The sequence below is a fragment of the Chiroxiphia lanceolata genome, chromosome 8 (genome assembly GCF_009829145.1).
Source record: "Chiroxiphia lanceolata isolate bChiLan1 chromosome 8, bChiLan1.pri, whole genome shotgun sequence".
NCBI lineage: Eukaryota > Metazoa > Chordata > Aves > Passeriformes > Pipridae > Chiroxiphia > Chiroxiphia lanceolata.
In genome coordinates this window covers 28,364,206-28,652,563 of record NC_045644.1, presented here as the reverse complement: position 1 = coordinate 28,652,563, position 288,358 = coordinate 28,364,206, and the positions used below count along the sequence as shown (strand labels likewise).

General features: G+C 39.3%; 3 protein-coding genes and 1 long non-coding RNA gene across 14 annotated transcripts; 2 read left to right on the top strand and 2 right to left on the bottom strand.

Moving 5' to 3' along the window:
* Window positions 1-17,344: 17,344 nt before the first annotated feature.
* Window positions 17,345-83,003, bottom strand: WAPL (WAPL cohesin release factor). 4 transcript variants are annotated; one of them, XM_032694177.1, is made up of 19 exons: window positions 82,987-83,003; window positions 78,508-79,031; window positions 64,908-65,954; window positions 59,003-59,118; window positions 44,663-44,758; window positions 41,765-41,917; window positions 41,379-41,515; window positions 39,300-39,411; window positions 33,963-34,190; window positions 29,698-29,809; window positions 28,608-28,705; window positions 27,365-27,441; window positions 25,983-26,158; window positions 25,548-25,663; window positions 24,692-24,853; window positions 23,331-23,538; window positions 22,086-22,174; window positions 20,937-21,032; window positions 20,050-20,584 (listed from the first exon to the last, which is right to left on the bottom strand). In XM_032694177.1, exons 2-19 carry the CDS (start codon window positions 79,007-79,009, stop codon window positions 20,519-20,521), a joined length of 3,591 nt encoding a protein of 1,196 aa, XP_032550068.1. In that variant the 5' UTR covers window positions 79,010-79,031; window positions 82,987-83,003; the 3' UTR covers window positions 20,050-20,518. The 4 variants fall into 4 exon arrangements, with proteins under 4 accessions (XP_032550069.1, XP_032550068.1, XP_032550067.1 ...); XM_032694176.1 differs by lacking the exon at window positions 82,987-83,003 and adding an exon at window positions 82,201-82,279; XM_032694175.1 differs by lacking the exon at window positions 82,987-83,003 and adding an exon at window positions 81,536-81,868.
* A 38,339-nt stretch (window positions 83,004-121,342) lies between these two features.
* OPN4 (opsin 4) lies at window positions 121,343-143,739 on the top strand. Its single transcript, XM_032694179.1, has 12 exons — window positions 121,343-121,477; window positions 128,267-128,409; window positions 130,338-130,471; window positions 131,682-131,885; window positions 133,722-133,893; window positions 134,760-134,924; window positions 137,413-137,520; window positions 138,363-138,543; window positions 141,374-141,523; window positions 142,056-142,118; window positions 142,550-142,589; window positions 143,238-143,739. The coding sequence occupies exons 1-12, from the start codon at window positions 121,451-121,453 to the stop codon at window positions 143,423-143,425; spliced, it is 1,575 nt and encodes a 524-aa protein (XP_032550070.1). The 5' UTR covers window positions 121,343-121,450; the 3' UTR covers window positions 143,426-143,739.
* LOC116789898 lies at window positions 134,019-157,545 on the bottom strand. Of its 2 annotated transcripts, none has more exons than XR_004358188.1 (3): window positions 157,415-157,545; window positions 148,929-149,059; window positions 134,019-136,143 (listed from the first exon to the last, which is right to left on the bottom strand). It is a non-coding gene; the product is annotated as an uncharacterized LOC116789898 (long non-coding RNA). The 2 variants fall into 2 exon arrangements; XR_004358189.1 differs by lacking the exon at window positions 134,019-136,143 and adding an exon at window positions 138,550-138,661.
* Window positions 157,546-157,796: 251 nt separating this feature from the next.
* Window positions 157,797-279,344, top strand: LDB3 (LIM domain binding 3). 7 transcript variants are annotated; one of them, XM_032694696.1, is made up of 17 exons: window positions 163,723-163,765; window positions 163,866-163,991; window positions 195,619-195,770; window positions 208,921-208,996; window positions 221,128-221,150; window positions 224,545-224,748; window positions 231,263-231,432; window positions 232,396-232,432; window positions 246,717-246,752; window positions 252,501-252,671; window positions 258,453-258,500; window positions 261,144-261,271; window positions 267,303-267,606; window positions 268,829-269,009; window positions 271,210-271,330; window positions 272,682-272,797; window positions 274,744-279,344. In XM_032694696.1, the coding sequence occupies exons 2-17, from the start codon at window positions 163,899-163,901 to the stop codon at window positions 274,831-274,833; spliced, it is 1,950 nt and encodes a 649-aa protein (XP_032550587.1). In that variant the 5' UTR covers window positions 163,723-163,765; window positions 163,866-163,898; the 3' UTR covers window positions 274,834-279,344. The 7 variants fall into 7 exon arrangements, with proteins under 7 accessions (XP_032550585.1, XP_032550587.1, XP_032550589.1 ...); XM_032694694.1 differs by lacking the exons at window positions 163,723-163,765; window positions 221,128-221,150; window positions 224,545-224,748 and adding exons at window positions 157,797-157,906; window positions 216,150-216,556; XM_032694698.1 differs by lacking the exons at window positions 163,723-163,765; window positions 224,545-224,748 and having other exon boundaries at window positions 163,773-163,991.
* The last annotated feature ends 9,014 nt before the right edge of the window (window positions 279,345-288,358 follow it).

Genomic DNA, 288,358 nt, shown 5'->3' with positions numbered 1-288,358 from the left:
CTGCTCCTGGCTGTATCACTGGTGCCCACATGAATCAACAGCAGTGGATAATAGTCAGTGGACTGTATGAGGCTTGGTAGTCTCTCAGTGACAACCCTGACATGACCCCCCAGCAGGCAGCCCATCTCTCTAGAGAGAGGTCAGATGAGCAAATGAGTGCCTTCATGTTTATCAAAAGAATCACCTGCTACTCTCACATGTTGTCTTTTCTGAGTTGTGCTTAGCTGTCACACGAGGAGCAGATGGAGCTGCCTTACTCAGCTCCAGCACCTCTCATGATGTGAAGGGTCTTTTCAGCCTGCAGAGTGGTGAAGTGGTTCTGCAAGGGCACCTCAGGCTTTGAGGGACATCTCTTCCTCGTGCAGGCTTTTATTCTCTTGCATCACTTACCCCTCTCCCTCCCTCCTTCCCATCCTTCTGTGTGTGCTGGGGGGGAGTTTGTATTTGTTTGGCCATGGGCTGTGAGTCCACTGCAGGTTGCACTTGGAACCAGCTCTCCAACTCCTTCCCAGCCTCCCTGATGTTACTCACTCTTCTCACCACCTCCTGCAGCTCAGCCAACTGTTGCAAATATGCAAATTGTAATTAGAAGGAAGTGTTAGAGCAGCCACATTAGCACTGATGTTGCAAACACACTGCAGCTTGATTTACACAACAACATTTTGACAGCACAATTATGTCAGTTAAAAACAGAGAGAAGAGTGTGGCTACAGCATCTCAGCTGTGACGGACAGACCTGATGAAATCACTCTTGTTGAGGTCACAGTGAATCTGACTTTTTTTTTTTTTTTTCTGAAGCAGAACTAGAGCTGCACAGGGACTGCTCACTTGGCTGTCAGTGGATAACAAGCTGTGAAGGCAAGAAAGTATAGCCAGGGAGCAATGATGAACAATTGGAAGCAGTACAATTAGCACATAGAGGATCCACATAGCACATCCACAAGAGGATGACCTTTTCCTTTTTTAAATGTTCATAATTTTCACTAGAGGAGAAACTCCTACTGAAATCAGTAGGCTATTGAAAATCTGCCACTGGGCAGGGTCTATCTAAAGTTCATAAAGCAACTGGGACGAGCCCATGATTATAACAATTAAATCGCTATAATTAGGAACCTGGCTCAGCTCCAGCTGAATTTCACAAATGAAGTCCACTCACAAGCCTTCCTATACTTGTAAGGAATACAAAAACATACAAAAAGTTAATAACAAACTGTTTTATTATCAAAAAACATATAGGATAAAAAAGAACGGACTCAGCAGAAACAAAACCTCTTATTTAAATTATTGCTATAAAGATAATATTTACCTCATAGTCTTTTGAGAAGTCAGGCTCTGCATGAACATTTTACACTGTGAAATCAATGAAGACACCAAGTTCTTTTTCCAAAATGAAGAGGTAGAATCCCTGTTTTAAATGAGGAAAAAAAGCATTGACATTTCAAGAACAGTACAGTTTGTATTTCTATGACAAGATGTGAGCAGCATGAATTATGACTCTGATATTAAGTAGTTCTGGTCCATCTACTACTCTTCTCTCAAGAACAACTTCAGTTTCCATCTCCAATTGAAGCTAAAAAAAAAAGACTGAATTAAAAACATGTTTCTTCTCCAATTCAGTTCTCTTTAAAACAGAACAGGGGAGTTAAAAATGTCTTGGACAGAGGGCAAGGAACTATGTATAGCTATAGCAAAGTTAGCAGTATTGTAGCACAAAAACAAACACTTCAGCTTTAAAATAGAAACTGCATGCCTGGATTTTAGCAAGGAACCTCTTACAGCCCTTTTCATTCCTTGTGTAATGGACAGGAGCAGGGGAAAAAACCCATCTCAAGACAAGCTATGTATTCCATCTAAGTTGTTGTCTAACCATAGAAATTAGGAAGAGATTTTGGCAGTGACAATCCTTAAGAAACCAAAAACCTCCTAAGCTTCCAAAACTGAGTAAAGAATTTGGTTAAAAGAGCAATTCCTTTCTATGAATTTATATATCCCACTGGAGTCTTCAATCTGCAACACATCTGTATTTTAACAAAGTGCTGCCCTGAACCAAAGTGTCCAAGCCCCATCTTCACTGTGTATGCACTGCAGCATCACTTCTGCATTACTTAGAAGATACTGCCTCAGAAGCAAACTTGCTATCTTCTGCTTCTTAATTATTAATTGATTAAGCTCCAGCCATCACCTGTTTAGCTCCTGCTGTGATAAATTAGGTAATTTTCTATTTTATGCAAAAGTCTTAAATGGTATAATCATTCAGATCACTAGTCAAAGCAACTCCCTGGGGGTTTTTTGAGTACCGCATCATTTTATTTATACATGTGCAACGAAGAACCCTTCTAGAGGCCCAAATAGTAACATTTCAACATTCATTTTATTGTTTCCTTTTCATCGAGGTGAGGACTGTGCCTCCCTCAGCCTAGTGCATTCCTAGGGCCCAGGGTCTGTTTCATGTTTAGTTTGCAGCTTGCTGCTTACCTCCTTTCACACAGAACTCCCACCTACAGGAACAACAGCGTTTGATATTGAAGTAAATGGAACTGAACGGATCGTGCCATCAAGCATGGATCTGCTTGTTGGTAAGCTCCCTCAAAATATGGCCTGTTTCGCATCAGCACCACCTATAAATTCATAAATGAAAGCAAACTATCAGTACTGTTCACGCTTAACTTTTCACATCCAGCTTTTCCACAGTCGTACTGCTGCTGCTCTGCACTGCATACACATAACCCTCAGGCTTTGCATGGAACGAAAGCAGATCACGAGCTGGCACACAGGACAGGGACCAGGATGAAAGAACTGTGTAGTGCATGGTGGGGAGACGTGAATTGTGTAGCAGCAAACACTGCTGCCGTGGGGGGATAATGGCTCAGCAGGCACGGCTGGACAGAGATGCAGGAGCATGAGCAGCTTGTAGGAGTCACAGTCCTACTCCGGAGAGGAATAATCACAAACCTTCAGAATGTGGATGTTAACATGTAGAAACATGTTTTACTCGTTTTGTTTGGTCTCTCAGGAACAAGGAAAACGTAAATTTCCAAACAGAAGAGTAAAACAAAACAAATATATTTCTGTAAATATTAGTGAAACTGGATATTTCAGGCATATACAAATAATTTTTTTTTTCTTTTCACATCAGGAAACACAGAATTCACAATTATTTTCCTACAGTTTCATCTCCAGCTGTAGGAGATGATCGTCACTTTTTCCACAAGGGAAAGGATTTCCACAGGAAATTCACAGCTAGTTGTGGCTTGTATGCCCCAAACACAGCCCAGGACAGCAACAAAGTGGCTGGTTCATGGGTAGTTCATAAAAGAAAATGTCTTCTTTACCTGCAGAGTTTTATCATGAGTTCTGACCTTTAAAGAAATTTAATGCCTCACTTCTATACTTCAGAAGTTAAAATTTCAGCATGTCACCCTCTGGTGGCTACTGAAGGCAAATATAAGTGAAACACCTGGATGTTTTTAAGCCTTTTGGGGGTCACATGGGGTGAGCTGAGCAAGGCCCTAGTCAGGGGAACAGCCAAGCACAAGGGTGCAAAGCCCTTTCCTCCACGTGCGCTGGTGTAGGGCTGCCACCTCTCCCCAAAACCCAAGGGAAAAAACCACTGCCCAGCACCCGCAAGCACCACGAGTGCCCTGCCCGGTCGCTGCCTGAGGAACTTTCTGGAAGGTTCCTGACTGGAAATGGCAGCAGCCGGTGAGGAGCCCTCAGGGCTCAGGTGACACCTCAGGCCATGGGGCAACACCCCCCCTCCCCTCAGAGTCCCACCCAGGGGAGCAACAACCAGAAACCAACCTAAACTGAATGAATATATTCGCCACTTTTCCCTTCATCTCTCCCTAACGGGTTGTTTCGGCTCCGTCCCTCCCCAAGGATCTGCTTGTGGTGTGAAGGCAAGGGTGGGGTTGGGTGGGATTCATGCCCACCCCACGTGCCACAGAAAGCAGCTGCCAGGTTGGAGGAAACCAGGGAGCCTGGGGGTGTGAGGGCTGCCCACAGGCAGCCAGGACAGGCCGTCGTGGTTTAGGCCCAGCTGGAAACTAAGCACCACGAAGCCACTCGCTCAACCCCTCTCACTGCCCCTCACCCCGCTGCAATGGGGAGGAGAATCAAAGTAAACTACAGCAATGATGCTAAATAATAATAATAATGATGATAATAAAAAGGGAAAAGAAAAAAAAAAACAAAAAACAAAAGGTAATGCCCAATGCAATTTCTCACCACCTGCTGACCAATACCAGACCCCCTTCCCAAACCCAGATCTTCCCCCTTCCGGGTAGCTCTCCCAGTTACATACTGGGCAAGATATTCTCTAGTGTGGAATACCCCTTTGACCAGCTCGAGTCACCTGTCCCAGCTATCCTCCCAGTTTCTTTTGGGTACCTCCTCACTGGCAGAGCATGAGACTAGAAATAAGTCCTTAACCGAGGATAAACACACCTCAGCAAAAACCAAAACATCAGTGTGTTATCAACACCATTCTCATTCTGAATCCCACTGCAACAGCTACTGAGAGGAAATTAACTTTATCCCAGCTGAAACCAGGACACAGCCCACTACCACCTCGTGTAGGGACCCAGCCTCTGCCACGGGAAACACGTGTCCTCATTTTCCAGCCTGGCCTAGAAGCAGGATTGCAGAGACATTTAAGCTCACACAGCTCGAACACGGCGAGCCTTTGGGGATTGGGGTCAGGGAGAGCTGACTCAATCCCATTTGTAAATTAAACTAAAGCATGGGCTTAGCAGCCATGCTGCAGGTTTAATGCAGTTCTAGCTGGTGCAGCCTCGCCTTTCATTAACTTGGATGGACTTTCTGGAGTGCCCCAGGTTGGGGAACATCAAAGGACACTCGGTCCAAGTTGCTTGAGAGGCCTCTGGCCAAGCACAAACCACTGTCTCCCGCCTGCCAAGCTGTGCCTCGGCCCCTCCTGGCTGGAGGCACATCAGGACTACTGCTTCCCACCCCTGGATACAAAGTCCAGCTGCAGCCACGGAGAGATACCCAGCCTCTCGATGCTTCTAGTGAAAACCAGGCATAGCTCCTGAAAATAAGCAAAGTATTATTTAAAAAAAGATCTGTCTGAAACTTGAGCCGTTTTGACAACCTTTTCATAAAAACAAAGTGTGTTTTCTACATTGTATTAATTTTTAAAAGCTTGGCACTTGGCTCTTGTGAAAGCAGCATTTCCTCTGCCAATAATATTTTACTCTCATAGCACAGAGGTAACTAAATCCAAAAAAGCATGTGGAACAAAGACTGTGAGAAGATTTACCCAATTATTTGACAGGCAGAGGCATTGCCTCATTTTGCCTTCTATTTTAATAACGAGGGCTCTTCTCACTTCCCTGGGTTGAACAGGCTGATCTCACCAGCAAGCTATTTTTCCACTCAAGCATCTGCCAAGCCAACTTGGAGCAAGACTGTAATGCCAGCCTGGGTTCTTTTATTGTATGAGCAGTAATTAAGATCCCAGATGTTGCTGCTTTGCACCTTACAGCCTTGTTTTTGTCAGCAGGGCAGGCACTGCTGCCATTGCAGCTGGAATGTGACACAGCAGCATTACAGTAGCAGTCACTGCATCCTGCTGATGCAACAATTCCTGCCTGTAGCTCTGGATCAGGTACTGCCCCTGTCAGAGACAGCCCACGTGCTTTGCACTGAGTTTGCAAGGCCTCAGCACCGAGTCAGGCCGGCCCTGCTTTGGTAGAACATTTGCTGACCTGCCTGCAAGTTTTCTTTTAACTTGGCTGAGCTCTAACAGCATTTTTTATTCTGACCACGTGGCCATGGATGTTTTGTTTTTGCTTTTGCTTATCCCTGTGTGGCACCATCATAGTTGTGTACATACAGGAAGAGCAAGTTGTTGTTCTCCAAAGAACAAGATACTTACCAACATAATGATACAACCAACATAATGATGTGGAGCAGAGAAACACTGACCTGGGGTGATAGCAGAGGCCTGGAGAGGTGGAGACACAGGATACAGTGAGGAAGAACACGGGCATAAGATGACAAAAGATGGGTAACAGGTTTGCCACTGGAGGCCCCACATCTGTGAACAAAACAATAATTGTTTTCCATTAAAAAATACAGACCAGGAGTTAAACAAAACCACCTTTTCATGGATAGCAGAACAAAGAACAAGCTTCTAGCACGTGCAAGATGCATCATGTATGGTAAATTTGGATATCATGTGGGTTGCAAACCAGCGAGGAAGCAGCAAGGTGTGAAAGCCTATTGGCAAACATAAAAAAGACCCCAAGTGAATCGTAGAGCGAGAAAGATGCAGCCACCTTCACATCCCTCCCAGCCAAAAGACCCCACATGCTGGTGACCAGCCTTAGCAGACCCCCACCCCTGCACTGAAGGCAGCAACCTGAGGACCTCGAGGAGTAGTGGCAGGATGAGTGCAGCACCAGGAAAGGGGGAAGAACCTAGGAATTGTGAGTATATCAGTTTTAGCTGTGTTATTGTTGTATTATTATTATTTCAATTCTTTGTATATAAAAGCATTTTTTCTTCTTCTGTAATAATTAAGTCTAGGCTAATAATGATTCTTAGATTAAACGTGGGATTTCGACCATACTAACAATAAATTCTTGGTTTGTATATGATTTGTTTTCTCTCTCTTCATAAACAAGATTTTGAGGGTAATGTGCTTTAAGCCTAGTCCACGTTGTCACAGTCCAACTCAAAGTGCACTCAGAGTTAGTAAGAAGAGAATTCAGCAAGATTTAAAAGTTGTCATGGTAATGTACTCTTGCATGTAAATTAGTCTATGAATTTAGGCAAATAATACCAAGAGCTACCAACTGTTTAAGGAGATTTTAATCTCTTTTGTAAGAAAGATTGCAACTGTTGCAATTATTTTTTAAATTGTTTTTAAAAATATACATTTTTTTCTTGGCAGAATTGCAGATTATTTGTTGAACTTAAGACATTTATACATTTCTTTGAAAGAATCTCCATCTTCTTGTGAACCAACTGTTCCTGTCTCCTCCCTTCTAAGGATTTTTATTTATATCCTGAGCAAACTTGCCACTCGGTGATGTTAGAAAGCATGGCTAAAACTCACATACCATTGTTTAGCCTTCCCCATGGCAAGGGGGTAGGAAAGATATCAGAGTTTTTTAGGAACATTTCTAGTAGTTGCAGTAACACCTTTAAAATAAAGATTAAAATTAATTAAATACTTGACATTGCGATGAACTTTCATGGAAACGAGGTTTCAGACACGTGGAATCTATTGCAAATACTGACTAAAAATACCACTCCTTAATAATTAACACAGAGCTGGACTTACACCACAGCAGTATACATTTCTGGGAGCAGCTCTTTGAATCTGTGTCACTTCCATATGCAATTAAGTTTCGGGAGCCCTGTTTAAAACCTGGCTTTCCTGACTATGCTGAAGGCCTCACGCATCCATGGGCAGGCTCAGAACAAGCAGCATGTGATGGTGCAGGGGCTGAGCTCAGTGTTGCCACTTCACGGGGCTCTGAACTGCTGCTCTGAACACTCAGATTGCCCTGAGCCCGGCACTCGGCAGCGGCAATGGGAGCGTGCCGGCTGCTCCCGCTGCCCCCTCGCTGATCCCCGTGGCTGGACACCCATCCCACAGCTCCCTCCCTGTCACTCCGAGGAAGCCACAGGGAAAACGGCATCAAAGGAAGAGCTGAGCTGCCCTGAAAGGCGTGTGTGATACACCAGGCAGTGAGCAGCAGAAAGGTTGGATAAGGAGGTTTCTCCCCAGCCTGGTTTCATGTGACCCAAACTGCTCAAGGGGATACGTGTGACCACTGAACTGAAGCCATCTCCAGCCAGCAGAAGCTGGAACTCTACCCAGGGTCAAAGTGGGAGCAAGATCTGCTGCCACGGCATGTCTGTCTGTCTGTGGCATTTGTTCAGTATTTTTGGAAATGCAATCTGAGTGTAGCAAATTATACAGAGGGGACTTGGGCTATTTTTGAAAAGAATACAAATTATTTATACAGGGGTTGGGAGGCATGTGGAGGTTGGGAGAAAGCAGAGAGGTAAAGGGAAATCAGAGCTAGAACAGAAGCAGGAAGGAGATGAATGGGTATACAGTGAGCTCTGGAAAATATGTACCAAAATTATGGAAGAAATCAGAATAGACTCATGTTGCCACCCAAGCAGGTGCAAGGAAATACTTCTGTAGGATGTAGAGTGCTTTGGCAGTGGGGGTGGAAACCCTCTCCCTGCCCCATGAAGGAGCCTGGGCCTGGCCAGTCTGCCACTCCAGGACTGTGAGCCAGGGACATGACCCTTTAAACCCAGTTAATCCTGAAGCATAGTGGTGTCTGGGACGCTGCTGGGTAACTGAGGAATTAGGCTCCCAGTAAAGCTGCTCCTGCTGCCTGTGCACCCTGGAGAGCACACGTGCTGCCACCAACAAAGGGCACAGTGGGATGGTGAGGGAGGCTGGGGCAAGATTTGAAAGGAGACACCAGTTCTCTAGCAGAGAACTGCTACTACTCCCTCATGCATTGCTGTGCATTTGAGCTGTCTGGTATGCAAAGGCTACTGTTAAGCAGCAAAATATTCAGAGTGAGCTGTTCCCAGGATTGTGGGGGAGCAAGTTCCACAGTTTAATTCTGTGTTGTGTTAAAATGTACTTCCTTTTGCTTATTTTAAATTCTCATACCTGGTGATTGCACTGGGCTCCCTGTTATAAGAACGAAGGAGAGCTCTGAGAGAAGCAGTCATTTCCTATCTACGCTTTCCACATCATATTTGATTTTTTTTTTTTTGGTTGCCCAGTCCTATATCTCCAGTCATTACTTCTTCTTCAAGCTTAAGAATTCTTGTCTATTTAACCTCTTCTGGCTATTCCACATTGCTGGTTATTCACAGTATAAAGCAGAAGAAAGGAAAATACAGAGGCTGTATCTGCTCCTCTTGCTACTTCCCAAAATCCATGCTGAGGTCAAAACAAGGCAACATCATGGATGTATCCTGTGATACAAAAATGGCTCTTGTTTTCTTCTTCTATTCGTTTCCTAATAACACCTAATGTTACAATTATCTTTCTGCCCTCTGTTGAGTTTGAACAGCAAGACTACCTCCAGGGAACAGTTAATTTGCAGTTTAACCTACTGTAAGTAGGGAGCTATCTTTCCTCAGATGCATTACTTCCATGTTTATCAGTGACAAGCTTCACTGGGCTTTTCATCAAGCTGTCATTCATTAGAGCCTCTCCAACTCTTGGCATTCAGGTTTGTATCTGACTCTCACAAATACCCAAATACTCCCGGACTGCTGAAGGCCTGCAGCCCATCACCCCTCCCACCCACCACACTCCTCTCACCAAGTCAATCACAAACCCCTGCAACAGCACAGTACTCACCCCACAGCCCTTGGGAATTTGGCATGTCCTCCTTTCCCGTAGGGATGAGATTCCTATTTCTGCTCAGCTCTTCCAAGCCCTTAGGTTGAAGGTTGTGAGTCCAAGAGAGGACTTGTCGCTCTTTCCACAGCTTAGGGTCTGTGGGAAGCTTTAGAGAAAACTCTGATTTTTTAATTTTTTATTTTGTTTTTTTAAATTTGACAAGTACACCCTACTTTTTTTCCACTAGGAGAGGCACAGCCCTGGTGTGTATTACCCAGAGGTTGTGAAATCTCCATCATCAGACATTTTAAACTCTTGGCTAGACAAAGGCTGGGGCTTTGAAGAAGCTTGAACTAGCTTCGAGCACAAGTGGGGACTAGATGGTCTCCCAAGTTTCTTTCAGTGAACACTTGCCTGTTTTTATTTTAACTGTGTCACACCTGTCTGTGCTTACTCATAAGCTCCTCTGGAGTTTTTAAGAGTAATCCCTACTTACAGTTTCTCTTGTTCCCCCAATATTTAGCTAAGTACCTTATCAGCTGCCTATGTTTTATTACAGTGTATAACTTACAGCAATCTCTTTTGGAATGAAACTAAACTTGCTACCCTGTGCTTAGTAGGACTATTTCTGAAGCTCTTTTGAAAGCTTGTGGTTCCAGTCTTTCCTCTAGTTCCAACTGTGACATGTTATAAACCACAGCCATTTGCTGAGTTGCTTTAGGGCTCTTGGTCCATACCAGTTGGGCCTGAGAGTCACTGATAGTCAGCTCTTTTCATACCTACAAAGTTCTTCCCTGGACACGGGCACCTCCTTGACACTTCTTCCTCCCCCAAGTTTCCAAGAAGTCTATTTTTAATCAATGTGCTCTCTGTCTTCAGATCCTCTGCACATAGTGACAAACAGCAAGAGAGTAGAGCACTGTGTGTCTGGCAGACACTGGTGGTGATGTCTCCTTAGTAAATCCTGTGTTTAAGTAGCAGTGCTGCAAGGAAGCTCTACACACATACTACATTCACATACCATCTCTTTCAGAAAGTCATCTGTTAACTCCAGCAAGTGTGGTGGCTTTCCTCTTTTAACCTCTGCAGGACACAACTGAACACTTTGCCTTTCATAAAACCTCATATTCCCATCCCAAATCCCACATTATCTCCAACAATCCTATGTTCAGAAGACCTCCTCTGAACACTCCCAGAACTGACCAGAATGTGGTACCTGTTGTGCAGTAACAGGAGTTTCCAGCCAGTGTGACAAGGGCAGCATAAACCAGTACAAGAGCTTCAGAGTAGCAAGGGATTCCTCTGCTCTCCCTGTGCTGCATCCCCCAGGAAAGGCTCCAGGTGCATTTCGAGCTCCTTGCATAAATAAGGCATTCTGGAGCCAAGCACACACACATTCACCTCCTCTGCCCTTACATACATAGCAAGGCAGAGCTCAGCTCTCCCCCAGGGCAGCAGGGAAGAGTATCATAGAGACAGGACTCCAGACATAGTCTTCAAGTGCCCTGAGAGGCACAGAAACTCAGCAAGAGAATTCCCGGGGGCTGCAGAGGTAATCACAGGAGACAGAGGAACAATATGCTTCCAGCAGTTACTGTGGTTGTAAAAAGATGAAGGAGTCAGCATGAAACCTGCTGGAGGAATACTTGCTGCTCTTGAACTTAGGATCTTGAGCTTGTTTTGGCAAGATGTATTTGAAGCTGTGTTGTTAATGTTCCTGGGCCTCCTGGTTCTCTCCTTATGTAAGCAAAAAGCAAAATACCCGTAAACTTCCTTTTGCTCCTTGCAGTTTGGTGCTTATGATGGTTTTTCTGAAACACTGACAGCAAGAGATTATTTGTTTCACAACTTTCACAACATCTCTAACACCTAGAGTTATAAGCTAGCAAGTATTATTACAACTGGACATCATGGCTGATGAGTTCACTTCTGAGTAAACCACCTCTTCTACTCCTACTGCATGGTACTATGCAGACAGTCAGTGCTGGTCCTTCCTGCTGTGTGAAAATTAAGGACTCATAATTTCAATTTCTGTGGAACTGGCCCTGGAAAGGTGGGCAATAAACCAGGTGCCATGAAGCAGCCTGGACCTGAGACCGATGGAAGCAGACCTCAGCATCCTGAAACGTAGTAATGTTAACAGTCTTTCCAGTGGATCAGGATGATTCCCATGCCCTCCTCCCCTTTCTCCCCCAGGCAAGAAGAGAAATTCTAAAATGTTTCTTCCTGGTGCTAAAGAACAACTCTGCAAAGGACTTCTCTTTTTTAAAAACCTACTTCAGCACTGATACTGAAATGGAGGCAGAGGTATAAAGATTTCTTGGCCATGTACTACAACTTTCAACTGCATTCAATGGAAGAAAGCAAAGCAGCTTCCAAGGAAAGCACCTGGCAGCTTAGCGCCAGTGTTGTCCTGGAGCCTGACATCACGTTTGCAGATGTTACACTTTGCACCACCAAACTTAGAGAGCAGGACACCGACCTGGACCTTTTTTGCCAAATTCTCAGTGTTGCAACACTGCTTATGGGGCAGCAGGGTATGCGATCTCCATGGCAACTACTTGTGGGTGACACGCTTTGCAGCATGTGGGGAGACAGCAACCTAATCCTAGAGAGCATGCAGTACTCCTGGAATATCATTTGGGAAGTAAAAGGCCCTTGCAGGCTAATTGCTGGCCCATTTGGAGACCCTCAGAGCCTTCATTAGCACCTGGTTTTTTGAAGAAATACTTGACACTTCAGAGCAGGAAGTGCTGTGAAACCACACACCAGGCCCAGATGTTGATCCAGCTTCTGATGTCAACTTGCATGACGGTTCTTCTTCACCCTGTCAGACCCCTGTCTCTCTGATTTCATCTCCAGGGAGAGTTTGTTAACTGAAGGTGTTTTCCATCCCCACTGTTGGCCACAGGTGGATGATAAGTTTTTAGCATGCTAGTGCTGAAACATCCTTTTCTTTCACAAGTCTGAATCTGTAGAATTCTTATTTTATCTCCAAGTCATCAACAATTCCACACACTCCTGAAATAATCTGACATTTACTGGTGTTGAGGAAGCTTCATCAATTAAGAGAGTGACTAAGATGCACAGAACAGTCCTGTTCTTCCAGATCTGCTTGTCTTACGTATGATTAAATTCCTGTTTGAAAGAGAGAAAATCTCCACCTCGCTAAGAGTACAACTCCCGTTTGGGAATTCAAGCCACATACTCACAAAGTCTAAGTAGAATCTCACATATGAGAGCAGTTAGTGAAAAGTGGATTCACAGAATTCCTTCGAGTCTTTTGGTTGTACTTGCCTAAAAATCTTAATGCACAGATTGCTAGACCCAGGAGAGAAAGCAATGGTGCCGTGTGCTGCTCTCACTGCAATGGGGCTCACAATGGCTCAGCAACCAGGTTTGGAAGCCAGGCCCAGGAAACACAGCAGGGTTCTGGTGTCAGCAAAACCTGCTGTTCAGCACAAGCAGCTTGAGCAGGTGCCCTCCCCCACTTCCATCTTAGACCCTTCCTTTGTGAACAGCTCGAGCTGTTTGTGAACAGCCAGAGCCCAAGACGGACACTCACAGTGACCTCAGCAAAGCCCTTATGAACACTCCAACTGCTTCAGATGTACTTGGCACCGTGCCCCTGCTCAATGGACTCCAAGCCCATGGGCCTGGCCACAAGCCAAGCTCCCTGAGCTCTGACCTCATGCTCACACTGACGCAAGAGCACTTCTGGTCTTGCTGAGCACTGAGCATTTTTTGAGGGTTTCTCCCAGAAAAAGGGACACAGACTGAGCTCAGCTTTACACAACATCAGCATCATGTAGGACAGACTAAGGCTGGTAACTTCAGACTTTGAACTGAGCACTCTGAAAACTGTGTCCAGGTAAAATCTGCGTCCTGGTGAAATCCGCACAGGGTAGGAATGTGTAGACAGACACCTGTGGTTCAAGAGCCACTTTACTTGGTCCCAGCTACCAAAGTTCAAAAAGCAAAGCAGATTCTAAGTGATTTTCAAATTTGAAAAAGGCTAAATAACATACATTAGGCATGTTAATCAAACAGCACAAACCAGTTCTCCTGAGAACCTCTGAAGGCTAATCACAAGTGTTACATGAAATTATCATATATTTCATCTTTTTATAAACCTCTTAACACTGCACACTACCAACAGGACAGCTGTATATTTGTGTCTTCTTGTGAGGAGCATCAAAACTGATTTAGGTTTTTTTATTTGTAGTCCTCGACTGGATGTATACTAGACTAACAAATCATAGAGCACTGGTTTGCCCCAGCAATCTTAACTTCTGTTGTTCAAGAATATACAAAGTGGCTTGAAGTCCTGTGATACTTGAATAACCATTAAAACTTACACTAAATAAGGAAGGAGAAACTTTTATGGTTACCTAGGATAAAACAGCTACGAACTTGTTCTTGCAAAATCCTCACTAAGACTCATTGTAATTTAAGGTATCACTAATGAAAAACATTGTTCTGCAAGATGAAGGTCCATCTTAAAACTGGATGTACGACATGCATGAAATGCATGAATATGCTCAGCACACAAATTCCAATTGGATTTTTCCATTAGAAAGATTAAATTTTTTTTCTTCTTTAAAATTTATCACCAGGTTTTAAAAATAGTTAGGGCAAAGGAAACTAGAAACAATAGTTGCATCAGTTCTATTTAATTTAAAATGCTCCATTTCTGCTGCTGAAGTATAATTTCATTATAGCACTTTAACCTAGACATTTTTAATTTGGGTAAGAAAGCTTTGCCTCAAAATTCCTTGTTGAATGAAGACAAAATTTAAAATACGAGCCAACAAAATGACAACAGTTGTTTTATAGCAGTTTATGTAACACATTACTGAACTACTTTTTGAGGCTCAGCAACCTGAATATCAACCTTTTGAACCTAAATTCATGCCTCAGAGCAAAGCTCTGACACAAACTGATCTTACTGCGAGTTTTCCTTATGATTTATACTTCAATTCCAACAGAGGCTGTAACTTCAACAGCAAATCAGAAGACAACTTAGGCTGGATATTTTAAAACTTTTTGCCTCGGAAATGCTTTTGAGAGCCACATGTTTGGGGTAAGAGGCCAACAATAAATCCATGAATAAAACCCCAAGTTCCACAACTTGGGCATCATTCCCAGAGGCAGTAAGGGGGGTGCATTGCTCCTGAATGGTCTCACTTGACACAAAAGCAACTCCTTCCTTTCCTTTCTCATTCAAACTCCTGCAGTAATGCCCTTCACCTTGATTTTCATGCCTTATGTAGTGGTACCAATGAGATACAAAATAACTATATGTGTGTGTGTGTGCGTACATCCATACCCACATTTTTTCATCAAGGCTTGCTAAGCAATGAGTGAACACTGTAATGCAGAAGGACTCCAAACAGCAGCAAATGGCACTAGGACACACCACAGCCACATTCACAATCCCTTCTCCCATCAAACAGGCTACTTAAACACATTTCAGTACATGTCAGTTACTGGCTGGGAAAAAATAAAATTATTTATAGCACTTGTGTGTTTGTTTGTTGCCTTTTTTTTTTCTTCAAATTGTAGCTCTTGCAGTTTTGCTCAAGTATAGGTTTCTACTGATTAAACACTAGAGAATTTAAACAATGCAAGTTAAGAATCCATTGAAGAAGTCTGGTTTGGATCTTTAACAGAAATACTTATACAGGTAGTAAATATTGATCTCCCCACTGACACATTAACATTCTGGTGCATCTTTGAGTCAAATATTTCCTCTGGTAGAATATCCTCCTTTTTTTCATTGTCTCTATTCCTTGCTTTCAGTGGTGAGAATACATTTAATCCCCTTAAATGGGTGAAATGATAGGTCTAGAAAGTTCAGAGAAGAGAGTAACACACACACACAATTATTACTCACTCATCTGACCAACACTGACAACTGCTGTTCTAGGACACAATCACAGGATCAGATTTATAGGCAGAATAAAAACCATTTCATCCACTTCACACTCCAGATTAACACTCTTCCTCCTCACTTTTAAAAAACTAAATGCAGAGACACAACTAAATCTTCTATCATAATACAGCAAACTTAAAAGGATTCTCACACTTAACAGCAGACCTAAATAAAATTCGTTATTCTTTCCTTTACTCCAAGCAGAGTTCTCTTTTTCCCTATCATCTAATTCGACTCTGCAGAAGTTCAATGAATCTTCCTTAAATAACTCTGATCCACCTTTGAGCCTACATGGTGGTATAAAAGGAAATAGGTACTGCTGTGTGTACAACTCTTCGGTGTTCACGCAGTCTAGCTTTTCACACACAGAAAAAAATTCTTTGGCCACTACTTCTCCAAACTGATCACATGGAAGTTCAAGTTGTGGGTTGGGAGACTTAGAGATATGGTTTGAAGACAGGAGGTGATAGATATGACATGTCTGTCTCTCAAATGTCAGGTGGTCTCCAGTGTAGTTCACTTCCTTCCAACAAGGACTGCTTTTTCCAGGGCTCCCTACTCCAGCCTCTCACCACCAGAGTGCCTGTTGTCACAGACACATGGATCGTATCGAGCATGGAAACCCAGGGCCTAACCCAGAGCTGAAAATTAAGTTCAGTTTTCACAGTTGGAACAAAGATTCTGTGGCATTAGTAAACCAATCTACCCTTCTAGTCCTTCTGGGTAAGGACTTCTAGCAGTTGAATTATTTATAAGGGTTTCACTTTTATTTACAGTAAGACTATCTGAACCTACTGATGTTGCAAACATCCTAATAAGTTACAGTCCCTTTGGCAGGGGACCTCTAGGGCAAGTAAAAAAGAATATGTATGAAAGGCTTCTGTTCCATGTAGCTAAAAGAATCCAGTAGTGTCCTTTACCCAAAGACAAATTAACATATTGCACAGAGGAAGAGAAGCAGCAGGATCAAGAATTACATTGGCCTGGTTTTGAAAACACTTGGCTAGCAGAATTCAGGGCAAATTCCAACCTCATTATCTTCAAAAACCCAATTAACAGGCCATCCTATAAGGAAGGGCTTGATGCACCTACCTAAGTCCTCTTTATCTTTTCAACTTAAATACACATTTTTGTTTTCCATACCCTTTAAACAAGAAAAGTTCCACATCCATGAAAAGAAATTTTACTGTGGCTTGGCTAAAAGTAGCCCCAGCTAAACAAGCATGCTTTGACTCCTGCTTACTAAAAGCAGGAATTGGTGATGTCCAGAAAGGAAAAATGAGGGAAGACAGAATGCTCACTAGTGCATCTGACACTGAAAACATCTTTATCAATTCAGTGAGGCACCTGAGCCCAAAAACATGGTTCAAGGCAAGAACTCCTTTTAGAATATTCTTTTCCAGAAACGCTTAAACCAATGTGACACCCCAGAGCCCTGAGATTGGCTCAGTTGGTTAGAACATGCTGCTAACACCACCAAGGTTGTAAATTCGATCCCCAGATGATCCATTGAGTTGGGCTCAAAGATCCTTGTGGGTCTCCCTTATCTCAGAATATTCTGTGAAATCTGTGAACTCAAAATATAGAGGTGATATAAGAATCCTCACTGTCACCCTGCCCACCCAAAGAGGCTGTGCAGCATTCCTCAGCCCCCCAGCAGGACCACACTATTCCAGCTGTGTGTTTGGCACTGATGCTTGGCTTGAGGGGGAGAGTGAAGCTTTTATACTTTTGTGATCACCTTCTCCTGACAGCACAGAAACAGCTCCCTCAGGCCAGCTTAAGGAATCATCTCCAGCACTGCTGCCTGCTCTTGTGTTAAGCTCCTGGTAAATCAGTCACCACATCGTGCCAGATCACTTTGCTATTATGCAAATCAAGCATTTCAGACAGACTGAAAGGGAAGTAATTTATGTGAAAGGCTATGACTCCCAAATCTTCTGCAGAAGCTTCACAATTGTCCTGTTAATCTGAAAATGCTGACGTCATCTCAAAGCATCCACACACAATGCTTCCATTACATAACTACCAACAAAATAAACAAGAGGAAATACTTTTACCAGTTTTTTTTTTAAACATTTGCTTACACAAAGCTGCATTTGCCTCTTACAGTACCACATACCAATAACATACCACACTCAGTATTTCAAACTCCAGTAACGTTTCCTTTACAGCACAGAAATAGTTACATTATGCTGAAGCTTGTTGAAGTGGCAACGAGATGACACATCACATTCAACTCACTTTACAGCTCATGAATTATTGCATATTGTACCCGTATCAAGTTGTACCAATTAAGGAAAAATCCATGGGAAAAAAAATCCATCCGGAAATTAAAGCATCATTCATATTAATCGAGAAACAGAGCAACGCTCGTGGTAATTTCCTCATTTTTCACTGAATAAAGAAGCCATTAACATGCCCCTTGATGTGAAAAGTATCACCAGAGTAAGAACTGCCCCATTTCCCCTACGCTCTACCACATTTTTGTTATTCTGACTATAGCTCCTGAGAGTTGTTACTGAAAGATCAGTGGCAACTTAGGTAGAGAACTTCAAAATGCATCAAGAGACACAGTACATCACCTCCAGAAAATGTGCAGGCTTGGCTGGTTTGACTGACCACAGCCTCAGGTCCAGGCACTGAATTTTGTTGTCCAAACACACAAGAGAAAAGCAAAGCACCACCTTCAGGATGCTCCACTATTATTTTTTGTCTTTTTTTTTTTTTTTTTGTCTTTTAGCAATTTACCTGACACTGCCTTCTTGCTGCAATCACTCAGAGGAGTGTTTTATTGCATGTTAAAAGACAAGATATGTATTGAAAGTAGCAATTTTATTTGAGTTAAAATTATTTACAAAAACCCAAAGACATACTTCATGAAACTGGTACAAACTATTTTTCCTGCCGTTGGCTTTTGCTCCAAAGATCACAGCTGAGAAATACTGTATAAAATAAAAATAGGATTGGATTCAGAAAAGTACTCTACTGTTCTAATTTCCAATTGAGAGTATTTACACAAATATTTACAGTGGAAAAAAAGTTACTTTAAAACTTTAATTTGCAAGTTGGCCTCAAGTACCCTTTAATGCAGAGTTATTTGAGGGTCTAACACACAAAAATGCACTGCAGTTCACAGGGTGATTTCTCCCCCCACCCTCAAAAAAAAAGTATCTGCATTTGTCAGTGCTTGACAATTAGTTACATTTAAAAAAAACTGTTAAACACTGAGGTAAATCAATTCCCAAACAATTACCAGTGTAACGAAGAAAGGTAGTTGTCCCTGCTTTCCCCCATCATCACATTTGGATTTTCTTTTCTCTTGCCATCTCTCCACAGAAAACTATATAATCAATTTGAAATTCCATTGCAAGTGGAAATCTCTAAAATCACAAAACTAGATGGGCCAAATATTCAGTCATTTCCTCCTGCTATAGATCATTTACATCCAGCTTCTCCCTCTCTCTCAATACTGGTTTTCTGTTTTGTTTTTTAACGAAGGGGAATACAACCTCAAAAACTTTTCTAAGTTACACTGATACACTAAGTTTAGAAGGTGATGAGAGAAAATGCAAAAAAATATGACCAACATAAGATTTTTGCCGCTAATCAGTTACTTCCTTACAGAATTCCCAACAATCTGCATTATCAAAAATAGGAAGACATAGAAGGCAGCCACTGTATGTAAAAAATTTACAGCTGGCACTGATACAAAAGCACAAGTTCTTAACTTTATACATGGAGATAACACAAGATCTAAAAGCAGGTTAGATTTCCTGTTATTTCCTCCTCATTATACATAGAACTAATATTCTTATGGCTTCAAGTTTTACAAATTCATGGAGTAACACGATGTAACTACCTATACAGGCATTTAAAAATGTCAGCGAAGCAGATCTCAGAACAGTCTGCAAATATTCAAGACCACCTTAATAAAAATAATTACCAATTCTGTTGGTCTGAATAGTGAGTGCAAGAAAAAAATTGCTAAAAAAATTCACGTATTTTCTGGGATTCTTTGTTCCACTTCAGTCTTCAAACACAATGCTTTGCTGTGAACTAGACCTCAGACTGAACAAAATCTTAGCTATATCAGCAATTTAAGGCTTTGTGTTGTATGCATTTCAACTCTGTCATACTACAGAAGAATGAAATAGAAAGATTATGTCAGCTGGAAACATTAATCCCCATTGGTGTTTTAGCTTCTTAAAAATTCTTCCCCCTAAAGCATCCAAATTCTCTGTACTGAACATTATAAAACACACCTTGAGTTCTTCCTCGAAACAAACTAAAACAGCATTTCAAAGTTTTTGCTTATTAGAAGTGTAAACTACCCTGGGATTAACAATCTTTTTTTTTTTTTTAAATATTTTTTTCCTTTATTTCAGTTGCTTTTTTAAACAGGGCACACAACTTTTTTACAGTCCCTATTTCTTCAGTGGATAACATACCCTCAGAATGGCTTTGTGTGGTGATGGGGCTGCATGCTTGGAACTACAAAGTGTTATGGTCTGTCCCGTTACAGTACATGGGCCGTGGGAGCTGTAGAACTGAGAAATAGTTCAACGACCTAATTTCAGTCAAAACAGTATAAAAAATAAACTATCCAATCCTCGCCTCTTTGGATTCCAACAAATTTTAAATATAGACAGTAGTTAAAATCACAAAAGTATTTAAAAATTTATATTTTATGATTTTGGAATTATCTAGTAATAAAAAAAAGCAAGAGCAAATTAAACTCAAATAGGAGCGGTGCTGCTGTCCAGAACTTCTTTATTAGAACATTTGTTTGATACCTCAGTAGCTAAGCTGCCTTTGCACCTGGCTGGCATGAAACAGTGGCTCAACAGTAAACAGCAGTTGCACTATCAGCAGCAAGTTTTTCCCCTTGAAACTTGTCACGAACAAAGCAAGAAAAAAAGATAGGGAGGGCAGACCCTGCCAAAAATATTTAAATACTGCACTGCATCATAAACAGCAAGGTTTCTTTATTTACTTTCCTCAGAACCTTTTTCCCCTCATTTTTGATAGTTGCAGATTGATGTAGTAACTGTCTTTTAGAAAATGCTGAATGCATGGTTAAGAGACCAGGTAGCCTTAAAAATCCGAACACGAATGACACAGATGAATGCTCTTGGTATATCCTTCAAGGACTTCTTTCATGACTTCTTCTTTTGTCTAAGGGTAGCTCCAGCATTAGAGTGCCTGCAGCGGAAGTTAAGTATCTAGCAGTGTTCCAAGTATTCAATCACCCTAGAGATAGATTTCTGGCCTGTTGTTCCAACAGCACACTGGAAATGTAACAGAGAACAGAAGTAACAAACAAGCATTTGTAACACCTTGTTAAAATATTTGAGAGCAAGTCTAATTTCACAATTTTAGTGTTTACAATTATATAATCAATAAAAGCAACTAGGGTTCAGGCAGACAATCAGAAGTATTTTCCTGACCAATCACAATATAATGACAGGCAAAATTACAACAGACAAATGGGTCTTCAGTATTTAAAAAGAGAATATCATCATGTGGTCTTATCAAGACAAAAACTGAAAACTTAACGCTTCTAAAAATGGATGAAATATTAACAAAAAACACAATTACAAAAATATCTACATACATCAATTTAAAATATATATTACTTACAGTAAGGTTCATAAAACTGAGAAATTTTTTGAGCATTTCAGTCATTATCGAGAAGTCCCCTTCAGGCAAGTACTCCCTCACAGTAGTCACATTGATCTAAGAAATAAAACAATCTTTTTTCATTTGGGAAATATTTTTCCAACACAGAACTATAGTACTCTGCATGTGACATGCAATAAGACAGGTATATTCATAGGATTATTAAGATGGCTTTTGCTGTCATCTTTATGATTTAAGTCTCTTTTAAGCAATATTCATATGCTTACTATGTTTATATTTCTAGACAACAACAATTGCTAAAATAGTTTTTGTTGTTGGTTTGATGGTTTGGGTTTTTTCTCCTTAAAAAATAATAAAAGAAAAAATAGGACTGCCAGACCTCCCCAGGACCCACAAGATTATCAAGAACTAAAAACCCCACCAGATCTCTCTTCTGACATGGAAAGACTCTCCCTTTACAACTGTTAAGGGTTGAGAATTACTGAATTTATTGTCAGTCTCACTCCAAACACTAAAATTGTACAGACACTAATCAGTACAAAGGCACAGAACAGCACTTTAAAGACCATTTCTGCCACCACGGCAAATTTAGTCAAGCCTGAAGGCAGGTCTGAACCTCATTTTCATTTGAGCATATATTTGATAGGAAACTTTAGGAAGTTCTCAGCCATTAGAGTTCTGTACTTTTAACTTCAGCTTTCTATTACATATTTCCAATCTGAGGCAATCATCTTGAACTAATATGGACATACACAATTTCATGTAATTTCAGTGGAGGAAAAAAATAAAGCAGACTGACAAAGAATAAACAAGTCTGATGGTAACTTGCTTATTTACTGAGAAAGCACAGGCTTGCCAATTTGCCTTTGCCTTTCCAAAGTAAGTTCTTTTGCTGGCTACAAATAAGGGGAGAGAGGTGAAAGAGGTTAAATATTCAATTCCAACTGCTTTTGAGAAACATACTGATGTTCAGAAAATTTGTTTTGGATGAAATACGTCTGGCAACTTTTCACAAAGCTGTATACATCAATGTAGCTTCATCAGTGTACTTGCTCACATTGAAGCCTAATTTAACTAACCCCTTTCAATACAGCAAATTATTACTTCACTAAAAATTATACTGGATTTAAGAGCAACTTATTCCCTTACTGGACTCTCCTGGCAGAGACAGCCTAGAAGCAATGCTGTGTATGAGGCCACAATGCAGTCTTCCATGTGCTTCCCAGCATGCTGAAGAGCTGTAAAAAGAGACAACTGAGTGTATTGTATTCTCTAACCAGCTGCTATCTTTTACTGCTTCAAATACAATCTTTCATTATCACTTTCCAGAATACTTTTTTCTCAAACAAAACGAGCTCTTGGACTGAGATTTCAGAGGCAGGAATCAGGAAGCACCCTACTTACTGACTCAGCAGCACACTGCCGACAAGAAAAATGGTTTTCATTCACTTTTAACTCATTCTGCTGGATAGTATTTTACTGTCTGCCATTTCAATGTGCAAACTTTATGCTGAACACACCAAACTACCAGTGTAAATGTTTCATGTGATACTATAAGCCAGTAAGACTTCCATCCAAAGTAGTTTATAGCACTAAGGACAGCAGATATAGCTTTTTTTTCTTTGCTGATGACTCAGCATTTTTTGCAAATTACAAATAACTGCAGACACCAGTTGGTGGAGCTACAAAAAGGAGGAAGGATATAAAGCAAGGTTGGAGAAAGTAATATACCATGCCTATGAACAAAAGATTAAAACACTATTAGAAATAATACACTGCACCTACATTTGGAAGATTAAAGAAGGACTGATGTTTCAGACCTGATACATTTTCAAGAGACAAACTACATCACAGCTTAGAGATATTCAAATTCCTGGGACAAGCTACCAAAGATGCAGCACATGAAGGCATTACACAGATACCTGAGATACCACTGATGGAGTGAGAAGACAGAGAAGATGGGGACAGAGGAGGCACACATGCAAATAGGAAGAGGAGGGAAAAAAGCCCCAACCCTTAAAAGTAGCTTAAAACAAGAACCCTGGGAAACAGAATTAAGGTAGATAACTTACAAGGAGTGTTTCAAAAGAACAAGGTGCCTAAAAAGGTTTTGGGGTTTTTGGGTCTCTTTTGTTTTGGGGTTTTTTTTTGTTTGTTTTGGATTTTTTTAACAAATTGAGAAAAGGTACTATTAAAAAAATAAAAAGTAGCATCATTTCTTCCACTTCTCATATTTCAGCTCTGAACTGCTCCTACTTATGGTCTGTAGCAGTTTCACCTGGAAATCTCAGCCCAAGAGACTGCATGTAGGTGGGAAGCAGAGGACAAGGTGGGACTTCATGCAGTCACACAGTTCTTTGCCTTCGCTGAGCTCATCACAGCCAGACGACCTACCTTTATTAAGATCAAGTTCTTCATCATCTTCTTCCTTCTTAACCTTCTCTTCAGTACTATCTGGCTTTTCTGTGGAGACCCACTGGATCTCCCCACTTGTCTCCTGCCATTCCCCACTCTTATCATGCTGAGCAGTAGGAGCTTCTTTAATCAACTCGTCTGTCTGGCTCTCGGCCAGTTGTGCCGCTCGCTCACACTCCAGGAATAGCTAACAGGGAAAATTTCAGGACAATTTCCATTATAAATTAAATCCTAAACACACTGAGTTAATACTGGAAAGTTTATTTCCCATTCACAATTCACCCCTTAATACAGTTAGCTTTCAATACTTTTCTTAACAATAGCCTTTTCTTCTTCAAAGGAAAATATAATCTGTCCCAACAGCTCCACAGCAAGACCTCCCTCCCCAGTGCTGAACCAGCTGCCAGACTCCTCTTGGGCACTGTAAATGTTTCATTGCTTTCTTTGAGACATGGCTTCAAGACTAAAAGTTGCCATAATTTCCTGTCCATCTCTGTTGTCTACCAATTTTCATCTTCTTTGGACCCTAGCTACACGCCCTTGGCTTTCTTAGCTTTTACCTCGTTATGTAAAAAGCAAAAGTATGAAGGAGTAATTTGAAATGGAAGGAGTAATTTAAAATAATCTCATATTGTGCATTTATATCTTGTCAATTATTTTCCAAATAATAAAATGACCACTCTTAAATACTGCCAAACTGTATACATTGAGATATTTAATATCATTACTTTTATTGTTGATTTTTTTTTTGTCTGCTGCTGGACAGTTATTCCATATAGTTAACAGAACTGCTAAAAGCAACCACAAAATTAACTCCATTGAAATAAAAAGTCTGTCATTTCCTTTCCATTTTTTCATTTTAGTTTGCATGGTGGAACTCATTGACCAAAATTATTGGTGGATTTCTTTTTTTTTAAACAAGCCAGTCAATACAGCATTTAAGATGCTGTTTCACATCCATAATAATTACATCTGTATGTAAGAGAAAAGTAGCTTACAGTTTTTATAGCTGGTTTAAAACAAAAGTCAAAGTAAACCATTTAGGAACAATAAAACTAGAAATAAATTGTATAGTAACAAAAAAGCTTTATGGACATGAGAGCAGCCTTTGGATGTCTGTAATAATGATACCACTGTCTTTTACCAGGAAGGCTGTTTCTGTAGTGGACAGTATGGCAAAAGTCAGAATTTTGAGCAGCACCCCTCTCCCCCACTGTGTTGTATTACTCAAAATACTGAACAGAAAAAATTCTGACACATCTTCATTTTCAAATTCACCCTTCCCCTTTGACAGTCTGATAATGAGAAATGGCAGCTGTTAGAGGACAAGCATTTCTTACCTGCACTAAAGCCTGAACAGCATCAATCTGTCCAGTTATCTTCAGGCTCTTGTCTCCTTCACCCGTGCACAGGGAGTCAAAGGAACACGATGTCTCCATGTTGACGAGACAGTGCCTGTTCCGGGCACTGTATTCCACCAGATTGATCAACAGACCCAGTCCCTGCAAGAATTGGAGAGTCAGAAAGGATTACACACATTAAAATAAGACACTTCAGCACAAAATGTCTTCTTTAGTCCTTATCTGAGGATACATAACTTACTAACACACCCTTATGAAACAGTCTGAGAGACAGAGGGAACAGGATTTAAAGAAATACAGGGCAGAGATCCCTGTACATGAAAACTTTCATAGAGGTATCTCCCTTTTTCCAGTTTTGAACATGAAAACATTTCTGGAGCTGAGAATTCATTTACAGGTTAGGGATTCACGTACCCAACCTTCAGATTATGTTCTTAAGATGTCCTTCACGTACACAATTTCGCTGTTGCTATTTAGGCCACACTGGCCTATTTTACATAAACTGAGGTAAATTTGACAAAGCCTTTATCTTACACAACATCATCATATTTCCAAAGTTGAAAAGATGTTTGAAAATTAGTAATTTACAGTCTTATTTAGCTAAATCTCTTTGTTCACCAAGCAGTGCACTTTTTTCCCCACCAAACAGGAAAAAAACCCTCAAACCCACCAAATCCTTGCAGAAACTTTAAATACCCCACTAATTATATATATATATATATAAAGACAATGAAAACTGTAGAGGAAAGTATTCCTTAATGTGGAACCAAAGTAGTTCAATGGGTAAGAAGGGGGCAAACAATTTTCTGTTAATGTAACAAACACAATAGCTTACCAGCACCCGAATATCAAATCTCTGTTCTTGAGGTAGGAACTTTGGAACCTGAAGCACACAATTCATTGCTGTGCCTATCAGACCATCTTGTTCACCTGTTTTTGTACTACCCCATTCTGTAAACAAAGAGAGTTGAGAGGCTCAATTTTGAAAATATTCATGTTCATAATGGTTAGCAGATTGATAAAAACCTTTTGGTCCTAAGGACAAACCAGCCTCCCCCAGCCAAAGCACACACCTCAAACACCTTACACTTGCAATTACTCATCCAGCTTGTAAAGACAAATTACTGATGGCTCTAAGCAAGCATCTACCATACAAAACTGCTTCATTACACTGTACATGGAAAAACCCTAATCAGGACCAAAAAAAGGTTTACATTAATGTTTTATTCGATGCTTTATCAGAGAATATGCAAAATAATTGTTGTTTTACCATTATCATTTGTCAGGTTGAGCAAGACCCCAATGATGGCCCTCATACAGTCTTCCACTGCTTTACCCACATGGTTAGTTACATTCTGGTGAGGCAAAGGCTTGTTGTCTGGTAGACAGATACTGTCTTCAGCACGATTATATCGCTGGATTAACTCCTCACAATGCTGCAGGGCTCTGCAGGGAGAAGATGCAGAACAAAGTTATCTTCACAACATATAGAACATTCCACCTTTATCCTTGTTTCACCAGGAAAAAAAACTCAAATAGAGCTTATGCAGAATTTTTCTGATATCCAGATGCCCAGTCTGTAGGGAGACAAACTTATCACCTATAAAATCTTTCATAAGCTCAACTGAAATTATGAAAAACAAAAACCAGGAAAGCTTTGTTCCTTACAACTTTATCAGCTTGGTCTTTCGAGAACAAAAGTTAATTTTCCTTTCCAGCTTCAGCACTTGGTCTTACAACAGATATCTCCTCTTCCTACAAACTCAGTCTCTCATATCCTCTGGCCGTCAAGGCACAACATGATTCTGACAGTGTTATCTAAATTTTCTCTTGTTCTCTTCTCAGAGCTATTTCCCTTCTGTAAGAAATGACACATGACTTCCTGCTAGTAAAATCTTAATCTTGTAACACTAATGGACCATAGGCACAATTCTACTGCATAACATCAGTTTCATGTTAAACCACTACACCGATTTCAATTACAAATAAAACTAGAAATGTCCAACATATATATTGGTCTAAATAGCATATTAAACTGCAGTTTGGGTTTTTTTTAATTTAAAAAAATACTCCAATATCTAACCTACAACCATTAAATTATTTTTCCAATGAGGTCTGTAAAGTCAAACTTTCAGCTTCATTTCTTCTCTTATGAAGAGCAATACAAGGGGCAGACAGTCTCTGCCAGCCAGCTGAGACCTCACCCAGATTGATAAATGGGTTAGAGGTGTTTGTATAAGAATCTGTCAGGGAGAACAGCCAAGAACAGAATTTCACTGCTTTAATTCTTACTTACACTGTCAATTCTGTTATGTTCCACTTAAGCAAATACATAAGCATAATGAAAACACAGCAAATAAGTGTAGCTTCATAACTGCCCTCTTCTGTGTTCCTACTAAACTTGGTACAGATGGAGCCAAATCCAGAGTTTGCAGCTTCTACAGAACCAACAGTAGCAGCACTAGACATTGGTAGTACTGTTAGTTGCCCATACCTTCATCTAAATTAACTTCAGCATTACTTAATGGAAAGTAACAGTGGAAATTGTGGTATTATGTCCCCCTAGAATATTCTGGTATAACTTGTTGTTTATTTTTTCCCCCATCATGTGAAGTGTTGTGCCAAATTGTCTTTTTTTTTTTAACAACTTACTTAGCAGAGGAGACTATGAGTTGTGAGTCTTTGTATGCTATCAGATAGCTCTGATTTTCTGGATTATGCACAGTTACCTAAAAAGAGAAGGAGAAAGTAATATTAAAAATAGGAGGGGTTTTCTTTACCTGAAAGAGAAGTATTCCCTTTCGCTACTACCCCACTTTATTCAGTTCCACATTTCTTGGTTATTATCCAGTGTAAACTTTCACTTCTCATTGTCCATTATTACATCATGAACCATCCTCAAGTTCAAATTTGAATATTCTAACACTAAACAAGCCTCTTCTAGTGTTGCTTGGAAAATCCACTATCCAATTTAAAAGCAGAAAATGGATCTGAAAATTTTTCTCTCACCTTTGACAAGGCATGTCACGAGTATTTTTAGGTAGACACCCTTCAACAATTTTTTGGCTTTCTCAGTTTTTAGCTTGTGCTTATACTACCTTTGAGTCTGTCCTTTTATTTTAGTGAAGAAAGTTACCATTGTGGCTATTTGCCCTCTAACCTGGGTTCAAGGTGTTCATTGAGATTCACTGAACTCTGATCCCAAATGTTGCTTTCAGATCCGTGGAGATGTGTTGCTAGAACATAACAATGTTCTCCTGCTGGCTTATGGCATCACAATAACAGAGTAACACCAGTAACAAACACCAAACTCAGCAGAGAAGCACACACTAACCATTCCTGTCAATTAAGCTCTACAAAAGTACCATACATTTTGATTCTGTTCAAAGTTCTCAAAGAAATATTTATCATCTCCGCTTACGTGCTTAACTGATGACAGGACTACTTTGCCTTTCAGGGCAGTTTTCTCTTTCAGCACTTAGCCAGATGATGGTTCAAATTAGCAATTCTTAAAATATACATCGGTTTATTGCTTCTAAGAAAACACTGCTTCTATAATGATCAGCTATGACTAGACACACACTGAAGAGTCAAACTCATGCCATGAAAACAACATCCATAAACAGCAGCTTTTCATAGGAACTTAAGAAAAAGCATCATGTTACATTTAGTTATTCTAACCAAAAATAAACCTGGAACGCAGTACATACAGAGTAGTAAAACAGATTTTCAAACATTCCAGAAACACTGATAAACATCAGAAAGTTAGTACAAGTCTATGGAAAAAAATCAACATTCTAGTGTTGTAATGTAACTATATCCCAAAAGACTGTTAGAATGAAAAGGTCTGCTTAAGAAGGGGTTTCAGAAATGCAATGTATCTGCTCATACTCACGCTTTCTAAGACCCGTAAACACCTTTCTGCACCCCATAATGAAGCAACCAACTTCTCTTCATTTTCATCACTGCTTAGGTGATCCACACATTCTTTAACTAGACACAAAAAGAAGTTGTTTTCCACTATCAGAAAGAGATCTTCAAAAGCCAATTGTACAAACTAAGCAGTTACTCAAAGAGTTGCTATCAACCTTGTTTTACACTTTACACACCTGCAATGAATGCTTGGAAACAATTATGAAGACAAGATCAGGATTTTTCATTTCTCCAAGAAAATTTTAAAAATAAACCATAACATTTTGGCTTTGCAAGTTTCTGATTGTTGCTACAAATTACCTAATCACATATTTTATTTTCTCCTGACAAAGAAGAGATTATCTAGCACACGACTATGTTCCTTAACTGTAGTGGACTGTTTTTTAGCAGAGAGAAGAGATATAGCAAGCACACGCTCCCCACACTTCACAAATCTGAAATCATAACCTGAAACCATGTGCAAGTTGAACACTTTCATCTCTCCAATCCTTCTTTTGTTCTCCCTCTGCTTACTTAAGACCCAGCTTTATTCAGTTCAAGAATTCATTTTAAAAATGTCCCTTTTCTTACCTGTGAGATGCTCAAAAAAACCTGAGACATATCTTTGAAAAATTAATTAAAACAAAACCCCCACCATTTTTTCTTGAAGGGCTGACTTCCTCTGGGATATTTAGTAAAAAATATTAGGTCTGAATACAATTCTAGAAGACTGCAAAGGAAATCTACTCTACAAAAAGTGTGCTGCATTTGTGTGCTGAACAGAGATACATAACACAGTAACCTCTAATCTAGCTTAAGACATTTTTAATCTCACACATTACATGCAACATTATATACATTCTGTTTAACATTAAAACTGCTTTCGACCCCACATGCAACAGAATAAAGTCACAAATATTTCTCAGTAACTTGATATTGAATTGTGTACTTTATTTTTAACACAGCTAATAATTTTTCTGCTTTTAACCACAGAAAATGAACATTAATAAAAGCAAACATCTAACTACAATTCACTATTTTTTCACACTGTCAAAGGAGTATCTTCAATGTACCTTTATCTACAATATGATCCAGACCACCCAGAAGTCGCAGTTCTTCTTTAAACCAGTCCCCAGCTCGCTTTGAGGTGAGAGACAGTAACGTCTCCATTGCCAAATGCCCGGTCTGAAAGAGGGAGGGTCTGGAATTAGTGAAATCACCATAGCCAGCTGTATATATCAAATCATACAAATACACGTCACATAAAACCCATAAAAACCAGCAGTAGGGATTCTGAGTAGAAGAACCAGCAGAGGGAGCAAGAACAGACTTAAAAAATATGCATATCTTAAAAAAATGTCGGTACTGACAAAAAGCTACTTTGCATTTTCAAATTTTCTTTATTTTATTAATAGCTTAGAAAACCCAAACAGACTCCTTTCATTTGTTTCTTTTGTTATCAAAAGAAACAACCGGAGGAAGGAAACGGACAAATCAGCCAGACAGGAAAAAAAACCAAGAAAAGCCAGAGTGAACACAGCTTCCCTGGCTCACAGATACATTTGCTCTGTGCTTGTAGAACACATTTGCTTCCAACATAGGTACTTTGTGTTTTTAATTTTAAAAGTGTAGAATAAAGCAATTAAACTCAAACACTGTAGAAAAATGTTACTCTATTTACTGATTCAGTTTTCTTTTAAAAAGAGGAACACATATAGCAATTTAGCTATAGCAAAGATAAGTTCACTCCCTGCAAATAGAAGTTGAAGAGATGTTAGGTGACTACCTTAAATAATCCCCTGCATTGCCTTTAACCAAAACCAACACCATTTGTTAAGTCAAGGCTGTAACTTATTTTTCCAAAGGCCTCTAGTTAAAGACATGTTAACAATAAAACATTTGTATACATACAGATTTACACCTATGCAAAAGGAACTAGTACAGATTTCTTGTAACACCCGGAAAACACACAGAGGCAAATCTGAACTACCATAAGCTTAATCAATTCATACATGGTACATAAATACAACAATGAAAGGCTGAAGAAAAAGCCATAAGATCTCGCTAAAACCAACTGAATTTTACCACTCTCAAGTCACCTTCCTTCCCTGACAGATTGGATGTGTAGTGTTCCAAGCAGGGCTGTGCTTTCTCTGAGCTGTGCAGGATGTTCCAGGACAGCAGTTCAAACTCAGCCCCTCCTGGGAATAACACCTCACCAGGTTTGAGCTCAGGTGATTCCTCTCACTTAACAGATTGAGCTTGAAACATGGGGAACTGAAATCATGCATAATCTAAACCTGACTGAAGGAAGCTGATTAAAAACTCTCCTTGGAGATCTTTACAGCTACAAAAGATTTAGTTAACTTCCTAAATACCTTCACCACAGAAGCTCAAAGGCCACGCAAGGTTTGAAACACAGCAAAGGGCAATAAGACTTAAAAAAACTCCAGGAGAATATAATCTGATATTTGTACTACCGGGCATAAGAACATCATTTTCTTTTTCTTTTTTTTTAAATAAAAGCAACGAAACCTTGTAAGCCTTTTGCTTTTGAGAAAAGTAGTCCACTGCATTCAATTTTTATGTCAATTATTACAAAATTTTAACACCAAAGGTTCAAAACATGGTTCCCTTAAGCTTTCAGCCTTATGTTTATGTTGACAGTGAAAACCAGAATAACCTCTTTCATCATCTGGAAAGAGAAGTCACTTCTGAAGGTTTTTGTTAGGATGCTAAAGAGAGGAGCTGGCTACAAGCATGAGCTACAGAGGGCTGTGCTGACTGACAGGCAAGGGCCATTTGCTAACATGAAGGCTGAGTTCTTCAGGGTTTATTTTCTTCTAAGCCAGCACAAGAAACCTGGAACAAATTCAACCCACAGAGAACTCCTTTTTCGTTTCTGGGTTTATATTTTTAATATTAAGAGCAGAACCCTTTAAATATCTGTTTGAGCACTCAAAAATTAGTCCAACCTAGCTTCTAGACAGTCACCCAAACAACATGGTCTGTGGGAAGAGAGAGCCAGTATTGATCATCTTCACTTGATCTGTGCAAGACTTGAAAAAGTGAAGGTGTAACTGGTTAGGCAAAAACTGGAGTTACCAAAACTTCTGCTGCAATCCTCCTGTTTCTCAGTGGATACGTCTGAGTCTGAAAAAGCACAGATCTTTTCTTTACTCCCAAAAGATTTGCATTTTTGTTAGCATTTTCTGCCTGTCATCTGGCACGAAACAGAGATTACTTATTGTATCTCATGACAGAGATCCATCCAAAAGCAGCTTGATCTTCCACATATGAAGTTCGTTATTGTCTCAACTTACCGTTGCTACTATCTTAAAATGGAAGAGAACCTAATCATCTCATTTGGCTTGCAAATATTCTCTGAACACTATATAGTCTCTGCTTCTAGATGGTGCAGCTGGGAGGAAACCAGTTTCCATCTGTGAGGTACTATAGCATTCAGTGCATTTACAGCAACAGCTCAAAATAAATTTAAAAAATAGAGCTGCCTCAGAAACCCACCCCCCAAATAAAACAGCTGAAATTGATGGCCTAGGATATTATTACTCATGAACAGCTTCCTCACAAGACAGAGACACAGAGTCCCTTTTGATATATCCTCTCCCTTTAAAACCCATGCCTAAGAAAACACAAGAACAGAATTACAGTTCATAAAAAAGCATCAGGCTAGATCAGATTATGAATATGAGAAAAGCTCAAGCAGGAGACAGTGGTCTTTGTGGCTGGATGCTTTAGCAATGAGGAACCTGTACCAGCTGTTCCATGCTTAATAAAGGGAGCTGTCTTACATTTTATAGTGCAAGAGACATCCTGGCACTGACAAACTGTGTGCTATGTGAGCTGCCTTCAGTGCCAAAACAGCACTGAAATAAGACTCTGATTATACCAATTCCTAGCTGATCACCACCTAGAGAACAAATTTCATTCTGTGTCGGTATTGTCAGACTGTAAACACAAAGTGGAGAATATAATCTCAAATTCTTTCTTCCTTTGCAAATTTCCAAGGTCAGAAAACTATTATGAGCCCCCTACCCACACGTTTCATATGTTCACAGGGAAGAAAAAATTGAAACTTCTAAACAATTCTCCACTGCCACCACAAACTGATTACCAAGATTAAGAATGATGTCATCAATATTAACTTCCTCACCCAAAATTCAGCTCTTGCTATTGCTACATAATACTGACTTCTCATACCAACTCAGCTATCTGTTCCACAGCCAGAATTTAGATGGAAAACCCCCAAGGTAAACCCTTCCTAAAGTGACACAAAAGTCACAGAAGCTATAAAAGAAAATGCCGACTCAACAAGGCGTATCATCCTTCAGTCTAACTGAATATGGAATACAATCTTGACTGCAGATTACTGGCAGGAGTTGGAACACTACTTGCACAGACAAAGCTCCAAAAAACTCCCTTCATTAACAATAAATCAGAAGCTTCTCCTGTTGAGTGTAAGTATTACAAGAAAAATGGCAAAAACCTGGTAAGAATCTTGAACAGAATGTATTACAGGATTCTAAAAAATTAAGATCATACCAACATCCACTACACTGAAATATGGTGAATGCAATGACACATCAGTAAATTTTGTCATTTATGACCACTCATCTAGTCAATCTGTCAATCAATTCTTTAAATATACTCTTTGAAAAAGCCTTTGTAACTTGCCCTTTATTTTCTAAGCTAGCATGAAACCATGGCTAAATTTATTTTTAAACAAAAACAGTTCACTCTGCTACAGCTGAAGGTCTTTTCATGAAAAGCAAGTATGTTGAGAAAGGGAAGAAAAAAATTCATCCACATTTGTGGTCATCAACAGATCTGCCACCACACTTTGGGCAGGGAAAAAATCAGTTTCTGTAGGACAGACTGCTGGTTTTTTTTTTTAAATGGGAAAACCTGCACCATATTTTCAATTTAACACAAAACACTCTTATTCCCATGCACAAACCCCTATTTGTTTGTGAAAGTACATATAAAATTGAGGCAAAGAAATGGAGTCCAATAATCTAAGTATGGTCTTTAAACACACGGTTATTTAAGGTGGTACTTGTTTGCAATTGCTCCCTTAGAAGGGGCAAATGGACACTCAGACAGCTGAAGAATCTTTATCCTACTAACAGCCTTTTAAAAAGGAAATTTCAAATTGGAAGAAGAAAATACTTGCAGTGCAGCCATGTATACATCAACTGTAGACAAAGTGTCCCAGCTCCTTCACTGGGGATACAAAATTAAAGATGATGCTCACAAGTTCCATTTTATTAAGCATTCCACAACTGCCAAGGCTTTCCAACAAAAGCATGTTACCCACCGTGATGTTTTCGAGATCAAGATGTTTGTTGTGAACAGTTTCACACAGTCTCCGAATTTTTTCCTTAATTTTGTTCATGTCTTTTTCATTCAGCAGCTTGGCAGAAGAAGCATCTTGTTCCAATTCCAAAAGCCGTATCATCAGATCGAGACTGGCTCTGTCCAAATCCATGTTCAAGCGATCTCTGCTCAGGATGTACATCAGAGCTGCTGTACAAAGGGACAAATTCTTGGGGTGGGAAAGAAAGAAAGAAAGAGATCAGTTAGTTTTTAATAATCATTTTAGGTAGACCTTTTACCATTTTTAATAAATGAGCTGAAGATTTATGAAAGAAAATGCCTGGCAAGTCCCAACGTACACTAGCACTCACACAAGCACTCGCTGTTGTAGAGATTCCTTCTAGCAAGTTACTAATGCTTTCTCCTAGCAAATCAAACTGAGACAGAAAGCACTCAGTATGTTTACAAAATCCTAGTAGAAAAGCACAGGTTTCTACTTTTGAGGGGCTCAGTGCTGCAGACAGAATAAGAAACAGAACCTCCAGTAACACAGTATTACAGAAGAGACAGATGGCAGGGGGACAAAGTGAAAAAGCACAGGGTACGTGGCAAGGTGGGTGAACATTCTGGTTCGAGGGGATGAACTGGTGACAGCACCAGAAAATACAGAGATCACAGGGACAGTGTTGGGGGGGGGGGGCAGGCAACACAGGGGGAGTGCCTGGTGACATAAATTCTGATTCTGCCAAACAGGTCTGTCAGTCAGTAGTTTATCCAAACCTTTTCAGCACAAACACATTTTAGTTCCAGGGGAATTCTGCTTTTTGGAAGTAGCCAGAGCATAAACCAGCTTCCCCCTTGCCCTGTTCCCATCAGTCCTTAACATGTGAATGTTATTATCCTGACCATTCCTATCTCATACAGAATGGGTGTAGAGGGATCTCTTACTGGCTAAAGAAGATCTAAGTTTCCTTAAAGAAGGAATTAAATTTCATCTTCATGAGGATCCAGAAAAGCAAAAGCAGCAGTTGACTGTCAGGAAGGGACACAAAAGACAGTGAAGAGAGAGAGAGCAAAGCTCTCCATCCCCAGTGTTGTTAAGTACTGCACTTGCACCGAGAGCACTGAGCTCCAAGTCATGGTAAAGAGAAGAATGTTCCAGAGAACTGAGTTGTGCTGGGCACAAAACTTTCAGAAACATTTGACAATAACTGGAGGAGATGAGAGCTGGGGTGTGTGTGGGGTATGTGTGTCCTACTGAGATCAACTCTCAGGAGCCAACAGGTTGCATGCATCCATTGCAACTGTTTCTGTATAAGGTAAATTCAAAATGGAAACAAACTAATTCTGGGATGTGAGTGTTGTACAGCTCAACAGCAAAGAGCAGTATTTCTGTGTCATAGCTGATTAACATCTTTTTAGAGTTCAGCCAACCATCAAAGCAATCATTAACTGCTGTTTATTTTAGAAGCAAGTAACGATCATACTTGGTCATACTAAGCAGCATCAGCATTTCCAAGACATGATTAGGCAGATGACAGTCTATCAAAAGCTATGCTAAAACTCCTTCCTGTCTGAGTCAAGAAAATCCTCAGGTGAATGAAGACTTTAATCTGACCAACCACCAAAGATGCACTTGAAGTACTGAAGGAAGGAAGCAAGAGTTTCCAAATCCACAGCTCCTTTTGTGAATACAACCTTGAGACAGGGTTGTTTAAAAAAAACATCCAACAAAATCTTAGCTGTGAACATCACATCTGTGATGCAAAGCAGAAAGCAATCTACGCGACTTATGTACACAGAGAGGGATACACCGTTCTCCCTTAATTTTTATTAACTTTCCCCAGTAAGCCTTGCAATTCTATAATTTTAATTATAGAAATGTTTACTCTTGATTTACTCGCAGCTGGCTTATCCTGTAATAAATGTCAGGTTCCTGGAAGACTCTGGAAGACGAGGTTCTTTCAGAACAACAGTGATTAAACAGGACACAGAATTACTCCACTATCGTTCAGCCAAGGTAGACCTAATAAAGCAATATCTATGAAGAACTATTTTCTAATGACCCGCATTGTCTAGGTGGGTTTCCTGCTAAAAAAAAAATTTGCTTTAAGCCCCCAAAGGAGTTTCTATCAGCTAGAAACTATGCAGCAGTTAACAGAGGGAAACTGCTGAATTTATAATCTGGGTTGCCAATATTTAGGCATTTCAAAGTCAGAGACTGTTCTTAGATCACTACTCAGAAATGCTTTACAGATATTCCAAAGTCTGATAAGGGCAGTCACACTCATTCTGTAAAGCTGTGTACCAAGCCTGGCCCAGGTTCCCTTCTTTGCAACCCACCCAGCTTTCCATTATGCAGGGAGTAATGGTTCTCCCTCCACATCAGCTCTGCCAACACATCCCTTCAGATCTGCCTCACAGGTTTTAAAATACTGAAACGTATCAGAAGTGATCAAGACATGATGCAGAAGGTCTCAGGCTGCAGGACTGCTGGAAAAGCAAAAAAGGAGAGGACTAGCTCTGTGTAAGAAGAACCAGGCTCCTGCCACAGCACACATACAGGAGGGACTCGGGCCAACAGGCCTCCAAATGCTGATGTGCAACAGGCAAAGAGTGATGTTGTAAAAGAACGGACCTTAAATGTGGATGGTGTTTATGACAGAATAAACCTGCTTTAGCTTCATGTCAGTCATCTGGGTTTTCTAACACTGGTTTCTCTTAGTCTCTGTAAGCAAGTTGGTTTCATTTTGAAGGAAACAACTGTACATTTTCCTCTGATCTTCTGTATAACCACCCTGCCTGAAAGCTGTCTCATGCCCTACAGGTACAATACACAGAATTCTGAGCTGAGAAGGAGGGAAAAATTGTTAGTACAACTTATTTTTGATCAGTATCCTAAGAAAACAAAGCAGCCAAAGAATCCAATCAATCCCTCAAAATCCCTCCCTTACAGACTGCAGTACAGGGGCGGTTTTTTTCAGATGAGCTTCCCCCATCCCATTCTATTCCTCAAGATGCTTAAGGCACATTCTGCTTCCAAATAAATGTGGAGAGAAGAAAAAAATTAAAATAAATAGAATTTGCTCTAGACAGAAATTTTATGGCATATCTAACTACAGATTCGCACTCCATACTTCTACAAAATTCAGGAAAACATCCTAGTTGAAGATACACTCCAGAAACAGCAGACCATTTACACCCACTCTCATCCTTGTCTTCTCTTGCTTGTTCTATTTATACTCCAGCTTGTGGGAACAGATGGTTATTTTCTAGGGTTCAGCACTACATTTAATGCACTTTTATTTTTTTTTAAGTTATTCACATGCTGAAGACATTACAAAACCACGTTTCTGTGCTTAACTACTGACAGTTATTATGAAAATACAGGGTTTATTTTCAAAATTAATAATACTTCAAAACCTTCATAGAGCATCACTGTAGAGACAAAGTCAATTAAAAACTTAAGCATAAACACAAGTCTACAAGAAAAATTTGGTGGAACAAGTAATTTTCATGTGATTATTTTTGGGCATAGCTCAGTAAGATAGCTGGTTATTTTGTTTTCCTTGCTGGTTAAAGAAATGCCAACTGCCAATCTGCAACTGCTATTTTATACTCCTTATGGAAAGTTATAGAGTCCCCTCCACCCTCAGTCTCTTCCACTATATCAGAACACTGAATGCAGTATATGCTCATATCTGTTTCTATTAGCAATGTAATTGTGGCAGTTTTCCCATCTCCAAAACACTTGAAAGAAAGATATTAACCAAATAATTGTGCATTTTTTCCCTCAGTCCTTATTCATCTTAAAAGGATTTGAGCCATGCATGCAAAGCCTAGTGTAATTTATTATTCTTGAGTTACTTCAAACTGAGATTTAGTGGAGAAATTTTATTCATTTTCAATAGTGAAATAATGAATGAATGGAAGAGTAGTATAGAAAAGCAGCATGCTTATACAGAGAAGACCATGTTGGAGCATATACTGTCAGTAGTTAGGGCACATATATTAGCATTTATCAAGAGTAGTTTAATAAATCAGTAATTTCAAAATACTGCAAAACCTGTACCAAGAATGTACTGTAACTATATTAAAACATTAACTACAAATTTTTTTTTCCTTGACAAAAGGGAGCGTTTCATCAAATATACTGAAAATAGTGAATATAATCAATGCTTTTTGCTACTGCAGACTAATAATAGCAGGCAATTTCCTTTTGAACTGCATGTGCTGCTTCTTTGGAAAATGAAGGAATAATGGTAACTGTTAAAAGACAGCCAAAAATACACCCAGCAAGCTTGTACACTTTCCAAGGAACTGTAGATGTCCTCTGCCCATCTCCTGCATCTCAGTGGTGGCAACTGTCCTAAATAGCGTGCCTGTACTTTATTTATTTCTAGTATCACTTGGCACTATTTTGACAGCTCACAAAATAATGAATTCATTGGACCTGGTGCCTGTGTTTTACAGTTAGCCATCGCTAATTTTTGAGGGAGATGGAAAATAAGCTATTATTCTAAATCAGTTCCTTAAGACTCTACAGCTTTTCCCTCCACCCACAGTAAGATGTCAAACAGCATCTCTGAAATATCTGTTTCTGTGGGTGCAAAGTTTCATTCTGCATTGTATGTCATTATTCTAGAGCTATTACAGAAAATAATAAAGCTGACTGGATATACAGATCTACTACCCATTTCCAGTGACATCTTGTATGTTCAACTTCTGTAAAAATATCTCAAGGGACACCCCACAGAGGTAACGCTCATAAGAAGGAAAATCCAAACTGCTTCAGTTTAACTCTCAGGTCATGTCATCATAAGTAGATAAAATTTACCTTTCCTAGATTTCTCATAGAGCACTGCACACACTCAAGGCATCCCACAACTGCAATTACAGCAGTGCTCAAGGAGACAGGCACAAGACATGACAAATTCCCCACAATAGCTACAGAAAAGGTGATAATTCACATACAAGCAAGTCTGGAGATGAGCACTTACAGCCACCTTTAAATACAACACGGAAAGATTCCTTCCAAATGTATTGTATTTGAAAGAAATCATAAACACAACAAGAAAACAACAAAAAAAAGCTAAAGAGATGCCATAAAATAGCAATGCAAAGTGCAGTCAGTTTTTTAAAAAAGCTTAAATGATTTCTTAAAAAAAGAATTTTTTTAAGAAAAAGAAACCCAGAAGCACATAAACAGTGGAAGAGGAGTTTGTCATTGGAACACAGCTTTCTCAAATGGAGCCACTCATCCCAGATGCACACAATATTCACACACAGTAGACAGGTATCAATTAACTCTAAGGAAATATGCAATGTCTCTCCTTACCTGGTGGTGTTGGGAATCATCCAGTGTTTTGAAAACCATGGCTACCATCCCGTGTGCTCGCAGATGCATTCGGAAGCTGGGCATGGCGCACTTGGTCGCCAAGCTGATTACACTGGAGAAAATTCATTCTGTATTAGAACAACTGAAATGACCACACTCAGAAAACCAGCAGATAAACAAGTCCCTAACACAGGACTGACCAGATGCCTCAGACAAAACTCTGTTGGGATGTTTCTTCTAAAATTTATATAAGGCAAGTTTGCAATTGGTGAACAGAGCAGTGTTTTACTCAACAGTTGCTTACCAGCACCAAACTATGTCTGCTTTATTCTAAGCCTGGCTAAAAACAGGATTTGAAAGGGCACCTTGAACTTGCTTCTTAAACAAAACAAAACCAAAAAAAAAAAGGCAAAACCAATAGTTAAATTAAAACATTCATGGATTAAGCATGAAGGTCTGATTTAGAGACATGGGAGAGCTTATTATGGACCAAGGCATTATCAGAAATTGTACATGTAAACTTCCACTGCTATCTGATGGTTACCTAATTGACTGACTAGACCCACTTATGCCTGATATTACTTTTACAGGACACTTTTTTTTATATTTATTGCTGCACTTATGATTGATGGAAACACTATAGATTTCAGAAAAAAACCTGACAAATATATTAATCAGTGACCAGCATACCAGTTCATTTCAAAAATGGAGTCCTTCCCTTTATCAGTAAGCTGCCATTTCCAGCACAGTGAAACATGGCAACTATTAAAAATCTATTGCTTTCAAATGTGCAGTAATGTGGGAGTGATTCTGCAATCGAGTCTTCCAGGGCTACTGAGGAATCTGATTGTAAGAGATGCACACAGTAAGGTGTTGAAAGAACAAGGGGCCTTTCTGTCTCCACTCACAACAGCAGCAGTGAGAGCTTACCTACCAGTTTCTCATTCTTTTACGTCTATTCCTATCCTTACACATTGATTCCCTCTGGAAAAACACTTTTCTTTTAATTTGTTAACTGAAAGAAAAGATTTTTATTGTGTTTATACAAGTTACATTCCATCATATAAATTTGGAAAATAAAGAATTCAGTTCGCCATATGAGCAAATTAAGAGCACTCAATATGAAAAATACCCCAAATTGTCATTATAGTAGTAATTTATTCTTATCATAATGTATATACAAACTGGATAACAGAGTTCTTATTTCTATACTTCAGCAACAATATTCATTGCTAGTTTCTGAAGAACAAAGAATAAATTTTAAAATACCTCTCTTAAAGGCATATAAAGCTTTTACTCAACCACAGTCAAACCACAAATAAAGAATTCCCATCACCTGTCCCTATGGGTTCAAATTTTACCTTCTCTATTATTTCAGTTTTACTGAACAGAGAGGAAAATTTACAAGTATATAAAAAAATATTATAAATGGTTATTATATTTAGCAATTTGATAATTACTTTTATGTCCAGGGAATGGACACCAATATTAATTCATAAACTTTGTCAAAGCAAGACTAACATTTTTCACACCAACTTCACAACAATGTGTAACTTGAATATTAAGAGTGCAATGAGTAGTCTAAGACAACTGAAAGGAACCTCCAATTAACACTGAGGCCTCTTTACTTCCAGTGTTATTTCTCAACAGAAGATAAAGAACAGGTAGCTGGATTTAAACAATAACTCAGTATTACATTAGTTCTAGATTATCATCAGCAAATTTTCCAGTCTTAGGGATTTTATTTTAGAATTGAATTTTACATTAAAAACAGAAAAGATATCATACATTAGATTGCACTAAACAAAGTTATCAGAAAACATTTTTTTAATTTATAGCTGGGATAACAAGTGTGTCAGATGTCTCTTAAGGTACAATTTTCTATTTCATCTTCATAGTTAAACTGCTTTTGATTATTCACAAGATACCATCTTGGTTATTATTTTCAGATTTTATTCTTCATAGCAGAAGTGCCAGGTAAATGGCAATGACATTTTAAAGCATGGTCTCTTCTCGGACGAATATTTAATTCAGTATCTCTTAAATATAGGTTCAGTGTTTTATATTAAGATATCTTACCTAAGGCAACGTGTGTTTAGGGGTTGATTGCTCTTCAATCCACTTAGCAAGTACTCAATATCATCTGTGAACTCTTGATTTTCACCAAATTCCACTACATCATTGAAGTGCTTTACATGCTGAACAACAGTGTATAACTGGAAAAGACAAATATTTTGACCTAGGTAAGTTGCTCTTGGGATTGATTACAACCTTAACAAGTACAGTTTAAAAATCTATTCAGTTTTAAGTGCAAGGAAGCATTAAGAAGTTAATGAAGGCCATTCAATTATTTAGATAAAAATATTATTTTTAATAGGAAAGTCAAATTTCATTTTGAGACTGTTCCTTCAGTACTTAGGATTACCGATAATTCTTTATCTTAAAAATTTGTTAAGAATACTTACTTCTTTGTCTTCTTTCCTACATTTCAATGCAGTTACTATCTCTTGATAGGGCTGAGTAGGTATTGTCACAGTTTTTATCACTTTGGGAGGTGGTGCAGGAGCCTTAAAAACTCCATCATCTTTATGAACTGCCTCCTTTGAAGATAGCCTTACCTATTAATAAGAAAGTGCTAAAATGGGCAGATGTTTTGAGCACGTAAACATACACTAATACATCAGGAAACAGTACAGGTGTGCAATTGTCAAACTCACATTTTGGGACTATTTAGTCCTTGCCTTACACTACCAAGATGTACCTAAGCTGTGGGATAATGTACCTATGCTTAAATAAATAAAAAAATAAAAACCCACAAAACCAAAAAACATTTCTAAGTATCAAGAAAGCTCCAGTAGAATTCTGAAACTAAAAAAAATAAGAAGACAAAAAAAAGTCTTTTATACTGGTTCCTTAATCTGTAGGGTAAGTAAACCAACCAAATTCAGTGTTTAAAAACAGTTAAAAGTTTGTAGCACCATAAAAAAGGCCACACAGAGAAGTGAGAGGCATGGTGTATGCCTCAAACAGGTACTGCATGTTCTTGTAAATTCATGGTATTCTCTGTACACGAGCCTTATTCCTGTTCATGCTGTTAACTACTTTAGGAACAACACATCAGAGCACAGAATACAGCAAAACCTGTTCTGAACTTGATGTCAGGTCTAGAATAACTACTGACAGGTTTCCAGACATCTCAGGCAAGTATTACAGGTTTCTCCTCAACCTACTTTGCTGTATTACTTTGAGGTTACTATAAGCTTAAGTGTCAGCTTATCTTCAGATTACTACTTTGGCACAAATTCAGATATGAATACAAGCTACAGAAAACAAGGCATACAGAAAACAGACCTCCAAATGCCAAATTCTAAATGTAGTGCCAATGCCAGTGGTCATTTACTTACCCTCAATCTCTCAGTAACATCATGCACTTAGTTTCCTTATACAGGAAAATGAGAATATTTTTAATGTGTGGCTGAAAAAATAAAATTAATATGCAGGCATAGAGGAGGCATGAACTGTTACTCTCTCCAGAGGGCAGCTGAAGAGGAAGCTTTCTTGTGCATTGTACATTGACAGTTAAAAATAAAACATAAGCCAAAACAAGCTGCTCTATTAATGGAATATTCTTTACATTCTGCCTCTGTCAATGTGTGGCATTTCAGTATTCACTCACTTAGGCAACGTGGCAAAATGCTAATAAACCACCCTGAAAAGCTGGTTTAGAGCACATACTGGAGGACTCTGATCTTATCAGTCTGTGAACATATGAGATGCACTGAAGTATCTCATCCAAGTTTGGTCAATGGCTGCCCCTTCAAAGCCAGTTCCAAGGGAGCTTGGAGGGGCCGTAAGAGAGATTACTTGGCATAAGTAGTTGGCATGCTGTGGGTTTCTCACCATAAACCTGAGACAAAATTTATCCCAATCTTTAGGTAACAAATTTATAAAGAAATTAAAGAGGTAGGATCATCTGCACAGGAATTACCACTGAATAGCAATTTTTAACCCATGTAATTTACACACACATAAATCAAGGTTAAAAGGTGACTGAAGTAACTCCAGATGTACATCTTAACATGAGGAGCAGATACAAATTCCCCTAACAGGTTTGTTCAGCCAAACCTCTGCCATATTCCTGAATTAATATTTTAATGGCTCCAGTTACAAAGGGGAAGTCTGAGAGAAGACAGAAATGCCTGTCTGAATGAATGATCCAGACATTTTCCTAGTTTGAAGTTATATTCAAAGTCTGTCTGAGAAGACTCAGACAAAATCTGCCTTTAAGTCAGTTATCAGAGTACTACACAAAAAATCAGTATCAATACAAAGATTCAGCAAGCAACAAAAGCTTCAGTTCAAATGTACATAATTTAAATTGAGAAAGGGGTTTAGGAAAATCCCAGGGTTGAAATTTCTGCTCTGTCCTCAAACTCTAGTAGAAATTGTTATTTTCAAATGAGTCATCTGCATTTTCCAGGCAGTGCAGTTAGCATCCAAGGAAGGCTGTTCAGAGTACTGTGAGGAGGCAACTAAAACCTACCACAAACCCAAGAGGTAGTATCAGAACACCATACACAGAGGCAGAATTTAAAAAAAAGAGAAAAAAAAACATCAAAAGAAAGAAAAAACCCAAAAACCTCACCACAAACTGGTGACAAAAACAAAAGCTGAAGACTTGTTGCAGCAAAAAAATCTACTTTCTGATTTTCTGTTCTCAGGCAAGTACTGCCAGCAAGGCACCAAATGAAATGAAGTTTACTGACAACGTACGATGCTCTCTTAGCAGAATCAGTAACAACTTCTACACGCATAAGCCCAAGACCCTGAATTCTCAGGGTCTCAAAAGAGTTAAAACCCAATTACTTTGAGCCTCAAAACAATCGTTGACTTTTGAACAAACAACTTCTAGAACGGTTCTCACCTCTTGTCTATTTTTTGTAGACATGCTTATATCCAATCTGTTCGTATTAGCATAGCTGACTGTACACAGAAAATGTTGTTTCCTTCACAGTATCTAAAGCCTCAAGTCAGCAACTGACATCACTCCATTAGAAAGGAAAAAGAAATGAACTCTCTTTTTAAGTTTCTCCTTTTTGATCTGCAATTTGCTGATTTCTGTGGTCATAACTTGCAGTATTTTTTGATAACTGTATGTTGAAGTGACGTGGAAGATTACATTCTACAGTATTTTCATTGACAATGTCTTTTCTAGCAAATACCCAATGGCTCACATCACAAAGTGGACTTCATTCTGAATTACTGTGACATTACCAGACACCAAGAACTTATTTTTTTTAAGAACATATAAATCAGTGAAAGGAGATTTAGTAAACTTGAGAAAAAACCAACAGTCTACTTACTGGGACACTGGGAGTTTTCAAAGCTGGTGGTGCTGGCAGAGCCTCTGATTCTGGCTGGTTCCAGTGTCTAGCATTATACACAGCTTTTGTGGGAGACTAAAAGAGAAAAACAAAAGTTATTTTTTAAGTAAATTACCAGTAGTCACTATACATTTCATAAACTACTGTAGCAATAATGTAGCCAAACAAGGAAAATTAGCTTCATTTTTCCCCTTCTGTATTCCTAGCAACGCAAGTTCTCAACATCATATATATATATCAGAAAACGAGACAGATTGTGAAGCATCTGATGGTTTGAAAGACATACAGACCCACCCAAATGGCAAAAGACATGATATGTACATATTTAAAGAATTTTTCAGTTGTTTAATCTTCAAAATTTATTCAAAGGCAAAAGGTTTGCAACCTTCCTATAGACAAAACCAGACAGCTCTGGGGGAAAAAAAACATGCTAGCAAACATTATGTCAGTAGAAATATGACTAGTTTAGAATCAAAATGCAGAACTGATACAGACTTTGATGCTCTGAGGAATAAAAACATCCAAATGAAATGCCTTAATCCATATTAATAAATTAAGAAGCCTTTTCTTTTTGTCTTGCTGAAAAATGTGTCAAGGCAAATCGAAATGCATCAACATTTACTGTCCTTGAATTTCTGGGAAACATAATATAATTCTTAGAGAAAGCAAAGACAGACTATATTTCTAGCATTTGAGTTTACCAATCTATTTGCATAACAATATTGCAGACTAACACACCACTGCAATTTTCGCAATTTCCCAACATGCCACGCACGGAACAAACTGTATAATCACCTGTCTCCTCACAGCTCTTATACGGCACTTAAACAGGGAAAAGTAACTTCAAAAAAAAAGAAGTTAGGCAATAAAAATATTTTTCTGTCAAAATATAATGTTTCAACTCTTTAACCCAAATACAGCCCACGGAGGGGCTGTGTGAGGCAAGCCCAGCAGCAGCAGCCAGGGACTGAAGCCACTCTGTGAAGCGTAACAAGGTTCTGGCATGTCAAAAGCTACAAAGCAGATTTTTTAAGTCAAGAGTTTCTGTATTACTGTAGAGTAAAACTCTACTGTGCTGCATCCTTCCATTCTCCACAAGAGAAAGCCCTGACTAACATAATTTCAAGGAATATAAACAGAATGAAAACCTCTACGAGGTTTGTCAGTAGAATGAAAATCACTATGAGTTTCAGGGCCTGAAAGACCTGTCAAGCACTAAATCATTCGAGTTTCCAGACAAGAGAAAAACCTCTTTCCCTCCTAGAGTGTGCTCTGACACGGTCAGGAGAAACAACTTAGATGGACTGTTAAATTATGTTTTTAAAGCAGTGCTCATTTGCCATTCAGCAACGTGCATACAGTAGTTATTAAGCTTCATCAATTTTTCCAAGGAAGCTCTTTTAAACAATATATATTCGGCTCAAAAAGTTATACTGAGAAACCAGGTTCATGTTCATGCTACTACAGTTACAAGAGGACATCTGGGCCCACAAATAGGAAGACTGTGCCACATAGATGTTTATTTGAAAAAAGTTAACCAAAATAAAAATGGTTAAGAAGTTAACTATTTTCTCCTATACGTTTCAGAGCGGCAATTTTTTACCCACAATCTGACTCAGGGTCTGCAATGAACAAAGGAAGGGGTAACTTAGTAACAAAGATTTTTTTTTTTAATGAAGAAAGATGCAAGTTTCACAGATGTAATGGAAAAGAACCACTGAGTATTTCTCAGACACTTTTTCCCTTGAATTACTCACAACTGTTCCACAATTTACCTCAGTGTATATTTAACACTGGAAAGAGAGGGTGTAAGTTTTTGGGTGCTCTATCCTGGTATATGGGATAGTTCAAGGAAATAACACACTGTCAAGTAACCTGCATGGACGTTGAGCACATCATAGAATCACAGACTAGTTTAGGTTGGATTGGAAGGGACCTTAGAGATCCTCTAATTCCAACCCCCCTGCCATGGGCAGAGACATCTTCTCTCTTGCAGTTTGAAGCCATTATTCCTTGTCCTGTTTCTACATGTGCTTATAAAAATGCCCTCTCCAGTTTTCTTGTAGGCCCCTTTAGGTACTGGAAAGGTGCTCTAAGGTCTCCTCAGAGCCTTGTCTTCTCCAGGCTCAACAACCACAGCACTCTCAGTCATCTTCATATTTGAGCTATCCCAGCCCTCTCATCATCTTTGTGACCTCCTCTGGACTGATTCCTACAGATCCTTATGCTGGGGGTCCCAGAGCTGGATGCAGTGCTCCAGCTGGGGTCTCATGACAGTGGAGTAGAGGGGGAGAATCCCCTTCCTCGATCTGCTGGGCACACTTTTGCTGCAGCCCAGGACACAAGTGGCTTTCTGGGCTGCAAGTGCACATTGCCAGTTCATGTCAAGCTTCCCAAGTTGTTCTCCTCAGGGCTGCTCCCAATCCATTTTCCATCCAGCCTGTATATTTAATATCAGTTTCAGCTGATGCGTAATAATTCCTAATCTTGCAGGGAAGCTTAACTGCTTCGATTCTGACAGCAGTGTACTGCATTACAGCTGCCAGAAGTCCTGTTAGCATAGGATATTCTTTATTAGTAGCCCCAAATCTCAGTTATAGTCTCAGATAGTATTCTATCCCTGCTTAAAGGATACTAATATATTAATATTCCTGAATTTCCTGCCTGGGAGCACCATGCTGCACAGAAGCTTTTCAGGTCCCTGCAACAGCAGTGTCAGGCTCAGCACACCCAGGATGAGATGCTGAAGGGAGATGCAACCCACACAACAGGATCCTACATCTGTGGTATTCTTTTAGCTTCATGCAGCAACAATGGGGCACAGACCCTCGCAGGTTCTGCTGCAGGACTCTCATGAAGTTCTGGGGAAAAGCACGCCATGCTTGGGACACAAAGCCTCTGCCTGCACATTCCTTGGTCTTCAGACCTTGTGCTCCATGAGGAGCCAAACACAACCCCTGCAGGCAGAGGGGCAGCAGAGTCACACTGGCATCTGAGCTTGTCTTAGCAAGGCAGCAGCTGGGACAGGCCCTCACTGACCAGGCAGCAGCAGCACCTGCAATCTCAGCTTTTCCAAGCTGAGCACCTCTGCTGCGCACAGAGAGGAGGCACAGCCCCAGAAAGCGAGGCCAGTGCTCTGGTCTGGAGTAAGAACAAAGCACACAAACAGCTGTGCCAGTGCAATCAAAAGGTCCACACAGCATCAGGGTGTTTTCTTCAGCAGAGAGCAACAGCTGATGCGTAGGAAAGAGTTCAACAGGGCAAACAGATAAAACCAAATTCTTTCTAAATACTCCGGGCTCAGAGGCTTCCAAAGATGGCATGCTTTTTATTTAGCAGTCAAAAATGGGCTTTTCTTCCCTGGTTTTCCTTAATCCCTTACTGAACCAAAAGCTAGGGCATCCCAAAGTGTTTTGTGACATGGCACTTTACAGCTTGCTTAAGCATTAGCAGTGCAATATAGAAAAAAAAAAGCCACATTTTATGTAAGAAAACAAATAATGCCACCAATAAATGCCTGCTCTGAGAAACAAGGACATCTTTATTTAATAGCTCTCTTGTAACAGAATCAAAGTGTATCTGGAAATAGTAATAATTTAAAACCTCAAGTATCTACAGTTTTAGGTAGTTTAGGTTAGTTTTAGCCACCATCCCTTGTATTATCTTACACTTTTAGATCAGAATTGATCTAGAAAAGTGATTTGGCCTGTGATTCCATGCCTTCCCAGTAATATTTCCTTAGACAGCAGACAGTGCTCCCCAGCATCCCTACCTGCTGGTGTCTGGTCAGTCTTACACTGACTGCACACAGCTCTACCTGCAAACACCCCTGCAAGAATCCAACACTGCTTTCCAAAGAAATATGTTCTAATCAGTTCTAACACATTGTGCAGAGACTTTGGAGCCTCTCTTACTACTCACATGGACTTCGACATGGCAAATACATCCCTCCTTTACAGTCACTGCTTAAAGTAACCTTCCCATTGCCCCTTGCAACACAACATTCAAGATGAATTTCCCAAACAACTGCAAAGAAACTGTGCCAATACTGATCAACCAGTGAGCACTGTGTAGACTGCTCTGGATTACTGTGTGACAGAACTGAAGGCAGGAAAGGCATCAAAGATCACATGAATGCTAGGGAAGAAAAACTTTTCAGAAGTGCTTGATCACAAAAGCAAAGGGGTAGGTTGGTTTGGTTTTGGTGGCGATTTTTTAAGGCAACTCAAATGCTTGTGATAGATAACAAGCTTCCCTGAAGAAGCAACACTTATTTAAGCAGCAGTGATTTAAAAAACTGACTGACTTTCTCTTAAAGACAAGAACCTTGCAATTATTCAAATAATGCAGACTTTTCTTTAATAAGTCTTTCTCTCAAGATTAACTTAGAATAGGTGCAAGCTGAAGTACATCACTCCTTTGAATTCTGTGTTCTTAAGGCAAATAAGTTCTGCAATATTAATCAGCTGTAAGAGCTTCTGCTGAATAGCAGAAGAGTTTCCTTTCTCATATGTATAGCACTGACAGCTGCTTACACAGAGATACATGTCTGAAGGAGTGCAAATATTCCAGGGAGGGTATAAAGCATATGGTACTGTGGGACTCTGCATGTGGTTCTTTGGGGGTGAGTGGAGATGCAAAACCAGAACTAATGCCAGGGATTTCACAAAATGCACAGAGCTGTCACTTTTATAAGATCATCTCCAAATGGCATCAACTATGGGTCATGCTTAACCCCTCATCCCTGAAAGCCTCAAAGCTGAAATTTTCAAGAGCTGGCACTCTGCACATACTGATGCAGCACTGCCTGCCATTCATAGACGTAAGAATAGCAGAAAATAAGAGCCAGGGATATGAGTCACACAGAAAATACGAGCAAAATGAGAAAGACGGCATCTATTAGCAGGCAAGAATGCTTTCCAAGGTAGAAGACAATGGCAAAAGAAAACCCAAGAATATTTTTAACAGATATCCTGATAAATGCACTATTTATAACTGAAGTGCATTCAGTAACACTGTATGCCAGATGCTTGTCGAAACTACAAGTTCTAAAATAAACCCCAATAAAGGAAATATATGATTTACCACTCAGTATTCATAATCATTAAGAGTATTACCCTGTCCTGCATGTCTCACTTGGAACAGGAAAAAGGTAACAAGCATGTTTTGCAGCACAGACCTGTTCATAATGGGCTGTTTCTTTGAACAGTGAGAGGAATGAAGATCATTCAGAGCAACGAAAGAAAAATCACACTTCCAAACAGGAAGATGGAGTATCAATTCAGCACAGGCTGAGCCATGTGTATAGAACAGGTAAAAAAAAAAAGTTAATTTAGGTTCCAGTAAGATAACAGTTTCCAACAGTTTAAAACCAGAAGTAAACCAGGACCAAGCCATTTTTCCAGTGTTCAAAATGTGAACCAAATCCCCATTACTTGGATCACAGTAGCAGATTAGTGCCAATAAGTCACCTCTGGGTGCCATGGATCATTTAACTGTGAGCTGCTACACCATTTAAACACAAAACACACTATGCACACACACATAGCCAGACAGCTACAAGCTGTTAGTCAGACAAGGTGGAAGAGTATCAGCAGCAAACACAACGAGCAGAGGAAAAAAATGTCAGTGCAGCTTTTCCTGCATCAAACTCGTGAAGAACTGCACGATCTTTTTTCTTCCTTGAAGCTCAAAAGGAGGCCCACAGGGCACAAGACAATGGATCAAACACCCACGTGAAATACGGAAACTGAACTTGAAGAAACAGGATGGTTTGATAAACATGAGATTAATTCTCTAACAGAAATAACTGATGGTGTTCTGTATGCTGCTTGCACTGAGTGTACTCAAACCTGGTCAGAAGCAGAGGCCATATGGTTATGGTCATTAACTCGGTCTGAAACCTATGTCAAGTCTAACTGAAAGGGACAGGGTATCATAGTTTAGACATATCAGCACAATACTGGACACATAACACTTCAGTCAAGAGAAAAGAAAAACCTGCATCCACCTGCAAGAAACTGCACTGACAAAAACACATCTAGTACAAATCATTCAGACAAAATTCCTGCCCTCTTGCTTGCTAAAGGCACAGAGACACCGCAGACACAGACACACAGGTCCCTACACCTCCCCCCTCCGTTAATTGTAATCTACCCAAAGTGTATCAATCTACTAAGAGCAAAGCCTTACAAAATTGCAATGAAATTCCAGAGGGCACACGGCTGGGATGTGCATACACCCACATAAGGTGTATGCACATTTGGATCAGTAGAACACTGCCAAATAAATCTCTCAGATGTCCTCAGTTGCAACACTGGAGTTTGCATCAGAGGCTGAGTTCACTTACCTGATTCCTCCCCAGTGCAACCAAACTTCAGATGTTCCTCCAGAGAGCACCTACCTCATGGCAGCTGCTACTGGGCATTGCCTAAATCAGGTCAAAATAAAGCTAACTTAAAGTAAAAACTTTGAAATGTGTATAATGAGGACACTGGGCCCTCAACCATTTCACCCTCCAGGCGTGCTCATGTTGCATTGTGCAATTCTCTCATGTACATCAAGTCACAGACAGAGCTGAGTGAACCAACCATGCTCACACAGTACACAGGAGCTGGGAAGACAATTTTGCATATTCATCTGCATATAAATTAAGCTTCCTCTGGCAAATGAAACTGGTGTATTTTAATCTCTTTGAGTGTTTTTCCCATCTGAGAACTTCCTACAGGACTGAGGCCTTGTGCAATGTAACATTTATCCTACTCAGCTGTCCTGATTGCCAAATTACTAAAACACTGAGTTAATTACTGGGAACTACAAAACTGGGGGGGTGGGGGGTGTGTGTGTGCAGGGAATGTGAGGATGCAAGAGAGAATTTAGTTTCAAAAATATTTTAATGCATCTTTGCTTCTTGCCAAGAGCTAATGCCAGTAAGAGCTGAAGTATAAAACACCAAGTTTCCACTGTGACATTAAACATTTTCCATTCAACTTGATTTTTCTTCTTCCTGAAAAGCCTAAGTACACATGAGGGGAGAAGGATTTCCAGACTTATTTTTCATTTGTTCCTCTCGTCTCTATGAGGACTAAGCCTGTTACCTCTATGTTGCCCTTTGCACCCCCACCTTCTCAGACAAAGCTGGTAACAACTCTGTTGGCACTGCAGAGAAGAGATGCAGCTCCAAGAACGTTGCTACCACAGTTCTATCCAACAGTTGCACATGGAGGACACCCAAGGAAGCAGTTTTGCCAGGCTGAAGGATCTCAGCTCAGCATCTACCAGAACACATCCTGTTCCCCACTGTTTAACAAGAAGGAGTGGGAAGAAAATACTTTGATCAGAATCAAATGATTACCTTGAAGTTAGGAGACCAACTCCTGGCATTTGCTTTCATTCTGAAATGGTTTCAAGGTGTTACGTCCCAACTGAATTCAGTAAAATTACAGTGGTTACTTCACTCTTCAATTTAAGTGACTAATCTAAAAACCTGCCAGTCCTCATTAGTATCCTGCTTACTAGCTGAAACATGAAGAATTTGTTTTGGTCAATTTACATTAAGAATAATAATAAAAAAATGCCTACATGGTAAGCATTTGGAAGGCAGTACTAAATAAATATGCTTAGAGAATAATTTGGTTTTGCAAAGGTTAAGGGAAATAAAAATATCAATATGAAGTTGTATTTTTTAACAAATCAACTATTTGATAAACAGATTTATTCTTACCTTTTGTCATATTTTATCCTTTCTTAAAATTGATTTTTATTCCAGCAACATAAAAGTTGCTTACAACACACAAGCTGTTTATAATTGGCTGGCACTTAGAACAGCTCATCTCTCGTGCATCATTCCAACAAACAGTATTTGTACAAAAAACCCACAAAACCCACTTCAGTTCAGGACTGGGCAAACGATCTGCCAGAAGCACCAACCAGCAAATGAAAGGAATGTACTGCAGAGGCAGCAACATGCAGTCACAGGTTGTCAGCTCTGCTGACAGACCGAGCGCGGGCTCAGCGCTGAACTGACACCAGGCAGAGACTGCCCAGGGTATTTCCATTGTCCACACTCAACTCAGCTCCTCAGTAGTCAAAACAGCGTACACCAACTAATAATCCTTCCTATTGAAAATGTGCAATTTTGACTTTCTAAATTAGGATGTAAATAGCAGTTCAATATGCTTAATTATCAGCAGTTTAATATCGCTGATAAAAATGCTTAATTACAACTGTTCATCCTTTCAGTAGGACACTCTTTTCCTAAAGGTTATGCAAGATGAAGACAAGCAGTTCTTTTTCAAATTAGTTCTGGCCAGTCTACTCTGATCCTACCATTAAATTATAAAAAGGGCTATGACTGATAGAGCAAACCTTCAGAATCATGACTCCATTCCTGCTTTCTCAGGACTTTTTACTTAAAATAAGCTATGAAAAAATAATTAAGCAAAACCACACAGGGTTGTGCACTTAGGAGAGACTAATCTTCACGTACTTTAAATCTATAAAGACAAAAAAAAAATGAAGAAAAATCTTTAAAAATTTAATTCAGAAAAATGCTGATTCATTTGCAGGCCAGCAGAAAGAAATGCTACTTGCAGGATGCCTTTGATAAACATCTACTGCAAAGTATAACACAAGCTAAGTGGAAAACTACAGACCACAGCTCAGCCTAGTTGCTGTCCCCTCCCACACACACGTCAGTGCCACATTAGCCGTCAGACTACGCAGCCAACCCAGGGCCAGGCATGGGGTTGTACTTCTTCAGTTTCAAAACACCTCCAAAGATCAGGTATAAGCATTTCATCTTGAACTTCTAGTTAACTCGACACAGCATTTGTTTTGAACCGGTATTTATAGTTCCTTCCAGTCAGCAATGGAAAAAGGTCCCATTTCATCAGTTATACCCTTAACACATGATTACTGTATGTACACTTGCATTGCTGCAAATCCTCTGAGGAACAACAGGATCACAGGGCAGTTTTATTTTCAAGTATTGACAGTTTCTCACAGTGCCTAAGATTTATAACAGGAGCAGGGAAACTCAAGGAAAATAACTTACTCACGGAAAAAACCTGCCTACAGGACAAGAAAGATGCAATTAAGTAACAAATACGGACTAGTTGCAGATCAGACAGAAGTCACACAAAAGGGAAAAAAAATTTCTCCTGTTTCAGCATTTGGTAACTGGAAATAAGTGCTCTTTACAGAGTAGTGATTTAACATTTACTTCCAAGTGACCTGTCTAAAAACAACACTTGGAAATCTTGCACACATTTCTGTACTTTGTTGGGTACAGAAGTTATTCTTAAAACATCAATAAAACATGAAAAGCAATAAATAGTTACAGGGTTATGACTAGACCAAGTTTTTATCTTGGATACAGAGTTAGCAGCAGTCTGTTGGCTAAGCCATGTCTGAATTCAGCAATGATTTCATTCATGTATTCGACACCACTGTCATGACTAACTCTTCCAATGTCACTTGATCAAAGCACTGCAAGTAATCCTGCTAACGCCGCCTGTGTTTAGTGAGCATTTCTCAGTTGCAGTGTTGACTTAACCAGGTTAAGACAACTTAATCTCTCTTCTTGGGTTCCTCAACTGAGTAGATACAATTGTTAACAGTCTCCCAGTGAACTGGACTGAGATTTATGTTACGTGTTTCCTTTTTAAGTGAATTATTTTATAGTAATTCACAACGTTGGGAAACTCAAGGAGCACGAAAACAGGAACAAGCAGGTGGTGCAAAATGAGAGCAAAAGCAGCGTAACCAAATGCTTCTGTCAGTATTTTTATTGTTTTAAGCAAAACCAGCCCATATAGCAGATGGGGTTTTGTTAGGCTTGGGGTTGGGGTTTTTTTGGTGGTTGTTTTTTAATGAATAATCCAAGAAGATATCATCTTTTCCTGACAAATGCATTCCACACTAGTGGAATAACCTTCAAGCAATGCCACTGCTAAAAGCACTGTTATCAAAATGTTCTCAGGCACAGCAAGTACCAAAACCAAAAAGCAGTCACTAAGGAGCACAGTGCTCTGACACAGCAAGGCAAGCACAGACACCTGTCAATTAACAGCTAAACAGCAATAACAGCTATAAACTTGATCTAGCACAATCCAATCAAATCTGTTGTTATCTCCAACCCTTTGAGCCTCATGCTGGGTGCCAAAAACGACTGTGGTGGTTTAACCCCAGCCAGCAACTAAGCCCCACCCAGCCAATCGCTCACTCACCCCCTGGGTGGGATGGGGGAGAGAACTGGAAGGGTAAAAGTGAGAAAACCCATGGGTAGAGATAAAAGACAATTTAACAGGGAAAGCAAGAGTCATGCATGTGAGCAAAACAAAATATGGAGTTCATTCGCCACTTCCCATGGGCAGGCAGGCGTTCAGCCATCCCCAGAAAAGCAGGGCTCCATCCCACCTCACACTTACTTGGGAAGACAAACACCATCACTCCTTCTTCCCCAGCTTTTTATATTGCTGAACACCATGTCATATGGTATGGAATCTTCCTTTGGATTAGTTGGAGTCAGTTGTCCTGGCTGTGTCCCCTCCCAACTCCTTGTGCACTCCCAGCCCCTCACTGGTGGGGTGGGGGTGAGAAGCAAAAAAAGTCCTTGACTCTATGTAAGCCCTGCTCAGCAATAACAAAACCATCCCTGCATTATGAATACTATTTTCAGCACAATTCCAAAACAGCCCTATAAGAGCTACTCTGAAGAAAAGTAACTCTATCCCAGTCCAAACCAGCACACACAGGAAACTCCACGGTCCAGTACTCGAGTGGCCCGAAGAAAACATCACGATAATCAAGGTGGTGGCAAAGAGATTCTTCCATATTTTTTCCTGTACAACCCCATGTGTGCACAACAAGAGGAAGAAAAAAGCACATTCATGTATTCCCATTCACTGCGCACATGTGGGGATGCATAGAGTCACAAACCAGACAGGTTTTCTAGAGTTAAGACATTAACAAGTGAATTTAGAGAAATTTCTCCAGGCATAGCAACACAAGAGAGTAGAGAAAAAAATTAAGCTAGCTTACATTCATTAATAAACATTCAATTCTCATTGCAAAAGTGAGTAGTTAAGGGAAATACACACATTTTAACTGAAATTTGGGGATAGACTAGTTCTTTTTATCTCACACTTTGAAGTTGTTTTTTTCCAGGTTCCTATTTAGAGACAGATATTTTGCATAAGACAACTGGAAACCATCCCAGAGTATTCCTACAAAATCTGATTCTCCTTATTTCCTGACTCCAGCTAAAATCTGTTTTGAGAAGAGCAGGAGCAAGAACTCTCAGGAAGTAATTTTTATGGTCTGTATTTTCAAGTCTTTAGTCTGAGTAGATTTGGAGCACAGCAACTAAAAATTTCTTGTCTACTTTACAGGGCTTTGCCTGATAATAGAGAATTAGTTTCATCCACAGAAGGGGAACTAAGCTCAAAGGGGCCAGCAGGTGGGTGTAGCCAGAGCTCCCAAACTTACATGCTAGAGCAAGAGTCATCCAACCAGTTGAATTAAAATTGTAAACAGCTGCAAACAAACTTCTGCAGATGTTACTCACGTATGCTTCACACCCATCATTTGCAAGTCAAGTAATGCCAATATTTATGTACTGTAAGTACATAATTATGTTGCTATGGAACCTAACACTCCTCTTCTAACTCGGGCTCAGGATAAAGAGGTTTAATTCACTTAAAAGCACAGCTCTGGTTAAGGCTTTACATACCCATCATAATTTGTGGCTCCTCCAACGAGGCAGTGATTTCAGTCAGTCTCCTTACACTAAAAGCAGTGTCTAGAAACACTGTTATTCACTGAGTCAATAATGTTTGTAATATTTTATTACACATATGCTCAAAGTTTCAAGAACTGGACTTTGACACTAGAGGACAATGGTCAAGTTTCAAAAGCACAAACACGGGTGAGAGTCCTGCTGACCACGAACTGGAAAAAATAGTTGAGCTTTCTGGATCTACTGAAGCACCCCCTGTTTACTGGGCAGCTCAGTCTGATGCAAAGTGTCATACCTCTAACATCACCACCTAGCAGAAAATAATTAATAAATACTGCATCTGCTAGTTCCTACCAAAAAAAAAAAAATGGTGCTGAGACAGTGAAGAAGTTCCAGAGACTTTTTTTTTTTTTAGATAATTTAGTTATTATGGTCAGGTTAATACTTTTAGTTCTTTTTTTTCTTCATTCCCTGAATGAAAATTCCCTTAAGATACAACTGAGATTAAGAGTCTATAGTTTAGGAAGATAATTATAGCATCTCTAATTACCATCAGAATAAGCTTTACAAGCTTCTTTAGTAACTCCATGTAACAGCCGTATGATTAGAGAACATTAAAGTTTAAAATCTGAATCTCAATTACATCACTTTCTACTTCTAGGTCCATTATATCACTAGAGGGTCAAAAAGGCTGTTTAATTCTCACCTTTCCCACTTGAATTCAGTTTATTCCCATCTGATAGTTTTCTAGAGTTGAAATAATTTTCTCTTTTATACGTTGCTGTCATTTTCCTCCCTGTAACTTCACGATACATGCAGTCAAAATTAAGTAAAACCATTTTCGCATAAACTCCCAAGTATTTAAAGAACAAAAATTAAAAAAGAAACACATGAAATGCTATTATAGAATAATATTTGAAGCATATAAGTATTTAAATGCTAAAAAAATTTCTGTATTTACCAGAACACTCACAGCTGTTTTATGCTGCTAGTATACAGCAAAAAAAAGGTACTGTTAAATTTACACTTCCTGTACTTCTGTCTCTCTGTCTACTATAACGTGTTCTCTGACAAGATGATGATTTTTAAAAAATGATTATTTAAATCAGCAGAAGCTGAGTAACTCTTATCTTCAAGAAATACTATTTCAGTTCTGAAAAGACTCTCCTCATGTATTTGACTTCAAACTCTGGAGGCAAGAGCTTCCCATTCTACCCAGTCACAAAGCAGCAAGTGACACTTCTTGTCCAAAGAGCATCACAACTGACAGGACTTACTGGTCATGTATCCTCCCACATGAAAATATTCCCTTGCATGTTTTGAGAAATAAAACAAATCCACATTTTTAAACAAAACAAAAAATTATGTATCAGCATAGCTGGGGAGATAATAAATCTTCTGGTCTTGGAAGACCAAAAAAAAAAAAAAAAAAAAAAAGCACCTAAAAAAATTACTTGAAACTATCACATAACAAAAGTAATTAGGTACCTTCATGAGAAATTTTAGAGTGATTTAATTTAATTATTAGAATTCCTTAGGAAAAAATAACAAGAAAAATAAGTAAAAAAAACAACAACAACAACAAAAAAAACCAACTTAGAACTGTTGGACAGATGAACACATTCTGAACACATGCACAAGAGAGTTTCTATAATAACATGCCACTGCTGGGTCTTGTAAAAACTATGGAACTCACAGGGAAAGGAGATACACAAGTTCATTTCCCCCTTTCTCTTACTACAGCAGTTCTGGATTGCCAGGATGGTGACACAGGTACTGTCTCCAGGTAACAGGAATGAGTTATGCAAAAAGCACAGGAAAAGTTCTCAAGCATTGGAAATGGCTGCCCTGGACAGTCAGTCCATCTCAAAAATGGAGATTACATGGATCCTCCTATTGCAAACTTTCCCCTAACAGTAAACACAAGTTTTGCCGAATGCACATTTTTAAAAGCCTCAAAATACTGAGTAACCAGAATAATAGGTAAGATAAACCCCACCTAAGATCAGTAAAATGAATAAGCTCTTTTAACAGTACAAGAGGGCGAATCCATGCTCAATACTACATAGTTTGGGAATACTGGGGTGGGATCAGGGATTATCTTTTTTTAACTGAAAGAAGATCTCAGTGTTCTACGTGCTATAAAGGCACTTGCCCTTATAAAGACTACATCCACCAATGCCCAATTAGAAGCTTTCAGAAAAGTTCAATTCCATAATATGATAGATGTTTCTTGGAAGAGCAAAGAGAAGAGACCCAAAAAATTCCCCACAAATGCCAACAAAATAAAACACACAGCATTTACTAATGCTTTGCTTTAAAAATCATCTACATCCAATCATCACAAAAAACATCTGGGTCCAAAGTCTGGTGCTCTGCAACTGCAATGCAAATCTGAAAAGAGAAATTTCCAGTAACACATCCACAAATTTTGCTTTTCCAGAAGTAATATTAAAAGCCAAGAAATTATCTCAAGTGCAGATATAAACTGGGACAAAAGCCTGTTACATATATTAGAAGAAACATTAACACTGAAGAACTTGTTAAAATAAGAACTCAGTCTCAGTATTAGTACTCACCCGCTTTGGCCCACTAAAAATCTTCCTGGTGTTTTCCTTAGATTTATCACCTTGTTTATTTGTGGATTTCTTATTGCCTTCAAGCACACCAGATGCATCCTCTGAAAACTCCAGATCTGTTAAAGGTAAATAGAGACATGAAGCAACTATGTTGAAAGCTGTTGAACTACTAAAGCACTTCTCATATCTGACAATTCCACATGTACAGCTTCTGAAATTACATCATGAACAATCAGTCTTCAGCAGAAAAATCAGCTTTAATGCCAAACACAGTTCTGGCTGGAGCTCAGGTTTACTGACTGGACTGTCATAGCACATAGAAGCATGATAAGGTACACAGCCACAACCATCTCTTGTCCACTGGGTAACCTTCAAGCTACTCCTTCCCATTCCACACTCCTGTGAATCCCAGGTTACCTTTTACATGTGCTTACTTATGGGCTTACTGACAAAACTCTGAGCAGCAGGTGAATAAAACAGTAGACTGGGTTCTTCAAAAGTGTGAGATTAAGAGATTTAGGAGAACACTTCACACTAAAATTACAGCACTGAAGAATCGATCCTACTTCATTTCTCACGAAGGCAGCCTGTTTGTATTTGCTTATTCTGTGCTAAGCAGAAAAAACTCTGGTCATCAGCTCAGGAAGGAGTCAGCTAAAAGGGACTGCTGACATGGCCTTTCAATGCATTCAATACCTGCCTTACCAGTAATTCCAGTACTCAGTCTTGGACTGTAAATCTGTAATTCACTCATCTAATAACATTTTTCTCCTTATTTTTTTCTTTAAACTTGTGTTGTATTTGAAGCTTTATCCCTTGGAGACAAGGGAAAGGGTTTACTTGGCACAAACCAAGATGGAAATCAAGACAGGCACAGAGGCACTGCTTCATCTGATAAATTGTTTAGCAAATGGATCTATTCCAGAGAAGCTGGTGCTATTTGAAAACTGCACTGCCAAAATCCAAGCAGGTTGGATTGGTTACTCTAATCCCAAGTGCACCCACATCCACTAAGCAGGATTGGCCAAGCACCCGCGTAAGAAGAGAAGCAAAGGCAAATCAGGCAAGCAAATTTCTAATGGCACTCTTAAGGATACAAAACTTGTCTGAAGGACATAAGTATTCTTAAAGTAAGGTCCAGAAGTTTCTGAAAAAATTCCAACAAGCCTGGCAGCACCAGAGCAGGCAGAATGCTCTACTGCAAGGCACCCACTGGAATCAGCCTCTGGCATCCCAGCCCACTGGTTTTCAGTTTAGTTGTGTGATGGGAGCATAAGAGCTTAAGAACACATGTGAGGTGTCCCTCTGAAAATAACTGCCTTTAAAATAACTGACTTTAAAACCGACTCTGAAAATAACTGACTTTTATCTTTTTTTGATAAAATTAGGGAAAATATTACAGATCAGTTTTCATTAACTTACATAAAGCAAATCTGCTTCCAAATCTATATAAAAAGTCAACTTAGTCCTTGCTGGACCTTGCCAATTTAAGGAGTACAATCAAATTGCTTTGATACACATCCTTGCAAATCCTGAAATACTTCTAAAGAAGTCAGGCGCTGAATTTAATTTCCAGAGAAAGCCAAACCAACAGAACTGGACCTTCCTATTGTAGATTAAAAGTTGAAAAGTAACTTAACTTGACTGCAGCAATTACAAACATGCAAGTCACTCTAGAAATGCAAGATGTGTTTCACCAAACCAGCTCAGTAATTTGTGTCCTGTGCTAAGAGTTGGAGCTGGCATTGTCTTCAATAACGATTAATAGAGCTCTGGATCAACTAAGTCACAATTTTAAAATCATTTTAAGTTTTTTTTTTTTTGAATTCTACTCTTATGTGATTCTGAACTATCTCGTTCAAATTAGTTAACTTTAAATTTAAGGAAACTTTTTGATAAAAACGTTTCAACTATTCCTACTTGCAATAGGATAATTCTGATTTTTCTGATGCTGCTAGCACATCAAACACTTACTAGCTTTGTAAGATCATCTGGAATGCTTTTATTTCAGCAGTGCTTTTGGAGGCCTTCTAGATACCCTAAAAGCACTCTGCATATATTATCATAGCAGACTTTCAAATCTAAACTAAACAGGGTTTGGAGGAGAAGTGTTTTGTTAACATTAACTGAGTGAGGCAAACACATGAATTGTTTGGTAAGCAGTGACCCTTGTTTTCCACTAGCTCTCTCCTGTATGGGTTTTTTTTGTCCCCTCATGGAGAAGTTGGGCATATTGACCACTTTCTCCATATGGGAGCAGGTAAGGTCTTTGCTCCTCTATCCAACCATTTTCAAGGCATTTCTAATCTTCGAGATAATTTGCCTGTCCTGGCTAGAATTGGAAAGATGTTCAAAGATCAACTAGAAGGCAACAGCCACAGGAAATTTCCTGGGGAATAACAACACAGTTTTGTTTTAGTGTCTCAGAGTAATTCTGCAGAAGGTTTTGAAGTCCAAACAGGACTCTGCCTTGGAGGACTTTGAAGTAGTTTTAACTGGCTTAAAATATTTACCCAATTAAGGTGATTTGGTTTTTGAAAAGATGCAAAGGAATTAAAAAAAAGAATAGGGCAAGTTGGCTCACCAGAAATGAACCCAGTGCTAGATACTGATATACAAAGTTATATTATCCAAAAGGATTACAGGAATCCCATCTTGATCACTGAAAGTAAAAATGAATGCATGACACAAAGGTTAAGCTGTATATCAGAACTGATTTACAAAGCAAAGACTAGGCTGCAGTACAGATTTCTCCTGGATACAACTCCCCTTTGATTACTACAGTCAAGTCAGGCATTTTCTTCTGGTATTAAAAGCTCCTCTTCACTGGAGCCATCCCGTGCTCCAGCTACTGAGATGACAGGGAGTGTTTCAGATCTAGGAAAGTCTCACCAGTACTTTTAGCCCCTGGCATTCTGGCAGAATACAACTGGGAAGCTCACGAGTCAAAGGGGCTTTTGCTTCACTGGGCTGCTGCACTGACTAACGAGACAATTTTAGGTTACAAGGGCAAAATAAAAAATAAACTTAAAAGTAGAACTCAAAGCTTCAGGAAAAATCTAAGGCTAATAAAGTTATGAAGTATTTTCATTAAAAAGAAAAGCTTGTGAACAGCATCTAGAAATTTAAAATCTGAAGCTTTTTTTCTTTTTTTTTTTCTTTTTTTTTTTTGAGTTGGGAGTTTTATTTGTTTGGCTTTTTTTGAAGATTTTTAACCACTTTAGCAGGAAGCCTATCATAAAGTGAGCAACAGAAAAGACATTTCAGTGAAAGACAGTCTAACTGAAATTGAATTTATCTATTTTGTATTTTTTCCTGCACTAACAACATTGTCCCTGTAGTCTTTCTACCTTCTTAAATTTCATTTGTAGAAATATTTAAATATGTATTGTTAAACTCACTTTCCCTCAACTGTGAACTACTAGACTGGAAGGAATAGTCCACTTCCTGTTCTATTGCAAAATCTTAATAAAATATTTTAAACTAAGATTCTGAAATATGTTTGATAAAAATGCACCAAATCAGTATTATGTCAAAGTAGGACTGAACAGAGAGCAGAGAAAGCAGCAAGTTTCTTGCAGAACTGATTATGCCTTGTAACATTCCCTATGCACAGAACACCAAAATCAGTCTTAGGAATTTCCGGGAATGAAATTCAGAGAGGCAATCTGGCATCTCACCTGTCAACCTGGAACAGGAACACTGCATTTTTATCTGTGCATTTGTTCATTAGCACAAAAAAAGAACAGCACATACAGAACTCAGGTGACATTAGCAACTCTCAGTACTGTTTGTTATTTCAGGGAAGTTTTATCGTGCAAGATGTTCTGAAGGCTTTTTCTGAGGCTTGGAGTCAAAGCTGGCATTTTTCATGGACACAGAAGTCTCTTTTTTCAGTTTGTAAAGATGATACCTCAGAGCAATGTCACTTTTACTGCACCTTCAGGCTTAGATCCAGAAGTCCAGAATTCTCAGACTCAGCATCACTATATTTAAGGACCTTAATATGGTTGTTCTGAGTGATCATGATGCTCAAAATTTGCCAAGGTCTGAGAGAAGAGAGCATGAACTTTATCAAGGAGCCCTACCAATTTTAGGGCAGCATCAGACTCCCTGTTTTTAAAATCTGTACTACAGGACGTCACCCTTTCAAATTTTAGAAGAAAAACTGCAAGTCAAATCCCACCTGGCTACACCAGTGCAAAACAGAAATCAAATGAGCAAAGGAGATGCAAAATAAAGGGGAAGCATCTCTCAGCAGAGGCACTGAGAGGTAGCTCTTACCTGAGAAGTGGAGAAGTGTATTAAGAACTAACAAAACATAAATTTACATCTACCTGTGCCACGGAAATCTCTTAGGAAAATATTGCAGAGAAATAATCTATGATACCTCAGAGTATAAAGGCCTGCTCGGTAAATGTAGTGCTAAATGCAAACCGTAGATATTTTGAGACTTCTGAGGACAGCAGCTGAAAGGATTATTTGATGGGTCAGCATCTCAACTGCATTAACTGTAGAAGCAATTTTTTCCCATGAAATAAATGGCTGAAAAAGGACTCATCAGAGACAGGGACTCAGAGTATTTCTTAAGTGGGCCTGTAAGTTAAGCCCATTTTCCAAAGAGGTTGGAACGTGTCTCATCAGAAGTAAAATTTATGAAAACAAATCAAGGTCTTTTTTGTTAAAAACACAATCTTTTCATAGAACATCAGTATCCATTTGTTCCTTTTCAAATCTAACAGAAACCCTAGCAGTGACATTTACCTTTGATTAAAAGGCTTACAAAAAATTCTAGTTTTAGAAACAGCTATAATTAGAACAGAGAAATGAACATTTTTTCCTTATGCAATTTTATTTCTGGATTATATTAGCAGAAGCTATTTGTAAGGAAAAAACCCTCCAACATTTGCAAGGCTAGATTTGAGTTCCCCCCTCTCCCCATCACAATGAAACACATCTTGCCAAAGTCTTAAAAATGTAACCACTTCAGTGAATTGATGAAAACTTCTTATGCTTCATGCTCCAAAATGGAGGCCCAAAAAGTTCCATGGAACAGTGGCAGTGTTTTGAAATACTTACTACAACATGCATGATTCTTTGGCATAGGACTTCTTCAAAACAAAAAACCTAAAAGCAACCTTTCACCAAAGTTATTCATTTTGTTCTTCACCAACACACCTCAACCTTGACCTGAGTCATTACTCAGGACCCAACCGACCACCAAGCAAGTCTAATTTTTTAAAGGATCTCAAACACCAGAACTTGCTCAGCAAATGCCACGTGCACAGTTTGACTCATGTATGTGTGTGAGTACACACACACACACACAGCCTGTGCACAACAGGGAGATACCTAAAAACTGAAAACAGGAGCAGAAACACATGAATATGCAGAGGCTTTCCCAAAGCCAGTTATCTCACTGGCACTCCATGGGTCCCCACGGCCTCTCCAGAGTTGTGCATCCTCAGATAAGATGGAACTTGAGAAAGGTCCCAACTGCCTACAAACACGTGCAAAAGCACAAAGAGATATTTCACACCTCCTCAGAGTTAGTTAAATTTCTGCACTCAGCTCCATAATTCTGGGTTGATGTGGAGCTTCTGTGGGAAGATATCTGCCTTCCAGGCATAGGCACTGTACGCTCAGCACACCAATAAGGTAAGAATCTGCTGTTCAAAAAGAAAAAAAACCCTACCTCTGGCAAGAGATCAAGGGGTATAAAGCATACTTCAAGACAGATATGAAACACCAGACAGGCCCATAGCAGAAATAAGTGAATTTAACTGTTACATTTCCAATTAGTGTTATTGCTCAACCAACTCCTAGGTATACTGCAAACAGAACAAAACATTAAGGTCAATTAAAATTAAATGTTAAATATGTATTCCAGAAGAGTTCTACTTACCTGCATTAGTACTGAGCTGGCTGTCCTGGGAACAGTTTTCATTGCCCTCAGAGGTTGACTGTAGTGAAGAAGATGGTACAGTTCTACTTCGTTTTTTGTTAGCCTTCCTTTCTGCCACCTGCCACTCTTCATCTTCATCCTCGCTTTCACTTAAGTCATCAAACCCAAAGTACTTGATTTTGTAATTGGAACTCCCAGAACTTCTAGAGGCGCCTTCATCTCCCCCTCCCTCGTCTTGATCGTCAAACCCAAAAAACTCTAATTTGACATCCTTTTTGGATTTGGTATTGCTGGGTCGGAACCTGGTCGTGGTTTTTGTGGTGGCAATGTCTGCCTTTTTCCTCAAGCGTCCAGCTTCTCCCAGGTCAGTCGGGGCTGCCGTGGTGAATTCATCGATGCGCTCCATGGTATCCTGGATGGTAACGTTACAAACTGACAAGCAAGATGGATGGAGAACAGTGTAGTCTCTAGTCCGTCCCACCGTCCCTCTAAAACTGGTCCCACTACTCAAAGAAACTTTTTTGCCTGGGTTCAGACCATCATTATTTGACTCATTGTTTGCTTTGGATAAAGACTGACTAGTGCCATCCATCAGCTTGTCAAAATTCGTTGCCCCCTGCAGTTTCGCTTTGTTGGATCGACAGTATGTCCTACAGTTGCTTGGCCTAGGAATAGTTTGCACAAGTTCTTCACTAATGGCTTCCTTTGGATTTTCACTATCTTCTTTATCACCCTCCTCATCCTTGCTCTTCATCTCTGAGAGATGTTCATTGTCAAAAGCTAATATATACTCTCCAGTTCTGGTGTCTTCACTTTCATCCTCCCATTCGTACAAGTGAGTTCTTAATGGCCCCTTGGTCTGAGATGTTTCTGATGGAGAGTCTGCTGTTTTCCCCATGTGGGAGTCCCAAGAATCAGTCAAGTCCTTGGCTTCAATGTTGCATCCAGAAGTGTCTGTAGTCTCAGCATTGGTTTTGTTACTGTCTTCGGCATTCCCATAGATGAAATGACTGTTCTCATTATCTTCATTCAAATTCTGGATTTTATCTACAAGAAAAGATAAACTTATTACTAAAATGCAATTACAAAATATAGTCACTTGTGGGCAACTTTGAAAAAGTCACAATATAACAACAAATATTCAGTGATCAATGACAAAAAACATTAAAAAGGTTTTTATCCATCTGGTTTATACTTTTTAAGCCCTCCAGTTGAAAGTTTTTATTATAATAAAGTCTTCTCATAATTTCTAGCAAATAAATCCTCAAGTGTCACTTTGAGAACATGCACATCGTGAAAAAGACAGCAGTAAACCCTAAATATAACCACTTATCTTCCTAGACAAACTACACAAAAAAAGAACGTCTGCAGTGAAACTTTCAAAGAAGATTATTACCAATGTTTCACACACAAGTGATTTAGAGGGAATAATTAAAGAACAACTACAATGCATTTTTTCATTACGTAAGAAAATAATTTCCTTCCTGCACACAGGTTATAAGACTGTTTTATTTTATTCTTATGTGAACATACTCCCCCAAAATCCTTATTTACAACAAATTATTTCAGCTATACTTGTGTTTCAAATGAAAGTTTCACAATACATAGATTTTAGTGTCTGATTTGCTTCAGATGAACTTTAAGTGCTTTTAACTTTCACCCAGAACTTGAAAAAACAGGTACTGTCATTAGAAACACAAAACATCCATGAATCAATGACTTAGCTACGTTTGCATATTCATACAAACTCTGAAATGCAGGTTCTTAAAATGAATTTCTGCCTCTCTGAAGAAAAGTTGCTGCCAAAAATCAGTCTTCTCCAACCTTACACTGTCCAAGAGAGCAAATTCCTCTGTAAGAAGTCAGTTTGCGTACACTTTGTTTCCAGCCAACCAGCATCCACACAACAGTAATGCCGGTACTAAGTCTTCCACCTGTTGTCCCCCTAAACTGGTAGGGAAACCATTCCCTTTGTTTTCCCAGAATACCAACGAAAGCTCAGTGGATTTGGGGACAGTTTCACGATGACTGCACCTGCCCTGCTCTGTTGTTGACCTCACACACACACTGAACAATACAAGTGTGTTATTTTCCAGAAACAAGGATTTCTTGGAAATTTCTGAGACAGTATCACCAGACACCAGCACCAAGGTGTCTGCCCTTTCCAACCTTCCTGATGAGGGAAGTGAGCATCAGCACCAGCACAGGGACTTATGCTCATTTGTTCTCAAACTAAAACAGCATCATCTCCAAGCCATCTTTGCAAATACGGTTCATGGAAGAACTTTAGGGTACAAGCTGAAAATTCTAGGAAAAGAAATGACTACCAAATCCAGTTTTGCAGGATATTGGTTCAATCCCAGACAAAATTCCTCAGGGAGCCAGGACAAGTAGTATTTCACAAATGGCATCTAAGTTCCCTGAGAATCCAGCTGAGGTCTCTCAAAGAAGTACACATACTCAGCTAGAAATAAAAAAAGCTCTTCACAAATTTCATGAAATGCAAAACTACATTTCTCAAAGAACAAGGAAACCTATCCCTGTCATCTCAATGATGGAATCTTGGTTAGCCTTTTTCAGTATTGACACGTTATACAAGAAATCTTATTATTCCCATTTCAGTCTGATGCTTGTGATAATTGAAGAGGCCCAACCAAAATGAGTTTCTGTAATCAAGCAGTGAGTTTGACAGTGTACCTCTTCCCCCATCTGTTTAATGTTATTGTGCAGCTGAAGACTACCACAACACTTACGCATGAAAAACATCAAATTCAATTAAAATAATTTTCAGAACTTTCTGTTCCATATCTGAGTGCATATTTACTTGAGTTAATAATGTCTAAGCAACACTAAAATAAGTACATTTAAAATATGGCTGCCTTGGCTCACTAAACAATACTGAATTGTTAGGAAGAAGTGTCAGTATGAGCATCTGGGAAAGGAATAGTTTTCCCATCCTAAGAAAGTCTAGGATCATAAAAGAGCTGCATTTCATACCAGGACCAAAACAAATCTCATCTTCCCAGGAAAGGAATAGACCACACATGTATGTATGTGCATTACAACAACCCAAGGGTCAAATAATTCAGGAATCTGTTTTGAGATGAAAAAAATTGAAGTTTTATTTTTTGTTGTCTTCGCTTGAATCGTTATGATCTCAGGTACAGTCTGTACTCTCAGGCAGGAAACATGATCAACACATCAAGTCTGGAAAACTGACTGAAGAAGCTGATACACATCAGTAGCATTGATAAAAAATTAATGGAAAAAATTATCAAGGAATCTGCTTCCAAAGAAATGCTAATCAACTATTCTGAAAAAGTTTAGCCTATTGGGTTTTTTAGAATGCTACTAGCAGATCGCAAAAAATCACGATTACTCTACAACACATGATTCCACATACGTTCTCTTAAAATTCCAGGGTTTTTTTCTTGCAAAAAGCAAAGATATTCAGGGAGTGCATATTTAACTCTTTCACTTAAAATCAGTTCACCTAAAACACTCCCTAAATTCTTCTGTCTGTTCATCAGCTCTGACAGTGTTTAGCAGTTGAACCCACTTTATTTCTGCAGTCCCTTGCCAGGAAGTTACTCTGTCAGTAGCCAAGGGCTAAAGCCATCATCTACTAGGCCACTGCAAGAAAAAGGATTTTTATGACATTTATATCAACTAATACGATGCTTTTATTTTAAAAAGTTTTTTCAAGATGCATTGGATATTTCACCAAGTAATAATGAAGTCAAACAGATAATCTTTTCATTAAGAGTGAATTTTAGCTAATTTTGATCATGTAGTTACGTAGACACAAAAACTACTCTACAAGTTGTTCTAGAACAATTTAAAAGGTGCTAAAATTAGCCCAATATTTGTAGGAAAAGCAACAAGGCAAGCAACACAACCCCATCTAGTCATCTGTGACCTATTAAGGGAACAAAAAATTCTACTCTTATTGCAGCAACCTCATTTGGACAAACTGAAGCCTCGGTTAAGGGATGCATCATGACAAGAACAATCCCACTTCCCATCTATTTTCTCCGCTTCAATTTTTTTTGTACTTGCTGTACTGAGGTTGTTCCATTTTTCTTCCCAGAGTGGCTCCTATTCTCATCTCCAATTTCACACCTGCCCAACCCGCCTTGCCCTTCTCAGGCTTGTTCCCAACAACCCAAAAACAAAACCAAGGAATCTGAGCCAGCTGTTCCTCAATGCCAGTGTCTACCAGCTCTGTGAAAACCACCAAAAACGCAGAGGCACTTCAAGGCATTAGTACACCTGAAGATGAATAAAATCTGATCAGATTTTATTAACTACTGGGTTAAGGCAGTAGTACCACACATCTAAGCTCTTCCAGCCTGGAATTCTTTGTTTCTCTTCATCTGTAAATTTAAGATAACTAACAAATCCATTCTCTTCCATCAAATGGCCTTATTGCCAAGGAATGATGTGAAAAGGCAAACACCACTAACAACTCTTTGTGCACTCAGCAGGACTCCTGTTGCCTCTGTATAAGCCATGCAGCATTCAGAGGATGTGCAGGAGCAACTTGGAATCCTGAGTTGTCTGAGAAGACTCCACAAGCACCAACGAAGTGTTGCATCTCATTTTTCACTTTCAGTTAGTAATTTAATACAGCAGACCAGGTTACTTCTAATCAGCAAATAAGTAGCAGTTAACCTCCCCACTTCATTGTGAGGCATCAAAATTTTAAAAACACACAGTACTTCAGAAGTCTTACTAACTGCACCAGGGAGGTTTTTCCATCTCCCATAATAAGCAAGGCTGATGGAAAATGTAACTACTAAACTGTTTAGTGCACACCAGGTAGAAACTCTGGCTTTAAAACTGGATCATCATAATGCATTAGTAGCAAACTAAGCAGTGACATTTAGAGAAATACTTCCTCAAAGGATATTTTGTCAAGCCACTGTTCTCATCTCATCAGTGGGTCAATAGCTGTCAGACTGAAGTTTCTACACTAGAAATTACTGCAAATTACTTGCTAATTGCCCAAAGGTGTACAATAACAGCAATTCCAATAGCCTTGATTTTAAAAATTACAGCATTTACTAATAGTAACTATTACAGCAGAAGCTAGCATGACTGTAGGAAGAATATGAAAAAATGAACTAATGGAGAATTATTAGATGTTCTGTAGTCCAAGAGAGGCATGTAACTTCTCCTCCCATTTTTAACTAACTGCAATTAGGCTCTTTTGGGGCTCAAATAACAGAAGGAGTCTCCCAAGTAATTTCAATTCAGTGACAGCACACAACTTTCCCCCTACCCTGCCCAGGTACAAGCACAATATCCCCAGGAACCATAACAATGTTCTGTGGTAATCATGATCTGTTTTCTGTTTAAATCTCTAAAACTTAATTACCAGAGTATAAGAGAACCAATCCAAAGGACTGACAGGTCTAAGTGGAACATGAACTGATAAACACTCCCGTACCTCTTCCTTCATTTTATGCTCTAGTTTATGTCACTCAACAAGACAGAGATGTCTTTAGTATTGCTGATGAATTAAAAGAAAAAAACCAAACAAGTGAAACTTCTACTTTTTCCCACCAAACACAATGAGATGTTTTCACACACACAAAGATGCATATTACCAAACTTGTAAAACTATATTTATGTGATTATGATGACTACTGTTCCAAGTAACCTTTATAAAATGACCACTAGAGACAAAATTTCAAGTTCAGACAAGGCAAGACATTCGATTCACTTAAGATAATAGACTTTATGCTCCTCTACATATATGAAAACATTCAAACAGCAGGAATGTAATATAGTTGTCAAAATCCCACTGCTTTTTCAGTAATAAACCTTTAAACATTTGAAAAATATTCATCTAGATCTGTATTAATTAGACTAGATGGACAGAACTTTTTTTAAAAAATAGATACTTAATATAAGCACTCACTTATTAGATGGAACAAATGCTATTCTATACATCCAACAAAAACAGTAAATGCCTTGTGACTACCACAGTGGTACTACCTCCTTCCTCTTCATTTTTAAGATTATGTACAAAATGAAGAATGCAATTCCAGACTTTAAAAAAATCACACCTCCTTTTAAAAAAGAGAAATTAATTTTTTTTTTTAGAGATGAGACACCTACATGCTTCAGCTTGACATCTCTGACAATTCTGACATTAAAATGTCTCACATTTCAACTTCATTTTTCTTTAATTACCTGTAACACATCTCACCCTTTTTTTAAAAGGTTTTCCTTAAGAAAAAATGCCTGAAAAGGTGTTCCCAAATAGCCCTCGGAAACAGTACTATTTCTTCTTTGTACTATATGAGAGAAAGAAGGAATATCTCCCCACCCACAAAACATTTAGTTTGATCACAGTAATAATAAAATACATCATATAATTACAGACTTGTTGAGATGGTGAAAAGTCTAAAAATTGTAAAACTTTCAGGAACTGACAGAGTGAAAAGAACTATCCTTTTTTTTTCCCCCCATAATTTTATTCCATAAAACAAGCATGTAACAGGGCAAGGATACAGGACAGCAGCTTAACAGGTTACACAAGAGGTCCCAGGAGGCTGAAGTGTTTTTCCAGAACTTGCGACGCAGCTTGTCAGAGTTGCTCTGTTTTGTCAAACTAACGCTACTTACCTTTTTGCCTGGACAACTTCACAGGTTCCTCAGAGAATTTTTTTAGACAGCTCAAACTGGTATACTCTGTTATCATGCCTGATGACACACTAGTATATTTACAGTAATGACACTTTTTGTTTTCCCAGGTAAGTATTTTTGTCCAAGTTGCACCTATGGTCTTACAGCTTGCCTTTCACAGATGGAATAACCATCATTACTACTTCATTATTCTCTCTAATCTTGCTTAAAACTCTTCTACAACACTTTTTTTAACATTGCTTCACATCTGCATCTAACCATATTCATAATACAAATTATAATGTGACTGTACAGATACCAGTATTATATAAAAACCCAACATATCATGCAGTACAATGCACACCCCAACTTGCAAAGTCCACAACTCTCTCAAATAACAGACAAACTGCAGTTTCAGTAAACAATGCTAAAACCCCTTTCTACAGAAAGAAGACTTTTGTCCTCCAGCAAAGAATTAAGCTTTGAAGAACTCTACAACACCTCAAGCAAGACTATCAGGTCTCAGAAATCTAAAAATAAAATGGTCGTGAAGAGACAGAAATTGCACATCATCAAATGCAATGGTCAGAAGAGCTGCTACACCTTGGAGCACAAGAGTTGTCAGAGCCTGAACGAGCCATATCATGTGTTCATCTCTGATGGAAAGTCCAAACATTTTCTTCCTACTGGGAGCTCACAAGGGCATCTGTTGCTCAGAGCAGCAGAAGAAAGCTGATCCAGGCAGTTCACTACTGCTAAGTGTTATGGACAACACAGTGTTCTGGCACAGGGCAAAAACACTTGTTTTCACCAACTTTTCTAGGGTGAGCCTCTATGAAAAAAAATAAAGTATATCATAACATAGCAGCATTAATAACTGTCAAAACAGGTGTATACTTAGGCTAAGTCAGTCTGAATTCAGACAGTACTCATAAATATGTTGAAACTCTTTACAGAATATAGGAGCAGTTCCTTAAAAGAAAATATAAGCTAAGTTTGAATTTGAAGAACATTTTCCATACAGTTAATAAAATCTCAGCAGTTTGAACCCAAAATGGCTTCCTTACCAAAGGGTTTCTGCTCTCCTGCAGCTTTGGCCCACTTAAGAGGTATGCAGGTTAACAGGGTTTGTTTGTTTTCTACAAGCACCAACCGTTTTGAATGCAAAGTTATTTCAACTTTTTAAACATCCAAGTTAAGCAGCAGTCAAAAGTATGATCTTTTAAAAACTTACTGTTCGTTGTACAAGTCTATAAAGAAAGAATGATTGTAAAATATGTAAGGCAAAATTCACTGCTGTATGGGAAAGAGGAGGTGCAGATTTAGGGGAAGGAAGTTTCATGTGCTCTGTATATGGACATACATAGTATGACTTTCCCTGTCATTAGAAAAAATATGTTGTAGATATCTGATTCCTTCCTAAATGCTGGGGTCTTTTTTCTGTATTGCTATTTTAGCAAACCAGTATAAACACTGGGATTTAAACAGAATTTCAGTCATTTCAGACTTTTGAAAAACACCCCAGCAAAAAACCAACAAGCCACCATCAAAGAAATATCAGACAAAAAAAAAAAAATTTGAGAACAATTATCACACCAGTTTAAACTTGGGCTACTGACACAGCACGACAATTCTATCTGTAAGGGGAAAAGGGATACCTTCAAAAAGGGAAAACATAACAAAAAAAACAAAGAAGAGAAGACTTGTGGATAAAACCCAGCTATCTACATACCCATCATAACTACTATCATCCAAACAAACCTCACAACACTGAAATTCTACGGGCATACATATTTTCTGGTAGACTTTTCCCCCTCTCTCCTATCAGTTCCTTAATGCTTTGACCCAGCCAGAGGACAGCTGCAGTTCTTTTTAATCATGGTTGCTGCCAGCTGTCTCCTAAGACAGCCAAATGCTCAAGACCTCATTCAGTTTTCCCCAACTTTTTGTTCCATTTTTGGACAGAAAAATGACTAAACTGAAATTCTTCCTCAAGAAGTAAATAACTTGCACTCAACAACTCCGCAGAGGAAGAAAGATAATATTACTCTGACCTAACTATTATCTTAAATGTCCATGTCACCGTTAAACACAAAATAGAAGCTCTGAAACAATTTGAAAGCAATATCCTGCCCAAGCTCGTTGTCAAATGCAATTATGTAACAAACCTGCATTTGAGAAGTTGAAACTTAACTCTAAAGATAGGGCTCCCCACCCACATAATCAGGATGCAGAGGCTTTGCACACACAGTCACCGAGGTAGTATCAGGATAGTCTGTGGGGAACAGACCAGATGCCTTAAACCATCTCCTTCCCAAGGGCAACCATTTTCTGCAAAGTGCTCTGGGCTCTCTCTGTGCTTTTCCAGCAACTCAACTCAACTGGATCCTGCATCCTGAGCCATGGAGCAGTTGAGCTCCTGCACACAAGCACAAGCTATGAAGAAGGATTGCATCTGCCATTTTGATTCCATTCCAATACCCACACAGTCCCCAAGTGAAAAACGAGGGCACTGAGACCTACCTAGAAAAACAAAAGAATCTAATATAGTCAACAGGCAAATGCTTCCTTAAAGCACCAAGAGCAAAACTACTGCCAGAACAAAGACCTGTTTGAGTACCAGTACATAGCAACAAATGACAAGATGATGAAGAGCTATTTTCATTATTACTCGAAACATTAGGAGGAAAAAAAAGAAAGCAAGTATCAAAAATACATTACATGCAATAATTTGTTCTTTAAATCTTAAAAAGCCTCAAAGGGCACTGCCAAGACAATAACCACAAATCTGTACTTAGCATCACAACACAGCAGAAAGGGACACTATTCCTATGCTGTTCTGTAGTCTGGAGAGACATTTTAAGCCATTCTATTTTCTATTTCTCCACAGCAAGCAAAACACATTTTCAGAAAATAAACTCACAGGCTTTAAAACAAACCAGACCTAATCCATGCACAATTAAAAAACTTTTCATTAAAAGCACAATTAAATACCTAATATTTTCACTCAGAATTAATGTAAGAAAGGAGTATTATTTCATAGTCCATCAACAGGAATATGAAGTGTGCAAAGATGAGTAACATCTCCCAACCCAAGTGCCTCCTCCCATGAACAGCGCCAACCCCATGGACTAGATCCTCCGAAAGTTTGAGTTACAGAGCTCAGCACTGTGCACAAAAGCAAGAGAGAGCAGGTGATCACAACATCCAGAGTCAAAATGCAAACCCCCCCACAACAATGCCAGTATTTCCCTAAACTGAAAGAGCCAGAGTGGGCAAAGTAGTTATCTAATGTGAAACATATTCGTACACTCGTTAGGAAATGCCACAGCAACTTTTTAAATTCATCGAGCTTTGACTTTAATTTTCATCTGAAAAATCGTACTACGTTAATTTTGACCTACAAGCTAATATAAATATTCTAAAAGAGCAAAGTTATAAAGTTTTTTATAACTAGGACCTCATGATTTGCTCTGCAAGGCCATAAGTGTGTTTATATTAAAGCTTGTGTGCAGTTGAATACAGCATGAAATACTGTTTGGGTTATGCCTTACAGAATAAGTTCAACAGTTAAAAAAATAAACAAAATCCCACCAGAGTGTTTCAAAAATCCAAGTAAGTATTCTCAGCGTGTTTTCACCTTACCCTACTGTAAGGGTCTCCCATAAAAACCTCACTTTCTAAGTTGCTGCATTTTTGCTTGATATTAATTACCAGTGTGGTATTTTTCCAATGACACAACTTATTTTCTAGATACCAAGTTCTCCAGCCTTCACAAAGATGACCTAACAGTAACTATTAATACTGAACAGTCTTTTGTTGTTTCAAATTTACCTGAACTCTCATCTCTAAATTACCTGTTACACACAGGATTACTCATGGACATTCTTCAGACAGTATTAAGCAACATCAGGGTAAGATTATGAGAAGCTTTACACATTAAGAGCTTCTCAAAGCCTTTAAAATAAGATTGGTACAAGCACTAGCTGAAGGCTATATAAAAAAAAAAAAAAAGACCAGTAAGTTCTACCATTTTAAATAAAAGATACAGGCCCTCAACTGTTACACACCTGCACAACTACTAAAACAAACCCCAAAACCAACTGCTTTTTACTATCAAACATTAGTTAAAATTAACTGACATTGCCTCACCTTCATTTTAATGTCCAAAGGAATGCACATGGAGGCAGAACTGGAGCAGGATTGACTGTACCTCTCACTTTGTGCATGGCCATGTTAAGGCAGAGTTTTCAACACTAATTCTTAACCTTATTCCACCCAGGTTAAGAATTAAGGCACATTAAGATACAATGATGGCACACACTCTCAGGAAGTCAAGAGACCTTCACTCATGCACTATCTAATCAGTATTAGGACAAGGACTAGCAAACTTTAAACAAGTCAGCAAGCCTTTTCTTGAATATCAGTATCAACATAGCCTAGTTTTCTACACCTAGAGATACACTGCTGTATGTGGGTTAAGGTTGAGCTCACATTGCAGTCTCTTACACTGGGAATATTAATATTCTTCTACCTGCTCGCTTTCCCCACCCCCATTTCTTTCCTCCTCAGGAATAGCTGAGCTTGGAAAAACGTGGTTGAACCTGGTGGAGTTCAAGAGTCACCAGAAAGGGGGAAATAACTACAGGGAGGGTGAGGACTTGTCAGCAGTAGAAGTACTATACCTGTACACTCCCTATGGTTCCCTTCCCCTCCAGAACCCCGCCCCAAATCAATCCCATTAACTCTGCAGTTCTGAAAGGCAGCCTTCCCAGCAGTCACTACAACAAAGAAGCCTTTGAAGCACCTACATTTACACTGGCTGACTATACCACTATCTCTAATTGCTCAGTGTTCTGAGCAACGTCCTCAGAGACAATTTTATTTGTTTTGGATCGGTTTACACACAAGCATAACAGCAGCTTAAACCATCCAAGTTCCATTTACACTAACTGTCAAAAAGAAACACTATCACCAAGACTACAGCCTTTAAATAAGGGGAAGGAAACCAAAGACCCTCCTAGGATGTTCTGCAAAGATTCATTCTCAGTTGATTTCAATTTCTGAAGAAAGATACAAAATGGCTTTTTATCTTCATTTGTCTGGGTGTCCACAGAATGTAATACATTCTGAAAGAACAGGTCAAGATCCACCTTGGCCTTCACTGCTACTGGTTGAACTGCAGTGATTAACAAATATTTTGAACAGCATGCAGGAACAGAATTCCTTCAGTAAACTGTTGTTTAAGGAGTCTCCCTCTCTGCATCCAGACCACCAAGACCACACTCAACAGCCACTGATGGCCTTATCCACCAAGATTCATCAGCTTCCTTCCATTTAGAGATGTATATTTATAGTATGTATAATACTGTCTTTTAACAAAGAGTTCTAGAATTTAAATAAGCATCAAATTAAAAAGTTTTTCTGTGCTAAATATCATATTTTATTATTTTTCACAAGACTGGAACCAGGAAGCACCAATGCAACAGCTGAAGTCTGTTCCTCCCAGCCTCTCAAGCACTACGAATTTTCAGAGCTCTATTAACTTTTTCTGCCCACAGCTCTCTCACTTTCTTTTCCAACCTGAAAAATACTGTTCTAACAAAGCTTTTCTACAAGGAAACCATTTCACTGTAAAACCTGTTCTGCTACAATGTGCTCATTAACAACCAAGGAAACTCATTACTATTTCTTCTCCTTGTAAATACTGGAGGATGAACTTATTCAATCACTCATGAAAACTATATTCAAACTTAAAAAAAAAACATTTCCAGGCTGAAGATAAATCATACTTACAGATAAACTGCTGAAAACCACATGAAAATAAGAAATACTTTATCAGCAAAAAATAAGAGCAAGATCAAAAGGCAACTACACATCCCACCAATGTCTGTGAAATTACAGTTCAAATCAACATTTTTTGTGTTTTCTTCAATTAGATCACTAACAGAATTATACTGCAAATAACTGAGCTATGCATATCTTCTACTATTCAGTATCTTCTTGTCCACTGCCTTATAACTGAACAAGTCCACTCAAATTTCTGATCCCAGGGTCAACTATATCAGAAATTAAAGTTATATAAATTCTTCTCATTAAAGCTGATTTTGATAACCCAGAGCAAGTCAGTAGGTGTCATCTTCATCAAGGTTCAGCTAATGTGATCTTCTGCCCAATTATAGAAGCTGTAGTTTAATCAGCCCATTATACAAAAGCCTCTCATGAGATATAACAACATCTGATCTCCTCCAAAAATGACTTGAATAAAATTACAGAGACGCTCAGCTCCACGGGCCTTGTGAATTCCCTCTCAGAAGCATTAAGGTACCTTACAAACACTCAGGAGCCCAGAAACAGCCTCTAAAAGACATTCTGACAGAATTCAGTTTCACAGGCCTGAAGATTTTTACCTACACATTGATAAACATGTGTTAATTACAAACAAAGCCAAACAAAAAACCTTTGTGCAACTGAAGTTCAGAAAACTACTTTTTCCATCCAAATAACGAAATAAGACATGTTATAATTTGTATCTGCACCTGCCTGGTAGTAAGCACATACCTGCATTAAATTAAAGCCAGAAGCTTAATAATAAAGCCTTCCATTACCACTAACTCATCCCTCTTCAAAACACATGTTTAAAACCCAGAAGTGCACTGAGCAATTTTAGAAAAGGAAGATGATGATTCCATTTTATTCAAGGTGGTCTAACACACTGCACTGAATTTAAAGCACTGTATCTCAACCTGCAGACACAAGGATTAGAGTGCCAAGGATCTCACACCAATGTGTAAAATGCAGGATGCTTCCAAGTGTTTTTAGTGTATCCTCTACAGTTTTCTATAATTAATTGTCCCACGATTTTATTAGAACATTTAACGATCCCCTGAAAACACAAAGTCTAAAGGCAGATTAGCAAAAATCAGAGGAAAACAGAAGTATCTGGACAGATGAGCAAACATACCTGCAGCTGCAAGTTTAGCACTGCTGCCCTTGCATTCTCCATCTTCCATGTTTTTGCTTGTGCTCTTTTCTTTTAAGAGAGGAACAGTATTGTCAAAAGGTATGCACTTGCTGGATGCAACATTTTCTCCACTGTCTGGCTGATTAATTCTGCTGTTAGCTTCAAGTAGAGGAGTGAAGTCCTCAGACTGAGCAGCTTCACCGGGTTCCAGCTGAGAGGAGCTTTTAGCCTGTGCCACATTCTTTGAAGACACAGGAAGAGATTCTTCATCACTGTCAAATCCAAATGGATCCTCTGTTACCTCATCTTCAACTTTGGGTCTTTTAGGAACTTCGGAAATATCTGGTTTGACACTGGGCCTCTTCTGTCCTAATTTGGCCATGAAGGTGGTTTCTCCCCATTTTGTACTCAGGGTGGTCCGTTTGTTGGAAAACACTTCATCAAACTTGGAACTGCCGTTTCCCCCTTTCCGGCTGTAGGTCTTTCCAAATCGGGATGTCATTTTGGCTCCTGTTTCATATTCTCTGTTGGAAAAGAAAGGAGAAACATCAATTCACCAACTTTTCAGCACAAATGATTGTTATTTCCACTCTTTATTGGGCCTACAAGCACCAGGCATGCACATTTCACAGGAGCAACTGATACATCTTCTGCTTCTTTCTCAGACTCACCCATTCACATGTGAATGTCATTATACCAAAAGTTTCTGCATTAAGTTTCTACCAAAGTAACTCAAAATTCACAGAATATGCTGACCTGGAAGGAACCCATCAGGATCATCAAGTCCAACTCCTATTCAGTTGCTTACACATTTATAAAACAATGGAAAGCTGCTAGGAAGACATTATTTTTGGTATTGCTTTGCTCTAATTTTATATTTTCAAGTATCGAAGGCACTGCTATTATGAAACATCATGAAACAACTAAACACTATTTTCATCACATCTGAACACGCAGCTCCCTGCTAGAGTCCAATAGCACAGCATGGCTTAAAAAAAGACTCTTTGCAGTTAAATACAAAAACTGTCAGAATATTTTGAGCTGCTGTAGATATTTTAAGTACTAATTAATCAGAAATAACAAAAGCAACTCCACCCAATGTTCTTCTCTGATGCTCAGACTTAATGAGTAAGTATATTACTCAGTAATACGATGTGGTTGATGCCACCTGCATCAGTCCTGCTCAGGACTGGTACACAGCAATGCCCCCTGAGTAAATCTGAGCGACCAGGGGACAGGAACAGAGACACTTCTCAATCCATTTCTAGGAACACAGAGGCCACCTCCAGCAGACCAGCATAAACCATTACTGTTTACTGGCTGTTACAACTGGAGCCAACTCACATTTAAGTATGAGCAAATTAAAGAGGGATACATTCAAGAGTTCCTTGCATGTGTTCTATTTCTACTTTTGTTTAACTCAAGAAGAAAGACAGACCACTAGGTTTTTGTTTCCCAAAACAAATACTTCAACTACCAGACAAATGACAACATAAACCCAAAACCATCATATCTGTTTTGTAAACCAGTATTTCTCTCTTTTTGGCCCAAACCCGGATAGGAAATTGCAGTTCTTTATAGTCAGCCTGAATCTAATCAAGTCCATCTTTCTCTCTGAAATTCCTCTCCATACTAGAAAAAAGTCTGTTAGGAAAGGCAGGCAGTTATTTACGCTACAGAAACAAAGAAATACAACTTCAAAAGTGTCAACTATCTTCATATAATGTATATGAAAAATAACTTTTGAAATAATTGCTAGTATACTTATCACATGATTTATTTGTTCAATATAACTCTCCTTGTTTGTGATATATTTGAATGAATTTGTGGTATATTGTCTTTCTTCCATATTTCAGTTTTCATCCCAAACACTTGCAGTTTCTCAACCTGAAGTGCCAGTCCAGCTTCTGCCAAAATTGCCAGACTGGTTCCAGAAGTGTCCCTCTATCACTTCACTCCAGCTGAACTGTCTCACCAATAATATTCTCCCTTTATCAGACCAGGCCAACCTCCACTTATTGTACAAACCAAGCAATTCACGGGGAGGAAACCCACAAAGAAAATGTCAAGTGAACTGAAAGGATCAAATCTGAACTCCAGAAGTTTACCAGGTGGATGCTATTGCAATGCAGAAGAGATACAGGAACACAGGAACAATCCCACTGAGAAAGGCTCTTCTCCCCCGGGGGTTCAGCAGAGAGATGGCAAAGGAACATGTTTATCTACTGACCAGAGTTCTGCTGGGAAACCCCACTCTGCAGATGGATTCTGTGTGCTCCCAGTACACAGTGCTCTTTAACCCCCTCTCCTCTTTTCCCCCCCAGTATCATCACCCTGCTCTGTGCTGCTCTAAACCCATTGCTGCCAAACTTAATTCTTTTTTTTTTTGCTCCCCTCTAGGTAGCTCTAGTTTTTTATTTTCTATCCACGCATACTTTAGCAAACAAACAGCAAAACAAATGTAAACGATCAATTTTTATTTTGCTGATGCTTGAAAATATTTATAACAGCAACCAAAATATTTTAGACCAGGAAGGCTACATTTTAGAGCTACAGAAACTAAAGTGAAATGTTTATTAATACGTCAGTTTCTATACAACTCTTACAGAAAAAAAAAATCACTTCACTCATCATCAGCACATTTTCCTCCCCTAAACCTTCAATATCCAAATATAAGGATTATTTAAAAAAAATACTCAAATAAGTATTTTCAACACTACATTTCCAGCCCATGCAAAAAGAACAACAGATTTAAATTACGACTTGTGGTTTGCAGTCATTATTACAGAGAAGATTCCTGTAGTCAAGAGGGCTTCATTTTCAGAAAGTAGAGTCACATTTTCCTATTTATAAATTTTGATATTAAGATCGTCTCATAAAGAGTTTTGAATCAAAATATCAAGACCCACACTAACATTAAATATGATATAAACAGGTTAAAAGACGAGTGAGATTAAAGATAAGTAAATACATTGGTGTCTCCTTACATGAGAGCATCAATAGAACAGGATTTTTACCGTTTACTTACAATTTTCTCTTGCTTTTCAGTCAGAGTGAAATAAAAAACTTGGTCAACTGCACTCTGTTTCCAGTCCCTGCCACCCTCGCCTGCATTGTGCTGCAACATTCGGAGCAGTGCAAGCAAAGTAAATACACGTAAAAACTCGACACGCAGTTGTCCCGCATTTCCCAGCGTTAACTCGGAGGGCCAGCTGGACACAAAAAAAACCCCGGTAATTCCCCAGGAAGCCCATCAGCCGCCCCTCCTCATCGCTCCTCTCCACACCGCTCCTCTTACATAACCAAAGGAACGAAAAATAGGTTGAATGCACGAAGGCAGAAGGAGCTGATGAAATCCCACGGTGACAGTTTCTTTTTTCCTCCCTCCCTCCCTCCCCCCGCGGCGGGGGGGTGCGAGCGGAACCGGGTCACCCCCCCGCTCCTTGATGTCATTTCCCTTCCCGCCCGGCCGCTCCCCCGCCTCGCCGCCCCGCCGGCCCCATTACACAAGTGCCCGGGGCAGGGGGCCCGGCACGGCCCCGGCCCGCGCCTCGCCCCCGACCCCGCTCCCGCCCGGCAACTTCCCCGCGGGCCAGGGTGGCCCCGCACGGCCCTGCGACAGGGACAGCGCGGGGGCCGCGGCTCCGGCCCGCGGGGAGCGCCCAGGCCTCGCCCGCCCCCGCCCGGACCCACCTCGGCAGCAGCGGTGGCGGCGAGTCCCGGGCGCGGGCCCGGCCGATGCGGCTCCGGCCGCGGCTTCGGGCCGCCCAGGCGCCGCCCGCGAAAAGGCGCTGGGCCGGCGGGGCGCCGCCTGCGCCGCTCCGGCAGAGCAGGACCCCGGCGGGGTGTCGCGGGCGTCAGGGCCCCCGGCGCCGCCTCCTCCGGCGGCGCTTCCTCCGCGCCGGGATTATCGCCGCGCTCGGGACGGGCCCCGGGACCATCTCTCCGCCATTTGCCCCCGCTCCTTCCTGCCGTCACGGCGCGCGCCCCGCCCGCCCGCGCCGCCGCCAATCGCCGCGCGCCCCGCCCGCGCCACCCCCGCGCCTGCGCCGCGCCCGCGCGGGGCACGACGGGAGCTGTAGTTCGCGGCGCGGAGCCCCCCAGGCCCCGGCGCGGCCCCCGCAGGCGGCGGGCGGGTCCCGTGGCATGGGCGGCACCGAGGGGCTCGGACCGCCGCGGAGGGACCCGCCGCCGCCTCCGCTCCGTGGTCCGGAGGGCGGGGTCAGCGGGGCCCGCCGCGGGCAGCGCGGAGCGGCCCCACCCCGGGAGCGCCCGGGCCCGGAGAGGGGGTGGTGGGGCGGCTCGAGGGGGTTCCGGGGCACCCCCGGCACCGCCGGCCCGGAACGGGGAACGACAGAGCCCTCCCCGGGAGTTGGGGAAGGCGCTGAGCCCGCCCTGCGCGTTGCCCCTTAAAAGTTTGCCGTGCCTCGCCCCGGGCACGGAGCCGCTTTGCTGCTGTTGGCGCTGCGCGGCACTCACCGCGCCCCACAGCCCGGCCCGCGGCCCGCACGGCCGGGCCCCGCGGGACACGCGCTCGGCACGGGAGAGCCCCGCGCAGCGAGAGCGGTGCCGCGAACGTGCGGCTCGGACACGCTCCCGCTTCCACGGGCTGCTCAGTCCACCCACGTGCGTCAGATTTATGCGCACCTTTGAGGCTTTAATTAGTGGTACGCGCACCGTGCGGAGCGAAAAAGCGCTCCGCGGAGGTTGGGTCCTGCGGAAAACACGTGCGGGCATCAAACAGCCACCGAATTCAACGTTTTACGTTCTACAGCCAGTATTTCATAAAGTGCTTGTGGAATAGAAAACTAGGGATGCACGACTAGAAAGGCAATATATTAAAAAAGAACATCACACTTGCAGATGTAGTTTGGTAATTTTTCAGAGGAGTGAGGAAATCAAAAAAAAAAAGGAGCAAAAAAACCTCTACAACCTTGAGCCTAAAATGGCCTCACAACATGTGTTCATATTCGCCATCCATCATTTGAGGCATTATAGCACAGGTTCCAAATGCGAAACAAAAAATCTAAGAGGCTGATTTCACTGCACAGAAGAAGTTAGAGTTGTCTCAATACCTCTAGTTAAGAAACATTATTTTTTTCTTAATTTTATATTTACTTTACCCAGTGCAAAATCACTGGCCTTCAATGAGGAGATGCAAGACTCTGGTTTTGTTCAGTGATCCTGTGAGTCAGTCTGGTCTTTACTTGATACCTACTGATGTGTTGGCAGCTTCTAAATACATAAATGTGCTCTCTAAAGCCAGTGTACAACTGGTGCTACCAGAGAAAGGGAAGATAAAACTGACTGGGCCTTGCGAGGAGATGTACAAGATTCATTGGAAATATGGTTGGGATTTGTGTTGTGTGTCAGAGAAGGTTTACAAGCTCATCTGTATCTCACCACCTGACTCAGTTATTGAAGAGCCACTGGAAACAGGTTACTAACTTTAAAATTCATAATTTGAATACAAAAAGTGAGATTTTTTTTTTCCTGGTACTACTCTTGATCAGAGCTACTAATAAATGCATTTAAACTTGAAGAGTAAAATGGAGAGCTAAACCAGTTTGAGTTTTGCATAGTCTTACTTGGTGACTAACTGATCTGTCAGACAAAGAGGAAAACACAGGACTGTGAGAGCTCAAAATACCTTCAGGCTCTGTGAAGTTCTTTACAACATAAAGAAAAGTTTGTCCAGAGAACCAGAAAAAGTGAAGAATGTGGCCAGAGTAAGGAACTGACACCAAGAAACTAATAGGAAATACTCTCTATTTTGGTATGAAGTTAAAAGAGTTGAAATTAAATTAAAACTGTTTCTAACGTAGAGCCTGGGCTACCTAAGTCACTTACTCAGTAACTTAAAGAATTTTGCAGTCTAATGATAGTAATTGGATGTCATTTGAAAGCTCTCACACACCTTATACCCCTGGGATAGCTTCACATTTCCAGTCTTTGTAGACTCCCCATACAGAGTACTCTAAACCACTGCAGATTCATGGTCATGATGGAATTTCCCATGACTAACAGCAGATAAATTAAACTAATTTATGTGCTGCCTGTCCTATCTTGGGTATCAGCAGAAGTCTCTAAGCCTAATAAAGCCTTTTACTAGGATGATGATGGAAAACCAACATTGTTGTGTTCAAGAACAGCAAAGATGGGCCAGTTTTGCTGCTCCTAACATACTTGAGATACTTTTGAAAATTTCACATCTTGTGTCTTAATAGGCTTGGCAGTTAACATGTTAAGCTTTGCTATTTCCATTTTCATCTGGCTTACCTCAAATATGCAAGTACCAAGGCAGAGCAAACAAAAGCCAAATCTCATCTCTGTTTGGCAGTAGGTAAGTTTAATTCTCAGAAGGTGGAATTTAACAGGCATCTTATGCTTTTTGTGAAATTCCATTACTGATAGTTGCCATCTCCCTTCACACACACACACACACACAAAAACCCAAACCAAAACTCATCCACAAAAATCTTTTACAAAAAAAAAAAAAAAAAAGCCAGACATGAAATACTGCAGTTTGGCATTTGCCTCCATGAGAACAGCAGTAGGAGATAAGCAGCCATCTTACAACTGTAGCTTTTCTACCTTAAAACTTTTCTGAGAAAGGCATAAGTGACTCTTACAGCTTCCCATTACTGTCCCCCATCAAGAGAAACTATCATCTGTCCTACTTATAATAAAGTTAGAAAGTCCTGAAAAGCACAGCTTAAATACATCAAAGCTACAGATAAGAGAGATAAAAGTATAAGAGTAGAAGGAATATATAAGAGGGACAGAACAGTTATTTGGATGCATCACATCTTAATACACTCTAGAACCATCCCAGTTCTCTTTTTGAGATCTGGGCCAAGATCTCTGTGGGGGGAACAAAACAGACTTTTCAAAATGAGCTGTAACCTAGTACAGAGTCTTTCACATAATTCAGTTTTGAGACACCATTGAAACATTTTAACCTGTTTCCGTTTCTTCCAGAAGAAAAGGTAGGCAATGCAGCAGGAAAATGGAAGGTTTCCCATGCAGCAGATACCCTTGGGCCAGATGAAGACAGTCATATCCTTCCAGAAGCTGTCAGGAAGGTTTCTCAATGCTGCCTCATGGACCAAACCTAGCATTTGACAGTAATATCAGCTTAACTGAGACTACAGGCTTTAAAGGGACCATAGCACTAGGTATCCTTCATACCAAGTACATGAACTAACAGCACAATACATCCTTGCTCCATGCCTTTCCCACAAAGAGAATGAGCTTCATAATCCCTTGCCCTGTTCCCTGTGAGGCGCTGCCCAAGCAGCAAACAGCAGCTCACAGGAGCTCTCCTCATTACTCCTCATGCTCACCCCACTCCCCTCACAACTGTGCAAAGCCAGCAGCCTCTCAGTCCACTCATCGGCTTCTCCTTTGCCTCTTCCCTGTTGTTCTGTCTCAGCCTAGTCAGGATTTGCCTCCCAAGTCCTCCCCAGCTTCCTCTAGTACTTCCTTCCTTGCCTCTTGTCCAGGTGGGAAGGGATGGGGGTGAAGAGGATGTCCTGCTGCACTCAAAGCTGCTGCAGTGCTTTCATGTCCCAGTTAGCACCACTCAAAATGCTAAGCATTTTTTTGTGCTTTTTGCCTTTTCTCTGCAAAATGTCAATGCCCTCCTGTTCCCGTCCTTCAAATGTCAGCGGGCACACACGGGTGAGAGCGCACGGGCCCTCGACATTTCGATTCACCGGGGCTAGAATGTCCCCCTTGCTATTTGCATAGCAAAGGTGAAGGGAGGGTAAAGAGCCACATTAAGTGACTAATTACCATACTTTGGTCAACTTCTCCGAAAATAGTTAGTCGCTCACACGTTCCTTTCGTTAGTGTCGCTATTAACGCTCGCTGCAGGAAATGCAGCAGCAGCTCCCCCGGGGACTGGGCAGGAACAGCTGCACCGAGAGATTCAGCAGCTGCATCTGGGCACATGTGGTGGGTGCACCCAGGCTGGACACTGGGTGCCCACCAAAGCTGCTCTGCCACTGCCCTCCTCAGCTGCATAGGGGAGAGAAGATATAACCATGGATCATGGTTATAAAGGCTCATGGATCAAGATAAGGGGAGGGAGAGATCACACAGGAATTACTGTCACAGGCAAAACAGAATTGACTTGGAAAAATCAGCTTAATTTATTACCAATCAAGTCAGAGTAGAATAATAAATAAAACTAAATCTTAAAACACCTTCCTCCCGTACCCCCCTCTTTGCAGGCTTAACTTTGCTCCCAATTTTCTGTACCTCCTCCCCCCCTCACATATTCTCACTCCTCTCTCCAACTGCAGTTCTGCAGTTTTCTTCTTCCTCTTTTTAAATCCATTATTCCAGTGGTGCTGCCACCATTGCTGATGGACTCAGCCTTGGCCAGTGGTGGGTCCATCTTGGAGCTGGCATTGGCTCTATTGGACACAAGGGAAGCTTCTGGCAGCTTCTCACAGAGGCTCCCTCTAGCCTACCTGCTACCAAAACCTGGCTACACAAACCTAATACAGCCAACATAAAGCAGAATGTACAGGGGCAGGGAAGGAGAGGGAGATCTGCAACCCAAGTATGATTTCTGTGAAGAATATGGCTTTTCTTAGTGAGGCATTTCCAATGGATAACGTACTGCTTATTTCTGACACTAACCCCTGAGAAGAAAGACTGGAAGGGATCCAAACAGGGGATCTTTATACAGTTTGGGATCATTTTTTCAGTATTTTCATCCTAATGGAGCTATCTCCTCATATGAGGTGGTCAAGCCAAGGCATTAAGTTCAGTAACTGAAAGGTTAAAACAAGTACTGCTGGACAGAACAAAGGAATGCTCATATGAGTCCCAGTTCTCCATGATTAAACAAAAAAAGAAAAAAAAAGTTCCCTGGGTTGTGGCATTACTGAGCCAGGCCCAGGCAGCCAGCAGAAAAAGTTGTGCTACTCCACTTTCTCTCTGGCCTCCACACCCATCTGTTGCAATCACGAGAGGCAGCATCATCTCTGCAATGTAAGAGCCTCTGGAAAGACTCGTTTGACTCGATGAACCAACAGTACTCATTCACCTACGGCTAAATTCTCAGTGGTTTTCTGTGCACTTTTTTCCCCAGGTGATCAGGCTGTAAGTCTACTGGAAAAACCTGTGGTGAAACACCAGTGGGAAAAGCGCAAAGGAGCTTTCACCTTGTTATAATCATCAAGGTCAGAACTTTATTCTGCCGTGCAGTTTATCCCAGCAAGCTCTGCTGAGAAAGCAACCACCTGCACTGTTTCCCACTGACGATTTTACAATGTGCCAACATGTTTCAGGGGGGAAAAAACCCCCGAAAGCATTTGTAGTAAGGATGCAGCCTATCTTAAAAAGCTGCAAGGAAAGTCTAGGTTCCTTGGTCCTTTGAACCAAAGAAGTTCCCATTTTTTGTTAAGGAATGGAAGGGGGATGACTCTCTCAAATGCCTGAGTTCTTCTGCAGCCTTATAGGAGGAGCAGACTGAATACCAACCTTTTCTTCTCTGAATTTTTTGGACTCCTTCTTTTAAGATCTTATTGTTTTACATTATTATTGAATTTCTGTCTGCCTTTACAGCAGTAGCCCTTAAGGAAAGCTACCAAAGTGTACCAACATAATGCTTGTTGGGCAAAGAGAAACACAGGAACACAACAAGGAACTGGTGTTTTAAATTGTTCTTATAACAAGCTCATTGGTGGAACTGTCATTGTCCTATTCTATTTCTCCTCCAGCAATAGGGGAACAGCCATTTCTGTTGCCTATTTTGCTACTTTGCTTCCTTCATCTTTTAAAAAGGGTAGGTATATGACCAACATTTTATGTCCCTTTGTCCTCTAATGTGGCTTTTATGTGCAGATCCTGTAACATTACCTTTTGAGTTTTAATTTATAAGATTTTTCGTTTCGCCTTTTATTTCCCAAGTACTTGTTTCTACTTTTTAGAAAGAGTAGAACTTGCCCAGTAACTAAGCACTTCTACAGCAATTACAAAACATTAAATCCCAGCAACAGCAGGCCAACAATTATGTTGGTGCACTGAGACCAGTACGTGTGGCCACTGAGGGTTGTGTGCAATGCAACACAGGACAGCAACATGAACTACAACTGGAAAAGAAAATCCACAGAGAATTAAAACTTGTGGGAATGATGAGGTCTGCATGGACATGTCCTTGAACGTCATGACAGAATTAATGTACTATCTAGCAAATTAAGCTGATAAAAAGAAAATTTAAAAAAATAATCCAATGAAGATTTCCTCATGAGAAGGTAGGAGGAAACAAAATACCAGTTAGTGACTTTACTACTTTCCTCCTAGAATACAGAATAAATTACTTTCACCTTTATCAGAATACAATGCAGCACTATGAGGAAGAGCTGCAATGCCTTCTGCCTCTTGCACAAGCTCCTGGTACACCCAGGGCCATACATTGTGCCAGCTCTGCAAACCTGTTCACACTTAAGGATCACTGCCTACAATAGAACCTTGTCCCATTAAATGGTCAAAGATCACTTTGCAGCATCAACAGAGGGCCTGTTAACAAGTGCTGGCAGAGTATATTCAGAAATGTATTAAAAGATGATAACAAAAGGCTAAAAACAACCTGTGCACTGCTTGGTTCTTTAGACATATCAAAGAAATGACTCATTACTGGACCTAGCCACATGTAAGGGCAACAGAGCAGGCAGTGCATTTACTGTCCAAAAGCCCATTATTATTCTAATAATACACTGGCCTGCAGGCAGCCTCCTTATGCTGTACTTCTCTGCTGGATCTGTGACCTTGAAATTCTGAGATAAATGTTTACAGTGCAGTAAGTTTTTATTTTTGGTAAACATTTGAAAGAAGTTGGAGGAACGTATTGATGCAAGAGCTTAGGCTCAAACTAAGATGCTTCAGCTAATTCAAAATGTCTCCTTTCTGGTTTTCGTAACAAATAAGCCTTATACCACACCTGGTGGACAACAAAAATTAACTCCCTTTTTGCCTTTTGATGTGTGATACCGAGGGGGGGCTTGAACAATATGCAGTAACCACAGGTGTCTAGTTGGTGCATTTTTGTGCCTTTCAGATAGTAAATACTTAAGCATACTTGAAAGCCCATTTCAACCAAAATACCTTTGCTGATCACCTGGTAAGCCAACACATAGCAGACAAAAACTGCAGTTCATTAAAGAAGGCAAAATCATTCCATGTTCCATGGTCTACTTCAGCACAGTGTTGTGTCTTCTAATGCAAGGTATAGGAAATCTTGCTGCCTACATGCTTTCTCAGTCTTGCAGAGAGCTGCTCTGGGGCTGCCAGGTCCTTCCTGTCCCATTCAGTTCCCAGACTCTGTAATTTTCAACACAGACCACTCCCCCCCCCCCCCCCCAAATAGTATTTGGCTTGATTTTCTATATTATCCCAACCACCAAATGCAAGATTGGGCAAGGGCTGAGTAATCATATAGGACTTCTAACTGGTTTCATCTTTGCATAAAGTAATCACTTTGGTCATTATCAGCTTGGACCAGATTCAGGCATGCTGGAGAGAAAAAAAATCAGAATTCTTTCTCAATCCATTGAATTATCCACCAACAGTCATCAGTAGCTGAGACAGGAAAAAAAAAGGTATTTGAAAGAGCATTGATCCCTGTTCTTCATTTTTATTGGGTGTACGTCAGCAGGTACAACTACTGAATGTTTCTCTATGAAATAAATGTTCGATTAAGCAGAAAAGATGTTTTAAAGCAACAATAGCTCTGTGCTGGGTTCCAGTGACACCTACTGGTAAATAAAGAAGTTACCAAACATTTCTTGAGAAAGTAGCAGCATTAATTTATGCACCTGCCCTTAGCATCGCTAATAAATATTTTTTTTTGGCAGCTCAGGCTATGAACCATGTTACAATCTGGTGTTAGAGTTGATGAAACTGTGTTTATGTTTCAAAACGGGGTTTTGACTCCATCTGATTATTAACTACGTGAAACTGCATTTTTATCACTCTAAAGGTATTTTGAAGTCATACAATTTACAAATCTACTGGCAGCAGAAGATTAAGATAGGCCAGTGAATTTATGGCTTGCTAGAGTACACTGGCACATGTTTGCAATGATTTTCCTAGTAATTTAATTAATATGACTGTAGTCAAAAAGTAAATAATACACCTCCATTTGCTTTCAGTTGCATGCCTTTTAGCATGGATTCCAAAAATTAAGATGCCATTTAGTAGCACAGCTGGGCTGAGCTCATGGCTTTGCTTCTGACACATCCTTGCTGTTTGTAGTGCTGAACTGGTTTGTCACAGCTGTGTCAGTCTGGTAGGTCATACAGATAGTTCTACAGATAGAATGTAACTTCAGCCAGCACTTGCAAAAGAATAAATACCAGTAAACTCCCCAAATGACAGTTGAGGGACCATGATTCAAATAAGGTATTTCCAGTGGCCTTTTAGCAAAAACTGGAACAAGCAGCTCTGTCTATGGTGGAAATACAATTGTCTCATTTCTACATGCCTTTTGATTAGATAATGCAGCCAAGGGTAACCAACTTATTTTTAGGTACTTGATTTTTTTTTTTTTTAATAAAATGATATCCACTACAACTCTTGAAAAAAATCCACATGATGCAAGACTTTCCCCACAGAAGATGGATGCAATATGCCTGATGCACATTCAGAGACACCACAGCTGCCAACTGGAACATGCAGAAGCAACACAACAAGCAAAAGCAGTCCTACTGCTTTGTGCACCACATTCATCTCCCTGTCTACATTAGGCTCCACTCTGTGAACTAGTTTAGTGTATGGGCATGAATATTTCTATTTGAGACAATCTGGGACTGAGGGATTTCTTCTGAGATTGGCAGGGAAATAACACATGCAAGATTTTCAAACCACAGTCTGGCCAAACAGTTGTCAGGAACCCTCACTGATGGAGGTCTTACCGTTCACATTGCTTTAGGAAACTTTGCCCTTACTGTATCTGGCAAGCTTAGAGTTGTCTCAGTTTCATCTCTAACACTGAGGTACTTTCAGATATGGCTGAACAAAGCCACAAAGTTTTATCCTTCTTTCAAGGAACTGAAGCTTTCTGTCCAAAAGCCTACTTTGGTAAAGTCTGCCAGTCCAGTGCAGAGTGTCCCAAGGCAAGAAAAATGCTGTATGGAGTGGGGAGTCAGCATGGCAATGAGCACCCACCACCACAAAAAGCACAGCTCTCAAAGTATCAGCCCAGGCATCTCAGATCAAAGACTGCAGAGATTTTTTGAGTACCAAACTTCAAGTTGAAAAATCACTCCTGACAAAACACATCAGCCAGATTTGCACAGGCAGGAATACTGTCATAGGTTACTGCAGAGCAGACACAGACAGGAGCAAGGCAGCTTAGTTCTGTGGTAGAACACTTAAAATTAAATGCTGATCCCAGTTCTCAATAACAAAAATCTTCTAAGATAGACTATAAAGAGAACAATTTCTAAAGGAAGTGTAGAGCCATTTTTAGAAGTCAGGCTATACATCTGTTAAGTACTAGTTCACCACTGATTTCTACAAACATGTCCATAATAATGACTTCACAAACCTGTGTACATAATTAGAATAAGAAGACATTACAGAAATTGCAGTATGTTGCAGCTTGAAGATCTGGTCAAAAAATGTAATTCTTTGGTTTTAAACATGACGCATTAAACCTCATCAGAACAGAACTATGCATGCTCCCATAGAAATCAGATGCCCAGCTGTTACTCCCTGGCCCTCTGCACTCAGGCCCTGGGTTAACCACAACTTCTGTGAAGTGCAGTGTCAGGCAAACTCATAGGAAGTCATCATGGTGACAAGCAAATGCAAATAAAGAGATGAATATAGAAAGAACAAGCCTATAAAAATCAAAGAGACTGTGTATTCATACCCTGACTAAACAGAGATTCACATAATATATTATACCAGGATTAATGATTCTCATAAATTAGATGTTAACTTCTCCACAGTGGAGCAAAAATATTTAAATGAAATGGAGGAAAATCCATCCAGTCAAAGATAAGTGGGAAGCTTTTCTTGACAGATGAGGGAAGCCCAAGTAACTTGTTTTGAAGTTCCATTTAAACCAGTAGTTTAAATTTCTCATTATTTCAAAAAAGACAAGCCCAAAGATATCTTTCATGTGAACAGATGCTGCGCTGTTTTCTTGAAGCTTCAGGCTTAGAGGCAGATTGTTCCTGCAGCTGCAGAATGCAGTCAACAAGCCCACTCTGTTCCAGGGTTGCTATTCAGACCTTTGGGGCAGCAGTGAAAGAAGATCACAGCAATTTCATGCTGGTTTTGCTGCCCTACAAAGATATGAGCAGCAGATGCAGAAACGAATCGTGCCTAGATTGCAGGGGAGGAAGATGTGCCAAACTCCTTAGGAAAACAAGGTATAGAAGATTTAATCAAGTACAACTTTTACAAATAATCTCCTACTTCAGAGTATTTTCGGTGCCATGGCACTGCTTTTGTAACAGCCCACACTCTGGCTGAGTTACAGACATTGAGTTCCATCTGCAATTAAATACCACATGAGCAGGGCCCCTGTATCCCTGCTGGAACAGATTTTACAGACACTGGCCTCTCTCCCTGTCAGCAGCACTTCACCTGTGGCCCATGTAGGTTCTCAGCATTGTGTTCTGCATCTGACATTACTCCTGAACCACCATCCACCATGCTTGTTTTACAATATGAATGTAATAATAATAAGAGAAATTCCAACTGCAGACACAGAAAAACCTTTGCAGGCAGGCAGGGGAACAAGGTGCCCAGAGGGGCTCTGTAGTTACCATCCTTGAAGATTTTCAAACCTAACTGGATAAAGCCCTGAGCAGTTGGGTCTGACCTTAGAGCTGACCCTGCTTTGAGCAAGAGGTTAGAGGAGAGACCTCCTGAGGTCCCTTCTCACCAGGGCTATTTTATAATTCTGTGATAAATTACATAACCAAGTAAGTGCCAAGTGATCCATATGCTACTTGAAAATGGCACCCCACATATATATATACACACACACACTAATACCTATACATTAAAGTATACTAGCTTCAACTCTCTATGATTTTAAGAGCCTAAATCAGAGCCCACAGGATACAGCATTCTTTGTAACACCAGTGCTGTAGGTTGGGATGGCTGCAGTGCATGAATAGAAAACATAAGTCTCAGCACTCACTGGGTTGTTCAGATCAATAGAATAAGTGTGCAGTGTTAGACATTGTCTTTGCAGTATTCCAAGAGAGAGGATATAAAGAATTAGTAGCAATTTGGAGGTGCATAGATTGCTTGGTTTTGCCATGAGTTAATAGCAAACCCTAGCATTTAGGGAGTTAAGAGTCTTGGAAGCAAAGCTTGGTGAAAAAGCAGCCCATTGTCCTAGTTAGGACAGCTGAGACCAGTTCATCAGTGGATGGGTGTAACCCAAAACTGTGTATTCTATAGCCTTCCATGCCATTGCCCAGAAACTGTTATCAATGAACCATTTACACCATCTGCACATAGAGCTGACTCCTCAGGCTATAAACTAGGTGCTAAGAGGTCTGTGAGATAGGAGTTGCTCTTGTCCTCACACCCATTAAGGAACCCCCCCACCCTGAGGGAGGTACTGAGCATTCCTGCCTGAACTGGAGGATATATAATCTTGGAGTCTTGGGACCTTTTTAACCACTCGTGGGATCCAGAGGAAGACTGCAGATCACCGCTCTCAACCAGACTGCAACCACCACTCTCGACTGGACTGCAACCACCACTCTCGACCGGACTGCACCAGCACTCTCACCAACACGTTTTCCCCTCTCCTTTTCCTTTGGACTCAGGGGGCCCAAAGAACACCACTCTGTTCATGCCCCAGGGTGCTGGGTTATATATTTGGGGTTTGTGGGTTAAAACCGATTGTTTGTCTGTATAATCGTACTTATTGTATTATTTTATTAAATTGTTATTCTGATTTATAATCTCTCTTTTGAGTTGAGTTCATTTCCCCTGCTGGTTTACCTTTAAACCAGCATACCCATTGACTAGATATCAGAATGACCTTGACCAGAATTAGCCATGCTGAGATATGAACTTACAAAATTAGATAAAAGTAGAGGCACAACAGAGCTAGAAAAGCAAGTTGTTGCAATGGAGTCTGTCAAAATCCAGTTACTGAGCTTTGTCATCTCCCTGTTTTTGAGGGCACTCAGCAACCTCAAGTGAGTACATTCATGTTATATTACACTTATGTCCTGTTTATTTGTACTGATTTCCCATCTTTCATGCCAAACTCCAGAAAATTAATCTGTATTTCTCTACAGCACAAGGAAGTTAGTGTGCAGCATGCCTGCTAGTAGCATCGATTCATCCAAAGAGTCCTCAGATTGAGAACTTGGACATAAAAAAAGAACAAGACTTCAAAAATCAGCTGGATGAACTGCCTCTGGTGAAGCAGGTTTGAAGTGTAACCTTTGATCTGCTTCAGGCCATACTTGTCTGTCTCCCTGATTCCAGACAAAGGCTGAGCTGGTACAACTGGAAAGTCCTCCCCCTTCCCTCCCAAAGTAGTAACTCTGCCTTGGTGGCTGCACCTGTAGTGCAAGCAGGATGTCTGTGGCCTGAGCCTGCACACTCCAACCAGCTCTCCCTCAGGCAGAGGACTGGAAAAGCCAGAACTGCCACAGTGTCCCTGCTGCTGGCACCCAGTGTGGGCAGGCAGATGAGAGCAAACTGGTGTGACTCCAGCAAACCTGCTCTCATATCCCTCCACAGGAGCCACTTGAGAAGATACAAGGCAAGCACAGATCTCCTTCCTCTCTGCTTATGTTTCACTGTACTTAGACGTTTACAATCAACATTTACTGTTCTGCTTGTTGGTAAGTTGTGAGTCAGGAGACTTCAGCACATTCCTTGCTAGAGAACAGGGATTAAACTATCAGATCTTACTTGGTTATATGTTTATGCTGAAAACTAATAAGGAAACACTGTTTTACAAAAGTATTACACTTCAAACCTGCTGAACCTGAGGCAGTTAATTCAGTTGAATTTTGAAGTCCAGAAAGGTTTTACACGTTACCATAACAATGGCTGCACCACATTAGACTGTAGAACTCTTTAATGCAATATCCTGCCTCCTGCCTAGGAAATAGCTCAAGAACAGGGCAAGTGTGTAGTAGTTTACAACTGATGCAGGAGAGCACCAAAGGGCTCTGCAACCTGCCACCCCCACCTCTGGGTGCCCTGTGCTTACAGCCAGGTCAGATACAGTGCAGCTGCAAAGACTCCATTTCACTTTAAGCTGCATTTAAGGTCAGACCCTCACACTGCTCTGGCTGAGCAGGTCTGAAGTGTACAATTTAATCCTGAAGTATGTTTTGGGTAAGCCTCACCATGTGTGATGTGCCTTGCTGATCTGGACCCTGACTTGGCTTTTCCATTAGACCTTGGACACACCTCATCACTATGGTCTTGTCTAGTGAGGACTGTGGCCTGCCACTGGACCTTCCAAGAAATCTCATGGGATTAGCCACTTCCTACATCTGCCTTGCTGTCATCCCCAGCTCCTGGCTTGCTTACCTTGCAGGGCAGCCCACTCTTACTACTCCCTGACAGCAATCTCTCTTTGAAACTAAACAGGAAGCCCAAATCTAACCTAATATAAAACCAAACACCAATTTGGTAATAATTAAGGTGAACTAGAAAAGTCCTTGATGAATGCAATCCCTTCTCCCAGGTCCTTCTTCAAGCTCCATTAAGAAAGCATAAAATGCAAGCTCTCATATATTCTAGGTACAGAACAATTTAGGACAACTGGCCCATAAAAGCCGCACTTCAGAAAAAAAGTAAGATCAAGCTTCTCTACAGCTTTTTGTACACGTCTACTGGCTGGAAACCTGCTGCATGCCTGTGGCACCTTGTATGAGAAGTCAGACTCAGTAATCAGTAGGAAACAGAATTAGCAGTGAAGGCAATGATATTCACGCAGTGCAATTTACAACAAGGCATCTGTCTGTGCATGAATTAGTATTTTCCTTAATTATCTGTAATAGGAAATCCCAAGATTCTCAGCTGGCCCTGTCAGTCAATATTAACTACAGACTTGGAAAATGATACAAAAATAGAAAGGAAATTGAATCCTGCGGAGGCTGCAGTAGCACTTTACAGGGAACGTAAATAGAACTTCACTGGGAGCGGCTGTATTGGCACTGTTGGTCCCACTCCACTGCAGAGTTTGCCAACACACCACACAACAATGCAACGTGACATCCAGTTAACCTGCGGCTCTCAAGCAGTGCAAAAAGACTACCAGAGAAAGAAAAACTGGTAAAAGCAGCAAGCTCAGAGCAACATGTGATGATTATCCACCTACACTCACCTTTTAATGTGCAATGGTTTGTCTTTGCAAAACTCTGAAGATCTGATCATAAAGGTGGTGCAGTCCTGTAAAGAACTGTGTAAGGCATACCCCAGATTTTGCCTGGTTGGGGAAATTCTGCAGTTGCTGTTCTTTAAAAACAAGGGATCTATTGTTCCTTATGTCAGACCTGGCTGTCTAATAGCCAGTCACTTGCTACAAAAGATCTAATCTGCACCTAGTAAACTTTGCCTGGGGTAAGATTGTCACTCAGGGATATTAGGTGGTCCCACTTGAGGCTTCAGAGTAGAGCTGGCACAGACACTTCTCAGACTGCATGACACAATCCATCTGCAGTTGCACAGGTTCAGTTATCAAGTCTACAGACTTTCAGCTCAGCCAAGCATACTTATTATCTTCACCGAGGAGCAGCTATAGAAGACAGGTCATACAGCATCTTGCAGTGTCAGTCCTGCACCATGATCGCTGTAATGGAGGCAAAGGAGTGAAAACTAGCAAACCAGACACTTCTCCATTACTCTTTCACAAAAGTAAAGCATGCAGTCATTCCCATCATCATTCCTCATTCATGTGTTTCATCTGCTCACTATTCCTCTGGCATTTCACATCCACATCCATCTCTCCTTACCACATTCCTTCTCTTCCTTTCCTTCATCTCCTGTATTTTCTACAGTGGCTTCTCTGACATGTTTAAGAGGAGAATAGATGGCAGCAATGCAACTATGCTATTTCTCCATCACTGCTTAGCTTTCATCCAGCTAGATACAACCTGGTTCTTTGGCTAAATCAGCAGAAACAGTTTAGGTTTGTCTAAAGCACAGGAGTTTAGGTCCTTTAAAGGGAAGCAAGCACAAACAGGTGAATAACTAAACTAGACTAAGAGCTTTGTTTTCTCCTCACAGGCAAATAAATCCCCAGCAGCAAAAGACTAGCCCAATGCACGCCACCACACATCACACCATCACATTGCTTTGCTTCATACAAGCCAGTAATTCAAATCAAGCTCACACTTTCCCAACAGCCAACAGTCTTCAGGGAAGGCATTCATCACCAGACAACTGTAACTTACTCAAACATTACTTTATACTTTAAAAAAAGTATACATTTTATAACAATACATTTCTATGTTAATTTAAAAAGTTTTTTTTTCCGCCTCCAAAAGACAAACATTTGATTTCTCTTTTAGGGAAAGAGTTAAGTCAAGTAATTATGTTGCAAAAGAGAGCACAGTCAATCCTCTTCTACAGAACTGCATTTACAGTCAATTACTTATTAACAGTGCACTGTGTCATGCTAACTTCAAATATCGAAATCCATTGTTTGCTCCCAACCTTTTCTGTTATATAATTTGTGGCTTGGAAAATGTCCATGTAAGTTTTGTCATAAAACCATAACAGCTCCAAATATCAGTGGGAATTACTTGTGTTGAGTAGGTTTGAATGGTTCTGCTTGTTGTACAAGTGTACCTAGGAGTTACACTGTGAACAGGCCTTGATGTGCCAGAGTATTACTGCTTCCACTGCTTGAAAGTGTCTGTCCTTATATAAAAGCCTATGTATATTTAATATTTACTTGATAGCTTACAATGCATCAGTCATTAAGGAAGATTTAAGACAAACATAGATCTAAAGGTTTTTCTACACACACAAAAAAGAAATGTCCTTAATTAAATTAAAATAGCTATGAAAACAAAAAAGACTTGGTTTTAGCTTCAGTTTTCCTACACACTTCAAATAAGAGCTCCTACTCGAACTTAATAGCTAACTTGTCCTTCCCTCACAGGTATTGTATTTTTTATCTTTTATATTCTTGGAAAATATTTTCCCTCCCTTGGAAAAAACTAAACATTGCAATCTGTAACCTAAAGTCCTACAAGATAAAGAAGTTGCACCTCTCCCATGTACGATCTTTTTCTCTGTTAGTGCAGGAGTGTTCCTTCTGATACTGGTACAACAAAGCTACACACATTAAATTACACAGAGCACTGGGGCCTGAAAGCGTGAGAAGAGAAGGCAGGATCCTGCTCTGCCACGGGCTGTTGGTGTTGCAGAAGGGACCACAGAAACAGTTCCCACAAAGCAGAAGACTTTAAAGCTTTCTGAGAGCAGGTAAACAGATCATTCAAAGATCATCCCTCCCTAAGGGAAACACCCAGGGCCACTGGTGCCCCCGAGGCTCTTGCCTTTAAAGGGTTGCAAGGGTTGAAGATAGTCTCTAAGGAAGCTTGAGAACAGCATGAAAGCTAACTGCAAAGCAGTATCCTTAGAGATACACCAGCCTGACATGCTAGGAAAGCTAGTGATTTAGGTTGAACATTAATTCCTATGACCATGGTTCCATGACAGATTACGTATCGTATGAACAGTACATAGAACATTGTTAAATATTATCAGTGTCTTGTGGGGCAAAAGTTGTTTAACAACCAACTGCAGACAACCTTTAAGAGGAAGGTAGAAGAATGTTAAGGCTATGAAAACTGCAGAAGTGAGGGATGGGGGGAAAAGAAAGTAGTTTTCCTGCCTAAGGGTAGGGTCCTCGTCTATGCTGATGCAAAAGAAACATACTTGATACATAAGTCCTACTCTGAAAACAGATTCTTCTATCTCAAGAAGATATAGTTTTCCTTCCTTGTCTTTTCTAGAACATCTGGTAGAGTCAGACAGAGTTGACTTAAAATATTTTCTATAACAACATCTATGATGATCATGATTAGTATCTCTGAATGTTAATAAATAGTTCCCACATGCCATAAACACCTGGTCTGTTTTGCATAATTATACTGCTGAGGCAGCTTCTGCTGCCATAGTCCCCATCTATGAGGCTGTACCTGCTGCACCACCAGGCCACTCCCAGGCCACCAGGCAGTTACAACCAGCAGCTTGTCAAGCTTGCCTTCAGCTTTGTCATCCCTCAGAAGATTCACCCATGAACACAGAATTTACTACTAACTTCCTCTTTAGTAGTGGCCATGAGGCAGAATTAATTTCTTTTTTCCTTCTAGAATAATGTCTTGTGCAAGCAAAGACAGACAATCCTTCTAGACGAAGCTGGGACTCAGGCAGCTTCTATTTCTGCAATAGACTTTCTGAACAGCTTCATGTAACTCTTAATTCACATTTGACTTCTGAGCTACAAGCAAAAGATACCTGCAAAGATATTGCATTCCTGTCTTTTTTTTGTCTTTTTTTCTGTGTGGTTTTGGACAGGAGGAAACCCCCTTTTTGACACTCTTAGAATGCAAACCTGCTGACCCTTGCAGTCTTTTATAGCTTCCCACTAAAAAGAGCTCATTCTGTGGTGAGAAATGTGGCACTGGGGAAAAGGGAATGTTATTACTTCCCTTTCCTCAGTAGCCTGCTTTATGAGAACAGCATCTGGCATGGCAGGCCTCCCTCATAAAATGGGGTAGGACTTGACTGGAGTGGTCACATTTGAGTTGTAGTTTGGCCCATGGTCCACCATAACCAACCTTTACCTTCTCACATTTTTAAGATAAGACAGAGTTAAAATGCTCCTGCAGTAATCCAGCACCATATGGATTGTCCTGTCATTATTACACTCCTGGGATTTGGCAACAGCACTACATCAAACACCAAATAAAGTAGAAATCCTCACTAAAACAATTGCCCTGTAATTGCTTTCTGAAGCAGTAAAATCAACCAAAGCCACTCTGACTCCTGAAGAGGTAGGAAGAAAACTTCAAGTAATTTAATAGGCATATGTAAAGAAGCCAGAATAGGGCTGGATCATCACTCCTGCTCAGCCTCCATCAGCTCTCTATACTCACTTAGGCTGCACTTCATTTTCAGTTCTCTGACCTGGTTCATTGCACAGGAAGGAAGAACCATATCTTTAAGAAGCAATATGATAATACATTACAAAAATGACAAACTGTAGGAAGAGGCTGAAGGGCAGTTGAGGAGAACAAGTAGAGAGATTTCTGCAAGCTGTAAAGCATTGCTAGCAGTAGCATTAGGAAAAAAGTTTACATTACATAGATATGTAGTCAGTGAAGATGCCTAGAAGCCATATAGACCAGTTCTATAGCTCCTGACCTTTATTTTGTCAGGGTGCAGTAGGGATCAGCTGTTCCCTAATAGACAAGGAGCCAGGCACAGTAACAAAGCTGGCAGTGCCCACAGCAGCTAAAGCAGACAGATCCAGAGAGAGCAGCCAGGCTGGATCAGATACCCAGGTTATCCAGCAAGTTGTGGCAGCAGTGCAGGTCCAAGGTCAAAACAGAAAACTGATCTACAGATCAGGTCTGGTCCAGTAAGAACTACCAGGGTCAGACATTGCTTATTAAGCAGTTAGCAGACCCCACAAAGATAAGACAAACCAGAAGTAAAGCTAGAAAAGCAACCTGTGTATCAGGACTAAAATCAATATCCCAATAAGATTATCACTAAGCTAGAGATCAACATTCCTACAGTACAGCTTAGATACTGAAGGCTCAGACCTGAGTTTAAGTAGCACTCCTGGGCCCATAGGCAGCGTGTGTGGGTGGGTGGGGGTCTCAGATGAGGTCAGTTAGGGTCATTAAGGCTTCATCACTCAGGCCTGACACATTTAATTCATTTATCAAGCAGGAAAAAAAATGCAACACAATTCTTCAGAGAACTCACAGTTACATAAACACTGTATTTGCACACACCAAGGATGTTTCTGATGAATTGTACTGTCTCAGCACAGGACTACACAGGCTTCATTGCTACTACAATTTAATTTTCAAGTGATTATTGGCACAGCTGGTTCTGCACATGACTTGTGCCTACACAGCATGTGATCACATTCCTCACAGCCTTGTGACAGCTCAAAACATTTTTCTCTGCCTGTGTTCACTGGCATCCATTTGGTTTCCTGTCTGGAAAATGGTAGGACTCCCACAGTATGTGCCTTGATTCAGTGTGGCCAGTTCTCTTTCCCTCCAACTGCTATTTTAAATGAAGTGCCTTGCAGAACATGCTACATATATACCTTCCCCATGCCAGGGATCTTTGTGTATCTGACACTGAGCCATCCAAGAGCACAAGGTGGTGCAGATTCTTGGCTATTATCCCCATCTATTTTCTATTTTATTTTCTTTTTTTTTTTATTTTTACTGTGCCTATACCATATGCTATTTTGCTGTGCAGAGAAACTAGAAGTAGTAAAAGAAGTCATGGAAGAAAGTTAGTGCAGCACTACAATTAGAATAGTTAACATTACTGAAAAGCACTGCTCAGCAGGGGTAACCAGCTGGGAAGTAAGTGTTGTACTGGGTTCTCCATTCTACTTCCACAACCCAAACTAGCCTCTCTGCATGGTGCTCATTGTGTGGTGTTGACATGCCCTCTGTTCTCTCCCTGATTCAGAATACTATTTTGCTCTGTTGATAAAATGAAGGGGAAGTATGAACAGTCTCATGTCTATTTGATCTGACAGCTTGTTAAAGACCAAGCTACAGAGAGTAAAAGAGAAGCTGAAACTCACTTTAAGTATCATTTGCCTCAGGAACGTGACGAGAAACCACAGTGAATGTAACTGCAACAAGAGAAATACTCGGGGATGTAATTTAAGCTTGTGTGATAAGTTGTAATCTTGCAATAGATGCTTTCTTTTTAACTTTTTACCTTGGCAAGCCTGGCAAGGAAAGGTAAAAGAACAGCTATATAAATATTAGCAAGCCATCAACTCTCAGGGGAAGCAGGATTGCTTTAAAACTGTCAGAGCCTTGAGCAAACTAACAGGCCTTAATTCCCCTGAGCAGCCTCACCTGTTGCCTCCACCCACCCCTGCTGCCAGGAGCCCTATTTAGCTCAGCCTTGGATACACCCTTCCTTCTTATCTGCACCCATGCTGCTGGTCTGCAGCTCCAACCCTGCTGGGTTTGTGTCCTTTTGATGTTGGTTCTGGCTTCTTAGCTTGACTTTAGACCTGCTCCCTGAGGTGCCTTGCCCTTATTGTCCTGAACAAGTCATATTCTAATATGCCTTTTCAACTTAACGTGGGCTCTGCCTTGCTGTCTTCAGGAGCATAAATAAAGATCTGGACTCCCAGCTGCTCTCCCTCAACCTGGCAGCTTCCCTCTCAGGTACAGTGGGGCTGGTGGAGGTCCCTGTTCTCATGGTTGTGCTGCTGTGTCTGCTTTCCAGTCCCTTGGGGAGCTGCTGGCCTTTGGTGTTTTCTGATACAGAGCTTTTTACACCAGTTTTACTTGCTGAAAAATTGTAATTTAAGTACTTCTTCTTACATTTGTGAATGAGTAGTGCTAATTTGGTAAGACTTGCATGAATGGGCTGAATTCAATAATATTTCCACTGCTGATCCATGTGTGAAAACATTGTATGTGAAAAGAGCTGTGATCCTTGCTCCTAGGGACCTTTGAAGACTAATTTAGACTATTGCAGTCAGCTTTGTTAGAAATATTGACTCAATTTTCATTTAAAGCCTCATATTCAATTTTGTTAATAATATATTAGCAAAGCATTCCTTTATTTATATCTGTGAATCTCTCACTCACATTAGACATTGCTGTTGTATAAACTGCAGTGATTCTTATATGAAACTCAAATTGGTGTTAATCCTTTATCTACAGATAAAATATTAATTCTTTAATAACTTAAAGCGAGGGTATTTGCTTTTAAGTGATAAGTAAATAAGCAATTTAATCCTTCCTGAGATGCACCAAAGTAAAATTCTCAGCATCCCCTGTGATCCTTAAACTTTCCAAGACTGGAAAAACTAAATTCTACCTGAGTTAATCAACCACCTTGAATTTCAGGGGTTAAGATGAAGGTAACATGGCTCACTAAGTATGTGCAGTTCTTCTCAGTTTATAATCTTAAGCAACAAATATGGAGTAGGAAGCATTGATGGATGTTATCCTGTGTTGATTTATTACATCTAAAAATTGCTTCTGGCAAATGCAACTGAGAATTACTTCTACTGTTCACGATAAAGTCAGAGCCCTTGCAATGAAGCCCTGCTTAGGAGAGGCTATTCATGCTCAGACTTAATTTTTCACAAATTGGTCTCTCTCGTATGGCTCTTGTCTTGTGACAGTGCCCCAGGATCCTTGACAAACAGACTAACTGCTGCTCTCTTCGTTAATTAAAATTTAGAGATTAAATTAGGCAATACAGTAACATATTATGAGCAGGACTAGAAACAATTGTTGATGCTTACTGTGGGTTATAGCAATGGTTCTCAGTCTTTCTCTGATGAACCAGACTGTCCATAAAGTGCCATGAACCTTGGTGCAACTCCCAACTGAGAAACTTCCTCACTGGTGGTTCATGTTTCAGATGTTTTATGTCCCAGGCCTACTGATCAGTACTGTCAGAACAGTCATTTTTTTTCTCTAACAACATAGGATGTCCTGCTGAAGAAGAGATGGAGACAAGGCACTGTAGTTTCGTCATGTGATGAAATAGTTGTAAGTAAAGGTATTGTGCCTTGTCAATGCTTTCAAAATAAAAATGAATAGCTATTCAAATAAAACTGTATTCAAAGAAATCAAAATTTGCCTTCTTCATGCAGAACAAGCTGTTCCCCATGCCTTCTGCATAAGGTAGTGCTTATTTGGAGACAGTTATTTTTGTGAAACAGATATGAAACTTCAACAGCTGCCTCTGGCTGAGCCCTGTGTCTTATCTCAGAAGGTTGTTAATCTTGCTGTGATTGCATTTGCTGGAACTGTGTAATCAAATGAAGGAACAAAACCTAGTTTCATTGTTTAGTGTTCGATAGATTGTATTAGATTGTAAAACAGATTCTGTAGTAGTTAACTAAGTAGTTCACAAAGCTCTCCTTAATGCTATATGTTTAAAGAAAATACCTCTGTTCTCCTCATCTGGCTTCTAAAACTGGAATGATACTGGTTTTGAACTAATTTACAGATAACCAGGTCAACATGTTTCTAACAAAACAACTGTGTCTATGAAATAGCTTCTATATAGTAATATTCTTCTAGTGCTGGGTGTGGAACTTTTTTAAACTGTTTGTTATTTTTCAGAATAAGCACAGGCTATTCCAAATGATATTAATTCAACTAGTGCATTATATGCAGCAACATGAAGTAATGTACCTTTGCTCTGTGGGGAAAACCTTGTTTTCATCTTCTCATAAAGTAATGTCATCCTTTGCAATGGAGGCTTCCTTCATTACCTAAAAAAAAAGGCCCTAAGTCTGCACCAAATACTGCTGTGAAAGCTTTTTAAAGCTTTGTGTATTTGTTAGCCTGCTCTTGAACACAAAATAAGAGTGGGACTGGCAGATGTGAAACTCTGAATTATTCCAAGCAATGACTGTTAGACTCCCAGATTAGTTTGCTATAGGTATGGTCCACCACTTTCCTGTTAAGGAAAATAACTTTTGTGCTTTTCCATTTTTCTACAAAGCTGTTTATTCTTCATCAGAGACTGAAGAAAATCGAAATGAAGAAAGGATAAGTTAGAGAAAGGAATGAGAAATACAACTTGGGCAAATGGGAAGAAATGAAGGGTGGGAAGAAAAGGAAAGTAAGTTGATTGGGGTTGAGAGAGAACTGAGTAAGGTGAAAAAGGTGACAAAAGAAATTACTTCATCACTAAGGCAATATTTATAGTGCAACAAGAACAGCATAAGCTGGGTGACTGAAGTACTGCTTGAACTCTTCAGCTTTCAAAGAACACTATGTAAATAGTACTGAGTGTGATATTAGGAGGGCCACCTTACTGCTAATTTCTTCCAGTTTTATTCACAATTTCTTTCCAACCCCTAGGATGACACCTTCTGCATTAGTAGAGTGGTGTGTACAATATCATATAAAGTTATTCTTCTCTCCATATAAAAACTCCTGAAAGAACACAACCCCCCAGCAATGCCTGCCACTGTGGGTTTAACACGTGTGTTCAGGGCTGGCTGGAGCTCTTGGGACTGAGAACTCACCTGAGAGTTTTCCTGTACCAGCATATGCTTTAGTCCTACACAGTGGCCTACAGTCAGACCTCTAGAGATTCAGTGCTGTTAATTATTCACTTGTTTAGTAAGGATCTATGTTCATCAGTGAAATGAGCACATCAATATTTACTTTCCTAGCCAACAAAGGGACTGTTAGAACTAGCCATGCCTTTATCTACCACATACATAAACACCATTAAAATCAATACTACTTAGCATATGCTTTAGTTTTAGTTACCATAAACTCTGTATCCTTATTAGTTTTGATAGAGGTTAAGTGATCCCAGTTATATTGTTATCACACTGGTTCTTACAGACCTCCTGCAATCTTATTTTATACCTTTTTATCTTTATCTGGAAACTTGCCTAGTTTTTTAAATCAGTTTTATTAATAGAATTTGCATTAGCAATGAATTTAACCTAATTTGCTATTTCTAGTTAGTTTAGTTTTTAAGTTGCCATTCAAGGAAGTGACAACTTCTAGGCACAAAAGGAACCAAAGAGATAAAACAAAAGAAAGGAAATTACTAGTGGGGCCTGAAGTTAATAAATATTTAGAATGACAAAGGGAAGCAATATCATGAGCATTTGTGCCAACTTTTGGAAGTCTCAAATGTCTGCTGGTTGCTTTTAAAAATATCTGACCCATAATTTACTTTTTCCAGAAAATTATCTTAGATTTTTTTCTTTTGTGGGTGGTGGGAATGAGAAAGATACCTCTTCCCATTCTGTTTGTGTGCTATTCATCTGTCCTTTGGTGAGCAAGGCCTGGAAGAGACCTTTTTCATCTGCTTTGGACATTCAAAGGCCATTCTTCTCTGAGAACAGCTGCTCTTCCAGAGGAGTCCCTTCTTTGAAGAGATGATTGCTGTGGCAGATTTGCTTTACAAATTTGTAATCCTCTCGCATAAATGTTATGCCAGAACCATTAGTAAGATCAGCATTTTTTGTGTCAATGGATATTCCCTGTAAGAGACACATTTGATTTGACTTATTAGTCTTATCACAGCCCTTGCAGTTTTTTTTCCTTCTGTCTAAAGAATAAGAAAAAATCTGCAACATAACATTCCTGTAATGGAACAGCCTTTTATTGTCTAGATACAATAGATAAAAGTATTTGTCTTTTTTATGCAGCTAAAGGGAAAGGTAGCATGATGGCACAGTCACTGTATTTCATTATTTCCCACTTTAACTTCTGGTGCTAGTAGTGCTTTACTAAAATGTTTCTGTATCTACAGATATATATATATATCTATAGAATATATGTTGTCCCTTAGCAAAAGACAGTTCAACTGGGTATTTTTTACTGATGTAATCCTGAAAAAACCCTGAATATCTGCATTATTTCACAGCCTTTTTGAAATAAAGATATTTTTAGGTTAGAAGCTTCATGCAAAAAAATACAAAAAGGGACCTGTCAAAAGGCTTATTTTGACAGTTTTTTTCATGCAAAAAATCAGAATTTATGCTTTTCATATCACTTGAAGATATAATATTGGGTTTTGCACAGGCACGATTCTCTGACTAGCACTAATGTTCATGCAGATTGTTTTTAGTAAGTAAGCTTCCCACACCACTAATGACTTTTCAGTTCCATTAGTCTGTTATGTATTATTGATTTCAAGCATTACTGATTAATGCTGTCAGTAGATTTATTTCTGTTCCTAGAGTGTAAAGGTTGGCACCTCTGTTAGATAAATGGTGTGTTACTGCTTGCTTCAGTTCTTTGCTGTGTCCTCTTCCTCTGCTCCTGTCTGTTCCCTGTGCCACAGTGCTGTTCCCTCCTTTACTATGTTTTTTCTAATACTTGGTTAAATGTTCTGTGCTTTCCATTCACCTTCTATGCAAGGAATTTGCAGTGAACTTTGGAAAGTATAAGCTGGTACAAAAATGGAAAACTCCATGTGCAGCAGTGTTTTTCCAAAGCCAACAGGGTGGTGTTTGATGGTCAGTGCTCCTTCCAGAGCCTGTCTCTGTCCTGGCTGCTCCTGCTCCCCAGGGATCACAGGCTGCTCTTGGCACTGAGGGGGCTCATCAGTCATTGAAGCAGCTCCTCATCCCACCACTTCCAGGTTCCAGATTATTTGTAGTGCCCAGGTATGTGGGATTACTCAATACTGGATTTCTCATGTTTCATGCAAAGCACTACAGTGCACTTTGGGTTTGTGACCAAGCCCCATAAAACCAGATCCAGCTCTTCAGTCTCTTCAATTCAAAGATTACGAACGTCAGCTCCTTTTATCTTTTTAACTAGTGACTTATTACATTGTACGTGTTCTCCAAGCTACCATCTATTCTGCACTTTTGAATTACTTTATGTGTTGAATACCTAAACTTTAGTCATCAGCACCTCTGTTCAGTACAGGTTATATATCTTTGGTTGTTTTCTGCAAGCTATTCTATAGCTGTCTGATAGCTTATGTCTCTGTAGACCACAGACATTTTGCTCTCTAATACAGTATATAGCTCATCACCTGCACTTCTAAGTCTCTCACTATTTCCATTGCACATATATAATAATTAGACTTCATATTAGCCTGTCAGCACTGATAATCTACACCATATTTCAAAGTGAGGTTTTTTGAAGTACTTAAATGGTATTTTTGGGAAATCTTACTTAATACCATGCTATCAGCTGTCTGTAAGATTAAGTCACTCAAGTTAATTCTTTGAGAATGTGCCACCTCCATCAGCTGTGGAACAGAAATACAAAGACCACATGCCTCTGTAAATTAAGACTTGGGACTTTGATATCAAAGTTAGGGTAAGTGGTTGTAAAAAAAAAGAGTTATAGAAGTTTCAAATGTACCTGGTTTCATGTGTCCGGGTGGGGGTTTTCTGTTAGACCTGTCACCTAATAGCCTTTATTTTTCTGCAAGGAGACAGAATGAAGCACTTTGTATGAAATGGAGCAGAAAGTTCCTCAGGTGTGGAAAGGTGGCTCAAAACCTTTCCTGTGAAAGGAAAAGATTGAAATTAGTTTAAATAAAGGAGTTGTTTCTATCTTTTGGTAAATAAATCAGTCAGTGTAAAGTTGTATCCTGAATTTAAACAGTAGCAGTCTCCTGCCTTATACACATCTAATTATAAAAGAACAAATTGCCAATAATTCCTCAGAGTTTATTTAGGTAATTACCCTGCATAAAAGACTATTGGCATCTTTGACTCCTATGTAAGTACTTTCAGAAAAGTGCATCAAGTGACCTCACAATAAATGATAGGTGAAGTTCCAGAACCAGTTCTCCAAAATGCACAGGCACAGATGATCATTAAAGGACTAAAATACTCTTCCTGTGAGTGAATGTTTCTCACAGAATGATCTCTAATACAATCTCTCAATATTGATCTTTAAGCAAAATTTGCCAAGCATCTTTCTACTTGGGAATATATATATATTTCATAACTCTACTGGCGACCAAATATTAAGAACCTGGCCCCAATGGAATGGTTGGAGAATGAAAAATACTCTTTAAAGTGTCCCCTTCATCATTTTTCTATGCTTAGTGAATTGTGAAGAGCCTTTTATTGCGGTAATGTCTAATAAGCAAAGGTAAGAAATTGAGAAGCACCATAAAATACAAGAAAAGCCTGAGAAATAGTAGTGATTAGAAACTATGCTCAGCACAGAGACTGTTAATGTTGCATTACTGTGTTACATTTCTAGTTCTACTCAGCCTCTCAGTTTTTCAGCCTAATTCTTATACAAAATCCATGTTCCTAAATCCTCAACTGGTCATTTTGGGTGCTTCAGTTTCAAGCACTTCTGTGAAATGTGAATATCAGAGTTCTGGTTATCAAACCTTGAAAAACAGAGCTTTTTTAATAAGGCCATTTTGGATATTGAAAAAAGATTTTTGCATTAAAATAGGTGAAGCAAGAATTCATTTAAGTGGAAAAATTTTTCTTCCAATCATTAGGAGAAAGGAAGGAAAAGGAGCTTGTCTCAGCTGGTTCATTCTGGCAACTTTTTTAAAAGGCACTTGCATATCATGAAGGGAGAGTTGCTAAGCGGAGCTGAAAACTGGGTTTTTGTAGTATGACACTGTTTTAAATTATACAAAGCTTTCCAAGAGAGGCTGTGTTAGGCTTTCAGGTTTCTGTGCTTGTGCTCAAGCTAAAGAGCAATTTGCCTTGGACCAAAATAATTTCATGGTTCAGACTGCAGCCTTTCTTTTCCTGGACTTTTAGGATAACAACTTGAAACTGTGTTCTTACTTACATCCTGAATCCTTTTTCAAACCCACAAAAGCCCCATCAATGTTTGATTTAGATCACTGAAATATGGTTTGAGAAGCACAGAATTGCTGAGCTGCATACTGTGTGAGGCTGAAAGAGTATTTTAGAGAAATCTCACTGTATTCCTGCACTCTTTCCTGGCATGCTGCTTTTAGTTACTCCATGTGGAATTAGAAAAACCTTTGGACTGACTCAGAATGGCCATTGTCACATTCTACTGTTCTTAGAAATACTTACTAAATACTTACTTAATTACTTTCTCTAGTGCAATAGATCATTTAAAATAATAAATAAATTTTAAAAATCCCTCATGAGATCTCTTGGTCTAAACCTCCAAAATGTCAGAAGATTCCAAATTTAAGATCTTAAATAAATGTCCAGATGGTAAATAGGTATTTAGGTGCAAGGTAGTAAGCCTCTGTATTTGAGAAAATGTGCTTATTTATTAAGAATTGACTTAACAAGAAGACTTTAGTAGTGAGAACTGAATAAGAATTTGAGACTCAGTGTCTGTCAGATGCACTAATAAGTGCACTAATAGGACCTAATTGCCCTGACCAGCCTCACCTGACACCCCTCTACCCATGGGGCCGGGGCTGCATTTAAGCTTGAGCCTGAGCCTGTCACAGCTATGCCTTGCCCAGCCATGGGTCTCACTGATCTGGCCCTGGTACCTTCATTCGTTCCAAAATGCTGCCCTTTGCTCCCAGGTTTGCCTCAGGCCTGCTTTGCTGGCATGGACTTGCCTGATAGCCCAGACTCTCAGCTAGTCCTGGCTCATCTTGTTCATGTGCTGTGGGACAGTGCCCTGGCTGTTGAGGCTTCTGCCCTCCTGGTGAATTATTGTCTTCCTGGCCCCTACAGAGCAGCTGGCCTTTGGTGTTCCCTGATGTGTCTAACACTCCTATTCTTAAGTTCTTTCTTTTCTTTATCCTTAATTTGCTTACTTCAGTGTCCAAGCACCTGACTGTTTAACCTTTTTGAAACATCCCCGTGAGAAAGGAAATGCTACTCTTTCTGCTCTACATGAATTGAACTGGAGCTGCAGCAGAACCAAGTCAGAACTAAGTTGTTAAACTGACAAGAAGTTCCTCTGGAGAATGGGATCTTGTAGTGATTGAATCTGCAGAGTGAATGGGAAAAATACCTCCATTGTTTTCCTACTGTAAAGAAGATCTGGAAGGCTTGTCCAGAAAGTAGAGCCTGTCAGGTAACAAGTGTTGCCAGGAAGAAATGTGCTTTGGTGTTTGAACAGCACTTGGAAACTCCTTCTCTGACAGAATCTTGCTTGGGTGATTTATACTGGTTTTGCAGTTGCTTTGTAATGGGGAGCCCTGATCCTCCAGCAGTAAGAGCTGAGTCAGTACAGCCATGCTGAGTCAGTACAGCCATGCTGACTCACACATCTGAGGAGATCCATTATTAAAATACACAACTACTTAATAAGGGGGATTAGACCTGGAAGTTTATTGTATGTTCTGTGGAATACCTGTTTTGGTAAACTGTAAATTGGAGTCCTAACAGATATACTGTTCCTTAAATGTAAAATGTTTATGCTCAGTAAATAGATTTGAGTTTCTTTGGTATCTGACTTGAGACTGCTGACATGAGATTTTTTTTTTATTTTTTTTAATGGAGTAACAACCCCTGATCACTGTTGACTTGCTGTCTCCAAGACACTAGAGCACCCTGAGATCACTGCACTTGTCTGCTGATGGTATCTCGTTCTGACTGCTGTCCAAGGACGTTTCTCTGTGAACTGCAAAATAAACAGCCCTGTTCTCTCACACCAAGAGAAATCCAAGAAAGGTACTGTGCCACAAGTCAATGAATTTGAAAACAGAGAGATTTAGTAGACTTTTAAGTGTGTCCATGATCAGGAATATAATAGTAATAGATTGTACTGATTGCATGGTTCGGATTTTTTGAACTTATCTTCACTTAAATTTGTGAAGTCAGAAGTGACTCTATTTCTCTTTACTTCTTCTCCCTTACAATTAGTTACTATTAAAAAAAAATAGAAAAAAAAAGCATTTTCACCTCTTGTGTCAAAGGCAGCAGCAATGCATTTGTTTATTAAAAAAGTATTTGTGTGGTAAGGCAAAGGCTTAACTTTTTGGATGGATAGATTTTTTTTTTTTTGGTGGGGGAACAAGAGAGGACGAGAATAATTAATAAATTATATTTTGTAACTGAAGCCACAAAAAGGGGAAAAAAACACACAGAAAATGATTTTGTAATCAGGGAAAAGTGCCTCTAAATGTCTGGGTTTTGTCGAGGTGTTCTGCAGTCTGAAGTCCCATTACTGATACTCTGCTTAGAAAAGAGACATTGATTTTCTCACTAGGAAAAGGAGTAACTGGATCATTCACTCAGAAGTGAGATAAGGCCTGTCTAAATCTGATGTTTCTCATCATGAAATCCACTTTTATATTACACGGGGAGGGGTCAGTCACTCCCTACTGGTGGCATTCTTAACTTTCAGTGTGTATGAGAAGGAAACTGGTGTGCAAAATAGCTCAACTGTCCTGGGGAATCAGGCCCAGAAATGAAGTCCTTATTCAAGGATGCATGTTGTTAATGTGTTTTGGTGTTTCAAGCACGTTTTTAGCCATCTCAAAGGAGCAAAAAGACTGCAATTCCCAGCTTCTCCAATCACATATATTAATTTCAGGATGTTCTTTCAGCGAAAAATTCTTACAGTAAGTAGAGATGACATGTTTGTCTATGTTTATCTGTTGTAGAGCAAAATTACCACCCAATTATGTTTTTATGATTTTTTGCAACATCATCTGCAAGTCATGAGCAGGAATGTGAGTTCTGTAGGGAGTAGGCAGAATTATAAAACTAGACTAAAGTGAGAAATATTAGTCTGACTTTCTGAAGTCAGTGTTTATCACTTCAAGTCAGTGCAAGTGTTTATCAATTTATATAGGTTTGCTTTTGAGATGTTTGTTTATTCAGAAGGTTTACTCTCTTGCTTTTTAAACTGACAACAATCTTCAGATGTCCCCATTTTTATTAAAACAAAACACTTGCTTTTTATTGCAGTCATACTGAAATCCTTGCCAGTTCATCACCAAAAAAATAAGCACAATGTATTTTTTAAGCAAATTCATGGCACTATCAGAGAAGGGAAGCCCACTACGTTTGCTTTACTGTCATGCTTAGAAACTTTAGGCAAGTCAAAGCATTGTACCAGCATAGAACAAAAAGTCTCTGCTCCAAAGAGCTTGCTACCAAAGCACAGGGAGACAAGAAATGCAAGGTGTACAGGCAGCAATAAATATCTGATTTAAGAGAAAAGAATGGGGGGGGGGGTATCAAAGAATAGGATGCAGGGGAATAACAGTAAGAAATGGGCTGGGAGGGGACAGGATCAAGATGAACTGGGCTTAGACTAAGCTGGACACAGCCATGCTGGCACACGTGGATCCTTGGCTGCAACCTTGTGATAATTGCCCTGTGCATTCCGCTAATTAAGGCCAGAGAAAAACGATGTCATGGCAGCTGAAACAGAAGTCAGTGAGGATCCAGAGGAGGCATTTAGCAGAGAAGGTATTAATAAAAACCTCCACGCTGAGGAGGTAAAAAAGAATCTGTTCATTTAGAGGCTTCATGTGAACACTTGGGAAATCAGAGTCCAAGGTGGTGACAGGCTGGATGATAACCACAGCAGAAGAGTTTATAAAGAAATGGGCATGTGGCTTTGCACTTCTGTACACTGAGAAGCACTGATTATACTGCACTGGATTCTGTTCCAGCTTAGGCATTAGGCCTGTTTGAGTTTGGTCTTTGTGTGAAGAATTTCAAGTTGCAGCAGGGACAAACTCCTCATAACATCTCTGTTCTCAGTGGTCATTATAGAATTCTGACCAAACCTCAAACACTCTTTTAGTCTGTACTAAATCCTGCTTCTTTTTCAAAGGCTGGCCCTTTGCCTCAGGTAGGAAACTGTTCACTGAAATCTCTTGCAGACTCAGCTAAAATATCCTTTGGCATTTTTAATTTTCACTCATTCTTCAAGCTGTTTTCAGAAAAAAACCAAATACAATATTTAGAAAGTACAGTGTTAGCAAGTGGTCTGTTTGGTCCTCCTCATCCTACCCAAATTCCTGAAAGCACTGGGTACAGTGTAGTCTAGAACAGCAAAACAGGGCACCTGCAATAGCTGTGAGTTGCTGAGACTTAAGCTGCAGTCAGTCCTAAAACTGCCTGCTTATTAGTGCAGTAACAGAATTTTCTCCCACCAGTGGCTTGACAATCACAGCTTGTTGGTTTGGGGTTTTTTTCCTACAGAACAACTGATGGTATTTCTAGAAACAATAGAATTCCTTTCACAAGGATGTTGTAAGACAAGACATTACATGCCAAAAAAAATAATTGTATAACCATCAGGGCAGTATATGTATTTTCTGTGGATCATTTGCAGACCATAGTGCTATAATCGAAGGAGAAAGATGATAATTCTTTTATATCAAATGAACTTCACTTTGTTTACGTTCTGGTTATCATGAACTATTATTTCTCAAATGTCAGGGTTTTCATTTTGATTGCTGTGTGTGGGTACAAATTGCTTCATATTGCTTAGTCTTTTCACATTTTTCATTTGCTTAGTCTTTTCATCAGGCTGTTTCCATTATCTTCCTCTGTCTTACCTATCAAGACACTTCTGCAGCCCCTTCCATGAGAGGCTCTAGTCACTGAGTTCTTTCTGTTTCAGAAGTAACTACAACATAAGCAGATTAAAGAACAAACAATCAAAGCCCAAATGGTACCAATAGTTCTTCCTGTAAGAAGAACTATTCATGCTGACCCAAACCTGGCACTGCTGTCTCTGACCACCTCTAATGGCAGTCAGTACTTGACTGGGGGGAAAATGCTGGATACAATTTCTCTGCAATTTTATTTCTCACATCTTCACCAATAATCCTCCTCTTACTGGAGTCCTGTCACAGCTGGGAAACACAATTCTACTGTATCTCTGCATAAGCAAATCTTTCACAATGCCTGCTTCCAGCAAAAATGACCACCATGTGCTGACCCCACATGTCAGCTCACTGCAGTTGTCTGTGACAGAGACCTGATATATTGAGGGGAGGAGAGTAACAAGGGAAGTTTTCTTTCAGGTTGGTATCTAATTATTGCCTGAAGGATGGGGAGAGTGTTTTTCTGCAGTGATACAGCAGCTTTTCGATCATTTTTAAAATGCAATTTTTCTCTGCTGAAAGTAGGCACTAAACTGCACCAGCACAATCAGTTTTAGCTCACATATGTGAGAAGGAGAGAGCTCTTATTTGGGAACTGAAAGTAGGGAAGCTTCTAGCTGAAATTATTTGAAAAGAGTTTGGCTAACCAGAGTTCCCTGGAGAAGAGTAAGCTTTGCACAGAGGTTAAGCCATAGGAGACAGGAAAGGATGAATCTGAAAGCTCAGTCCACAAAGCAAGGTAAAAGGCTTTTTGGAGGGACTGCAAATCCAACTTGGCTTGGTGTGGGGAGCTCTTTGTACAACTACTTTGTCTTCAGACACGGTGGGGAAGGACAAGAGGGACAGAGGTGGGTTAACCTTTTTGAGCTACCTGGCCTTGAAGCCATAAGCCACTAGAGAGAGCTGGAAATGGAACTGGGGAAACTAAGGCAGAGCATCTGCTGGATTGTGCCTTGCCATAGAGTGGCAGCCTAATGCCATTTACAGGGATACATTCATAGTGTTGGAGAGATCACTGATATAATCTCTTCATCTCAGTGGAAAAGGTTTTTTTTTTTATAAGTCTTAGAAAAAAGCCCTTGTGTTTGATTGGACTTTTCTAAACCATCCTTTCTGGTCTGGCCCTTCTGTACTTGGTCCAGCCCTGGGATTCTCCCTCTCCTGCTGTGGGGCTAAACAGCCCAGTGTTAATGTTTGCTGGCTGCAGCCTGCAGTTTGTGCTTTTGCTGTTCATCATAGATCTTGGCTACCCTACAAACTCAGAACTGACCATGAGGTGAATTATTCACTTCTACGGCAGAGCAGAAACCACATTGATTTGATTTGCTGTTTTCTATTTTGTCTATTGATTTTTGAGTAGTCCCAAGTGTATGCTCCCATGAAAGGCCATACAGAACTTTGTACTCAGTCTAACAATTTTATTTACAAAGAGTCTCCTTGCCTCCGTGTCCCCTTGCCAAGTTGCTCTAGGCATGAAGAACTAAATTTAATTTCTGTGATTAATAGAGCCCAAAGAAGATATATGTTACACAACTCTCTCCCTGCTTTGTTATTTGGGGTGCCAAAATTGCAGTACACTGTCTGGGAACAGCTAAGAAGTGGGAGAGCTCCCACCTGACACATCTTAGCTGTTAAAAGGCAAAAAGAACACAGATGGTTGAAACCAAATTTTTGTATAAAATGAGCAACCAGATTTCAATGGCATATCTAAGCAGATAACTTTGTTGCAGGTACCAGTACAAAAGTACATCCCTAAAAATGCTTCTGAGAGAAATGTGTTTTCAAGTGTTGCAGCCACTGACAAGCAATACCACAGCAGACAGCCAGGGCTGTCTGTACAGCAGGGACTGTGTAAGGGACTCACACTGTGTAGTGTGATATTGCCTTTTGAAAGGCAGATACTGCAAATAGTCAGGCTCTCAACTGAAAAATCAATAGTTCCTCCCTCTGCCCCATCACTTACAGGAAGACCTAGTGTGTCTAGAGGGCAAGCAGAGCATATTCTGAGCATAGCATTGTCTTCCCCAAGATGTTTTCAGGAATTATCACTATCATTCTCTCACAGTGGGGAAAATAAAATCACTCAACTTGAAATACCCAACAACTTTGCTTTGTGCATTCCTCACTTGTGGAAACTCAAATCCCAGGACCTGTATTTGCACTCAAAGAAGAGTGGGATTTTACTTTTCCCATTTCTCAGTAGTCTATTCCTCTTTCCTCATGCTGGCCTTGGCAACCTAGGTGATCTTTCAAAAAATTTAAGGAAGCCCAGGTGAGCCTTTGTAAAGATGTCTCAAGGTTGTTAATGCTGAGCTGACTGTACCCCATGTTGTTTAACTCTGCTGGCATTTCCCAACATCAGTCTGTTTATCTTCTAAGCAGCAGATTACCTGTTCTTTCAGTCCACTCTGTATTCCTGCAGATGAGCTAAATTCTAATTCCACACAGAGCTCCCAGCCAAAGAAGAGGACAATGAGTTCTTTTTCACTCATTGTGAAACAAGTCCTGTGCTCATTTGGACTTTAATTAAATTTTATCCAGGCATTATCTTTCCCTTTTTTCTGTTAGACAATTTTCTCGGTTTCCTGGAAGGGCCCCAGAATCCATGGTTTGCTGCTGGTTTTGCCTGTAATTTATAAAAAAACCTATGAACAGAAGTAAATTATCAACAGCAAGAGGTTGCATTGGGTCTGGCTGAGATGGAGTTAATTTTCCACATTGGAGCCCTCCCAGAGCTGTGCTGCACTGGTACCTATGAAGGTGTTGCTCACACACACGTTTTGGCTGCAGCTGAGCAGTGCTGGGGCAGCAGCAAGGCTGTCTCTCCAGCACTCCCCTCTTACCAGTAGGCTGGGGTGGGCAAGATCTTGGGAGGGGACATAACCAGGACAGCTGATCCCACTGACCAAGGGCATATTCCATACCATACTGTGTCTGCTCAGCAGTAAAAGCTAAGAGAAAGGAGGAGGTAGGGGGCATTTTTATTACAATGTTTGTCTTCTGGAATAACTGCTATGCCTATGGAAGCCCTGCTTCCTGGGAAGTGGTTGGGCATCACCTGCTGATGGGAAGTAGAGAATAAATTTTTTTCCTATGCTTCTGCACATAGCCTTCACTTTTGTTTTATTAAACTACCTTTATCTTGAGCCACAATTTTTTTCCATCTTATTTTTAACTTTCCCCCCCAGTCCTGCTGTGGGAGGAGGGATAGAGTAGCTTGGTGGGTAGCTGGTGTCCAGCTGAAGTCAGGACTCTAAAACTGGGAAGGCCATTCTCACCATAGTTCAGTGTGACAGAATTCTGAGATTAATTCTGGGCAGGTTTTCTTTTCTCCAGAAGTGACTGGAGGGCAATTCAGACCTTGCCATAAACCAGGTGAACTTCCACTGTGTTTCACACATAAAACTAGGTCAGAAATGTCTGAAAGCTTTAAGATGAGCCAGATGACTTTGAAAGCACTTGGAGTCACAAACTGATACATTTTCTCCATTGGGCTTCCCAGGAATACAATAGAGATAAGCTTTTGCTAGAGAATAAACAAGGAAGAAAGGCCAAATTTCCCTCCAGATCCAAGCCTAACATTCTGATAACTTCAAGTGAAATAACCTTACCTATAAAGAAAAACAACCATCTCAATAAAATACTTGGAACTGTTCTCTCTGGTTTAATACTGCATATAAAACAAAGCAAACCTGAGAGAAAAACGTTTTATGAATGATTTGCAATACGTCTTTCTTTGACTTCTCGAGCCCTAGAGACAGAGAATGAGATGCCTTGTGCTTTACACCTTGTGCAGTTCTAGGATGACTCCTCTCCTTCCATGGAAGCTGAGGCATCACATTTAAAACTGGGCAGCCGAATTGCCTCTAGCAATTGGCTTCAATAAAGGATCAGACAACTACCACCATATGAGAACATTTCCACTGGACATGAATCTTAGTGTTAGGGTCCAATTTTCCAAATATTTTTCCCTAGCTTGGAAGTGCTTAGCATTCACAAAAGCAGAGTCCCGAGGCAAAGGAAGGATACCAGAGCAGTAACCCTTTTTGGATGAGCATCCGCTTCTCACTGGGAATGCTTTCTTTCTCTCCTTTTCTGCATATTGTTTCATCATACACTCTCAGGAGCTGCTGAACTAATCAAATTCATCTACCTGGGAAGGCATGTACAACAATGCCAAATCTAATGAAGCAAGAAGACACATGGCTTTTGTAATGTCTAATTTACTTTTAAAAAGACCACATTTATTCACTGAGCTGACTACTCTGCCAAACGTATTGTGGGGTCCTCTAAAAATGCCAAAAAATTGGATGCTTACAGGCTAACTGGAAATGAAATATTTTCAGTGCAGTGACTTCTTGTTAAGATGAGAGGAAACAAGAAGGAAGAAAAATGTCATCTGCAACTGAGGGAAAAGGAAAACTTCATGTGCAAGCTGCATGTAAACAGACTGTGTCGGCATTGTCCAAAACTAAGACATAAAGCAGAAAACTAAGAGGATCTAAGCAAAGAAAATGAGAATGTTGAGTCAAAGATCACATCTGATCCAGTGCTTATGCTTGTCTTGAAGATTGCATGCCTCAAACTTTATGTCCTATCAGTTTGACAAGATCAGGATATAACTGTATGCAACTCCTTTGAACATAAAGTTCACACAAATGGGAGGTCTCCCATTGTCTCCTTTCTCTGCACATCAATCATTTCAGTGTCCTTTCTGCTCCACTCCCTTGATAAGCTTTATTTGAAGACAGTACGAGCCTTTGGCAGTCTCACATTGTGGCTTTCTGCAATGGCACCTCCTGCCTCTTTAGGAGTAAAATGGGAAATTGTCTTCCAAAAAGGTCCTGTCCCTCAAAATGTCCAACACCGTTGTTTGCTGCCTCATCCTTACAGTGTGCTGCCTGCAAGCGCTGTGTGTGCAGGAACAGTGATGGATTTGGAGTTCACAACAATGTCTTTTGCAATTTGTACCATTAATGTCACATCCACCATAGCCCCGATATTCTTGTGTCTGATGTCACACACAGAGAAGGGGAGAAGAGCACACTCTAGAAGATTACTGTAGAATCTCAGACACTGACAAAGCTGGAACTTGTCAGTCCTAGAGCCACCTCTGGGTGCAGTTCTGCCACAGCTGGTTTAAATCTGGCCTGGTTGTGTCTACCAGCACTACAGGACAGAGATACTCCACGGAATATCTTTGCCTTTCATGACAGGTCTGCTAACAATTATTTTTAAGATCTCACCGTTTGAGAGGCTGTAGCATCTAAGAAGTGTCTCCTCTGGTTAATGTTCAGTGGCCTGGTGACACAAGGTTACCACTGCCTTCCTTAAATGATTATCAAGGGAAGGGACTCTGCAGCACTACAGGTGAGTGCCGTTCATTAGAGGCACAACTCCTGTTCATGCAAAGAAATGCAATCCCTTTTCCTTCAGTTTAGGTGCTGCTTGTGCTAATTTAAGGAAAGGTACATGAGAAGAGGAGTGTGTGCAGAGCTGGGGGAATACAGTTCCCACCATTACTATCACAGCCTTCTCACAAAGGCTTTCCAGTAACAGTTCACACCATCTATTTTTATCCCCAGCTGCAATGAAGCTAATAGCTCGCATCAGGGTCATTTTGGCAGTGGGTGGAAGGCCTAAACTCCCTGATATTTAGGCTGCAGTATCTGCTAGAAGAGCTTTTTCACACACTGTGCCTAATTCTCTATTGCAATTAAACTTCACTTTACCACAGTAATAGGCTTTCAGCTGGGAATACAGCAATTCGTGTCTCTTTGCACAATGCAATGTAAAGCAAGATTGGTGTGAATAAAAACCTGCTCATGTATGCCCTACATAACACAACTGAAAAAGAAACCAAGCACCTCTTGAAACAGGTGGATATTTGCTGTTTTCTGCTAAGGTATTTGTGTGTCTTTTTTTTTTTTTTTAACTAAAGAGCAGAAAAGGATGATGTCAGTGGGTTTTATCCCTATGTTTTGTTTATTTTTAGAAATGGACCAACAAACAACCATGACCTAAATTCTATAAGACAGAAGTGCTCACAAGCACATTGTTTCATATCAGAATGTATTTGAGTTCTGACAATTTCAGCAGAACTGTACACATATATCTTCTTTAAAAGCAGGCTACAAAAAACTAATTCACCAATACAGTGAAAGTGAACTGTAAGGTCTAATATTTGAGGCGGTGAACTCAGCCCTTTAACTCTTTTGTTTTCATATACAGATAATGTGCAAATAGCATTAAAATTCAGACATAAATCTGTCAGAGGCAAAAAGGAGATGACAGCACTTTGAAGTGAGCATCAGTTTTATACTGTCATTATAGGAAAGCTGGAATCAGGATGGAACAAGCTTCAAACTGGGCATGTGCGGACTCTGCCCCCTCCTGTATTTAAATGGAAGCCGCTGCTGCTGCCCTTTGCTAAGCTGGGGATGGACTGAAGCAATCTGAAGCTCTAGTGAGAAACTCTGCACTGGATCTACACTATTCCAAAGAATCTAACAACCTGCTTTGCACACACACACACACACAAAGGTAAACTGGCTGACTTAAATTAAGAGGACAGCTCTTCTTTCTTGGTTTTTGCTTAGATTTTGTTCACCTGAATAATCAGCCCATCCAGAGGGGGATCTCTTGTCCCTCTGAGGAAGCCAACAGCACCAAAATTGTGGAGGCCTTCAATGCTTGGAATGACTCGGAAGCCAATGCCTACACACTCATGGATCTGCCTCTTAGAGCCCCAACAGTAAGTGTTTTCTGTCACTAAAAGCTGTAGCATATAGATCTCTGGCAAGGCTGGCATTTATAGGACTGTAAAGGGACATTTAAGGAGCATGTACACATTTAGTGCTGTAATGCCATAATGCACAACATAATGAAAACTTTTAAATCCTCTTTTTATTCCTTAAACTATTTATTTAATGCAGAAAGGACTGCACAAGCAGTGTTTTTCAGCAGTTACATGGGTGGAAGGCAGAAAGGAATGACTGATGGCACAGTGCATCCAATATGTTGCAAACTATGGAAACGTTCTTGTACATTGAACAGCTGTTTAGCAGCTCAAACACAATGCTCGCTTGTGTTATTATTCAGGATGGAAATCCCTATCATTTCTGTAATAATCTGTATGTAAGTGCAGTGGAGTGCTTATGTCAATGTGGAGTGCTTATGTCAATGTTAAAAGAGTTGTTATGTGCAGTTACCTAGGAAAGTTTTTCAGAAATTTTTCCCAGGTAAGTCCTATCAAAGCTCTTTCTCAGTTTTTAAATACTGAAGAGAAAGAAAACTTCCTTGGAAGTGTGCAGGTGAGAATCTGTTGTGATGACACTTCAGAATGGAATCTTTTGGGTTTGCTAGAAATATTCTCCGTCCGACCCCACAAGCCTGAACCAAAGGAGTTCAGAGGTCCTCTGCCTGTTTTTGTCTCTCAGTATGCTATCAGAACTACTGAGTTTTGTTCACCTGCTGTCTATACAAAAGTCTGTTTAGAAGTATATAATAAAAATGTCACCCAACCTAATTTTCAAAGTTTTTAAAATCTAATTTTGATAAAACCTGGATGTGTGAAGTGTATTACAGAAAAATGAACAGAGAAGTGTCCTGAGCCAAGGCACTTACACACTAAATTAGATGGATAACACATGAAAGAGGATATCAGAACATAGCAGGGAGAGAAAAAAGGGACTGGAGAGAGCATGGCAAAATGGAAAAGGATTCTGGGGATGGGGTGATTTACACTGGAAAATTAAAAATTGATCTTTGACTTATTCTGCTGAAAGATTTAATTAGCTGTCTGTGTCCCCTCCCTAGGTCAAGTGCCTGTATTTCCAAACTTTTGCGGTTTAATTTGACACATAAAACTGGTTTAAGAGAGTTTCAGGATTGAAAGCAGAATGTGCTGCTTGTGGCTGAGATTAAATCTGGAAGATAGGATACAAAATCTACTATCCAAATTGCTCAACAAGACAAACGTCATCCATGGAAAGCCCTGCTGTCAACTGGAAACAGGGCTTAGCAGTCAGCGTCACCCTGCTGAAACCGTAATTGAGGTGGGATTACACTCCTGTCTGTGCTGCCTGTCATCACAGAGCAAGTGCCTACAGAGGCAAGCTCAGAAATCAGAGCAAGGACCTGTAAAGAAAAATGAGTGCTCTCAGTTGTTTGAGGCCTCTTGTAGGTAGGCAATACAAACACCACGCAAGAAACCCCAGGAAATGGTAGTGTTTCTGATCTGATAGTTTTTCTGAACTATGTAATTTTTCGTAATGTAAAAGGCCTAACACATTGGTTGGATAAGTCATACTGTGTAAATAAGCAGCTTCCCTACCTGTATTTGCAGGAAAATTAATAACAAAGGAACCTGTTATATTGCCAAAGTCAATGTCAGACTGCCAAAACTTGCACGTGTTTTGGAACTGGGCTCTATTCCTTCAAACATTAATTCTGCAAAACCAATGCCTACATTGTCGAGTCAGATGAATTCATAAAAGCCACAGCATAGCAGTCCCTATTTCCTTTCCTTTTCCCTTTTCTTGTCTTGTTTTACACCAAATTAGATACAATCCATCTGCCATGTTCAGGCAGAAGTAGCTGAAAAATGTCCTTGTCGTAGTCTTTTCTGTTCCTGGTTTTGGAATTGTCTTGACAAACTTCATGGTGAAATACAAGTTCTGCCCTACATGCCCTAATGAATCTGCACTGTGGCTGATTAATTTTTACCCTTTCTCTGCTTGCACTATGCCTTAGTAGGAGGGCCTGTGCTCTACTCTCTTCCTAAAGAAGGAGGCTGGCTCCTCAGATTGTCCCTCCAGGAAGAATTCTGCCTCCCACAGTAAGCAGCTGTGGCAGCCGGCCATAAATAGAGAATAATGAGGTTCCATATTGTGCTGCAGCCTCCACAGGCAAGGCCAGAATGGCAAGGATTTAGACATATCTATCTGTAACACATTTGTCTTTCTTCAAACTCCTGAAAAGCATCTCAAGTTTATAAGCCTCAGTCAAGTTTACTGAAAGACAACTGAAAACACAGTTCTATTTTAGCTGTCTTGTAAGCAGTAGACAAACATTCCTTTAGGGAAAACGGTGAGCATTTTCAGAAGGCAAACTGCCTTAAACCTAACTGTTTCCCTCCACTCTAGCGTTTCCACAAGGACACTCTTAAACCTGCTGGAAGGAAACACGTGAACGTAGAGCAACTTGGTGACTTCCTGACACTACATCTATTGAGGCAAATGATAGGGCAGGATTTAGCAATGGATTACACTTTATATGGAGGATAAAAATATTCTACACTAAGATTATCCTTTCAAAGGGTTAATAACCCTGTTTTAGGGTACTAAGACTATTTAAAATAAAATTCCCACATTACTGTTCATTCTGCATGTTTCGCATCTCTATGAAGCCCAGTCATGGCTAAAGGCAGGATAATGTTTTGTCAGGAATGCTCATCTGAATTGGTTAACCAGAGTAAAATTATTTATTGATTCTGCAAAACTATAGTCTAAATAAATAATAAATGACATGTCTTTCAGAGATTAAGACCCACAATTCTTACATAGCTGCAGCAAAAGGCCTGTTTTCATACGTACCCAAACAAAATTATAAAACCTACTTTTAACCTGCTAAAAGTTGAGAGATTGTGTTTGTTGGGCCTGCAGAAGAGAAGGCTTTGAGGAGACCTTAGTAGTCTTTCAGTACCTAAAGGGGGTCTACAAGAGGGAATTTTTACAAGGACACAGTAATAGGACAAGGGAAAATGGCTTCAAATTGAAGGTTTAAATTAGATATTGGAAAGAAATTCCCTACTATGAGGGTATGAGGCACTGGAACAGGTTGCCCAGAAAAGCTGTGGATGCCCCATCCCTGGAAGTGTTCAAGGCCAGGCTGAATGGGGCTCTGAGCAACCTGGTCTAGTGGAAGGTGTCCCTGCCCATGGCAGGGAGGTTGGGACTGGATAGTTTTTAAGGTCCCTTCCAACCTAAATCATTCTGTGTTTCTATGAACACCCCCAAGTCCTTCTCCCAAGGGCTGCACTCAATCCATTCTCTGCCCAGCCTGTATTTGTGCTTGGGACTGTCCTGACCCACATTTAGAACTTTGTCTTGGCCTTGTTGAACTCCATGAGGTTTCACAGCCCCCCTCTCAAGCCTGTCCAGGTCCCTCTGGATGGCATCCCTTCCCTCCAGCGTGTCAACCACATCACACAGCTTGGTGTCACCAGCAAACCTGCTGAGGGTGCTGATCCCACTGTCCCTGTCACTGACAAAATGTTGAACGGTGCTGATCTTAGTACCAATCCCCTCATTATGAGGTGTTTATAGGAAGAAGGCTGAGCAGAAAAAACAAGGCATTATCACTGCAACTGAAAGAGTAGCTCAGAGTATTCTCACAGGACAAGTACAACAATACAGGTTGCAACAGCGGGATTTTTATTCTTCCCTTCCAACCAAGAACTGTGGGAGGACAACAGAAGACAGAACAAACAAGGCTAATGCGCTGGAGGAACTGAACAGAGAAAAGCTTTGGGAATTAACTGATTTCTTGATTATCCTGCTGACCTGATTTTCTCAAGCATTATCTTTTTCTCCCATCCTTTCTTTTGACATGCAATTCCAACAGAAGTTACAGAGCTGAACTCGAGACAGGCACAGGTTTTTGTCTTGTAGTAAGGAAGCTGTATGTATGCAATTTAGTGATGAATTTGTAGTCCTTAAGCCTGAGCTAATGCTTTCTTGGTCAACTAGTAACCTTCTTTGACACTGACACAATCATAGAATCAGACCTGTATTTCCAATAAAAACAGTGAAATTAATTTTTTTAACAATTGATTTTTACCTCTTAGAGAACAACCAGAGTTGTACCCTCTGGTAAAAATCCAAGTCCTAAAGAAGTCCACGCTAAAATGCTAATTTATTCCTTTCTGCCACAGACCTCTTTTTTTTTTTGCCCTTATATGTAGTATAATTCATGTCCTTTAACTGCTCCAGTATAAATATTACTCCTTTTTTTTCCCCACACTTGACATTTTTATTGACTCTGAACTTGTTTCACTTGTGAATGTCATTTCAGTCTTCTACTTTCCCTTAAGTAATCTTGCCTCTCTTGTGATTTCTCTGTGTATTTATATTTGTCTTTTAAGTTTTTCTTGTCCTTAGTCCCCCAAAAATTTAATTCAAATTAAAGCCATTCTAATCTGTTTTTTGTAGCCAAAACAATCTCCTTTAGTTGCTTCATTTCTATTACATTGATCCAGTTCTGATTAAACGGGTAGCTACAGGGAAAAAACATCAGGAATTTCCATTCCACTAATAATCATAATTAACCCTCTGTAGAACAGCAGTTTAAAAATTTTCTAGCCACAAGACTAAGGAGAAATCAAACCAACCCAAACCAAAGAACACCTGATCTCATTTACTTAAAACAGTTTTACCTCAGACCCTCCCTACCCACTTGCTATTAGTATGGGATTATTTTGTTAGTTTACTGGCAGTGTGTTGAGCACAGCAATTTCCACCTAGGCAAGGTGCCCATTCATGTTGATGATGTGATACCAACTTACACTTTGCTGCAGGAACCTGAGCAATAAATGCCATGATACTGTCATCCAGTTAGTGTATTAACCTTAACATTCTCCAATTACCATAACAGCCAGATCTATGTTTTCTCTCTCTTAGATCAGAGTATTTGTCCAGCATTTCATTGCTGCTAATGTAGGAACCCAGGGAGTGCACTCCAGTTGTTGAGGATTGCTGCGGGCAGACCTTCAGCACACAAAGCAAAGACAATCTCTTCCAGAATTCCAGACACTCCTGGGGTTCACCTCTTGCTATTGGCACACTGGTTTTAAATACACACTGCCTCTGATAACCTCAGCCCAACCTCACAGATGTATTCAGAAGTAATGTCCACCTCTGTTGTCTACAAAAACCCATTTCCTTTGACAGCTGGGGTTTTGTCAAAGGCATTTATGACTTGCACTCTAACAGTGACTGCTAACTGTAGCATAAAAGGCAGAGCTTCATATCAACCTCTGTGCACTTTCCTCCTTTCCTGCCAGCAACCTTCCCTTTCCTAGAAAGGAATGACTGCACATGACAGCTGTACCCCCACCTGCCAGTACCTACGATTGGAAAGAACATATCCAGCCTCAGAGCACTACTGAAGTTTGGAACAGGCACAGACCTTGGTGTAGGCAATTCCCTTGTCCTGGGTCCTAGGCCTCAGCCAAGCTGACAGTATTCACAGGAGGTAGGCTACCAAAGATTCAAAGTATTTCCTGGCCTTTTCACAACCCTGGTGTGATTCTGGAAGCTCAATAGCTGAGGAATGCCATGGCTGCAGCTTGCAGAGTTAAACTACGAGCAGTGGTCATGGCACTCCACTCCAGAGTGAGTGGCCACCCTTGATGAGAAAAGCCTGGCTGTGAAGAAGTTGCAGATGATTGAGGATGTGACTTGGTATTTTTCATGACTCCATTAGCTGGTTGGAGCTGATGCCAAAAGGTGTTTAGGACACTGGTAGTTGCACAGAGGTGAGTGTTTAAGTCTCCTCACCTGACCTTATGTCAAAAGGCAGCAGAACAGGAATCATTTGGACAGCTGTTCTTCTCTTCAGTTTCTATCAGGTCATCCTGCTTCTTGGGTGCAGCCTTATAGTTTGCTTCATTGCCTCAGTCTTGGCCTAAAATGTTTTTGTGACTCCTCATACTTAAGTAAAAAAATGTTTTAAAAATTATTTAAAATAGTGTAGTCTTCAGACTTGGCTACAGAATTTTGCTCTGAGTTATTAATTGATTAAGACACAGATGCTTTGATCAAAGTGCTTTATGAAATACTTCACAGACAGCAAAATACTTTTATTCCGTGAAGAGCAAAACCAGAACTGGTGTGGAAACCAGGCATAAGGTATACAGGGTTTGTGTTTTAGTTTTCTTGATCCTTAATTTAGTTTCCAAAAAGCTCTTGTTTATCACTGTCAGGCTTTTGGTAATCATCTCTTGAGGGCAGCTTGCAATTCAATGTTATTTAGTGGGAGAGGTGGCATAGCCATACTGCTAAAAGAATGAATGCCTATTTCTCCATAGATCATTTCTACTTAGTTAGTCTACCCAGTGATGTCATAGGACAACAGAAATCACACTTCACAGGTACAGAAGCTTTCCTGAAATGAAAACTATAGAAAGCTTACTTGTTAAATACTGCATTCCTTGATGTCACATGCTATGAAACGAGTCCCTTCCTGTCTCTTCTTTTTCTCCTCTATATACTTATCTTTCTTTTAAGAGGGAACAGGCTGCTTTTCTGCACCAAAATTCTGAATAAACAGCAAACACATAAAGCGTCCTTTGCACTGTTGATGGCATATTTATCCCCTGAGGTTTATCAACAGTAAATGTAATTTGAAAGCCATTAGCTTATTCTGACTTTTTTTGCTTGCTGTCTTTTTGCATTCTGGACCGTTTCCTCTTCCAGAGAAGCACATGCCAGCTTATTCTGAAGTCTGGCAATATACCTATGACCTCTTGTTTGCTCCATAGAAGATGACAGTGCAAGATGTTCCTGATGCCTTTCCTACAGTGGATGTCCCAGACCATGCCCATTATACGATTGGAATAGTCATTCTCTTAGTGGGGATCACAGGAACTCTGGGTAATTTCCTGGTCTTCTATGCTTTCTGCAGGTATCTTTCTTTTGAATGTCTTTTTAAATATTCAAATATAAGAATGTTAACCGTACCTTGTGCTCTGCAAACACGGTGCAGGCATACTATCACACTGCTATGCAGGCACGGTAAAATGCACCAAGAGACATGGCTGTGGGAAAAGCGGTGGCAAACCTGCCATTTCCCTCTGACTTCCTCCCAGTACCCACAGCCATAGCAAAATGGTTAGCAAAACTCCCCAGAATCATCCAGATATGCCAAGTAGTAGAAAAGCAGCCAAAGCAGAAACGTTCATTTTTTTCTACTGCCTGAACTGTGTCTGCACTGGACTGATGGGCTGGTTTGCACCCCTGTGTCACACAAATCTCTATTTTTGATGCGTCCTTCTTTCTACTTTTAGCCGCTCAGTTTCTTTTCCCTCTCTGTTCCTTAGTGGCCATGCCTCATTTTTTCACATTTTCTAACACTTGGCTTATTTCCTTTTAACTAAAACCACATTCCAGCTCTTATACCTGAGGGAAGTTTGTTCTCTGACAACAATGTGATATGTCTACCATGTCCACCTGTGTCTGCTTTGTCACACTGAGGCAGAGCATTGGCATCATGTCCAGGCTGGTGAGCTTCTACTGCATGATTGGTGTTTAGACACTAAGTAATAAAACAAAATAACAGCAATTATGTGATAATTTGCCTGGGTTAACTCCCATCACTGGAGTGTGGAGGAAAGTAGTCTGGGTCTCAAGTCTATATTTATGGGGTGCATTAAATGTTAGGTTTTGGCATGTGCATTCAAAGTAGATACCAACACTTAAGTGTGAATGACAATGGCCTTAAGAACAGGAAAGGGTTGGCATGCAGGTCAGATATGTGAGGATAGTACATGTGCTGGCTGAGCTCTTTGCTGATCCCATATGGGAAATCCAGTCACAGCAGTTGCAGTTCCACTGGAGGACACAGCTTGTCTTCACTTGAAGGTGTTATGAAAACAGAAAGGGATACTGATAGCAAAGTAACAAGTACATGAGAAATTCAGAGAACACTTGAGGTGCTTACAAAGCAGTCTCAAGTAATGGCAAACAGTAAAACAGCCATTACTGTTTCTGTTACTGCCTGAAACAGAAATATGTTCTGTAATTTTGCAGACTATGGAACAAATACACACAGCCCATAAGCACCTACCAATAATATCTCCTTGCTCCTAAATTGACAGATAGGGGACAGTAGTTCTAGAGATTGATTCTGGACTAGTGCAAAGAACCATCATTTATTCAGGCCATTTCCAGTTGTGTCTAAGACTGAAAATTTGAGAAAGGAGCTAAAAAGTTACACTGAGCTCCAGAATGAGGAACTCTCCATTGAGTTTTTATGTGTACTCCTTAAAACACTGCACTATAATACTAAGAATAACATACACAGGCAGGATGCACTGGAGGCTGGCCATTGCTCTCTTTAAAGTCAGTGTTCAGGCCAGTGAAATGAGTGTCATAAAGAAGAACTAATGTTAAACAAAATGCTTCATATGGTACATAGTGAGTTTGCTTAATCCCTGTATTTGGAAGTCACTGTTGATCTTATCAGTAGTGGAAAATGCACTCCCTTCTCCTGCTCAACATGACCCAGATCCAGAAATCCATACTGTACATCGACTTTAATTTCCTGTTAATTGTGGACATGCAGTGCACTGGGTTAGAATGTTTAAAGAACAATATGATTTATCCCCATCACTGAGCTGGTTATGAGAACAATCCTTTAAAGTGCACAGGAGTATAAGGGTGTAAAACTGAGCCTTGCTTGTGTTCTCTCATGAGGGAAATGAGAAGCACTATGCTCTAGCTTACTGTGTAGCATTTCTTGGTACTCGTGAAGCTGCCAAGGCTCACAGGAAGGAGTAACAGCACAATTAACAGTGCAGGAGTGTTTAGCAACATTTCTTTTGCTTTTTTTAGGACTAGGAGCCTTCGGACTCCAGCCAACATGTTCATCATCAATCTGGCTATTAGTGACCTCCTGATGTCCATCACACAGTCTCCAGTTTTTTTCACCAACAGCCTCCACAAACGCTGGATTTTTGGCGAGAAAGGTTAGTATATGTTCTTTCTAAGACATCACTATTTATGTTCTCACCATAGTGCCAGTTAATCTATTTCCTTATTCTCTGGTACTCTTGCAATGTTGAGAACATTTATCAACATTGTTTCAATGTTGACATAAATATTCCTTTGAACTTTTTTGTCTGCGTGCAATAAATACATTCCCACTAGGAGAGCAAAATTACACAAGACAGATCCAAAGGCAGCATTGGCAATGTGAGGCACAACACTACTCTCCCTGCCAGCATTCTTCCCCAGTCATCTCAGGACCCAGTTACTTTGTCCTGTGATAAAGAAGCAATGCCCCCTCAGCACGCCAGCTTTAAAGCTCTTCTAAATAACCTGCTCTGGGCCTTGCACTTGGCAAAGTGAGGCAAGAAAGGCTGGAAAACGTGAATTTTCACAACAGAAATATTAACTGAACACGTCCTGTGTAGTAATAAAATGTGGAATGAAGGTGCTTTCATTCTTCCTATGTAACTGTTCTAAGAGGAAGACTAGTCTTTGCCTCTTGAACAGCTACTGACAGAGAGTATTACTTCTTAGAAATCAGGGAAGTAAGTTGCTATTTTGATCTCTGATGACCAAAAATATATTTTTTTAATTCCATTAAGTGTTCATTTGCATACATGTTAAAATAAAAACCCAATCCAAACCACTGCTTTTAATCATTAGGTTGTTTGAGCAATTAAATTCGCTCATTAATATATTCATAGTCTGAATATTTACTTCAGAAAAATTACTCATTAATATATTCATAGTCTGCATATTTACTTCAGTTATGCTGACCTTGAGACATGAATTGTTCCCTGATACCAAAGTAACTAAAACCCACTGTTAAGCCAAACAGCTGTTTCTATGGGAGCTGCAGTAAAACTGGATTTAAGCAAGACATTAATTGACAGCAGAAATGATCCCACTAGAAACATTAGAAATCAATGAGTGAAAATATGTTAAGTATCACTGTCTCCAGCAATTGAAGCAAACAAAATCTTTGAAGTTTATCTCCATGGATAATGTAATTAGTAAGACAGACAGCAGCTTTGAAATAGCATTATAACTGCAGGAAAACTGAAGTTTCATTGCTTTACAAATTCCAGGAGACATTAGTTCATAAGAAACACAGACTTGAACTCTCCCAGAAATTAATTAGCATGGGCAGATTAATTTCACTGCTACTTCTGTCATCTTCATTGAAAGGCTGTGAGCTGTATGCCTTCTGTGGAGCTCTCTTTGGCATTACATCTATGATCACTTTGATGGTGATTGCCTTGGACAGATATTTTGTCATCACAAAACCTCTGGCTTCTGTTGGAGTGACATCTAAGAAGAAGGCCCTAATAATCCTGGTAGGAGTCTGGCTGTACTCTTTGGCTTGGAGTCTCCCACCCTTCTTCGGATGGAGTAAGTGAAATGGAATAAAACTTCTTTGCCCTCATAGCATTGGATTAAAGACCAGTTACAGGTACAGGAGTGGGTTGAATTAATGGCTTGCATATTAGTCTTGAATAAATCAACTTGAAAAAAAACCCTGATGAAATACATGTTGAAACTGAAGATCTCTAATCAAAAGAAAAAAAATCAAGTGTGTATTACAGAATATTATATGACAATGGCACTTTCTCTTAAGCACATAAAGAACAGCAGATAAATTCATGACCAAAATTTATGAAGAATGTGCCTGCCTATTATCCCATGCCTACTTCTATTGAACCAAATTCAACAGTATAAAAGTGAAATAAATGTATTTGTGTTATTTCTGAAGACTTTTTTCATCCTCAAAGGTGCTGTGTAAGACAGTAGTCAATCTAATTTTCTTTATTCAGAATAAGGAGGAATAGTCTGAGCATTTTGTGCAAGTACATCTTTAGTAAGTCTTGACTGTGTTCCAGATGGACAAATTTCACTAGGTGTTGTCCACATTCTCCATTCAGTGATTGGTGTTGTCACTAAGGCTTCCAATAAGGATGGCATTTAGTAATAACTAGAATGCTTCTGTAAATGTGAATTTTACACCTGCAAATTGGAACACTTGTACAGCACCTTGATCCTTGCAACGTGTAACAAAGAGAGTTTCTGTTATTTTTCCTCATTTGAATCTGCCTCCCTACCATTAATTTATTTCCTGTGAGTCACCACTTTCAGTCAGTAAGTTACAATGAACTCATCATTCAAAACCCCAGCCCATTATTATGCTCCCTAATTCCACAAGAGAATGTGTCTGCTCAGCTGAGGTGAGAACACAGACGTGTTTGACTTTACTAAAGGATGTTGCAACCAACTCAGTTACTGAGCAGAATTTCAGCAGAATTTTATTATTGTCATATTGTTGTCATCCTGGTGCCCCGTAAACATGAAGCATGTTTAAGCAGGCAAACTGCAATATTGGCAGAAGCAGCCTTTAGTTGAGTGAGGAGCTGTTAGAACAACAAAATGACAATATAGTCATACATTCTCAATTCTTAATTGGAGAAGGTGGAATAATTGCTTGAAGGCTGTTGTTATCTTTAAATTAGATTCTAATAGTGCCCACAGTATGAACTCTCACATTGTAATTAGATGCATTTGAGAACATCTGGTGCAATACTTTTAAGAGCTGAACAGAAAATATCAGTGTAAACAGTGAAAATTAAAATTCAAAGGTAAAAAGACATTGCTATTATCAATTTATTTACTGAACAGTTTGACAGAGTTCTTTTAAATAGATTGCATTTTATTTCACTCAGAACATTAGGTATGTATGTTTTTTTTTTACCTGTACTGAGCTTTACTTCATGACAAAATTAATTTGATCTGCACAATAAATCTTTCTCCTTTGCCCAGTAAATTTCCCTTACCTGCATGAGCTTAAAAAAGTGGTAGCCACAGCAATTGGTTTAACTCCTTGGGAGGACAGGAAATGGAGATACTGAAAAACAAATACAGGTCTGGTGCAAGACCCAGTAAGTATTTGGAGAGATGCTCTTTGACTATGATAAGCCTGAAACAATATTCAAGAACTGAAGCAAAATTATTTAGTTTTTGGAAGCCTTAGACTGCTAAACATAACATAAATAGAACAACAGAGCAAAAGAAAATAGAGAGGTGCTTTGTATGAAGAATTGTTTATCCTTCTAAACTCTTTTTGCCTTTCAGAGAATAGGACTAAATCCCATGTTATTCTGAGTATCTTTCTCTAATTTCTGCACTCAGAATAAGAATGACTTCATGATTTATGCCTTCTCCTGTCCTTCTTTCTAGGTGCATATGTTCCTGAGGGGCTGCTGACTTCCTGTTCCTGGGACTACATGACTTTCACCCCATCAGTCCGCGCCTACACGATGCTGCTTTTCTGCTTTGTCTTCTTCATTCCTTTGATTGCCATCATATACAGCTATGTCTTTATATTTGAGGCTATCAAGAAGGCCAACAAGTAAGTAGCCAACAGTCTCAAATTTCTATCCTTCTCTTTAAGTGGCTGTTTATTTTCTTAAAACAAACAAAGAAAAGAAAGAACAGAAGAAAATTGGGAAGTTTTTCACTTTTATTTTGTATGCACATCTGAGACAGGCAACCAGAACAGAATTCTGTCAATAGTCAACATGGTAAGAAGCATGATCCTTAGAAGTGCCATTCCTGAATTTAAGCCAGAGCTGTTCAGTATATTATCTAATGACATGGAAAAGGGTACAGAAATTAACCAACCATAAGAAATACAAAAGGGACATCAGAGACACCTAACGACAGTGTATAAATAACTGTTCCACAGAAAAATAGATGGAATTGAACTACAAATTCCATGTTTGACAAAGGGTGACAAGGGATAAAACATTTAATCACTGGTCCCTGAAACAAAAAACTATAGCAGTAAAAATCAAGGCCAGCCTGACACTACGTGTGTAACCTGCAGGAATCTGTCCTGTCTGTCCCAGCGCGTCTGGTCACTTAGCTCAGAAGTACAAAGTGACAGCCAGGGAGAAAATGAGACCCAGGCAAGCAACAACCCCTCTAACTGTCTTTAACATAGTGTTATTCAACTGTCTTCAATACCTGTTTTATGTGGAAATTCTACTGGTACAGGACTATTTTCTTCACCGAAGCACATTTGAATTTTGCCACTGATAAGTGCGACAGAAGTGCATTGGATTGTGAAGCACCACTCACATACATTAGCAAGCATTAAAAGTGCAGGAGTTTTAGACTAAAGTAGCAGAAGAGTAATTGCTGCCCCACTTTATGAAGCTATTTGCTCAATTCCCTACTTTTGTTTTTTTGCTGTTGTATGTTTATTTCCTCTAGGTCTGTTCAGACATTTGGAAGCAAACATGGAAATAAAGAGCTCCAGAAACAGTATCGGAGGATGAAAAATGAGTGGAAGATGGCCAAAATTGCACTGATTGTCATCTTGCTTTTTGTCATTTCCTGGTCACCATACTCTGTTGTTGCTCTGGTAGCTTTTGCTGGGTAATTATAAATGTATCAGCAAAGGAATATTCAGTGAAAGCAAAAGCTATGAAATAGTAAAAGACAGATGAAAGTCAAAGCTACTTGTCAAGTTTAATGTCTGAAGTGTATCCAAAATATTCACATATTTAGGAGTGATATTTAACAAACAGGGCACATGCTGACTGTGATTTTTTTTTCTTAGTTTGACTATAAGAAAAGTAAACAAAAAAAAAAAAGAGAGAAAGAAAATAGGAATGTTATTAATGTTATTATTGGCAACATAAACTACCATGCTGAAGACTTCTGAATGCAGATTCTCCATGCTAGGATATTTGAACTATCTGAACTTTATTTAGCACCAAAGTGCTAAATAAAGGGCCCCAAAAAGATCCACCCAGGGGTTTATTCTCTTTTCTTTCTCCACTTCTTTAACTTACAAAAGTCTTTTCATTTTGCCATGTTACAACAAAGTGCTGAAATTCCTTACATGTATGAGCAAGTTCAAAATTAGTACATTACTTGCATTGGGAGCTTTTTGATGCTGGATATAAATCATCAAAGCATGTTCTTCATCTATTTAATTGTCAGCATTTTATACAGCAATTTCAACAGGAGCATGATAGTATTAAAACAGTATCTGCACACAGCTTCACACCAGTTGGTACAATCCAGGCACAAGTAATGGATTGGGAGTCCAGATGCCTTGGTTCTGTGTGATTATTTCTCCCACATTAACATGTGAATTTTCCTGTGCTTCAGTTCAGCCTCTGTAAAATGTGTGACTATCTGCTTCAGGAAGGTTTGTCACCTGCAAAACCTCAAGTGGAAGATTCCTATGCTATCCTACTTCTCTCTGTATTTTTCAACTCAGAAATAAAAAGTAGGTTTTCCTAAAATTGACTAAAATAGCTTAGGAAGGCAGTTTCCTAAACATAGCACTTCTAAAATCTTCTTAAAATCATAGGCTTAAGACGAAAAAGTACTGAGAGAAGAGGATTCTCTCCCTTTATATCCAGAAGGGTAATTCCAAGCAGCAGCAAACATTTTCTCTATGAAGGAAAACAAGTTCCTCACCTGGAAATGCAAATCCTTAGGATGTGTCCTAGTGTCCCATTTCCTGTCAAAGGGGGACTTAGGTTCTGGATATCTCCCACTGGTGATATGTGAACAGTCAGACACTGAGGAAGGGCAAGGAGACAGAAATGCAGCACAGCTACCTTGTAGTACTCTAAGAGATCTAAAGAAAAAATAAATCAGGAGATGCTTTCAGATAACCATTTTAGCTACATAGAACTGTCAGGCTGTCCTGTGTGATTCAGCATCTACCTTAGGAGAATCAAATCTGCCTTAGGAGGATCAAGTGCCTGCTGAACTTGACTTCTGCTCCGTGTTTCACACTCACAAAAATCTGAACAAACGGACAATTTTGTAACTCTTCAGTATGTCACATATGAGCATTTGCAAATTTTGCTCCTGAAGATATCTAGGGAGCAATATTGCTTCATTCAGCTTTTTTTCCATTTCTGAACTATGCATTTTAGGCAATCCTTCTGGGATTTTTCAGAGACTGACAGACCAACACCTCCTGTGAACCTTTATTACAACAGACTTGGATAAAATCACTGCATGCTACATCTAGGAGACAGACAAGCAGCCTGTGTCTATAGCCTGGGACTAAAGACAACTCACCTGACAGAGCAACAACATATTCTTCACTTAGAGTTCACTCTACCAATGCAGGAAGAGGCCTTCAAAGCCTCTAAGGTCTAAGGAGGATTTACCTGGTAGAAACTGCCTCTGAAGCGTTACTCTTATTTTGGTCTGAGCTGTTCTATTGACTTTCTTCTGACCAAGACTTGTGGACTACTTCAAGCTATATTCAGAAATTAACTGGCTGATGGCAGCATGGCAGATAGACAACAATTCATTTATCCTTCAGAGTCACATCACCTGCATATATGCATGGTCACAGTAACAGATGAGTGTAACATAAGACACGTGAAAATACTTTCCCTTCACTGTTTGGTTCAGAAAAATACTTCCTCTTCACTTTTCACATCATTATCAGGAAAAAAAAAATTAATAGAAGTAGATTAATCAGTTATCTTTCCCTATAATGCCTCATTCTTCACACCTCTTTAGTGACATATTACCCAGGAAGTGTATCTGCTGAGTTTGGAACAGATACCCTGATGAATGCACATTCACTTCTTGAAGGCTGACATCGTCCCTAGGCTAAACAACATGGGAATTACCACCACCCTGAGTCATAGCAGTGAAGTGCTGCAAGAGAAGCCCCAAGAAAATCATAACTCTCAAAAATGCAATTAGACTGATGTTGATCTTTACAGGCAAAGGATGTAGAATTTGCTCTCTCACTGTTTAGGGACAGAACTCCCCTTTTACTCTCTCTGTAGTACTAATAAAGCATTGTCTTGCCAGTGTATATCTGCATAGACCATACAGAACTCAACACTAAATATATAATGTATTTGCATTACTCTAGGTATTCCCATGCCCTAACACCCTTCATGAACTCCATACCAGCTGTGATTGCCAAAGCTTCTGTCATCCATAACCCCATCATTTATGCCATCACTCACCCCAAATACAGGTAAGTTCAGTCTTATAAGCTATGTTTAATACAGCAAAGAAAATCTGAGAGTAACTTTGTCACTTTTAGGAATAGCACCCAAACTCTCCTTTACCTGCTCATTTTAACTCATAGGACAGCCTTGCCCTCCACAAGAAAACTTCTCAATGCCATGTATATGTCAGTGGAATTTGTACTTGGAACAAATTACTACGCAGATGGGAGCTAGAGATGTTTATGGATACTGATCTGTATTTACCTATTACATGATGAAAGATGGAAGCCTTTCCACCTCAAAGGAAAGCACCATAAATTTTTTAACTATCTTCATGAGAGAGGCAGACAGGAAGAGGAAAGCTGGGCAAGAGTTTCCTCACGTTGCATATGAGCAAAGTAATACTGTAATATAAGTACACATTTTGTACAACTCCAGAGATAGCCAGCAAACAGATGTGTAAGAGGAAGCTAGAATAGCTGCTTAGGGGAAGATTAAAATAATTAATTATGTGGGACTTCTGTGAGGTTCAGTTTAAAGGGACAGAATTTTATTTCTGCCCTGATTAAGCTGAAAGCAGATAAAACATTATTTTAATAGCTTCCTTCAGTTCCAGGAGTTACATTTTAATGTCCTTATTCTTGCCAAGCAATAAATTTGAGTTCTGCAGAACACTGTGAATAAGTGATCTTGCAGGGTGATTGCAGGTGAGATATCTGATATCTGGAAAACTCTTTCTATACCCAGTAATTTTCCAGTCCATGCAGCATTAGTTCATCTCTCTGAATAAATGCATTGTTTATGATTTCTGACTGAATGTTTGTGCTAACAGAAAAAAGTCTGACTGGTTCTACCTCTTATCCATTAGAAGAGCCATTGCAACACATGTTCCTTGCCTTGGATCCCTACTGAGGGTTTCTCCCAGAGATTCACGGTCTTCCAGCAGTTATTACTCCTCCAGACGAGCCACCGTAACCAGCCAGTCTTCTGAGACAAGTGGGCTGCAGAAAGGAAGAAGGAGACTGTCTTCTCTCTCTGACAGTGAATCAGTAAGGGAGACGCTTCCCATACACCCATTTTTAATTGCAAAGTAATTTATTTTCATGTAGAGTCGTTCCAAGCTGTAGATTCTCCGGATGAAATGCATCACGGCGCTCATTACAAGAGCTCCAGAGAAAGTGGAGGGACAAAGTGAAATAAAAGACAGAAGGATGAGATGTAAAAGAATGTAGGTCACTGTTTGCTTGATGGCTGGTGACACTGAAGGAAGAGCAGAAAGATGGAACAACAGGAATTTTAGAAAGTAAGGGAAGCTTGGAGTCATGAGCAGCCTTTAAAGCCTGACCACACTTCCAGGCTGCACTTGCCTGACCACAGGTTTGCAGTCTGGACACACACAAAACAAACTGCTCATCACTGGGTAGTTCTCTGGTGAAAGCAAGGTTGTAATGAAACAGATAATGCTTCCTGAAAGTGTGGTGTATTTGGAAACATATTAATCATCACACTTAGACAAATCAGTAAAACCATTACAGAATCTTTCTCACAGAAGACCTCAACAGCCTGCTGCTGCCAGTGTAAGTGAAACCAAATATTCTGCACAGCAGCTGAGAAAAGGGCAAATATTTGGCATCCCAGGCTCTCTCCTGCAACCCAAAGTTACATTACTAAGTAACTAACCACATTCAATAGTTCATTGCAATTCTTTTTCACAGTAAAGATAATGATTGTACCTAGTCCAGATAATTGCTGAATTCTGACAGTTATTTCCAATTTCTTTGCACTCCCTATTCTTTTGACTTCTCGGTCCAATCAAAATGAAATTCTTCTCGCTAGTGGCCACCATTCAGGTGGAAGGTTTTAAAACTGGCTAATAGAAAAGTGACATTTTTATGATGCATCTCCTACACTGTGAATCCTGATTCTTAAAAAAACAACCGACTCCTTTGGTAAGACTGCGTGTTCTTGTACTACTCTCAGTGCTGGGGAAGGGGAACCATACAAACAATTCATTTTGCTTGGGAAAGCAACTCTTAATACTCAAAATAAAATAATGGAATGGAGAACAAAAATTCCCCAAAGTAAAAAATTCCAAGCAATTGTCATGCTTCACTCTGGAATCTTCTATAGCCTCTAGTAAGTCTGAATCTTGTTTGGAACAATGATAGACCTGAGATTTTCTGATAATATATGTTTCCCTATTTGATTTGGCCATAGAATATTCTAATTTATTAGTAAGTAATATCAGTTTATCTGAAGTACAGAGCAGAAAGAATGGCTCAAGTTTAAGCAAACAAAATTGCTTCAATGCTCACTGATTTGTTGTTTGTTTGTTTCTTTTTTTGCACCATATGTGTCTCAATTAAGCTCTAAGATTCTAGACATATACTCACAAGGCAAAAAGGCAGTACATATGCTGCCATGTGTTTTATGTCAAGGCTGATCATCAAACTGCAAGCTGATAAATTATCTTTATGCAAAATTTTATTTTTTTTTTGTAATCCTGTGGATGCAAAGATATTCTGTATCTGGGAAAATCCAAAAGAAACAATTTCCAGTTAAGTCTTTGAGACAAAAAGCATCCAATCTCTGGAACAGATGCTCAGAAAAAAAAGTTGCTTCCATTCTGAAAATCAATCAAATGGGACTGAGAGTGCTAATAGACTCTACGCATGGAATGGAAAGCACAGTACACATTTTTTAAAATGTTGGGATCTAAGGAATAGTTTAGCCCATCCTCTTGTGCTCCAACAGGAAAACATATATTTAGATTGTCCTCCTGGATATTTTGCTAAGCTCTTCTAAAAAATCTGCCATGAAGACATTTCAGTCTGGAAAGACTTCAGTGTGTAGACTCATCTTCATCATTGCTTCCCTAACAGTGAGAAAGCTGCTTCTGAAAGTACAATCTAGATTGTCACTGTTCCAAATCAAATTAGTTTTTCTTTCCCCTTCTTCTGTGTCCCTTTTATCCTTCCCCACAGTTACACGGAAAAAAGTGATCCTTATTCTCCTTAGAGCAATCAATCTGTTATATATTAAAATTCTGGTATAGCATCACCAATTGGGATTCTCTCTCAGTAGTAACATACTCCTTATGCCAATTTATTCAGTTCCATCAGAGTTCATGTTTTTCTACACCTCTTATTTTTTTTACCTCCCTAGGGAAAGTTTATCAAAGTATCAATAATTAAAAGTATCAAATATTGAAAGTATCAATAATTGCTTTGAGTATTGCTTTGCTCCCATCTGATGGAAGCTACATCCAAAGCACACAGATTGCTTATAAAAAAACTCTTGTGGAATGAAAAAATTGAGGAAAGTATCTTACAGTGTTATGTTCCCCCATTTTAAGGTAAAGTTCAACAGAAAATAGACTGGTATGCCATTAGCTGCTCATCAATCCCATTAACTGTTTCATTGTTTTGTTCTGACCTCTGGAATTCTGTGATTCTTGATCATTGTAGTGAAAAGGCTGACAAAGTGAGGAAAAGGAACAGAAGTTTTGATTTCTAGGAGATACTGGTGGGCTGGGGGTTTTGTCCTTTTATTTTTTTGTTTTCCCATTAATTGGAACAAAGTTTATAAAAACCAGGGATCCTTCATGAAACAAAATGTTTCTAAAGAACTGATTCTGCAGTCCTGAGATATTTCCTTCTATTTATTTCTGCTTCCACCCAAGCCAAATTTTAGACATGACAGACTTGATAGTTTTGTACTTCTTATAAGCAAACATTTTATGAAGTCATATATGGCAGAACATTTATACAATGTCTGTCTCTTTTACAGTTTCTATCTAGGTAAAACTGACTCTCATGGGGCAAATTGGATGAAAGTCTAAGGAACCTAGAGTGATTGTTTTTGCTGTATTAATTTTAGGCCTGTACTGAAACAAGTACTCCAGAGTTGCAAGTCTCCAGACTTGCCAGAAGACAGATTCCCAATGAAAGGGGTAAAGACACAATTCCAACTAGTGACATAAGAGCCAAACCCGAACTGAAGAGCCAGGATTCTGGGATCTGTGAGAAGGTAATACACTGCATTCATAATACCTGAATTCTCTGACAACTGGCAAGTTAACAAATCTGCATATTGTACCATAATTAATCATGAAGGTTCCTGCCAAGAAGATGCTGATAACCTGTGAGTTAACACAATGAGCAACGATTTAGAGGCTGTAAAAGGTCATCAGCTTTTTATTCCCAGCCTGGTTCATTATTCTGCTCTCTTTGTTGTATTTCTGGTGCTGCTTTAGAAAACTTAGCATCTGAGTGGTGTGTTGGCTTGTGTTTGGTTTTAAATGTCTATTTAGTAAGATATGTCTTTCACTGTCCAAATTCCTTGGCCAAGCTTCCTGTTGTCTCACCATTTGCTACCAAATGAGCACTTACAGTAATATGTAAAAAAAAGAAAAAAAAAGGCTATTTCAGCGTACCACTACTTTTCAGTCAGTCCTCTGCTATCCTCTTTTTTTTCCCTATATTTTGCATTGTGCATATGTAAAATATATAGACTTACCTATATGCCATTTATGTCTTTCTTGTCTGTGTTCATTTTTCAGACATCAGTAGATGCTGATGACATATTGATGGTGGAACTGAATGTCAGAATGGCTACACCTACTGTAAGAATCATTTTAATATCTGGCGTGCATCTAAGTAACTGAGGGAACAAAAACTAATGACAGTCTCTGAGCACAAAATAATTTATTTTTTGAGATGCAAATATCACACAACACTCCCAGAAGAATGCAGAAAACATGACCACAAAGGGTAGATCATTGCTGAAACTAAGCAGAAGGAGAACACACATACTACAGGATTTTCCTTAAGTCCAACTTCTTGAAGGAACCTGAATATTTTCTTGAATTAATAAGTCTGTGATTTCCTTAGTGGAAGCATTAATTTTGTGCCACCTTCCTATGAATAATATACACACTAAGCTGAGATAGTCATTCTGATGGCTGTACCTCTGAGACAGCCATGGTCCTGTGGCAAGTATTGCTGTATGAAGTGATGTTGTTAACTATTTAATGTTCTCTGTTTTGGGTTGCAGAAAACATCTAAAATGTGCAACCTGGAGGAAATCAAGGTCAGTTTTTGAAACATGCCATGTCACCTGTTCAGTAACATGTTGTTCTAGTGTCTGTTTCTTCTTCCATCTAACACAGCTACACACATGTAAAAAAAATTGACATCTATCACAAATGAGTCAACTTGCCTTAGTTCTTGACAGATGGAGAAATAAGAGCAAAGAGCTGACAGGTGAAAACAAGGCAGTTTTATCTCTGCAGTATTAACCCCAATGTAATACAACTATCTCAAATTATCTCTTCATTGTTAGCAGTGATCCTTAAGAGCTATTGTTAGCTTCATCCTATCTGATTTTTTGGTCCTGCGCAAGTGACAGCTAACATTGCTTATTGTCAAAAATTGCTAATTAATCTTTTCCTCAATTCCTCTTTTCACCTCATTATAGAGTTTGCTTACCCCTTCAATCTATCCATGCTGTTATCATCACATTTTACATTACCTCTTGCCCAGTGAACCTAAACAGGTTCACTAAGCATATTCACAGCACTTTTGTTCATAGCTGAACGTGCTGTTATTAGTCTGGTCTTTCTTCAAAGTAGACCAGAAAAGTGCTTATCTAAATATATGCCACTTTTTCCTAGATGATGCAATGTGATCCTGTACATGTTTGTGCTTTCCATTTCTTTTAAATCTCTGCATCCTTTAGGAAGGTGAGAGCCTGAACAGTATTGGACAAAGGAAAGGAGAGTCTTGCTATGGATCACTGGCAGCTCAGATACCCAGCATTACAATAACATGCAGCAATGTCCAAGGAGTAGAGCTGCCTTCTAGATACAACTCTGGTTTCCTGTACCCTAAGACCAACAGTCACAAGCAGAACAAGAAGCCCAACAGTTAAGTAAGTGAGTGGTGCAAGCCAGAATATCATCCTAGCCAATAGCTCTGGAACAGCTATGGACTGACTGAATCCAGAATACCTTCCTGCATTGGTCTGAAATGCCCCTACAAAGACACAACACAAGACAAGCAAGGAGTAAAGCAGGAAGAGTGATCTTTTCAGCATCAGAACTCTCTCCAGCGGTTCATGTCTTGATCTGAGTCACACTGTATTTTATTATTTCTTCTTTATGCAGCTCATGAAACAATTTCTTTCATTTGGATTTTACTCTGCTCAGGTATATTCCACCACTACACAGACCTTACCTACAAGCCTCCTGGGATTAACTTGAGAGGAAAGGGAAATACAATACTCAAAACAGGCCTTTGTTCACTCAGTGTAGTTTAACTTCAAAGCTATTACAGAGGTAAAGCCGAGAGATTTGGGGGAAACTGTACATTACCTCCTGAAGATGGTTTCTTCATTACTGTGAAGTTTCTCAACCAAAAGAAAACTTAATCACACAGTCAGTGCTCCTCTCTCTAATTAATGACATATTTTACCCCATTTTCTTCTACAATCTAATGGAAAGACAATGCACTTGAGTGGTAATTTAAAGTCTCAGATCTTTATTTTAATTTCTGAGACTCCGGGGAAAGATAAAGCGATAACACTTGAGGACAAAGCAATGGTCCTTTCCATCTTTTTCCAACAGTGTCTTAAGAGACCAGTTTAACCCAGTCTTAGCCAATCTCCCCAGAGGTTCTGATATTTGCCTTCTGATACTTCAAAGTGGTTTACATTTAGATGTGCTTATCTGAAGTAAATCTTGGGAGGAGAAGGGTTAGTTCCCCAAAAACAGCTGTTCTAGAGATGTGTGGAATCCACACCATCCCCACTTTGGCATTTCCATTTTTCCCTTCTCTAAACAGCAGCATTCATATAGGTGAGGGTTTTTTCCCACAGTGACTGAATCTATGAGATTGTATTTATTTCCCTTGAAAGGAAAGGAAAAGAGTTTTATCAAATAGTGATTTTCAGCTTTCCCCTGCTGTTTCTTCTAGTGCATAAGAATAAATGGACAAATTTAATTTGCAAATCATAGCAGTCTACATCACAAGAATTATGAGGAATAGATAATCCAAAGGGGGGAAATAGACCTTCTGAGCCCAAAAGAACAGGGCACAGAGCTATTGAAACAGTTCTTCCCTACAGGCCCTCCAGCAGTTCTCCCGTTGGTTGCAATAATAGAGGGAACCCAGCAAGGTATTTTGTCCTAAGTAAATTAGTTCTTCCCTATGTCAGATCAGAAAAAGCTATAAAATCAATAAAAATGTAACCAGCTTATTATTTTGAGGGGGGGGAAAAACATAAATCAGTGGGTTCCAGAAGACTTGGGGCATCGTTTTGAAGCACACTTTTGGAAACTTACTTCAAACCAAGGTTTATTAAAAGAAAAGTGATTAAAACTAAAAATAAAGGTGATGATGGCTTCTGCAGCAGATGAATGTTAGATCATGAAAAAGCGGGCTGTTCAGGCTGGTAATAAACTACCAAAAGAAACACACTGTTCAAAATCCACAATGTTTTTATGTAAATAAAATCATAGGCATTAGAGATGGAAAGGAGCTATTACAGTTCCTCCCTTCACCCACCACAGCCGGATATTGTCTCCCTGCAGAGGACAATATTAAACTGATAATATATAAAGGCAGCAAAAAGGAGAAAGAAGGGAGAAAACATCTTCAGACAGGAAGCATGTTCAAAGATATTCATCAAGTCTAAGGAATTCTATTATGACTTATTGCTTGGGCTTTTAAAATTGTTTAAAAACATGAAGCATATAATTCTTCCTTTGTCATGAAGGCCTTTGACACTAGTGAAAAATGCGAAGAAACATTAGTAAGTGCTGCCTATCTCATATGGGTCACAAAAGACTGAACCTGTCAAGAAAAATAGGTCAAAGCTCACACATGCTGTTTCATGTGTTAACAAGGAGTGCATGGTATGTGTCATTAATAGCTAGATCCTTTGCTCCTGTCATGATTGTGTTCCAAGCAGTATTCTTGAAGACTACACTCTGCACACTTCTGCATTCCCTTCCACTTTTAGAGGGCATAAAAAGAATACTTCCATGGCTAGAAAAGCTTTACGAATCCACAGCATGTTGTTCTCTATATCCTTCAACTCCAACATGTATTAGAGATTAGTTTGTATCTATAAAAAGAACTACAGCTGTTCGTGCTCATCTACTTACAAGAGACTTGTAAAGCATATATTAATTAGGGAGAATTTGTTTGTGAGCACTTCAAAACCCTTGTGTGTACTCCCTGTGTAACTAACAGTTTTGCCTTCCCTTCACTCTGCTGAGACTATAAAAGTAATTTTGGGGAAAGCCTACAAAATTCATCTCACATGAATATCTCTACAAGTGGCTCACACTGTAACCCCTGTGGCATTTGGAATAAATCATTATTAGTTCATATTTCACCTCATCTTAGCAGTTTTATTTGTGTCCTGTATCCTCTGTTTGGCAGCAGCCACTCTCTTCGCTTTGCTGTCTCTTTACACCCTGTAACACAGATGACTGATTGGATTAAAATAATTTCGGACCGAGATGATTCACGTCTCAGTTAAAGTCAACTGTACAGCCTGTTCTGCAGTGGAGAGACTGCCTGTAGTTTACCATGCACTTGGATGTGTCCCAGTGACTTGGAGGTGTGACAGGACTAGGGCAAAACCGAGGCGCTTCCCTTTGGCCTTTTGTACCGGAGCAGCTGTTCCCGGGGCAGGCTGCTGGCAAAGGCAGTGCTGCGAGCTGACAGACACGCTCTGCCCCTCCACGGGGGCACAAACTCCTGCTTGGGTCACAAGTGAAAATGTTTGGTCTGATCATTCGAGCAATTCTGCAAAACTGCTGAGCTACTGGTCACTACTGCTGGACCTGCAAAGAAGGTGCCAAGAGCCAGTGTAATAAAAGGCTGCTCCAAGTCAGGACTGAAGGACTGCGTAAGGCAGCAGCCACAAGTTGCCAGTCTTTCCAACTTCCACATACAAGCAGGGATCTTAGTCCCTATTTTTTGCAGCTTACAGCCTCCCTTTCCATACTTTTGGAAACTTTTTTACATCCACCACTGAAGTAAAAAGCGTCATCATAGCACGTGACATTGAGTACTGGCATTTCACACATTCCCAGTAAGACAGAATAGCAAAGAGCATTTTTTTTCACTTCATATGCAAAACCAACAGCAAGCCTGACAGAAATAACCAAAGACACCTCCAATGCTTCAATGCTTTTTGGGTGTTTCTACAGCTCCAGGGCATAACATGGGTAAGTCCCCATGCCCATGTGTGCCTGTTTTCCTCAGTTTGGCTGGTGCCATTTTTCACTTAGGCTGTTCCAAGAGGTGCTGCAATGTGGTCCCCATCCTGTGATCCCTCAGTAACTCTGACAGGGCAACTGTCTGTCTCTGCTGCTGAAACTGCTCCTTCCACAGGGCTTTGTTGGGTGGGACCCTTATCTGCAAGGCAGTGTTTGTGTCAGACAATAGTATTTCAGTGGCTGAGCAGCGGGTATCTCAGTTCAAACACTTGTGCTTGTAGCCTTGCAGTTGTTAGTGTCATAGGAATGTGAGGAGTCTTATGTTCTAAATAGGTGTATATAAAAGTAGTTTTAAAACAAATAAATAAATTATTAATAGTGCCATTCCTAGTAACCCTAGACACAGGCCACAGTCCTGTACACTAACTGATTCCTGTACCTCCCTTACCCCATCGAATTTATAACCTAAATACTCATTTTCAATCTTATGCAAACTTCACAGTTGTCAAAATTTATAAGCTGTTCTATTTACTTCCCTTCTATGGACAACAGACTGAGCAGAACATCAGCGTAAGCTTAATAAAGCCAGAAAAGTTTCTTCACAGCAAATCCAGCCTTAACAGTCTGATACAAACCACAAACAGTAATAAGAAGATTTTTTTCTCTTCTGGAGGAAAATACTTCGTTTAGTTACGGCAGTTCTGGCAGCAGCAGGGCTCTGCTGGAGGCACAGCACAGAGCCCTCTTTGTACCTGGCTCAAGAGCAAAGCAAATGCTGCAAGAGTCACGTCAGTGTGGGAAAATGCTCAGCTCACTATGTATAGAGATGTCAGAATCTCTTACTAGACTACAAAGCTGGACTCGTGGTGTTTGCTTCACATATTGCCTACAAACACTTCTGGCAATGAAATTTGCTCTCAAGGTTAACATTCACCTGAAACTGGGGATAAATAGTAGGCTGAGAAGAATGGAAAGGGATTCGCCTCTCTTACAGTGAATGTTTCCTTTTTTTAATTACTATTCTTAAACTTACACAAACAGCAGTATCTATGTAGATTTAGTACAAAAGATATTTTTGATGCCTTTCAGGAAAATAAGATGGTTTGGAAACAGACCCAAAAATCTGAGACTACATCATTGTATAGCACGAGGTCTCCAATGTAAGGTTTCATAAAGGACATTTCCTGAATTAGCTGTGGGACACTTAGGGGTATACTTACAACTGCCATAATTCTTTCCACTGACTGGAAAAATAGAAAGGAAAATCCATACCCTTCCACACAGTGCCATGCCCAAAGGGATACAGAGAAAGTGACTGTACCTCTAATGTAACAGCATTTCCTTCAAAAGCCCCAGTACTTCAAAAATCTATTACAGATACCCAGATTCACCCTTTGGATTGGTATAACTGCTTCTCATGAAGTTTTTCAGACGCATGAAGTTAATCACGTGCATAAATATTTACACAACCCCTTAGGACACACAAGTGAAATGGAGGAGTTAAGAGTATGTTAGGTCAGTACTAAAAGTTACTGAATTTTAAAAATATTTTTCCAGACTAGTATTTGCTGCTAACTCCATGGAACTGTACATTAGTAAATTTTCCAAGTTTCAGATTCTTCTCATTTTCCCTACTTCCCATAAGTGACCAGTCAACTCTTCACCAGTTAATCCACAGGGCCAGAGGGAAGGCCTGCACTCCCTCTCTCCTGAGTAAGGGGGACTGCTGTGGAATAGCTGCTTCTCACCCCACTGCTCTTTGAAACTCTGATCTCTTGAGTGCCCAGGACTCAGCTCCCTTCTATCAGACAGGTCCTGCAGTCAAGCATTCCTTGACATTCATCCAGAGACAGCCCTGCTTTCAATATCACCATCTTCTTCTAGGTTTCACTAGTTCACTGTTCTGGTACCCCTTTCCAAGCAGTCCCCAATGCCCTCAGGTGCCAAAACCAGCATTAATTAAACACAGCCCCCTTCTGGCTTTTAAAAAAACGATGTATGATCCCACCTTAACAGGCAAACAGATGGAGTCTGGGTTTATAATAACCCTCCAACTGTGATTTTAAAATATGAACACTTTTGATGCTGCTGTCCTCAGCTCAAGTCTCTGAGTAACAGAAGCACATGGCAGAACCCTTAATGTGTATTGATACATCTTATTCAAAGTGCATCTATTTTCCAGATGCACTTCTTAAAACTCACTTTCTGCTGCTGCTGCTTGCTGAAGTAAGAAGAGAACTTAATCTGATGAAGGACAGAGCCGAGGCAGAAGCATCAGGCAGCTCGGTGGTTCGTCACATTCACTGCAAAGATTCCTTTTGAAACTCATTCCTCTGAAAAAGAAAAAGCCACACCAGTCTTTCACATTTGGGATCATTACGTTCAGTTAGATGAGAAATAAATTTCACACAGTAAAAGCTGCTCTCTTTAGGCACTGTAGATACCATTTATTTCACCTATAGGAATTAAAAACATGTAAAAATATGATGTAAACTTCATTGCAATAAATCACACTCACTTTAATTCTTGCTTTAATCCAAATTGCCATGGCAGAATATGCCCAAAGGCAAAGGAAGCAAATAAGAAAACACAATTCAGGATACCCATTAGCACTGCATCAAAATAAAGTAACCCCAAATAAACTGGGGAATCCTAAAATGCTGGAAAACACAGTAACTTCATATGAAACAGGCCCATTGTGGGCCACTACCAAAAAAGGAACTCAGAGCTACCACCTTGTGTTAGATTTCTCCTTGCTCCTTTCACTGACTCAACCATCCTTGACTTTTTCTCATGTGCAGGAGCCAGACCACAGTGATTTCAGGGCTAAGGAGGCACAGTACCTGTTACAGAGCTGTACTTTGCAGCTTCCCTTCATTGTGATGTTTCCTGAAAGAGAGTCCCCATCACAGCTGAACCTGCTCCATTTTTACCAGGGCACAGCACAAAGGCAATTGCTTATTAAAGCAGTTCACAGACACGGCAATAGTGTGAGCTGCCTGAATTCCAGCTTTTAAAAATAAAATTACTGCAGGAATTTTCAAAATAACACAGCTGACTGTCCACCATCACTGGAAGCCATTTCTGGGAAACCTAGGAATTTGGGTTTAGATAAGATCAGAGCATTTCTTTAGTCAAATTATGGCCAAGGCCAAATGTTTTACCAGAACAGCCATACAGGTAGGAATGGCATGATACCAGCAAGAACTTACAGCACAAGGATTCAGCCACACAAAGTGGATCCTGGTGGAATCCAGGTTTCAGAGAGATGTAATTTCTCATCCACTATTCAAGGAGAATTCTCTGAACAGAAAATCATGGCAGTTAAACCACTTCATGGGGAATCTTAAATCAGTTCTGAATTTTGTCAGTTAAAAATAAAACAAACCAAAACAAAACGGTCCATGGCAACAAAGCAACACCCTCTAATAAGCACTTTGTGTCTTTGTGACTACTTGCTTAAGATTTTCACAATATTAGTATTCCTTCTCCAGCTTTGTAGCTCTCAGGATTGGAGACAGAGATTTGAAAAAGGATTCTTCTAGTGCAAAGGATATGCAGTTGAACTTCAGCCACTGAAATTCTTTGGAAGTCCCAGCCTAAGGACTAATGCAACACGCCCAACTATTAACATTTACAGTGCAAATTACACCACATTACACTCAAAATCTTGGTTCATTTGACAAGTCAAGAAGACCCTATATTGTTTCTATTTCAACATGTGACTAACTTGTAGGCACTTGTCTTTTTACGCTTCCTCCTTCCCTGAGCCAGTGGCTTGGTTCCAGCAGAATTATTTGACTTCAGTATAATTTGACTGTTACTAGTTTTTTTGATCTCAATTTGAAAGAGTTCATAAAAAGAAAAAAGCTCATCACTGGAACTTTTATTCTGTTTCTTCTACAGCTGATATCCAGCATGTAAAGGAAAGGGCTGAGTAACAAAATATGATAAATGGAATAAAGAAGAAGACATTCTTGTCGACTTGTCTGGGAGCTCTGTTCTCGTTAAGTCGTGCACTACTTTAAACAACGGGGCAATTGAAACAGGTTACTTATATAATAGAATCCTGAATTTCTATCCTACTTGTCTTTCTCTAAGCCACTGAAACTCAGTTGAAAAGCTTGGCTGACCCTAAACAAACTTTTTATTACTGAAATTGCCAATAAAGCTACACATTAAATTAATTTATTTTACTTGTTGTGATTGAACAGAGGTGGTCAAGAACATTTTTTTGACATGATGTGCCTTTCTCTACTAGTCCTTCATTCTGCTTCCTGCATGAAAACATTGTGCAAGGACAGAGCTGAGGGTTCCCATCTCATGAGTTGTACATTTCACACCTGACCATCAAGACATTCTTGGTTTTCCTTCCTCTCAACTGAGGAACAATCCTCCTTCACACCTTTCAAACAGGACAAAAATCACCTCTTGGGAGAATCAGGCTGTCAGTCAGCACATTCCCTCACCCTGCCCTTCTTGTTTGGAGTTCAGTTCCTCTGTTATTGTCAGCACAACCAAAACCACTAAGAAAGGAATGGGGAAATGTGTGAATGGAAACTAAGAAGAGCTTGGTTAAATCATTATTAAATAGCCAAGTCCTCGCCTGAAACAGTTCTGACACTGTATTTTGTTGGAGCATTTGGCTACAGTCTCCTACCTTAAGTAGAAAATGTTTGCTTTTGCACATATTCTCTTGTGTGGATTTCTGTAACTGGCAGGGCAAAATGAAAGCATAAATGTACTAGATGAAAATTGTTGTGCTAGGTTTCAGTCCACTTTGTTCTCTTTCCCTTTTAACATACATACTGCTACAACAATAGTTTACTCCAGTTACCTATTGAGGTGGTGGTGTTAAACAAATTTGCTTTATGCTTGAATAGGCAGAAAAAATTCTGCAACCCTTTGAAAAAAACCCATATACCAGCAGTCATTCTTCAGCGGCTGCTAAGTTACTTTTAAAATAATTATCTTTACCTGCAACTACAAAGGGGACAAAACATTACTTGTAGGCCACTGTGAAAAATGCCACTGAGGCAGTTCACATGTTCTATTTACAGTAAAATGAAAAATTCTCAGAAAACTGCGGGTCATTTTGCTCCTCCTTTACTGCTTTGATGTAGTGAATTTATCAGCAGCAGAGCAAAAGATTTGATAATTCTGGTTTAAGTGGGTGAGGTGGGCAGTCTTTCTTCATTGGATAATCTAACAATATATCCCTTTGTAAATACCTCTTTTAAAAGGTTCTGGGAATGTGTATTTTAATGCTCACACACTATTTTAGTGCTCAAGGAAAAGTGGTGCTTGAGTTAAGCCCTTATTTGGAAGAGCCAGCTGGGTCACAGTATTCTCAGCAAAGTTTATCCTGGTCTTCAGATGTCACATTTGAAAGTGTTTCAATAAATCAATAGCTCAACTGAACAAATCATCAGATCAAGGCACCAAGTACTCAAAGTGAACCAGACTGACACTCAGCAGACAGTGCTTGGGGTAAGTATCAGACAGTCAGTTGTGAGTGAGAGTATGGCATTAACTCTCTCTGGGACCTGGCAATTCAATTTAGTGCAGTGCTCAAGTTTATCTGTAAAAGGGCATATCATTTACTCTTGGAGTGCTGCAAGGCCAGATTAGGAAAGTTTTGCATCAAGGCTGCAACCTGTAACCTTTTTTCCACACTCAAATAGAAAATTAGCAGTGCTGTTACAAGAAAGATGCAATAATGGATTAGTCAGCCTTCAACTGAGAGATGCAGAGAGATATCCAGGGAAACAGGTGGGAAAAGATTCACCTTTCCCTTGATATAAATAGCATGCATTTAAAACTGGATATTTACAGTTGAACAGTGAGACAAAATTAAGAGGCCAACATTTATTTAGACAAACTAAGTTAAAATATTAAACTTTAGGAGAATTTCAGCTTTTCTTCTGTATAAAATCAGTGCACTTTGAGGCTGGGTTGGCCCCAAGCACGAAAGCAATGAGGGTTATAAGTCAAGCAGCATTGCTGGGGTCCATCCTGCTGACAGTCCATCTTGAATTACCTCCTGCCATAACTGTTTTCATCCTGTCCTAGGAATGTTATGGTAATAATATAGCCCAGGGTAATGACAAAATCAGTCCAAGGAGGTTGCCACGTGGACAGCCTTCTCTTTAATGTTTGAGCAACACTCTAGAGTTGCAATTCACAATGTTTTATTGAACTGTATGTTGACACTTTGACTGTTTTGTTTGCATGTTTGTTTGCTCTTGTTTGTGGGCAAATTTAGGAACTCTGCAAAACTACTAAAACCGAAAACAGGAACAATGAATATCTTATAAGGGTAAAATTAGTAGAGTCACTCTAAAAATATGATTCTTGTCTGAGCTGTGCTTGTTACATTTTCCTAAAATTTTCTCGAAAATTTCTGCAAAATAAAATAATTTTGGGGATCCAAAGTATTAGATTCCTTTGGCAGCTTTTTTGCCAATGCCAAAACACAAACCCATGGGAATCAGACTGTTAATTGGACATACCTATAGTCCTAATTTTAAAGAAATTCTTTCCAGTCTTTTGCCATAAGGGAAAATTGTGAGTTGTTTTGCAAATGGCCCACTCATTTGCCAGTGACAGAAGGAACAGACCCCTTCATCTCCTGCCCCCTTACACAGCACGTGCAAAGGCCTGTGAAAATCAGAACTGCTGGGCAATAAGCAACCACAAATGGAACGGCCTCATTTACTGGAGCTGTCACAGTTTGGGTAAATGCCAGTGCAAATGCAGCCCAGATCTGCTCTCCTCTAAACGTCAGCAGTTCTGTCTGAACAGTCCCATCGGCATCACCACAGAGAAGTAACACCTGCACAGCCCCTCCAAACCGAAGGCAGTGTCTCCTTACCGGTTACTCGTTACTCAGAAAGCCACACTCATCACCAGCTTATTTCTGAGCTTGGAACTGTAGCCCCTTCAGCTGGGCAGGGAATGAGATCAGCTGCCAAAAGCATTATCCCGGGAGAAAGCACATCCAGACTTTGTGCTGCAGTGCTGTACTTTCCATGCTAACTTTCCTCACGCCATCACTGGTGAGGAACCCTTAGGTAGCCAAGGAGGCCAAACTTGTTGGGTACCAATCATACTTTTAAGTTTCCACCCATGGTGGTTGTTCCTTCAGTTTAAAGTTACTGCAAATAAACTGTGCAGACAGCTTATTAAAATACCTCATAAGCCTAATGAAACAATAATGCAGAAATTTATGAAAAATTAAGGGCCTATTTACAAGGAAAACAATGTTTCTGTGACTGATCTGAAGCTGAACAGCTAATGAAACATCTAGGGAGATCAGATAGTGATTACAGGAAAGGACAAAAGACTGGGAGAAAGACTTGCAGAAACCCCAGAATTTGCCCTTGACAGAACTGTCTAAATTTCCCAGAAAAGGAAATTGCCCAGGCTGGAGTGAAACTCATGGGTCAAAAGCAAATCACCCTGAGTCACTGAGGAAAATGGACAGCTAAATCTATTAGTAAGCTACTTTTCCAGAGAGCAAATAGGATTGTTTGCACAGGATGGCCTGGTCGGTGTACTCTCAGTCTTCAGCTTTTGACACTAAGAGGTGATCCTGAAGGTGCTTCACTGAACTATTCCAAGGCTATTGGTAGGTAAGCAATGCACTTCTGAAACATTATTTAAAATATGAGTTTAATACTGTCACTAGTGCTTTCTAGAAAAACAGGACAGAGAATTTTGTCCCTCCAAAAGACAGGCACACGTTTCTGGGAATGAGTTTGAAGGCTCTTTTAGAGAGTGCTGAGCAGGTAGAGCTCTCATGCTTTCAAATTCCCTTTCCCTGAGTGACAGTGACTTTAATGAGCAACAGACCTGCTCACGTGTTTCATCCTGTTTCAAACAAAAACAAAAACAAAAACAAACATAAAACCAAAAACAAAAACTGATCCACCACTTATCAGAACAGGATTATGGGCCACTTTCCAGTCATCCTTGCTGATGTATTTATCGGGGAGCAGAAAATCAGGTTGTTGAAGGCCTTGGAAAGGTTCAGGTATAAGCCCCTAAATATGATTTTTTTCTCTCACATGTAGAATGGAATAATCTAATAGATCATCACAAAATAAACATAACTTCCCACCATCTGGATTATGTTTTCCAGCCTAAGTCATCACATCTGCTACTGTACAGGTTGCTTGTGGTCATTTTGCAGCTTTTGTTATTCAAAGAGGGCTTCTCAGAAACAGAAGAGTCGGTGAGAAATTCAGAGAATTACAAAGAGATACAGCTGACTTCAAGGATAAGAAAGCATGTTTTTTCATCCTTATATTTGTTAACTCATATCCCACTGCAAAAAAACCCTGACAACCAAAACTCCCAGCCCTTAAACATCCTACTGAGCGTCTGAGGAGGGTTTTAAATGCACATGCAGTATATGATGAAATTATTATAGAGCACACAGAAGAGGTGCCTAGACATGTATCACAGAAAGTCAAATCATATTCTGCCCTTATTTTATTCTAACTAATCTTTCTAAAGAGAATCAAACAGCCTTGATGCAAAAAGGCTATGAACTTGTGAAGGAGGGATGTGTACATCACAGTAAAACATTATTCATAGCTTATAAATTAAATATTTCTTGAAGTTCTGAAGCTTTCAGCCAGAAGAGGAGAATATATCTAGGTCTTTTGTTATACCAACTTCAGGATCAAATAATCTCTTACTTGAAAAGCACCTCGGTTACTCCCTGCAAATATCCACTATGTTCATTAATTGGTAGATATAGAAATATCTATTATCATCAGAGTTAGTATCATTATTTGTGAATAAAGATACACAAAGTTTAAATAAATTGCTCTGAGTAAATTTCCTATATTTTTCCAAATGGTTTCACTGCTGCCTCAAGACTAATCTAAGAGGCAATGGTTCATGGTTCTGACAACTGTAATAAGAAGCAATCCTAAAAACAATACTTCAGTATTTCCATGGTTTGAGGTGTCAGTAGCTTCAAACATCCATTTTAAAATCAATTTTCTAATTGCTTTCTTTATTAAAAGAAAAAGTGAACATACCGCTGTCAGCAGAATCACTTTTTTCCCTAATGAGATGCGTAATTTTAGCTATGAACAAATTTTGGAAAAGGTGATATCTACTATGCTGTTGAAAAGTAAGTGATCTATAAAACTGAATGTGCACTACTCTGGGGGATGCTTTTCTTCCTTCCACAGCAACCATCCCATTATTTCTGTTTTGTCATGTGTTGTAGAGGTGGTGAGGGAGAGTATAAGCTGCAAGGATTTTGCTTTTATAATCTGTGGTAAAACTGATCTGCTCTATTTGCACGTTGTCTTCACATAAACTGCATTGTTTTGTGGTAATTATTGGTAACTTCATGCTGCATGGAAAGCAATGTATTCAGGCATTTGACAAGATGCAAAATGTTTCCTTTGGGGATGTAAGACAACTTGCCAATGGAATATTTTTGCAACTATCATTGTTACAATCCGTGTGAATATGAACTTTGGCCAAATATAAATACAGAAATCATTTAGATTATGTTTTCCTGGCCTGGTTTGTGTGTTGGATCAAAAGAGCCCACTTAGTATGTAGGAGAGTCAGTACTTCAAGAGTAAAGAGACTTTAGGTTCCATACGACGAGAAGCACTAAACTTGAATTCTTTTGAGTAGGCTGGAGCTGCGTATTTCAGCGATACCGTTGTTTGATTTATTCCCGCACACGACCGGGGAGGAGCTTTCGGACTCTGAAGCTGTGGCGGCCCCGGCTCCGCGCAGCTCCCGGGGCGCGGATCCCGCCCTGTCCCTGGTGCTGACGGGGGGCAGCGCCCGGCGAGCAAACCCCGACCCCGGCACAGCCGGGATTCCTGGCGGAGCCCAGCGCGGTGCCACTGGGACGGGAGCTTCCCAGCCCGGGGAATTTTCGCTCCTGGGCAAATCCCAGGGGGCTCAGACGGGGCACCGCCCGCGTTTCCAGTGCTTTGACGCTCGGGAACATCTTCCCTTTCGACGCTTGGGAACGGTCTTTTCCTTTTTTATTGTTAACAAACTCATAAAGCAGCGGCTCCTTCACTGCATCGAGAAAACAGCTGGACTCCTGGAGAATATTTCGGGAAGCATAACATAAAAAAGAAGAAACCCAAACCACCACCCAGCACTACTGAATAGAGGGATACGTGGAGAGGGATGCTTGGTCCTTGACAGCACTCAGCAGCCACGTGAACGTACCGCCAGGCTCAGTATCTTAAATTTTCTCAGTATCACTATCCCGGTGGGCAGTCACGTTGCTCGTTTTGCATTTTTTGTCTTCCAAACCCTTTGTCTCTTCTCGGGACGTGGCTTTAACTTTTCCACTCAGTTAAAACGACCGTCACCTATCAACACCAGTGAATCGGCGGGGGTAAACAACCTCACTTCCACTTTTCTTACGAGGCAATGAGTGAAATCAGCGATTTCGCTCGGCGAAGGGGCTGAAGGCTGCGGGCTCCAAGCCCGCACGGCGCTCAAGCAACACGCTGGAGAGCTTGTGCTCAGCTCGGGCAGGACAGCAGCCCCTCCTGCCGCCCCGTGCCGCCCTCCCGAGCGCCCCCGGTCCCTCCCGCGGGCGCGGCCCCCCCGCTCCCGCCGCCATTTCATCCCTCGCATCCTTCCCTGAGGGCGCTCGCGCGCGGGCCGCCCGCCCCCCGGGATACCTGCGGCCGCTCCCCACAGCTCTCTGTCACCTTCCCGCTCCGCCACCGCTGCCCCGCGCTGATCTCGGCTCACACGCGGGCATTTGCACGCCTCGGGCAGCGCTTTCTCGCTCACCGGCCCCTGCGCTACCGCCCGCGGCGGAAAATCCCCCTCAGCGCGCCCCGCCCGCGCGGCGCCCCCGCGCGGCGGCCCCGGGGAGCGGCCCCTGCCCTCGGGCGGTGCCCGTGCCCCGGGCGCTTTACCAGCCCCACCGCGGCGGCAGCGGCGCTGCCCTCCCCGCGGGCCGGGCGGGCTCAGCGCTGCCCTGGGCTCCGCTCCCCTCGGCCCCGCTGCCCGGCCGATGTCCGTGGGTGCGGCGGCCGCGGCTCCCGCGGGGGCGGGCCCCGAGCCCGGTGGCCCCGGCCCACGCAACGCGGCGGCGGCGGCGGCGGAGGTGAGGGGGGCGGCCCGGAGGGACCGCTTGGTTACTCGGGACACCGCAGGTGGGCAAGGTGGGTGCACCGCGACCACGGAGTTTCCGTAGTGGAATGCGTTGCCCCGGAGAGCCTTTGCTGGGAAGGCAGAAGTGAGCGGGCGAGGCGTTTGGGAGGTTGCCTTGTCATTGTGCCTACGGGCGCACCGCTGCATCAGTGTGGTGCAGTGATGCCCTGAGCAATCTGCGATGGCCAAATGACGCTGACAGCACAGGATCCTTCTCCTAAGCCCCGTGGAGCGCTCTCTGCGCTGTGCCAAACCCCGGCTGTCCGGACGGGAGCCAGCGCTGTCAGCGGTGCTGTGACCTCGATGGCAAAGCTCAGCCCCTGCTCTGCCCAGAGCTGATGGTGACCTGCACGCAGCCCCTGTAGCTGTTCTTGGGTCTGTTGGGGTTTGTTTGGTTTTTTTTTCATTCGCTATTTCCCCCTTTCTAATGGAAAACAGTCGTTTAGGATTCCCTGCAACAAGGCACAAATTACGGTAGTCACAGGCTTGCTGTAAACTTTCCTGGTTTCAGCCCACAGTTGGAAAAGAACGATGAAAACTGAATGGCAACGCATTTGACAGCCTTGTTTTTCTTCTCCAAGTACCTGTGTTAGAAACTGAGCTCTGCATTTTAATCCAGTTGCTGCTGTTGATACATTTTGCCACTTAAAACTGGTAACCTAAGCGCTATGGTTACATACGTAAACAGGAGATGGTTAAAACACCAGGTGCTTAGGTGTTCTTTACCTTAAAAAAGAAATTTTCTTATCTTGGGAAGGTAGGTGCCATGGAAATGTTAAGTATTACATGGTGTAGTGATTGCCTTTAAGAACAATAACTGAAAAGCTGATAAAATGAGAACTTAGTAACATACACTCAAGTCTTTGCAAACACTCTGGACTGGTATCCTTCTCTTCTCTTGGGACACTGTCTTTCCACAGATTTCCACTTTAACATAGTTACCAAAAACCTTTCAAATCTTTTAAAAATCAGTTCTGAGTACACTATGTTGTATACCAAATCTTTGTGGTAGCAGAAAGATGTGCAGGGAAAAAAGGCCATGTAGGAGGGGAATAAAGTGTGAAATATTTTTTTGTAAAGATGTAAGTAGTCATGATGAAGGATCTCGAGGAGAGGGTAAACAGCAAATTTGATCAATTGGTAAAGTGATACTGGCAGCAACAAACAGGCAAGCAGGAAACACTGGAGCTGCATTTCTGAAGGCATTGTATTACAGGGAAGGGAGATAATATTCTGTCATTATATTGCTCTAGCATATCTCCCCAGAAATACTGGCTTTTGTTGGAACCCACAAAGCACATTAATAGAAATGAATTGGCAAGGCAGAATGAGATGAAGCAAAGTGTGGTAGAAAATTTAGCTTCTTGGGAAAGATCAAATGCAGGACTTAAGACAACTTGATAAAGGTGCTAAAAGGAATTCAGAAATACTAAGTTCTGTGAGAATCAAAGGATTTTGATTCAATAGGTCAAACAAAGCTGTACATGGAAGTAAAAGGAGGATTAACTCAACTTAGAGCTCAGCAGTGAAGGAAAGGGGATTGCAATGAGCTCTTTTGCATTGCAGAATAGCCTTACTTTGGAAGCAATATTGAACTTGTGCTGAACTTGTGGGAAAAAAGTCTTTACTCTTGGTAATTACGTTCATATTCAGTTTGACATTGGGAAGGTGGGAATTCAGAATTAAAAATTTTTTACGTCTCTCAAGTGTCAGTTTCAAATTCTTTAGCACTGCTTAGCCCATATATGGTAAATATGTGCTGGTTTGTACTGTGGATCACTCCCCAAATAGAGTTGTTGATTCCACATGAAATGTAATTAACGCTGGGTTAATTCAAAATTTTTGAAAACTCTAGGATTGCACATATCAGTCAACCAGTACAAAGCTTGGGTTTTCTTCATGCATCTGTGTAGTGAGTAGTTTCTTCAAGGCTCCATTCTTCTTGCTTTTCCACTGTTCTGAAAGAATGTAGATGATCGTACTGGGGACAGCGCAGGAATCCATGGGACAGAAAGGGCTTGTTTGTCATAAAGCCTAATGCTGCCTTCTCATACTGCCACTCCCTCAGGTGAGGGAGACAGAAACAAAGGCAGGCAATCTTTTTGTCAGGTTTTTTTCCCCCTAAAGGAATGTTGAATATCTTTTTATCAAATAGGAAGTGATAGTTTATTCCTGCGGCGTGCAAGTCTTTCACTTGGCTAAAGAAAAACATAAACCATGACCTCGTACACATCTTTTTATGTGCCAGAGATGCGCAGTATATTGCAGATCAGAAGTCAAACACTAAGCAATCTGCTTCTGAAATCCTTAATGATACAAATGATACAACCAGGTTGCTGCAGTAATCCAAGTAATCCAAGGCTCCTCTATGCGCAGGTTTGCCCCTGCAGCTAAAATATAACCCCTGAGTAATGCCTCCAGCTCCATGAAGCAGTAGCAACTTTAACAACTGGAATTTCCATTACTTGTTTCCTCCCACTTTTATTTAGCTTTGACACCGGTGGGTTTGATTTCACTGACTCCATGGCTGTGCTCTCCCTGGCATGCAGCCGTCGCTCTCCTGAAGCCGGTTCACTGTAATGTGTCACAGCGTGGTCTCCCAGCACGTGGGGATTGTTTCCGCCAGTGTAACATCTCTGATGCAGTTGTGGCAGGACAGCTCTGCTCAGGCTCAGAGGCATTTGCTGGAGGTGGTGGCACTCTCCCCTGCTGTAGAGCCTGGTGCCCATCCAGCTTCCTCCCAGCTGTTCCCATCAGTCAGCTGGGAATAGCTCGGGATGGGGCGGGGCCTGGTGAGCTCTGGACAATTCTCTGCTTTGATATGTGTGGAGAAAATGTCACCCTGCTCCTGGAATATGTTTTTTGTTTAAATGTCACTCCTTACATCAGTGACCTCATCTGACTCAGCATAGCTTCTCTCTGAAGGGAGGGAGCTATGAGCAAATCATAGATTTTGACATGGCAGGAGAATGTAGGGAAGAAGGCACACCAAGAGAAACAAAATACTGTTATCTGAGCAAACAAAAAATGAGTTTTGGAACAGTCTAACAGGCAGTTATGTAAAGCAACTAAAACCTAATCTAAACATCACAAGCCTCTGAAAAACAAGGGGACTGTCTATTATGTACACACAGTTTATTGCAACCTCAGGTTTCCCAGAAGGTGTTGCTGAGGTTTGTACCTGTGAGCTGTGATGACACTGTACCTGCTGCCCTTTTGAAAACAGGGTGGGGTTGAACCAACCATCTGGGTGGATCACCAGCTTTCTTATTTAGAGGCTCATTGTATTGAAAGTCTGTAGAAAGTGAGACCTATGCTAAATGTCCCTAACAAATGGAGCTGTGACTACAGCATGAGCTTCTGTAGCATTTTAACTTCGTTATTAAGCACAGAACTTTCTCCAGGCAGGCAGAGGGGATACAGACACAGGAGGGAAATGACTTACGGAGGCCTGGAGAAAGAAAACTGTGGAATATTTTTTTCTCCAAATTGCACCTGGTAGTGATAGAGCTGTGGTCCTGCAGTGTTGAAGGGGAATGTTGGCCAGGACTCTGGCATATCCTCTCCACTTTCCTCTTAAAAGTGCCAAGCTATGCTGAACATTCATGCAGACACAGACAGAAACCAAAGGAGTAGGAACAAGTGACCTTAGTTTAACGTTTCATTCAAATGACAGAGCCCCTAATGAGATTCCCACTCTAGTTTCTTAGCACACCACCCAGCCTGAAGGATCTCTCAGATCCTTTCAGATGTCCTAAACTGATAAAGGAATGGCATGTTATAGATGTGAAAGTAGGACAGAAGCACATAGTGTTTGATTAAACAGCATCTCTGTTTCTTAATTCTTAGCTCTGTTCAGCTTGCTGTGCAGTTTTATTCTGTTCTGGGTTTCTTCCCCCCCCTCCCCTTTTTTTAATCTTTTTTTTTCTATGAATGACTGAAAGTTTAGGTATCAGAAGGTAACGTGCACAGAATTCACAGTCCATAAAGCTGTAACTTTTCTTCTAATACCTATTTAGGTGATACTGTCTTTACTAGTGAGGCCATGACTTGCTGTGTTTATCTTACTCCTGGTAAAGAGTTCTGTTCTCCTGAACCCTTTAAATGGAGCCAAGAAAGGGCATTAAACCAGCAGTCAATTCTTAGGAATAGGAAAGAAATACTGCAATGAGAATTTATCTTCAAACTTGGGTGTACATGTGACTTTCTAAAAAAAAAAATAAATTCAGTACTAGATAAACTGGCAGGCCTGGAAACTCTGCCATTTGAAGTCCAACAAGTCAGTTTTGTCTCCTCAAAGTCATCATCCAAACATCACTGGTTCTGGACTCATAGAGGACAGGTTATAAATCCTCTTGATGTAAATCAATACCTTAGAGGTATTTGGGAGACATCAAAAGCCCATCTTCTTCTCAGGCTGTGTCTTGCTATTTGCCTTAGTTTTGGTTTGGGCCAGTTCTGCTGGCTTGGAGTAACTTCCATTTAAATCCGTGTGAAATGCTGTGGTTTAATGTGGATCTCTGGAGAAAAGATATGGTTTGGTCTATGCAGAGATTAATTATTCCCTTGTACAAATGGCTTTTCTGACACTGTGAATACTAAACAGACACTGTATTGCTTCATGATTTTGAAAAATTATCGACCATCTCCTCAGATAAAGACTGAGTTCCTGGTAGTGTTTGCTCTCTGCCATTTCGCCACCAGATATTTACCGTATTTTAAGGTAGGTGTGCTGGCAGAGTGACCCATTATCAACATTCAAGCTGAGCTGCCTCACTCTGGTGCATTGTGTGGTTTTGGTTGTCTTCTGGATCATCAGAGCAGAACCCATGCTTCTACCCCCCCCACCTTAACATAATGGCAATTTTTTTCTAACCAGAGGATAAAGAAGGATAAATGCTGCAGAGATACAGGAGAGGGCTCCTGGAGTTCCTGCACATATTAATGACTTGAAAGGGGAAAGCAGAAATTTTTCGTTTATATCTGTAGATCTGCCAACAGCTTCTCCCCTTCCCTCATGTCCTCTGCATTTTAGCAATTTCCAATCTAAGGCAGAAATGCTATCCAGCATTACTGAACAAGGGTTACAGTTTTATGGAAATACCTAAGAACTGGAATATAAACTATGAAAAAATCAAGGAATAAATTAAGAAAGCAGTTGGCTAACTATTTGTATTCTTAGCCTTTCATTTAAGTGTTGTGCCTTTAGAAGACTTGTATTAAAATGACAAGGCAGGTATGTAGTGAAACTATGCTTTTGCCACAGAAATTAAATGCTGATTAGAAGTATCTCATGATACATTGTTCTGCATTCAGAGAGAATAAATTTTAATTTTCCCTTGAGAAAGCAAGGGCTGTGGAACCAAGAGCCAAACATGAAGTTGTGGGACCTTTTTGTGATGCTAAAGCTTTTTTCAGTTTAACAAACTATTGCAAAGGAAGGCAAACACTTTTTTGGTGCCTTTCCTGCTACATATAGAAAGATCTATATAAAAGGAACTCACCTGTAGTATATTATATGTCACAATGCAATAAACATGTGCTGAAGCAGAATTTAAAAATGGCTCTGTAGTTGTTAACAGGTTAGTGAAGAGATTTGGGTGTTTGGGATTTTAGCATTGGATTTTATTTGCTTGTTTTATTAAAACATGTGTTTTGTCCATAAAGTAACTGGGCAGGACGAGGGGCTTCAGGAGCCTAGAAAGATCTGTCCCCTTCCCTGAGGACTATATTAGATCTCTGAGTCATGAAGTCTTTGCATAGTAGGTGTCTGGTTACAAACCTTTTATGGGCCCTGCTCAGCTGGGATATCAGCATCTGCATTATAGCTCCCATCTATTCTTAGGTGGTATCAGAGCACGACTGAACAGGCAAGGCAGAAAGAGAATTGCTTTCGTTACGTAAAACTCTTCCTTCTCGTTCTGTTGTTTTCACACTTCTCTCTGTCCACCCCATCCTTGTGTTCTGCAGTGCCTGGCTGTGGTGTGGTGAAAGCAGCACACAATGGCTTACAGCGTGACTCTGAACGGACCTGGACCATGGGGCTTCCGACTGCAAGGGGGCAAGGACTTCAACATGCCCTTGACCATCTCCAGAGTAAGTGTGCAAAAAACCTTGCTGAGCTTGTTTAGGCTGGAAAATAGCAGTCACATGCACACTCTGACTAGCAAAATAGAGGATCTTTGCACCCAGGTGTGAATCAAGAGAATATAATGTGGACTTTAAATATACCTGTTCAAAGTACAACCTGGCATGGGTAATGCCTCAGGAAGACAGTTCTGGTTAGTATATTTTTATGAATGGCAATACTGCCTCTCTTACATGAGCAGTTCTATTTTGTACAGTGTTGTCTCTTTTTCTGCTGGTAGGGGCCTCAATGATGCTGTCTATTTGAGGGGAAGGGAGTAGAAGAACTGTGAATGAGAATATAGATTATATTTCTAGAAAATAAACGTAACTGCTGGTAGACTTGTGAAGTCAGGTGTTAATACTGGACAAAGACAGGGATATGTGTCCCCTCCTGTGAGGGGGTGCAATAATTGGATAAAAATTTGATATGTCAAGAAGAAGATTCAGTAGTGCTTAAAATACAGTCTTAAATTATGCAGAAGCCTTCCATTTGCAGCTGACAAACAGCATGTGATTTAATAATTAATTACCTGGTGCATCTGTCAATTACAGATGAGTCCATTTATTTTCTAGCTACCTTTTTTCTTGTTCCCCTTAAAGCATTATTTTAAGGTGCTGCACTTGAGTACTCTTATGATCTGAATTAGCTCAGTTTCTTAAAAGTTTTTAACATTGGATGGTTTTCAGGAAACTTGATTTCCCCTTACCTACCTTTCTCTTATCAGATAGTTCCATGTAACTTCTGGTAGCTCCCCTCTCTTTTTTTTTTGTTTTTGGGTTTTTTGGTTTTTTTGTTTGTTTGTTTTTTGTTTTCTTCTTTTTGACAGTCTCAAATCTGCTCCAGAATGTTCAGATCTCTTTAGAGAAGCCTTGGTTCCTCCACAAATCACCTGCAGAAGGCTTATTTTGCAGTACAGTGACAAGAGAGGTTACTTACATAACAGTGTTTAAAAGGAATACCAGAATGATTTAATCAGACAAACAAGTGGAATGCAAACTAAAGGTCTGCTCCACTGGAAAAAAAAAAAAAGAAAAAAAGCCACCTACACTACTTTTTAAAACTGTGTTGGGTTTTTTCATAATGAAAAAAACAGTCTGTTAAGTTATGGGTACAAAATTGGTGTCTCTGCAACAATCGTGATTCGGAGTCAATCAGTGAGCTTCTGAAATCTTAACTATGCTTCTTCATGTTCACCTTGTGAAGCTTTGTATCATTTCATCTCCCTTGTTCTTATGCACATTAGCCCTTTCTCGGAAGACAGAGCTTCATTTACCTTTATTATTAAGGCCTATGATGATGAGAGGAACTTTTCAGAACTCCTTTTGCAGAAACAGTGCAGTAACAGCCAAGAAGGATGTTTGGTCAGTATTATTAAAAGCAAGCAAGTAAAAGACAACCTAAAATACCCCCTGCCCACAAAAATAAACTCACTTCATGAACTCAGATTAATTTCACTTGTAAATAGTGTTGGTCTTTCTTTTCCTATCCCACCCAAGGTAAGTACAGAGAGGTGCCAACATATTTCTGTAGGCATTTTCATGACACTTTGCAGCCTGACAGTCATACCTGGAGGCTGTCAGTCGAGGAGCAGGGCTGTGGCACTTGCACTGTGTATGACACAATCAGTAATGAAAAGCCAGTTGTTTCCCAAATAACTCATTGTCTCATATTGTAATTTATTAAAGTGTAAACTCTATGCCCAGAGGCTGTATGATTCTCATGGGGCTTTTGAGACCATATGAGGAGCAGGAGTGAAACTACAATGGCTGAATTCCCAGAGGTGTGGAGGAATTACCTCTTCCCACAGCTGACTGCCTTTCCAGCAGTAGTAGTGTCAGAAAGCACTGCTAAATGTTTTGAACTCTATCCCAGTGAGGCCCAGCTTTTAGCTGGGACTATTGATTTGGGATGGGACTGGTTTTTGTATCCTGCCTTATGAGGGGAAAAGCATACATACAAGAATGAACACAGCCACTTTCAGGGCGAGCTGGGATAGTAATGCCTGCTGGTTGTGATGTTTTTAATTGGAACATTGTGTAGTACATGGCTTTTGATGGTAATAGTGTATGTTTTTCTTTAGCATCTTTCATGTAAATATGTCTCCAAACAGATCTGATATTCCCCTTAATCAGAAATTTGCAGTCATAAAGGAGTTGAATTGTGAACTTAGCCATAATTGCAATCTTATCATGGGGGAAAAGGAAATCTGTGCTTACGTTCTCAAGATATTCTTGGGGGGCAATGGAGGGGAAGATAACTGGGAGGAAAATCCCTTTCTTGGAAGAGACACACAGCTTTAAATGTTGCTGGTGGATGCTGTACACTTACCTATGGACTGGTTTTGATCCACAGCTACCCCGAGATATGACTTTCTATGTGCAAGATGAGTCCTAAACCCCAAACACTTCCACTTAAAGGGTCTTGTAATTGCTTTTACTACCAGATGTGCCATGGCCCTTTTGCCTGTGTAGGTGCAGGGTCCCTCTCTGTGTGCAGACAGGGTGTGCATGCAGACATGCTCATTACACTCCATCTGCCCCCGAGCAATGAGCCTGGCTGGGTGGGCCACAGAAAAGAAAAAGGATCATCCTTTTTCAGGAAAGCTCTGTGCTCTTCTGTCATGCTGCAAGAGTTGCTGCTGAGTTCCTGAGAAAGAGAATGGCAACAGCTGAACACACTGGGATGGTTCATCCCATCCTATAGTATTATGACAACATGTTTCCAAGGACCTTCCCAAAAGTGGGTGTAATGTTATGCCATAATGAAACTGGCCCATGCATAGTCAGAAAGTGGGCACCCTGGACTTGGAACTAGAGCTGTGGCTTAGCTGTCTGTTCACCTGCACTCTGTAAGCCAGCCCTATACAATTCCCACCCATCTTGCACTTTACCTGAGGACCAGGAGAGAAATCCTGAAGGTCTTTGAAGCCTAGTGACGAAAGCACAATACAAGATTGTGGCATTGCTAATGCTGCTGCTCAGGAAAAATGCTCTTAAAACAGTGGACAAGGAAGGGAATTACTCAGAGCTGTTTGGCACAACAGTTCACTTTAAAAAGGAATCTTTAAAGTAGTATCTGAGATGCTGTATTTTCTTGCCTTCAGGTAGGTCCAGGTGATCAGCTCATTGCTGAACAGTCAGCAGCATTAGACACAGGACTCACAGTCAGTCAGCTGGGTGACAGGTGAAGATGTGTTCCTCTGAAATGGATTGTTCTGCTTATCTGTTCTTTATCTAAAAATAAATGCCTGACTAACTTAGTGGGTGGGGACAAGAAAAGACAAAAACAAGTAGGGAAGAGTTAAGGCCATTCTGAAGCTTTTACACTCCTTTAACCATGGCATTGGAAAATAATCTGTGAAGATTTTAAAACTATTATTTCAGTCCCCTACCCTCTAGAAAAATCCTGTGATAAGATGTCAAATTCTGTCATGAGATGTCATGGGCAGGTAGCAGAGGTAGGAAAACAGTATTGACAGACTTTTAGTAAAGCTGAGCATCTGTCAGCCCTGCTGAAATGAATGAGACTTGCAGGTTGTTGGCAAAGCTAAGAGCTGTCACCAGTGGCATGATCACACACATAAATCTGGTCTTTCCAAACTGACGTGGGCAGCAAAGCCGTTTATTTTCTCCTACTGCTTGCATGGACTGTCTGGAAGCAAGCAGAATTCATTAATTTTACAGACCTAATCCTCTGTAAGAAGGCTTTTGGACATAGTTAATTATCTAAGTGCTCTGTTGCCATGTTACCTAAGATGGTACAATTGTACATGGTTGGATGCAATAGCAGAACCTCTCCATGTGTTTCTGAATGTTTACTGCTGAACAGTTAATTTTCTAGTGGGACAGACTGGCTTGCAGGGGATGTAATGAGCTGAAAGGTGTGCAGGAGCTATCATCACCTGAGGTAATGGAAATATTATCTAGAACACTGTGGTAACTCATGACTGATATATTCTTTTTGTTATTATCCATAGTTTTGTATTTCCTAGTAGAGAGGTTTTTTAGTTGCTTGGGTTCCAAATCAAAAGCTAGAGCCTGAAGCAGAAAGAGATAATGTTTAAACAAAACAAAGGAGTTCAAGAACTATTTTTCCTTATTTGATTAAGGGAGGAAAAAGCTGAAATATAATGATGATGTAAGCACAGTGAGGGGAAACAGCAAACACTACTATGAAAAAAAATTGAAATAGCTGATCTGTGTGCTTATTCTGATACAAGCAGCCTGAAACTGCTCTTTGAGGCTGGGGGAAACCCCTGGTCTAGCATTTTGCAGTCTGTCTCTGCAGGAGCAGGAAGGTTTTTGTCACAGTTGTTAGGGTCTTTCCTTTCATCAGCATCCCTTCCTGATTGCTTCCTGTCCCTCCTCCACTCCCTAGCATACATATGTCAGCCTCTGGCTGTGACTGCCTTTGCTTTAGAGGAGCTATGTGAGAGTACTCATTTCCTGTGGGCTATTGCATATCTGTGCCTTACAACAGACAAGTGATGGGGGAAGGCAATCCCTCTATTTTTTTTTTCTATTCTTGAAAGCAGGGAAACCTCAAATGATCTGGGTCAGGCTTTATGCATTCTGCAACTGTCACTTGAATGGCCATGTGGTGCTGTACATAAATTATAATAAGAATGCAGTTTACCTCTATTGACTGAATTTAACAAGTTCACTTGAAATGCTGATCCCACATCACCTCTGGTGAATCCAACTGCTGAGCAACTGTCCTGCAGCTACAACTGCAACTTTGAGAGGTGTTTTTTTCATCTCCAAACAGGAAGTCCTTCACAGTACCAAAAGCCACAGATTATCGTTTATAATTGTTGATATTCTACTAAACTAACAGGTAAGTCTCATGTCCTCTGAAAGTCTTCCTCTTTAACTACTATGCAGTAGAGATGTTTCTTTTTTTCCCCCAAAGTTCAAATGACTGAGTCAACTTCTGAGAAGGGAGTGGACCATTTAATATAATGACTGTCTTGTGTCTAGATAAACTGTAGTAATTTCTTATGCCTGAGCAGTCACATTTTTCCAGTCTTGTTACAGTTTAACTCAAAATAGTTCCTTGTGAGAGGAAAATTAAATACTTCCAGGCTGGCTTTTAAGAACACTTCAAAACTTTCCTATCTCTTTTTTGATAAAACAACTATTCTGTAGGCATCAGCATTTTAATTTGTAGATCACTTCTTGAGCAACAGTCACCCTATCTGCAGTTACAGCATTCTGAATTCTATTGCATCCAACTATTTGTTATATGTGCAGATGTGTCAGTATCATGAGAGTTCTAGTTACTTTAGGTGATGTGTTTGCTTTCAAACTAATTTACAAGCCAATTCTTGTGTGTTTACAGCTACAGTTATCAGAAGTTATTGTATTTCTGGGAGCCTGAACCCTACAAGTAACTCCTCAGCCTCCTGATTTGGTATTGTTTATTTGAGACGTTCCAGTAGTCAGCATCTGTACTATAAATGGCAGATCAGTATACAGGGCATTTGTATGCTAAGGTTGCATGTCTAATCAAACACAACAAAATTGCTTTCAGGAAGGATGTAGAGCTAACTACAGCTTTTGGTCAAATGATTTCTCTTTTAAATCAAGTATGTACTTGGAACAGCAAGGCAGCCCCTCTTATCTGTTTGTGTGATTAAAGTAATCACTAAATAGTAAGTCCACTGCTGAAGGTCAGGGTATATAAGGAGTATTATGTACTCTGCACAGTGTCTGTGCAAAAATCATCTGTTTAAGGTTGTGTTCTGCAATTCTATCCTTGTTTTGAATTTCAGGAGAAACATTTAGCCCTGTTAGAATATAGGCCAGATCAATATGAGTAATGGCCTGTAGTAGCTGAGGTACTGTCTTAAATGATGTTACATCATCAAACCTGCTGCTCTGGCTGCTCTGACACTTAATACATAACCTGTGGGTTTGAAGCCTTTTCATTATTTCACCTGCTAAATGCAGCTCTTTTCTTTGGGGTGTGATTGTATCTGAGTCATCAATACTCATGTGGCATTATCCATGAAAAGAGCTCGGTATATGAAATAACAGGGCTGAATGGCAACTATGCAACTGCCAGTTATAAAGTGACTTTGCAGCTTTCTTCCCTGCAAAAGGAAGGGGAATGTAACCCTTCCTTTGACCAGGAGGCATATGGTGTTAGCTGTGAGAAACTTGGGCCCAAGACTGATAAGAAACTGAGAAGTTCACAAGTGAGGATAACAGTAGTTAGTGTGGTTTTATGGAGGAGGAGGAGGAGAAGGTTTCTTAACCTAAGGAAACAGATCCACAACTCAAATGGGTTATATTCCTTTTTCTCTTGTTTTAACATTTAACAGTGTTCCCTAGCAACCGGATAGTCTGGTCTGACAAATTGCTCAGCTTTTGGCCTAGAGTTTATTTATTGGAGAATACAGTTCATGTAGCATTTCAGGAAGTCTTCAGATTTACAGGATTATTATTAAAATTAATAATTTTGCAGATCTTTTAGAACCAGTAAACACATCAGGAAGTAACAATTAAATTCTGAATTTAAAGCTGCTGAACTGTTAGTGCTTTATAATTAAAATGCACAATAAGCTTTTTTTCAGGTAGAACTTTTTATTAGTGTCTGATGTCTGAACTCTGTAAATGACTGTCTTAATAACACAGCAGATAACTGTCATTAGCTCCATTCTGAATACATTATTGCAAAATGTTCTCCAGCCATTGGAACACAAAGAGAAATTAGCTCTGCAAATATGTTAACATTAACTCTCTATTCTAGCAGCAGCAGTTCCCATCTGGTCGCTCTTGTTATCTAATGAGTAGCATAAAGTGTATGTTATTTTATAACTATCTAAAATGTGGATATTTAAAAAGAAAACAACAACTCAAACCTTGATTAGCGCTGTGAAAGTATGAAAATGCTGTACAAAATGGAATGGCCTTCACCATAATCTAGATTCTGTAATGGACTTGGAGCTAGCTGAGAGCACAATTTCATGTAGCTGATCTGCACGTAACTAGAAATTTCTGCACATAGATACCTGAGGTGCCAACATTTTAATGCCTAATATAACATTAAATGGTGTCCAACATAACATGAGATACTGCTCTTCTTTTTTCACTGATTTTAATTGCAAGATTAGCCAGATGATCAATGTGTGGGTAAATTATTAATCCTCATTAAAGATCATGAGAAGGGGAGAGGAAGGGAAGAAATTTCTGGTGAACATGGTAAAAAATCAATTGCAACTGCAAGCCTTGAGGAAATAAATGAATTTAAAACATTGTCCGGCAATGTCAGCAGTAGTATGTTGAAATGAATAATGCTAATTGAAAAAGAATGGCTTATATACAGCATGTTAAAGAGCTGTTTCTTCTGTACCAGTGTAATTAAAGCCTTAATAAAAAGCTTACCTGAGACCAAAATCTCAGAAGAGGCTTTTTGTTACAGTTGTCTATGTTCCTAAATCCTAATTTGATAAAAGTAAGCTATGATATTTCATAAATGACATTTCATACAGAATTTAATTCTTGCTGGTACTGAGTGAGGACAAGGCCTGCTGTTCAGGCACATTGTGTTTACCCATAATTTACATTAGATATTTAAGAGCAAATAAGATACCACCTCTCAAAATGTGCTACATAGCTCATGATAAAAAAAGTTTATTTTACTTAGCTGCTATCATAACCTCAGGTCCTAAAAGAAATAAAGCTTGATTATATGAAGCTGGCTCTGAAACTCAATTCAGCCTTACTGTTGGATATCCTTTGGAAACAGTTCTAAAAACTTCCATGTTTTTCAGACCAATGAAGAGTATAATATTTCCCCCAAATGTAAAGCCATTTGTGCTCTTCGGAGAGATTTTCAGGAAAAAGAGAACCCAACAAATAGGGGGAAGAAAGTATCTGGAATGAAATACCCTGAAAAAATATCATTTTTAGCTTACAAATGGCTTCAGATGGCATCTTGAATGGGCTTCATACAAGGTGACTCCTCTTTCTATTAGTGGTGGCTAGAAGCCATTTTCCCAAAAAGTCAATGAGATCTTGCTCTTCTTTTAGGAAGATCTAATGGGTCAAATGTCTTAACGGCACGCAAATCCCCTGACAAGGGTAGAGTTACTTTCTGCACCTCCCACATGCGTGGCTGGTGTTGTGATCATCTGTGCCACAGGTGTTCAGTGCCTGGACACTGCATAAATAGGTTTTAACCTTTCTCCAAAATCCTTCAAAATAAACTTGATTTGTGGCAATGGCAGCTGAGGATTAGGAGGAACACAGCCTTTCATATGTTCCCACCATACTCCTACCTTTCCCTTGCTCAGAGTCCAAATTCCAGCCACTGGACTATTTTGACCCCCTCGCCTCTCTTGCTTAGCCATACAGATATAACTACTTATTCTTATTAAAAGTAACAGGCTTAATGACACATGCTTACTATAAACAACTGATGGGTTCTCAGTTTAAAGCCAGTATTAGTGACAATTAGTCTTTGTGGCGTGAATAAAAATATTTGTAGGGCATTGTAGTACTTACTATACCTGGTTAGGGTGCCACGTACACTCTTGAGAAGCCTCTGTGGGACTCTCATGCTATATTTAAAGCATCCTGTAACTTAGGAAGCTATTTTGAATTGGAAGCTATGCTACATTTACCTCAAGCTTCTGGAATGGGACATCGTATCCAAAACTCCAAAAATACTATGTGTAACCCCAGATTCCGGTACCTAGTGCCAAATTGGAATGCTCTGGTATTAGGATGAATTTGGGTTGCCTTTTCTTGATCCTGAGGGCCGCTGGGACCATCCTGCTCTATTTGAGAATGTCAGCATTCTCTCCTTACCTAGTCATAGCTGGTTCAAAAATGGCCAAGGGCAGTTGGTACTATGTCAGGTGTTTAAAAAACAAATAGGCAGCCAAAACAAGATGTTCTTTTTCATCAGCATTGGCTAAGGTTAACTGTTGTAGGAAATAAGTGGATAGTCTTTCTGCTATTTTTTTTTGACAGGAGTTGTGAAATACAAGTACCTTCCTGACCTACTGTCAAAATTGCTTTCCTGTCTAAAAGATTCTTATCTCACTTGTTTGCTTAAATTATCTAACAAATTATTCAAGATAAAATCCTTTTGTCAACTGCATGGGGTGGGATGGGTGAGGATCTCTCTATTACATGTGTGCTTTGCTTTCTTGATGACAAGAAGTGGTCAGCAGTCTGTAAGCATCATAGATTGTGTGAACAACAAACCAAACCTATTTGAACAGCAATCTCTTCTCAGTTTAATTGCCTGCTACTTGGTACTGCTTCTTTTCAGTGCAACACTTCTCAAAATGCAGTGTGTGCTGGTTTGGCACATAGTTGTCAGTAGCTCAGGATGAGTGAGTTGTCGGTAGCTCAGGATGAGTGTGCGGAGCTGTGAGTAGCAGAGTGTTGACACCTGACAGGAAGAGGGAGCAGATTATTGGGGTGCCAGAATTGTTTGGCTGTTTCATCTCTTCTGAGGGGGGCATTGTCCCACCCCTGAGAACTGTGTGCCTTGGTTGCAGCAGTCAGCTGCGAGGACAAGTACTGATACTGCCGTGGTCATGTGGGAGATGACTAACGTTGGCTCTTGGCATTCATCCTCACTCCATGTGGGATGGTTCTCTGCTGTCTCCTCCTTCCATATGCCTGGGATGTGGCCTTCCTCCCCTGCCTGCCTTCCCTTGCACTACTCTCACACATTCTCTCTCATCAAAGTCTGCTATCCTTTCTTTGCTTCCAGCTTTCCATGATGTTCAGATTAAGTGCACTGAAGGTGGAGGAGCAAAGAGATGAAGACAGCATTTGGAAAGTGAAAGTTATAGACCCTTCCACAGGGTGTTAAAATTTCTTATAGAACAGTAAAGAGAAAAGAAGAATATGCAGGTTGTACATGTAGATGTGCAGGAAGGAGCTGGCTAAATATGGGACCTCATGGAAGTTCATAACTGCTCTGTGTGAAGCTGTGGAGTTTCCTGTTTCTCTGATTACATGTGTTGCTGTATTAAATAGTCTTCTACTTAATAGAAGACAGGCTATTTCTATAGCCTGTGTTGAGGAACTCACGCTGCAACTAATATCAATATAAATTCTGTGTTGAGAATATCTGCTCTGAGCATTCCTGGAAGATACTTTCTTCCCTTTACAGTCACATATCCTATAGTCCACAAAAGGATGGGTTTTGTCCTGCTCATCAGTAATTCCCTTTTCCTATGTATCTGTGCTTAAGTTTCTGCAGAGCTTTGCTTCCTCACCCTGCAAAATATAATTTTAGAATGTAATCTCCAATTTCTTATGTGAAGAAAATATGCTGAACATAGTAAGACATATTATTTCTTTTTCAAAAAAAAAAAAATACAAGCAGGTATTGATTATGAGCATGAGTTCTTCATGGCAAAACATGGGAATATGTGCATCATTTCCAAGCCTATGTTGTAACTTCTGAGGCTAACATCACTTACTTGATTAAATTTCTAGAAAACATTCTTTTGATGACCTAAAGAAATCGGCAAGTGGATAAAAGAATTTTTTAAAAAATTCCATCCTGTAGAGTAACAGAAACAACAAGCTTTTGTGGAAAATGTGCCTTGTGAAGATGTGTGTGTGTGTGTGTCCTAAATGGCAATGCAGAGAGCCCCAGTGACTCACATCAAAAAGTCTGGATCTTCAATTCATACAGGTCCAGTATTCCTTCTTTTACACAACATGATTCTGTGATTTTTAGCTTTGGGAATCAGAGATGAATAGAGTGGAGGGGGGTGAGCAGAATAAACCTTCTGTAAGATCTAGAGAATTTGTGAATTAATTCAGTTTTAATTTCAAATCAGTTTTATCTAGACCTCATTCTAATTCCTTTTCTAGGAAGGATGAGAAGTCTAAGGATTGATGATTTACATGAACAGTGTTGCTCTCTGGAAGAATATGATGTGGGTTTGGTTTTTTCCCCAGTGTATGTGACTTGCCATGGAGGTTATCCCAGTTTGCGGGAATATTCCTGGCCTAAAAAAAAAGTGATCATCACTTCCACAATATTGAAGACATATTTGCAGCATGATTGACAAGATGAGGAGGTGGTATATAATTTCTTGGCATGTCAAGGGACTGGCAGCGAATGAAACCAAAACTAGAACTTAGCTGCTTTATTTATCCCTTGAACAGATGCAGTGCAAGCAGCTGCAGTAAGATCTTTTATACATTCCACCCACAATTCCCTGGAGTTCATGTGTCCTAAAGACAACCTGGAAAAGGAGGCAGGACATTCTCTTGTACAGTATTATATTTTATAAGTACAGTGTGAGATGCTGATCCTTCTCATGGGGAAAGAATTCCAAGCTGGATCTGAGTTTCATGCCATTTGATGATATGGGTAGATGTCTTTTGCCACTCTGAGTATTTAGCTCCAATACTTAATTTGGGCTCCAACTTTTTTGGTTTATTAAACCTCTTTATAGACCAGGAAACAGCATAAATAAGTAGTTTTATTGTAATTTAACACTGATTTACCTTATTAACTGGACACTTGATTAGTTGTATCTGAGGAGAGCATCACTAAGAGGACTGGTAAACAATATTACTTGTTTTGTCTCCATTAGGTCTTGATCCTCCTCCACTGGTTTTGCAGAGATTGGGTTGGGTTCCCATATTAAATGCACCTCCAAGCTCAGGAGGCCAGGGAAGAGCCCTTGCCATGGAGTTGATTGTTTGGCTTCTTTGTTTAATGTGTAGATAAAGGGTTTAGGTATAAACTTTCCTTGTTGCCACTTAATTTTAGAACATCCACAGTGAATGTTCTGGCCTGGATGCCACAAGGCTTTAGTTTTAATATTCCCATATACTAATACTGTAAAAAGATATTTAGAAAATACTCTCTAAAATATCTTTTTCCACAGCAGAGAACCCAATTTTAAAGTAGCAAAATATGGATCAGGAACTATTGAAAAAAGCCCCTAAGTTGCCAAAGTCATTCTGAAAATAGAGGGTACATGCCATCCTCTGAAGCTGTTCATACCTTCCCACCATTGCAGCAACGACATTAATGTGATACTCAGTAAAAATTAGTTTTCTCAGTGTGTCATAAGAGAAAAGCATTTTTCTGGCTCAGTTCTAACACCTTAAAATTGGTGATGGTGACTACCTTGAAATGGTGAAGTTGAAACATCTAATTGTTTAATATTTATTTGAATATTTTCATATATTTATTGAGTAAAGCCACAATATTAAAAGCTCCAAATCCCTATGTTCATTAGTCTTTTAAAAATAAATTAAAAGCATGTTTGTTTAGAAAGATACCAAATCCTGAGAAGAGATGAAAAATGCAGTGACTTGCAATGTCCTTAATACATTTTTAATTGAACTTAGTTTTACATTTTCGGTTGGAATGCAAGAAGTGTTCTCCCCATTTTCCCTCCTGAGTGGGATTTTCCCTCACTGCCTGTCACCTGTGTATTTCTTTTTGGATACAAATGGCCTATGGAAAAATCTCCCCTGCTTATTTTTTTGGGTACACCTGTGATGAACAGGTACTCTTGATTATATATATGCATATAATAATATATGTAGCTTTTCTCTGTCATTTGATACACCATGACTTGCATTTTATCTAGTTTATCTTGCTTTGATACCAGAATAAGTAAAATCTAGGCTTTTTTGATGGTACCTTTCTACTTTTTGTCCAGTTTCATTCCTTTAGTAAGCAAGAACATGGAGACTTGAATTTGCCTCCCAACTGTAGTGCTTTGTTTCCTTTTGTTAGTGTTTTCATATGCCTCACCTATTTAGACAAAAGTTTTGATGGCTGTGGGTGTTTTCTTTTTTGGATGAATTTGCAAAACTTGTCCAGCAGGCTCAGCATTTCCAACTGAACTTTGGGCACTCCTGTGACACGAAGGACAAACAGCCTTTGGTTTGGCTGTGCCTCTTGACGCTTTCCTCTCTTCCTCTGCTGACTTGTATCACTTTGTAGTGCAAGTAGGTTGCACCGTGACAGCCCTCAATTGACTTAGATAACACAACAGAGAGAGTGCCATGGCCTTGTGTTTAAGGAGAGCTGCCTATAGGCTGCACTTAAAAATTGGTAATATGAATTTTAACCTCTGCTTAGCTTTGAAATACATCTTTTAATTCCTGTAATTGTTGACGTTGTTTTGAAGTGCATTGTCTTTTTCCTTTCTGTTCTTACCTCTGACACATTCATCATCTGTTTTTTATAGTTAATTTTCATTGCAAAGACTAGTGAGACAGACTAGGACAGAACTTTATTTTTTTGACTAAAATATACATTTTCCATTTTGTGATATGAGAAGACCATGTTACAAGGTATCCTTTTTGTTGGCTTCACTCCAACTCAGTGTTATCCATAGTCTCAGCGTACATGTAACTGCTCCTATCCTCTCAGTAGAAACCAAAGTAACTACAAGACTGAACAAACTGCACAAATACTAGGAATGTAAGCATATAATTGGAGATAGTAAGGCTGTTAGGAAGCACTGTATATAAGGCTGGATATCTAGGATGCATGTGGAAATGACTGGTAATTTTTTCGTTTGCCATCTCTCACTATTAAAACATTTGGCAATATTCTGCTAGGAGTGGGATGATATTTTGAGATTTAAGTTTGGATTAAGTAATGTCTAGAGAAAGGCCAGGGTCAAGTCTGACAGAAGATAGAGCACTCTAAGCCTGTGCACTGGCATGGGACCACAGGAAAGAAGTTTGAAGTCTTGCCTGGCAATTGTCCTTCTATAACAGTCCTGTTGTTCTGGTGAACACAAGATTAATCTACTGTAATTTAAACAAGGAAGTTGGAGAATAAATAGTCCTGCTTCCACTCCGGTGCTTGCTCACAATATTTACATTGGTGTTTAAAACAAACATAAATTATTTTTTGTTGCTCTATATGTTATGTTAAATACATTCTGGTGCTGGCAGCAGGAAGAAACATTCCCCAGTAGGGGTAAAAAGCCCCACAACCAAGTAAAAAAATCCAAAAAGTAAATTCCTGATACTGTGAGAAATTATTGGACCTGTAAAGAACCAAAACTATTCGAGTAATAAAAGTTTAGGTAGAATATAATTAAAGAATTCTTTGGGGTTTGGATATTTCAGACTGAGTACTAAGATGCTGTGACATACCCAATTCCCAATGTCAAATCTTGTCTTCCCCCCCCCCCCCGCTTCAGTTTTATCAAAGTATGAAAGTCTTGACTGAGTGAGATGCTATTGTTGGCAAGCCTTTGATGGACACTCCTGGAATTTCATTGCAGGAGCCATGACTTCTGTTTTATCTGAAATCTCACTGGCTCTTGATGACAGACAAACTCTGTTTTTAGCATTGCACTGAAGGTCAGGCAAATGACTAGTTTCCAAATAGAGTAACTGAAGATACTGGAACAGATTTATTCCTGGTATAATTCCACTAGTTCTACGAAGTTACAGGGGAAGTATATTTGTCAAGAGAGCCTTATGAGTTGAAGGATAATACTGCTGCTCTCAATAACTTGTGGGTAAAAGGAGCTTGGAAAAAGTACTATTTAATGTAACATTAAAATTCCTTCTGTAAGAGAAACTCTACACTTACTAAGATAAGAATAATGTTTTTAGCTGGTATAAACCAGTGTAACTTCATTAAGGAGACCGACCACCATAGAATGTAGTACTTTTTCTGATATCAGAGAATGCAGCTCTAGATGTTTAATTACAGATGAGGCTGAGGTTTTCTGGGTGTGTAAATATTTTAGGGCTAATCTAGGAAAGCTAGACACTGCATAGGCTGCTTTCCTAGTGGCATTTAGGATGGTTCCATTATTTTTACAGATCTTTAATTTTGGCTACAGTTTTGGCCCACCTCAAGTCCATAAACTGACTATCAAGCGGACTGGTTAGATATTTCATTTCATTTTTGCAAGTTTTCTGTGACCTTAATTCATAGAGAAAGCAAAAATTGATTTTGCAGATGGGTCAAGAAAATGAAAACTAGATACTGTTTTACCTTTGCTCAGGTATTAGTAAAGGAATAATTTACATCTTTATAGAATGACATTACAAAGGCCAAAACTACTAGAAGCTGCTTTGTCAGAGTGGATCGGCCAGTCTAAGTTGGGCACATGAAGTCACAGATGCAGAGAGATCCTATGATTGTAAAAAGCTGTCACATTGTGCCTGAAAGACTAGGAGTACCTTGGTTACCAACATCCTGTGACACTGGGAGTTGGCACAAACATTTAAGATTTAATTTTTTCAAAGAGGACATTGTCAAGAATGAGAAATAAACGTAAACTGTGTTTCCGTGTTGTAAAACAGATGCAGGTATAAGCTTTGCAGTTCTTTGGCAGAAATGTATCCCTTAAAGCTCAAACTGCATGTTTTAGTACTTTGGTCGTACTTTCCCCAAAGGGTTACACTTCAGTGAGCTTTTCCCTTAGAGGTGTCAAAATGTTTCTTTAATGGCAGATATTCTGATGATCATGAAGTACAAAGAACTGTTGCCATCACAAGGCAGGATTTCTTCAAATTTAGTTAGCTTTGACGCTAATGCTGTACCCTGAAGGCTCCACTTTTCCAAACCATTCACAACATATGCTCTTTTTAAATCCATCAAACAATCCTGCACTCATTCTATACCCTACGCTCTAATGTCAAAGCAAATCTATGTTCTACTTGTGGCACCTGCTGTGGCACATACTTCAGCTACTTTAGGGTAGTACTAAGCATACCACCATACTTAAAGTCCTGTCAACATAGCTGTGATAAAGACCCTTTGGAAAATGTATAGCTTCACCCTAAAATAATCATTTATCATAACTCATAAGGGAGAATTAATTGGCATTTAGTACTTGTAATAATATGGATTAGTGCCCTTCATGAACAGGGCTATGTATAAAAGTACAGGCCTCCTAGAGGTGTCCTTTCATTTTTAACAAGGCAAAACAATTTCTGTTACAAATAAACTCCACTTTTAAAAACATATTTAAGATAGTGAATATATTGGCAAGCGCTGTTGCACTGAATACTCTTAAGCCAGGCTTTAGCAACGTCAATCTGTATTACTAAATACTGAAAATACTATCATAGCTTAAGTTACAAGTTTATGTTAAAAATAGATTAAACTTTTTTTCCTTTACTAACATCAACATAGTTCAAATGATGGGTTAACAAAGTGCTGTATTGTAATATTGCTGTCCACTATGGAAAAACCTGTGCCATGGACTGATAAATACTTTGTCTATAACTTATGCAAAAACATACAGATCCATCAAACTCTTTAGTGTATTAACATATTATGACTGGATTTGAGAGTGTGCACTATCTGCACATGGATCATGTTTCCCAGTTGATTGTTATATCCATTACATAAAGCTAGAAAGAGAAATAAAGAAAGTGTCAAGAGGGAAAAAAATTACTTAGTATGGACTCATGTTTACTTCAGAAGTTTCTGTAGTCGTCCTTTCTTCCCATTGAGATGTGTACAACTCTGAAATCCAGTCTCTCCTAAACCCATTATATGTTGATTTTTTTAAATGGATTTCTACACTTCACAGATTTGTCATGACAAGGAGTTGCTTAATTGAACTACATATAGATGTAGACGGATCCTTTTGATTCTGTGGACGTTCTCCTGACTTTCTCCTGCTAACATGGGCTTGTTGTCTGCATTCTGCCAACACAGGCACTTTGAAACTTTAATTTCTGTGATTTAAGCTTATTTGTCACTCAAAAGATTGCAAAGATGATGTGTGCTTTGGGTGTTTGCCTCCTGGAGCAGAAAAGGACTCTCTGGTACAAAGAGGAAGGTGTGCTACTCATTGACTTTGCAAGATGGCAAGTTACATGTGAGTCCTGACAGCTCTTTTGTGAAGTGTTTGCTGTGGCCCCAGCCATAGTCATTAGAGAGGGGCTCCCAAATGTAAGGGTGACATGGACTTACAAGTTGTTACTTTTGATAAGAAGAGCAGGGAGGTTGCTCTTCGGGACGGGAGGAAATGGGGACAGGAGCACCAGGCTGCCTGCTTTCCTTAATTTGACTTCCATACTCATAAAACTGTAGAGGGAATAAAGAGCTTTTAGAACCTTATTGTAAATTAAAGGTATGTTTTCCAAATGTTATTTGAGAAGAAATCATTTATATTTTGCCCGAGGTGAAAAATGAAAACTCTGATTTACTACTGCCAGGCAGTTTATGAAGGCATTTGTAGTGCAAAGCAGCTAAAAGAGAAACTGAAGTATTTGCATTTGCAACGAAGAGAATAAATTTGTGCAAAGTAGTGGGAAATTGGAACCATAATATTTTTGCTGTGCAAAAGCTTTATTTCTAATGTGTTGATAGGACAGAAAAATAAAATCCCAAGAGATCTCTGGTTCTCCAAAGCAAACAGGCTGGGGTCACAGGAAGAATATGCACAATGGAATTAATTTTCTGCATGAGACTCCTTGAGTCATGAACTTTCACAACAGCTTGATTCACACCTTACTTGGGGAAGGTACTTGTAATGATGCTGTTTCAAAAGCTGTTAATCTTAGAGCAGTTCAGTTCTTTGCCCTTCCTTCTTTAGTAAGATGTAACCACTTTTGATATTCAAACTTTCAGTTCTCCATTCTTTTTCTTTTTGCTTTTTTTTTCTGATAGTTGATTATCAGTGACCCTACTAATACAAGCACAAGACTTTCTAATTCCACGCTGATATACCACAAGCAGCACACACAGAGCCTTCTTATCAGTTTTTACATAAGATGGGCATGACTTCGTGTCATATCTGAGTTGCAGCCAGCAAAAGCTTAGCCTGAAAGCCTAGTGCTTTTTTTCCTCTGGATGATTGCATTGCACATTCTTACAGGGTCATGCATGTTAAAAAAGGATAAGGGGCCTCCAAAGAGACGTGACCAACACCTTATTGTCTGTGGAGCTTTTACCTCTGCACCTTCACTGCAAATCTCTTCACAGAGGCTGCAACAGATGCCAGAATTACTGCCTAGATGAAGGGCAACGTAGCATAGAGCTTGAAATGCATGCTTTCATGGCAATTCTGTTTTTCTTTGGTATTCACACAGAGCAGCAGATTAGATGATTTTAAATGTTTTGAAGTAGAGAGTGTCTTGTTCTTCTCTGACACAGCCAGAAAGTTGTAAAATAAGTTTTCTCTTCTTATTATGTCTCAATTGCTCTGGGGTTTTTTCTGTTTCAATTTTTATTAGGAACTCATTTTAATGCCTGTATGATTTATTTATACCAGTCTTCTGTGTCATTTGCTCAAAATATTGCCTGATGTCTTGCTTGTCACTGTGAAACATGCTGGTTCTTTATTTGTAGTGCTTGTATTACCCTGAAGTACAGAGACAGGGAGGGTCTAAGCCACGTTGAGCTCAGCACTGGCCATGTGTGGAAGAGGCTTCAATGCCTCACTGTTTAAACCAGAGAATTTCCTCAGATCTCTGGTGTGTCCATCAGAGAAGACAGATAGCTAGATGAGTCTAGGCTTACATTTACATTTTCTCTGTGTGGTTGATACATACAGCTTTAATATCAGCTACAGTTTATGCTTAACATTTTCCTCTGCAGCCTTGTGATTGTCTCCAATTTGATAATAAAATTTTGCTGGTAAAATGATATTTCCAGTTGTGACTCAATGTTAAGACTGAATAATAGGAATCTTTTTCTAGTTCTTACTTTGGATAGCTCTTGACGAATAGCATCATTATGAAATAATTGCTTTCTAGATATAGAATAGGAGGTTAATGTCACTGTGTGGAATAGAAATTACTTTTACTTGAATGTATACTGCACTGGCTATGACCCAGAAGACTCACTGGTATGATCTGGACTTGTTAAGGAGCTCTTTTCTGAGGATTTTATGTTGGAGATATGCAGGAAATGGAAGCAGAAGATAGAGGGTGAATTTCTTTCAATCCTGACAAAAATGCAGAGGGGAAGGCCATTCAGAAGAAAATCCCTTTCACCAGCTGAGAAAACCAGATGGACGTAATACATGGTACTATTTAAAATATTTCTTCTAAACTTCTGGGAGCATCTTTGGATTTTATTAGGCAGTTTCATGTAAAATGCATATGCTGCTCCCATATCATATACATATGCAATCTTATAGCCTCTTCAAGGGCTGCATAATTCTATAAATAGAAGACCCATCCTAGGATAAAGAGAGACTACTAATACAGCTCTTTCTGCCCCAGGAATCTCCCCAGCTGCCAAATAATCATCCAAGAATTCTTAATTTTCATCTATTTCCACTTCCTGGTATCTGAAGTAAAAGCCTCCTGTTTGTTAAATAGGTACATATTCACTTTGCAAAATGGTTGCTGCCATTGCAGTTGTTACAGTGTTGATGCTGGTCACATCAAAGTTCCATCACTGGCAGTTTTAAATATTTTCTCTGCAAATGTGTTTAATGAGACTAAGCAATGTTACTGAACAAGATTCTGTGAGAGAAGAAAGGATGTAAGAAAAAGGAAACAGATGAAAAATAAAACTAGGGAGAGTGGGAGCCAGTCATCCACTTAGTAATCTCCTGATTGAAGAGGCTTTAGAGAAACTTGGCCAAGATCAAGCTTTGACAACATATTAAAACTCCGAAACGCCTACAAATTTTGTTTGCACGTGGGTGCACAGCTCTGAAAAATGTCACTGTAAATATAACTGCCTAGAACAGAGAACTTTCCTAATTCCATCAGTCATAATTCTGGCTGAATCTGAGATTTACATGCTGGTATTAGGGAATACATCCATCTTCTTTAAAGACATTTTTTCTTTATGCAGTCCAAAATGTCACTTCAATTTAGCCATTCAGATGCTTGCTTGATGACAAAATACAGTGATGAAGCTCATTGTCCTGCAGTTTAACTAAGTCCTCATTTGAGATCAAAGTGGAGGGTTAACTTTTTTTCTGTGTTCCTTTCATTCCTCATTTGTATCAGGCAAATAATGGTTTCACCAGCAGCAGGAATCCTTATTAAAGTAACTGTCATATTTTCTCGTCTATACAATCCATTGTTTAGCAATTCTTTTGGTGCCAGATGAAGGGAAAAAGACAAACTGGACACAGAAAGGCAGACCACCTTAGACCTTCTGAAATTCTTTCCTGGTCAAACAACAACTTTCCTGCTGCCTCTCCCAAAGCAATTATTTTGACATGCTCCATTGCAGAAGTTAGTGTCTAACACAGCCAAGGAAAACACTGCTAAGGCAAATTCTGAACTTGATTGCATTCCTTCCAAGGACTTAAATAGATGCCCTGTGAACATTTATTCCTTAATAAAATATGCAACCGGATTATCATAATTAGCATATTTGCCCTGGATCAGGCGAGGAAAATTCCTAATTTGGACACACAGAGTTTAGAAACAAATTGTGACTAGGTGTGTAGCTCATTCCAGCCTCTGCTTGCAGTGCAAAGTGTCTGCAGTTATCACTGAGAAATTAAAGATAAAAGTACAGCTTTGAAATGGAAGTGAAGCACTTCCTGCAGAATAATTCTGTTACTTCCTCTTGAATTGAACAGCCTGATGATCCATAAGGAGCAATGCTCTGAACTGAGGATGAACGAGTATCTTACACTAAGAATCAGGATCATATTCAGCTCTATAAAGCCTAGCTAAGTATAAAAAGCCAGCTAATTATGATTTTCACACAATTTATGCACCTAACCTTTGTTGCCTGAGAATGTTTATTAGATACAAATGTCCAAGCCATTTTGGAAAATCCACATTAAGTTCCTAAACCATTGATCATGCTGCCAGACTGGTAGAAATCTTACATTCGTTGTCATTTCTAAGTACAGTTAATCACTTGAAAGAAACAGGAATGTAAAGAGGAGTGAGAGTTGGAGGAGTATTTGTAGACAGCAGACTTCAAGGCCCTACCTGAAACACTCCATTAAAACCTGCATGCTCTGGAAGAAAAATCCTGCCATATCTTGGTGCTGCTTACACCAATAAATGGTGAACACCAAACCTAGGTGAGGAAAGAAGCAGAGTACCCAGAAAGGAATTGGCAGTAACATTGCTCCCCAAGTAAAAAGGTAAAAGTATCCCTAACCAGCAATATCAGTGTCACAGGCAGATCTGCAGGCTGTGTTTTGCAGGGGCCTTTGGGTTTGGCAGAAGGTGTTCATTCACAACTGATGGGGGCCTCTCTGTAATTAAAACAATGGAGGTTTTTGATTGAAGCCTCTGAAATGTAGTACAAAATAAAGTTGAAGAATGTATTAAGTTCCCATGGAACTGAAAGCTTTCCAGCCCTCACCTGTTGATCACCAGGGTGGGCAGCACAGAAGGTGAAAGGGTGTCCACAGTAACATGTCTGCTGGGTAGGAAATACTGATTCTCTTCCTGCCTTCATACTTTCTTTCAAGTGCCAGTTACTGATCATAGTCTTTGCACATTGAAATCCCCCTCCACACACACCTGTGCTGGGTAACTCCTTGGGGAATTCAAAACATGTAATCAGAAACAACACTGTAAAAAATAAAAATGAAACCCCACTAGCTTATCCAACGATAATTGAGGCTGCTCAAACTATGCACTCTGCTGAATTAGGAATCACAAGATGACAGATTCCTGTCTTTCTCTGGAATGAGAACAGCTTTCCTTGTAGTTGTTGGGAATTTTTGAATCAAGTTTCAGCCCCAAACTTGGGCATAAAAATAGAAGCTGTGGTGCAGTGAAGATGAGTGGCATTGTTTGGATCTTCATTTTAAATGAAGAGCCATTTACCATAGGTAAATACTAACTAGCTGAGGTCTTTAATTTCTTAAAGCTCTTTTTAAACAACCTTCTAAATCTGCTTATGGCTTCTCAAGTTTATAGGACATTCTTGTTGAAACCTTATTTTAATATACCCTTCTTGATGTTGTATTTTCTTAACCTAGCAGTATTTTCAGTTGTACCTTTCAGGATGTGTTGGCTTACATACAATAATGATGTTTAATGAAGACTTTCCATAAATTTTCAGAACATAATCTCTTTGTCTTTTGTGTAATTTTTTTGCAAAAGATTTTTACTTCAGGTTCTCCCTGGGAAATAGTGCAGGTTGGGAAGCGGAGCTGATGAAGCAGTTCTCTATGAGGGAAGAAGACTGTCAGTCCAGGTTACCTTTGTGTATAGCACACCCATCTGATCTGACTTCTTTTTGACCAGAAATTAAGCAAGCATTAGGATTTGAACCAAAAATTATCTTTCTCAATAAGTGATTCTTTTTCCCATCTTAGTAATTTGACTCTTTTTTTTTGAGTCTGAAATAGCCTTTAGCTACAGACAGTACTAGTGTCCTACAACATTTCATTTCTATTGTTTTATTTTGTCTGTAAACAGAAAGCCATTCTAAACTCATATAAAAGTTTGTTATTGTAGAGTTATGGAAAATACTCTAGCATTTGCAAAAAAACTGCAGAAAACCACATTTTGAAAACTTGTCAGCTTAATACTGCCATGTGCCCTGAAGCCACTGAGAGATGTGCAGGAAGATACTGTATTTATGCAACACAGGATTATAAAGCTAATTGGTGTAAAATCCAGTTAGAGAGATGCTCAGTAAAACCATATATGTCACTGGCTGGTACTTTATCAAGTAAAATTGTGTGTGTGTGTTGTTATACTCTGCAAGCTTTCAGTGGGAAATCTTTGAAGATTGCTGTACTCACTACTGTAATGGGTTAAAACACCCAAAACCAGCATTGGCATCATCATACTATCAATAAAGTTCAATCCTCTGAACCCTCCTCAAGGATGCTTTTAAAGAATTTAGAAAAACGAGATCGTGCCTTTCTTAAAATTCAGATTGTGCTGCTTCAACATAACAATCTACAGCATAACAAGATTTCCCTTTTAGATTTGAGATTATATCATTATGTTCAGATTACTTCCTCTTAAACAAATGTGGCTCCTGTGGCTTCCTAAGGGAAGTGGCCTCTCTGTGTTCAAATGAAAAGCTAGGAAAACAAAGTTTAAGCCATTACATTTTAACAGGTAAAAGAACCGTCCTCAGTCTCTCTAACTTCCCCAGCTTCCTGAAACATCCAGCAGTGTAGGTACCTGTTACATGCATCAAGATTGTATTTTACTTGCTCCATCTTTAAATTTCCAAGGTTCCTGCTGGGATACCTGGCAGAATGTCATGTTATGCACTAAATGTGACACAGCATATTACAGAACAAATTGGCATTACACTTTCTTGGGGGAACTTTCCTTCTATTCTTTTTTATTAACTTTGATCTTGAAAAGAATTCTTCACTCTCTGAAGTCTGAAGCCTGTGCTTTTGTTTATTCTCTCACGGAGCATGGATGATTGCTACAGGTACAGAACAGTTACTCTTGTGGATAAAGCAAGTGTTTAATGAGTAATTGCTGATATTTGCTGACTGGTTAATGCTGGGCCTTCCAGCTGGACCAGGTTCACGTTGGGCAAGACAGCCTCCTAAAATCTTAGATACCAAAGTAATGGCACGATACCAAGTGCAGTTCCTGCAAATTTAGTTCTGATTCAACATCTCTGTCACTGTGTGCTACATTTCATCTTCTTTCATGCAGATGCCTTTCTGTGTGCACTATACTCTTCTACCATCTGTAGGCAGAGCACAGAGTTGAGTACTAAGTACTTCTGCTTTAGAGGCAGGATCGCTATTTGCTGTGTCAAAATGGCAGTTCATATTTTAGTGATCAGAGGAAGAATTACTCCTTTGTATTCTGGTGGCCAGAAACAAAAATAACTCAAACAAATGCACATTTAAAGAACAGTTAAATGTAAGCCTGCATCAATATAATAAGTACCCTCCTTTACAAACACACAGGAGCAGAGGAATCACTTTTATATCAGTCAGATCTGTGCTGGAACCTCAGGACTTGAAGTCAAAGCTATTTTAAGTTGCTTAATATCAGACGTGGTTGCAGGCCACTAACTGCCGAACTAAAACTCTCAATATTGTCTCAAATGTCCTTTTAGTCAGAACTTATTGTTGCTGAACCAATCAAAAGCCCTTCAAATATAAAGCGTTGTGGTCATAGTTACATACCACGAGATGCATTAAGCAGAATGAACTTGAAAAAATAAAATCTTACCATATTGGCCATTAGCAAAAGACAGAAACCCCTCAGTTTATTGCTAATGCAATAATGCAGATTGTGTTTCTGTGAGCAGGTCAAAAAACTGCAGAGAATGTAGGATTCAAGAAGATGATAGCTGTGAAAATGTAAAAGGAAATATTGGTAACTGAGATCTGTCTACTTGAAACACAAAGAAACATCCCACCTTCTACAACTTCCTTGGAATGAATTTAGATTTGGAAAAGAGAAGCAGAGAAGAGGATAGGGAACCTTTGAAGAAACCTGGCAGTTGTGATCCCACAAACACTTGGAAGCTGAGTGTCTGTTTGCTGCAGGGGGTTGTCCTGTGCAAGTTGACAGAACTCACACACACACGGGGGCTGCCAGAATACTGAGGATGAGTGCCTCCCTTTTATTCTCAGTTTTGATTTGCATTCAGGTTAATAAACTCTTTGATACCAAATAAGAACTTTGTCACTTGTTCCTTGAAACCTGTTGTTGTAACAAAACAATCCACATTTATTATTGTGTGACTCACCTCTCTGCTTCCATTTAATTTCCGTGAGATGCACAGCACACACTACCTTGGCACAGTATGTGATGCTAACTGAGAACAAACTGAATAGATCTAACAGCTATATTTGGATAAAGACTGGGAGAAGAGATATTACTATTAGTCATACCATGCAAGATTTAAAGAGCTGCTTAACCTTCTAGTAACGCCAACACATCCTATTAAAAAGCCACATCCACACTTTTACTATCATCTGTATCGCTGGTGTACATAGAGTACTCATGCTTCTAACAAGCTAAGCTGCAAAGTCCACAGTATTTCCTTTTTTTATTTTTTAACAAAGGATTGAAATTTTTTCAATCAGATAATGTGGGAGTGGGGCAGGGAATGAAATGAAACGATCTTCCAACTAGGAACAGGAGTATTCACACTGATTCTCAAAAAATCCCCCAAAGCCTTGCCTAGGGCAATCCCCTAAGCATTGCTATATGCTTCCTTTCATTTCCCAGCTGAAAATCTTTTACATTTGGTTTATTTTCATCACCTGGGTCTCATTAGCTTGGCAGGAAGGGCTATCTGTCTGCTTCCTTGAAGAGCCTATATATTGTGCATGAAAAGCAGTGTGGCAGTGAAATTTTGGTGTTAATCAAGGCTGCATCATTCCAGTATGGCCTGGCACACCCGAGGTTGAGGTAAGCCAGATAGCTGGAATGTTGGAGTATGGATTTTGGCACAGAGTGTCCTTAATCCTAAGTGCTTGACTGACCATCTCACAAAATCTCTGTGCTACTGTGGCTCCTGTTACCCAAGAGAGGTAGATTAGAGCTATTTTGGGTGTTCTCACATGTATTGTAATCTCCCTTCCTAGCTACAGATGAAGCAGAGCCTGAGAGGCCACTTCAGAGTGTCTTTGCAGCTTGCCAGCTCAGCTCTGTTTAGTATAAATGGAAGCTCTTCAAGGTGTCAGGGGCATGTTTTGCAGATGCCATGAGTGTTCATTTAAGGCAGGTTTTGTTGTCTTATTAAAACAAACAAACAAAAAACAGAAAGGAAAAAAAGGCCAGTAAAGCCCATTAGTGAATTTAAAACAATGAGACATATTGTTCAGGCAAATAGTAGCTGCAGAAAGGGAGTTTTCTTTAGGTTTGGTTAGTGGTACATACAGGGACTTTAGTTTCAGGTTTCCTACAGTCCTGTCTTTACATTTAATCGTGCTTGCTCAGCTCTCCCATCTGACACAGAAAGGTATAAAAGCCACGATCAAAGCTAGTGGGATGTTTGCTCTATGGTGTAGGTTATCTAGGCTGTTTCTTTCCTTGATTCTGTTTTATGCCTTCTGACAATGTGTCAAATGAAATGGTGAATTTCTGCCTGTTGACTTATCCCTGTAAGTTTTATTCATTTTTCTTTGCTGTTTTTTCTAGTCCATAATTGACTTCTGTTTTCTAAGAAAACCCGTGATTTTCCCTTTGAAGCTGTTACACATTTATTGTGGGGACGGGGAGGAAAGTGACTCATTTAGGAAACAATAATATAAATTTCCTCAATTGACTTGTTCACAATGGGAGAGGAACTGATGTCTCCAGTCCAGAGATAACTCCTTGGATTCATATGGGCAGCTGTTCTGCAGTGGGGTTTCAAAGCAGGTCTCTCCATTCAGTAGTTCATGCTCCCATGTATAAAGTGAGGAAGTTTCGCAGCCACCCTCAGGCACTGAGAGCCTCAGGGCTCACAAAAACTGCAAAGACTTGTTGGAAGCATCTGTGCAAAAAACCACTCGCATAAATAAAATAGAGATTTAAATGCTGTTTTCACTATAAAGGAAACATACTGTATTTTCTAGTGATCCTTAGTTTCTGTCCAGTCCTTTTCTTGTAAGAGCATTTTACAGATTCTGGTCACTGGTAGTTTATGTCCTATCTCTGAGTTTTTGATTATGGAAAGGAACATTTTCTTTTAATAATTTCTTCTATTCCAGAGATCTTGAAGAGGAGAGGGTGTTTGTTCCCTGTGCTTTTGCCTATTTCTAGTGCTAGTGAATATTTGATTCTCTGAAACGTTGTTCTTAAATGAGAAGCAGAAAATATAAGTTGTTGATTTTAGAGTTGAGGTCAGGAATACTGAAGTCCTGGACAAAGAAGAGGCCTTGGCTAATGCTGCAGGCTACCATATTAACATCTCAGTTGTATAGGCCTTCCTTTGTATTTTTGTGTGCCTTGTAAACTAGCAGTTCCTTGGGGGTAGGAAGGCTGTGTCCATCCATCTGTTTATACAAGCATTCTCATTAGTATTTTAACACTCATCCACTCAAATGCTGCCTGATCCCTATCTCTCCCCCACTTGGAGTGGAGCTAAGAGGCCTTGGATGGGAACATGTGCAGTTCTCAAGGTGGTACAGCAGCTGCACTTTGTACACTGCCTCCCAGAGCTCTGGCTAAGTAGTATTTACTCTGAACCCAGTGCAGACGTACTTTTTTAGGGCACAGCTGTCACTGTGGTGCTATATATTCACCCAGAATACAGAGCTGCTCACAGCAGAGAGTAGTAAGAATTCTCTGTGGTGCATTGAATGTAACATGTGATACTTCCAGCCTGCCCACTTGCTTTAAGCCAGGGATATTGGAAGTCAGATGTCTGCCTCGTAGGAAAATTGTGAGGGCTGAAAATTCCCATCTCTGAAGCAGCACATGTTCCTCTGCTTTTCTGAGAGGCATGAAAGATGCTTGCCTTTTCAATATGAAGTTTGTGCTTGGGCTTGAGGCACTGAAGAAACACTATTAAAATTAGATCTGTCGGTGGTACCTTGGCTTGGATTCTGTAAATCAGTTGACAGAACTGGCTGTGCCTTGAATCTCTGGTGAACGTCTCTCTGTAGCCTTAAATAAGGGCATTTGCAGCACCCAGAGCAAGTGAGCTAAGACTATTACAAAGGTTTTCTGAAATAGTCTAGATTTTTTAAGTAAAAAGATCATGGTCAAATTGAAAAATGCATATTTGGCCCATACAGTTATATGTTTCTCTCTGTTTGTTACCTGTGTTCATAGAAGAGAGGTTGAGATGAGAGCAAACTAGAACTCTACTGTCTACTGTGTAGACAGACCTAGACTTGCATTCTAATTCCAAGGGTTTATTAACATTTGTCCTTCAAAAATATTTTTAAAATATATTTTTAAATAGAAAATATTCCCTAAAGATTTCACAAATACACAGTGAGCTCTTCTCTGCTTGTGGTTATATTTAGTAAATTTTAGTAGATCAGAGATGAATTTTCAAAGGAAAATACCGACAGATAAAAGATAAACACTTTGCATTCCATTCCTTTCAGCTGGATCTTTAAAAATGGGAACAAGATAGTCTTGAAAGTGCCTTGACACTTCAGATCTGGCTGCCCTATATCTCCATCTGTACGCTGGTATTTTGTCCCCAACAATTACTGACTGTTCTCAATGTCTGCTGTTAATGCATGCTGTGGCTTCTCTTGAAACTCTCAGAGATGCCTCTCAGCTTGTAACTAAAATAGGTATAATTTTGTGCTTCAATTTTTGAATGTTTTATACAGATTCTGCATCCAGTCCTTAATAGTACCTTCTGTATGAAGCTCTACAGGATCAAAAAATCTAGCATGCTTTTAGGCAGTGGAAATACTGGGGGAAGAAGTAATGCTTTCCTGATACTTATTATTTTTCTGAATTACTGATGCAATAAATTGGGTCCATCTTTTATACTTGTGAGTCTTGCTGTCTGTGAAGTTAGGATAAGCTGAATTTAAGCCCAGAATTTGCTACCATTAATCTTAGTTGAAGAAATGACTGCAAATCCCCTTCTTTTCCTTTTTCAAATATAAGAACAATGGCTGGTAAGCCAAGATTGAGATCTTTTCCTTGTCTCTCACAGTATGGTTCTCCTGGACCTCTTTGCCTCAGAAAGGGTGTTGCAATGGCTATAGTTATAAATTCATATAAATCACAAGCTCAAAATTACTGAGGACTTATGTTCAAGAGATTCTTCTGATGAATGTATTTTTTTCATTTAGGTAGTGTTTTCCAGAAGTGTTATGCAGAAAATATCCCACTATAGTAGGTGAAATCATGTCAGTAGTTATAACCATCCACTGCCTCTAAATTAACTGTAATTCTAGGACAATCGTAGTTATCTGCTGTATCTCTAAGATATAACATTTACATTTGGGGCTGCTAAAAGCAGAAGTCAGAGAAAGTGAGAGGGAAGTCTGTGTGTTACAGCTGTGTTAAACTAGTGCCAGATCTAGACTGTTTTATCCTTTCTGTGGAAACTGTGTTTCTCTGGGCTTATTTTCTTTGAACCATCACTGGGGAGTGGAAAGGGAAATATATGGGTTAAGTAGGAGTTGCCATATTAGGGCAGACATTGGACTTTCAGTAACGGGTTGATGTACAAAAACCAGTCTTTGTTCTTGATGAGAAAAAGTGTGTATGTGTGTGTGGGAAGGGTGTCCCAGAATTTGGAACCAGCTGTCTGGCTACTGGAAACACCAGCATCACACAGTTAATGTTTTGTGGCAAGAACTTGCATATTTGATGAGCAAGTAAAAGGTGGAGTCTTAGAAAAGTGTTGTGTGGTGATTATTTATTAAAAAAGCTCTATCAAGCAGGCTCAAGCCTTAGTGTCTGCCTGACTGGCAAACAGTTCATGTAATAAAGAAAAAGGATAATTTCAGAAAGACTTAAGTGTCCTACTCGATGAATTCAAGTCTTACTGACTCAGACAAATGAGTTTGGCATTAGTTCACATTTTGCCCTTTCCTGACCTCTTATTTTATTTCAAATTCTGTTTCTTGACATATTTGGAGGACTTTGCATACCAGTACATGTGGCTATGCAAATAATCTGTATTCTTTGTAGGCTTCTGAATTCTGTGTGCTTGGCACAATGCAAGTCAATAAAATGCATAGAAGCTAATGTTTGTATAATAGGTTAGGAAAACAATGTTTGTAACATGAATCTCTTGTTTTTATTAATCTCTTTCTATGAGGGTGTATTAGACTACAGAATAAAACTGCATCTTTGAAACTACCACAAAAAATTTCTCCCACCCCTTGATGCCCTAACACAAGAAAAATACTTTGGAAGGTGGTGCTGCCATTATCAGTCACTTCTGCTTGCATGAGAACATTATATCTGTGGCTGTCTTTCACTCAGAAAACACAGAACTCTTATTGCTTCTATCTCTAATGAAAAGGTATAAAAACTTGTCCCTTCCAGTCAGATCAGTTCTGGGATGTTATTTACAGTGCCTAGCTTGAAAGTAATCTTTGTTTTAAGTAATGTCTGAGTAAGCAGGGTGCTGTGTTTTAGCTCCCTGATACTAAAACTTGTGTTCTAGCAAATTGACAGCTCCCGCTGTCAGGCTACACTGTAAATTAGACTGCCAGCCTCAATACTTAACACCTTTAATGGGATGTGAAGGAAGGATTGGGGTTTTTCCTTTCTTTTGCTTATTTTTCTTTGCCAGTGAAGAGCATAAATAAGCAGTCTGGGGAATTGTTTTGGAAGGAGTTTTTCATTTTGAGTATGTACATATTTATAAGTGTTTTGAGGTCATATTAGGGAAGGGAAGTTAAGGAATTCCACTTCACACTTAGAAGTGTTTGAATTTTTGTTGAGTTTTGGTTTCCCTAAGAATTTAACTTCACAGTTTCAGCCTGGCTGAATTCACAAGGAAATTTTGGCTCATAATCAAACACATCTTTCTTTTATGTCCTTTGTACTGAAGGAGCAGAATTTTTGAATACAGCCTTTGTTGTAGTATTTCAGAAGATCCTTGAGCCTTCTTAGAAGTGAGGAATGTAAGGCAGTGAGTCTCTAAAAATAAGAGCAAAGGCCTATAGCTTTTGTCCATATGCTTCAAGTTCTGAGTGCTGAAAGCAGAGGACAACTCCAATGTGTTCACTAAAAGTTGTCTGGCTGACAGTGTGTGAAGGCTCTTCTGTTTTAGTTGGAGTTCCCCAGTGGAGTCGAGTTTCATAAGTAGCTGTATTGGTGTCATCCATATGGAAGCTGAGACTGCTGTGTAGAGCTGAGGTCAGGGCACTGTCCATTTGGAGAAGATGCACTTCACAAGGTACCTGGAGCTGACAAAATGTGTTACCATAGTGAATGACCAGAATTCTGAACTGTTGTGTCAGTGGTTGCATTTGTAGTTGAAGCATTGTGGCTTTTTATTTCTAATAGTGCCAGTCTGTCTTTGGAGTGTGAGGTCCAACAAGCTGATGAGATCATCTTGGGGATGTAGTGATCTGTCTTGGTAATGGAGCTGTAGTTGTATGTAGGTAAGGTTACCCTGTAGTTGTATGTAGGTAAGGTTACCCTGTAGTTGTATGTAGGTAAGGTTACCCTGTAGTTGTATGTAGGTAAGGTTACCCTGTAGTTGTATGTAGGTAAGGTTACCCTGTAGTTGTATGTAGGTAAGGTTACCCTGTAGTTGTATGTAGGTAAGGTTACCCTGTAGTTGTATGTAGGTAAGGTTACCCTGTAGTTGTATGTAGGTAAGGTTACCCTATAAAACTTGCTATAAAAGAAGCAAAGCATGCCCAAGGCCCCTCAAACACAATTGTTTTCTGTCTGCTCAATAAAATTAATTAATTCGGAAAAAATGGCTTTTAGGAGGAAAAATACAATAAATGCAGTAGATAGTAGTATATTAGTTTTCTGCTTCTGAGTAAAGTCTCTATATTCTACTATAATATAAATAGTGATAATTATCCTCTTGAGGAAGAGATAATAGATAGTAAGGGAACCACTTCATTGGGCTTAACCTGTCAAAATGGAAGTAATGACAAGTAGATGTTGTCTTGGACCTTTGCAGAGGTGTGAGTTAACTTTGATTTGTTTAATTGCCACAAATGTTGTTGTTTCACCCATACAATGGTAGATACAGCTAGTGTTGTATCTATTAGTGTATTTATTGCTGTATGTATTCTGTATTGTAATTCAGGGTGACTTCTCCAACTGTTTTGTGTACAGAATAACTTATCCTGATGAGACCTTTTTTTGTTTTCCTGCACAGATCACCCCTGGCAGCAAGGCAGCACAGTCACAGATGAACCAGGGGGACCTTGTGGTGGCCATTGATGGAGTCAACACTGACAGCATGACCCACCTTGAGGCCCAGAACAAGATCAAATCAGCCAGCCACAACCTGAGTCTCACTCTTCAAAAGTACGTTGATATAAGTTAAAGTCTTTGCATTCCTAAGGGCATCCTATGAAACTTGTGACTAAGAGTTATAAGTGTTTTATCTCTGCCTGTTAGATTTATTTGAAGTGCTCATGACACAGATATGAGATGGAAAGCCAAAATCTGCTCTGATTCTGGTAGAAATTGGATGGTTATGTTGGAATTTAGCCCATTGAATACAGGTGTCATGCCAGATCCACTCAAGCTTCTGTTAAATAAATTCGACAGTGATGTTTCTTTTGTTTATTCCCATATGGACAACACAGTTTTGTTTGGTTCATTTATGAACCACCATTCTAGAAACAGCCAGTGAAATAAGTGTTATGGCTGCATAGGAGGAACCTGTCATTCACAGGAAGAATAGTCCCAGCAGGCTGAGAATTTCTGCTGATGGTCTGGCACCTGAGAGTTTTAAGGTGTCCACTTTACATCTTGCAGAAGGAGAAAGGTGTAGCCCAAGTACAGGAAAGGGAGTCAGTAGAACATGGCGAGGGCAGGTTTTCTCACAGAGATGTGATAGAAGTTGTCTTGCCATTAAGAAAGCAGATAATAGGTCTTTTAACTTTTCCTGGTTAATGTTGCTTCCAAGGAAACTTGTTCTCAAGTCACATAACCTTGCAAAGAGAATTTCTGTAATAAATGCATAAATATTTAAAGCTCCATAATTATAGAAGGCAAAGTAGCTGCTAATTTTATTGCATTATGGAGAAGATAATTTTTACATAGGGCAGGCAAAGACTGGTACAGAAAGAAACTCGTAATGTGGAAATACAAGTTAGAATATACCAAAAAATCTCATCCAGGAATGTGCAGCAGGGCTAATCAGTATCAGGAACAGACTAATACCTAAAGGAATAAGATCTTTAGCTAAGTTTTCCAAGACAGAGCAGTGTCTTCCAAAGCAAATTTCCCTCATGGCTTTAACTTTCAAGTTGGTCTTTAAGGGAGTGCCCCAGGTGTAGTGTATAAAATCAGTACAAAATGTAGGATGATGCTAGCAAAACTGCAGCATATATGTTAGCTTTTGTGAAAACACTGGGTAGACTTGTATATTTCCTGGAAATGTAGAACTGTATTTTCCGGAAAAGAGTTTAAATTAAAGTACTTGAGATTTTCAGTTGTTGCAGGTTTAAGATTTTTCTCAGTGTGGTCTGCCTGTTTCAGTGAATGCAGGGGAGGTAGGAGGATACATGGAATAATTTGACACCTCATATGGTGTGCACGTGTGCCTCATGTGTGCTTAGGGAAGATTAATGAGAAACCAAACAGTCAAAAGAAACCAGTAGCCTAATCCTAAATGTGCTGAAATGGGCATTATATCAGAAGCCAGAAGAAAATAGTCTTCCAGAGCTGTTGAGGGAAGATGGGGCACTATCTTGATGTGTGTAGTTGAATTCTCATTTCTATGGCCAACTCCAGCTTCTCTTTTTCTCCACTCTAATGCATGCTAGTTTTATTATGAATATATGTAAGATAACTTTTTTATAAAGATTTACATTGTTCTGGATTATTTTGTATTTGAAAGTTAAGGAAAATCCTTTCTGATTATTTTAGGACTTCTGTCTGCTCTTCTGTTGGATCCTTGTGTTTTTACACTGAGAGAAAATGTTTCTTATTATGCTTTGGGTTGTTGCATACTTGGAATTAATTTTCCCCAATAGTGGATCTGAAAAGTGGTCCAGTGTCTGCCTCTATTGGCCTGGCATTTAAAACTGCAAACCAAAAGCTCTCCTTCCACACAGAAGAAGGGTTTCCAAAAGTGTGACTAAAAGGAAAAAAAAAAAAGGAAACTAGTAGAAGTACCATTATTAATTGCTTTCATGCTCTATTTATTGTTTCTTCTATTTTTTTAAGCCTTGCCCTGTTTCTTGATTCCAAAAGAATAGTATAGAATTCAGATAGTCGATAATGACCAGCCCAAGAAAGCAGTAATGGAGTGCTCCACAGACTGAAATATGCTTACCTAGATAATAGATGTAGATGACTAAAAATTCATTTTGAAAAGAAGAAAAAATGGTGTAAAGTAAAATGAAATACTAGTAAGCACAAATAGGTCAGAAATGTGCTTTTTTAACAAGGGAGAACTTTCATAGGTCATGTTTTTGCTCTGAACTTACACAATTCATAGAATCTTGTCTTCAGCTGCTTTATGGTGTGAGCTCTTAGTTCATCTTGGTGACCCATTCAGCCTCACTAGAGTTATGTGGGAAAAAGCAGTGACAAGAACTGAAAAGTAATTTGTTTTTTCAACAATGTTTTTTTCTTAGATGATTAGGGGCTATTCAAAGAGTTGTGCTCAGAGGCATTAAGCTGGCTTTTGCTCTGCACAGTTCAGTATTTATACAAGCTAAAGCTTATCAGCATGTGATCTCAGCCAACTGACATATGCATGGAACCCTATTAAAGATCCACTATCCCAAAGACTTGAACAAAAGGCACCTCCACAATATTCAGGAACTTATATCTTGAAAAATCACTTTTTTCCTGGATACAAATGGGTTAATTTACTTAGGGATGAAAAGATTCTGTCAATTTAGTCACCTTCCCAAAATTCACAATGCAATATACTTTAAAAAAAAAAATTGTAGAGGTATTGTATTGGTGAGAAGAATAACAGTTAACATGAAAAATATGGTAGCAGTGACAAGGGATAGTAACTTTCAACCAAATAAGAACAAAACAGAAGAAAGGCAGAATCTCCTGGGACTTGGTTAACAGGAACATGACTGTGCTGAGAGATCACTGTGACATTTTTAGATATGGCTTGCAGGACGAAACTGGAGTGTTCTACTACTATGGAAAAACAACAAGAGTTGCCATAAAGAGCACAGAGATGGAAATGCTCACTTATCTTATTTGTATAAAAATTTGCAAACATTGGAAACCTGTTCAAATGGAAAAGGCACATATGTGCATTAGGAAATTGATTGTTGTGATAAGAAAACTTAAGCCCTAAATTGTGATGATATTGGACATTTACATGAAGTAGTCATGTGGCTCTACGGAATAGGCTTCAAGGTCATGGAAGGCCTTCCCAGGCAATCTGTGGCTTGGTTTTGTTGTTGCAGCACTGGAACTTAGAAGTGAACTTGCTTGCTTAATCCAGGGAAGAAAGAGTGGAACATGAAATCTAGACATAAATGCTCTGAGATAGAAAGCTTTTTATTTTTCTAATGGTTCTTGGCTCTCAAGAGCAATGGCCTTTTCTTTTATTGATCCTGGCCACGAAGGTTTCATGAGCATTGTTTGTAACCTGACAGCTCAGACAGTGTTTGCTACTACTCACTTTTATGATCACAATTCAGTTCCTAGTGGGTTTTTTTCAGGGTGGGAAATTGTTTATTTTTTTTATTTGGCTGTCAAGATAATCTGTAGATGGTGTCAGCACTTGTGCAGGACATCAAACTGCAAGACCTCAAATGTAGAAGGGAAGTGTTAAGAGCGCCCATTCATACTTGCCTGCCTAAACAACAAGAGTCTCTGCTTCCCTGGCTGTACTAACTGAGTTTTATTTCGAGTACCATCAGTCTGCACTGTTCAAGGCACACTAACAGATCTCCAGTGAGTGCTAAGTGCTCAGTGCTGGCCTGAATGGAGTTCTCCGTGTTTCGCTCATGTAGATATCCCGTTATGGGTTCAGGCATTTGTGGATGTTAAGTTTCTTCTGACAGCTTCCTTCCCTAAGCTCCCTGTTAAATTTGTTCTTACCGCTTCACCCATGCAGTGTTTTCACATGAAACCACAAAATTAGCCTGGAAGACTCGCCAGCTATGCCAGAGGTTTGATCAGGCAGCCAGAACTTGTTAGTGGCTTGAGTGCAACACTGTGTTGTCTGGTTGCCTATTTCTCCAGAGCCTACAACATGCCTCCCTGTGCTGCTCTGGGGAAGTTAAAGGATGAAGACAGGCAAGTGTCAGTATTTGGACCATTCCTGAAGAAAGAGACCTGTGATCCAGTGATCAAAGACTGGCTCTGCTTCCTTCAGTTTAGAGGACGAAATACGTCTGGGGAGTGAATTCTTTTTTTGCTGAAGGAAAGAGAGCAGGAGTGAGGGGAGAAGGAAAGAAATGTCTTTGGCACAGTGCGCCCAGTAGAACTCCATGAGGCACAATAGTATCCAGGCAAACCAGAATGATATTTGAAAACATTAGATCTATTATTCTAATTATTCTAAAATATTAGGTACATAGGCACAGCTTGTTCCTTAGAAATGTGCATTCTTCCAGGTGTACTGAGTGGGGTGTTGGTGCTAGTTCTTCTAGACCATGCTATGGAAGGCCATGATCATACTCCAGAATGGCCTGGATCATGATGGAAAAAGACATTACCTTGCTTATAGTCATTTTGTGACCTCCTGGAGTTTAGTTCTCAATCATTTTCCAGTATCAGTTTCTAATCAGTTACTTGAGCTACACAGCTGCCCTCAGGCATTTTAATTCTGGGCCAGTCAAAGTTCATCTTTAACTGTCTGGCTGCCCCACAGATATTAGGCCACAAACTTTTTGTCCTGCAGTATTCAGTTCACAGGGGATGAAAACCAAAATGCATGCAAAATTTATTTTTATTTCATAAAAATGGGTTTCTCTTTCAAATACACAGTAAATGCAATGCACAAGAGAGCAGTATTATTTGTCAACATGTTTCACTGGAGCATCCACAACATTCATTTGATCTTCAGTAATCTGATCAGCCTCCTTGGAAAGGATTCACCGAATGTACTGGCTTGGTTTTGGAAAGTGCTGTAACATGAGTGCGCCTCATTCTGCTGGCACAAACATTCCTGTGTCACTCTAAGACTCTGCTTTGGCGTCACTCTGTGCTGGAGGTGGAGACCTTCCCTGCCTGGTGTGCTTTGACAAAACCTCCCCCTCCCAGTGATGCCATTCGCTTCCAGACAGCCACAACTGACTGTCTTTTACTGGAAAATCATGAGCTAAATAATTCTTTTCTCTACTGAAAGAGAAAATGTCAGAGGGAAAGCCATGAGACACCTATGGTAAATATTTAATAGCTTTCATTTTTTGTGCAGCACCAAAAGATGGCTGATCCTGCAGTATTCATTTCAGGCCTACTATAAATAAAGCGTGTGGTGACAGCAAACTGCAAGCAGGGGGAATTCAGGGGTTATTGTAAACTGCTTTCTTTTGTCTGAAGCTGTGAATAGCAACCAATTCTGTGCATGTGCTAGGTCTGCTGATGGGCACATTTAAATCAGAACCAGATTTAGGCTGCATTTATGCTCAGAAGAATTAGAAGAGGGTATCTCTCCCAGTCTGAGTGTAAATTGGAACTATATAAACGATACTGATGAAAGCATGGTCTGAACTAGTCATCATTGGACTATTCAAAATTTTAAGCAGATTAGTACAAAAAAGGAGAGGAACACTAATGTGGATGTGACATGTGATACCAGTTAGTTTGCTTAGACATGTGACTCTAGAACTTTGAGAGTAATCTGCCTCCAATAGCCAAGATTTCCTCCTTCCTTCTGGTGATGCTGTACACTTAAAGCACTGAAAAAAAGACATCTCCTCCTAGTGAATTAAGGAGGCTGCATTACTGTGAGCTGAGAGAGGTGGTCCTCCCTCACTCCTGGTGAATTAGAGGTGAGTTCCATTGCGTGCCCGGTTGCCTCTGTATGCAGGTATGAGAGGACAGTAGGATTTGTTTATAAGTGTCAGGCTAGCATTTGTTCAGGGCTGTGAGTTACTGCTTTTGAGCAGTGGCATTTACTGCTGTTAAAATTAATGAGCAGCTTTTTCCATGGAAAATGAAATAAAATATCAGTCACTACAATAAATACAAATATATTCCTTACATGAGCAGTTTAATTGAGTGGACTGCTATTTACACTCACTGCATAAAGTGTCCTTGTTAGTTTTAGAAAAGAGCCTGGAAACTGTGGATATATGCCAAGGCTTTAAAGGGCAGGGAAGTTTTCATTACAACAGGATTCTACTTAGGGATTAGAACTGTTCTCAGAGTGCCCATCACTTTTTTTCCCCCAAATACCAGTTTAGAGATGAGGTTAAAATTCATTATTTTATTTCTCTGAGAAATATTCTCTGTATCCCCTAAAGATAATCTTCATGGGAATTCTTTCTCATATTATATTGCACTCACCATGGAAAGGTCAAGATGGGTACCAGGGGCACATCTCACCGAAGTCAATGGGCTGACACAGCTAAATGCACATGGCAGTTGTATTCTTTCAGACAAACATTTGCTGGTTGCATTCTGCAGTGAGGAAGCAGATATGTTAGCCAAAATGTCACAGTATATTAGATCTGGGACCTTTTCTTATTGATTAATGTTGATTAGCTTAAGCGTGGTCATGGAAAGATGTAAATTACACACTTGAAGCTAATTGGAATGGATGATAAAGTATTTTTTAGAAGTGGAATGAGAAATCGTTCAATTAGGTAAAATACTAAGGCTTTACTAGATCAGTCTTGTAATACATTCTTTGCACATGTAAGGCTCTTGGTTTCCTTTGGATCCTTTTTACTGTGGTGTTTCTTGCCCACCAGCCACTATAAAAGCTGCCTGGCCTCATTCTTTTTTCACGAAGTCTTAATCATTGGTGACTGGTTGTTTCTTACAGCGAGAGCAGCGATACACCCAGGTCCATTTTACCTGGCTTTTGGCCACCTCCTGGGGTCTCTCCCTGGCTGGTGCTGCTGCAGCACATCAGTACTGAGCACTAGGCACAGGCTGGCACTGGGTGTTACTGCATTAATGTAATGACAACTCCAAACAGCACTCAAATACCTCCAAAGGAAACAAAATCTTTTGACAAGTCCTGGCTACCCTTCTCGACTCAGCAGTCTGAAGACAGAGTTATGTTTTCAGTCAAAGTCTCTCAGGTATAGGCCTTAATGGAAAGCTCACTCAAGTGTTTTAGTGTGGAAAGTTAAAGTGAAGGCCTAAATGAGGCAGACTGTAGTTAAGATCTAATTATCCATGTTCACTAATTTTTCTCTTCCATATATGCCAGTTAGAAATGCTCTGAAAACCATGTGGCGCACTGTAAGGTCCACATCCCAACAACGAGAAATTACAGGAAAATCAGCTAAATAAATATACCTCATTAATAGCTTCAGGAAACTACCAAAAGTAATTTGTGGTCAGGATGCCCAAAGTATCCACAGCTGGGCTTTTGCTTTTAGAAAATGTTGAGTGGTAAGGGGAAAACAGAGGTTTTTCTGCGTAGTGTTAGAAATCTGTTTGGATTTGAACAACACTCAAACTCCTCTGATTGAACAGAAGGCAGTTACAAAGTCATATGTAATGAGTAATGCTCTGCAGCAGTCCCCAGTGCTGCTCTGAAATCTGTACCTGAATGGCTTTCACCTTTAAAGGAGCTGTTAAGATGCCAAGAGTTGCAGGACTGCAGGGGAACCTGATGATACTGGAATGGGGTAGTCTAAGTCTCAGGTACACTATTTGTATGGGAGGGGAAAAATAATCAGAGTAAATCACTATGGTTCACTTCAGGTATTTAAATATTTGATATTCAATTCTTCAGAATTGTCATTTATTGTGTTTATTGAAGAGAGTTGCATCACATCTCAGGACCAGGGTATGGTAAGCTACATCCAAGCACTGAATCTTTATTCAGTATCTCTTCTGCTCCTTATTAATAATAGCTAATCCTTTGCTTTATACTATTAGATCTTTTCATAACCCAAACATTTCTTCTGATCTTTTTCTAATTTGTATGTTTACCTTCAATAGATTTTTTAGCATCTCTCAGTAATTATAAATAATCATCTAATAATTAAATCATTAACAATAAATAATTATGCCAAACTGTAAAATTTCAAGGAAGACACTATATCTGAAGGTTATATACCATTAAGCTTTGATCCCTCTCTCATAAATTTGATTGCATTTCTGCAGTTAGCCAATTTATTATTGAGGTGAGAATAGTGGCTTCTTATTTCTAATCAATACCTATTTATATATTTCTGAGTATTTCAAGTACTGTGGGTTTTCCTGTACTGGGCTGGAAGTACCACTTCTGTTCACCTTAATGTTTCTGCTGTTGTTTTAAAGCAAGCTTTGAGAGGAACACCTGATGCTTTTACCAGATCTGTAACCGCCACAGAAAACATGCAAATAAAAAGTAGAAAGTAAAAAGAACTCATATCCTCTCTCCAATAGAATCCTTTTCAGCCTAATTAAAATGTATTTTACTTGTGAATCCCATGCTATTCAAGTGGAGTTAGTATGGATAACTAGAAAAGCTGTGCAAAAGTCCTGTAATGCAATCTGAAATAAAATGTGAATTCAGGTAAGTAGCATGGTGATGGTAAGCCATGGATGAATGGTCTAAGCAAAACTAGTAATACCTTACTTAAGATTAAAATGTAGCACCTTAGCTGTGTGAGAGATGGGGATGATGATATTCTGATGTCAGCAAGGTTGTTGCAATCACTGTATTTGTGTTTGTGGTTGCCTCTGACTAAGATCTCTTGTAAGGGAAAAGGATATTACATACTTACAAACAGCTTTTTGTTTGGAGAGCTGCTTCCTTTTAGGCTGATGCCATTTGTGCTTGAGAAGTTCTTGTCCATGTGTTGCTGTGGGTATGAACATTAGGTCTGGAAAGTGTAATTGCCCACCTTGCAATCCGAGTGCAGCACAATGCAGGGAAATAATTAACAAATCAGTCATCCAGCCAAATGCTAATATTTGCATTTGCCATTGATACATAGAGAACAAAACTGCTGATGGAAATATTTTTCAGTTTTATTGCAGGCACAGATGATATCCTTAGAGAGGGAAAGTAGGTCTCATCCCAGCCCCAAAGGGATTGCAGTTATGTTTGAAGTACTGTGAAATGTTCAGGGCTTTGTGATTCTCATTGGAGTCACTAAGGCTGATTGCTGATGTCCCAGGCAGGGCTTAGAGAATTAAACCATGGTATCATGAGACTCAAGATTTTCTGTGCAAGACTTAGAAACAAGAAGCAGCTTCTGTTTGGCTACTTAATTCACTGGTTAGCTGAAGATTTAACTGGCACATTGCTATCTCAGACTTAAATTGATAACCACGAGGAATACTTAGTTGGTCCTTTTTATGTCTCTTCCCCACACTCCCATCACTCCCACTAAATTGTCAGGAATAAGAATGCATTAAGAGAAATACATATCAGACAGTCAATTCTACATGCTCTGTTGTTTTGCATTCTGCAAATTCCCACTCCACTCCAGAATGACTCCATTTCAGTTAGGTGATAGGTAAAGTATGTAAGAAGTGTTCTAGGCATTTCTAACCCTAGTCTAATCTGGTTTATTACCTTTCCATAAACTTGACACTTTTCATCTTCCAGTGGTTGAAATATTAAGATACAGTTATTACAATGCTCAACAAAGTATAAAGTGCTTATGTCACAAAATAAAAGCAAAAGCTTACTGTGAGAAAGAAATGTTCATTTTAGCTGTCCTGAGAATTAAGAAAGATAGGCACTAACTGGTAAAGATATAGTAGAAAAAAAGCCCCATGAAGATGAAAAAGCTATTATCTCTTAGATCATTTCACCTCTCTGCAAGTACAATATTGTATACTTTCTCCTCCGAGGATGCAATTTAAACTGATAGTGAATCACAGAACTCCTTTGCAGCCCTTCCTTAGGCAGGCAGCTCCTCAGTGCAGTTGGTTCCTAATGAACCTTTGTTGTGAGTGCAAAAAGATCAGGATTGAAGTCAAGTGCTCTTCAATTAAAGATATATCTAGGAAGGTGGGAACAAGTAGGAATTTTGACAGCTATTTCAGCAGCGCTCTCAAAATTGAACTGCTTTGCAAAACTACATCCATCTTGGTTTTGAACCTAATTAAAAAAGAGAACCAGTATTGAGGGAGAGGAGAGATATATATGAGGAAAGGAGAAAAGTTTAAAAAAATACCGGAATGATGTGTTTCGTCATCATTAGAACTGTTCTGAGTTTTCATTTGGAAATGAGGTCTTTGTTTCCATTTTTAACTTGGAAAATATAGAAGAAAATGTCTGAAAGTTGAAATCTAATTAATTGCTTAAGAAAAAGAATCTTGATGGGAAATTTCAATGTCAAATCTGAAATTATCATAGTCATTTGTGAAATTAGAACTTTCATCCCTCTCATAGCCCTACTGAGCATACACTTCTCCAGTGTTTGGAATAAAATAATTTTGCCGTTAATGGATTAAAATATAAACCTGGACATATATGTTTACCACAGCACCATCATCACTTGAAAAGCAAACTTGTGTTGCTGCGGGATTGGATTCATCTAGCAAAAGAGGAAGGAAAAAAAATATTCTGAACTTGCAGATGTTTTTCTCGGTGGAGTAATGACTCTTATGTAAATAATCACTTTATTTTGCAAGTGCATAGACTTTCATTCCACAAATTGATTTCACCTTTCCTGCCCTTTTCTCTGGTGCAAGCTTCTGCTAAATCTAGCAAGTCTCGTTATTCTGTTTTTAAATATCAAAGCTATAAACATCCAGGGCAGAGTTACGTAGGAACCTCATTGTTTTTGAGTAACATCTTGAAACCTCCAAGTTGATATCAAATAAAAATCTTGGTTGGATAGCACTGTGAATGGCAGATGTAGTTTATCAGTAATATGGAAGGAATGCAGCTTTATAACATCATCTTCTGTGGTCAGGTAATGAGTGAGAAAAAAACAGACATACAATAAACATCAGAAGTGATGAAGCAGTCTGGTAAATAAGTTCCTTTGCTGCAATACAACTATTTTCCAGTTACACATGAAACATGCAGTGTGTCATTGTTTGCTCCACCTCTGTATATGGCAAACCACATTTCCAGTGCTCTGCAACTCTGGCTCTAAAATTCATGCTCAGGGAGCAGAACAGGGGACACTCAGTGTGGTATTGCCCAGGCCCACCCATGTCACTTCACAGAAATAACTGAGTGTACTTGGAAATTACACCATTGGAAAGAAGATCAGAATCTTCCCCTAAATCTTTGTCTGTTCATAAATTGTCACTGTCAGTTTTCAGCAACTCTGTGTTATGAGCTGCAGTTGGGTTTTTTTTCTCTTTTTTACTGTCTTTAATGATACATGTGCGTGTCTCATGAATATGATTTATTGTTTCTCTTTGTAAGCTAAAATGGTTGTAGGAAGGGTATGGCACTTATTCCTGAGGGAAGATCAGTTAGTAACTTGCCTGAGGAAAGTTTGTTCTAGGCAGTTAGTGATTAGTTCTTGTTCCTAGAACTTGAAAGTATATCTTTCTCAGATAATTATGTCTTAGAGAGTATATTGTGATATATTTCAACTATGAGTATGAATATTAGTGCCTTTAACGATTTTCTACCCTGTTGTTTCAGGAATACTTTGTCAGTGAATTTCACAGGTTAATTACATATTGTTTAACAAAATACCAGTTTTCACTGTCGCCTCAGACTGTTCATTTTCACAGGATCTGGTTGTGAGATAGGCGTCTATTACACTGGCTTTGTTTTCAGCTCTCAAAGTAGCAAGATTTCTATACCTCCTATGTGGAAATCTAGCTCCTGTAAGGATTGCTCCTTTCTCCTAGGTGATCTTTTTTGTTTGTTTACTCCTGTTTATGAAAAATGTTGTGTGTGGCAGCAAAAGCTGAACACAGAGCTCAGCGTGAAGCTCGGTACTGAGGCAGGGATTGCCACTGTGGATGAGCCCAGTTTTTGTCTAGCTCAGCTTTCCCTCTGATAGATGCCGTTGCTAAGTGTTTCAGGGGAAAGTGCAACACAGCCCTCAGGAAGGAAATAAAGAACCTAACACAGAAGGTCTCTCCCTATCAGTCTTTTAAGTTGTGCCTTGAAAAATGAGAATATATATGTTTATTTATTATACGCAGTCTAAAGCTGCTCTTGGGGTTTTTGTTGCAACCATAACTATCTCATCCTTTCTGATATCCTGCTATTCTCATAGTCTCAATGATGTTTTGTGGCAATGAGTTTCACCTCAGGTTAATCAAGTACTCTAGGAAAAGATGTTTGCCTTTATCAATTTTATATGTGTTGTGTTCCATTTCACTTAATGTCCACAAGTGTGGCTTTATTTCCCTTTTTCTAGCTTTCATTATTTTCTAGGCCTCTATATTCCATTATTCATTTCCTGTCTAAAACAAACAGTGCCAAATGTCTCAGTCATCTCTACTTGATTTGTAAGCTTTTAAGTATTTTTATTTCATATTTGTCCCTGTCCTAATTTTGCAATGTACTTTTTAAAGATTAGAATTCAAGGCATCACCCTGATCTGTGAGTTGGCAATGGGATATTACTTGTAAAATTCTGATTCTTTTGATTATTTTTGCATTTTGATTTCATTTTCTCTGGTGATCCCATGTGTGTTGGAAAGATTTCAGTGGAATGTTCAGCACTGTGCAGATTTGTACAACACCTCCCACAAATACATCTTCACTTACCTGAGCATCCTACAAGTGCTTTAGTTAGCATTTGTCACTGTGCTTTCTTGGTTGTTTAGCAATGAAGGGGCAAACTGTGTTTTGGATGCATTTTAGTGCGGTTTATTTTTGGTTTCTAAATGATCAAGTATGTGTCAAATACAGGCGAAAGGCATTTGGAGTAGCTAATTCAGTAGTGTTCTGCTCCTTGTGAAACTAAGTTGTCAGAAATGAAGCCCATGTTTCTTCCTGCAGAGAGGTTTAAATAATTGCAGTTGCTCTACAGTTGAAACTATTAAATAATAATCTTTTGAGGAGTTGATCTTGAGATGCCTCAGCACTGAGGTTTAGCCTCAGCATTTTAAAACACCACTAAGTCCCTTTTCCCAGAGTGCTGCCCAAACCTGAATTTATCCAGTTGTGGCTGATTCTCATCTATGAAAATGCAGTTTGTCACAAGGTATTGGAAAACAGATGATCTTCCAAGTCAGAGGCTGTTTCCATAACTGGTGGGTTTTCATCACTCGGAGAAACTTTCTCAAGCTATTTCTCACATATAAGACCTTTGTAAAGGAGGATGTAGAGAAAGTGTGATGATTGATAGGAAAAAGTCTAGGCTATGCTGAACTTTCACTCCTGATGAAGGAGCATTTTGGCAAGAAATTAGAGCTGAAAAATAGAAGTCCAAATTGCTCATCTTTTATTTTTTTTTTTTTTTGATCCCCAGATCTAAACGTCCAGTGCCAGTTTCAACCACAGCTCCTAGAATTGACTCTCCCAGGGCTGTAATCCCCCACCAGAAGGTAAGTGGCACATTCTCAGCCAAAATGAACACCATTTTTATCTGCTGCAGTGAAGGTAAATACCTACTACAGGAAACAGCTTTTGTCTACCACAAATAAGTAAACATTGAATGAATGCAGAGGCAGCAAACTGCTGCAGTGCAACTAGTGATCTGTATTTGCCTAATTTTTGATTAGCAGGACCAAAGCCTCCAGCCAACCTCTGATGTGATTTTGTCTAACCCATTCTGGGCAGCTTGTTCTCATCTAGGCTGCAAGAGGCTACTAAAGCTTCTCAAAACATACATTAGCTTTTGTAGATTACTGGGGGAAAACCATTAGCCTGTACCTCAGTCTCTCCAAATCCTGACTAGAACTGAACAGACATTGACTTGGAAAGAGGACATGAGGCCTTTTGAAAGCTTGCATCATATTGCACTCTTGTCACAGTATTCAAAAAATGAGAATAAAAAAAATAAAGAGGATAAGTCAATTTAATTAATAACAACCAGTGGCAGAGGAAATGGATGGCTTGGTTTCTGTTGTCAAAGCTCGTCATCTTTCATAAAGTAAACATTCATTTTAGAACAAACAGCATTAATTGACTGTACCTGGCAACTCATCCTCTGTATCTTTGGAGGCACTGAGGAGCAAGGATACCTGAAAGATGGTGTATATCCTTAGGCTCAAGCCCTGGGTAGGATATTAGGATGTTTGTATTGCTGACACGTTTCATTAGCTAAATGGAGAGGAGGTAAAGTCTCCATTGGTGCAACTTATCCCTTCTGTCAGTACCAGTTTCATCTCTACCATGCACTAAAAAATAAGAAGCAAAAGATCAAAACACATGGGGAATTAGATGATGTTCTACTGGTTTTGGCAGTTCTGACATTCACAGATCAATTTTAAGTAATTTTTATAAACACTATGCCTTCCAAATCAGAGCAGAAGGTAACATCATCCCTGAAACTGCTTCAAATAGGTTCAAACTAACAGAGGAGAATGTACTTGGGGAGAATCATTTGATTCGATTTTATTTTGTGAAATTTTAAATGAACCTGACCGGCCATTTATTAGTTGAGACAAAAATCATGTTATTTCAGACTGGATCTTGTAAACTTTTTGGCAAGGGAAGATGAAATTAAAGATTTATCCTGCTCAGAGTTGTTTCTGCTTATATCATGATTTTATAAAAGTTATCTTGAAGAAAGTTACTGGAAGAGTCACTAAACAGTATTGTGAAATTGCTGTAACAAGAGCCATGGATCATTTTTTTTTAGTTAGACCGGTGTTTGACTGCACCAGCAAAGTAATAGGGACAGGAAGGGGAGATATTTCTTATTTCCCCTCAAGAATTACACAGAATGCTGTTAGTTTTCAAGGCAGAGAGTAGATATGTCTCTTCAGAATTACTCACAAACACAAGACTGACAGCTGCCTTTTGAGACCTGCACAGGTATGAAACATTTGTCTGCTTCCACCACAGTTACACAGAGCTTTTATATATGGATTTTCATGACTCTGTGTTAGGTGCGTTTCTTCCTTGTCAAGTGTCAATTTTAAAATTACTGCCATAGGTATTCAAACCTGTTTATCACACAAAACATTTTCCTCCCTTAACTATCTACCATATAAAAAAGTTAACTCTTTGCGCTGTAGGGTTTTCTTAAAGGTCCTAAAAGAGCCTTTGGCATGAAAGCCATAAAGGTATTTTATATTTTCTATCCTATCCCTTCAGAGAGAGGTGAGGATCAAAGGACTCAACCCATTTTCAGGAGCTTGCTGTCTCAGATTTTGAGAATTCTGTGCATTGGTGCTTAGGAAAGGTTTATAGGAGCTGTTCTGAATGGGCTACAGGTAGTGCTGGCAGCTGGAAAAGAGAGTTACTGGAACCTTTCTGGAGGAAAAGGGTGGCATCCAGGATAAGGTGTGGTGGGAAACAGTTTATTCAGAAATATCTTGGCCCAGAGGGAAGTGGTACCAGTAGAGTGCTGGAGTGGGGAACCCTTTGTAGATCAAGAGGAGGGGCATTTATGTCACTGGTCTACACTGGTAGACAACAGTAATTTTTAAGTGAAGAAGAATTCTTTTCTGGAGGTAGTTTGGAAGGGAATGAAGGCATTGAACCATCAGAGAAGCCTCAAAATCCAGAATAAAAATTCTTTACTGATGAACAATGGTATGGTGATGTTGCAGTAAGGTATGGCACAGTAAATATACTTTAAAAATCAAGATTTCTTTGCTTGTCCCTTTATTATTTCTAGTAACAGTATCATTGTAGAAATGAGGAAATCTGTGACACATAGGCAGAAGCTGTCACCTCCACATCACTGCTTGACAGTGTTTAGACTGATGGATCACATGAAGTGAATTTGACTGTATTTCAAAAAAAAAAAAAAACAACAAAAAAAACTGCATTACAAGACAGTTGTGACAGTGTCATCCTCAAACATCAAGAGGAGTTTTTCTCACCCTTCTCTGGTTAAGGTTAAGGCATGTCAATGTGAGCTAAACAATCTGCATGTGCAAGTTCAGTGTCTAGTTTAAACCTGAAATTCTCTTGTACATAATGCTAATCTGATTGCAGCTTCCACTAATTTTCAAGCATGCATTTCTTCTTTGAGTACTGTGGTCTTGGGATTTTTGTGTTTTAGGAAAATAGGCATACATTCTGTCACAAAGGTCAGTCATTCTTTCACATAGCTGATCAATGTTATGGATGATAAAGGTTCTACAACCATAAATAAGGCACCAATTGAGCTGTAGGGCTATTACTGGAAATACACATTTGATTTATTTGCATTGTATCCTTATCTGACATTAATCTCAAACTGGAAACAATGCTCATTTAGTTTAACCAGTCTTTCTTAATTAATCAAAAGATTTAGTAGCCTTTTGTGCAGGTGTGGCATAGTTAGAAGGACATAGTTAATGTTGAAAACATTCAAATAACAATAAGCATAAACATGAGTCCAAGGACTGAAACTAAGCCATCATCAGTCAGTGAGTTCCTGCAGCTCTTCAGGAGTGACACAACACAGGTGAAGATTCAGCTCAGTGCAGTTTAAAACATTCAAGCAGAAGCTTTAAGGCTGAGCACAGCTTTAATATTTGTCCCTTTGCATGAAAGTATTGACAGCCTCTTTAATTTTAATAGTATGACTGTGTGCTGTGATGTTTATGAAATAGTGCTTTTGGAGTCCCAGTGAGGATCTTGTAATACTCATGATTTTTTTTCTGCCAAATTTGGGAACCTATATGGCTAAGAGAAAATAGAAGAAGAGATGACTGACTTTTTAAGTAAAGCATAGGATGGAAGAGCTGGCTCAGCCAAAAGCAGTTTGTTGGATATCCTTGAGCAGAATCATTTGGTGCCTCCATTACCTTCTTTCTATAAAATGTTTAAAAGCAACAACTGCTTCTTGGACATGTTGGGTGGTCAAATTCATTAGTATACTGTTAAAATTATTCTCCCAGAAGTGCAAAAGTTGAGTAAGAACTGTCAGGTCATAGCAATAGATAAATAGAAAATGAGCTGATGAAGAGGACCTGCAAAATTTGGTATCATGTCTTCCAATATAAATTTGTTTCTCGCTTCTCTGATCCCTAAAAAGGAGGTTTTGCCTTTCACAGAAACTGGATGTTTATAAAAAGAGGTATAACAATAATACTTCAGAATGAAACTCCTCTACATTTATCAGGTTTAAGCTCATTCGCTGACATTACGCTGGGAAATTAAAACGCAGTTTTCCTCTTGCAGTGAGGGATCGCTGCCCGATCCCGGCATCTTTCTCGAGGGAAGCCCATTGCTCAGTGTCAGAGCCTCCCCTTCTGGTCGGCTGCAGGGGTAGCATCAGACTGCCGCAGTTGGAAATGTCAGCTTGCTTTTCCACACACGGCAACTGAAACAGAACGGGATGAGAGACAGGAAACAGGGGAACGTTTCTACTGTTGGCTGCATTCCGTGTGATGCAATGCCCAAAGCTGTGCTGCTGCTCAGTATTAGAAATTTGCCCCTCACAGACAGAAATGGTTTCAGAAATGCTGTATTGATCTGGTTTTACCATTGGACAGGGGAAAAAAAATTCAAAAGTACCCTACCAGGAATAAGCTGAATGAGGGGTTCTTTGTCAAACACAAAAGGAAAGAGCTAAACATGCTGATGATTGGGCAGTAATTCCTTAGAAGAAGTTATACAGCTGCTCTCTGATACACTTCTTCAAAATGGAGAATGTAAACCTGGCACTGCTGGGTTCTTAGGAATTCTAGTGTTGAGTTCCCATCATGCTGGTATTCCAAAATTGTTTGAGGAGTGAAACCAAAATTCCATCCATGTCATAAAGGTGAGCAAAATTATCAACCATCATTTTTTATGGCTATCGTGTAATTTTCCCTTTGCCTACTGTTGCTGTCCAGTAACACAAAAACTTTGAAAATGCATTAGGATTAAAAAATATCTGGCATTTCTCTCATTAACAGTTGAAGCTGATACTTTTTGATCAGCTCTCCTTGCATGTTCTTTTTATTTTGAGGTTTAAAAAGGAAATCCACAGTTAACAAAGAGCCACGGAGTTTTCAGGGTAACAAACAAATATAACTGACATATCCTTTTTCTTGTCTCTTGCCTCTATATTTATTTTCTGTTTAATAATTGTTTTGTTCCTCTCTGCTGGCATGTAAAACTCGTTTGCACAAGTGATGAGTTAATTTTTGAACAAGGCCTTGTGCATTTGTGCTTCTTTTTCAACACATTTTTATAGACTACCTCTGTTTGCTGTTTATTTAATATCTCAAAACTTGCAATAAGCCACTGAGAGGGAGGTTGTTTGCTGTTTTTAATGTCAGTTTATAGTGACCAAAGTATGTATTTCAAATGTAGTTATTTAAAAAGGCATAGTCTGAAAAATGCTTTTAGGATTATCTGTTTCTACAGCCTCAGGCGGCTATTAATGCCAGCTAAAATCTCTTCCTGTTTATTAATAAGAAAAATTATGTCAGTTCATTTTATCAGCCTTACTTTTTGAATCAAAATGTCTTATAAGGTGTTTAAAGTTATGATTAAATATATCCTTAGAACTTTAGGGGTTTTTTTTCAATAAATTTTAATTAACCAGACCATGTTATCTTGATTTTTTTCAAATGTATGCTCCCATAGAAAAATCAAAGAGGACAACATAAATATTTATTTTTCTAGTGAGCCTTAGTATCAAAATTAGTAAATCACATTAATGATAACCAATAGTAGCAAAAGTATAAGATCAGAGGGCAGATTATTCTCAGGCCTGTGTTCCATGCAAGGCTGTGGGGAAGATGAGTGTAAGATGTTAAAGATGGTGATTGAGCCCAAATGAGGCAAAATGTCACTGCAGGCCACCACCTGCTCTTGAACTGGCTTTCACTGAGGCCAGATTGTGGCTCCATTCCCTCTTCAGGATAATGTCCCCTGCCTGTCCCTGTCCCCTGAGCTGGACTGCAGCAGGCAGCATTCCTGTTGGGCCTCTTAACTGTGAGCATCTGGATCCTGCTTGTGGCTGCATGTCCAGGTTCAGAGAGAGAGGCTGAAGTGATCCTTTTCCTGTAACAAAAGCAATGTAGCCCAAGTCAGGCTGGAGCCAGGAGCTATTGCAATAAATTAGAATATCCCAACTCTAGAAAAATCTGTAAATTGCAAAGCATTCAAATAGTTCATTGGATAGCTCAGCTATAGACTTTTTTTAATGCAAAGCACATAATTACAGACAAACAGAAGTGAGGAATAGAACAGCTTTTGAAACTATGTAACTCATTCTTTTAAAAGGTGCTAATGAGTTCTGGCATTCAGGGTGCTAAAATGGCAAACATTAAAGAGATGTTAAAGATAATCAGCATCAAAATCTAGCTATTCATGTTCCTGTCACCAAGCCTTTAGAAGTGAAAGAATAGCAAAATTGAGAGTAAAGGTATAAAATTCCCACCCGGAAGTGATTTTCCTATTTCTCTGTAATAAAATTGTCCTTATTTCAGGTAGACAGGCTTCCAGAAAGTATAGAGCTGTGGTCACTACACGCTGCCAGTAGTTGGAAGGAGGCAATTTAACCCTAATGGTGCTCTGTTCTTCCCACAAGGTGCTGAGTATCCTTCAGGCCCAGGTGTTGCACCAGAAGGAGCTTGAAGCTGTGATAAGGTGCTTTTAGGCAACAAGAGCACAGAAGTTTTACATGAATGTGCCTCAGAACTCACATGACAACTTATCACCTGCACTGTGTTGCTGATAAAGCACTGTTTTTATTTTTTTAATATCGCCTTTATTTTGGTTTAACTAAGTTGCATTAATAGTGAATCATTTATGAAACTGAAGTGTAGGACTGTGTTTTTCCAGGATGATTCTTTTCTAGATTGTTTGTAATTTGAGCACCAGCACAGACTTCTATGGGTATAGCGATTGCAGGAGAGATTCCTGTGACTTGCACCCTGGTGTGTCCTAGTTAGGAATATTATCTGGGACATGACAGTGGGATCATGCACACATCATCAACATAGTCATGCACACATTCCTTCAAGTGTAAATTATGCAGGAATGATCCTCATAGAAACATCTTCTCTGTGGAGCAGTGCCTGTCCTCGAATTGTGTTGGTCTATCTGCTAACCCTGCTGCATGGCCTAATTAGCATGAACCAGAGCCCAGGAAAGCAGTGCCATGTGTGAGCTTCCATAACTCACAGTGCACTCATGGAAAATAGAAAATGGAAAATGGTGTGGTTTAGAATCATTATGTATTTCTAATAATGGCATTGACTTTTATGTTTGTATATTATCTAAAATGATTCTGACCTCAAGATGTTTTTTAAAGGTTTTTAAATGTACTAAAAATTAATGGGCAGCATTGTGTTTATATAAAATTATTGCTGTGAGGTTGACTAGTAGCAAATGCTCTTTTAATGTTAAGCTTTATTTGTTGATTTCAACTAAAACCTGGTAAAAAATGCCTGAGTATGTTTTGCTTCCCTTATTTGGAAACAATGCATTTCGTTGTTGAAAATCTTCCCCGAAAGTTTGAATGCTTTGGCCCCAATCTATTTATTGCAAGTTTATCAATATGTTTAAAGCAGTAATTGCAGATGTTATTTTTGCATGTGTTCTATGATTGCTCTTTTCTTTTTTTTCTTTTCTTGGCCTGCATGTTTGCTACTACAGGAACCTGCTTGGGAAATCAATGGCAACAGAACAACCTTCAGCCCTCTAACTAACACGGCGACTGGGCCTGTGGGTAGTGGTTTAGCAACCAATGGAACGTTTTCAGGCTACCTCAACCAGCAAGAGATCAGCTTTTCAAATAGTTCTTCCTACTTAAAGACTACCACAGTTAGATCTTCCATGTCCTCTCAGTCTGTGACTCCTGACATTTCACCTGCAAAGAGTACTCTAGGTTCCAAGCCAAGCCCTGTGCTGGCTGGTGGCAATAGCCCTGCACACCAGCTGAGCCCTGCAAGGCAGTATAACAACCCCATTGGCCTTTACTCAGCAGAGACTCTCAGGGAAATGGCTGAGATGCATAAATTAAGTCTCAACCGAAGGGCTTCAGAAGGTGGACTTCCTAGAGGGTAGGTAACGTATTTAATATTTCAATAAGTAATGAATTTGCTGAAAAATGAGTGTAATAGTACCTACCCTATTGTGCTTTTATCTGGTAATCATGATTAAGGTGTGGAACAATCATTACCTTTTCCAGTAGCCCCCAAGATATATCCACAGTATCATCACAGGATAAGCCTTGTTCTTTGGTATCTGAACTGCAACATGGGTTGGCAATAGTCACCAGAACATGAGGAGGAACACTAGGACTGAAGTGACTGTGATCATCTTGGGGTTCTGGCACTCAGCAGTTTTAACTGATGCCTGCAGTCTCACAGAACCAAGTATTGCTGTTGGCCATTAGAGCAGCTTCCATGAACGAGCTCTGATCTCTGGTACTTTACTAAAGACAAATGGCTTGGACCAGCAAATCTGACGTGCTCGGCTACTGGAATGTTCTGCTGTAATTCCTGCCTTAATGTATTGGCTTTTCTATGCAAAATGAGTCAAAATTGCAATATTTTGGACATTGTCTGGTTTGGACGTTGTCTGTCTTGCATCCATTAGCTTTGCTGTTAACTTGTATGTAACAATGAACGAACTCCAGATACTGCCCAGATAGTTTGACCCCATGCTGTCCAAGGTTTTACCTATTACTCTGTTGCAGATCAACTGTTTTGTTAGAAGGTTTGTAAAATGAGGACCTTGGACTACAGTACATGAGAAAGAGCAATGAGAAACAGGTTTTCCTAATTTTCCTACCTTTGTGTATTAATTGGCGAACAAATGTAATTTTTTAGTTTGTTTATTTGTGTTTCGGAATTTTTTTTAATGAAGATGAATTTCTTATTATGAATATGGGGGGAAGTGTACTTTTGACACTAGGGACTTGGCTGTATAAGAAAAAAACAGAAAATTCAGACAATCCACTGAGATCTGATAGCAAATGCATATCTTCAAGTACTTTATATCTCTTTGTAGGAGCTCTTTGCAAGAGCAAAAGCAAGAGGTTTTAACTTGTAGCAAACTAAGGATATTTTATCCTTATAAAAGAGCATAAATATGTGTTCTAGATGATTCAGGCAGTTTATATGATTCATTGTAACTCTCTTGAGGACTCGGCATTAACAATCCTAATTAAGTTATCTGCAAAAATCCTATACTCCTTTCTCATACGGGATAATTAAGAAAAGCAATTACTGTTTAGAAGAAAATTATTTCAGTTAACAAAATCGGCAAAATAAACCTCAGAATGCTTCTCTCTTAATTTACAATTTTCGTGAAGAATACTAATCCTTGTCTTTTTTTCAATATACAGAGTTTCCTGGGAGTATATCTCACTATCTTTTTCTCACTATCTTCACAACCCTCCTTAACATCTTCAAGGGTGAGGGTAAAGGGGCTGTATTTTGGGTAGCTCAGCATTGTGACTGTTTGTTATCAGAATTACAGCACAGCTGCATCCATCACCCATCAAAGTCTATGTGAGCCTTTCTTTTCATGCCAGAGGGCATTGCAATAGGGCTACATGATATCACAGTGTTTAGTGGGGTGCAAAGAAGGTGTACCTGCAGAAAACACTTCCCTGTCTTCACTCTGCTGCTTTTTCATGTTTTATGTCCCCTTTATATGTGAACATTTTAGTGCATGCCTGTGGCAGTGCCCTGAATTACAAAGCTCTACCTTAGAACAACCATCTGAGATTTTATTTTTCTTTTAGTTTGAACAAAATTTTAGGGAGTTTCTGTCTATCTGCTTGTAATATCTGTAGCACTGATGAGCAAATCAGGAAATTTTAAAAATCAGCCTTTTTTCTGCAGCCCAGGAACGTTCTGAAAAGGTGAAAGAGCCTAGAGGTACTAAATAAATGTGTCTTCTCAGGTAACTCTTCTGAGATCTCTGTTTACTTGCAGAGAAAATTCAGAGCTCAAGAATGCTGTTATTCCTACTCTCACTTGAATGTTATCCATGAACTGAGAGGCATCTCTCCTTCTGCTCTCTGGAGAATAACACATAGAACCTGTAACTAGCTTGGCACTTGGTATCATCCATGATAATCTCAATCTCATAGTGGATATTTGGGACAGAATGCACAGGGAAAGCACTGTGAGCTCTGCAAGATCAGCTCTGGACTTTGTTGGGGACATTCTTATCATATAGTACAACATGAGATGCTGTGTAAAGATTGTGATATCATGGTGCTCCAAAACTCTGAATTCATTGTGAATTCATGAACTTGTGCTTAGTATGGTAAAAGCTGTTAGAAAAATTCAGGTGTGGGGGCTGATCTTAGGTATATTTCATATTTCAATACCATGACCTTTTCACTAAATGATTTAAACTTGTGTGAATTGCTACTAGAGGTTTAGCTGAACCCTCTGGAAAATTCTATCAAGGAACTAAAATTAATTTTAAAATTATTTCCTTGATCTGTGAAGAATAACAAAGCACCTGTCTCTCTGATACACTTTACATTAAAGCTTTATCACCTTGACCCAGGGTAAAAAAGTGGTGGCCTGTTAAGAGTGTGCTGTGATGTGCTGGAAGCTCTGGAGAGTATTAATAAATATGAAGAGTGAGTCATAGTTCGTAACATGTGGATCTTTTTCATTCCAGTGTGAGTTACTTTTCACATTGTAGGTCAAGGGCAGTAAATACCTGTCCCACAAGTGCATGCCAGGTGGTTTGGGTTACTGGCTTCTTACCCTGTGACCTCTGTGAGCAGCAACTTGGGTGTTTCATACATGTCCATATTTAGAATCAAACTAAAGTAATGTGTGGCTCTGAACTGGGGGGAATTTTCTCATCACGTATGAAACATAAGGAGAAGCAAAGCTTTAGTCTTTCTGAAGGAAGCTGTAGTAGCCTCTTTGCATCTCAGAATCTTGACTGAGACATGTCTGTTGAGCTTTTCTTAGTGCGTGCACAAAATGATTTTTATCTTTTAACATTTTTATATGCAAACATATTCCTCTAATTAAGTTGTATTTTAGGGATGGTTGTTCTACCTTTAAAATATTATTTTATATGTAAGGTAGAGGCCTGGATTAGTCAGAAAATGATACTATTACATTGTTTCTTTGTAAATGAGTGTCCAGCTGTCCTGCATAAACCTAAAATGGATATAGGATCACTAATGTGCTTACAGGCTGTAGCTTGTTCCTAATATATCTCTACCAGTTCCTGTAACAAACTGATACATTTGGCTTAATGTAGGGTGTTTATCTGAGGGTCTGACCAGTAGCTGCAGAAGGTGATCTATGATGTTGTTTTACCATGAAAATGCAGAAATGCAAAACCTTTACTACAGCTTTGCTCATTAGAGTGGTTTTGATCATGAAAAAGGCTGTTGGATGAGCCAAGGCAAAAGGACTGTATGTAGAAAGAAGCAGTAATATCAAAGGTTCTGCCAGGCAAAAGCAGAAGGAGACAAATCCACTTGAGATGTCAGCATAACTTTGCTGTCCAGTATTTTCTATCGGTCCCAGATACAGAAATGTCACAGCAGCAAGTTGGAAGGTTCAGTGCCCAGTTCTGTCAACAGCATTCTGTGCAGCTAAGTAAGAAGAAAAGTTTATTAACTGATCCTGGATCTCTTCCTCTTTATTTTGCACAAAATAAAATGGATTAATCTTCAACCAAGAAAAGAGCAAAATGTAGGTATTTTAAGCTTTGGGAAAAACTAAGTTAAAATAAACATCCTAGCCCATTACTGCTATTTGTTATTAGCAAATACACCACAGTCCAGTGTGAGCACACTGTTCATCACTCCCAACTTCAGCTGGTTTATGCTGCTTTGGAATTACTGTGCAAGCCACTGTCACTTGTTTATGCAGCAAAGCAGAAATGTAGCATGAACAGGTGGTTTTCTCACACTGTATACATACCAGATCAATAAAATATCCTGATATCCATATCCAAAAAAACACATAATGCACAGCTTGCTTCATTTCAAATGGAATAAAATTAGGAATGGCTATTCTGAGGCTATTTGGCTTACACCACTGTTGGCATAATGTAAGTACAGTCAGATTTAAGCCAATACTTTGTTAAATATGAAGGCATTTTCCTTAGTTTTAGATTTAAAACATCTACCAGTGTATTTTTTGGATGTTCTCCAGCATGTAAAAGATGAAAAAATCAGTCTTGCAAAACCAACTCTGAAGGTGCCTGAGGAGAACAGACTTCATCCCTGAATATTTAGTATCTAGGGGGAAAAATATAATTCCTACCACTCATATGCTATTTTCAGATGAGAATATACTCTGCAAATCCTTTTTTATTCCCTCTGCTCCCTCCCCCCATACACTTTGATAGTAGTACTTTTAGGGATGTACAGCAATAAAATCATGTTCAAGGGTCAGCCAAAATGCCATGGTACCCTACTAAGTCCTAGTGGATCAAGTATAATCCCCAAATTTTTTCCTTTCTTAATCATGTTGGGGTTTTTAGGCATACATTTACTTTTTGTTCTTATTTGTAGATGGTGTGAAAAGAGCCTGTAGCAAGCTTTCATAAATACGTTCTGCCCCTTGCACTCTAAAAGCTATTGACTTTTTCTGTGTGGTTGATGTTGTTTGTTCTCTTTCTCTTCTTTTAGGTCATAACCAACACCGCTGCCAAGTTAGTATCACTTCTATATAGTGCCAAATGTTTGTGTTATGCTATGTATGTGAAGATGTGTTTTCTGGGGTAGCATGATCCCCTGTGCTCGTGCTGTGTCTGCTTGCAAGTGGAAGTGTTTTTCTAAAAATCTGCTTGGTATGGCCAGCATCATGTGCTGCCTCTGGTGTCCAGCAGTGCTCCCTTCTGAGCACACCACGCACTTGGTGATGCTCTAACGCTGTGAATGGAGTTGGCAGCTGAGCCTGCTCAGTTCTTGTGAAGGCTTTCAAAAGCATTTGTTTCTGCAGTCCAGGTTTGTCCTCTTAAATCTTTCAGTAGCCTCCATGCCTTCAGAGTTTGTTGAGCATTATCTGAGCCTTTTTTGGTGTATTATTAGCAATGTACTTTGAGCTTTGACATAAAATTAATTTCCAAAGCCCCACCCCGCTAAAATTCAAATTCAGGTTGGTATGAGATACTGATATGGAAAAAAAATCCACAGAGTCATTTACCTTAGTAAGTGTATTGCCCAAACAAGAAATAACTCTTTGAAAATATGGTCAATCTGCTTTATTTAAGAAAGTTCACAAGAGTCCTCAGTTTTGATCTTTGGTTTTCTAAGGGCAGAGGATTATCTCTAAACTCTCATTTTCTGTCCCTGAAATGGATGTTATCCAGAAATTTCTAGAGGCTGGGTTAAATTCAGCATAAAATCAGTAATTCTAATAGTTAAATGTGAAATTTAAACTGACAAACAAGGTTAGAAGCAGTAGAATACATAAAAGTTGAGATAATATTTAATGCACATAACTTACACTGATCCGGCATTCTCAGTTGATTTTAATGAGGTGTGGGTGTGATGTCTTGCAAATGCTGGAACTCCTTTGGTGTGACAAAGTCTAGAAAATTTACATTGATAATTATTCTGACACAATTGTCTTAGAAAGCAGAAGTCACAGTATTGGGGTGTTTTTAATCTTACTTGCTTTGGCATTTATTTTTCCAATCCTTTTCTATCTTAGGAGAAGATCCCATTCATTTTGCAGCAGTGCTCCAGCTGTTCCTGCAGCCTTACCTCTGCCACTTTGTCCTAGAGAGCAACACCCCTCACAAGCACTAATATATTCTCTCTACCTCCAGAGTTATGAACAAAACTCTGCAGTTGAAAATCTGTCCCTTTTTCTATTAGTTTTATGGGAATCCTGTTAACATCAATTAAAGTTTTGCCTTGGTATGTGTAATGTGACTAAAACTTCTTGAAAGACATCACTGAAACTGTTTAAAGACCACAAGTGAAAGCCCAGATCACTCCTGCTGCTACTGTTAGGGAAGTTTAGACTGCTCTGACTTTACTTTCTGACTTTGATTTCTGTAGTTGTGGAAACCAACTGCTTAGAACTTTATTCTTTAAAGGTGGCATATTTAACCTCTGTCCTTTCATTCGCACAATCTTCTCAGATCTTGGGTTTAGAATTTCTTCAATACTCAACAGCATGGAGGAAAGAGAATACTAAATTCAAGATCTTGAGGACCTGTGTGTTTGTAATTGTCATGTGATCATTTAGGGTATTGCAAAGAAAAGAGATGATGTTGTTGAAGTAAGGCATGTTCATGCTCAGTGTAGCAACCTGCACGTCCCTGCACGTCACCCTTCAACAGATGATGTCAGTGTAATAATAAAATTGTCATCATTGATGAATAGTTAATGGAGATATATTTTAAATGTGAAAATGTCTTTGTAAAAAGACGATTTTCACTTTTTGAGTGCATAATGCAGCTTCCTGGTTCCCTCCCTTAAAATGTCGACATGTGTATCTAAAGGCTGTGGCTGTGATGCAGCATGTGCATTTATGTGTCTCTGTTCCTTGAGCATGTGGCTGTCAATGTTCTGTCAGGTATTTGGAATGATATGTGACCGTCTCTCTGTCCATCTTCAGTCAGGGCATCCCACCAAACAAAAGGCTGAAAACACAGTGGAATCCCCTGGCTGGGTTCAGAGGTGGCACATCACCTGTGATAATCTCTGGAAGATTAAGTCAGATGGCTGCCAGCTTTACTTGATTTTGCTTTTTCCTCCATGCTGGATTGAGGGTTCAGTTTTAACCCTCTGGGGTTAACCCCTGGCAAACAGGCAAACTATTCTGTGTGTAAAGAGAAAAACTTGGCAGTAGCTGATAAACCTACAGTGAAATGTCTTAAACTGAAAAGGAAAATTTCCCCAATCAAATGGTATTACATTTTCCAGAATTCCTTTTGCAGGGGAAGAGATATCCATTTCCAGCTTTTGGATTTAGTTCTAAATGAAACATTTGTGAATTATTCGTTATTTCCCAAAGGACAGAATTCCCAGTTTTGTCCAATTTGGTGAGCATACAGAATCTATTCTGCTGGCATCCCTCTGCTGCTGGCAGGACAGGAAGAGCAGACTAGAGAATCATCTGATTTCCGTAGGTTAGAGAAGAGCAGCTACTTCAGTGTCTGACAGCTGAGGGTTGACTTTCTCCTTGAAACTCTGGGCAGTGCTCAGTCCTTGCTCTAGGGCTAGAACAATGTACAACTCAGCCCTACAAGGAAGCCAGGTGCTCTTTGGCTGCAGCCTGACATTAAACTGGCTCGTTCTGATATAATGGGAGCTTTATTTAACTTGCTTGGGGCTCAATCTCTCAAATAAAAGTCCTTCCTCATAAATGGAAACTGCGGCAGCTACTCTTCCAAATGCAATTGTCCCATTGGTTGCAACGTAGGATATTTTGGTCTGAGACTCAGCATTTATCATGCTGTAGCAGCACTTGGGGCTGGCTGTACAGAGATTTTGGGAAGATTTAGTCTTTGTGAGGAAAACTTTGAAGATTAAAAGGCACAAGAACTAAATTTCACTGTGATTAATAATCCAGACAGAAAGTACTGGAACCTTCTAAATAATAGAGGACCAGAAATCTGTTCACCCCGCTGCATTTCCTAGCACTTTGTCAGAATGCTGAAAGCATGAATGGATGCAGTGGATAAAGTGCAGTATGTATGTGCATCCCATGGGCATGCACATATACCTGTGTGTATGTCTGTGTACACTTATAGGTATATATGCATGTAACAACAGAATTTTAGTATCACATAAATACTTAGGGATTTGTCATGATATTTTAATGCAGTGACAGCTATTTCACCTTTGTTTTCCTCTTTATACATCTGTGAGCCAACACAAAAATGTCATCCATTGGGGCAGCCAGCTTGTAACTGCGACTTGGTACTTGTGTTGTCTCCTATTCTGTGATCGGAAGCTTTGCTGGTGAGATGCCGTGAACAGACATGCACACTCCTCTGCTGGTGGTGCTTCTCTCACTTAACTCTCACGCCTCTCTCCTTTCTTCCCCTCCCTTCCTTCCCTGTGGAACCTCACCCTTGCATAACCCAGCCCGGAGTTCACGGAGCGTTTCAACCCCAATGTCCTGAAGGACTCTGCCCTGTCTACACACAAACCCATTGAGGTGAAGGGCCTTGGCGGCAAGGCTACCATAATTCACGCCCAGTATAACACCCCGATCAGCATGTATTCCCAGGATGCTATCATGGATGCAATTGCAGGCCAGGCACAAGCCCAGGGTGGAGAATTTGCTGGGTAAGGTCATTTCCTTGTGTGGAATGCTCTTTGTCTGCATGGTACGTGTAACAGTCCCTGCCTGCATGACATGGTTGCTCTTCCTAGACTCTTTTTTGTTTTATTGGGGTATATTATACATTAAAATACATATCAATACTAGACAATGTTTGAAAGCACTTCCATGTTTTGAAGTTAAAAGGGTGGATAACTAGAAAACCATAGCATGGTTTCTGCTGGAAGGGACCTTAAGGATAATCTAGTTCCAAAAATCTGCCATGGTCAGGGATACTTTAATTTAACTTTTCTCTTTTAGTGTTCCTCCTAGAACTGGTAAACCACACAAAAATATATCTAGTGCTCTGTATATGACATTGGATGGCTTTTCATTTCTGATGATCATGCTTTGTAATAACCACTGTATTATGCATAGCTTGGGAATAACAGGAAAGGGGGGTGGAAGTTTTATTGGTGCGTGAAGAATGCAAAATATTTATTTAGTACTGGCTACTTATTTATTCTGCAGAATGGAGTGTTTTGCTGTATTTTCTCTCTCCTTGGTTTACATACAGTACATGTGTTTTATACATATCCTTTGGACTATGGCAAAAGCCACTGATCTTTAATAACTCTGCTTGTACCAATGCATGTTTCTGGAAATCCATCTGATTAACTTCTCCAGAGTTGTTACAACTTAACTGAAATTACATGTGCAATGAATGCAGCCAGATTTCTCTCTTGCCAGGTGTCTTTCTACCCAAAATCGAACTTGCCTTCTTTTCATGTGACACCAAACATAGGTACAGCAACACACTTTAACATAGTTTCTTCTCAATCTGTTAGCTTCAGGCTTATTCAAAATGAATATGGTTTATGTATTTGCTTCTGCTCCCTTTTACTGGCCATTTTTCTCTCTTTTTTTTATATATATTTTTTTCCCACTAAGTTTTTGCATCACAGCTCTACCTAATGATGGATCCCAAGCAATACCTTTAGCTGTTTTTAACCATGACTCAGTGAATCTCCACAGGTGTTGAGTAGACTCATATTTCCAATTAGCCAAGTACAAAGAGAGAAGTTCATTCATTCTGTGTTCTTTATAATGGTTCACATCTTTCATAGGCATGGATTATATGAGTAATTTTATTGTATATTGGAATTTTCTACTAAATGCTGTAGTAGTATATGATGCAAATGGTAATGTTTAAAAAAATTGCTTATTTAAGTGATCAGATGATTATAAAGTTGCATTGCTGAGTACATGGATCCTTTTCATTTTATAAGCAGCACATGAAAAGAATCTCTCAAATGCAGTTCCAGTCACCAGGAGTGGCTCTACTGGACTGGAAAACATCCTCATCTTTTCCCACCTGTGGAAGAAATCACGACACACTGTGTTGCCTCTGTTACAGGGAGGGGAAAATGCTGTTCCTGGAAATTCCCAGATAGAGTGAGAAAAGTCCAAAGAGTGCAACCAGGGATTTGTTTTAAAACGCAAAATTGTGAAGTAAAGAATCTCAATTATAAGAGAGACTTGAATCATAAATTAAAAGATAGTCATGAATTATATTAGATACATACATATATATATATTAAAGATATATACATATATCTTTAAAAGAACCAAATGAATGGATACATAGATAAAAAATAGACTGTTATGGAGTGTTGACTCATTACACCACCGGCAGCAAAGTCTGTGTTAAGCATCACTGTGTTCTAAATTTTTTACTTTTTTTCCCTCATTTTGAACATGGAAGCCACCTATTGCATGGGTGGTTTTGATATGAGATTGTTATTTCCATTAATCCTTTTCTATCAGACAGTTCTAGTGAAACATTATTCTTTGCAGAAAACTCCATGACTACGTTCTCCCGTGTAATGTTGCAAAAACCCACTTTTCTTTAAGATTCACTATATAAGCTTACATTTAAGCTTTTGCTTCACTTTGGAATGTGACTCCCAAGCCAAACATTTGCCTGGTCCCAAGGAGAAACTAAAGTTTTTATTCCTGCTGTGCTCAGAGCTACAGCCTGTCTTGTAACTTTTCTTGCCTTTTTTTTTTATTTATAACACTTAGTGACTATTCAATTTTCTCTGTAGGTTTTTTTATTACAATTAACACAGCATTTTTAATCTATATATCTAGAAACCTAGCAGGGGTTGTGCTACCCTAAGAATGGCCTACCCGTTGACTGATACTCATTTGATTAAACCTTTAGGTTCTTTTGGCTTCCATGATATTCTGAACTTTAATTTGCAGTGGAAAGTGATATGTTCTTTCATTTGCTTAGTTGGTCAAATCTGAGATAAGATTATGCTTAATGCAGAAGTATTTGTATGAGGAGTTTTTCATATAAAAGCAGACCAAATTATGTACTGATTCATGTTGTGTCAATTCTCTGCATATAATTCAGTCTCAGTGCTTAATTTTGCTTCTTCTGGCTTTTCATTTCACGTTAGAGGTCAGCCCTGAAGCCACAAGATGTCTGTAAGATGGTAAGCACACTCAGACTGCAGACCTAAAGGGCAGACAGTACCTGGAAACACTGCTTACCTCTTCTATTCATGATGAAGGACAGACAGGCTCAAGATAAGAATCCATTTTCTAGTTTCACTATTTGAAATCAGTGATGCTGTAACTTAGTGAGATCAGAATCAGACCCTTGTCACTTAGAAAATAACCCACACATACTGGACCATCATGGAAAACACAAAGGAAACCATAGAATTATTCATACTGCAGTTACTCAGACATCACACTGGAACTTAAAGACAGAGAATTTTGAATGCTGTGGCTTCTTATCATTTCTTCTCTTTCTATGTTTTTTTTATTTTAATTGATTTTGCTAAACCAAGAAGCAAGAGCTAGTTGCAGTAAAACCACGTGGTTAGTACATTTTGATTACATTTCTGTCAAACCTCTTCTAAATTCTGTTATGCAGTTTTAGCCAAATTCACAAGTCGTAAGTAGACATAAATCCAACAACTTTATCCAGATTAAGAACTGAAAAGTTAAAGTAGCAGAATCAATAATGTGATTGGGTAGAAACTAAAGTCTTATGTATCCTCTGCAGTAAGTCAACTTGGGTAGATATTTACCAGTCTACATGAACTTTTGGGGTTTTGTTGGGTTGTGGGGATTTTTACCTCTTAGCCCTTTTATTGAATAGCTGGAATCAGTCCAATATCTGAAGTCACAATATTTCATGGTATGTCTACACCAGGGGTAGAACACTGCAGTGTTCCTAAGTTTTACTCATTATCTATTTAAATTAAACCTGGTTAATGACTCCAGGGTACCATTCACATGGTAAACTGTAGTTTATAATGGACTCCAAAAAATAATAATCCCACTGCTACTTACTCAAAAAAGTTTGACTGTCTTTAAAGCTTGTTTTAATGTCAATAATGTGTGACTAGTATGATAATGTGAAAAAGGAGTATGATTCTTTATTGACTCCTACTAAAATACCTCAGGCTGTAGAGTGAAAACCCTCAAAAGCTCTAACCCATTTGGGAAGAATTTTTTTTCAGTGACATCAATTTAGAATAATATGCTTAAAGATGAATAATATTTCTGCACATCCACACCCAGATGGAAAGAAATTAAATTACAAAGAGGTATAACAGAAGTATTAATGTGGTTATGTGCATCTTTAGGCTGTCTGTAAGAATCAACTGTCACATTTAGGTTTATGAAATGCTCATAATCAGCGATGCGCTCTATTTTGCACTTCCATGCTGAGTGGCTCATATGTCCTAGTTACTCATCTACAATGTAATTATGATTTAAAAAAAAGAAAAAGGCCTGTTGAGTTAAAGGCAGATTTGGAAATATTCCAGTGTATTACATTAATTTAGTTCAATTTATATGAGCATGTTTCACTCTGCTAGGGAAGTTTAATTCACCAAGCTCCATTTCCTGCCTTAATCATCTACCATAAGGATATTAATATGTCCTGTTAATGCCACACATTGCTACTGTGAAATTTGTGGTCCAGCCTTTAGCTCTAGTTTTTTAACTAACCTTGAGTTAATAGCATAATTATACATAAACCTTTAAACTGCTTTTTTTGGTATATTGGTCATAATACAAGAACAAAGCATTTCAGCAAGAGGATTTAGTCAAAGGAATTTGTACTGTCTGTAACTTGCACAGTGGTTTATGGTTGAAGTCAGCAGAGGTTTATTATCCACTTTGCAACAGTATGCAGGTGGGAAATGTGCTATCACGCTGCTAAAAACAGCAGTTTTTTAAGCTTCAGCAAGATTAAAAAGTCAATCTGGGAATATAAAGTTAACTGTTGGCCCAATTCAGGCAGTCACTTATAGCAGTCGTACAGGGCAAGGTACTGGGTGCTCAGCACCCTCAAATGCCTCTGGGGTCATCTTTTGGGGAACATTAACAAGACCCTTTACAGTGACAGAACTTTTCAGCGTAGCCAAGTGTCAGAGGCAGCAGCAGAACGGTCCCGAGTGGGTTGCTGACTTACTGTTGGTATTACAGAGAATCTTTTCCATGCAAAGACTATTCCTGCTCCCACGCTTTGTGCTCTCCCTCAGCAAGTCCTTCAGCCATATGTGATGGGCCAGAAGAGGAAGACTACTGCTCTCCCATCTTCCACTAGGAACAACACTAGTGCAAGCCACTGATGGCACACCCTTCCCAAAATAAACAAGTCTACATTATGCCTTGTGTACCTGCTAGTGTTTAGATATTGTAAGGATAGTTGTCTGGAAACATGAGTTAAAAGAGGAGCTGGAAAATGCTGCTTCTTCCTACAGGGCATCTTCCATGGTGAGAAACTTTTTTTACATAACTTGTATGTTTTGTGGCAGAGCTTAAACTGAAGAGTCAGGTTTTTTTCTAAGTTCACCTTTTTTCTGAGCTGTGCTCCATCACATAGATGATTGTGCTGAAACATGCAAAAAAAAAAAAATTACTGAGGTTTGTGCTGTGCTGGGTCCTCAAGAAAGTGATAAGTTTGCATATATTGGGGGTTATGAAGAACATAAATACTCCTCCAATAAAACCTGAAAATTCTTAGAGAGATGGGGTTCTTTTGGGTCCATATAAACATGACCAAGTTTGTGAGCCACTTGTGGTCTGACCTGAAGAACACGTCCCATGCTATTATGTCGAGATCCATCAAAACCGTGTATTGATGAAGAGGAGTATGTCAGCTGGAAAATACTGATATTTAAAGCACTACCTGGTAATATTTTTCATCACAGTGTATGTTGTTGCTGTGTGTAGGATGTCAGACATGCTTCTTGGCTTTTTCATAATTTCTCTCAGGTCTTCAAATCACAGACTCAGCTTCTCTGTAGATTTTCTCTACACAATGGTGTCTTAGAGAACACAAAGTTTGAGCCTGAACCAAGGAAGAAACTTTTATAGCAGAGGACTGCTCCTGGAACTTTATGGCAGTGACTTAGTTGGACCAAATGGCCCTTAACTTTTAACAGAACCATTTCTCAGTTTTCCTGAAGTTGAGCTTGCTGCTTCCAAAGCTCTTTATGGAATAACAAGTTAAAGCTGTTACAATAAATCACTCGCTTCAAAAATAGACTTTGTATTTAGAGAAGCCATGGAGCCAAGTTACTCCAAGCATACATCATCCCCTCAGTGTATATTCCTGCAGCTCTGTTAATAGTTAATTTTAACTGTGTGCTATGCAAAAGTTATTTTCACAGGGGAAAAAAAGGCACTATTAAGTTACTAAGCCTGTTTCTGGCTTGCATCATAAATCAAAGAGAGGTTACTTCACTTGTTCTACAGACCTTTGTAGCTTTGATTTTAGGTGTGCACAATTGAAAGTTTTTTCCTGGATCTATCGCTTTGCGAGATGAGTAGACATGTTGTAAGACTCTGAGATACATTCTGTTGCTAAAGATTTCAGATACAGCATATGTATGCAAGTCTTGAGCACAAGTCTAGACTTCTTTGCTTCACAAGTTTAGTAGACAATGAATCCAGACTTATGGCAGATGGAAGTTTAATTCAGAGTTTAACAAAGAATCATCTCTAGAAAGAGCTATAAAAGCCTACCACATTATTTTTATAATGAAATATGGGTTTTATTTCTAAGTACAATCTCAAAGTGCATTGGCCCAACACTGTAATTTAAAGAGGTAGCATAAAACAGTATCAACATGAAGTAATTTTTATAAGAAATAATAGGGGACAGGAATTCTCAGAGAAATAAATGTTTTTGCCTGGCATACTCGCCTTTATCACCACACGTTATTCTAACCACTATAAGCTTGTGGTTTCCTTGGCTGAAGAATCATGAACAGATATTTCCAAGCATTTTCATGCTGTTTTGAATATGCAGATTTGATGATAACAGGCCATTCCAAAGATAGAACGAACCATAACATAAAATTGATCAACGTATTTTTTTAAGAAGTGATAATTTCAAAGCCATGTTGTGGATTGCTGATACTCTGGGTGATAAGCTGAGACCAGAGAGGTTGGGAGGAAAGCCACCATGTGCTGTTTCACAACGTTTCGCTTTCTGAATTGCAGTACCCTCCCTCTTAAAGACCCTCACGTAGACAGTGCCTCCCCGGTGTATCAGGCTGTGCTGAAAACTCAGAACAAGCCCGAGGATGAGAGCGAGGACTGGAGCCGCCGCTCCGCCAACCTGCAGTCCAAGTCCTTCCGCATCCTTGCCCAGATGACTGGAACGGAGTACAGTAAGTGGAATAACAGAACATCCTCCTCATCCCGATTTCAGATTCCTGTCGTTATGTATCGCCCCGGTACTGGCCACTGATTCTGAAGGAATACTCGTGACCAGACTCATAGTTTTCAGTCCAAGATCCTGGATGTAACTAGAGGGAATAGGAAATCAAAGTGTACAGTCTCACCTTATGCTTTGTGAAGAAAATACTTTGATCTGCCAGAGGTCTCACCATAAAACTATAACAGACTATATAGTAAAAGAGCATTTGGGACCCCATAGTTCTTCCTACTTACAAATAAAATTTCTGCACTGCAATTTTTTGTTCTCCAGCAGCCTAGACATACAAAGCTGTCCATTCACTAGAAAAATGACAAATAAGTCATGTCTCTTGTAACAGCCTTTTATAGAAGTGACTTCTGGAGGTCAAAAAAAATCATGGATCACCAGTTGTCTTGAATCTATGGTTCTATCAGCCTTGTTATCTAAACCTAGATCTGCTATGAATGTCACAGGAGATTGAACTTTGCTGCTTGTTGCCTATGAAAACATTTTTCTGACCACCTGGTACTAACTTCACAGCTGGTTTCTGATCTAGAGATAAGGAAGTTCAGGGCCCTTTCCCACATCAAAGGGAAATAGTTAGCGCTTCCTATGGGTCTACTGCTGATGCCTCTTGTGCTTTCCTGCAAAACAGCAGGACCTCTCTGTAGAATCATTGGCTACAGCTGTGAAACACTGCTAATAAATGAATGACAAAGTAGTTGTAATAGCTACATTCCTTCTAACATCCTCCTTCCCATTTCTAGAGAACTGCTCCTCCTTATGGTGTTCTTACAGATTCCACTGCTGCAAGATCAGCATGAATGCACCTTTAGATAGGCTTTTGATATGTTTCTAAGGAACTTATTATTTCATCATAAAGCCAATTCCTTTCCTTCTTTCTTTTTTTAACTGAAACATTTTTTGTCTACAGTGCAAGATCCAGATGAGGAAGCCCTGAGGAGGTCAAGGTAGGCAACTCCCTGTGAAAAATATGGCTTTCTCCTTCCTGATAACCCAATAATGTTTTAAAATGGCATTAATACGAACCTCCTTTATTATATTTTTGTCCTAAAATAGTCTAATACATTTACTTAAAAATCACTAAAATTAAAATGCTATTTGTGAGAGGCATTTGAATGAGAAGGATAACAAATTAGCATGCTTTTAGGAAAGACAGTGCAAAATTCCTGGAGTGTGTGTTCAAATCTCAAAGCTCTTTGCTCATGCAACTTTCCTGTACTTTACTGGGTGTGTGAATGTGATGAATTCCAAGCCCCGTGTAACTACTTGATTGTGTAACTGGATGAAAATATATAATGTTGTGATAGCACTGAAATTTGTGAGCAATTTATTTGGATGACCCTCTGATTGACATTTGATTCTCCTTAAATGATACAGTAAAGGAGTTGTTTCCATCCATACCCATAATCATTAGCTTGTGTTTTATTTGGAATAAACGTGACCCAAATTTATAGAATACGGAAGCACAGGACTGCTTTTGCTAGTGGATAAATGTATTTGTTTCATATGATCTATCAAAAACACTTAAAAAGTGGATATGTTCAGAGATATATTATGGAATTAAAGATTTATCATCATCCTGCATAGCCAGGAAATAGATGTATTAGAGATTCTTATGTTGAGCTAAAAACTGCAGTTGAATCAAGAGCATCCTGCGTGTAAGCCTTATTTTCTGTTTGCATACTTCAAATCCCTATTCACATGAGCTGCTCTAAGCCGCTGGCTGAGTTTGTGATGTGTCTGATACTCAAACCACCTCCTTTCCTTTTTCTTTTTTGTTTTTTTCTTTTTACTGCTGTACGGCTTCTTTAAAGGTTCTGAGCTTTTGATCACAGTGCAAGTTACAAATGTTGAATCAGTGAGAAAGAAATCTGTTATCTTCCCTGTGAGAATACAAGTGTGCTTTCAGCTGACATTTGCTATAAACCTTCCATTGCAGTTCACCCAAGTTCACAGCTGAGTGCCCGAACATCAGGCTTGACATTATATCCCTCAGGGATTTATTTCTTCCCTCAAATGTGCAAGCCTAATTCTCATTAAATGTATTGTGCATTATCTGTTTTGATGTAATACCACACATCCAAATCCTTACTATGATGGGATTTAAAGAATTGTGATGAACTTAAAAGTCCCCCATTCACATCTGAGAGTAATATGTTGTTTTAGAGGAATAATCTTTCTAGGTGTAGTCTGTGGCTTTGGAAAATTCTAGATACTGGAAAATTTAGGTGGTATCAGTTATGCTGACAATAATTATCTAGTAACACATCAACACATGGAAATTGCACATTCTATCTCGAAGTACATGATTATATTCACCATGTTTTGCATGTTTTCTGCAGTTTTGAGGTTTCACTGTGTTATCTTTTGTTTTCACAAGGAGATTCTGGCTATGTTTAGGCACAGCTGAACAGGTTTAAGGGCATTCATCGGCAGTAGAGTCAAGGGAACATGTACTAGGTAGTTACACAGGAACTGTGCAATTGGTGTGAGCTCTGGGGCAAGGAATGAAATGGGGTCTCCTTCCTGCCTCCCTGACAGTGCCTCTCCCATGTGGGTGGGTTGGTGTCTGCCTCAAACATTGCATACACTCCACTGGAGATGTGGTAGCAAAAGCCCCAGTTGTGCATGCATCGATCATAGACAGCTCTTTGGGGCCTGTTTCATCTCTTGGGAAGGCACCTGCCACTTTTGATTTTGTAATGGATGGAAGGACCTGTGTCAGATGCACGGACTCCATGCTTGAACTCCACTCTTCCAGCACAATAATGAAATAGAAAGTCCTCTTCAGTATCTACTCCAGATCCACACCTTTCTCCACATCCACAGTTTGGGATCATCTGGAAGGTTTCCTGGGTTCTTGAAAGCAGAAGCTTTCCATGGAACCACAGAACCTGTGTCTTGACAGATTCAGTATTAATGCCCTGCTGTGCTGGACTTCTGGAAAAATCCTTCATGTTCCAAAAGTTAAACTGCCAGAGATTTGGAGGGCAGGGGATTTTGGTCTCAGGGCATGCTGTGAGCAATCTCTCTGGTGCTTTCTCTTGCAAGAACTGCATGAAATGCTGATCAGATTTCTCCCAAACTCTTGGGGGACAGAGGGCGATACGTGTAGCTTATTTTTGACAGAACTGATTTACATAAAAATAGTCACTTTTAGATTGCTGCTTCTAACTTCATGACATATGTTCTAAATGAAACCCATGGAGCTTGGGCATTTTCGGGTGGCAGAATATCCCTTTCAGTTAATGTTAATGAGCACGTTGCATGACTGTCCCTCACTCGTGCTGCTGCTATTTTGAAGGCACACATGAGATTATGACTTGCTATGAAAACTTTCCATTGCTGGTGTGATGATCATTGTGGATTATTTTCTGGAAAGAAGGGATATATTTCAAGCCAAACACATGTTTCTGAATACCTTTTCCTTGAATGGAGGGATGATATCTCGAAAGTAGTAAGGGACTTCTTTAGGAGTGTTACTTGCATGACACTTATTAAGAACAGAAGATTTAGAAATATCAGTGAATTTGTTGGTATTTACTCTGTTTATTGTTTTGTGCTTTCTTCAGCCTGAGGGGTAAAACCAGCTCAGTCTGCTCATTTCTGTTTGGCTGGTTTCACTCTCAAGTTCCACTGCATTAACACAATTAATTGTCTTGTGTTTTGAGTGTAAATAATGAGGAAAAAAAATTACCTTGTTTGCAATGATTCAAATACATTTTGCAAATAATGAGAACATTTTATTTTCCATTTTGTTTGATATACTTCTCCTTCACTGTGCTCTCATCTCACATCCTCCTTCTTCCCCTTTTTGTTTACAAAACCTGAATTTAAACTGTAGAGTGTCTAGAAAAGGCTAAATCCTGAGAGGGTGCTGAACATGGCTCGACAGCCCCAGTGTGCAGTCAGAGGTAGCCAGGGAGGGCAGGAGATGGCCAATACTTCACAGGACTCTGCTTTGAAAATCCCATGTTGTTCTGCTTTGTGACACCCATGACCAGAAATATTTATGCAAATGTCAACACTAATACTTACTAATGCTGAGAAAAGCTGTAGAAAAGTACTGCTTAAGCCTGTGGGTGATGGTCCTTGCAGGAAGGACAGCAGGATACATATGGGCTGGCCTAGGTGTTACAGAATGGAAAATACCTGCATTCATTTTGCACTTTTATGAGTTAACTGTCACTGACTGCTCAGTTGGGGGCAAGGGAGGGAAAAGCCAAGAGAAACTGGTGGCAGGAAAACAATGGGATTACACTGCATTTCTAGCAAAAGCAGCCCTGTAATACCAAGCAGAAGTCAAAGAATAAGAAGTTATATCAAGTTACTTCTCAGAAATAAACAACTGCAAAACCTTTCATACATGGTCCAAAAAGCATCACCCAGCCTTCATTGTACTGATTTGATAGCCGAGGAGAAAATCCAAATAAATTGCCATTGCCCTAGTTATAAGGCAAGGGAGTGGTAGCCATGGTCCCTAACCCCTTTCTTTCTCCCTCCTTTCTTTCTTCTGTGTTTGTGTCTCTCTCTGTCTCTGTCTTTCTCTCTCTCTCTCTTTCTTCATGCCACAGGGAAAGGTTTGAAACGGAACGTAACAGCCCACGCTTTGCCAAATTGCGCAATTGGCATCACGGCCTGTCAGCGCAGCTCCTTAATGTCAAAAGTTAAAAAGCCCACGTTTCTGGGGCAAACACAGACAGAGTTACAGTCAAACATTAACTGCTGTCCCGAGTTAGAGCCCCAGCGTGTCACACACACTGCTGGGGCCTTGCTCTGTAGGTTTCTGTCATTAGCCTGTTAGCCATTCACTGTCACCACAACTAAAAATAACAATACAACCCAGTTCGTGTTCTTCATTTTAAAGTAGTTTAGTTTTACTCCTTTACTATCTTAAACTTCAGTATACAGGAAAACATCACTACTGTAGTCCCTTAACTTTAGGAGAAAATTAGAGGGAAGTTGCTGACAGTATTTCTTTAGGAGGAAGAAGAATGAGACTTTTACTGAGTTTTGCTGCTGTAAAGATAATGAAGTAGGAGAATGAAAGCTGAAAAGAAAAACTGACTGGCCTAGACCTTGCTAAATGTACAACATACTTAGTTTGCATAGTTGAATGATGCTGTTTGAAATAAGATATTAGCAATGTGAAGTTATATTTCTTCAGTATATTAAACTGGTAGAGGTTATTTGCTGAAACCATTGCTGTAAGTTTCGTGTTGGAAAATTGAATTTATCATTATATAAAAGTGAGAGATAGCTGGGGTTGCTCAGGATCTGCAAGGAAATGACATTTTGCTAGAGGTGATTTAGGAGTGAGAAGAATATATCATACTACTGTTGCACTGAAGCTTTTAAAAGCATCTTTTAAGTTTTAAGGAATATGTTGCCCATTCTGTATTGCTCTTGCTTTGACCCACACTTTTTCTGTATATAGCAGCATGCTTTATCTGAAATAAAACGTTTTAAAACTAAAATAATTATGTGCCTGTTTTACAAAGTATTTTATTCTGTTTTAAAACAGTAACTGCTTCAACTGATTATTGAAAGAAGGAGAACTTTTCTTTTCTGAATAGAAAATTTAGTCAAAAAGCTTTAACCTTTAAGTTGTCTGAATTAGAATAAAACTGACAAAGCAGCTGAAAGAACAACAGAAATGAACAAAATATTTTACTAAGTGTGAACAAAGCATAATTAATAGGTAATAGCATAATTAATAGATGTTAGATGACAACCTATTGATAATATTGTTTAGCATTTCCATTTAAATAATTTGCATTCTCTGGCAGTAATTATTAATTTGTCTCTGTGGCAAAGGCACTTGAGACATTGCTGGTGCTTAGAATGAGATCTTTTTGTTACAATAGTACAGTTCTTTGCTGTATCAGTTGAGACATGGCAAACCTATAGCCACTATTCTATATTCCATCTGAAGTACACCAAGGGCAATGCTACTTTCCTTTCTTGTTTGTGCTCTGATCATCAAATGAAACAAAAAATGCAACTACATTAAACAGTTTGTGGTTTCCATAGAAACAGTTGATGTGAGCCCTCAACAGGCTGCATTAGGAGTCCTTGGCACTGACTGAGGCAGAAGTTTCTCTGATGAACACTGATCTCTGCAGTGACAGACTGACTCTATCACAGGCCTGCTGACAGCCCTTAGGGTTATTTTTTTTCATTAACTTCTATAAACTGCAAATCAGGTACCTTTGTCTGGTAGCAATAGTTCTGATCAAAGGGATTAATCAGTGCATGAGATCAGACTCAAACTCTTGTGCTTTTCGCTGCTTCTGAATTTGTATCAGCAGTCAAGTTCATTCAAACTCCCATTGTTTTTCTGTGTTAGAAATAAGGAAAAGCTACTGTTCATGGAGAATTTTGCATGAATCAGCCAAATACTGGAGTATTTAAAGGGCTATCATACATATTTTAAAAAAAATCAATTCTTGAGAATATTAAAGAGTATGTGAGCACTAGTTGCTTCTAAAATGCATTTCACTTTTCTTAGATAAGTACCATAGCAATTCAGTAAACATGCTACTTAATTCACAGCATGCATGTACACTTTCCTTATGGGAACATAAACAGGTTCTGGTCATACCATCTTACTACTGCCTGTGGAAAATCAGCATCACTGCATGAAATAAGAGCAACATTTTAACTTTTCCTGAATGTTGCCAAGATCAAATTTTGGTGAACCAAAGTGGTGGTGAATTTTATTTATATATGGGAAATTTTGTTAGAATTTAAAATATCAATAGGCAGTTTTTTCACAAACATTAAATGTACCTAAGTAAAAAATTATCCAGTTCTAATTTTTAACCAAGTTAGATTTTTGACAATTTTTCTGAATAAGTAGTAATACAGTTTCTCCACTTAAAAAGGAATTGTGTATCCTTAATGTTTTATGAACAAAATACAGATGCTATGTTTCAAATAGTCCTAGTGCATGTGTTATAATGAAAAAGAAAACGTCTAGATTATATCTCAATGCTTACACTTATTGTTATTTTGAAGGTATTTTTTAGTAATTTGATAAGATATGAAATTAATGGAAATGTAATTAAGGCACCCCTTCTCCTTAACTCTCTTCAATGGATTTAATGATAAAAATTCATGCATATAAACCATGTAATCATATAGAGAAATAATATTAATCCTTTTTTCTGTAGGATACAAAGTGGAATCTAAACAGGCTTGTAGAATTTCAATCCTTTATGTAGTTACAAAGAAAAAAAGATTAATAGAAAAAGATCTTGATTTGGTAGCTTTTGGAACTTTTGCAAAATTGAAGATCTTTTGTAAAGGTGCCTTCATTAATCCCTATGACAAGATTTTCACTACAGCATATTTCTACTACTCAGTCCAGTCCTTTTTAAAAAATCTTCCAAGTGATGGACTTTGGATTAACTGTCAGTCAAATTTTTCTATGCCATTTCTTGTTTATATTTAGATTAGTTATTCCTCAGCTCTTACTCCTCAGAAATCTTCCTTTATGTAGTCATGACAATCTTCAAGTCCAAAAAAATTGAATGATACCGATCTTTTTTCATGTAACTGTGAAGAGGCCTTGGTTTTGCTTCCTGAGTAGGAGGTGGCTTTTGTAGAGAAATTGGCCTGGAGTTTTCATTCTACTACATACCATTGCTAAAGACTGTAACAGACTGAGGTCTGATAAGACAGCATTAACAGCTTTGAAGAAACAGTAGCTTTGTTCTAGCAAAAGGTCAAGTCTGTTCTAATTTTGCCCTATTTTTAGTATGTTCAGGCTTATTTCACTGTATGTGGCTTGTGATTGACCAGCACCATCCTGCAGTGTTTCCTGACCATTTGCAGAAGTCTGCTGTTTTGCCTAGGAAGACTATTCACAATTAATGACAGTGAGGCTTAAAATAGGTTCCTGATTGAAGACTCGATGAGTCATGTAATTCTTTAACACAGCACTGATGACAGGCAGGTGTATCTGTCCCATGCTCAATATATTTTGACCTGTAACTGCTCTGCTGAGCAGAGGACAATGGTCAGTGACAATACTGTCTTCCAAAACACCTCCATGCCAAAAATAAAATAAAATGTAGGATATGAATAGTGATATTCACCCCCTGCCCTTCCCAATATTGCCAGTAAAGCATAGTCTTATAAGCATTTAATGAAGATACAGCAAAGCTGATGCCAGTAGGAAATCAAAACCAAAAGGCCTTCCAGGTAAATCTGCTTGTCTGGTTATGGCACAGGGACATGCTTATTTTCTGCTGTGGTACAAGACTCTTTGATCTAAACTAACCTGTTTCCCAAATCCTGCTGCCCTGCCTTGTGCTCAAATGGTCTCCCCTCACCTCCTGCAGTGCTTAGTTTGCAGCAGAAACACTGACTGCATGCAATGTGTGCTGATGGGACTTGGTTAGAGTGTGACTTTAGGAGAGTGGGTATGAGAACTTGACCTGTCTCCCTTTCATGCATGACAAAATGAGAAAGGTTCTGTGGCTCTTCCCCTTGCCTCCCTCTTCTCACCCGTCCCTGCACAGGAAGGACAGGACGTTTGTGCTAAGCCATAAATACAGAGGTCACTTCATTGCACTTTCTCTCTCATTATGCGCAGCTGGGTGGAGTAAATCTTCCATAGCAAGGAACAAGTATTTTAGGGACTACTTTATCACTTTTCAAAAGTCCAACTCTTGCATATCACAGAGCTTTCTGAAGCCTTCCTCAGGGGCAGATGAGGTGACACCAATCTTTCACTTGTACAGTCGGGTTCCCACAGGAACTGAGTTGATTTTGTGGGTTCTTTAGCAGTGTCTACCATGAGTTTCAGTGACTGGGACTATCGTTACGTATTTTGGAAAATGCATGGATATTTACACAAATGTTAGTTGGCAAAGTTAAAAAGCTAGAATTTTGGTATGGTACATGGTATTACCAGATAATTGCTTCCTTTAATCAATTTGCCTTTAATTGACAGCTTTCTGCAGTATCCATGAAAATTAATTGACTAAAATTTGCTCTCAAGCGCAATAACATCCTTTGTTCTACTTCTGCTTATCAAAGCCATCTGACACCACCAAGACAAGCTAAGGCACCTTAATTCCCTTCCTTGATTGGCCAAAATTTCCAATGATTAGCATTACTGACCTTCCCAATTGCCAAAAACCTCCTGTTTATATGCTGCTCAGATTACCAAAATCCTTTTGAAAGACATACTCTATCTTTCCACAACAACCAATGGAATAAAGCAGACTTCTCTAGGTAGATTTCTCACTTAAGGAACATAACTGCAATAAAGGATAATAAGCACATCAATTTCATATATTCTGTTCTCTGCTTACCTTTTAGCACCTCAAGACTGACAAAAGCGTAGGAATAGTGAAATAACTCAGTTGTCTCAGTGGAATTCTGAGTGAAACCAGAAGGGAAAATTGATCAAATATAAAGTCTTTCTTCCTCAATATACTTCTGGAGGTTCTGTGGGGAAAAGAGCTATTTAGAGATCATAAAGCCTTTGTTTTCAAGCCAGTTCCCTGTAGAACAAATTCATCAGAGATAGTGAGTGACTCTGGGGTACAGTGTATCCACTTGAATGTACCCACTTAAAACAGAATGAGTGAGGGCTCCAAATGCAATTAAGAAATACCATGAAGCTTTTCTCAAAATAGTTAATAGAGAAAGTAATGCATGAGCTAACAGAGCTTGTTAAAGCTTGAGATTCAGTTTTGGGAGTGGATGTACTGACCTGTATGTAACATATTGTCTTTACCATCTCAGTCTCCTGCATGTTCCTGTCCACCACATAACTTTTGCATGAGCAGGAATTAATGTTAACTTTCATTCCTACTGTGGAACCTTTAAAATTCTCCTATACCTTCTGCAGCTGCTGCAGGCATCTAACCAAGACACCAGTGCACAATGCTGCCCCTCTCTCTGACTAGTCCCTTGCATTGCCTTCAGTCCAGCGAGGGTAAAGCAGTTCTAACATGCAGCAGGCTTTCCAACAAGCATTGTAGCTCAGACCACTCAGCTATGGTCTGTGGATCATCAGCCTGGCTCACAGAGCCCTGCTGAGGGTGAGCTGGAGCATAGCACTGGCACTGCTTCCTTTTATTCTGCTTCTAAATTGCATTAGTGTCAGCAAAATTACCCTAAATACTAATAACTTCCTAACAGTTCATTTCCATGTGAGCATTTGTTGTAGCTGACCCAGAATGTTATATGATTACAAACGAGAGAGAGGGAAGGTAAGAAAATCCTTAAGAGAGTTTATGAAATAAAATGCAATCCACATTCTGAAAGACTGACAAGTGTTCTCTTCATACCACTTAGTTACTTGACTCAGGAACTAAACAGCACAGACACATTGCTGTATTTCAGAGGCAGCTGCAAACTTAGCATAATGCCACATAGAAGAAGTATGAATTTTCTTATCAGCAATGTGCACAAACTAAAAAGTAGGTCTAAAAGAACTACCAACTGAAACTGAGATCTCTGGGTTCTTGTTCTCTCAGCTTTCCTGGAGAAAAAGTGAAGTCATGAAGAGAAAGAACACTTCAGTGAAAGGGGAATTGTTTCCTGGCATACAAAATCTAAACTTATTGTGCACCGGTTCTGTCTGTAATGGTCACAAACACAGCCTGAAAGTCCAGATCCTGTGCTCAGGTGCCTGGTGGCAGATACCTGCACTTTACCAGTGGGGCTGTAAAAAGCTGGGCCAAATCATTCTGTTCAGTCCAGTTGCACACTTAAGGCCAAGACAGAGAATAATTATGCAAATTAAGTCCCAGCTCAAATTACTACACATGCTCAGAATTTTGCAGTCTTTAGTGATAAAACTGAAAATGGGAGTACCTATACTTGCACGGCAAATATCACTCTGCAAATCTTGGAAAAGAGTGACCTTACCTTTCCCCCACACCAATGCTGCTGTGTGCCCAGCTGCATTTATTGTGTGACTGTTACATTTAACAGCAAACCTGCAGGTGCCACTAAAATGCATTCATGGGAGGGGTTGGCTTTGATTTTAGCGAGCTGCTTTGACTGAGTTCCATACTGCTTGTTGAGAATGAGTTGCTGGTTGTTTTCCACTGAATCTATGATAATGCTTTTCCTGTTCTGTGCCACTGTCTGCACAAACCAGGATACCTTCTGGGAGAAATGTATTTCCCTGTTTTGGAAAGCAGACATACTAGGAGGATATATTACAATATTGCCACGTTTTGGCGTGGGCTGCTCACATTCTTAACTACAGTGGCTGAAAAAGAGAGACTAGTTCTTCTACCCCTTTTTCTCTGATTCCAAGCTAAAGTTTTAACTAAACCAGCATGATAGTTGTCTTCTGTCCTCTCCGTTAACTGCCTATGATTTCTTTGTGTGTCTTAGGATGTCTATGTTGGAATAACAAAAATATAGCAGGGGGGAAAAAAGACAAACATTCTCAACAGTTTTACAGTCATCTGACCATGGAAAAGTTCTGAGCTGCAAACACAGAAAGGTAGAAATAGCCTCATTGGATCAGAACAGGATTTAATGTAGCTCACTGTCCAGTTTTCAACAGTGTCAGTGTCTATGCCTTTGAGACAAAAAAATGTTTGAAAGGCAATTATGAAATAACTTTCACACAACTTTACTCCCAGACACCCTATAAAAATTTCTTTTGAAGTTATTTTGTAACTTATACTTCTTAAAAGGAAATTGTATTTGTAGGCAAATATGCTTATGTAAATATAAGTATGTTAGGATGAAAGCTATCATATGTTAGGATGAAAGCTATCATAAGTCTTATGGTACAAATCTGCACCATCCTACTAGAAAACCAGAATTTTTAATTTCGATAGATATAGACCTTAATAATCTGTAAATCCACTTCCCCTTTGAAAAAAGGCCAGTATATATCTGTCAGGCTCTGTAGAAGACTACTGGATGACTAATACAGGAAAATAACAATAAACTGAATAGATATATTTATTAAAAAATCTATAATCTCTCATTAAAGAGGGTGAGCTGATATTTTAAATACTCAACTGAGGTTCAGGAGAACTTACTTCAATTCTTTGCCCTGCTGTAGACCTTCTTTGTGACCATGAGCAACTCTATTAAGTTTTAGTTTCTCATTTGTAAAATTAGGAAAACAGTCTTGCTCCATAAGAGTATAGAGAAAAAACTCAATTACAGTATTCACTTACTGCTTCAGTCTGAAAGACAGAGCTGAAGGACCATGTGGTCTTTCAGGATGCCTCATGTTTCTTATGTCATTAGGTCTTCATTAAACATCTGTTGCCATCTAAAGAGAAGGCAGATGGAAGGTACACAACCTCCACATTTCAGCTTGCCTGTTATATGTAGGTGTTTGGGAATCTTTTACATTTGGTTTCCAAAAATAAAATAGAATGGGAAAGTATTCCCATGTCCAGTTCATACAGTTCAGATTTAACATACTCATTGGAAACTCTCTGAAGTGTCTCCAGGCTCTTTTTAGGATCCAATAGCACACACAAGCTTGGCCTGCAAAGGAATTTTGCATTCAGTTACACCAGTTCTTATTGGTGTGGGGGGGAAAGACTATTGCTATAATTTCAGTCACTCTGTCTGCATGACCATATCCTGTAGCATATTTTTATGAGAAGGAAGCATTTCAAGATTCCACTGTATACTATACCTTGTAACTGGGAAGACAGTATACTGTGTAAATCTTGTTTAGATATATGTCCAACATTTAATGAAGTCTGTGGGAGTTTGCACTGTTCTCTCAGAATGACCCTTCTGTCAAAAGCCATTTCAGTGGGGAATAAAAAGGCTGCAGACAAAAAACAAACAAACAAACGAAACCAAAAACAAAACAAAAAAACCCACTAATTTTAAATCTCTTCCAGATAGCTCAAAACTGCTGTCAGTTACTGGAGCAGCCTGTGTAGCCAAAGAGATATAAACTGCTCATAATATTCTGAGCCAAATTTTTTCAATGTGGTGAAGGTATTGACTTTACTGAGCCTGCCCCAGGGATGTATTGGACTCAAAAGTAAAATTATTTCTGCATTTAGTTAGAGAAAATGTTTGATTGTAAAGGCCGTAAATCCAATAACCTGTTCCTCAAAATGCAAGTATTGCAAATAAGAGGCACAACGGATCTTGAGCCTTTCTTATTGTTAACCAAATGGGCATTACTCCTGTTGACTGGGAAGAGAAATACTTCCTGGAAGCCACACCATGAAGAAGTATTGTGTGCCTTTGAACTCATCTTTCCCTCTACTCTCTGCCTTTTCCTGCTTTATTCTGTGGAAGTATTTTTACTATACTTGTCTCTTTTTTCCCCTTCCCAACTCCCCTGCCATTGTCACTCAACGTCATCCTATTTTATACACTCGGGGAAAAAACTTTTGTGAAATGCTGACCTCAAAATCAAGTGACTTTTTTTGCTCTTCTTCGGTGTAGCCACACCTAATGGGGCAGAAAAGTTTGGATCAGATTGATAATAACAACAGAGGCTTAACACTGCTTCAGCCTCACCCCAACTGCCTGCCTTTTTGTCTTGGCTGTGATCCCTGGTAGAATACTTGGGAATAAGCAATGTTTTATTCCTTTCAGGCTGTGACTGTGTTTTTTAACGTCCTCGCATGACTGTGGCTCTTGGTGTACTAACACTTCCCACACACACACACACAGTCTCTAATGCATCTTCCTCTACCCTGTTTCATCCTGGCTTTGCTCTACGTGACATTGCAATGAACTCACAACTTGGTTACCACAAAGGCAGTGTTTGGTTTCTCATTGCTTCGGAGTGGTGAGCTGGTTGATCTCATCAGGGCGTTTGTTTTTAAGACAGGCTCTTCCGGACCAACCCCAGTAACGTTGGTAGTCAGGTGGCAGCGTCTGAGGGGCGTTTCAGATCCACTTCTAGGTTTGAAAATCTGACTTCATATATTTTAGGAGTTACATGTTAGTTAGAGGTTTTAAAAATTTGTAGAGGACACCTATGCCCAAACCTTTGCTGATCTAAACTGGATTGGTTTTTATAACTTTGTTAAAACTGAACTAAGGGAAAACCATTTCATATATGACTATACATACATATGTATCTGTAAGTACATAAACACAGAGACATATAAAATACTGCTAATAATGGGGAAAATATTAAGAATAGCCTTCCAAACGTAATGTAAGTTAATGATTGGTGCCCAACAAATCCACATAAATACATGTATTCCTTTTTTTTTTTTCCAAAGGACACTTGAGAAAAGGTGCAGTTGGATAAATTAGGACATTTGCTTTGTGCTTTGTAATTTCAGATCCCAGTTAAAAAAAGTGTTCTCATTTGGCATATTTTAGCTTTAAACCCATCAATTTTAGCATAATTCCTTAAATAGGAAGGGACACAACCACTCACTAAATTGCTAAATATTGAGACTATCTCAATTACTTAACTAACTGGATTTCAAACTTTGGAGTTTAAGGCTAACGGATTCTATTCTTTATGAGAATACTTTTGTCTTAACTTCTTACAGATACACAGTTGCTTGCACTTAAACTGATCAGTTATTTTTGTAAGCATGTGTGTGTGTTTACAGAATAATAGCCCAGTCCTCTATCAGAGAAATCAAGGCTGATTTACTCCTCATCTCAGGGAAGGAATGACTTCTAATTGAGGGAATTCAGTGAAGGAATTGTTTCTAATCTGATTTACATTGAGAAAACGAGTACTTGCATAGGACAGAGAATTTTTAAGTTATACCAGGCACAAGAAATCCTTCTTTTATGAGTCTTTGTTACCCATTTTTATCACTTCAAAATACCAGATCCTTGAGGATTGCCCAAGTCTGATTAGTTTCACTGCTTGGATTTGGCATCAAAATATGTTCTGCTGGAATATTATTGAATTTTTTTTTTAAAGGGAACTTATTAAAATCAAAACTATTCCTGAAATTAAAAGCAGACATACAACATCTAATTTGTAACTGTTAATTTTCCTTTTACTTTATTATTGAAACAAAGTTGTTTGCAACTGATAAGAAGCATATAATTATAAGAAGCAATATGCAGTAAACTTGTATATTTGGTGGGTTTCACCTGGAAAGCTGAAGAGATTTCTCACAACTATGTTTATAAGCAACCACTCTAGGATGCTTTTTGCAACCAAACATTTCTGCTCAACCCATTTTCTTTCTCCTTGGTTGTTTTTGGGTGGGTTTTCTTGCCACCACTGGCAATTGCATTTACTTCATTCACACTGTATCCCTCCTTTCACAGAGACAAGGAAAATGTTGCAGCAGCATCAGAAAACAGGTAATGTTTGCTGTGTTTGACTTACTTCCTATTAAGAGTTTATCTCCACTTTCCCCATATTGTTCTTACCTCAAAAACATGAGATTTGTACACTGTTTGAGCAGGTGATGACTGTGGAGGCTTCAACTAAGTGGGTTCATTAGACATTTCTTTCTAATGCAGACTTCAAGAAGCACTGTGACATGGGACAGGTGGGGATCATCTTTCTCAGAAATTACAAACCTGAAAAATAACAAGTTTTTAGCAAATATTCTTGAAATGGAGTATTATCAATTTATGGTGGAGTTTTAAGAACCATTTTCATTTTAAACTTTGCCTAGATCATTCAAGATATTTTTTAAATCTAAGTAAGATTATCCTTTTGGTATTTCAAGAACTATTGCATGTCAGATTCTTGCATATACTGATTGATCCTCGGTGGGTTATGAGATTCAAAACATAGTCTCTCTGTAAGTAAGCTCTTTCATGTCAAATTGTTTTCTCCCAAAGGATCTCAGCACATTTTGCAGTTACAGATAAAAATGTGCTGTTTTCTGTTAGTTCATGTACTAAACCACACAAGTACTGATACAACTACTTCTTAAGTGAATCTGACAATAGTTTCACGGAGCAAAGAAATGCCTCTTATTAGTTTGTCATGAAACGAATTCTACCTCGCTGCTTTCCTCTGTCTTATTGATTCCTGCCTCAGATGTGCAACCACTTTGTATTTTTTTTCCTTTATAAGACTGCTCACGTTTTAACAAAGGTTGCATGGAGTTAAAATCTAAGTGCAAGTGTTATTTGTTACTAGTGACACAAGCAATGGCAACTGGCCCTTGAAACAGTAGAAAAAAATTGATTTTTTATTTTTAAATTAATTATGAAAATAGAAGGAAATAAATACCTTGATTTCTGTATATAAATTAAAGTGTATAAAACAAAGAATATGTTGGCATTTTGCCAACAGTTTCATTTGTTTAAAACCATCTACAGGACTGTGCAGCTGCTCCACTGAAATCTCATTTTCTTTTAATTATTATTTTATTTTACCAGGAACAATTTCTGATATATGACTGGTGTTAGTGTCATACTACATTGCCTTACTCTTATGTGACTTGTCATACCATAGCTTTTCTCCACCTCCATTATCATCACAGCCTTGCTTTGTGTCTTATTTTGATATTCATAGCAATATGGTTTCCAGATTTAACACGAGGTACCTTTTTTAATTCTTCAAGCCTTTCCCGGTCTTAAGCAGTAATAAACTAATGAACTATCAAGATTTGTCATTACTTCATCTGCGATACCATGATGATCTCCAGCTTCTTCTGTGGCTGGAATTCCGTCTCTTCCTCAAATACCTGCTGTTCCCTAGGAAATGCCTCATTTACAAACCCCCTTGTAATCTTTGTTACCCAGGGCTGCAGACACTGCGCATGCGCCACAGTATGTGACCTCCAGTATTTGGCATCCTCCTAAATCCTCCACCAGGGATGCCAACACTGACAGTGCCAAGCCAATGGCCTCCAAGGGCTCTGTGAGGCTTGGAGCGGGTACAAGTCAGAGGGAGGCCACTTTCACCACTGCTGGCCAGAAAGTCCCTCTTGCTTCATCCAGTAACCAAAGGTACACTGTGATGTGTAACTGCATAACTGACCTGGTTTGGAGCTTTGGAGTGGTTTGGTAATAACAACCTCTAACTCCTGGAGTTCAGCTGGAAATGCCCATTGCCTAAAAGGAAGGTGTTCAAGTTCTACAAATTCCAGAAACTTCCAGTTCATGTGGATGTTACATTTTCAGTGGCTCTCTTAAGGATCACGCATAAAATACAGAGACAACAGTCATAAAGCACCTTCAGCAGAGAAACAGCAGCTGATATTTCTCTCTTTTGACTGTATTTCTACAACCATTCCCATATTCAAATATAAGACTCTTCCATGTTATGGCTTTCTCTAACCATATTCTCAGGCACTTTTTTCTACAAATGCTACAATAAGAGATATTTTTTTTCCTATCCATTTTAATTTTTATTCCCTGTATATTCAATTCTTCACATGTGATATGTTGGAGGATTAGAAACCAAAAAAACCTTCATGCATTACATAAAGGAGGCTAAGTACTGCTTTAATAATCCACTTGACTGTTATTTGGACAGAAAGTCTCAGAACTGAGGACTTTACTGAGAGAAAGAAGTATAATCTGCACTTATTTTTCTAAATCTTAAAGTGCATTTGTTGCTGTGTTTTCTCATTATGGTTGTTAACCATTATTATCCTCTTAACCTCTACTGATCTGTGTTCCTTTTCATGAGTGAAAATCAGCTGAGAAGAGATGTGTGTTTGTTTTCATCCACCTAACTTACTTTTATGTTTGTTACCACAAATATGAAGATGTTTGATTTTTTTCGATTTTCTTTGATTTTCCTTAAAATACAAAGTACTGTAAAGATTTAAAATCTACAGAATGACTGCATTTAAAAAACAACCAACCAACCAAAAACTCATCTGTAACATGTAATAATGAAGCTGTTGCAATATATTATCTATTTTATAAAGCAGCACTCACATTTATCAGTTCTTAAAATTCTGCTGCACTTGAAGAACTAAAAAAATCAGACTGAAAATCTAGAAAGTAGGCAATCTTGAGAAAAAAAGAAAAGTTGTTTTATTTGACTATCTAAATATTTATTTAAAATTTACAGTCATTAAATTAAAACCAGTCAAGTTAGTCTTCAGATCTTTTTAAAAACTGAGTTGAGAGTGTTACCAACTGCATATAATTTATGGAACAAAATCACCTTGTGATTCTACCATGAAGGGAGGCAATCAAGCCCCTAACACTTTAACCATGTAAAAAGAAATATTGCAAACACCAACAAAGATAATTTTTTTTTTGTATTTTCTTTAAACTATAAAAGGTACTTCAGTATATTTGCATTTATTTTATTTTACATGAGTTGTTCCATTCAAATCTGTCTCCATACAGGTCCTTGTCCTCAAACACAGGTTTTTGGGGTTTTTTACTTTCTTTTCAATAGATATCACTGAATATGTATTTTGATTAACGTTTTGGAGATTGTTACAATTAAGTAAGTTCACTGTTTTCTTCTCTTCAAAGTAGGAAGTCATGAATCTTTTGAAATCTGTAGCCAATTCCCTTTGACATCAGTGCAAATAGACAAAATAGGTGGAATCCTAGTTTGTGTTTGTTTTTAAGACATATATGAAGTTCCATTTTTAATGTGCAGCGTAGTTTCACTCCTTTCCTGTTTGCCAGATCAAAGACATGTAAGTACTAAATTGTGACTCCACACCTTTTAATGTGATAATTCCAGTTCCCACCGTGGCACAGGGGAAAAAAAATCCTGTTGGTATTGAAACTCAGTAACAGACTCTCCTGTGACCCATAGTTGTGATGGATAATATTCAGCTACTCTGCTGCACAGGCTTTGTAATTGATAGTCTATTTGTTAATTGGAAGAATTTGCATCATAAAATGCATCAAGATGGAAAAACCAATCTGAATTTCGACTCCATATTACGATGGGCAAACTTTTGCAAAACTTGGTGTAATGATTTGAAACCCAGAATTGCAAACTGGGTATTTTCGGGACCTCATTTCTTATGTACGTGATTGCAGATGAAATTCATAAGGGAGAAAATACTGATTTTCTGCTTTTGTTGTGGGTTACATTCTACTTTGAAACTTATGGGTATAACAACAACGCTTCTGTTGCAGCTAATCAAACAGAAAATAATTAAGACACCATCATTAAACTACTGAGCCGTACAAGAAGAGAAGAAGGACAGGGGAAATGGGAGAGTCCCTTTAAGAACAAGGGGTATCACAAATTCTGAAGTACGAAGCACTCACTCTAGGCCCTCAGGAGTGTAACTTGCCAAGTCAGCACTTTTGAGAGAAGCAAAAAGAAAAAATGCGGTAGAATGGCTGAAACAGAGAAAATTTGCACAATGGATGGTAAATCTGCTAAGGAAAAAGTGCTGAGAGAAAGAATGCTTGAGGGCTAAGGTTGGCTGAGAAACAGTAGTGGAACTGTAAGCTTTCTTTTGTTATTTGATACTTACTGTGCTTAGGAACGAGTATTTGGGGCATTTTGTACCTTGTGCAAGAGAAGCACAGAATTCCATCACCCTGATAGGAATGATTTGTAAGAACGCAGAGATGTGGCAATATGCTTAGGAGTTAGGTCTAAAGAAGTATAGATACATCCATTATTTTCTTAGGCCACTGCTCATGGACAAGACAACTATGTACAGTAATGCTCTGATTTAAAAAAAAAAGAAGTATGTATCTGGATAACTACTAACGAAAATGAATCTACAGCAACAAGAAAAACGTCCCTTATGCCTAGGGAACATATGCTTATATTGTCATGAAAGTTTCTGCCCCAAAATAGTGTTGCAATTTGTTATTTTTCAGTGGCTTATTTGTTCTGTGGATAATAATTAATAAGATCCACACTAAAATCTGCCTAAACACAAAATAATGAAGTTTTTCTCTTTTCTTCTTTCTCCTTTTTAAATTTTAAATTGCTTTAAATTATTTTTATTAGGTTTATTGGCAAGAAAATTATGAATGGACATATTATTAATATTATTATTCTGTTGATATTAAGTTCAGTGAAACAGTCATCAAATAACTTGAATGTTTTCAGTGATTTTATTTTGTTTTGTTTTTCATTTCATGTAAGAGCTAAGGGAAGACAATAAACTGAACCTTCCAAAAGATTGGTTCTTTTCTTGGCAGTGGATGACTTTGACTAAACTATGTTGCAAAGCTGTCTGATAACTTGGCCCCATTTGTCTGTCTGTAAGAGATGAGTAATTCAGGCTGAAGTATGTTCATAAGCACTGGGTGATGAAAGACACTGGTAGTTCAGTAGGTTACTAAAATGGCCACAGGATACCAGACTAGATTATTATTATTCATTTCAATTCATTTATTTGCAATCAAATAAGGAAAAAATGAAGAAAATTAATATTACTTTGCTCCAAGTAATCTGTGCCACAATAGTTCAAGAGGACCACAAGGATAAGAACTCACGCTCATCACCCAAGTGGTTTTAAAACTAGCATAGTAAAATTTTATGCTACATCATCCCCTTGTATTTTACATATTGTTCTGTGTTTGAAGGGGCATCTCACTGTTATTTGGGTTGGACGGTGTAATGTAAGGTGAATTCAGGTCAGAGATGAAGGGATTCCTTTTAAACATCTTTCCACTACCCTGGTTGCACAAAACTGATGAAACTCAACAGAAAATTGTGCTGACTGGATTTCTAGACTATCAGAATTTGCAGGAAACCTGCTGGCACAGGACTGTGATAATATCCTTTAAATTGCTTTTCTTCATCTAATTAAAAAATTTACGCTAATATAAACTTCAGTTCCAGGAGTAAATATTGGATGAAAGTTATCCGAGCTCAAAGAGTTTGTGACAGGCTCTTTGCAACCATTTAAGTCCTCCATGCCCCATTTCCTGCCACAGGCTTCAGTGGGAGCAGGACTGAAGTGCTGTGTAACACCTGGGATAAATTTCAGTCAAGCAGGACCAAAACTGCATTCCAGTCTTAACTGCACAACAGAAAAGACTGAACAAATGTCTTTTTTTTTTCTTTGCATAATTGTGCTTTTCCCTCAGTAACCCAGCCTGCTACTATGTTTGCAGGTTCAAACATAGTAGGTTTTGTGCTCTACATTTAAATGTGTGCCTTCTTAAGATGCTTCTTGTTTTATTTAATTTAAGTCTAATTAGTACCCCTGTCGAGCATGCTCCGGTGTCTACCAGTTCTGCTGCTCCTGCACCACACGCTTCAGCACCTCAGCCTGCTACTGCTGCTCAAAATCCAGCCAGCCTGATGACACCACCAGCAACCACCTCAGTAGTGCAGGAGTCGTTCTCCTCCTCCTTCCAAAGGTAATGCTTCATTGCTTTATCCCCCCATATGGCTCTGGAAATGCTGCATACACATTCTTCACTTCAGAATGTGGTATGAAAAGCTGTAACCTGTTTTATATGCTTTTATATATTTTTGGTGCAGTTTTTTTTGTTTTGAGGTACGTTGTTCATGTTTGCAAAGCATTTGCAAAATAATACTGCCCCAAGAGTACAACTTTGTTTTCAGAAAGCAAGTCTAGGGTTAAAACTAGAAGTGTTTTTTCATCACTTGTAATAAAGCCAAAAGAACTCATAATAGTTACATTGAGTGGAGGTTCTTTTAATAATGTGAATGAAGGTTCTTTTAATAGTCTTTCTGCAGTAGGACATGAAAAGGAAAATGAAAAGAAGTCATTTACTCACGTGGTTGAGCTCAGCCTGTCGTAACAGATGTCAGTAAAACATGGTGGACACTTGATGATTGACTTGCTCTGTAAGTTAAGTCAAGTAGTTTCTATTAGATTTATCTAATACTTTTTCTCTAATGAGAATTAGCCTTAGAGCTGAAGTGAGTTTCAAGGAGGTGAGCACTTGTAACACTTGTAGTACAGTGGGAGTTACAGTTGTATATTAAAAGCTGTCAGACTTCATATGAGGAAACCTGTGGGATTTATACAGCTGTCACTTATGTTACAGTAATTTTAGAGATAGTAAGAGTGAATTCCTTTGGTGCGTATTATTCTTTTATCTTTGGGGTTTGCTACATGGATATTCTGAAAAGATGTATGTTTTAGCATGCTTTACAAAGCCAAGGAAAAGCACACTTCCAGTAATGTAAACTACTTTAATCAAGACCTCAGTTGTAGCCAGTCATCTTAAATGTGTGTAGATGGAATTGAAATGTTCTCTTGGCTCTACTTCTTGATTACTTTTTGCAAGTTGACTTGAGTTATGTATGTATACTAAGAACTTAGTTTCTCACTTTGGTCAGTTTTTACCTAATTGTGACCTACCAGGATCCAGTGTTTTTATTCCAGTCCAAGAAAATCAATCAGCCAGCAGAGGAAGTTTGAGTAAGGTATTATGCTGTATATCTGAACTGAGCTGTAAGGCACTTGCACGTGAAATAATGATAAGGTTTAAGTAACTTTTATCCCTCAGTTGAAATTGTAGCATGAAGAAAATGGATTAACTAGTATTGCTTCAAACAAAAAAATGCCTCTACAAAACTAATCATTCCAATTACTTCTGTTTTAAATATCAGAATCTTCTGTCTGGTACTGTTTGCATATTAAAATTTTTATCTTATAATCGGTCTCAAACATCTTCAGATCTTGCAGATAAAAGCATGTATCATTGACAAAGTCCTGTCCTGTAATACTGTCTTTCTTAGTTATCAGTAGAGTCTGGATTTAAGATTTTTACATAATGTGTGCATTTTGTCTTGTGTTCTGTAGGAATGTGCTTGGTTGTGCTATTGTGTAAGTCTGCAGATGTATGCTACAGAAAACCTGTTCCTGGTAACTATGCAGCAGTCCTCCTGTATCTGAACTCCGACAGAGCTTGGTTGTGATGTCATGATTTTTGTCCCTGTTCAATCATTTTGTTCATGCTTTCGTGCTTTTACTGTGTCTTCTGCAGAGTACTTGCAGCCCCCAGCTCTCTTTCACAGCCTAAGCCTTTCCATGGGTCCAAGAACATGTCATTAGCAGCTTCCACTATTTCATCTGCTATCTCATCTCAGTCTAGGTATATCTGTAAAGCTCTCTTAACTTAATTTGGTTTGATTTGTGTTATGCTCTCTGATTTAAGGTTTTCAGTTTCTTAAGAGATTGACTTGGCAGAGACTGTTGAAAGCATGATGTGTTTGAAGCAGTAGCCTCCTTCCTTATCTTTCACATGAAAACTGAGTGGGGAAACAACTAAGTTTTAGATATAGGATATGTGACCAAAAGGTCCTTTTGGAACAAAGGTATTACAGTTGGTTGCTTTGTGCTGCTTTTGCCATCCTAAAATCAAAGTATTTGTCTAGTTACACTGGGTGGGAATGATGGACCTTTTTTTTTTCCTTGGTGAAAACATAGGATCACAGGGATCACAAACCTTTTATTATGCTCTTAATCATGACTAGTGAAAGACCAGTGACGGGGAAAGGTAGCTTCTCTCACTAGAAAAAGAGGATGCTGCTGTACTGCCTCACTTCTAAGCCTTTTCACTGCTTTCATTAACACTTTGACAAAACTAACAGAGGAGAAAACAGCAGATTTTAAGATTCATTTCAACAGTCTTCAGAAATAACAAAAAACTAGCAAGACTTTTGAGATTGTAATTATCCATGTACCTCTTATCTTTACATAAGAAGGTAGTTAGGAATCACCCAAAGGGGATGTTTGGAATGAACAAACTGTGCAAGTTTGATGGCTTCACATCAAGAAGTATAATGATCTTTCTCAGAAAATCACAGAAAATGGCAGTTCAGTGCTGTGCATAGGTAGTACTTGAAAGCATTTTGATTGGCTTCACATCACTGAAACCAATGCAAAAATGAAGCAGCTACAGAACACAACATGAGAGTTTTCAGTTTTAGAATGTAAACGTGTCTGTTTACAGCTGTGGGAATTACATAGGGGAAGTAATTCCCATATGGAGCTAATCAAACATAAGAAATAAAATTAACTCCTGATGTAATTCCATTTATTTGAGTGGAAGTACACTAATCATAACTAGTTTCAAGGAGCTGGTGAGTGTCACCAGAATGTTACTGGGAATAGAAGGTAAAACAGATGCAGGGGTGTTTACTGCCATTGACTTCTAGTTTTATGTATGAACTTTCAAAATTCCAAAGTGATGAGCTATTTAGAGGTATCCATTACAAGGACCTAATTTTTACATCATGAGAATCATAGAATTGTTTAAGAACCTCTAAGATCAACTATTAAACCAGCACTGCCAAGTCCACCATTAACCACATCCCTAAGTGCCACATCTACACGTCTTTTAAATGCCTCCAGGGCTGGTGACTCCACCACTTCCCTGGGCAGCCTGTTCCAATGCTTGATAGACATTTTGGTGAAGAAAATTTTTTCCTAATACCCAACCTAAACCTCCCCTTGATGGCCAACTTGAGGCCATTTGCTCTTGCCATATTACTTATCACAAAGGAGAGTACTATGCTTTGCAGAAGTAATACCTAACACTTTTTCATTCAATCTTCTGGTACAATTAGACTCTTAAATGTCACCAGAAGTATTTAATCCACTTTTAATTTGCTTGCATGACTGTCTTAGAGCTAGTGTAGTACTATTTCTTGATTGAGCATTTTTAATTTCCCTTTAATTTCATATCCATTTAATGGGGAGAAGGGAAGCAGTGTGAGGCCTTAAAACTATAAATTCATTTGTGTTTATGTATCAATATGGACTAATCGGTGTGAAACACAATTTTAATGAGTCATGAGGATAAAAAGATCACCTTGAGATATTAAGACATTTGAATTGGAAGTGAATTTCCTGCATTAGATTGACATGGGCCATTTTCCCCTTTCCTGCCCCTTTGAAAGGAAATGGGTTGTCTGGGGAGGCTGTGTCTCCATTCTTGAAGGTTTTCAAGACATCACTGGATAAAACATGGAGCAATCTCATCTGACCTCAGAGCTGGCCTTGCTTCCCAGAAGGAGGTTAGATAAGACTCTTCCTGAGCTCTCTTGCAACCTGAAAGATTCTGCGAATCTATGAAAAATCGCTGTCCTTTTGAAAAAGCAATGCTTTAATCGGACTACTAAAACCTCTTGCTTGTGCCTGGCAATGATTTAAGTCGAAAACTTCAGATCTACAGCACATCAACTTCATATGCTGCTGCCCTGAAATCTTACTGCCAATGGATGACACGAGGTTTGGTGCTGACATACACTTCAAGCTGTTACCAACAGGCAGATGTTACTGACTGAGCTTCAGCAAGCCTTGGGACATAAAGGCAAATCAGAAACTTGTAGGGCCTGTAAAAATTTGGTTCTCTGATTATCAGGTACAAGGAGCAAACTCAGTTTGGTTGGTTGGTTTTGGAGGGCTATGTTGCAGCTGAATTAGGTTCTTTATCTTTGTGCACTACTTCCATGTTTGTTTTAAAAACAGTTATATGTTATAGCTAGCGTATTCAAACACAAGGGAACAAAACTGGCTTCTAAATAAATTTGTAAGTCAAATTTTTGAGCATCTGATAGTTTTCATTTAGAAATTAAACAGTGCTTTAGCATACCAAAATATGGACTTAAAAATCCAGTTTCAGCTTCACATACACCAGAGAAGCACTGAGCATTTCATATAATTTTATTCCAGAATAAAATATGGATGACCTTAGTTACAATACTGTCCCTACCCTGTAAAACATTCTCAGGAAGATGAGGCTAAGATTTTACTACCATTATTCCAGTGTTTGGGTTGGGTTTTGTTCCTTCTAGATGGAAAATGCAGAAGGATTTCTTGATATCTTAATATCCTTAACTATTTGAACATGATTTCAAACTTTGGTAGATCCAGTTCTACAGTAATTTTGCTTCTGCGAGCAAAGCCATATGCATAACACCTAACCTGAGTAAAATCTTTCTAATGCTCTTAAAGAGGAATGTTTGAAGTCATTAATCCTTAACTGACTGTGTTACTCTTACTTTTACATCTGAAATGTTATCTGACTTTCACTTATGATCTTGCTTACGAAGAACAAAGCATAGCAGGAGAGTTTTAAATAAACCTGAAGCTCTTTATGCATCTGTTATTCCATCTGGAGGGTTGAAGCAGGGCACCTCATGAAACAGAACTCTGGGAATACAAAACCAGGAGAAACAGTAGAAAGAGTTACGATTATGGTTTTAAGGAAGGTATAGCTTCTGATCCTGGGATTTTAATCCAAGCACTGTGTTCGTGGTAAAGGGAGGAAAAACTTCTCCAGAAGTTAGGAAAATATCTGACATGTGATAGGCTTCTGGTAATTCTGGCAAATGTGGGCTGTGCTCCCATGGGATGGGGTTGATGCCATGTAGTCCTGCACTGCTCTGCACTTAGACAGGAGCTGTGTTCATTCTGAATCCTCTTGTTTCTCACACCAAACATTGTGCAGGCTTTTAAGTACTTCCTGTATTTGCATAAATGACTCATTTATGTTCTGAAATGATGCTGTTTCCCCAAGAAAAAAAAAATCTACCTGTTTACCTATGATTCTCTAACAGTAGAATGGTTCTGCAAGGGCAAAGTTGAATGTGATGGGTTTTTGCTTCAGCTACTCCAGCCCGTCCTTTCCATGGGGTTCTTCCAGGTGCCTCATAAGCTGGAAACTTACCTATCTTTGGCCTTTAGTTCATTCAAGGTTTGCTTCTAACATTTGCTGCAATTTAAGCTTATGACGATGACAAAATAAACCCTCATACTTATTTTTTTGTGCTAGTACAAATAAAAGGTGAATGTCAAATCCAACAGTCCAGCAGTTGAACTGAAATTCCACAACCAAATAACAAGCAGTCCTGATGAGAGTGGCTTAGGGAGCAATATACTCACCTCATTTACTTATGTTATCATTATTCAGGTTCACTGTGATTCCTAGCTTTAAATGAGAAAACAAAATGTAATGCAATACCGATCTTATATGATTGTAAATATGTACATGTTGGTTTCTTTAGCACTAAAGAGCACCTCTTATTCATATAAATATGTACATGTTGTTTACTTTAGCACTTAAGAGCACCTCTTGTTCATAGGAAATTTATGGTAGGAGAAGATATCCCAAATTTTTTTGTACATTTTTTCAAATACAACTTTTGTCTCATTTTAGTTTCAACCGGCATTCTTCCACCTCCATCAGCTACCAGTCACAGAAGAGGTATAAAAATATTTTGTGCAGCTACTCTACCTTAAAAGCACTTAACAAACCAGTTTATTGCTGCTAGTAAGCATCTAGTAAAGCGTTAACATAAAAATGATCTGCGTAGAAATTTACTCTTTCTTTTTCTGACAACTAATAGTTTTCAGAGCCGGTATTTAATTCGCTGCCTGTCACCTGCCATTGACTGCTACAGATAAATTCAGTAAGGTTGCTTTCACTGCTTTTCGAGATGCCAGTGCTTCCTAATCCATTAAAGCATCTTTGGTCCTTAGGACATCTTTTTTTTTTTTCTTCTTAATTTCCTTCTTTCTTTTTACTTTTTTTTCTTTCTTTTAATCACACGCCATTTCCTTCTCTTCAGCAGAAATTCTGATAAATCTTTTAACTTCACTAAAACCCTTAATGATCTAGTAACAGTTTATTTCTCTTTGACAAGCCTTTTTATCTTTCTTACTCTATTTAATATGCATCATAAACATCTAAAAGAGTTTAATACTTCTTTTAATTTTGCTATGATTTTGGTACTATGAATGCGCAGGTGTTTGTGTTTGGTTTTGTTTTTCAACTTCATTTCTCTTGACCATAGAAGGAAATCCAGTGGCATGGTTTCACTATGCTTTTACATTTGGGAAACACTTGAATTTTGAATAACCCTTTTTCTTCATGACAGTGTAAGTGTCACTGATCTGGCTCAGAACTTCTTTATGTATTTTGTGCACTGAGGGAGATTCAAATGAGTCTTTCCAGCCAATGGACCTGTGCATCTGGGAGTAGACTTTCCTGACTGTATGACATCTTCAGATTAAGGCTGTGTGACACGTGATTTAAAATCTTTTAATCCACATTGTAAATACTGATCTGTCTGGTTTATCTTGAATAGTCGATTTTAAACCAAGGAAAATTCTTTATATCATGTGTTAAGATAATGGCATGTTGAAAGCTGTGTGTGGATCCAGTGTGCCTGCAGTGTGCATCTCCCTGTCTGTGCTATGGTAGCAGCAATGACCCTCTGTCCACTGACCCCGAGTACAGCCTGTTCTTAGGCACCACAGATGGGGAGGTAGCAACAGGAAATAGATGGTAAGAAGGGAAAATAAGTATTACTGTGCTTACAACAGCTTTGACAGTTACAAAATCACAGCACAATTCACAACAGAACTTACAGTGAATACAAACCCCCTAAAACAGTTTATCTTGGAGATTCCTGTTCACTCATGGTATAGTGGACCCAAATCCAGCCCTAAGCCCTAGAGTAGGTACAGAAATAATTAACTATTGCCGTTGTAGCAATAGCTAAGTTTCTAGGTCTTGCTAAATAGACAAAATAAATTAGCCTGAGGCAGCAATGCTATGCAAGCTAGATCTATAGTAGGAGGACTGTCAGAGCAGCAAAAAGCTATTGTGAGCATAAGTTTATTTTGTTCAAAATTTAAAATCAAAAGTTTCCGTTTGTCAGAATGTTTGGGTTTTACCTGTACTGGAGGAAATTCGCTGGGTTTGCCACATAAAATTATAACGTGTTTTCTCCAGATGGCATCTGTTTCCACTGTTAAAGAAAGTAAAAGTCAAGATGGACCAAGAGTTTGGCAAAGCTGGACACTTGTTTTCATGTGCTGACAAGTGTTTTCCTCTAGACAAAGCCACTGTGTAAATAACTCCAAACTGTCAGCACAGATGGATAGGGATGTGATTCACACAGAGAAACTGAAAGGAAAAAGAAAGTAAAACTGTGTTTTTGGGGTGAGTAAGAGTTATGTTCTGTAGTGAATGGTTCTTTTTACCGCACACATCTGGGTATCTGTTGCTTCCCCTCCTTGTACTTCTTTCTTCTCTCTTGCTTACTTTGATTATGATGCTCTTTTAATGGTCTATGAAGCACAGACAGTACAAACAGAATCATCCCAAGGCAAATAGAAGAGGGATATATTTCAATGTGTTATTGTAATCAAACTGAGAATCACCGTCCAAGCCATGAAATAGAGAACTGTTTCTTATGGATGTTTGGAATTCTGAGCAAATGTTTTTAATCTAAGAATGCAGAAATTGCATCATAATATTGCCTATCACATGTTTTTTGGGTAGTCTGAACCTGAACATTAGGAAAATTAACGTAAATTGTGGTTTCAGTCTAAATGGGGAAAAGAGTTAGTTTTAGAAATGTTTTTTTAAAGGTCACTACGATATTTTCGAAAGGAGTACAACACATATAGTTAGCATTTGTAGTAGTAGTAATTGTGCTGAGCCAGTGTATTTTTAAGTCAAGATACCTCTCATTGATTTATCTTATACAAGGCCAGGCTTTTTTGTTTGTAGAGGAACAGAAAACAGATATTTTGTATGGAGGTTCCTGAAGTCTGATCCCTTATTAAACTGAGAGTTCCAAATTTGTCATATTCCCTTGGTAAGCTATTTTCTGTGACAGCAAGAGCAAATTGGCATTATTTAAAATCCTTATTCAGCTAATACAATTGTCCCAGCCTTTCTTAGCAGTGATAAAGACTGATGAATCTCACAGTATTCTCTCTGTAGCTCTCGTGGACTGTTCCTCTTGGAGTGCTTTGGATGCTGCCGGATCTGTTACTTCTTTATCAGTAACTTTTGCTGTTTATAAAGTTGTTCACACCTACATTTTGCTTTTAGAAACACAAGCCAGTCATATACACCAATACCACTTTCTGGAAGCTACGGTGAAAGTCCTGCTGCTTCTGGTACTTCAAAACCAAGAGTTGTTACTACTGCCAGCATAAAGCCCTCTGTCTACCAGCCAGGTAAGGTGCCTTCAAAGTACTGAAAGGATCCAGAAAAAAAATGCACACACATTTCTTTCAGAGAAAGAAAATGCAAAGAATGCACATTTTGCAATAGGACACAGATGCATCAGAAAATATTTATAAACATGGGACTAAATGCTGCTAGCTGCTAGTTTTGGTTCAAATTATCTGAAGGTCGAGGATTTTGTTGTGTTTGTATTCTGCTTCAGAGGTAAAATGTGGAACAAATAGAGGAGAAAGAATGAAAGCAAGGAAAAAGTCTGTAATAAAATATGTGTAGCCTGATTTTTCAGAAGAAATACAACTGGAAAATAACACAGTTAGGAGCCCAGTGACACTACAGAATTGATAAACTAGCTGAAGAATGCACAATTCAGGAATAAGATAAAATAAGTGGAGTTAGCTTGAGTAGAATGTATTTGCAAAATAGATAAGGCCAAATATTGAAATCCTCAAACTCAGGCTTACATTTGAAATAAAGAATAACGTATTCATGTACTTCATAATGCTTTGCTTCCATTTTCCAGAGGTCTGGTAACTGAAGGAATATATTTGGTTAGTCATTCATGTGAAAAATATGCTCCTTGATATTATTTTAATTCCCTTTGTATTAATGTGTAACAAATGGAGTGAAAGTCTAAAGCCATTGATGACCAAAATGTGAACCTTCAAAATGAGCAAATTAAATGAGGCAGTGATATAAGTCTAAATACAGTTCTGTTTCAAATTAAGGTTTTTCTGATCTTAGCAAGAGAACTAAAAAGTTGATTTATATCTTGACAGTCAAGTAAATATGAAAAGGCCAAGAATTCTAAGAGTCCTAAACTCTGTATTCTGTAACGGTCTATCTCTGGATCTACTGAAATTAAACAAACATAGAAATTTTACTTAGACATAAAGCACCCGGACAAGTCAATTGATTGATCTTTATATTTGAGACATAAAGGTGGAAAAAGCCAAGTGAGAAAAGAGCTATCATAAGCTATTTAAGGATCTCCAAGTAAATAAACCTTCAGTTTTTTCTCATTTGCTCTTAAGTGTGTCAGCATATATCGTGTTCTCACTGAAGGCAAAGGTTACTATTTTTGACTTGTAAAAGGAAAGGTGAAGACAGAGGATTTATTTCAATAACGCAAAAACTATGGCAAGTCAAAATATCTCCTAAATACACTGATTGATACTAAACCCTGTGCTTATTTGGGGGAAGTGTGAACTCCAGTTTTTAATATACAGACCTGCCACAGAAATAAATCTGCAGCTATTTGCAATTATTAGCTGTATCTGTTAAAGAAAAAGCTGGCTGTTGAACTCAGCTTGAAATAAGAGGCAATCCTTTTGTTTTCCCCTGGGTTAGGCATCTTCTCTGCACTTCCTTTTTCTTTGAAGTTCCTTATATTGCTGATTTTGAGCCCTATTACCTCCTAATAAAAGCTTAAGTAGGTGACAGAGAAAGAAAGTCTCCCTGTATTGTTCAGGAGTTTGAAACATCCAGTGAAGGATTCTGAAATACTTTCATAATTTAACACCAAGGTCACTGTGGGTCCCTTCCAACTTTGAATATTCTGTGATTCTGAGACTAAGGTACAAAAGAGATTGCAGATGGATATTTTACTGAAGATATTTGGGTCTTGTTTTGACACCCTTTTTAACTTTTATATGTTTGATGTAGTAGCACTTCACACTGGTTTTGGAATGTGACTTGGCCCTGGAGACAGTTGCAGTCCTGAGCAAATGGGAAACTGCCACTTGGGAAGAAATGGAGGAAACGGCATTTCCTGCCACAGACCTGAAAGATGAATAGTACTTAGAAACAAACCATCAAGACAGTTAAAAAACTTCCTCACCCAGCTTTGTCAACACATATAAATTCTGTTCTGCAGTGTAAAATGCAACCTCAGTCTGAGAGGACCAGCTGTTCTCAATTTATGACGTGTCAGAAAATACACCTTTTTCTTCCTAAGTGCAAACTTAGGCTTTTGCAATAACTGCACTCTCACTTAAACAAATTACATCTATTTTTGTGAATCCACTGTGTGAAAAGGCTGAAATAGTGGAGGTTGCTGGGAGAATTTGCAGTGTAGAAATTAGAAGTGGAATGTCTTTATGCAGCCATCAGTGTCCATGGGAGTGACATGACCGGCTTCCCTTAAAATGTGGGGCACCAACTTCCAGATTACAACACCTGCCAACAGGCCCATATATGCAACAGGAAGAAACCTGATTTAGTCACTAAAAGGATTTACAAGACTCTTTTAATCTGTCTCAGATTAGGAAAAAAAAAAAAAGAAAACAAACAGAAAAGGGGTAAATCTTGTTTACACTGAAACAAACCTCAAAATGAAACTGCATTGTTGAGTATCTGGCTCAGATGGGAGTAATCAGGAGGTCTAAACTTGACTAACCTAACTCACGTGGGAATTTTCTGCTGCTAAAAATCTTTGTTTTCTTCCTGTAGGAAAAGCTGTGAACACTAAAATCTTTTCCCTAAATTTCATGACCCTTTAAAATTTCATTTTTAAAAGGCATATAGACATCTCTTCTGAACAAGGTCCACTAGATGGCAGGGTATCCCTGTGTATTCCTTTCCCCTAGACTTTCCCAGACTGGGATAGCTCTTTCTCATATTCCAAGGAACTCAAACGCCAGTTTTGTGTCACGAAGTAACATGATACCTAAGTGTAAGAAAGCAGATCTTTCCTTTGAATCCCCACGTCCAAATAGGACTACTCGTGTATGCAGTGGTCAAGCATAAAGGCCTGATCTGCTCCTTTAGAAACTGGTAGACAGATTCCCACAGACCTTAATGAACTTTACACTGAAGCCTAAGCACCTTCATTACTAAAACAGCAGCCTACATATAATTTCATTTTTAATTCTTCTGAATAAGAATAGTGTCTCCTTATAAAGCATCATCTGCTCTGTCTGTCATCTACTGTGTTCTGTAACAGTGTACAGGAAAACTTTGAGCTTCAAGGATGTGGCCACTAAGTCTAGAACAAGCCAAATCAGTTGTGGTTATGAATTTAATTTGTTACTGAAAATAATAAAGAATAACTTATGTCATCTACTAACAAAGAAAAAAAAAAGGAAAATTGTTCTCACAATGTGAGCTGGTCTATGACTAAAGCATTTGAGACTACATAAATCTTTACTAAATGAGTCTTTGGTAACATATCTTTTTGTCTGGAGGGAAAATAGCCATTGATACTACACTGATGGGGAGAATTCCAAGTTCCCCGGAATCAAAGAATTGGCTTGTTCCTGCTGCTGCTAAGAGACCTCTTCTGCCATTCTCTCAGAATAAAAATAATCCCATTCATTCTTTCCTTCTCTAAGAGAATCTGAGGGGTGAGAGAAACAAGGTGATAGAGGTTAGTTCATTGAATTATTTAAAGTATTAATTTTTTAACAGGTAGTGGTCAGCTCATACAATACTGATATTTTAAGAATATATTCTCTGATATACTGAATCTTAGTACTTTTTCAGCAGCAAACAGCCCCTTTTTTCTGCTGCATATATGCTGAAAGACTTGGAAATACATAAACATGCAAGGTGAATGTGTATGGCAGTAGCTACTAAGACAAAAAAGTTGTTCAAATAAGCTTAGGGATACAGTTCTAAGATAATAAGATAATAATGCCTTCTTAATAACAACTGCCAAAATCTCAAAGTAAGTGAAATCTTTCTAATACATTGCAATGACACTATTTTAAATAGTTGCAGCTTGTTCATGGGGGAAAATGTATTGTAAGAAATCAAGCCTGTAAAATTAAATTACAACAGCTGAAAAGAAAACTCAGAGCAGTTGCAAACACCCAAGATTTGTCATTTTGCATTAATTCCTCTGGTACTTTCTTTCAGTAACTGGAAAAAAAATCCTATTTGGCTGCTTTATTTTACCGCAGCAAGTAGAAAAGACAGAGTAAAAATAAATAGAAGGTAAAGAGAATGAAAGACAAAGACTTTTCCCCAGTGTTTATCCTTCAAAGGGGTCTAGATTAATCTGAACCCAGATAAATCATATTCAGTCTGGAAAAATAGAACACCAACACCATGACATTAAGGAAGAAAAAAATGACAAACAAAGAGCCTGTAAGCTGAATTTAGTAAAGACAATAATAGAAAAAGACATCCTAAAAATGGTACCTGGACTGTATTTGTTCTTTCTTTCTGGAACTCTGGGTTTGAATATCTGCCCATTTTGTTAGGCCCTCTGTGGGATACACGGCCATCCTCTGCATGAACCACAGCTCACTTTTAGGGGAGGGAGAATCCTTTCACAAAATGAAGTGAGCTAGAAGTCACCTTATTTAATTAGAGAGGCTCATAGGTGGGAGCCTTTTGAACTCACCAATTAGAGATGAAATATTACCTTCTAATTTTGCCTATCTTAATACTGTAATACATAAATAGCAACAGCCTCGGGATCTAAAGAGATTGCATATAAACTCTGTTCTGAAATCTTTAAACACTGTCTACCGTTTCCAAGTAAAAAAAAAAAAAAAAAAAAACAAAAACGGAAGCCTCGAGCTAAGGTGGGATACAGTTTTTGAAGCAGAAACTTGTTGATACTGTAGAATAAGAAAGTTTTATCAAAAAAATGCATTAGAGTCAACTCTGACCTCGATAAAAAGATCATGAGGGTGATTGTAGTGCATTGATATATATGCAATTTAAGCACCTGCAAATTGCCAATAACAAGTGCAAGTTATTCCATGTAGCAGGATGTGGGCTAAGGGAGGAGTGTTAAGTAGAACATAATCTCACCACTTAATATCTCACTTAATTATTCAGAAAGATCCGTGTTAACACTCAGAACTCTCTTGGTTGAAATACCTTTCTAACTGCAAGCCCCTTAAAACTGTCCATGTTGTATTTGGTCATCATTTTATTGGCGCTAGGATCTCTTATGCAGAATGTCTGCCTAAACTGCTGCAGAACTGGCTTCTGTTCCTGAGTCTGTGCCCTCTCATTTGGGCAAAACACTTCAACTGTCCAAGCTTCTTTTCAGTCATTCTCTTTGTTTTCCTTGCAAAGGAAAACTGCTTTTAGTGCTCCTGTACTTGGCAGTAACTTCAGTCCTACATAATGCGAGATCTGATGTTTTAAACAGAGCAGGGCAATGGGAAAACTTGTTGGTATGTGCAGGCTGTAGCTCCTGCTTATTTTTACATGATAAAGCTCCACCCAAGATTAGAGCCTGGTGCACACAAACACAAGAGGCAGTCTGCACTGAAGATTTTATCTGATAGTCAAAGGGTAGAAAAAAGAAAGTGTAATATTCTATTTTATACACAGGAACTGAGACACAAAGATACTACACTTTGCTCAAAGTTATACAGGAAGTCTGTGGCAGAGCCAAGAACTGAACTGAGATCAGTCATAACCAGAAGTCTGGCCTTCCTCTGAGTGCTCTTGGCTTTGTCTTGCTGGTCATGTGAGCTGAATTGGCTCCCTCAGTATTGCTTCCAGTGCTCTCTGTCTCTGTGTTCCCTGTGTGAGCCTGTTTTTCTTCAGAAACCAAGGAATAAACCCACAAATGACAGATAACAGTGACATCTGTAGAAAATCTTGCATTTGAATAAATATAATGAGACCAAAAATTAAGCATAACTTATGAAAATTCTGAGGAATTCCATCTAAAGCTTTATTATATGATCTGGCCTTTCTGGTTTTAACCTGTCTTAAACAGATTATATGGCAGTCTTCAAAATTAACACAGAATTGTCATATCCATTCCTACTAGAAAATTAAGAGATGACCTTGAAAATGGTCTCCATAAAATCTGTAAAAGCCAGTAGGCAATGAGTTCTGTGATGCATGTGGATTAAAAGTCAGTAGTTGTGCTGATATCCTGGGCTTCTCTTCAGAATAAATGAGCAATAATGGAACAGACAATAATTAAGTATCATCTGAAGCTTTTACTTTTTGTGTGTCATGGAGTACCCTTTGGTAAGTATTGCTGTATTGCCATCAGAAGGAAAAGACTAAAATACTTCTTGGTTTCTTTTGGGATACTTAAAACAGCACCAGCACCAGCACCAGTTCATTCCTACACCCCAGCCAACACGGAGCCTGCAAGTCGCCCTCCCTGGGTAACAGATGACTCCTTTTCCCAGAAATTTGCACCTGGAAAATCCACCACCACTGTCACAAAGCACATCCTACCAAGGGGTGCTCCAGTGCCATCTCCTGCCTCAACCTCTGCTTACCCATCTCCAGTTCCAACTTCTTCCCAGCCTCCAATAGCCCGGGGAACAGTTCAGAGGGCTGAGCGTTTCCCAGCCAGCAGCCGAACTCCTCTCTGTGGGCACTGCAACAGCATCATTCGGTAAGGGCATGAGGTCTTCAAGAGGGATGAAGCAGAAAAAAATATCAGAGAGACTGGTTATTGTACATTAATATACAGTACCAGAGCCTAAGACTCTGTTAAATTACCCAGCAGGGATGTCTGTTGTCTGCCTCATTAATTTAACATTTCCAGAGCTCATTTTGTTATTGTGCGGTTCACTTTTTATCACTGCAAAGTTATACATGCTAATTGTTGGTCTCCTGGATGCTGTGGCAAATCACTGCTTGTTTTTTAAACAGGTTTCTGGTCCTAAGGTAACCCTTTGAAGGAGGTTTGTGCAACTTAATTAGAAGAGTTGGGGGGCTGGGGGCAGAGAGAGGGGATTATGGACAGAAGAACGAGGCATCATTTTGGAACAGCAGCCAAATGTAATTGTTGCTTTTGTGTCTGGAGAAAGATAATGCCTACAGTCTATTACCAGTGATTCATAGCATGCCTCTCCCTTCTCCTCTCCCAATTCATTGTGCTGGACCAGTGCCTACTGTTAGCCCGTGGACTGCTATCCAACTTTAAGTAATCCATGTTTAATGACAGTCTTCCCCACTAAAAGGAGCTAGTTTGGTGATGTAGAAATGCTGATTATTGCTCTTTATGTATTCTGAAATGGAAATACTCCAGTAGTAATCTCTATATCTAACTACAATCACGAGTCAATCACCAAAATGAATTTAATGTGTCTTCCACATAATGAAACAGTAAGTTGTCATCTGATAATCTGGCATTTCCAGAACATGCTACATGCACTGCTCTCAGATGAAAAGAAGGCAGGAGACTTGAGGAGCTATTGTGAGGTGTGGATGTGTAGGTCTAGGAAGTTGCTTGTTATTTGATGCTTTCAAATAGTAGTATTATGTTCTATGTTGCAACCCTTGGCATTTTCCTGTTGTCTTTGTGCTGCTTACAAAGGCCTGTTATAGCTATGCAGATATGAAAACAATTGATGATTTTTCCAACAGTTCTCTATAAATCCAGTGTATGTGACCAAGTAATAATGAAATGTTTTAACCAATTAGCAGTGTATATGAGTAATGGTCTTGAAAAAGGCCATTTCTGTTCAGGCTTCTGGATGTTTTTAATGTGCACCTCATGGTTCAATTAGAATGCTTCTTACACATGTACGTGGTGTCTGACGAGGTGGGTTTGCAATCAGGGTCTTCCAGTCTTTTTGCAATACAAATGAGATAACCATGATTGTTTGCAGAGGTCCCTTCCTGGTAGCCATGGGTCGCTCTTGGCACCCAGAAGAATTCAACTGTGCTTACTGCAAGACATCCTTGGCTGATATGTGCTTTGTGGAGGAGCAGAATAGTGTGTACTGTGAGCGCTGCTATGAACAGTTCTTTGCACCAACCTGTTCCAGGTGCCACACTAAGATCATGGGGGTAAGAAAGCAACAATAACCCTTTCTCCAACTGTGTGGATCACTGAAGTAGTGAAATAGTTTAGACTGTAAGCAATGAATGTAGATATTTTATTATTTCCTCCTTTTTAAGAATTATTTCCCAGCTTGTTGATTATTTCAGAATGAGAAACATATTATTTTATAATAATTTTAATCTATCTGAACTCTTGGATATTTCTGTAGTTTATTCAACTCACAGAATATGTAATCCAGTTACCATCTCACTGAGTGTAAAGTAAGTAACACTTTCTGGGTAGTTTTTTGCTATCCAATACACACTATGTTACTTTTATCCCTCTGTTCCTGATATTTATAGTAAGAGATTTGAACTGGGCTTTTATTTCTTACACAGGGCTTAGTCAAAATTTCAGTGGAGAAGTCAGTGATGTTGGGAGGAGGCCCATTGCTCTTGCTGCACCTCACTGGTAGTTACCAACACAGCTGGCTTCTTATAGTTAAGAAAATACAGAACAAATACAAAGACTGAATTCCAGAAAAACCAAAAATACATGCCACTTTTGTGCTAAAGTACTTATATACAAGTAAATGTACAACTAAATTTGCTCTCCATATAGCTTAGATGGTGATGAGGTTGGAATACCATGAAATAATTTCAGCAGTGTATTTGGACATGCAGTTGTAGTGAGTATATGACATGATCCTCTTAAATGAGGAAGCCAGGAGTACTACTTTGGTTTTTCACCGCTTAGCTGTCACCTTTGACATCTGTCTAAATGTTTGCATTGACAGACTAGATGCTCTTCTCTGCAATTGCCAATTAGGGATGGCAGCATCAGACATTGATGGTGAAGCTCTGGCTCCAACCAAACCAAGTCTCATTTGCTACTGCAGCAGTAGGAGTAATTTTACAGCAGAGTACTGACTTAAGTTACCTAATGAATGCTGGCACAAAGCAGTTTCCCATTATGGATTTTCATCAGGAAAGCGGCAAAGATGCCAGCTGCCTCTATTTATATTATTAAGATTTCTCAAGCTATTTTTTGCTTCTTACTTCACTGACGTTCATAAATGAATCCAAACCTATTTATCAGTGATGGTTGCTTTGCAAACGGTAACAGAAGTTAATGAATCTCAAATGGTGATTCTCTAATAAGATATATGGCAAACCTAAATTAGAGTATTTTGCCTATTCACTGGATTAAAAGCATGGAAGAGGACTTCGATCCATTTTGTCATAATCAATGGACATTAAAAATAATCTTTAGAAGAGAATCAGAGTCTATGTATATAATTGGAAGCAGCAAAAAATAGGATGGAAATTCTCAGCTGGTATAAATCAGAGCTCTTTCACTGAAGTTAACAAAGTTAATTTACACCAGTTACACAGCTGGTCCTTTGAAATCTGGACTGTTTGACAGAGATACACTGTCAAACATCATCCTGGGCACATGTAAGATTGAACAAATTAGCAGGTAACTGTGCATTAGAGCTCAGTACAGCAGCTTTGGGGCTTGGAAGGCTTCTGTAGGACAAACGAATGAAGCAGTGATAGAGATTGCTCCATAAAGAAGTCAGAAGCTGATAAAATCTAGATGCTCAGTTTAAGAGAACATCAGTTGCACAGAATTAGGGTTTTTTGGGCTAAACACATGGTCTAGGAACAGACACACAGGGTCATTTTTACTAAGTTTACATAAGTTAAAATCTAAGAACTTTTTTTTTTTTTAGATTTTCACATTAGTTTGTGAATCGTTCTTGTAAGAAGCATAAAGAAATTGCTACATTATCTAAACTGTTTTGAAACAACAGACTTAAATCACTTATTCTTGGTCTTAGAGAGAAAATCACCCTTTAAAATTTATTTAACAAATCATATTCTTGCACTGAAGAGTTCGTACTAGTCGTGACAAAACAAAGGAGAAAATAATCAGAATCTTTGTGCAGAATCTCTCCTGCAACAGCAACTGGGCATGTTGATACAAACAGCTGGCTGAACCATATTTTGGCAAATACATCGTTCTAGAAAGTTTGCAGTCCTATTTCCTCTTTCTTTCCAGAAGGAGTCCAATTTCTGTCATAATTATTTCTTTTGGGGAAGGAAATTGGCTGATAAAGAAGGGAAGAATGTAGAGCATCTCTGCCTTGTGTTAATTCTCCGGTAGGTTCTTGCAGGGCTTGCTCTTCTGCTGGAGATTTTTGTTTGTTTGTTTGTTTTACAGGAAGTGATGCATGCCCTAAGACAGACTTGGCACACAAGTTGCTTTGTCTGTGCTGCTTGTAAGATGCCTTTTGGGAATAGCCTGTTTCACATGGAGGATGGGGAACCATACTGTGAGAAAGGTATGGCAAACTGGAAAGTTCTGCTCATAATCATGTGCTTCATGTTCGTGGAAGAAACCTAAGAATAAAGCAGCTGATGAAAAGATAAAATCAGTTACCCATCCAACATGGATTTTGTTTCCACTCTCCACATATACAAGCGTTTCTGTCTCTGTATTTTTCTCAAGTTAATGTGATAGAATAGCTGGTCTTTGCCTCAGTGTCCCAGAATGCCTCATCTCACTTCTCTGCCTTATGTATTATGATACTTTGCATTTCTCTTCCTACACCTTTTCCCCTGTCCCACTCCCTTCCTTGGCAGATTCTGCTCGCTAGAAATGAAAAATTATTCCTTTAGGGTTGCCCACAATCTCTCTATTGAATCACTTGAGTTATGATCTCTGATGCTGCTGCCTCGCCCTAAAATTGTTCAACCACCATATATGAAAAGATAGCTCTGCACAGATGTGCAACACATGGTAGTGCAGATTTTGTTTTTCTGGCTGCTGCAACAAATGAGCTCCTTCTTGCCAATTAACAAAGGAAAAGGCCAAGTTTTCCCAAACTATGGGAAGAGTAATATGGTTTAATAAATAGTACTTGCCATGCAAATGAGCTGCCTGACATGGGAGGGAGGGAGGTTAAGGTTTAAGTGATATTCCCTCTGTATCCCCTTGTCCATTCAAAGAGCCTCTGGCCTACTTCTCTCTGGAGATTCCTTCCTTATGGTTTATACAATTCAAATTTTACAAATCAGAGTAACTCTTAGTAAAAACCACACAGCTGAACTGACTGGGCATCTACCTTTTAAAATTGGAGGTTTTGTCATAACATCTAATGACTCTCATGAATTCCATCTACCTTTAGAATTTCCACTAATCTTTTTCAATGTCAAGCCTTTCCCAAGTGCACTTGATAATCAAAGTAAAGATGTACTAATCAGCCAGTATGGGGTTATCATAATATTCTCTCAATGCAGAAAGAACATAAATCCAGTGATGAAAACTTGTAACATTCCCTGGCCATTAGACTCTTTTGTATGACCATATTTGTCCTTATTAATAGATTCCACATACATTAAAGCTAATTTAAAAGTAATGTGAGAAACATAAGTTCAAATTCCATGAATTTTTTTCTTTGTCTTTTAGATTTGTGATGACAAATGTAATACTGATGTGGAGTTTTGAACTGAGTTTGTATTGAAAAAACAAAAGAAAATAACCAAATTTCAGCATGAGTGTTTCAGTGAATGTAGTTGGAAACTGAGCAAAAACAATCAAAAGATTCATTGTCTGGAAACTTTCTATTTCTCTTGGATTTAATACAATGACATTAAGAGTTTGTTCTAAGTTTGCTTTCTGTTTTATTTTAGATTATATTGCTTTGTTCAGCACAAAATGCCATGGCTGTGATTATCCTGTTGAAGCTGGAGACAAATTCATTGAAGCTCTTGGACACACTTGGCATGATACCTGCTTCATTTGTGCTGTAGGTTCTACACCAAATACTGTCTCATTCCTTTATACTCCCAAATTGTGTAGTAACATCAGAAAGCCTGAAAGCAGGAATGACTAACATACGCTTAAAGATGTGGAGGGATGGAATTTCATTTTACACTTGCAGATGGAGAAGGATGGGAGTAATTTCTCTTCTCCTCCATAAACTTTTACTAGAATTATGAAATTTGACCGTCACAAGTGATTGTTTTCTGATAAAACATCCAGTTTTAGAGAGTACATACAGCAATACATACCACTATTGCTGTTACTCTTTCCAGTGTTTACCAAATAAAGATAGAGCAAGACTGAAAATAAATTAACACCATACTGAACAGCATAGCCATAATCTTACTTAAAAAGCAGCAAAGTTTGTCTTTCCAAGCAGAAAGCTTGTTGAAACTTGCAAAAAGGAGTCTGTTTAGAGAGAATGAATAGTAGTTAGCACAGAAGTTGGTCAAACTCATCAATCTGTGGTGTGCACACAGCTATAGAGGGTGGCCATATTCCCACACTCTGCACACAAAGCAGAAAAATCCATATGATAGAAGTACTTTCATCTGGTTCTAATACTGCTGTGCAGCTCTACAACATAGTATTCCTAAAGTGATAATATCTAGAACCTCTAATTAGCTAAAAATAGTATGTTGGCCACGCCAAACTGACAGTGACAATTTCTAATGTTTGTTTAACTCTAAAATTTACGTTGAAGAGTTGAAAGTATAGAAATGTTTATAAATATCTAAAGCTAAACTAGCTGCTGGTCTCTCAGGGGTACATGGAAGTGAGTGACACAAAAGTGTCTTGTGAAAACTGAAGTATTTTGGAAATTCTAACATAGGAAGAGAGTTTCCTTCACAAACTGAGAGCTATTAATCACTTATAAATATTGATCACTTATAAAAGACACTTTCTCTGAATATTTCATGTTCTTTTTTTGCTCGTTCATTTACTTCAGCTACCCAGTTTTCTGTGGAGGTGATAGTTTTATTATGCCTCACAGTGGGGTTTTTTTTTAGGACCTAACTTTATTTCTTTCAATGGGTTAAGTCAAATGCAAATCAACACATGACTCCTGATTTCTAAGATGCTATCCTCATATCCTGCAACATGCAGTAGCACATCTGATGTTGCCACCTAAGCCTGCCATAAGCATTAGGGACAATGTTTACTCTTACTTCTAGATTGTGATGTGTTGCCTGCCTTAAGTGCTTCTAGTCAACTCTGACCTTGCAAGTGGTGTTGCACTACCCTGTGCAGACACCTGAGCAATTCCAGGGCAGTCAGAGCTGACCTAAACCCGGGCTGCCCCGCCCCAGCTGTGCATTCTCACCTGCTTTGTTATGTCAACACCGACACCTAAGGCAGCCAGGCAGAGAACTCTGGGGTTGCAGAGTAACCTGGTAAGAATAAGTAATTAGTATTCAGTGATGGCTGTCTAAATGACTCACTCCTTGATCACATAAGTGCCAGTACCAAGAAAAAGTGCCAATAGAGGTGGGTATCTAATGGTCTCATGAAAGGCTGGTGCCCCTGGGAGCATGGCACCTCACCAGAGCCTTTGGGAAGTCCTGTGCGTGTTAAAGGATCGGAATCAGGGTCTGAAAGTCAGAGCATGTGCTCCAGTGTGCCAACATCCTTTGACAGTCTACACAAACACTGCTTGGATGTGTCAAAGCTGCCCAGGGGATCGTGTACCAGTAAACTTAGTGGGCAGGGGTGTCAGGAAAGTACAGATAGGAGAGCTGATGCAGACCAGAGCCTAACCTCAGTGTGGAGTAGGAAAACTACCAAGGCATGCACTTTGATCCAGGAAATCAAATGCACTTCTAGCAATGAAATGCATGGGCAGAAGTACATTTGAAATTGATAGTCACATCTATCTCACTCTTTTTTTCCCCCTTAATTATTCCTGATTGTGTTTATTATTAATTCTAGGTATGCCACGTGAATTTGGAAGGTCAGCCATTCTACTCCAAGAAGGATAAGCCTCTGTGCAAGAAGCATGCCCATGCCATCAATGTTTAAAAGAAGAGTTGGTAGTCAGTAATGCTGGGGTAAAACAGATGACTAACTGGGCAATCATAAAGTTGATAACCATGGCTAGCATTTCCCTTGGTAAAAGCTAGGCAGTTGGTACTTCAGAAGTTTAACTTTATCCTCTTTCATAAATGCAGAACGTGCTTTTTTTGCAAGGTTCACATGAAAACCTGCTGAATGAACAGTCAAAACCAAATGAACTAATGAACTAGTCTGTTATTAGAGCAACAGTTGGGGAAAATCTTGAAATTAACTGAAAACCTTAATATAAAAAGTAATGTGCAAATACAGTTTCAAATGAACTACCCACAGCAGTTTTACTGCTTAGACCACACACTGGTGTTTAAAAACAACTGGAAAAATCCTTTTGTAGTAAGTCATTTTCTTTCACAGCAAGAATGAGTAAGTGCCATATGTACAGTCATCTGTAGAACCAAAGGCCATAGCTTTCAAAGGGAAATAAATAGATTAGGGCTTCCTCTATGAAAGTGAGTGCTATTCCATTATGTTGTGGTGCTACCTCATAGCATCAGATATTTTAGATTCTTTCCAAATAAGAAGTCTGCCTTGAATTCCTAAGTAGCTGGGAAGCCTAGGTGACAATCCATAACAGTTTGAAAATGAAGTGGAAACGGAATAACGCCTCCCATAACCCAGTAAGATTAAAAAAAGCGTGCTGGGTCAGCCTTGCCAGGGCACTTGGCTTATATGTGCTCAGTAGATCAGTCCACTTTCAAATCATAATGGAAAAGGGACAACTGGCTTTCTCCAAATTGCTCTGACATTGAGTGGAATAGAGCTATCTGGAAAGGCCAACTTTTAATTCGAAATCAGTTTTCCTTTCCTCTTGAGGAAAAAAAAATAAATTTAAAGTCTCTTTGAATTCTAATTCCCATTGATACCAGAGGGAGGTAGAAATCTACATCTGAACCTTCACATTGATGAATACAGAAGAAACACATCCATCTAGAACAGCCAGGAAGTGGAAGATTCCCTATTCTATCTCACATAATTAGGAAAAAGACATATTTTTTTCCTATAGTAAATTAACATTGATTAAAAATTCATAAGGCAGCAGGCACACACTCTGTATTACTTTCCTTAGTTTAAATGCAACACATCATTAATTGTAGCAGTCTTTGCCATTGTAAAACAGTAGCTAAGTTCTGACAATTAGGATAACCATACAGTCACCTTTTCTAAGAACCATACAGTCATCTTTCTTCTAACATTTTAAGAACAACTCTCAAGTTGCTCAAACAGTTATTTATAGAACATTTTTTTGGATTTTTTTCAAATGAGCAAAACTTGTAGTACTGATAACACTTCTGATTTTTTAAATAGCAATTACTTTTATACTGGAGACAGCAGTTCTGTCTGATGGAGTTAAGATGGAAAGTCTGATCACTATTCAAGTTTTATTAACTCATTTAAGTGAGAATTACGATGTGTGTGTTGACAGCTTGCAGTACTGACAGTTTGGAATTAGTATTTCTGAGGCTGAGGATGCATTCTGTGGGCCACATGCTGGTGCCATCTGCACCTATTTTACCTTGTGCTTTGAGCAACAAAAAATTACATAACATTGTCTGCCTTGCCCTTCCTATGGGTAATGCCCATTTTAAGATATTTATGTGTCTCTCAAGGAACGAAAAATTGTCCAAAGTTTGGGAGAGGAATAAAAGAAATTTGGAGTTCTAATATGAGAGTTAACTTAGCTGCAGGCAGTTTGCATCTTGGACAAAAATAACAAACTGAACTGCCTGTGGCAGTTTTGACATGTATGACTGGTATTTATTCAGTAGGTATCTTAGTTTTCACTGATCTTAGCAGTGATCTGACCTGAGTGCTACAGGCTCAGATTTTTGTATGCATGAATTAGTCTAAAACACTAGTACATTATATGCAAAGCCTTTTTTTTTTCTATAAGCAAGCAAATTTTCTGTTTTCAGTCGGTGCTGGGCTGGTATGAATATGGTTCCACAGATTACAAAATCCAAAGATCTGGCTCACAATATTCTCCAGAGGAATAAATAGTAATTATGGAAGTTAAATATTTTTTTCCACCCCTAATTTGACTTCATTAAATACATTTTCACAACAGTGAGAAAATTCTAGATTTTCTTTTCATTTTTCAATGTCATTCTACAAAATGATGTCATTATCTGTTATTTGAGAGAATTCATATCAGCATACTATATATACTAAGACTGCATTGAAGATATTCTTTAGACAGATTTCTGTGTTACCCAGTGACTGGGACTAGTCTCTGACTGCAACATCAAAACAGGGAGTCAGGCTCCATGGGAAGACACAAAATGATAGGGCTTGTGGTGGAAGCCTCAGGAGAATTTCAGGAGGTCTTTCACCTCTGATGTGCACGTGTGTGTGTGTGTGTGTGTGTGTGTCTCATTCTCCCTCTACTTTCCCCCTCAATGTCCCTAAAAGCTTCCCTGGCAGCGTGAAGGATGAAGCATTCTAGGATATGGCCAGAGCTGGAGGGCTGCAGCTTGAGCAGGGCTACAGACTGGGAGATGTTTTGATAGACACAGCGTGGCTGAGACTGTCCCTTCTTGAAGTCCACTGAGGAGCCCAGACTGGCAGCTGGAGTTGCTGGCTTGGACAGGGCTGTGGGAGACAGGGCTTTCAGTGTGGGCAGGGGAAGGGGGGCTTGGGTCAGAGAAGGCAGAGCTCCTGCAGCAGCCAGAATGTGGGGGCTCTGGGGACCTCTGGGTGAGTGTAAAAAGGTAAGGGAAACCCTTCCTGAGGCTGGGGTTGGAGTGGGGGGAATAGCCAGGTAAGGCCGGTTTCACCAGGCTGACATGTTAGGTAGTTGGGGTGGGGCAGAGCGGGAACAGAGGTGGGGGCATAGCCAGGATGACTCACTACAGTCAGGGAAAGGGCTTGAATTAAGAAATTAGGGTACAAGTAGCTCACAATAGCCCAGAGAGGTGCTGTGAGTATGTACAGAAGAGGTGAGTGAGGATCCAATCCCAACGTACTAAACCTGAAGTCAGCGCTGCAGAACAGTGAACGCAACATCCACAAGCAGAGCTGAGCTGAACTCGTGGGGTGGCAACAGCGAAAATGCAGCAGCACAGACTTCAGTGGGAGCTGTACTGGCTTGAGAGAATCCTGAAAATTTCCTTCTCAATGGGAGCCGTACTAACTTGAGAGAGTCTTGAAAATTTCCTTGGGCAGATAACCTGCACTGTAGCACATGCCCTGACTCCAGCTGGTGTCTGAGCAAGTGAGATTAAAGCTAGTTTACATATCACTATATGAGGTGCAGTGGTATCTCTGAATGAAGAACAGAGATACCCTGAGGATTATCATGTAATAAAAATTTCCTGTTATGACTTGTGCTGCTTCATAATGTGGTCCAAAAATAGGGAATCCACGTACCCGCCCTTGATATCTATATTAAGATATAATTTTTGCACATATCTGAATCAGAAATTTTTGAATAATGTAGCATTTTAGCTTTCACAGGGGTAGGATACCACATAACTGCTGATACTCTTCTGCCACATGTCACCTTTGTGATATGGAGAGTGTAAAATGCATATATATAATATATATGTCTGAAATTCAAAACATGGCCTTTCAATTATCACTGAACATAATGTTGTACAAAAATATGCAAGGTTAATAATGTGTACTTGTTTATGTTTTATGTCTTGTAATAGAAACCTGGGATGAGTCCTAAGTTCCTCTGAGTATTTCTTTTCATTCTAATTAATGTGGGGTTTTACCTAATAAAGCAAAGATACTGTACCTCTGAATGATCAATTAAAAAGACCAGTCTTTCATCTAACAAAAAGTGCTCAATAACTTTTCAGTCTAAGGCTTAAAAAACTATCTTAATGCTTTTCTCTCTTTTTGTGTTCTTTCTGAAGAACAAGGTAAATTAAATATTTCCAAAGAGGACTGCTTTTATTATCTAGGCAAAAAAAACCAGTCTTAGGACTTCTTTTTTTTAGAAGTTAATTTTTACTATATTGGATTCACACATTACACAGTTCTAAAATCAATTCAAAACAAAGAAAAATATTTTTTTCTTGGTCCTTCAGTGGTCAGTATTTTGGGTGAAATGTTTTATTAAAGATTATTTGTATTTATGTTTAATAATGTGAATTTCCACAGCACTGAACACACTTATTAGTGTCTAATGCTGGGCACGCTAATGTTTGTTTGCCAGACTCGTCTCCTGGTAGCGGATATTAATTTGTTTAGTATTTATAAACATCAGAATTTGAAACTGAGTGATTTATTGCCTGCAGTGATCATATATTAGAAGTCTAGGTTTTATAATATATTGACATATTGACTTGATGCCACAAGTGCCCTTGGTTTTAGATATATATTTTTTCCTAAGTTCCTAGTTATTTCAGAACAGAATATAGTGTGGTTTATGAGATGTGAGTAACTACCTTGCATGGATTATCTGTGCCAAGATGAATAAAACAGTCTAGTAATAAAAGCAATGTGCAAATACAGTTAAAGCTTTATGATTTGGGCATATTTATTAATATGGCATGTGAACAGCTGACAGCTTTCAGCCATGTAACACTGATAAGAAAACATACACAAGCTTGTACTCTCTACTTCAGACCTGAAAATAAAAAGTAAAAGCATTGGTTTCAGCGTTATTGCTTATCAGTCTTGAATATTTTATTAACCAAATAATGTTGTTTTAAACAAACAAATATCAGTATGCTTAAGAAATGTAGTGTTCTAACAGTAAAGTCTTAGCAAGACCTTTACAGTCACAGACCTTATTGTGTCAACAAACACTGTTTATGGTAACTTTGTAAGGAATGGGCAAATTCTGTCTTAAGTTACATCGATGCATCTGCAAACAAAGTTTGACTGCATAAGTTCAGGTAGATGTTCTTCCATTCCTTAGCAAAAGTTATTTTAAATAATACACAAAATGTTTTAAACATCCTCAGTGAGCTCTAGTGCCAAGAAATACTTCCAGATGCAAGGATATCTTCATATAACAGGGTGTTTTTTAAAAACAGCCATTTTGTGCATTCCTGATTCACGCTCCTTAGGAAGGCAGGCTTTTTAGAGATACCACTAAGTACATTAAACCTAATTAAGAAGTTAGATGATAAAGAGACAGACTTGGCTTCAGATGGCATTACAAAGTACAGCATCAGGAATCACAGCTGTGTGCACTTTGATTTTATTTTACAGCCCTGATTTTCTGTTTATAATGTGGGTAATGAAAAACAATTCGAAAGAATGACCAGATCACATTGCAATATTCTGCCAGTTCAAGATCGCTGGTTTTCAGGTTGTCTGTTCAGACCTTTAACCTTTGCACAAGACAGTGGTTCCTAAACTGTGCCCTGTGATCCCTGGAAAGCTCAGCTGTCGGAAGTGGAAGCAACAGAGGCACAGGCATAGCCCCGTGCCAGCTAAGAGGGAACAGGGCAAAGTTCAGTAGGAAAGGACATGGTGCAAAATAGCTTGACAGGTCTTGCATTGAGAGATTCTTAACAGGAGACACATTATTACTTGCTCTGAAGAAAATGGTGATTTCAAAACTATAGGCCTTGGCATTATTCCCCCCCCCAACCCCAATCATGCCTCTTGAATTCAGCCAGTTTCTGTTGATTAAGGAAGGAAGGAATGTGTGAATAAGATTGCTGAAACCATTATTGAATACACAATGAAATGCTTTGTTCTCCCAGCCAAATCAGAGCTATGGATGAGATTCAGATTATATTCAGGCATAAATTCTGTGCTGTGTGCCTATAAAACATGCCCTTGGATAGCTGTTAAAATACAGTTCCTCCTCCTCTTAGGAAGATTACATCAAAAGAAAACAGTAACAAACGTGTGTTGTACTAATAAGGACTGTCAGGCTGAGTCACAAGAATCTTCTATGCAGTAAGGACAAGCAGAATGATTTTTTTTTTTTTTAACAAAGCTTAACTTTTGAACAAAACATTTTTCTTTTAAAAGTTTCCAGATTTTAACTGTTAGGGAATAATAAATTAGTATGCATAAGGTATCATTAATAAATCTGCCTCTACTGCAAAAGTATTTTCTAATCTTACTGCTTTAAAAATCAGGTTATTTTCATTAATGACAAAGGCGTTATGGAAATTCTTCTGCTTCCACTTAGTTTTACTATGTGTAGTGTTACTGAAAAAGAGAGGAGGTCTTTCTAAAACAGAATTAATTATTCATTTTCTTTTAATTAGAAGATATAGATAAAAATACAACTTTGAATTGAATAAAGGTGATGGTTCTTCCAGTGCTTGTGGAATGAATAGTGCTTGCTACACTAAAGCCAGGAAACTTACTGTTCTTCTAGATTGTTTGGGGAAGTTTAATAAATATCTATAGCTATAATTAAATATCTCATTTCAGAACAAAGGAATGATTTACAGGGTTTAAATTATTTTAAGATGTAGACTGGAAAATAATATTGGGATTGAGGTTTACTTTTATTTAAAGAAATCTTAATGTTGATTAATGCAAGCATTCCTATGTGCATGTATGGAACATGTATATGGATTGAAACACTCAGAACTGAGCCTCTGACTTCCTTTAAGTGGATGTGTTTCATACCTGAGGTATTTGAGCCTAAACTGTTGTCCTATAGTTCATTTATTAGATATAGCTTAAGAATAATGCATGGAACTGAGTGCACTTAGAGACCTAGATTTTGTTATCTGTTAGGTATTTGTGCTTTATGAGGTAACATCTCTAGACTTCTGATAGCATAGAAGATGTGGGAAAAGAAAAAAAGGGCACACTTTCCAAAATCTGGCTTCATATATATATATATTTAAAAAAAAAAAAAAGGATTAAGGAATACAATTTTTATTTGTGCATTAAAAACAAAGACCAGATACATTCTTTCACAAACAAATGTTTTTCTGCTGCACCCATCACATTCCTTGACACATTTTCATTTTCTTCCTGCAAATTTTTCCCTGTACTGATTCTGAGGATATCTCAGATTCCCCTGTGATTAATGCACAGGCAGAAGCCTGCCCAGTTCCTGTGACTGACCCAGGCCTGGAAACTGGGGGGTAAAAAGTAATAGAATGGGCTGAGGTGGCAGTGTGAGTGTACTCAGCTGCTGCCTCCTGCAAATCCCTTACTGAGACTTACTGAGATTCGTTGTGGGTACACCATATATATGACACTAATTGAAAGTTTCTGCTTTGTTGCATGTGCACCACACAGCATCTACTTCTGGCCAAAAAATCCTTGCAAGAAATGTGATAGTGCAAGCCAGAGCTTCAGGTTCTAGCTCTGGCATCAAATAGAGCATACCTAAATCTAAGCTGTGTTGATATAAAATAATGACAGAGCAGAGTTTTCCTTTCAGATTGTATTCCCACTGCCAGCTGCTGCAGCAAAAGGAGAACAGGGCTGTAATGTTTTGTGGATGGTGATTTTCTGCCCTCTGTTATTATGTAAACCAGTTTCTGGAATGTGAGCTCTTCTGAGCTGCCATTCTTCTGCATTGTGACACCAGACTGAATTCAAACTTGCAAGATTTCAGTTCATTTGGCAGAATTTACTTATTCTCACATTTTCCTCGTGTCACTTATTCGGCTTTGTGTTACACAACCTAGAATGGACTGGAAACAGGCTGGTGGTGGTAATTACACCTATGCACATAACCACAGGTTAGGAGGCACATGCTGAGAGATTAAATTCTCAATACATAACACATTTTGCACCTTTTATAGACTTATATGGCTAGTGGTTGTTGGAGCCTTCATTGATCTCCTAAGCAGTCCCAGAAGCTGCTCTCTGTTCAGAAGTTCTCTAAAAAGAAAGAGTCAGTGTTATTAAAAAGTAGATATTAAAGTTTGGGGGTAGTATATATCCTTAGGGTCCATATTTGCCTATTTAGTACAACCTCAAACAGTTTTTGTTCCTGTGCAATTCTCACAAAAAAAAAAAATAAATTAAAGAATGCATAGCAGAGGGCTGTTACTACTCCTCCCTAACTCTGGGTAAGAATCCTCATTCCCCTCCAGCTTAGGGAAATTCACTGGCACAGAAAGGTATAAATTACATCTCTGCGTGCCAGCTGCAGAGAACCTGGCCACAAATCCTTCAGCTGAGACTATTTTATACATTCCTTTAAAGGAGAGTGACGAAGGTTTTGCTTTCTCTGATCTTGTAACATAAAAAATATCGATAGAACAATCTATAAGTCAAAGGATAGTTAAGTAAATGTTTATTTTAGACTTACATTATTAAGTGCAGCTACTTAAAAGTGAATAATTGCTATCAAAGTGGGCACACGTGAAAGTAGTAAAATGAGATAAAAATGAAGGAGAGTGAAAAGGCAAGGAAAAAAGCGGCTTTCAGTGTAACAATTAACCACCCAATCTACCCTGCCTTTATTCACTGCAGGATAATTCATTGTAACTGAATTAGTGGTGAAACATTCAGTAATAGGCCTTGGTAAGGAAATAGGAGCAGTGTATCAGGATATCCTTTTTCCGCCCCGGAGTACCAATACTTTCAATTTTATATACAACGGAAGTAATTAATTGTAACACAAAGAAGCCCAGCTGTGTTTCCTGATGGTCACACAAGCAACAGCTACTATTGTTTAGCATTTTGAGTACGTACAGTGAAAGCTGCTCAACTGCTTTTTGGGGGGGATTTAATTTCCATTAGTAGCTTTTGAATGCATAGTGGATTATTAATATGCTATTATCTTAGATCCAATCCTGCATCCCTAATCAGGTAATTTTTTGCTGATGCCAGTGAGAGTTTAAACTGTATTAGGTACAGCTGCCAAATGTGGAGATTTGCAGACACAGGCAAATTTCTCACTGGAAGCAAAGGGAATTGTAGACTGTTTCTGAGGATTTGCTTTTATTTGTATCTTTGACTTGTTCAAGTTGCAGTTTCAGTACATATTCAAGTATCTTACAGACTAAAAGAGAAAAGCTTCATGTCCATACCTTTAACTTCATCATACATTTTCAGGCATTTTAGCTGACTGCTGTGACTGAAATACAAGTATATCCTTTTATTATTTAGTAGATCTATGTTATCTTAGTTTTGCTAGAATATGAAAAAAACCAAGAGAGTATTTTGCTGCATTTGTTCTTACTTCACAGCAATGCATTCATGTTTAAAGATAGGATCAGACTGAGGAAAAAAAAAGGATATGATGAAATTATTTAGTTCATTTATTTTGTAAAGAATTCAGATCTGTTTCATTCTAACAAGCTTGGAAGAACATAGCATTTCCAGTCTCATAAATGTCCATCTTCATAAATCTCTACAGTATCCACCATTACAGGTGCCAGAAACACATCCATTTGAATCCATGCCTCCTGAGGACAAAGTTGTTATAAACAACAAGACAGAAATTTTCTGTATTGAAAAGAATTCCCCTTGTGTAACAGCAGGTTTAAACAATATTTCTGCTTTCAGCACTGGTTCAGTATCAGGACAAAGCCTGAGCATCAGCAGAGGAACTGTTAATACAATGTGGGCTTGGAGCTAAGGATTATTCAAACTCTTAAAAGAAACTAACAAATACCTCTTAAAATAAAAGGTGGAGGAACACGAACATAGCTTAGTTATTAGCTTCTCTCTGAGTGTACTTAAAACATTTGGCACTGCTGACTGATAATTCAGAACATAAATTTTAAAATCAGCTCTACAATCTAACTCTAAATACTTAATCTTCTCTGAGAAAATGAACACTTTTGGGATTTTATGTGCATGCATCTAGGGGAAAACATATTACTAATTCTCCAAACAAACTGATGTGAGTGAGGCACCCTGGTGAAGCCTATGCTGAGCATACAAATATTTTCGTTTTCTGTGATTAAACTTTTAATGTTCTTCCTACCCAACACTGACTTTAAGAAAAACAAAATAATTTGAGGTGTTTCTTCGTATTTATAAGTTATCTCAGGGTTTATTATGGTCTGGTGAAAAGACTACAATATGGCTTTTGTACCTGGGAATCCATAAAACCAAAATAAATCAGCTTCACAAGGCACAGGAAGAAGAAACAGAAAAAGCAACAGAAGTTTGGTTCTTGACTGGCAAAATGTCTCCTGGAGCAAAGTGCTCCCATTCTTGCAGCCCTTTGCAAGGTGCAGTGGAGTTCCCCACTACACAGCTCCTAAGGAATCCATTCCCCCCCTGCAGCAGCTGCCTGAGGCAGGGACAGGTACAGCCATTTGTCCTCCTTCCTCCCCAGCCACCCGCACAAGGCAGGAGCCCAAGCAACCCCAAAATACACCAAGAGTTTCCTGTTTCCTTGTGCCCATGCTCTGCACATTGAGCTGTTATTCTTTGGATTCTTGCCACAGGGCTCTCCAGTGCTGCACTGTGCCCAGTTCCACATCACACTGGGGGGACCAAAGGTTGGCCGGGGCTTGACTTTTTCTACCAGTGCTTCACCAGTAGAATTTAAAAAAAAAAACCCACCTTTCTTCACAGATTTGATTCTGTCTTATTGAACTAATTGTGCTTAAATTTAAAACACTTAATAAAATCCATGACAGTTCTAAGTAACAAACAGCTGAATAAATTTAGAATGAAAAGAATATGCTTTCAAGTAAAATAAATCTGAAAAAGAGACAAAGCCAAATTCATGTCATTTTAAGTGAAATAATTGTGTCCCTGGCTGAAGGGCAATATTCCTTTAATATGTAACATGGACTATTTATTTTGGTAACAGTAACAGAGAAATACTCATCTAATTGCTAACAGTTTTCAAAAATACATTTGGACACAGATTTAAGACATATGAATTCCAGAGACTGAAGGGAAGAAGGATCTACAAAGATAAAGTCCTATCACATGGCTGACCTTCTCCCTGTATATATATACCTCTTTGTTCTTTTGATATTCAAGTCTGTAGTTCCCAAGTGATTCCAAGAACTAATGAGAAATTCCTGGAGAGGACATAACAATGAAAGCAGCTGGAAGATTATCCAATTCTTGATTTATTTTTTTTTAAATACAACTCTCTTCCTCATGACAGTCAGTCTTGAACTGCTTTTTTTATATCTCATGTTAGATTTCCACATCCCATCCTCGCCAAATGAACATATGTTTATTTTCAGATTTTCAGACTTCAGTGTCTTTTGAGTGCTGCTCAATTCATAAAATAAATACTTGATGTTACCAAAACCTGGTGTGTCTGACTTTTTGCAGAGTCCTAAAATCTTCACCAGGTAAGATTCTGTTACTGATAACTATCTCAGTGGAACCCTGTGCCTTTCTGAGAGCCTATCAACTAAAGTGTATGTTTGCTGGTTTAATAGTCATATTTCCTATCCTGATAGAGATATTGGAAACATATTTTAAGTACTGCACTGTTTTGAAGGACACCGGTACCTTCTACATAATGTTTCATCAGACATCCATCACAATCTAAATACTTTTTAACATGGCTATGACTCACTATTTTAGATTAAGATTTCAGTTCATTCTCCTGCAACCCTAATATTATCCTAATGTAGTTTACTTTTGCAGACTTTATTTTGTGATTAAGACAAGGAGTTACATGGTGCTCCTTAATGGGCATTATTTGCCATAGTAATATAAACTTCATTCTCAGCAACAGCTTCTGACCTGACAGGGACTTGTGGGTATCTTGAGCACCCAAGTGCCTTGAAAAGTATCAGCTGGGATGGCAATTTCTGCAATGTGCAAATCTCCACACCAGGAACTGGATGAAAAGAGTCGATCCATTTCGCAAAACAGATTAAATGCATTTCAAGGCTAGTGACCTTTGCTAAATTCATGCATGCTGGATTGAACTCAATATCTAACATCTGAAAAGCACAGGGCTGTATTAGCACATAGTATTACTGAAGAGATGCTGGCATTAACAGCTCTGGTTCTGGTTGGGAGCACACACACGCATGTTGCATTCTTCTTCCATATTGAGTGTCTATTCTGCTGCTATAATCTGATAGTAGACAGAGTGGAAGAACAGCAGACTCATATTTTCCTTTGAAATTATAAACATAAGCATAGGAGTTCTGTATTGCTTGGCATGGAAGCCGTGATTTTGTCTTTCTTGCTGGCTGGCTTTGTTTTGGACACTGAGAGATTTTTCTGGATGATGGTGATCGGAAAAAATTTTCTATAAGTCTGGTGAGACAGGAGCTGCATTTTTAAATGCCTATCACCATAGTATCTGGCCACATACAATTACTAGGTGTGCCTTTGTTTTTTAAAGGCCTGTCTAAATTTTAAAGGAGTCCGTGAAGTTGATAGGTTTGAAATTATACTTCCTCTTTTGTTTTGCTGTAGCACACAAGCTAAGCACTCACCAAACGATCTGTGGGTACAATGCATATGAACCAGACTGCAGAGCCAGCACTCTCATCTGACATTCAGAGGTGACAACTCAGGAGTGGAGTGCACAACATTTACAAGTCCTATCTCGTATTAGCATGCAAAAATGGAGCTAGACTGTGGAGAGGTCAACAAAATAAGCAAGCCCATGTTTCCCACAGTATAATGCACATGTGGCTATTTGGCACAGATAAGCCAGATTGCTTCCCAACTGGTTATTCTATGGAAACAGTTTATCTGGGCAGGCATCTCAACATGAGCAATTGCTGGTGTGTCCTGAAGGCCTAAAGGGCGTTTTGGTCTGCAGCAAAGGGAAACCGAGTCGGTCTGTATGATCCATATGATCTTCATTTAACCCTACATGTGCAAAGTTCTTGAAGCAGAATAACTGGGTGACAGGACAAGGGAAAGGCCAGACAATGTCAGCAGCACAACTGCTGTCACTCTGTTGAGTGAAGGACTGAAACCAGCAGCCCAGGTAGGAGCTGTGGGGTCTCATGTTGACAACATGACGTGCTGTCACTGAAGCTCCTTCTGCACTGCTGCTGCTGGGAGACCTCACTTGAAGACAGACAGACAAATTATTACTTTTCCCATTTGTCCTAATGATAAGGAGCTGGGAACTGCAATGCAAATCATGGCCTTCAGCATCCTTATCAGCAAGCAGAGCAGCTCATTGCAGAAGTTATAATGTATTCCAATCTAACCGGGCTTATTTATTCAGAGACACAGGAAATGGAAAAAGCAAACAAACAATCCTGTCCTCTGCCATGGAACTCTATCCCTCGTGCAGCACCGACATGTCAACCTTCTCAGAACTGTTTTTCCACGAAGCCAAAAGGCCCACTGCAGGCCTCATTTTTCCCTACGCTGCTGCCACCATGTCCTGCTCCTCACCCACCGCAGCTCACACACAGAGGCCCCCTTGAACCCACATCAAAGCTACTCGGGTAATCCCCCCCACCACCTACTCCGTGAATCCTGGCAGCTCCCCCGTTTTCCATGGCGCCAACTCCACCAGCATCTGGATGGAGCTCCCCGGCCCTGCAGCCAAATCCAGCCGCGGCTGCTTCTCGTGCCTCGATCCCCCTTCTCGGCCAGCAGCGCTCCCGTGACAGCGACCTGGCCGCGTCCTGCTCTCACACCTTCCTGCCCCTCCCTAGAGGAGCTGCTTCCC

Excerpts from the sequence above, each read along its gene's own strand:
- WAPL (XM_032694177.1), bottom strand. The coding sequence starts at position 79,009 with ATGACATCCCGATTTGGAAAGACCTACAGCCGGAAAGGGGGAAACGGC. Across the intron at positions 34,191-39,299 it reads ATGATTCCCAACACCACCAG|AATTTGTCCCTTTGTACAGC; the intron begins GTAAGGAGAGAC and ends TCCCACCCCAAG. Across the intron at positions 22,175-23,330 it reads AGAACTTGATCTTAATAAAG|CTCTTCAGCATGCTGGGAAG; the intron begins GTAGGTCGTCTG and ends CTCTTTTTACAG.
- OPN4 (XM_032694179.1), top strand. The coding sequence starts at position 121,451 with ATGGATCTGCCTCTTAGAGCCCCAACA. Across the intron at positions 121,478-128,266 it reads TGCCTCTTAGAGCCCCAACA|AAGATGACAGTGCAAGATGT; the intron begins GTAAGTGTTTTC and ends TTTGCTCCATAG. Across the intron at positions 142,119-142,549 it reads TCAGAATGGCTACACCTACT|AAAACATCTAAAATGTGCAA; the intron begins GTAAGAATCATT and ends TTTGGGTTGCAG.
- LDB3 (XM_032694694.1), top strand. The coding sequence starts at position 163,899 with ATGGCTTACAGCGTGACTCTGAACGGACCTGGACCATGGGGCTTCCGA. Across the intron at positions 195,771-208,920 it reads CTGAGTCTCACTCTTCAAAA|ATCTAAACGTCCAGTGCCAG; the intron begins GTACGTTGATAT and ends TTTGATCCCCAG. Across the intron at positions 267,607-268,828 it reads CACTGCAACAGCATCATTCG|AGGTCCCTTCCTGGTAGCCA; the intron begins GTAAGGGCATGA and ends GATTGTTTGCAG.